Source organism: Epinephelus lanceolatus, chromosome 2, assembly GCF_041903045.1.
Source record: "Epinephelus lanceolatus isolate andai-2023 chromosome 2, ASM4190304v1, whole genome shotgun sequence".
Classification (NCBI taxonomy): domain Eukaryota; kingdom Metazoa; phylum Chordata; class Actinopteri; order Perciformes; family Serranidae; genus Epinephelus; species Epinephelus lanceolatus.
This window is the reverse complement of record NC_135735.1, coordinates 50,039,465-50,305,966: the sequence shown is the minus strand read 5'-3', so window position 1 is coordinate 50,305,966 and position 266,502 is coordinate 50,039,465. Positions and strand designations below refer to the sequence as shown.

Sequence of the window (266,502 nt, the reverse complement as noted above, 5' to 3'; positions counted from 1 at the left end):
CAGTGTAGATAGCTTTCACAATGAATCCTGGGATTTTAGGAACAAAATACAATAAAACTTTGAATTTAGTCAAATACGATATTTCATTTATCACTTTATATTAATCACAAAGACACAGTCAAAAGTAGCTACTAACTAGAGCCTGTGTCATACACATTGATCCTTGAGTTAAAACAAAGGTGTTATATAGATGGGGAAATGGCTCTTCCCTGCTTCCTGCTCCTGGCACCATCGCTCAGACCACACCCATCTTCAAACTCAGCTTTCATTATGATCTATATACCTATACATTTCTGGAACTACATCTTTCATGATTGTGAGGCTATTGTGTTGACAATATCTGACAGTATTCACAGACAGACATAAATACCTGAAAAATGTACTCACAAACCCACTTCTGTGGTAGTTTCTGCTACAATTGGTGGCACCAGGACCACATTTTGCCATGATGACACACAAAGACTCACCAGGTGAAAATAATATCAGCTGCTGCGATCTTGTCGTGACTGAGAATGAACTTTTTGAAAGGAAAAAACTTTTTGGAAAAATTGGTTACAATCCGTCCTGTCTATTAGAGATAGTTGATGTCCTTTTACATAAGCATTTTTGGCTCATCTGGAGCCAAGAGAATATACTCAATAAAATGTTAGAGTTAGGATTCCAAATTGTCAGTGGATCAATGTCTGTGTCAGCATATTCCTCTGATCGAAGGTCCTTAAGATTTACCAACTGGACTGTGATAACCCTTGTATGCAAGCTTACTAATCAATAAGGGTTAATTGCAATATTTTAAATTATGAGAATCGACAATTTAACACTTAAACAACTGACTTAAAACTCTGCTGGGTTAACGTGACAGCAAAGTAAGGCTTGTCACTACCTGGGAGCTGGAGGGTTGATTTGAGGTTAGCTCACAGTACTAATAGCATTCAGTGAAATGGTTAACTTTATATATATATATATATATATATATGTGTATATATATATATATATATATATATATATATATATATATATATATATATATATATATATATATATATATATATATATATAATGTGTATATGTGTGTATATATATATATGTATATGTGTATATATATACACACACATATAGATATATAGATATATATATACACACACATATAACTGCGTGTGTGTGTGTGTATGAATGTATGTATATATAGCTTTTATTAAAAAAAAAAAAAAAAAAAAAGATGAGTGTGAGTGCATGAACGATTGTGTATAGCGTGTCATAAAAATACGCGACCGTGGAGGTCACGGATCTTATTATGAAGGATTCGCACCGGAAGTCCAGTTGTAACCGCCAGGGGCGGAACTTTAAAATCACCCAAAGAAGAAGAGAACACGTTATCCGGCTGACAGGCCGGTATAGAACACGTACGTTAACAGTAAAGAAATACAGTTTTGATATAATTTATTCCGCAGTATTTTAAGGCCATGTCTGGAGCATTAGCGAGGCTCCTTTTCTACCCAACGTTAGCCTACAATGTTTTCATGGAGAAGGTGACGTCGAGACGTTGGTTTGATCGAGTGGACGACACGGTGATCCTCGGAGCGCTGCCGTTCAGATCCATCACTAAACAGGTAACACTGACAAATGTTGGCCTCTCACTGAACACTACTCATTACCAGTGGTGGGAGAAGTACTCACATCCTTTACTTACGTCAAAGTACTAATGCCACACTGTGAAAATACTCAGTCCTGTATTCAAAACCTTACTTAAGTTGTGATATTCTTTTGTGATCTGATGCATATGTTGTGATACACTGCGATGTGTTGCAATTAATCTGTTTTTATCTAATAAGATTGTGTTTTCAGTCTGTTCATCTCAATTCAGCCAGTTTTGCAGTAGCAAAATGTATGTAGTGTTCTAAAATGTATATACATATATATGGACACAGGACCTTTTAAAGTGGACCTATTATGCTCAGGATCGTATTGATATAAATCTGTGCTATTGGGGTCTAATGGAATAGATTTATGTGCTTCAGTGTTAAAAGCACACTGCTACAGCACCCCTGTCTGAAACGCCAACGTTGTTTTTGGGCTCATGTCCCGCCTCCCCAGCAGCCCAGTCTGCTCTGATTGGTCAGCTCGCTCAGTCTGTTGTGATTGGTGCAGCCTTATCTGACTTCACCTCCGGAGGCTGCCGCAAAACAAGAACAGGGGCTAATTTATTATTATTATTTTTTAAACTCTATTGCAATCAAATGAATGTACAAACCAGTAAGGCAAATAGTACACTTAATTCAAAAAGAAGAAGAAAATTCAACAAGAACAGACACCATATTGAAGAGATGAAACCATGTTCAAAAATAAATAATACAACACAGAAGATAAAAGGGCATGAAAAAATAAACAAACAGCAAATAAACAGACAAAAAAAAAAAAAATAATAGAAAGTACATAGACCGAAAGTAAATTAAATAAATTAGAATTTAAAAGGTTGACTTAATAACTGTTATGCTTCATTAGTTAGATCATTTTTGAACATTAAATAGAGGTCTTTGGCAAGTTTGGGCTCCATACATTTTAGGGACTTAATATAAAGTTGAAATTCATTTAAGAAGCATGTGAAGATGGGTGGGGTCTTTAGAAATTTGGCTTTATGAATAAAGAATTTGGCTAAGATTAGTAAAACATTTATCATTAAGTCCAATTGTTTGTTTTTTAATATGACGCCAAAAGTTATACTATTGTAGTCTAAAGCAGGCATTGCTGAGGTTTTTCTTTTTAACCATTCTGTAAATAATTTCCAGAACAACTGGGTGCGAGAGCATGTAACAAAGAGGCGCTCTGTTGTTTCAATATCACCTTTACAGAAAACACATTCATTGCTTTCAAATCCAAATCTTAGTCTTAAAAATTCACTAGATGGGTAAAAATCATTAATTACTTTGTGATGTATTTCTTTATGACTAGGATAAGTAATGCTTTGGGTATGGCTTTTGTAAGAGATTTAAAAACTTTGAGATTACAATCAAAGTCATATTTACCACAAAAGTTGTTATAAGTAGGGTTGGGAACGATTAACTGATACGACCGGATATCCGGTTTGACAAGTGAGAGATACGGCTACATCGGTAGCAGCCTCCTGAATCGATACGAATCAGCCATGAATCCTTAGATGAATCGATTGTAGAGTCATGGATCGGGTATCGCGAGACTAGCAATCGGTTGACTGGCTTTAACAGTTTGCATCTCTAAAACAACGCAAGAGCCGGCAGCATGCTCCGTAGCAGGCATTACTGACAACGATAATGGATGTAAACATCAGCTCCAGCTTGACCGGTGGAGATGAGGAACAGAAGCTAATGCTGGTTGGATAAACCAGGGAGCAGCCAAGCCGCAGCAGAAACTAAAGGCGAATCCTGCCGGTTGTGGGTTGAACGGGGGGTCACAGACAGAAATACGTATTCCTGTCAAATACGGCGGCCATAGTGCTCTGCTGCGCAAGATAACAGCTTACCGGCGACCGAGAAGCCCGGCTCCAGGTTCAAGAAGTCTTTGTCGGTGTCATGACTGCTAGGGCCGTAACGGTATATGTATTTGTGTCATACCGTTCGGTACGTGACTTGGGGTTCGGCACGACCCTGTACCGAATTATTGGGCGCAGGATATTATTTTATTTTATTTTGTTTTATTTTAATTCCGTTTTTGTGAGCCGAACCATTTAAAATATCTAGTTCCCCGACGGACATAATTGAGTGACGGACCGAGTCCTACCATAAATCTCTGCTTTCATTTTGTGCAGCGCATTCTCGCATTTTGACAACATGGCAAGTGAGCCTGACGAACCTGAAGACCCACCTGCAAACCTTAAGTTTCAGGGTAAAATACGAAGATGGAAATAAACAAGTTGACAAGACAAAAGCAGTGTGCCGGCACTGCAGAACAGTGGTCGGGTATGTACTTGGAAACACGTCTAACATACTAATGCATCTAAAGCGACACCACCCGAGTTTGAACGTTAACCGACACGACTAGAAAAAGCAATTTGGTGTGAACTATGATATGGTCGTCATTTAAAAAGAAAGAGCATTTCCCTGACCATCGCGCTAAATAAATAACCAACGCCATTGGAGTTGAGTAAAATTGTTTAAGCTGCACTTTAGATATAAGCATGTTTTGTTTACTGCACTTTAACAAAGTGGGAAAGCTAAGGAAGTTCCTAGTAAAACTGAATCTGAGCAGGCTTTAAAGCTGACCAGCTGCACTATACTTTTTATTTTAATTGAGTAAAACTGTTCAAGCATTTTATTTTTCACTTTTATATTTCTATTTTCATTCAAACAATGTGAAAAAGCAGGATTTTATATATATATTTGTTTCATTCAAAAATTGTGTAAAAAGAGTTAACTGCTGTCGTGGTATGTTTTAATAAGGTTACCAATAAGTAAAAGATATTTAATAGTTGTCTATTTTTTTCATTACTGTACCGAACCATGATTTTTGTGTACCGTTACACCCTTAATGACTGCCCAAAAATACCTGAACAACCGAGCCGTGGCAGCACACAGGTATGTGACGTGTCAGAGGAGAAACGAGCCGTTCACATTTCCACAAACCTCACCACACTTTAGGGACTGTTCTTTACTTGTCAGGGGAAAAGGGTGGCTGGTTGATTTTTATTTTATTTATTTATTTTATTTTGATCCCCCCTATGTAAATCACTTATTGATGCTGTTTTTGAAGTATGAATAAGTCAATAAGTAATTTATTCCATTGAAATATCATTGATGTATTATAGAGAAGTGATTTATCTTTTTATAAATGACAAACACAGAGTGTAGCAAACACAAAGAAATAGTCTGACATGCTGTCAGTGATAAGCTGCTAGTCATCACAGTCCATGATATCAACTAATAACAGGAGATGTCAGATTCTGCCCCTACATTGTATGTTATTATTTTATTCTGCTTTAGGTTTATATTGTACAGCATTATGATAAACTTTATTCCGGACTCAAGTCCATATAAGATACATACAAAAGCACAGACAATGTGTGATTTTGTTGTTGTTTGTCTTTTTATTTTATTTTTGCCAGTGCCATACAGCAACAATGCTTGGGGATGTGATCTTTTACAAATTTGAAAATACTGTAAGAATGTCACTTTTATAGAATTGGCTTCTTTATTTTATAATATATGATTTAATGTCTGCATCAACAAATGTTAACCATAGAATCTTATCAAATCGTATCAAATCGTAACGTTCCTACACAGTATCGAATATATGGAATCGTATCGTTCCTACACTGTATCGAATCGTATCGTTTCTACACTGTATCGAATCGTATCGAATCGTTCTGTGTTAAAAATATATCATTTTTGAATCGTATCGTAACCCGTGTATCTAGATATGTATCGAATCGTCTATCACAGAGAGATTCCCAACCCTAGTTATAAGGTGTTAAATCTCCATTTGCATCTAAAAGATCCATTATGCACCAAATATTCTTATCCATCCAGTCCTCTTTACCACAACAGACCGGCGCAGCGCCTGCATCACTGCAGAAGCCACACCGAACCGCTGATCCACCTCACGCTCCATTCTACCCTCACTGCAACTGCTTCACACTTGGCTGCAAACTGCCCCAGTGCATGCTGGAGGTCATGGTGTGATGAAGCCAACAGAACCACATCATCTACGAAAAGCAGAGATGCAATTCTGAGGTCCCCAAACCGGACCCCTTCCTCCCCCACGGCTGCGCCTTGAGATCCTGTCCGTGAAAATCACAAACAGGATTGGTGACAAGGGACAACCTTGGCGGAGGCCAACACCCACCGAGAATGTGTCTGACTTTACACCAAGTATGCGGACACAGCTCTCACTTTGGTCATACAGGGACCGGATGGTTCATAGCAGCGAGCCCGGCACCCTGTACTCCCACAGTACCCCCCACAAGATGTAGACTGGATGGGCAAACTCCCACGACCCCTCCAGCAGCCTCGCAAGGGTAAAGAGCTGGTCCAGTTTTCAGCAGCCAGAACGGAATCCGCATTGCTCCTCCTGCATCTGAGGTTTGACAATCGGTTGGAGCCTCCTTTCCAGCACCCTGGATCAAACTTTACACGGGAGACTGAGCAGCGTGATACCCCGATAGTTGGAGCACACCCTCCGGTGCCCTTTTTTGAAGATGGGGACCACCACCCTGGTCTGTCACTCTGCAGGCACCGTACCCGACTTCCACGTGACACTGAAAAGGCGTGTCAGCCAAGACAGCCCAACAGTGTCCAGAGCCTTCAGCATCTCAGGGCGACTCTCATCCACACCTGGCGCCTCGCCACTGGGGAGCTTTGTAACTACCTCAGCATCATCTGCCAGGAATATGGGTGAGAGTTTCCCCGAGTCTTCAGGCTCTGTCTCATTCACGGTGGATGTGTTCAGGAGGTCCTCAAAGTGCTTCTTCCACCACTTGATGATGTCCCCTGTTCGGGTCAGCAGTTCTCCTTCTCTGCTGAGCACAGCCTGAGACAAGCCCTGCTTTCCCTTCCTGAGTTGTCTGTCTGCCAGAACTTCCTTGAGGCCAACCAAAAGTCCTTCTCCATAGCCTCCCCGAACTCCTCCCACACCCAGGTTTTTGCTTCAGCGACCACCACAGCTACAGCCCTTCTGGCCAACCGGTACCTGTCCGCTGCTTCAGGAGATCCCTGGGCCAGCCAGACCCCAAAGGCCTGCTTCTTCAGCCTAATGGCCTCTCTCACTGTTGGTGTTCACCAGCGAGACTTCGGTTGCGCCACAACAGGCACAATAACCTTCTGACTACAGTTCCTAGCAGCCGCCTCCACGATGGAGGTTTTGATCATGGACTACTCAGACCTCATGTCCCCAACCTCCCCCGGGATGCACATGAAATTCTTCTGGAGGTGGGAGTTGAAGACCCCATGGACAGGGGCCTCAGCCAGATGTTCCCAGTTCACCCTCACTATACGTTTGGGTTTACCAGGTCTGTCCGGCAGCCTCCCCCACCATCTGATCCAACTCACCACCAGGTGGTGATCAGTTGACAGCTCTGCTCCTCTCTTCACCCTAGTGTCCAAGACACATGGCCGCAGATCTGATGATACAACCACAAAGTTGATCATTAATCTTTGGCCTAGGGTGTTCTGGTACCAGGTACACGTATGAACCTCCCTGTGTTCAAACTTGGTGTCCATTATAGCCAGTCCATGACTCGCACAGAAGTCCAATAACAAAACACCACTCAGGTTCAGGTCAGGCAGGCCGTTCTTCCCAATCACCCCCCTCCAGGTTTCTCCGTCATTACCCGCGTGAGCGTTGAAGTCCCCCAGAAGAACTATGGAGTCCCCAGCCGGCATCCCTTGCAGGACACCGCCAAGAGACTTGGCCGGGTACTCTGCACTGCTGTTTGATGCATACGCACAAACAACAGTCAGAGACTGTTACCCTTGTTACCCGCAGTCACATCGAGGCGACCCTCTTGTTCTCCGGGGACAACCCCAACAAAGCAGCACTCAGCTGGGGGCTTGTGAGTATCTCCACACCCGTCGGTGCCTGTCACCCTGGGCAACTCTGGAAAAAGCGAGAGTCCAGCCCCTCTCCAGGAGTTTGGTTCCAGAACCAGTGCTATGCTCTGCTCCTTCCCCACCAGACAGGTGACATTCCACGTTCTCAAACCCAGTCCGCAACGCCAGGGATCAGCATGCCAGGGGCCCCGCCCTGCCTGCAGCCCAGCATACAGTGCATCTGACCTGCAATTTCTGTCCCTGCAGGTGGTGGGCCCACAGGGTGACAGCTCCATGTTATCTGTTCGGGCTGAGTCTGACCGGGCCCCATGGCCTAAGGCCCAGCCACCAGAAAGTCGCTGGCAAGCTCTCCCCCTGGGTCTGGCTCCAGGAGGGGGCCCCGGTGTCCCCATACCGGGCGAGGTGCTCACCTCCCAAAAAGTCTGTGTCATTGAGGTCTTTGAATTGCTCTTAGTCTTGTCCCTCCGCTGGCACCACTTTGCCTTGGGAGACCCTACCAGGGGCTATTAGCCCCAGACAACACAGCTCCCAGGTTCACAGGGACATGCAAACCCCTCCACCACGTTAAAGCTGCAGTAGGTAGAAAGCCTGAAAACGTTTGATTTTTGAGTCTCATCTGAGTTAGGTTTCGTTCGTCTCCGCCCTGAGCACCTCCTACCAGACGAGCATGCGAGTATTTTATCCTACTTGGTTCTATTTCTCCCTCTCTGGGAGCCTCGGCTCTCCCTCACCACGCAGCAGCTCACCCCATCCCTCCCTCGCAGCCCCGCACATATACCCCCGAGGCTCGGCTCTCCCTCTCCGCGCAGCAGCCCTCCCTATCCCTCCCTCGCGGACCCGCACATACTCCTGAGCCTCGGCTCTCCCTCACCGCGCAGCAGGCCGCCCTGCACATACCCCCTCGGCTTGGCTCTCCCTCTCCGCAGAGAGCCCTCAGCTCCGCTCCCACGGCCGAACCTTTCGCCCTCCGGCTGGGCCTGGCCCCACCTCACCCTTCCCCTCCCTCCGGGGCTCCGGGGAACCGAGTTCTGTCTTCCTTTTTTTGGGTTGTTTAGCCGTGTAGGCAGTTGTAGCCAATGCTGGAATAACTATTTTACCTGGTGCACTGTTCACCATTGCCGCTTGCTCTCCCCTTCTGCCAGCGGCACGGGAACGCACATATGCAGTAGAACAGCCAATAGGAATGCAGTGGTCTGAGCTGACCTTTGATTGGTTGATGCACATCGGCACGAAACTGATTCTTTAGAGGCTGAACACAGAGTTGGTGGTGTTTGTCTCAGACCACTTGATTTACATTATGCTTAGAGGATATTATAAGTTTTTTACTCAATTATACCAAAACAATGTTGCTTACTGGAGCTTTAAGGTGGCGATTCTCTGTTTCACATCTCATCATTTTGACCCACTATGACTATGTTTTTTGTTCTTGTCAATCCTAAAATTTAGGACCAATCCCAATTCCTATCTTAACCCTCAATCTTAATTTTCAAGCTCAACCCTCAATCTCACTAGCCCTCAAAACCAAGTGTTAAGGGCTATCCTGTGACTTTAAAATGGGACACCCCTCAAAGGCAAATACGTCTTAAGACTGTGGGGGGCAGCAATCAATATACCAAAACTCCATCCAGTCTGTCAATTCAAAGAAGAAGAAATATACGTCATCAGTAGTCGTCGATAAAAAGACGCGACGTTTATGTTTTTGTTTTTTTCCGACACTTTATTTCAATTCTTGTACAAAACAAGCAGTGACAGACATGAACAGAACAAATATGCCAGGGTTAAGAGAAAAGAAAGAGAAATAAGATAAATAAATAGAAAAGTTCAGCAGCTCAAACAAATTGTTTACATTTTTCAGAGTCTTTATAGCTTTGGAGTTTGTGGAGTGCTGAATGGTTTCTAAGTATTGCTGCATTTCATTCATAAAAAGTTTGAACAAGGGTTTTCTGTTACAAAATTTACTCTTATGAATATGGAATTTCGCTAAGATAATAAATAGATTAATGATATAGAATTGTTTGGGTTTTTTTTCCGCTGTCGCTCGGTTCGCCCCTTTGATATCGCTTCATCGCTCAGCTGCAATCGCTCATCAATGTGGCAGAAATCAACAGACTTGCTTTTTCGCTTTCGCTTAGAGCCGCCACAACGGTTTTTATAATGCAAATAACTCTGTTTAGATAAAACCTACAAGCTTCTCTTTCTATGACTTTTCCTAAAAAAAATGTGTCTTGTATGTTTACTGAAGCCTTTAAGTTACAAAAATGAAACACACTAGACTTCTGAGCATTTATACCACCGACCGCGGCAGACCACTGCTGAAAGTTATACATTTTGATACATAGGCCCTACAGGTGGCTATACATATTGCAAAACTCTGTAAAAGTACACCAAAGCATACATTTTCGTTTCCAAATATTTATTTGAAAACAAAACCATTCATACGGTCAGTAAAAATCCATTTTGTTAATAATAAAAAACGAATCTCAACAGTGACCGCGCCAGCCGGCGGGACTGCAGCTGAACCGCTTCCAATGTTCATTCATTCATTCAGTCGCGTGTTCAGTGTGTGTGTGTGTGTGTGTGTGAGTAACAGAGAGGAGGAGTATCAATAAAAAAAAGTTTCCACTAATTATTTCGGTGTTTATTTCTTTTATTCTTTTTTTTAATTAAAATGCGTAATATAGCCAACAATATTATTACCAAAAGTTAATCTAATTTATTATTGTAGAATGTATTTAGCAAATCACCACTTTCAGCTGGAGACACAGTGCAGCAGCTCAGCAGCAAAAAGAAAAAAAAAGGCATTATAAAAAGCCTACAAATAGTGTTAATTAATTGGCATGAAACACTGGAGAGGTTGTCAGTCCTATTCTATAGTCTGTAAAACTTTTTATTTTATCATAACTTCTCGGAAATTACTCAAATGCATTTTTGGTGTGCTTCTGAGCACACGGGCAGCATAAACAATGAAGTTACATATGTTGCGGCGCTTGGAGGGGCGCTGTAATCCTGGCGGTCCTTAAGCACCATGGACAGCGCCAGTGCATCTATCACTGTAGCACAGAGGCTCTGATGCCTGAGACAGAGCATGTGAGCGGAGCTGGAGCGGCCTGGAGCGAGGAGCGGGAGGATTTTGTATGTATGTACCAAAATAGGTAAAAAAAAAAAAAAAAAAATCATAATTTCTTCGTCTTTTGTGTAATAAAATATTTGGAAATGAAAATGTATGCTTTGGTGTACTTTTACAGAGTTTTGCAATATGTATAGCCTGCCTGTGTATCAAAATGTATAATTTTCAGCTTTTTATAATTATTCATTTTTATACCTCCGCGATCGGAGGTATAAATGCTCAGAAGTCTAGTGTGTTTCATTTTTGTAACTTTAAGGGCCCTATTTAGATGGTCTAAAACGCAAAGCGCCAGGCGTGCGGCGCATGGGTGTGTCCCAGTCACTTGCTAGTTAGACAGCGCGTTTTCAGACTGGGCGCCATGGTGGAGAGTCTAAAAGGGTTGGACTTACTCTGTGAATTAGTCATGGGTGTGTTTTGGGCGTATCATTCAATAAGCCAATCAGAGTGTCACCTCTCATTCCCTTTAAAAGAGGCGCATGGTGGAGAGCTAGTTAGATGGCGGACCTACCCACTGGAAAGAGTGAGCGTCTTACAGCTGAGGAGACGATAAATGTACAGTACAGGCCAAAAGTTTGGACACACCTTATCATTCAATGCGTTTTCTTTATTTTCATGACTATTTACATTGTAGATTCTCACTGAAGGCATCAAAACTATGAATGAACACATGTGGAGTTATGTACTTAACAAAAAAAGGTGAAATAACTGAAAACATGTTTTATATTCTAGTTTCTTCAAAATAGCCACCCTTTGCTCTGATTACTGCTTTGCACACTCTTGGCATTCTCTCGATGAGCTTCAAGAGGTAGTCACCTGAAATGGTTTCCACTTCACAGGTGTGCCTTATCAGGGTTAATTAGTGGAATTTCTTGCTTTATCAATGGGGTTGGGACCATCAGTTGTGTTGTGCAGAAGTCAGGTTAATACACAGCCGACAGCCCTATTGGACAACTGTTAAAATTCATATTATGGCAAGAACCAATCAGCTAACTAAAGAAAAACGAGTGGCCATCATTACTTTAAGAAATGAAGGTCAGTCAGTCCGGAAAATTGCAAAAACTTTAAATGTGTCCCCAAGTGGAGTCGCAAAAACCATCAAGCGCTACAACGAAACTGGCACACATGAGGACCGACCCAGGAAAGGAAGACCAAGAGTCACCTCTGCTTCTGAGGATAAGTTCATCCGAGTCACCAGCCTCAGAAATCGCAAGTTAACAGCAGCTTAGATCAGAGACCAGATGAATGCCACACAGAGTTCTAGCAGCAGACCCATCTCTAGAACAACTGTTAAGAGGAGACTGCGCCAATCAGGCCTTCATGGTCAAATAGCTGCTAGGAAACCACTGCTAAGGAGAGGCAACAAGCAGAAGAGATTTGTTTGGGCCAAGAAACACAAGGAATGGACATTAGACCAGTGGAAATCTGTGCTTTGGTCTGATGAGTCCAAATTTGAGATCTTTGGTTCCAACCGCCGTGTCTTTGTGAGACGCAGAAAAGGTGAACGGATGGATTCCACATGCCTGGTTCCCACTGTGAAGCATGGAGGAGGAGGTGTGATGGTGTGGGGGTGTTTTGCTGGTGACACTGTTGGGGATTTATTCAAAATTGAAGGCACACTGAACCAGCATGGCTACCACAGCATCCTGCAGCGTCATGCCATCCCATCCGGTTTGCGTTTAGTTGGACGATCATTTATTTTTCAACAGGACAATGACCCCAAACATAACTCCAGGCTGTGTAAGGGCTATTTGACCAAGAAGGAGAGTGATGGAGTGCTGCGGCAGATGACCTGGCCTCCACAGTCACCGGACCTGAACCCAATCGAGATGGTTTGGGGTGAGCTGGACCGCAGAGTGAAGGCAAAGGGGCCAACAAGTGCTAAACACCTCTGGGAACTCCTTCAAGACTGTTGGAAAACCATTTCAGGTGACTACCTCTTGAAGCTCATCGAGAGAATGCCAAGAGTGTGCAAAGCAGTAATCAGAGCAAAGGGTGGCTATTTTGAAGAAACTAGAATATAAAACATGTTTTCAGTTATTTCACCTTTTTTTGTTAAGTACATAACTCCACATGTGTTCATTCATAGTTTTGATGCCTTCAGTGAGAATCTACAATGTAAATAGTCATGAAAATAAAGAAAACGCATTGAATGAGAAGGTGTGTCCAAACTTTTGGCCTGTACTGTATCTCTATATCGACTGTCCCGTCACATCTGATGACAGATCAAAGGGGATTGGCACCGTTTGGCACGCGTAATGGAAACCCAACCTGATTTGATTAACACTGCAAATAAGTTCACATCTCTCTCAGCCACAAACAGCCACAGCATCAGACAGGGAGTATATATTCAGCATCTGTCGTCTTAGAAAAGTCAAAAGAAAAGAAACAGAGTGAGACTGCGAGAGAGAAAGAGAGAGAGCGCGCGCGCACAAGAGAAACGCTGGGAGGTTAGAGAGCACAGCTCCCTCTCCAGCATCCTCCGCGGGGGGGGGTGTCAGGATGCTTATAGCCTACTTGTAGGGCTATAAGTTTACGTTTTTAGTTCACAGAAGCTGGTTATTGTTGTGTTTATGTCAAATTAAAGTTTATCAGACGTTTTCACATCTTTGATTTTGTGATTTACATGCCAAAATGATCACAATTCAATTGGGAAAGACAAGTTCATTTTACAGGCTATGCAGTTCCGTATATTCGGACACTGCGAGCTTGGACCTCCCGGATTATGATGATCATTATTACTGCGATTAGATCATTCTGATTAATGACTGACCATTAAGATGTGTTTCTGATAAATATTGTAATGTGCACAATAATAACCTTTCACATTGTAATCATATTTTTATTTGTTATCTTTTGCATATGTGTGGCTGCTCCGTGTGTGTCTGAGCAGAGTGCACGCGCATTGTGCACCCGCCTAGAGACGCATATTACTAACTTGTTTAACAGCGAAATACTGCGCCGTTGACTTTAGACCAGGTTTTTGTTGGTCACTGGCGCATTTGCTTTTTACATCATCTAACTAGCAACGCGCCATGACTGCACCTGACCACTCCTCATTTTTAGACCAACACACCCAGAGAAGCGCAAGTTCATTTGCTAGTTAGACGATGAGGGCGCAGGGCGTGAAAATGACAACTGTGCCTGCATCTAAATAGTAATGACACTTGCGACATGGATTATGCGCCCTCCGCCATCCGCTTTAGACCATCTATATAGGGCCAAAAGGCTTCAGAAAACATACAAGACACATGCAAAGTCATAGGAGGAGAAGCTTGTAGGTTTTATCTCAGAGTTATTTGCATTATAAAAACTGTCTTGGCGGCTCTAGGACAAGTGCACTTACATTGATCACTTCCATAAAATAAAACGAGAAATTGGAGAAGATTGAAAAAAATGTTAAAATTAAATTAGGGAACTGATCACAGATGTATTGTCTCTGTGTGTTTTTACATCTATTGTTGCTTTTAATTTGCAGCTATACTTTTAATGAAGCTGACATGTCATGACAGTCAAGCACCCCCCTGGGATTCCGGGGTTACGGCAGCCAATCAGCGTTGAGCTGCAAGCGACAGGACCCAGCGAAATACCGCTCCAGATAAGATTTCTCATCTCAAGCGACGAGCGAAAAATCGCTCTGTCGCTGTCGCTCGGAGCCCGAGCGATTTTTCTCCTGGGCGAATATACGCTCAATCGCCTGTTTGCATTGACTTTGTATGTAAACTCGTCGCTAGCGGAAAAAAAACAGGTCCGGTGTGAACACACCTTTAGACAATGCCGTCTGCAGCTGTGATGATTTCATATTGAAACAGAATGCTTGATCACTAGGGGAACAGTTGCCGTTGTGACCAAGAATTATGTTATGAATATGAACAGTTCACAAGTTACAAATTACTCACTCCCACAGTTTTTTTGGAGCCTGCTTGCTTTTTGTAAACTTGTCTTCATTGGTGGCCCTGAAATGAATCAGGGCTCATGTTTTGTCTGGTGGCCCTGAAATGGAACAGAGATAACAGCATTACTTTCTTTTATTTTTTATTTTTTTGGGCTACCTGTCAGATATTCGTTAAGTTAATAGTTTAGTTTCATGTAGTATTGCAAGTATTATCACAATGAATACTGTAGTCAACATCCAGCAGAACCGGTGAGGCTGTTTACATGGTCAAACAAGTGTTATCTGGTGACTTTCATCCACATTAATGTTTCACTCTTTGGGTTATAAGTTAATATTCAACCAAATAACTTGTACCACAACAACTGACGTAACTTATTCAGCGGAAAGTCAAAAGATAATACGATCACTAACGTTAACCTGCAGCTGTAATGTTACCAGCTGCAGACTCTACGGCTACAGGAGATGACACCGTCCAGTCATCTTACAAAAATGTCGATGAAAACATTTCATGTATATTAAAACAACTTAACAACTACATTATCACTGAGAAAAATGACTTTTTGTAACTTAATGACAGCATACTTGGTTATCAGAGAACCAGGGTTATGTGCGGAGCGAGCAAGCCATCGCCCGCGACAGCTTTGTTAGCTAGCTAAAAAAATATGTGTGTTACGCTACAAAGAGGTAAAAAAAATCTTAAACTAAGATAATGCAATGGTTATCATAATTTTAAAACAACTATTAACAAGGAAAATACTCACATTGATAACTCTACCAAGGGTGGTCCTGGAAAATCTTAAAAGTGAGGGCCACAGTCCTTATTCTTGACCCTCAACTCAACACTCTGAGAATCGGGACAGCACTAGCACTTCGCGGGAGCGTGGATTTTTGAGACTGAGGGTTAAGATTGAGGGTTAAGATAGGAATTGGGATTGGGCCTTAATTTCTTTTTTTCCAACCTGCGGGAGGTGGGCTTTCACAAGTCAGAATTAGGTCAGACAGGCGTAGCTTTAAATGCATTTTCTGTCCTTAACAGTAATTGTTCCTAGCATAAAACATATAGAAAATATTTACAAGTTAGGGCCAGACAATTCATACATAGCTGCTGTTTATAGCTGCTTTGAGTGCAGGGTATTGTAGTCCTACACTCAACCATAGTATTAAAAAACACAGTGGTGATTTTAAACTGTCCAAATCTTACATTTGGAAGATGTCATTTATTAACACATCATGTTTTTCATCCAAAATAAAAAGTGTTTGTTTTTATAGTGTATTTAAATTGATGGTTGCCATTTCTTTGTGTTACAGCTGGTAGAAACAGAAAATGTTCGAGGCGTTATCACCATGAACGAGGAGTATGAGACCAAATACTTCTGCAACTCAGCTGAGGTGAGTTCACTTCACTGAGGATTCCATTTAGAGGCATCCTGTGTCTATAACAGAGCCATTAACACTATAATAATATTTAATATAATAATAATAATAATAATAATATAAACACTATTGATACAGTCGAAGACACAAAATCACCAAGTGCTCATTTCACAGTTTTAAGTAGTCCACGTTTCTTTTGTGACTCTCCTCAAGAGATGGAGTTTTGTTTCAGTTAGATTATTTAAATTAACTGAACTATTAATGATTGGTTTATACCTGAAATACAAAGTCAGTTTATCGGTTAGTCAGTCAACTGAAATTTAATCAGCAACCATTTTTACAATTGATTTATTGTTTCAGTCATTTTTCAAACAAGAAGTGTCAAACATTTACTGGCTCCGTCTTCTAAAATGTGAGGATTTTCTGATTTTTCTTTGCCATATATGATAAATAAACTGAATTTCTGTGGGCTGGACAAAACAAGTAATCTGAAGTAATCTGGGAAATTCTTACAGGCATCAACACTGTTTCTTTTGCATTAATTGACAAAATAATAAGCAGATTAATTGATAATGAACATAATCATTTGGTTTGGTCTCAGGTTGGTGCTGCTTAGATCTGAAAAGCATCTGTTGAGTATCAGTGGCTGATTTCTAACATTATAAACAGAGCTGAGGGTGTTTTTTTTTCTTTACATATTCCACTCATCCATGAGTGGTTGATTTGATGTGTTTGATGCTGGCATCAGGAGTGGCGGGCTGTAGGGGTGGAGCAGCTGAGGCTGAGCACGGTTGACCTTACTGGTGTCCCCAGCCTGGAGAACCTGTGCCGAGGTGTGGAGTTCGCCTTGCAGCACCGAGGGAAGGGAAGCAGCGTGTATGTCCACTGCAAGGCTGGACGTTCCCGCAGTGCCACACTCGTTGCTGCATACCTCATTCAGGTCAGTACACATTTTGTCAGGGGGGACTCCAACTGAGGCTAATATGAGGCTTCAGCAGTCACACTCACACAGATTAAGTGGGAATCTTTCAAAGCTTGTCTTTTCAGGTAGTCTTTTCTCAGACAATACATGTGCTGAGCTGAAGTGGACTGCTCAAATCATTAATGTCACAGTAATGTCATAAGATCCCCACTTGATTTAACTGAAGCCTCAAATGAATTTCAACTGGACTTTAGAATGCTTTTTTACACAGAATGAGGACTGAGCCATTTTTTCCCTCTCTTCTTCTTATTTAGTTTTTAATTATTTTTTGTTAAGTTTAATACTAAAGTTGTTTGAGTGAAGACTCATGTCTAAGGTACAGTTTATACTGCTCAAAGGAAATAAGGGAACACTTAAAACACACATCAGATCTTGATGAAGGAATTATTCAAGTTGAAAATCTTTACTGATGTACATTGTATAATTTGTTTAGAACAAAATGATGTAACAACCATCAGTGGAAACCAAAATCATCAACCCACTGAGGGCTGGATTCAAAATCACACCAAAAATCAAAATAACAAATTGTAATCACACAACCTCATCCAACTTCCGTAAATTTTATCACAGCAACTCATAATGTGACACAGTAGTGCATATGGCCCCTGCGTGCCTGTATGCACTCCCGACAACATCACGGCATGCTCCTGATGAGTTGGCAGATGGTGTCCTGGGGGATCTCCCCCCAGACCTGGATCAGGGCATCACTTAGGTCCTGGATGGTCTGTGGTGGTACTTGGCAGTGTTGGATGCACCGATACTTAACGTCCCATAGGTGCTCAATTGGATTTAAGTCAGGGGAACAAGAGTGCCAGTCAGTGGCATCATGTAAGGAAAAAGGGCTCTTCTTACCTTGAATGCTGCTGTTTGCAGGACATTGTAAATCTCCTGGTTGTCTTGTTAGTAAGCATTCCCTTGGGGTTGAAGAAAGAGCTGGTCCCTGTAGCTTGTCTGCATTCAAATCATGCAGGGATTTTCCCCTATTGATGTATGATTAATAATTTGTCATTCATGGTTTTTACATCCAGACTGGGTGAATTGTGTAGGATTTGTTGTTCTGCCTTTGTACTGCTGTACTATTCCAAAGCTTTATATAAGATTACAGCTTAACCTCAAAGTTATTGTTCAATTTCAAAGCCAAAAATGGCCACAGTAACGCTGATATCAACATCCAGGAGATTCACTGATTTTATGAATCTTGGTCCCATCTGTTTCTCCAGTCCATCAGTGAATAGCAACTCTGTTGATTTTGACATTTGCACTTTTCTGCTGACAGTTACACTGCTGGACTCCAGAGGAAGCCTGTCAGAAGCTGGCGTCTATGCGACCGCACATTCTGGTGCGTTCGGCTCAGCTGGACATGCTGAGGAAATACTACCAGCAGGTGTGTAAACAGTCCAGCTGAGTGAGCAGGACACCGGGTCAGACCTCATTATGCTCCCACAGCTGCTGTAACACTGGACTCAGAGCCTTATACAATACTCCATGTCAGAATGTACACCCACTGAAGACAACACCAAACCGCTTGTATTTCCCTTAATGTTTTTAAATCAAATCGTCAAGTTTTTACTGGGAAATGGCAACCTTTTAATAGGAAATTCACAACTTGGCAGTAAGCAAAAATGGCAATTTGTACAAGTAACATTCATTCACCTTCTAACCACTTCATCCTCTTGAGGGTCGTAGGGGGGCTGGAGCCTATCCCAGCTGACATTGGACGAGAGGCAGGGTACACCCTGCACAGGTCGCCAGACTATCGCAGGGCAGACACATAGAGACAGATAACCACTCTTGCTCACATTCACACCTACGGACAATTTAGAGTTATCAATTAACCTAATTAATCTGCATGTCTTTGGACTGTGGGAGGAAGCCTCAATGCCCGGAGAGAACCCACGCTGACACGGGGAGAACATGCAAACTCCACACAGAAGGGCTCCCACACCCGGGATCGAACCGGGAACCCTGTTGCTGTGAGGCGACAGTGCTAACCACCACACCACCGTGCAGCCCGAAGAAACATTATCATTTTTTTTAATAACTTTTATCATATAAAACATGCAACTTCTTTCGTGTAACTCCCTGACTGCCTGGTTTCTTGCTTGTGGCTGAAAGATGTTAAAAAAAATATACAAAAAGATAATGATGGTTTGTGACTGTAATCATAAAAACACTCAGCAAGACCAGGACATTTTATTACATAATTCAGCAGTCAAGCTGCTACTGTGTTTACTGGAAAACATTTCAATTCAATTTATCACACCTTCCTGCACTGCCTCAGAACTTCCAAAATACTGACAGTGATGTTAAATAAAATATAAGTGAGTGAAAATGGTCTATTGGTGTTTATGCTCCTTTGTTTCCACATGTAGGTACAACTAATTATAACGTGTATATATAGTGTGTACATGAAAGCTGTTATAGTGATTCTAGTGAAGAAATTACATTAAAACTAGTCTGAGTGGGCGGAAGTTTGCTGCAGAGATCAGCCTCTCATTGGGCGGAACGAGCCACCCGCTGAAGTCCCGCCCTACCACCTCCAGTTGTGTAGCAGTTTTCAACTGTTTTCAACACGTCCTTTACTAACTTTTGTGGTGTTTGATCTCGTGGGGATGTAGCCATTTTTCTGCCATGGTTCGCGTCCTGTAGGTGATATTTTTGTGGGCGTGTTACACCAAAACCTTTATCCCCCCGGCAATATTTTTGCAAGCGCACCGTTGCTGTGGCACCGTCCAGAACAATTGTGATTGGTTGAAAGAAGTACAAGCAGCCGGGGCATTTTTTTCTCCAATCTCAAAGTGTGAGTCGGCCCAGCCAGACCTTTCTTTTCTTGAGAAAGGCCTGGTGAGCGAGACTACATTAAAACATACTTTAGTAATCTACTGACAAGAGACACTGCTGTTTCACATGAATTCACACAAGAAGCTGCACCACATCCATTTTAAGTAGAGCTGAAAAGAAAGCAATACATCTACACAGAACTGTACCTCTGTAAAGTATCAGTACCTGAAATTTTTCTTAAGTTGCCAGTATATTCAGGGAACCGGAATGTAGGTGGTAAAAGTGGGAACCCCCCTTTTGTTTACATATAGAATTGGCTGAATAAACAGATAAAAGACTATAAAACTAACAAGTATTAAAATTCGCCAGTTTCCACAGAGCTATGGCAACCCTCTTAGACAAAGGAACACAAAGGCGGTAGTTGGTGTCACTTTTCTCCAGCTCTGGTCTACGACAACGGCAGAGATATTGAAAAGTGTTCTTAGCGACTCTTGTGCATTCTGTCCATCTGACGCTCTATGGAACGCACTATTTCAAATTACCTGTGGGGGGTGGGAGTATCAGATGATACTTTGAAATGTGTTTTAATGTCATGTTATGTCTCTTTGTGGTCATTGTGAGTCCCCCAGTCAATTTGGGTGATATTTTGCAAGTGAAGGGGCCCCTGGGTCTGTGCCCAGTAGGCCGTTAAGTGATCTATCGATGTGCGAGAAAGACACAGATGAAGACAGGAATGGTGGGGGACCCACAGAGACTGCTTATGCATATAGGACCCAGAATTTGGGTTCTGCCCCTGACTACACATGAAAAGAGTTTTGTTTTCAGGCACTGGTTGTTTTTGATATTTTGGGCTATTTTGTTTCCATAATGTATTTTTTTTTTCAGATTAGTGGAAAGAAAGCATTTAAAATACACACTTCAGTGTTTATTTTACTTATTAATGCAAGAAGTGCATATTTAATTAGATAATGCTACATTTCAATTCAATTCCATTTTATTTATAAAGCCCAATATCATAAATCACAATTTGCTTCACAGGGCTTTACAGCATACAACATCCCTCTGCCCTTAGGACCCTCACAGCGGATAAGGAAAAACTCCCCAAAAAAACCCCTTTAACGGGGGAAAAAAAAATGGTAGAAAACTCTGAGGAGGGATCCCTCTTCCAGGACGGACAGACGTGCAATAGATGTCATACAGAACAGATCAGCATAATAACATTAATAAAAGTAATAATATTATCGTTATAGTTCTGGCTACTGTGGTACAATATGTTGAAAGTATATATTAGTCTGGCAGTATACATGTGTGATAATAATCATATGTGTATAATAACAGTAGATAAGAGTTAATCTGAGAGACAGTGGAGCACAAAGGCTCCGGAGAAGAAGCCGAGTTAGTGACATCCAGAATGGCCGAATTAGCAAGATGCAGTAATAGGATACGAGAGAGAGAGAGAAGGAGAGAAGGTGCCCGGTGTATTATAGGGGGTCCTCCGGCAAACTAGGCCTAAGTCAGCCTAACTAAGGGCTGGTACAAGGCAAGCCTGAGCCAGCCCTAACTATAAGCTTTATCAAAGAGGAAAGTCTTAAGTCTAGTCTTAAATGTGGAGACGGTGTCTGCCTCCCGGACCGTAACAGGAAGATGATTCCACAGGAGAGGAGCCTGAAAGCTGAAGGCTCTGGCTCCTGATCTACTTTTGGAGACTTTAGGGACCACGAGTAACCCTGCATTCTCACAGCGCAAAGTTCTGGTGGGATAATATGGCACTATGAGCTCTCTAAGATATGACGGAGCTTGACCATTTAGAGCTTTATAAGTTAACAGTAGGATTTTAAATTCAATTCTAATTCTTCTTTAAATTCAATTTTACAGGGAGCCAGTGCAGAGAAGCTAAAACAGGAGAAATATGATCATGTTTCTTAGTTCCTGTTAGTACACATGCTGCTGCATTCTGAATTAGCTGGAGAGTTTTTAAGGACTTACTAGAGCTACCAGATAATAGAGAGTTACAGTAATCCAGCCTTGAGGTAACTAAAGCGTGGACCAATTTTTCTGCATCTTTTCGGGTCAGGATAGGCCTAATTTTCGCAATATTACGCAGATGAAAAAATGCAGTCTGTGAGGTTTGTTTTAAATGAGAATTAAAAGACAAATCTTGATCAAATGTTACTCCGAGGTTTCTTATGGTAGTGCTAGAGGCCAGAGCAATGCCATCTAGAGAAACTATGTCATCAGATAAAGAGTCTCTGAGTTGTTTGGGGCCAAGAACAATAACTTCAGTTCTGTCTGAATTTAACATCAGGAAATTGGTGCTCATCCAGGTTTTTATGTCTTTAAGGCAATTATGAAGTTTAGTTAATTGATTACTTTCTTCTGGCTTTATAGATAAATACAACTGTGTATCATCCGCATAACAATGGAAATTTACAGAGTGATTTCTAATGATGTTACCTAAAGGAAGCATATATATAGAGTAAATAGGATTGGTCCGAGCACAGAACCTTGCGGAACTCCAAAACAAACTTTAGTATCCAAGGATGACTCATTATGAATGTGAACAAACTGAAAACGATCAGATAAATAAGATTTAAACCAGTTTAGTGCAGAACCTTTAAGGCCAATTAAGTGTTCCAGTCTCTGTAGCAGAATTTGATGGTCAATTGTGTCAAACGCCGCACTAAGATCTAATAAAACAAGTACAGAGACAAGTCCTTTGTCTGAAGCAATCAGCATGATGCACTCTAAATCCTGACTGAAATTCCTCAAATAAATTATTATCATGGAGAAAATCACACAGCTGGTCTGCGACTACTTTCTCAAGGATCTTTGAAAGAAAGGGAAGATTAGATATTGGTCTATAGTTGGCTAACACCTCTGGATCCAGGGTGGGCTTTTTTCGGAGAGGTTTAATTACAGCTACCTTAAAAGACTGTGGTACATAGCCTGTTAATAAGGATATATTGATCATATCTAATATATGAGTGTTAACTAAAGGTAAGACTTCCTTAAGTAGCCTAGTTGGGATGGGGTCTAAGAGACACGTTGATGATTTAGATGAAGAAATCACTGCGGTCAGTTCTTGAAGAGAAATCAGGGAGAAGCAATCTAAATATATATTAGGTCTTACAGCTGTGTTTGAGGTTAGATAGGTACTATCTGAGGACAGGAGGTCATGAATTTTGCCTCTAATAGTTAGAATTTTGTCATTAAAAAAGCTCATAAAATCATGTCACTAACTAATTAGCTCAGTGAGATAGAAATTGATCCTTACTCTCAGAGGTTGTGGGTTCAAGCCTCAGCTGATGCAAAAGGCAGATTGTGTTGCTAAATTCCTAAATGTCTTCCAATTCTTCTGCTTGTTGCTCAGAATTGCCTAAAAATGCCCGGAGCCGACCCATCGCTGCACAGCAGCTATAATTATTATTGTTATTCCTTTTACATAAAACTCTTTCTCAGCAAATATGGGAAACACTATCAAATTGTTTATTTAACCCTTAGAAACCTGAGCAAATTGGCTTGATTTCTTTAAAAAACATAGGAAGAAGGCAGTGAGCAACTTAACTAGAAATGACCCAAAAATAAATAAATAAAATAAAATAAACAGTAAGAAGTTATAAAATATAAATGTTACCTGGAAAAAAAGGCAAAAAAATGGAAAAAAATACAAACTCCAAAAGTTAGACATTTTCCCCATTTTTTAATAATAATTTTCAAAAAATTATCAGTCTTTCTCAAATTTTTAAAAAAAAATGATTTTCAGGTCATTTCCATGTCCTCTTTTACCAGCTTATTTCTCATTGTCATTTTATTTTTCCATGTGTTTGAAAAAAAAAAATCAAATTGATTTGCCCAGGTTTCAAAGGTTTAAATGCTTGTGAAAGGGCACTTGGATGCAGCACAAGAAAACTGATGTTGACACAGGTCTCAAAGGGTTAAAACAGTATGAATAGTGCTTGTATAAAAATGAGGCCATAGAATAACATCAAGTATAAATCATTCATTTGATCTGTAGCTCTGAGAGACAACAGATCAGACAAAGATGAGAGAGAGAGAGATAGACATTCATTCATTCATCTTCTAACCGCTTCATCCTCTTGAGGGTCGTGGGGGGGCTGGAGCCTATCCCAGCTGACATCGGGCGAGGTTGCCAGACTATTGCAGGGCTGACACATAGAGACAGACAACCATTCACGCTCACATTCACACCTATGGACAATTTAGAGTTATCAATTAACCTAATCCCCAATCTGCATGTCTTTGGAAGGAAGCCAGAGTGCCCGGAGAGAACCCGGGGAGAACATGCAAACTGGAGGGCTCCCACACAGAAGGGCTCCCACACCCAGGATCAAACTGGCAATCCCCTTGCTGTGAGGCGACAGTGCTAACCACCACACCACCGTGCCGCCCAGAGATAGACATGTTTATGTTTATTTTATTTAGAAAGGGACAGTGCACATTAATTAACATGATCACTTAAGTGACGTAAATGTGCCAGATTTAGCCATGCAGGCTAATTTTCACGCAGTAGAGAGAGAGAGAGCGTAACGAAACTTATCTTACAGCACATCAGTATTTTAAGAAACGTTGCTATTTTAGGCAAAATTATTGTGCATTACAGATACCTCCATCAATTTTCTTTGTGAGTAAAAAGACTAAGACAGAAAACTACTATAAAACGGACAGACGCTTTCAGTGTGTTTGGCCCTTCATTATAATCTTGCTAACAACACATTACATAGGTCTACTTAATACTGTAATCTGTATTCATATGTCATATGACGTGCCCTTTTGACTGTGGAAGAAATAAAAAAATACCTTCTATTTTGACTGTTATACACTTCATTTTGCTTCCTTTCTGTCCACTGTATCTGTTCCAAATGAGAAATGGCATAAAGGAATTTGCAGAAACCAAAGTGGGCATTTAATTATTTAATTTTTCATATGGTAACAAAAAATAGATGTGTATATATACATACATATAAATATATATATGTATAGAAATGTATATATAAATATACATATACATATATATATATATATATATATATATATATGTGTGTGTGTGTATATACAGTACAGGCCAAAAGTTTGGACACGCCTTCTCATTCAATGCATTTTCTTTATTTTCATGACTATTTACATTATAGATTCTCACTGAAGGCATCAAAACTATGAATGAACACATGTGGAGTTATGTACTTAACAAAAAAAGGTGAAATAACTGAAAACATGTTTTATATTCTAGTTTCTTCAAAATAGCCACCCTTTGCTCTGATTACTGCTTTGCACACTCTTGGCATTCTCTCGATGAGCTTCAAGAGGTAGTCACCTGAAATGGTTTCCACTTCCACTACTTTAAGAAATGAAGGTCAGTCAGTCCGGAAAATTGCAAAAACTTTAAATGTGTCCCCAAGTGGAGTCGCAAAAACCATCAAGCGCTACAACGAAACTGGCACACATGAGGACCGACCCAGGAAAGGAAGACCAAGAGTCACCTCTGCTTCTGAGGATAAGTTCATCCGAGTCACCAGCCTCAGAAATCGCAAGTTAACAGCAGCTCAGATCAGAGACCAGATGAATGCCACACAGAGTTCTAGCAGCAGACCCATCTCTAGAACAACTGTTAAGAGGAGACTGTGCCAATCAGGCCTTCATGGTCAAATAGCTGCTAGGAAACCACTGCTAAGGAGAGGCAACAAGCAGAAGAGATTTGTTTGGGCCAAGAAACACAAGGAATGGACATTAGACCAGTGGAAATCTGTGCTTTGGTCTGATGAGTCCAAATTTGAGATCTTTGGTTCCAACCGCCGTGTCTTTGTGAGACGCAGAAAAGGTGAACGGATGGATTCCACATGCCTGGTTCCCACTGTGAAGCATGGAGGAGGAGGTGTGATGGTGTGGGGGTGACACTGTTGGGGATTTATTCAAAATTGAAGGCACACTGAACCAGCATGGCTACCACAGCATCCTGCAGCGACATGCCATCCCATCCGGTTTGCGTTTAGTTGGACGATCATTTATTTTTCAACAGGACAATGACCCCAAACACACCTCCAGGCTGTGTAAGGGCTATTTGACCAAGAAGGAGAGTGATGGAGTGCTGCGGCAGATGACCTGGCCTCCACAGTCACCGGACCTGAACCCAATCGAGATGGTTTGGGGTGAGCTGGACCGCAGAGTGAAGGCAAAGGGGCCAACAAGTGCTAAACACCTCTGGGAACTCCTTCAAGACTGTTGGAAAACCATTTCAGGTGACTACCTCTTGAAGCTCATCGAGAGAATGCCAAGAGTGTGCAAAGCAGTAATCAGAGCAAAGGGTGGCTATTTTGAAGAAACTAGAATATAAAACATGTTTTCAGTTATTTCACCTTTTTTTGTTAAGTACATAACTCCACATGTGTTCATTCATAGTTTTGATGCCTTCAGTGAGAATCTACAATGTAAATAGTCATGAAAATAAAGAAAACGCATTGAATGAGAAGGTGTGTCCAAACTTTTGGCCTGTACTATATATATATATATATATATATATATATATATATATATATATATATATATATATATATATATATATGTATATATATATATATATACATATATATATATATATATATATATATATATATGTATATATATACATATACATATATATATATATATATATATATATATATATATATATATATATATGTATATGTATATATATATATATATATATATATATGTATATATATATATATATATATATATATATATGTATATATATATGTATATATATATATATATGTGTGTGTATATATATGTATATATGTGTATATATATATATATATATATATATATATGTATATATATATATATATATATATATATATATGTATATATATATATGTATATGTATATATGTGTATATATATATATATATGTATACATATATATATATATATATATATATATATATATATATATATATATATATATATATATGTGTATATATGTACAGTCAGGTCCATAATTATTTGGACAATGATACAGTTGTCGTCATTTTGGCTCTGTACACCACCACAATGCTTTTTTCAAAAATGTAGTATGAACCGTGTAGGAATTACAACCATTTCTTCACACAGTCCCCCGACTTTAAGGGCTCATAAGTATTTGGACAAACTAATATAACCATCAATTAAACAGTCAGTTTTAATACTTGGTTGCAAATCCTTTACAGTCAATGACTGCCTGAAGTGTTGGACACATAGGCATCATCAGATGCTGGGCTTCTTCCCTGGTGATGCTCTGCCAGCCCTTTACTGTAGCCGTCTGCACTTCCTGCTTGTGTTTTGGGTGTTTTGCCCTCAGTTTTGGCTTCAGCAAGAGAAACGCATGCTCAGTTGGATTCAGGTCAGAAGATATGACTTGGCCGTTGCAGAACATTCCACTTCTTTGCCTTAAAAATGTCTTTGGTTGCTTTTGCAGTATGCTTCAGGTCATTGTCCAACTGCACTGTGAAGCATTGTCCAATGAGTTTTGAAGCATTTGGTTGAATCTGAGCAGATAATGGTGCCCCAAACACTTCAGCTTTCATCCTGCTGCTCTTGTCAGCAGTCACATCATCAATAAATACAAGAGAACCAGTTCCACTGGCAGCCATACATGGCCATGACATAACAGTACCTCCACCATCCTTCACTGATGAGGTGGTGTGCTTTGGATCATGAGCAGTTCCTTCCTTTGTTCCTTCTCTTGTCTTCCCATCATTCTGGTAGTTGATCTTTGTTTTATCTGTCCATAGTATGCTGTTCCACAACTGTACAGGCTTTTTAGATGGTTTTTGACAAACTCTAATCTGGCCTTCCATTTTTAAGGCTAACCAACGGTTTGCATCTTGTGATAAACCCTCTGTATTTATTCTAGTGAAGTCTTGTCTTGATTACAAGAGCAGCAGGATGAAAGCTGAAGTGTTTAGGGTACCATTATCTGCTCAGATTCAATTAAATGCTTCAAAACTCATTGGATGATGCTTCACAGTGCAGTTGGACAATGACCTGAAGCATACTGCAAAAGCAACCAAAGACATTTTTAAGGCAAAGAAGTGGAATGTTCTGCAACGGCCAAGTCATATCATCTGACCTGAATCCAACTGAGCATGCGTTTCTCTTGCTGAAGCCAAAACTGAGGGCAAAACACCCAAAACACAAGCAGGAAGTGCAGACGACTGCAGTAAAGGGCTGGCAGAGCATCACCAGGGAAGAAACCCAGCGTCTGATGATGTCTATGGGTCCAACACTTCAGGCAGTCATTGACTGTAAAGGATTTGCAACCAAGTATTAAAACTGACTGTTTAATTGATGATTATGTTAGTTTGTCCAAATACTTATGAGCCCTTAAAGTTGGGGGACTGTGTGAAGAAATGGTTGTAATTCCTACACGGTTCATACTACATTTTTGAAAAAAGCCTTAAATGAAAGCTGAGAGTCTGCACTTTAAGCAGGTATTCATTGTTTCATTTAAAACCCATTGTGGTGGTGTACAGAGCCAAAATGACGACAACTGAATCATTGTCCAAATAATTATGGACCTGACTGTATGTGTGTGTGATTTCATTCACCAACGCCTTGTCATGGTCAGCGCCAGTTCAACATATTGATTTAAGCCAGAAAAGAAAAAAAGCAAAGCAGCCCATGGGTTCCTACTAACACACTCTGCAGTCTGTTCCCATCACACCTCACGCTGTTTAGCTGCAGCTGACGTGTTAGTTTGTTGTTGTTTTTTTCATTTCGTGGTCATTAAAATCTCCGACTCAGCTGTGATGAAACAAGTGGCTTTCTGCTTTCGGCCACTGAATATCACGTTATCTGCACTCCACTGATGATGTCTTTCAGTGCTTACAAAACAAAACAAAACAACCAAAGAGAGGCAGCAATGCGCCAAAGGCGCCTAGTCTGTCATCCAACCCCAACAGACGAAGAAGAAGCAGAACTGGCTCCATGTACTCCGTGCTGTTCTCCTCCTGCCCATTAGCAGGCGGCAGCTCACCAACAGTTATTCAGTTCTAGTGAACTAACATGGCGGCGTCGCTGGTGCGGTTTGTCCGCGGTGGTCTTGAAAGAAATTTTAACCGTAAGTATGCTAGAAACTGATTTTATTTTGTACACGCTGTCTGATACAGTGGCCTATTGAATTATGTGTGCATTTGCCTGCCACTGAAAACGACACTGTCTCACTTTCAACCGTCATATGTCTCAGGTTTGACCTTCGAGCTAGCTAATCCTAACGTTAGCCTGCCGTTGATAGGCGTTAACAGATGAGTTTATTTAGGCACATTAACGATCATATCGAAATGTGAGTGGATGTGGGACGAGTTTTTGCTTTGTATCCTTGGCATGCTGTTAACATTGCTCCAGTTCATCAACAGCTCTGTAGAAGTTACCAGTATTACAAAACTGTAATTAAGTAACGTTAGTAAGAAGGTGCAGAGTGCAGAGGGTGTTTGAATAAATATGGGCCGATTAATGTAACAGGCTCCTATGTGGTAGTTAGATATAACAGTGTACAGTATATACAATGATACTTTCATGTGTGTTTCATTGAATCGTTGAATTCTTATTAAGAATATTGATAGCGAAGATATTATCATGTTTAGGGATGCACGATAATATGGGTACGTCATCTGTATCGGCCGATATTGGCTTGAAAGAAATATTGGAAACAGCCAACATTCTTTTTCTTAAAATGCACAATGTATGAATATTACATACATTGGAAAGCATTCTATTTTTATGTTTCCAGCTGCTGGTAGGCCATCTCGATAAGAATATGCATGCATAATATGGCGTTAATTCCACTACAGAAGAAACTTGATGATCACTAACATTTGGTGGGGGAAAAAGTGGATAAAAATCCAATATTGTACGTCCCAAATCATGTTAAATAAATATTAGTGAGTATTTAGACTATGAAACCTTATGTGGTGCCTGCAAGAGGGGAGAAGTTTGAGTTTAGTTTCTAGGGTGAAATAGTCTGGAATGATGCTACCTGCCCATTTCCTTGTTCTGAAGGAGTACAAGCTCTGAATGGAGGGCGGGCTGGCACCAGTGATTATTTTTTCTGTCTTGAGTCATTAGTTGCATGTTTATAATCTTTGTTTTACTTCTCTCCCTCCTCCTGTAATTTTTTTTTCTAGTTGTAAGGAGTTCGTGTCTCCTCCAGCAGCTGACTAGGCTGCAAAGCTCCACAACTGAGACCAGACGTGAGTACACACTGAGCGATGCAGCAGGAGACCAGTACTTAGACGTTTTACCTAAGTAAAAGTAGCAGTACCACAGCATAGAAATATTCAACTCAATTTCAGCATAAGGATATAGGCAAAAGACACCCCACACTTTATTTAAATTTACTGCAACAAAAGTACTGTAAGGAGACATCAGTTCAGGGCACAAGAGGGTGCAGAGCCATGTCCACACTAGGGTCCTCGGTAAAATATTGAACTGTTCAGTCCGCCCTGCATGGATCAATACACCCTTATGGACCACAGGTTTTCGGTTTTGCTATTAAGTATGTGTGCCTATCCATGAATGTGCAAAGAGAACGGCCGAGTCAGCCTGCTGCAAAAAAGCCCTCCCTGCGAGTTAATGTCCAATCACTGTTGTGGCTACACCTATTCACCCCCTCACACTGTTGTAACTGGAGCCGGGGAAAGTGACGCTCGCCTCACATAGAAAAGAAGCGGAAAAAACAAACATAGAGAGCCATGGCAAAGGCAAGCGGAGGAGTCGAGAGACAGAAGTTTGAAGAACTACCGCCATCATCCAAATCTCCGGTGTGGGATCATTTCAGTTTTGCTGTTGAATAAAATGATGAGGGAGTATTAACAGAAATTTCACTGTCTGCAAACGTTGCTTGACACATGTCAAGTGTTTCCCCTACCATTATATTAGGGGGGCGCCCCGCCCTTTACCTTGTCCTTTTATTAAACAAACTAAATAGCCTTAGTTATTTATCTTATTTACACAACGGCATGTCATTTCTGTATCTACATGGTTGCATGTTTACAATCCTCCTTTGCTCTCTGTATCGCGCATGGCGGAGTTCGGCCCCAAAGTGCGCATGCGCACATACACACACACAGACACGTGCGCGCGCTCACACACACACACACACACAGGGTCCAAAACTAACACTCGCCAATTACGGGTAGATTTTGTCTCTGGCTGGTAAATTTTTAAGACCACTCGCCACTCTGGCGAGTTATTTTTTACCAGCGAAAAATGCATTTTTTGTTACTAGAGAACGATGCTGCTATCGGCTGGTTTCCTGGCAGAGTAATGTGTATTTCAGGCAGAGATGATCTTTGGTCACGTAAGTGCGTCAGTCATAACGTTAACACAGCACGCCGAGGTGGATAGCTGTTAGGCTCATTGGCGAGGCGCAGCTGTGAGGCTAGCGGAGCGCTAGCCGCAGCATGACCGGAGGGAAGCACAGCCAGTTAGCCTCCGCTAGCTTCCCAGGTAGCCCTGGCTCTCTGTTTGGATCCAACCAGAGCACCGAGCCCCGATTTGTCATTCAGGTTAAAGTGGGAAGAAGCAGCGGGTTTTTTGGGCAGCTGAGTGAAGTGGAGCCTGCGGAGGAAACACTGGGACCGTCTGGATGTCATAGTCCGTGGAGGTGCTGCGGAGGTGCTGTGGTGCTCGGCTGCACAGATAGGAAACCCCTCGGCTGACAGGATGTATCACTCTGTCACTCCGCTACTTTGTTAACAGGCTTGTTCAAGATGAACTGCGCCTCGCCTGGAAAGTAGACGAGAGCAGGGCGGCCGCAGCGGGGGGCAGTGACAAAAAGCCGCGGTGAAGTCGGACAGTTTCCCGACAGTTTCCAGCAGCCTTCAGTCCGTACAGGAAGTCACAGACACACTAACATCCTGTCTGGAATGATGTCAGTTCATTAAAAAAGTGATCAGACCCATATGTCAGTTTGTTCTCAGTCTCCAGTTGTTTTAATTATGATAGATTAATTTATTAAAATGCTTTACAGGTGATCTGTAGTTTATGTTCATGGTTTATCCTCCATTTGACATGAATGCTCTTGTAAATCAGCATCATATCAGTTTCACCTGTCCCCTCAACTACACAGGCTAAATAAACAGTGCTTGACTATAAGGTTCATATTTTCAGAGGGAAAAAAATACAAGACAACAGCTTTCATTAAGGCTCAGTCAGATACAGTCAGGGCTTCACATCTGTACAGATGTTAGTTTAAGAATCCTCACATCCCACTGACCACAAGTCTCTGTGTTGCTAAATACTTCAGTAATTTAAAAAGTCCAATATTAAAGCCGCTACAAGGAACTTTTAACTGGATATGCAAAAGTCTCTTGTTTCTGCTGATGTCTGTGCGTGACCTACAACAGCAAATGAGACCATCGGTGTGAAGATAAGCTATTTCTATATAGTGTATATCCATACCTTTATGAAACTGTGTCCGGGTCTGCCGCAGGTCGCTTCCAGGGCGAAGCGATTTTCGGCACTTAGACGGCACACGTCATCTTACCTAGCTGCTTACATTTAGTGACTCTTATAAATAGTCACTATTCCTCCTCCTCGACCCGACGTCCGCGGGGAGTTAAAATAGCAGCAATCATCGGGTAAAAGTTCTGTGAAAGCACTGGACTCACCAACAATCAGCCACATCTCAGTCACACAGAGAAAATCCAATCCTCGGGAAGTCAGGAAATCCTTCAGGATAAACGTTTTGTTCGCTAGCGATCTAGCATTTACCAGCCCAATCCTGGCAGGAGCCGGCAGGTCCACGGTGTTGGGTGTCCGGGGAGCCACACACAGAGGCTGCAGGTTGCGCAGATTCACCCCGCGTCAGCGGGGATGAGGAGAGCAGGGGCCGCAGGGCTGGAACACCTCCTCCGGGCCGACGACAGGTACCAGCCAGGCGTCGACAGGGTCCAGCGAATGCCGAGAAATAAAGAGGCGAGGCACCGCTCCATACTCAGTCCAAGAAGCCGTGGAAGTGCTCGCCAAACAGGCCTTCAGCCTTACCAGCCGACCGCTGCGTTTACCCCGGCGGCAGTGGCGCTTATGCCGGAGAGATGGAGCTGGGGCGCGGCAGAGGTGAGCTGGGATCCCCGATAGGAGCGGGGGCAAAGTTTTCCCGTCTTGTTGTTTCATTCATCCCCAAAACAAACACATGCGTGAGCCAGGTAAGCGTCTTTACGACAATACGCACTAGAGCTCATGGGAGATGTAGGCTTTATTCCAGCAAAACACTTCGCTTTTGTCCACAGGGTCGCCAAAATCAACTCAAAATGAAAGTTCCTTGTAGGGGCTTTAATATACAGTAGACTCTGTATAGTTTAAGATGAATGTATTTAGTCTCTGACAACTAAACTTCACCATCAGTCACACAACATGTTTTCTGTTACAGAATAAACCTTCAAATCAGACAAATACAATCTTAATCTCTAAAATTCAACAAAAATGAATAGTTTATGTAAAACGTCATCTTGTTGAGTTGACATCTGAACCAATCAGCTGTTAGATCAGGTGAGAGCCAGGCGGTGCAGTTGGTGGAGAGCAACTGCAGCGCCTGGCTCTAAAAACTGCGGCTGCCTCGCTCTTGTGGTTTTATCGCCGTCCACTTTTGTAATACGTCAGAGCAAGTTGGGATGGCGCGGGATCTGCGCAGGCCTGGTTCATCTTGATCGAACCTATTGTTAATGTACCTCCATGCTCTGAACCCCCGTAGAAGATGAAGAAGTAAGAAAAAGTATCATGTGGCGATGCTGGCCAGGTATTGCGGAGCCTCCCGCGAAAAAACAAAAAACTAAAGCAAAAGAACCTGCTGAGGCTGAGATTTTATCAACCGACGACCAAGAGACGGAGGTTCATGTTGCTGCTGCTGCTCCCGCCGCCGCCACCCCTCAGTCTCATCCACCGGCAGCATTAAGTGACTTGACTTTTTTTTCCTTTAAATTATTAAGTATTTGGTTGGCTGGTAAAATATCTGCCTGGCCGGTAAAAAAAAAAAATCACTTATCAGCCACAGCAGCATGTCAAGTTCAAAGTCAAGCAAAATAAAGAGATAATTTTGGGGAAAAAATTGTTCTCTTTACCACAAAACACGTGCCGAAACCCAACTGAAACCGTGGCACAAAAACCGAGGTACGGACTGTACCGTGGGCTACCTGTACCGTTGCACCCCTAGTCCACACTGTATTAAAGTTCATTGTAGCTAGTAAAAATGTATGTGGTTTTTGCTCTTTCCAGCTATTGCAACTGCTGTTCGTTCGATAAAAGATAGGACTTAGATATGAAGTTTATAAACTGATTTTACAACCACTAAAACTAAAAGAAAAACTGTCACAAGGTCATTTCAGTACAACTTCTGTTTAACTACATAACTAAGTAAAGTAGGTCTATTTAGCTAATTGTCTACATTATTTCATTTATATTAGGGATGAACAGACTGTGAAATTCAAATTGATCTTCATATGAATGACCCAGTATCAATTCAAAAAATCTGAGATCGATCCTTGACATACGCTTTTCTTTTTTCCATGAATGTGTGAAGCTTTAACCCCTTTAATCTCGCCAGTAGTAAATGGGCCCTGGAGCTTAATTATTAACAACTGCAGCTCTGACGTTACTGGCTCTTTTATCTGTAACTGTTAGCTCACTTTTTTATGTTTTGGTGTCATTTATTATCATCTCCATCAGCCTCTCCTGCTGTCTGTATGTCAGGGCTGCTGTGCCACTTTTATGCACACACAGACACACAGACATGCAGTAGAGATGCTGCGAAGGTGACGGAGAAGTGAAATTAACTTGAGTTGATGACAACTACGCTTGTTACTTTAAGTGCAATAAAACCTCCATGAGGAAAAAGACAATACTTTATCAATACACCTGTTCAGCAACATGGAAACATATTGAAAGGTGACATTTCAATCTGCTCTGTCCACAGTCTCTCATCCACCACTGCTAATATTATGTTAAAAACAAGCACAGAGCGCTTTCCAGCTAATAGCCAGTTGTTACTAACAAGCTGAAACAACAACTGTTTAGCTTACTTCACCTTGTATCTTAAAACTTATTAGCAGTAATGTGACCTGCAGGCAGTGAATATCCTCAGCAACAGAGGAGGAGCAGAGAGGGCAGGAGGACTGATACTGACTGATGTCTGTGCTCTTTATTCTTTCTTAACTTCACTCAGTATTGTGATGTCAGGAAAATGATGTATTTTATTGACTTTTTAGATTTGTTTCCAGTGAGATATTGAGTTTATATTGTGACTTTGCTGTTATAATGTTATTGTTGCTGTTCTAGAAATATTCTTAAGTATATATATATGTATTCTAAGATATTCAATATTTTAATCCTGTTCTGAATTTATACTCTTTTTAAAATAATTACTCATAAAATACACAGTATTAGTTGTTTGATAATCTCTTACACATTATGGCAAAAATTGGAATTGTAACTGAAATATCCCCAGTGGGATTTATATCATATCAAATTGTACTCGACTTAAATCGGGAACTTGTGAATCAAAATGGAATTGATTCACAAAATCAGTTTTGATACCCAGCCCTACAGAATTATTTACTTCCCACCACTGAAGGAGACTACTAATATAGGATTATTGTTTTCCAGCACTCGGAGGGTGACTGGACTGCTGAACTCTCTCCTTACTCACATAAGCTTCAGTTTTTGCCTCTCATGTATCATCAACATGACTTGATCACCAGCTGGTCAAAGTGGACAACTGCCCTGGGACCCAGGGTACATGGGGCCCCCAAATCTCAGGGCTTACTGTGACTTAATTTGTTAAGTCTATTAAGACTAAATAAAATATGTGAAAAAAATAAAATTTGATTAAAACATGAGTTTAGACTATTAAAGCACAGTTTCAGCTGACAGGATACGGTCCCTAAGATGGGTCCTATGAGAGAATGTTAACAGAGGGCCACAGGAGCTTGTTTTTGTCCTTTTATAGCAGGGAACTATTGTTATGTTCAAAGAACAGAGCTAAGCATGTTTTTCTGAAAGATAAATCTGACCAATGATCTTTAAAACCCTAGAAGGTGATTTAACAACACTTGAATATATATCCAGAATCTGTAGACTCAGCTAATCATCTGGATAAAATTATATATTTTTTTTTCCTAACTGTATGACCATTTTCAACATATCTCTGTGCTTTATGTGTGTGACACAGAGTTGTATTATCAGTTTCATTTGTCTACACTTCTATTTCCCCAAATTTTCTGGTATCATATGCAAGAATATTTTTATATTATTTTTCTTGGGTTGTACAAAACAAGTGATGATGCTATTTAAGGCTACTTATTTGGTATGGATTTGGAAATTAAGTGACAACTTGGGGAAACAGATGAAAAATCTTTATTGTGGAGCAGACAGAATATTTTTTGATCCAGATGGTGAGAAGAGCCTGTTGGAAGTACATTCAAAACACTGATAAGTGTTGTTAAATGGCACATTGTCCAGGATTTTTTCCTCAACATGACAAGTGCTTAGCTCTGTGACTGTAATGTAACAATACATTAGAGGCTCTAAATAAACATGTTGAAGAACCCACTGCTGATGTAAAGATTGTTAATGTGCTTAGCCCACATCACTTATTCACTTCAAATGGTTATCATAGAACACCAAATTTGTCACACAAACCGGAGTACAATAAAAAATGTCATACTGCAACCTTTATCTTCTGTTCTTCATGCAGCTACCGTCAGGCCCAAGAGTGCCATCACTCACAACCAGCTGGCAGCGTTTGGGGAGTTTGTGGCTGAGATGATGCCCAAATATGTCCAGCAGGTCCAGGTCAGTTCATACCAGAATCAGAGCGCATGTTCCTCCTGAGGAGGCTGAAAGGTTTTAATGTCAGACAGGACATTCTAAACAGCAGTTCAAAATGATCTGGAGATAATGTTTTTCTGTAGGCTGATGTAGAAGTTAGCTTTGCCATGGTTCTCTCATCTAAAAGCCAATTGTATTTTTCTATTGGATTTTGGATTATTGCAGAAGAAAAGCTCTGTGGCAAACAAACGTTTTTGATACTTAAATGGTTTGTTCAGCAAGATAATCTTCACAAATGAACATAATTTTTATGATTACTGAAGCCTAAATGTAAACGCCAGAAGTAAAAAGCTAATGTTAGGCTATAAACAAACTACACTGTGTGTTTGGCATGATGATGTTCTGTAGTCTCTTTTAGCCACTTGCTAGCAGCCATCTTTTTTAAGATGCGTAGAAGCTTCAAAATTCACTGTGGGGTATTTACTAGACTTGCACCGATTACAATATTTTGGGCCAATACCGATTTCCGATTTGCAGAGTGTTTGAATGGCCGATTCCGATTTTGGCAGATTTAATTTTTTTCAAACCACTTTACAGTACACAAGATATTGCAGTATTTTCTATCTTTCCTATATTAGAAAATTTTAACAGGAAAAAAACCCCCATAAAATTCACACAGGGCTTTACATCTACAAAATGCAGTGTTATGGACATTCTTATTTTAACAACGAGAAAAAAGGTGCACATCTGAACAGGCTGCCATGGAACATTCATATTTGGTGCACATTTGAACAGGCTGCTGTTCCCGTGAGAACGCTCCGGTCAGTAAGCGCGCAGACGCAGACACGTGCATCTTTGGCACGCGGACACGCGTCTCGTCAGTTTCAAACAGCAGCAAGAGCTCCGCTCCACTCCACTCTGTTAAGATTAACACGGACAATTAACAACTTTCTCCTTCTCTCTTTTGATGTGTGTGCATGAATGACTAAGGTGAGAAGCCGCCCATGTTAACAGATTGTATATGCATATTTGTAAGAATTGAGTGTAATGCTATTTTTCCTTTTGTTTATTTCAGAACCACACACACACACATGCTACACTTGTGAACCTCCTGCATTGAAAATTAAAGTATCCTCTCGACCCTGATTCTCTGGCCGGAATCATTTACTCCATAGTTGTCCTACCCACACCAGTGTGTCCCTGAAGTCTCCTTCCTCATATCGCCCAAGCCATGAGCTGCACTTGTGCGTGTGTGTGCGCTGCTGATATTGCGCGATGTCAATCATGCGGCATGGTGGGATTTTGACTGGCATTTTAAATCGGCATATTTTAGACTGACCGGCCGGTTGCAGGTCATGGCCGATCACGTGAAAACTGGCCCGATTCCGAGCACTGCCGATAAATCGGTGCAAGTCTAGTATTTACTGATGTATTTTATGTTGAAGAACAAAATGTGAAAGTCTCTTTAAGCTTGTATTAACCACAGACTTTATCTCACGCATCTAATGAAAAACCTACTCAAAAAACCCATTGACTAAAAGACGAGGGAACCGGGAGTGCAGAAATGCTAACTCATTTCTGTGTTTTAGGACTCATTCCTGGGGCATTCTATGTCACTCACTCATCAAATAAGCAACCTAATGTCTAAATGTTAACTTAACCACATGTGCAACCAAAATCACTGGCACTAAAACCCAACCCTCAGACCTGTACAGTCATGCAGTTTAAAGAAAGGCAGACAACATCACTTAGGACCCTTCACACCCCCTTAACCAGTCCTTTCAGCTACTCACATCAGGCAGCCACCTCAGAGCACCTCAGGCCAAAAAGTAAACTTAATAAAACTCTTAAATTCACTGCTGCTGCAATATCCATTTTAAACAAGGCCAAAGACACTGTCTTCACTTTTTAATCAAGCTTTGCACGCCTTCTGTTATTTATTTATTCATAGAATTGTTTGTCTGTTTATATAATTTTATGTGAGTCTTTCATGCATATGTGTTTTTCTGTTGTTTGTGAGCCCCTAATTTTTATGACTCTGTGCCGGCAATAGCCATGGCCAGAGGCATTATGTTTTTGGATTGTTCATCCGTTCCATTCTTGTGAACGCAATATCTCAGGAACACCTGAGGGAAATTTCTTTAAATTTGGCACAAATATCCAGTTGGACTTAACGATTGTTATGTCCCCTTTTGAAGATGGGGGACAAAAGAAGACACAACAATCAAATAATTGAAGGACTCAGAAGAGAAGTGTAAAAATGACAAGTGATTTATTTACAAACTTAACACAAGGCTCTCCAAATGTGGGGGAGGAAGTGACACAGTGGTTGGGGCAAAAAACAACAACAATATAACAAAACCAGGCCTCAGCTGACTTCTACCTCTAAAAACAAAACACAAACCAAAAACCTCACTGCCTTTATTTAAAAAAAAAAAAGGAAAAAAAAGCTTCACCAAACAATAAACCTAGTGTTTCTAAACACAAAATAGCTATGTGAGGGAAATGTATAGAGTACCCAACCCCCTTCTGTCCTCTACCTCTCTCCACATACCTTTAATTTTTAACAACTATATCAAACAGCAGCGGCAGCCCAGGCAGTCTGAGTGCAGAGGATCAAAAAGAGGGCAGAACTCCTCAGTTGTGCTCCTTTTATTGGGGACCTTAAATGATGATAGGCAGGCTGAAAGAATGAGGTAACCAATCAGCAGACTGATAAAACTGCACAAGGTTGGAACTAATCAGGTTGTTAGCACTTGGAGAGACAGGGAGGGAGAGCGAGAGAAAAACAGGGAGGGCGAATACACAGCACAAAAATGCATGTTTCCCCTGCCTGGCATGTAACAACGATGAACTTCCTGTGTCTCATTTTTTTGAATGCGATATCTCAAGAACTCCCTTAGGGAATTTCTGCAAATTTGAGACAAACGTTGGAATCAAAGGTGAATTGATTAGAATTTTAAGGTCAAAGGTCAAGGTAATTGTGACCTCACAAAATATGTTTTTGGCCATAACTGAAGAATTCATACGTCATTATGACATAATTTAACAAAATTGTCTAATAGGATAAAATAATGAAGTGCTGCCATTTTATATCCAAAAGGTCAAAGGTCAACTTCACTGTGACATCATAATGTTCAGCAAAAACACTCTTCTAGCCATTATTCAACATCATATTTCAGGAACAGAAGGGGAGACATTTGGTCAGTCACTGAATTGCTGAACCTGAAACCGTGCTGATTGTATAGACCTTATGTGCTGTCGGGGGGAAGATGTGTGTGAAGCATCCATGTTTTCACAGAACTGAACATGAAATGTAAGTAAATGGTAAATGGACCTGCACTTGTATGGCGCCTTTCTAGTCATCTGACATTCACCCATTCACACATACATTCATACACTGGTGGGCAAGGCTACCACACAAGGTGCCACACACTCACACATATGGGGTTCAGTATCTTGCTCAAGGATACTTTGACATGTAGGCTGGAGGAGCCGGGGATCGAACCGCCAATCTTCCAACGACCAACTCTGCCTCTTAGCCACAGCCGCCCAGTGAGTAAGTGCAACTTGATTGGTGTGTAGGGGCATACAGTAGAATTGTTTTTTTAAAACCTGCAGCAGTTTTTAAAGCAGAGCTGAATTCAGGGCTTAAAGTACTCCGGCACCGGCATGGCGCCGGATTTCTGTCTTGACAGACATTTCTAGTATTTTTTTTTAATTTTTATTTTTTTTTTATTTTTTTGTGGCAACAACTTGCCATGAGTAAGCATTTAACGAATCATCTTCTGATTTTCAGCGAAGCACATGGGTAGTTCCACCAATAGTGTAGTGTTATCAAGCTCAGCTGGCCAATAATAGCTGAGTGGGGAGGGTCTAAAAACAGCATGCACACACACACGGACAGGGTTTCAACACACACTACTTCCAAGCACATGTTGGCTTAGGTGTCCGTTACAGCCTGATATCCAAATGAGTGTGGGTGAATGTACAACAGAAATGCACAATTGAACTGCATTTGAATGATTAGCTTGTGTTAGCTTGACTGCCAGCTATCGGACACTGAGAGAAAACAGCATGCCATGCAGAGTTTCCCCTATATGCAACATTTTTTCCCCCCATCTTAGCACTTTAATTGTTATTATTTGGCACTACGGACGCTTCATATCCAGGTCTAGAGCGCGGCTGGGGCTGCATTTTCCTGACCAAACCTGACCCAAGTCTGGCGCAGTTTGTTACCTGACATAGTTATTGTTATGGACAGTGTGTAACGTTAAATAACCATCAACAGACTGCTATTAGGCACAGACAAACACTCTGCTCTCACAGCAGTGCAGTTTGATGAAAACTTGTAGATTACAGGCTGGTGTCAGACCAATCTGGATGTAGCGTTGGAGGTAGGACTACAATCAATCCCATGAAAGTTGCTCAGTTGCGCACAAGCGGCTATCCTGGGCTGACGAGTGAAGCCATTGCTGAAGTGCCAAGAACTGCAGTTTGACTGGCCACTTCGGGCTGGTTGCAAAACATAGCAAATCCCTGTAGACTCCCATGTTAAAACGCCTAACTTTAGAGCTAAAATAAACATGTTCACAGCCTGGTGCAAAAACAGTTTTTGTGTCTGTGGCTCATTTCATCATTCACGACAATTGTACAGGAGGCGAATTTTTTTTTTTTTTTTATAACGATCCCGTTGAAATGTTAAATGAGGCTGAAAATTCAACATAATTAAGGGTGTGGCCACTTTGACTGACAGGCTGTCTGCTAGGCCTCACTACAGGCCACTCAGCTTGACCTCTTTGCTGTGTTTTGAGGTGCTGGCGCCGGCAAGCTGGAGCCTTTTGAAGATTTTATTTTTATTTTTTTTTACAAATATTGGACAAATAATATGGCTTGCTCTATGGATAATTGTACCAGCCGACCTTCCAAGACACCAGTGCTCCAGTTTTTCGGTAGGTGACATTCTATTTTAATTTTATTTATATGTTAGTGTTAATTAGCATGTATTTTTGTTTTTCTGGCTTTTAGTTTAACTCGTTATCTCGCTGTCTAGCTACTAACCTGCATGCACTGAGGTCAAAAGGTAATACAGACGTGTTAGAATTTAGGAAATTTAGAATTTGAACAAAGGGCATCTGTGTGAGGTTGGAAAATAAAGCTCCACCAGGTTACAATATCACTAAGTTATGCTATGTAAGTGATACACTTGCCATACAGGCAATGTAACCTTAAGGTAACATTACTGCTAGACTTGAGTGGGTAACAGTTATGTTACGTTAAAATGTTGTGCAATTACAATAAGGTGTTCTCTTTTATTAATTTAGAAATATTAATGCCACGTTTCAGCTAGGGCTGTACCCAAATATTCGGATATTCGTTTCTATGGGTAGGTATTCGTTGTGAAAATTTGGTATTCAATGTTCGTTTTTTAATTTACCTTTTTTTTTTTTTTTTAAACACATTTTTTGGTGCTAAATATAGTCTTTTTGTTGTTGGTAAATGTAGGTTATCAATAAAAATCAAAACTTTTAAATCGCATTGTTGAAAATGTGAAAATGTAGCATCCTACCAACTGAGCTTGTGCGCATGGCGCACTTCAGCGCATCCGTCTGAGGCTGTGGATCAATGCCAAGTTTTACCACTTTATGACTATTCTCTCTAACTTGTAGCTGCCGTTATCTTTTGAATTTAATATGAATTATGGAACCGTTTTTGTCAACGTTTGTTTCCCCCGTTTTGTACAATAAATTATTGTTTAAAGTTTCAACAAGTTTCTTTTGGAGTGCGTGACACAAGTGTGTTTTGAAAACGGCCGCGGACTGTCACCTGCTCAACGCATCAGTACCTTCGGGTGCCATGACAGTAATAGCCAATAATGTCAAAATATCATTTACAGACCGATTTAACAGACGATCACTGCTGCCCGACCCGCAGGTCCATTTGCGGGTCCCGCGGGTTACGGGTCGACCCGCGCATCACTACTCAGCTCAGTCTATAAGGCTGTATACACAACAGTAAGGCTATAGACATTATATTCTATTCAGGCCGGCAGAACCAGCAGCGCATCGGCTCTACAGTGCACGGCACTGCTGATTAACCATTTTATTGCAGCACAGAGTGTCTGCCAGCAACCAGTTACTTGCAGAGGCTTCCTACAACTTGTTTCAACGGTTGTGATTTAATCAGAAGACAAATTAAACAGGATGACTAGCCAATGTGAAAATCAAAAGAAAGCATAGAATAATGTACTGAGGGAGACTGTTGTGCCATCACATTTTTTGTGGTTTGAGAGCGAAGATACGGTTGCCGCTGTGCAAAACTCTGCCCTAGTTTCAGCATGTTTCAAGAAGTAATGTTATTCTAACAAGATGTTGCATCTCTGGTTAAGCTGGAGTTGGTTATTGAGGCTATACGGCAAGTTAACATAAAATTTGACAGTCCACAATCCAAAACTTTGTAAAAAAAATTTTAATATTATGACTAAAATAGGCTTGTCGTCTGTTGGCTTAAACGGCAACATGTAACGTTTATAGCTTGACTGCTGCATTTAGTGTTTTTACTTCATTTTTAGCACTTACTGAACTTAATTGTATGTTACATTAGTTAGTGTGGTACAACAAAACTATGTTTAACTGTCACATGAAAAATAAGTGTAAATGCAACAGATAGAAAATGAGGAGTATGATGTCCACCACCCCTTTTAAGCTAAAATAAAGTAGTAACCTGTTGAACATTAAAGGGATAGTTTGTCATTTTGGCAAATTTGCCTATTGACATAATCCCTATAGTCATATGGGTAGGTACATTACCTTTAATTATCAGTGCCTGTTGTTCTGAGATCGGTGGGGCAGAGCTACCTGCTGCTCAGCGCGCAAAATGGAGGTGAACGGTACAGCCCCCTCTCTCCCTCAAAACTAATCAAATACACCATCAAATGACTCCAAAACGCTCTTGTGGACAACTTGTAGCTTACACATTCACCATGCTCTGAAATAATAATGTAATATTATAGCTGCTGTGCAGCGATGGGTCGGCTCTGGGCATTTTTAGGCAATTCTGAGCAACAAGCAGAAGGATTGGAAGACATTTAGGAATTTAGCAACACAAACTGCATCAGCTGAGGCTTGAACTCACATCCTCTGAGACTAAGGATCAATTTCTATCTCACTGAGCTGATCAGTCAGTGACAATTCATGTGTAGCTTCACAAATTTACTAAGCCAGACGTGCAGGTTTAGCAGCTGTCCATGCATGGAACAGCAGATTTCAAACCACTGTAAAAAATTCAGTTATCAAAACAAAAATCTGAAAATACACATACTGCATCTAGACAGCATGGAGATGTTGGTCATTTATTTTAACAATGATTGATTTGCTTTATAAGTGAAAAACTGATGTTTAACTAGTTGAGCTATGTGCAAAGTGAGAAGCCTCAGATGGTTTCACACTGAAGTATTGACACTGGATCTTTGTGCAAAGTTTGGTTTATTTTCAAGCATGAGAAGGCAGATTTTCTAGCAGGAAGAAGACTTGTAGATGCTGAACATTGATGAGTCAGGCTCAGGCAATTCTAAGCAATAAACTGGAGCACAGGAAGATGATTAAGATGTTTACATTACAATGTGGATTCTGCACCAGTTGAGGCTCAAACACGCAACCTCTGGAACCTAAGACGGTCATCTACCACTCTGAGCTAATTGGCAGATTTGAAACCACTGTAAAAAAATTCAGTTATTAAGACAAAAATCTGAAAATACACATATTGCATCTAGACAGCATGGAGATGTTGGTAATTTGTTTGTAACAATGATTGATTTGCTCCATAAGTGAAAAACTGATGTTTAAAATTGCCATTTTACATTGACTCCAATTGTTCACATTAGAGCAAAATTCAAAATGCTGTCAAAAATTCAGTTTTTGAGATAAAATTCTGAAATTTGCCACACATCATCTACCATGACTCCAGAATTTTGTCATTTTTTCATGAACATTGAAGATTTATTTAGCAAGACTTTGCATGTATATGTTTACAGTACCGTTTACAGTCAAACATTTTGATGCACTGTAGGCTCAATTTTTGATTAAATCTGAGAAACGTAGTTTTTGTAGGACAGTGTGAAGATGCTCTGTAGCAAGTTTGGTGTCAATTGAGCAAAAATTGTGGGAGGAGATAGGTTTAAAAACTTTTACAGTTTTTGAAGAAAAAAAAACAGTGATGAACATAATTTTTAATAGGTTTAAATGTACAAAAGTTACAGTTTTATCAAAGTTGTGAAGTTGTAGCACGTATGGTTGATTTGTTATGAATTTTCAAAGTTTTGAACTTTAGACGCTTGCTGTAGCGCCACCATCAGGACTATTGGCTTGAGTTTACAGCTGAGGATATCTGGCATGAGACTGGACCTTTGTGCAAAGTTTGGTGAGTTTTCACCCATGGGAAGTATGATTTCCTCGGAAGAAGAAGAAGAATACCTAGGATTACAATAGTGTCCTGGCAGCTTAGCTGCCCGGACCCTAATTACGAGACAGAGTTGTTTTGAAGCCAAATGCACAGCCAGAACTACATTGCAGACATACAGTACTTGCTGGGCAGAGTGATTTCAAACAGCGTATGTTTAGTATTTGCTTCATGTGTCGTAATATTACTTAATTATACATTATGATTTCATAGCGTGGGGAATGCACAAGCCATGTGTTGTCCACTAGAGCGTTTTGGAGTCATTTGATGGTGTATTTGATTAGTTTTGAGGGAGAGGGGGGGCTGTACCTTTCACCTCCATTTTGTGCGCTGAGCAGCGGGCAGCTCTGTCCCACCGATCTCGGAATAGCAGGCACTGACAATTAAAGGTAATGTACCTACTCATAAGACTATAGGGATTATGGCAATAGGCGAATTTGCGAAAATGTTGAAATATCCCTTTAAGAAACTTAAGTTATGTTTTCATATTAAAAAAAAAAAGCCTGTGAGGGAGGTTACCTAACACATATTCCTTTACATATCTATTTGTGCAAAGTTTTCCTCCAGGTGATGCAGACAGGCTGGACCAGCAGATGCTCAGCGTAAGATGACATAACTGGACTCCTAACAAGGCTTCACGTCTGTATTGTAAACACTTTTAGACTCATTACGTTAGCGTTGACCTCAGGGTACAAAGACCTTTTTTTATATCTCTCATAATGAATCAAGCAACTTGCTGGGATAAATTGATCAAGTATTAATCATTATTATGTACAATACAATGTGTAGAAGACTTTTCATTTAGGACTTTTGTTCACCTAATACTGTAAGTCCATACAAGTGTTCAGCTGAAGCAGATATTCATGTACCTATCCTGTTAAGCTGGTATATGTATGTGATCCATTGTGATCCACCATCTCTCAACAAAAGTGTTTGTCTTTTACTATTATTCAAAATGTATTCACACTGTGAATCCTGAATGACCAGTGCAAACAGAAGGACCGGGCTGGCCACATGCCCCGCCGTTTGATGGTCTCTGGAGGAGGGAATCCCAGGAGTGTGAGAGGTGTACGCCCCCTCGTCCCGGTTGATGGTGCCGCTCGCCCGCTTCCTGATTTCGATTGCCTCTTTTATCCAACTCTGATGTGATTATTTTGCCCTTGTCCCAGTCCATAATGTGGTTATTTCTCCTGCAGTGATCTGTGATGGCTGATTTTAAGTTTTCCTGTTCTGCTTGGTCTTTTTGTGTCCTTGTGAATCGCCCCGCTGCGATTCACATAATTGTAAATTAGTAAAATGAATGCCCCATGTGTCCCAAAGTGTTCATTCATAAAAATAGCATCCAAGAGTAAAAACAAGAACTTTACGAGTTCAGAGATTGCAGTCTTGCCTTTGGAGATCAATAAATAAAGTCTAAAAAATTTTTAACAGTGTCAGGAATAAACTAAAGGGCCTGCTAAAGCCAAGAAATGGAAAAATTAACAAGTACTGTTAAAGGGGAACTAATGTTATTTTCAACCTGGGCCCTATTTTCCGATCTACTTTTGTCTAAATGAGTGATAGGATGTTCAATATTTGACATTTCTCCAGTACCAAGCTCGGGCTGACCTGCCTGCAGCCCGTGAGCGCATGTTATATTAAATAATAGGGCACTCAGACAGCGTCAAACAACATCAAAATACATCCACTAAAAGTGCATTTTTTTTCACACAGGTAGGCTCGGATTGTTAGTATAATTATCCGACAACATAACGGAAAGGAGAAATGAACGTCTGTGTTTACCTTTAGCTGGATTCAGACAATCCGAGCCTATCTGTGTGAAAAAAAAGCACTTTTAGTGGACGTATTTTGACGTTGTTTGAGTGCCCTATTATTTAATATAACGCGTGCTCACGGGCTGCAGGCAGGTCAGCCCTAGCTTGGTACTGGAGAAATGTCAAATATTGAACATCCTATCACTCATTTAGACAAAAGTAAATCGGAAAATAGGGCCCAGGTTGAAAAAAAACATTAGTTCCCCTTTAATGCCGTGTCACGCGATGGTGGTACTGAAAAATAAAAGAACTGGTTCAATATGGAAAAAGCACCAGCAAGGTGATTGGTGATGTCTCCTCAATCTCCTCCATCTCTATCTCCTCAATCCTCAGGGAGTTAACACCTCTGACAATGGACATGTTGTCTGGTGAGCAGGCCTAGTTGTTCCCCATGGGCACGCTGGTGTCCATGCTGTTGGAGCTCTCCAGGCTCAGGGTGTCGTAGGGCTGAGGAGGGTACAAGGGGAAGTCTCCATTAAGGAGATGGTCGACAAAATATGTACTATAATAGGTGATGTTGCAGACAGGCATTCAACAGAGGATGTTTCCCTGGACAGAGACTTGCATAAAACTGCATGTGAAGATATGGCCACTGGGCCTGACAGTAATAGTAGCTTGTTTTGTAACACGTTATACCCAACTCTGGTGTAACGCGTTAGAGTACTTTGATTACTTTTTGCAGTAACGAGTAACCAAACACATTAGTTTGCTGTTTGAGTAATCAAATACTTGAGTACATTTTCAAACAAGCCAGCAGTTACTTCTGTTACTTTTAGAATGCTAGTCCTTCAGCTCCGAAACAGCAACAACTTTACTGCCCGTTCTGAAAGTCACTATGTCACATTACACGATTGTGGAGTCATAAAATCGTGCTGTGACTTGGCCGACAGACATGACACACTACATGATGGTACACACCAATTATCCCCGGTCGTCTTTCATGTCATCGGGTTATTCTTGTCCTATTTTTATTACTTTTACTATTATTTGAGTCACTGTGTCTGTTCATGTGCCAGCCGATATGTTGTTGTAGTCACCTAAAAGCGTCAGCAGATGGCAGGAGCTACATTTGAAGCACCGTATGCAAACATTCAAGCTACTATATCCTCCAACCAAGTGCCTACAAATGTTTCACAATAAAAGCCTATTTAGAAAATGGAGGGCTTCTGTCAGCCGAGGTTATTAGGGGCTTTTAATTTGAAACACATTCAGGAAGTGTTGAGTTTGAAATGACCGTACAATGTGTTAACTTTATAAAGACAATGGGTGCGGATAAAAAGTAAATATATAAAAACACAGAGGGAATAATAAATAACGGACCGTCTATAATGTAGTCTGTTTCAAATGAAGCTGGTAGCCTCTGTAGTTGTGGTGAGTAAAAGCCCAGCCACTATTTGTTAATGTCATTACCAGGCCTGGAATTTCATCATTTTAGGGGCAAGGCCACTTGGCCTTTCGCGTTGTCAATTTTTTGAGGGCACAAAGGCCAAAAGCCAGGGCAGCAAGGCCATACAATAAAACAATGATTTTAAGTCCACGTCCATAATGAATTTAATTTAAGGACTAAGGATGTATAACTATCTGTGAAATGAAAAAATAAAACGAGCTCAAGTAATAATAATGAGTATAATAATTAATAATGTGATTTATTTAATAGTACTAATAAACCCAATGTGTTTTAAATATAGAACAACCAGGTTCATGTATTTATAAGCAAACAATCTTAAATATTAGGCCTAAATATTTTTTGAGTGTACATGATAAACTGATTCACTGAACAAGACTGGCTTCCAATTTTTTTTTGATGTGTTGTTAGATAGCTAACAACAAACAAACTACAGCAGGGCTATTCAGTTACTATTTCAACTGGGCCACATTTCAAAACCAGATCATGTTGATGGGCCACATTTTTAGCAACGAGCAACCAATCCACTTTTTTTTTTCCTACATATATATTTATATATATATATACAGTAGGGCCGTAACAGTACATGTATTTGTGTCGAACTGTTCGGTACACAACTTTCGGTTCGGCACGACCCTGTACCGAATTATTGGGCACAGGATATTATTTTATTTTGTTTTATTTTAATTCCGTTTTTGCGAGCCGAACCATTTAAAATATCTAGTTCCCCGACGGACATAATTGAGTGACGGACCGAGTCCCATAAATCTCCGCTTTCACTTTGTGCAGCGCATTCTCGCATTTTGACAACATGGCAAGTGAGCCTGACAAACCTGAAGACCCACCCACAAACCTTAAGTCCTCCGTTTGGGAACACTTTGGTTTCAGGGTAAGATACGAAGATGGAAATAAACAAGTGGACAAGACAAAAGCAGTGTGCCGACACTGCAGAACAGCGGTCGGGTATGTACTTGGAAACACGTCTAACATGCTAACGCATCTAAAGCGACACTACCCGAGTTTGAACGTTAACCAGCACGACTAGAAAAAGCAATCTGGTGCAAACTACGATATCGTCGTTGTTTAAAAAGAAAGAGCGTTTCCCTGACCATCGCGCTAAATAAATAACCAACGCCATTGGAGTTGAGTAAAATTGTTTAAGCTGCACTTTAGATATAAGCATGTTTTGTTTACTGCACTTTAACAAAGTGGGAAAGCTAAGGAAGTTCCTAGTAAAACTGAATCTGAGCAGGCTTTAAAGCTGACCAGCTGCACTATACTTTTTTATTTTAATTGAGTGAAACTGTTAAAGCAGAAATGTATATTTATATTTTTCATTCAAAAAATGTGTTAAAAAAACAGCAGGATTTTATTTTTCACTTTTATATTTCTATTTTCATTCAAACAATGTGAAAAAGCAGGATTTTATATATATTTGTTTCATTCAAAAATTGTGTAAAAAGAGTTAACTGCTGTGGTGGTATGTTTTAATAAGGTTACCAATAAGTAAAAGATATTTAATAGTTGTCTATTTTTTTTTCATTACTGTACCGAAAAAAAACGAACCATGACTTGTGTACCGAGGTACAGTACAGGCCAAAAGTTTGGACACACCTTCTCATTCAATGCGTTTTCTTTATTTTCATGACTATTTACATTGTAGATTCTCACTGAAGGCATCAAAACTATGAATGAACACATGTGGAGTTATGTACTTAACAAAAAAAGGTGAAATAACTGAAAACATGTTTTATATTCTAGTTTCTTCAAAATAGCCATCCTTTGCTCTGATTACTGCTTTGCACACTCTTGGCATTCTCTCGATGAGCTTCAAGAGGTAGTCACCTGAAATGGTTTTCCAACAGTCTTGAAGGAGTTCCCAGAGGTGTTTAGCACTTGTTGGCCCCTTTGCCTTCACTCTGCGGTCCAGCTCACCCCAAACCATCTCGATTGGGTTCAGGTCCGGTGACTGTGGATGCCAGGTCATCTGCCGCAGCACTCCATCACTCTCCTTCTTGGTCAAATAGCCCTTACACAGCCTGGAGGTGTGTTTGGGGTCATTGTCCTGTTGAAAAATAAATGATCGTCCAACTAAACGCAAACCGGATGGGATGGCATGTCGCTGCAGGATGCTGTGGTAGCCATGCTGGTTCAGGGTGCCTTCAGTTTTGAATAAATCCCCAACAGTGTCACCAGCAAAACACCCCCACACCATCACACCTCCTCCTCCATGCTTCACAGTGGGAACCAGGCATGTGGAATCCATCCATTCACCTTTTCTGCGTCTCACAAAGTCACGGCGGTTGGAACCAAAGATCTCAAATTTGGACTCATCAGACCAAAGCACAGATTTCCACTGGTCTAATGTCCATTCCTTGTGTTTCTTGGCCCAAACAAATCTCTTCTGCTTGTTGCCTCTCCTTAGCAGTGGTTTCCTAGCACCTATTTGACCATGAAGGCCTGATTGGCACAGTCTCCTCTTAACAGTTGTTCTAGAGATGGGTCTGCTGCTAGAACTCTGTGTGGCATTCATCTGGTCTCTGATCTGAGCTGCTGTTAACTTGCCATTTCTGAGGCTGGTGACTCGGATGAACTTATCCTCAGAAGCAGAGGTGACTCTTGGTCTTCCTTTCCTGGGTCGGTCCTCATGTGTGCCAGTTTCGTTGTAGCGCTTGATGGTTTTTGCGACTCCACTTGGGGACACATTTAAAGTTTTTGCAATTTTCCGGACTGACTGACCTTCATTTCTTAAAGTAATGATGGCCACTCGTTTTTCTTTAGTTAGCTGATTGGTTCTTGCCATAATATGAATTTTAACAGTTGTCCAATAGGGCTGTCGGCTGTGTATTAACCTGACTTCTGCACAACACAACTGATGGTCCCAACCCCATTGATAAAGCAAGAAATTCCACTAATTAACCCTGATAAGGCACACCTGTGAAGTGGAAACCATTTCAGGTGACTACCTCTTGAAGCTCATCGAGAGAATGCCAAGAGTGTGCAAAGCAGTAATCAGAGCAAAGGGTGGCTATTTTGAAGAAACTAGAATATAAAACATGTTTTCAGTTATTTCACCTTTTTTTGTTAAGTACATAACTCCACGTGTTCATTCATAGTTTTGATGCCTTCAGTGAGAATCTACAATGTAAATAGTCATGAAAATAAAGAAAACGCATTGAATGAGAAGGTGTGTCCAAACTTTTGGCCTGTACTGTACATACCGAACCGAGATTTTTGTGTACCGTTACACCCCTAATATACAGGCATGGTCCTCCTCAACATAATGCAGAAACAGAATAAAAAAAGAGCTATCACTGCACAGAAGCATAATAAGTGACATTAACAGTATCTAATAACACACACTATCTCTCTTCCAGCATCTCCCTCTCTCCTCTCCTCCACACACATGCACACACCTCACCTCCTGATGCTTTCCTTACAGGTCAGTTACACAGGATATAGTTTTATACAGTCCATGGCAGCAACAGTCATGTTTACGACAACAAAGTCACTATTTAAAACCCAATAATATCTCACTGGAATATAAATATTCCTCCTGTCATCACAATACTGACTGAAGAAAGTCATGTTATCTCAGCATGAAAACAAACATCATTATCAGTCATTCATCCTGCTCTCTGTCCCTCCTCTACTGAGGACACTTACTGTCTGCAGGTCAGCTGCCTCAGGTGCATCTTCAGATAAAGTGTTAGCCTACATACAGACAGCTTTCATTTTAGTTTGTCTTTAACACTGTTAGCACCGCGAGAGACTGCGGACAGAGCAGATTGAAATATGGCTTTCTACATGCTGATCACATGTATTGATAAAGTATTGGCTTGGCTGGCAGAGGTTTTATTGCACTTACTCACAGTAACAAGTGTAGCTGTCGTTAACTAGAGTAATCCTGAAGTAATATTGTCTTCATCTGCACTGCGGCCTCTCTGCTGTTGAGTTTGTTTGTCTGTGTGTGTGTGTGCGCATGCTGTGAGGGGTGACATGCAGAGAGCAGGAGAGAGGCTGCAGAATGATGATGAAACCGAAACTTTAAAAAGTAACGCAGATAATGGCGGAGCTTACTGTTATTACGGTGTTGATTAAACTTGCCTTGGGTTGTTTAATACTGGGTCTCGGTACCGATCCCTGCCCGGGCGTTTGATGAAGTCTACTGGTTGGCCGGTGATAGACTGGTGTCAAACTGTCATTACAGCCCGTCTGAGCGCTTCATGCCAGGCTCAAATCAAACCCCCCCCCCCCCCCAACTGGTGATGTACTCATCGCCTCATTTGAAGTTGCCCAATAAGAATCCAGACTGTCATAGCATTATTTTTTTCTCAATAGACGCAGGTGTCAAAGCCGTGTTGACAGGAAAGAGGCAGAGGAGAAAACCGCAAAATCACTTGGGGCAGTGTGGGCGGGGCATCAAGGCCACTGTGGCCTTAGGGCAGATATTTTTTTCAAGGACACAGGGCCAAATTGGGAGGCCACGAGAGCCATGGCCCTCGTGGCCCTTGTGAAATTCCTGCCCTGATCATTACTTTATGTCCATCTCCGTTATGAAGAAATAACATTGTTTGCTAGCTTGATGCTAATGACAGTACTCAGCGGGTTGACAAACTGCCTCTGCTGTTTCACACTATCAAGTACATCCCTCAAGTCCTCATAAACAAGACAGTAAAACATCAAATGGACCTCACTCTCAATTTCACCGAGCTCACACACCTAACAGAGTCTGTCCTCCTCTGGAATGGCATTAAACCTGCTGGTCTCTAAAGCCAAGGGTAATGTTCCTGAACGTAACTGTGCACATAATGATCTTTGTCTTTTGTTTAAATTATACTTCACATACATTTCAACATCATAACAGTTTTTTATGAGACAGTAAGTTCGTAATTTTGGTTTATACCATATATCGACAGACCACTTTTCCTTATACTTGAGAAACATATTATTCTTTAACTCCCGAATATTACAAAGTAACCTGTTATGAAAGATAAATGAAAAATCATTCAAATTAAATAAAGATTTCATCTCATTAGCCCAGGGATGACCATGTAAAATGTCCCAGATAAAAATATTTTTAGTGAGTCTCTGATCTGACATCCTTACAAGTCTATTCCACAGTCGAAGCATTTCACATTTATGTCTGATGTTTGGAGGTTCCTATCCCATATCTCCACAAATAGCTAAAACTGAAGTTAATTTATGTACTCCTAAAAAAGATCGAATAGCTCTATAGTGCACAGCATTACAACTTGAGTATTCCCGGAAACCCCAAACACCAGAAACTTGTGTCGTAAAAACAATTCGAACTTCAACCACATTCACAGTATTAACTGGCCTAAAATGGCATTAGCTTAGAAATCTGATTCTTCTCCCCCGATCATACTCTTCTTCCTTTTTCTGAACGCTCTTAATGTGAGTTTTGTAGAAGGAATAGCCAAACAATTATGTTTAGTATTTTCTTTTGTCTAGATTAAGATCAATAAGACAAATTAGAAAAATTGTTAGACAGTCTAGCAGCATAACTGATGTGTTAAAAATCCTCATGCCAATTAAATCTGAAAACTACCAAATCTTGTCTTGATGATAATAATAATAAGCTTTATTTGTATAGCACCTTTCAAAATACAGTTACGAAGTGCTTTACAGATCAAGTAAAAATAACACAATCATCAAAATCATTGAGAAAAACATAAAACCAAAAACCTGATCTGCTTTACAGAGTGAGATAAAACAGTCAGGATAAAAGCATAGAACCATGATGAGCAATAATGATAATAATAATAAAACAAATAGAGTAAATGAGGTAAAATCAGATAAAAAAACAATAAAAGTGGCAAGCAACAGAGCTACTGTAAAAAAGCCTTCCTGATGTGACTTAAAAGAAGGCAGTGAGTTTGCTGACCTTAGCTCCTCAGGCAGGGAGTTCCACAACTGAGGGGCTCTAATAGAAAATGCCCAATCACCTTTAGTGACTAGGCGGGCTGTGGGAGCAGTTAGAAGGGTCATACCCGAGGAGCGCAGGCAGCAGCTAGGCTCATAGGCCACAAGTAACTCTGCAATATATGAGGGAGCAAGGCCATGTAGAGCGTTAAAAGTAATGAGTAAAAGTTTAAAATCAATCCTAAATTTAACCGGTAACCAGTGCAAAGTAGCAAGGATGGATGTTATGTGGTCTTGTCTCCTTGTATTAGTTAAAAGTCTCGCAGCCAAATTCTGGACGAGCTGGAGACGGGAAATGGCCTTTTGACTCAGTCCTGTATATATAGAATTACAATAATCCAATCTGGAGAAAACAAATGTATGAATGACTTTTTCAAGGTCTGCTTGGGAAAGGAAAGGTTTAACCTTAGCGATACTTCTGATTTGCAGATAGCAGGATTGCACTACTTTAGTAATTTGTTGCTCAAAACACAGCTCTGAATCAAAAATAATACCCAAATTTCAGGCAGAGTGTTTATTGTTGGATGACAATAGTCCAAAATTCTTTTTTAAATCACTGGTTTGGTTGGGGGGACCGAATAAAATGAATTCTGATTTGGATTCATTCAGCTGGAGGAAGTTTTGAGACATCCAACATTTAATATCGTAAAGACAGGCTAGAATGTGAGCATATTCGTCAGTATTATTGCCAGCAATGGGTACATAAAGTTGCATGTCATCCGCATAAAAATGGAAATTAATGTTATGATTATTAATAATTTCACCCAGGGGAAGCATATATATGGAAAAAAGTAATGGACCAAGAATTGACCCCTGGGGAACACCAGATAAAAACGGAGCAGTAGATGAGGAGAATTCTCCCATCACAACCGAGAAGGATCTGTCAGAGAGATAAGAACGAAACCATGCAAGGGCGGTGTCCTTAACACCGATGTGAGTTTCCAGGCGATTTAAAAGGATTTTGTGGTCAACAGTATCAAATGCAGAACTTAAATCTAGTAAAATTAGGATCGAGCAGGCCCCAGAATCAGCAGTAAGCAATAGGTCATTTGTGACTTCAATAAGAGCTGTTTCTGTGCTGTGGTAGGTTCGAAATCCAGATTGATATTGCTCAAAGATACTGCAGTTATTCATATGAGTAATAAGTTGAGATGCAACGCACTTTTCTAAAATTTTAGATAAAAAAGGTAGGTTTGAAATTGGTCTAAAATTGTTTAAAACAAAAGGGTCAAGGGTGGGTTTCTTCAGAAGGGGTCGAACGATCGCCTTTTTGAGGCCTAATGGAAAGGAGCCAGTAGTTAGTGAGCAGTTAATTAAAGACAGATTTTGAGGGCTGACTGTCTGAAATACCTCTTTGAGAAATCTAGTGGGGATAGTGTCTAACTGACAGGTGGAGGAATTTAAGTGGTGGGTTAACTCCTTTAAGTCTGACAGAGAGATTTGCTTAAAGTGGGGCAGATTTGTGGATGGTTCTGTAAAGGTGGGAAGATTTCTTGACGAAGGAGTGATATGAAGTCTAATGCCTTATATTTTATTGATAAAGTGGTGGAGAAACTGCTCACATTTTTCAGTGGAGGCTTCAATCGGCTGATTGGGTGGAGGGCTAACCACTGAATTTATTGCCTGAAATAAAACCCTGGGGCTGTGGCAGCTACAAGATCAGAAAAGTATGAGTATATTGCTTGCTTGACAGCTTGTTGATAGGCACACATCAGATTTTTGAGAATATCAAGCAAAGCCTTCAGCTTGTCTTTCTTCCATTTTCTTTCTGCTTTCCTGCGTTGCCTCTTTATATCCCTAGTGTAATCATTAAGCCAGGGGAGGGCCTTCTGTTTAGTTTGTTTACTTTTGATGGGGGCAATGTCATCAAGGACTGTCAGGCATGTGCTGTTAAAATGGTCCAGCAAGTCATCTACGGCTAGATCATTGCGGTTAAGGCTATTACTGGTAGAGGCAGCTAGAAACATACTGTTAAAATGACTAGCTGATTCAGAATTAAAAGACCGAAAGCGAGTACAAGTAGAAGGCTTGACAGCAGGAGGCAGGAGGAGAGTATGGAAGATGACAGCTTTGTGATCAGAGACATTAAATTCACGTAATTCAGTATTATCCAGGGAGACACAGTGAGACAGCACAAGGTCTAGAGTATGCCCCTTATTGTGAGTTGGATTTTTAACCAGTTGCTCAAGACTGAAAGACTCTAAAAGGGTAATAAAATCTGTGGTAAAACAAGAAGTGGAGGGGCAATACGTGGATATTAAAGTCGCCTCAGTGAGCACTATATCATAATTGACCATAATAAAAGAAAGAAATTCAGAAAACTCTTGAATAAAAACAGTGTTCGCCTTAGGCGGCCTATAGACTAACACACATAATATGGGGTGTTGGCCATTTAACAGAAAACCCAAAAACTCAAAATAGGAGAAAGTATTGAGAGAGACAGGGGAGCATTTATAGTTATTATTAAAGATAACAGCTACCCCACCTCCACGACCAGACAGTCTGGGTTGGCTGAGACATGAATAGTTAGGGGGACATGTTTCAGTAAGTGGAATAGTATAACCAGGGCTTAACCAGGACTCCGTGATAAGGAAGAAGTCAATATTGTTAGACATGATGAAATCCTGGCACAAAAAGGACTTGTTTGCAAGGGACCTCACATTAAGAAGACAGAAGACTGCAGCACTGCTATGGATGGCCTCAGTAGTAACAGTTGAAGGGTGAGACTGGTGATGAGCTGAAGTGAAGTCAGGCTTATGTGTTAGAGAGAGTGGGATGGGAACTAGATTTGCTCTTGTAGTCATACAACTGGGTTGGGAGGTGGCTTGATTAAATGAGATCCTGGTGGGTATGTTTTGGAGGAAGAGATCAGCAGGACCCGGAGAAAGATATTCTTCATTTTGGATGGGAGTGGCTTCTTGAGCAGGGCCATGCTGAGGTATGTATCAGTCAGAGTTAAAAGCAATATGGTTTATGAAATTTTGTATGAGCTGTTTAGTGACTTTTTGGTTTTGGATGCAGGCAGTCACGTTTGTAGAGGTCATGTCTGGTCCAAAAATAGTCTAAGTTACTGATAAAGCCATGCCCAGTTGCAGTGTAAAAGGATTTCGGCCATTCATGTACACTGTATAAACGACTGAAACGTTCAGGGCTTTTTGAAGTAGTGGGAATGGGACCAGAAAAAATGCAGGTTTTACCAAGGCTCTGGATTGTAACCGCGAGAGACTCTAGTTGATCGCGGAGTGCGATTGATTGTCTGATCATGACATCATTAGTACACACATGTACGATCAGCGTGTGGACAGAAGGGTGGAGGTCTGTGAGCAATGGGGTCAGTTCATTGAGATCTGCAACTTTGGCACCAGCAAGGCTGTAAGTGATTGCGCCTGGGAGCTCAATGGATCTTGTTATGGAGTCGCCAATTATAAGGATCTTGGGTTGCCTGTTCTTACAACCATCACTGTAGACGGAGAGTTTGGAGGAGAGATGTTGCTGAATGCCGCTAGCGGCATTAGCTGGGATTACACACTGGCCAGGAGAGTCGATTGAGATAGATGCACCTGGTGAATGGCTGCTTCGATGATGTCATCACTGGACGCCGCAGTGACCGGTGCTCCGCTGGGCAGGCGAGACGATGGCAGGGGACCAGCAGTAGCACACTCTGAGTTTAAGACAACAGGGGGAGAGAAACATCTACGGCGTTTTCCACGAGATTCTGGGCTCGTTGGGGATTTACGACGCTTTCCTTTTATGTTGGAGCGAGTCGGGATAAGCTGCTCCGGAGCAGTCGATGGAGCCACTAGCTCTGTTTGCTTTTCCAGCGGTGTAAAAAAGTTTGACAGTGGGATCAGGTCCTCATCTCCGTCCGGTGAGAACAGCGGGAGAGAAATCCTTCTCTGTTTCTTCACAGCTGACGCCCAGGAGAGAGGATGAGCAGCCGATGGACCTGGATTTTCGGTATTTGCCGGATACACAGGGCTGTTGGGCACATCCTGCTGCAGCACATCTAGCCAGGAGAGGAGCAGAGTTTGCCTCTGGAGGACAACATCCAGGAGGTTCTCAATGTGGCGGAGTTCAGACCTCAGACTGGACAGCTCGGACTCCATTATGTATCTTTTCCCGTCCGTTATGTGTTGGTGTTTCTGAGCTGCAGGTCCCGTAGTGACCTGTCTCTTTATCCAATGATAAAGTTGTTATACGTTTTTAACTGTATGCAGCATGATCAATATTATTGTGTTACATAATAGTATCAGTAGCTTATTTAAATTAATGATGATATCATTAGGCTATAGAAATAGGCTCAATTTAGACTTGTGGTCCATCATTACATTTTAATTTATCATTATAAACTGAAATTTATGGTTTTTAAACTCAAAATTTTTTGGAGTAATGAAATATAAAATCTAGTAGTAAAAAACTTGTTTGGATAATAGTTCAAATAAACACAAGAAGTTTGTGCTCTAGAGAAAGGATCTACACTCAGTGAATAACCTAAGCCCTATGATAAGCTAATATGACTAATTGCAAATTACTCCTACAAGCAGTCCGGACCACTTGTACATTTTGTTAACGCCTAAGAGAAAATTCAGATTTAAAGAAACTTCTCTGGAAAAAAGTGCATTGGGCCCAGTGGCATCAGGTGCCAGACGAGGAAGTTGTATTTCATCAGTTTTGCCACTCTGTGAAATTGAAGAAGACCTGTTTTGTTTCTCCTTGTGTGTTTGTGCAGGTAACCTGTTTTAATGAGCTAGAGGTGATGATCCATCCTGACGGAGTGATCCCTGTGCTGACCTTCCTGAGGGACCACACCAACGCACAGTTCAGGAACATGATTGACCTGACTGCTGTCGACATCCCAACACGCCAGAACCGCTTTGAGGTAGCTGTCTCACACACACACAGACCCAGAGACACACCCTAAGGATGTCCCAGTCCATTCTCAAAGATTGGTATCTGGGCTGATCAAGGCATTTGTTAAATGATTGGGATCAGCGATAGTGAGCCACATAGAGTTCGATCCGGCTCCTTTGTTTTACACAGATACTTTTACTCGTGAAGCTTTTATGCACAGCAACGCGGAGTGCTGCTGTCTTCAACTCTCTGCTGTTTGACTCCTCCACTCAACTAAGCTCAGTGTGTAAGAGCAGGGGCTGTACCCTGCCATGGCGAATACCACATGCCGTAAGTAACAACAAAATGCAGCATGAGACCATTTATTTATGGTATTTACCGAGGTTGAGTCAGGCCGACTGATGTCACCTGCAACTCAGCTGGTCAAATTGCCAGCGGCTGGTTTTAAAACATAAGGTATGTCGCCTGTTTCCACAGCCAGTCAGGTTGTAGTGAAGTCCCCTGGTAAAGTGAAAATGACTGCAGACTGCGTGTTCGCTTGCTGCAGCAGGTGCTCTGTCCCCGCTGAGCCCTCTGTTTCTGTCCTCATGTGTGCTGGTGTTGGACAGTGGACCACTGCTGCAGCTCGCTGTATGTGCTTATGCCCTGCCCACACACACATTCTCATTGACTAACTAAATGGTGCTGCTTACTAATATTATTGTGGCATATTTATTATGAATACAGTCCATCTGATGCCCGATATGTTTTTCACCATTTCATTACTACTACAAATGCAACTGTAGCTAGTATCTCATTCCTCATTCATATGTCAAGAAATCACAAATTATATTCAGCCACAAAATAAGCCTGAAAAGCTGGAAATCAGAACGGAAGTACAGAGAGTTGTTACATTGATTCACTGGCTCCTCTAGTTGCATTGATGTGAACTGGCAGGTTTTTAGAACGTTGCAGAACAAGGCATTGCAAGTAGTTGCACGTTTAAACTCGTCTCTATTTTTAGTCAAACACCTGAGTACTTAAATTTGTAGATAAACGTCTTGGAGGTTGTACAGTGGAAGTTTAAGGTTTGAGGTTGTTCACCTATATTAAATAATGTGATGTGTGTTGAGGTGAGTTTGGAGATGAAGCTGTAATTTAGAAACTTGGCATTTCCAGTGCAAACCTCCTTACAGTGACTGGCGCTCCATCTAAAGTCAGTGAAATCATTTAACCATGATTACTTCAGGTTATAATTAGGGGTGTAACAATCCATTGATCTGGATCAATATATCGATTCAATGATCAGCGATATCCAATATGATCAATGCAAAGTGAAAACATCAATCCATATCATTATCTTTAGGTTATGCCTTCATTTTGAAATTTGTGTCACCATCAAACAGCAGCAGGCAGATGACAAGCAGCCAAGAGAAAGACGATGAGGACAACGTTATTTACCCAGAAATAAATCAGCAGTGTGGAAAGATTGATTTTGGAGAACATACAGGTGAACAGACAGAGTGTAGGCATATGTAAACAATGCAGTTCTGAGATAAGACATGGCATGCCTACCATTAGCTGCTCTGTTTCTTTTGTTTGTAATTTTCTTTTTATTTGAATTCAAAAAAGAAATTATCTGGTACAAAGCCACTTGCACAGTACACTTTTTTGTAATTGACAAAACAACACCATGCGGACAAATAAATAGACAAAAAATAATAATAGAAAAAAAAATGTGCAGATGAGCTGCTCTGTTTCAACATGTTTGACTGAAAAAAACATGCAAGCTGGCTGAAATTCAACTGTGCTCTTCTGTCTGGAGATGCAGTGACTTAAACCAGACATTGGGTGAGAAAAATAATAACGTTACATATAATTTGTTAAGCTGTAAGTAGAGGAAAAAAGTCAGCTAGCCGCTAGGCTAAATTATGTAATGTAAACATCCATTATCTTATAATAAGTGACTAGCAAAAAATAACTGTTTTATTTTGAAAATTGACCAGATACTCTCGTCTTTTCTGTGCGTGACTAGGGTTGGGATCCGGATCCGGTTCTTTTTTGGAACCGGGACCAAAGTTCCAGTTCCGGAACCGGTTCCATCACATTTGGTGTAGTGGTTCCTGCAAACGGTTCCTAGATTGTCACGTGCATTTCCATTAGAGTGCAGCACGGGCCGCATATTTCTGTCCGAACCCGACCGAGCCCGACATTATCTAATCACTAAAGCACTGAGTTTGTGTCACACAGTTGTCATGGTTACAGGCTATTTAACAGGCCGGGCGCGCGCCGTGGGTGCTGCGGAGAGGGAGACTTCTCGTGTTTGAGACGGGAGCGGGCGGCGGGAGCGGGCGGCGGGAGCGGGCGGCGGGAGGTCCGACGCTTCTAGCGAGGGGAGAGGGAGAAATATAACAAAATAAGATAAAATAGGAGAAATCTGTCTCCCTCTTTTATTTAATTTTCAGCGTTTAATCAAGGTGGAGGCGGGCGGCAGGAGGTCCGAGGCTTCCAGCGAGGGGAGCGGTAGAAACAAACAGCCAGTGTGTCTGTGTGTGTTATGTTCAGGTGTTGTCATGTAAATAACAGTGGCCAAGCATGAATGCATATAAGTATTTTTTATTACATTGCTGTGGTTAATTTGAGGTAATAGTGTTACTGTAGAAATCAGAGAATCACTTTTTGTTGTTATATATTCTCAGGGAGATGATACAAGCTCTAAATCTGAAATACACACCACACACAAATGTGTATTTTCATCTAATTGTACTGTGCTGCAACAGTTAGAATAAAGTTTTTGTATTTGTATGATTGCATTTGTGTTTATTATATACTTGTTAGGATTTTAACGATTCCAATTCCTTACCGATTCCTACATTATATTCATTATACTTGCTATACTTAAACAAGTCCCAACCCTACGCGTGACTTCCCGTTGGTCTGTGCAAATTGACGTGCCGTTGCGCGGTGTCAAAAATAGACCCTGGCACGTATTTTTGAGCAGCTCAGCCGAGAAACTGAGCCGCTTCTAGGTCGCGGTTGGTGGAGCAGCTTACATTGACTTAAATGGCCGCTGTTAGCTCCGGCACCCGCGCCTCAGCCGGATCGCGCACGCCATGGATCTAGTGGGTTGCCATAAATGGGCCTGTCCCAGAGGCATTCAACTACCAGAGGGCTTTTGAAATCTTCTTTTCGAAGCTGCCTAAAATTATTAAATGCTCTGATTCAGGGTGCCATACTTACAAATCGTGAGGGAGGGAAGGAGGAAAGCAGTGATTTGTGTTTGTGTGTAATTAATTTGAGTCTTACCTTTTGTTTTCTTTTCATATTGCGTATTTTGTATTGTTTTGCATATTTGTAACTATGTTTGTGAGTGAGAAGTTTTAAAAGAATATTTTGTCTGCACATGATTTAAAATGATAAAATAGTCCCCCATAGTCATTTTTCTTTTGATTACTGACATGTTTAACCACTAATCCTTAGCTGTATTTTAAGTGTAACCCTTCACCATAATGTACCACTATCAGTAAAAATAAAACATTTTTCACTCATGAAAAGCACAAAGATGTTGAAATCTAGGCATATTCTGCCATCATAACTTGGCTCTCAAAATTCACCAGATTGGTGCCTTTAAATCAAATATATACAAAATTTTCTCCCAGGGGAGCATGCCCCCGGACCCCCCTACAGGGTTCGAGCAGCTTAGTTATCTCTCTTATCACCCAGACTGCTGAAATGGTAAGTCAAAAGAAGGTGGGAAGTTGAACACAATGCAACTTGGAGGTTATTTCTATCCATTCTCTTTAACGTGTGTATGGGATGCATAGAAGTCCATGCCCAAAATAGAAAAATACAGCTGGGCTGTTGAAGTGTAACACCCAACACACTAATGGTATAAGATATAAACAAACACAAAATTGACAATAACCACTATAAACCACCATGTTTTCAACAGACACATTATAAACATTAACAAACAGTGAAATTTGTGTTTTGGAACATAAAACGGCAAACTTAACTGCAAACTACAAATTACATTAAATTAGCACAAGACATGATGGGAAATGTGGGCATCGCTGCAGTAATGTGAGGAAAAACTCCCACTAGCCGCTAAGCTACTTTGAATAATGTAAAATGTCTTAGGCTTGTGCTAATAACGTTGGCTTGTTGTGGAAAACGTGTCCAGCAAAAGCCAAGTGTTTTATCTGTGAATCTTGTGAGTTATAATGGAACTGATTTGTGTACTTGTGTTTGAAAGTGTCTCTATAAGACCATGTTTAATGTGTGTTTTAGGTGTGTTTTGAATCAGTCAAACTTTATAGCACAGCACAGGAACGCTGACTGATGTTTTGGAGGTTGAACTGCAGAGTGACAAAGATACATCACCACACAAGTATATCATGTATTTAGGGAACGTCCTCAGGTTGACATGTTGTAATCAGTCTTATGTATTACTGTCGCAAGGGAACAATAGTTTCACACATACAGGACCTGTATGAATCTAGAAAGCAACTAATTGGAACTCCGAAAAAGTGCAAATACTCTGACATTAACTGGGGATCATTGGATGTCAGTGAGTAATCAAAATTATATCAGAGTAACTGCACTGTCTCAACTGAAAATGGTACCCTTCCAAAAACAACAACAAAAACCGACTGTATTTCACAGGAAAAGCACTCCTTCCTCTTAAGTCATGGTTTCAGAATACACTGTTGTACCAGTGCAGCACTGATTTGAAAAAACATAAATCTAAAAGTCAAGATCATAAAGTGAATTTGATTGCCAACCAAGAGACTCTGGTAAGAATTGCTTCACCATGTTAATATGGACTTCAAAACTATATTGAAATGCAAAATAATGGAATTTTCAACATGCCAATAAAAATGCAATTATTCCCAATTATCTATTGAAATTCATAGATTAATTGTAATTTAAAAAATTAATTGTTTGACAGCCCTAATTTTAAACCGTTTGTCGGTATGTCCGTTGTACCAAGAGCAACACTTGGACAGTAAAGCGTTATTTGTCATACATTCTCTTCTAAAACCACATTTTATGGGTAGAATTAAAATACTTATGTGCAGGGGCCCTCCTGGTTTACTAAGATGCATATCATCCAAATGAGCTTTCTGAATGTTTGTACAGTATAGTGAGAATGTGTTTGTGCTGCTTTACAGATTGTGTACAACCTGCTGTCGCTGCGATACAACTCTCGTATCCGAATTAAGACATACACAGATGAGTTGACGCCGGTAGACTCTGCAGTGCCGGTGCACATGGCCGCCAACTGGTACGAGAGGGAGGTGAGTCACAACCTGGAGGCCCAATCTGGAGAGTCACTACAGTGCTATTCTGATTCTGATGACTTTCTGGCAGTGACACAAACTCTGTGTGTGTGTGTGTGTGTGGGTGTAGGTGTGGGACATGTTTGGTGTGTTCTTCTCAAATCACCCAGACCTGAGGCGTATTCTGACAGACTACGGCTTTGAGGGTCACCCCTTCAGGAAGGACTTCCCTCTCTCAGGATACGTAGAGGTGAGTGCTGCCAGCAGCATGTCGCCTCTGTCCGCTTTATTTAACTTCATCAATCTGTTATCATTTCTAACTGTAATGGCAGAATGTCAGTATGACAAGAGGATGGAAGTTGTGCCCAGACACTTAAAATCACAAACACTGCTGGATCCTGTAATTTATTTGTTAAAGGGATAGTACACCCAAAAATGAAAATTCAGCCATTATCTACTCACCCATATGCCGAGGGAGGCTCAGGTGAAGTTTTAGAGTCCTCACATCCTTGCCGAGATCCCTGTGGAGAGTGGGTAGCAGCACAACTCCACCTAATGCAGGCTGACGGCGCCCCAGATTAAAACGTTCAAAAAACACATAATTGAAACCACAAAATATCTCCATACTGCTCGTCCGTTGTGATCCAAGTGTCCTGAAGCCCAGACATAAAAAGTTGTTTGGAAAAACGTCATTTAAACTCTGTTTATAGCCTCATTGTAGCCTGTAGCTCTAACTGCCTCTCTGTATACTGCACTCATGTGTGTGCGCTTGCACGAGACCTGGACACACGGGCACCACCTTCATGTGTGTTCACGTGCTTTTGCTAGTCTTGCGCGCAAGTGTGCACACATGAGCACAGTGTACAGAGAGGCAGTTAGAGCTGGGGCCAAAATTATTACTTTAACAGTTAAGACACTCAGATACTGGCATATTGTCAATAAGAAAAAAATTAATAACACAAAAAACGTCAGTAATGTAATGTTATGCTCCATCATAAGACTGCAGCTTGCTCTTTTTTATACAGGGCAGGCACAACAGACTGACTAAAATCGTAGCATTCTGGTGTCTGTTGTCAGAGTGGCACTGATTAATCATGTTAAAGCAACAGATAAACAGTCCGTATGCAGGGCCGGGATGTGTTGGCTGAAATACAGTTTCGAAACCCATCAGCTAAGGGTATGAGTATTTTAAGGATGAGCATGAGTGGGCTCAACATAAAGAATACTTGCTGCCGCCCTTCCCACAGGTGAACGTTACATTTATTTATATAAATGTATAACAGTCGATGAGAGTCTGCACACACATACCAGGGCTTGACGCTAACTTTTTTCCCAAGGAGCACATGTGCTCCTAAGTTGAAAAAGTAAGGAGTGCACAAAGAACTTTAGGGGCACAGTGTAAATTGATCAAATAATGTGTTTTCCGTAATAAACGTGATGCAAATAGACATTTACAAACAAAATTATTTAATGAATTTGTATACAAAATCATCAAGTTTTGAAAAAATGTTGCGATTTAATTTTGTCTTTAATGTGATCTTATATATATTATCTTTGCAATATGATTATCTTATAGCCTATAATGTTCAGTTTTTCCTCATCCCTCAATTGGGACCCATGGTACAATACCAGTGAAAGTATCATGGTTCTGAGGCAGATGTGCCTTTTGTCATTTATAAAAAGATAAATCACTTTTCTATAATACATCACTGATATTTCAATGGAATAAATTACTTATTGACTTATTCATACTTCAAAAACAGCATCAATAAGTGATTAACATAGGGTGGATCAAAATAAAATAAATAAATGAAATAAAAATCAACCAGCCACCCTCCTCCCCTGACAGTCCCTTCATAAGTAACGAACAGTCCCTAAAGTTTCTCCTCTGATACGACACATACTGTGTGCCGCCATGGCTCAGCTGTTCAGGTACTTTTGTGCAGTCATGACAACAAGTTATTCACCTGGAGCCGGACTTCTTCGCCAGTAAGCCGTTATAATGTGCCGCCATATTTGACAGGAATACGTATTCCTGTCCGTGTCTGTGACCCCCGTTCAACCCACAACCGGCGGGATTCGCCGTTATTGTTTATCGCCACACTGCTGACATTTTACTCTGTCCGTCACCGCACGCTGTTTGATTGCGTTATCAAAACACGCCGCTATTATTCGGCCTTGCTTTTCACTTATTCCACCGAATACCGAATGTGTGTGTTTTTTTTTTGTGTGTTTTTTTTTTTTTGCAATATTCGGCCAAATATATTCGGTGCATCCCTAAATAGGAGCCTTCCCCCACTCCCCACTCCCCTCACCGCTGTTCTCCTCACTATACTGGCTGCTGCGCTGTGCAAGTGCACAGATGTCTCAGAGTGGTGGTGCACTTGCAAATGTTTTGAAGGAGCAGCAGCGACGGCAATAATAACGAATGTAGCGGAAACACTGATGTTATTACTATCCTAAAACATTCTCCAGGTCCTCTGAAACTCTGCAGGACTTACTTCCACCCTGCCCAGCAGCGGTACCGTGGCGAACGATCCCTAACTGCGGGGAGAACGGAGCAGGCCTCCCTGGAGGTCCGCCGCTTTTCCCGGTCCGTCTCCTCCACACTTGGACTTATTTCCACACTGCCGACAGTGGGACTATAGGCCTATTCACTGTGCCGACAGTGGCTTGGAAAACCGGCCATAACGCCAGGGCCTGCCCTGCCTGCGAAGCGCAGCGCACCGAAATTCTCCCGCAAGCCAGAGCACTTCCATTCACATCAGACGCACATTTCTCCACGCTGGTCGACAAGCGGTTCTGCTCCCAGCTGTTGTCTTCGTCACATTTGGGGCTGTTTTTCCATCATGGGTAACTACCCAGCTTGACACATTAGCTCGCGGCTCGTGCAGAAAATAGACCAGCCGCCGAAATGATCGCTGCAGGGCCGGCGGCGGAGCTGTGCGGTGCGGCCGGTGTGGATGACACAATCGGTTAACATGGGCGCCGAAAGGAAACTGGCTTCACTTCTCGGCGCTTCGAGGCTATTCGCGGCACTTACGCGGGCGGTGTGGTTCTTAACCGTGTCACATGGGGAAGAGGGAAGGCGGCTGGAGTTCCTCCAATATTTGCGGTTAGATTATCTTATTTTTTCAATGACAAAAATATAGGCTGCTTCAGCTGATTTTTTAATGCGCACACGTGCCCCTAAATATTTTTTACAGTTCGCACACACCTATTTTTAGTCGCAAATGCGAGTGAAACGCTCGCACTGTCGAGCCCTACATACACATAACATGGCTAACATTAACTAATGGTTATTGACAGGTTTAATGACAGAGTCAAGCTGTTTCATTGTGATGTGTTGGGACCATTAAACTTCTCAGTGTTGGATGTTAGCCACTGCTGCTATGTTAGCTTGTGCTACCAGGCAGATGGGGAACTGACTCTGGGAAGAGCAGCTCAGAGACAGCCCTTTAGTACTGTGTGACGTTAACAGTGGCGACAGAAAGACTGCTGAGTTTCCTCATGTTAATTTTCAGTTGGTTTAATAGACAAAATGAAGCCAAGTTGTTCAATAAACAAATTTCAAATTGTACTTGTTTTTGTTGTTGGCCAATCTACATTCCTGTTCTTACATTAGATTTTTTTTCATACTTCAGTACTCTAATACTTTAATGCAAGTACTCGAATATGGAATTTACTTAAAATGCCCATCCGAACATTAAAGCACATTTTCAAGTTATATATTGTCACGTGCACAATTACAGAGAAGCAGCTTATGAATCTAAGGCTCCCTCCAATAGTGCTCATAAACAATGAATAAAATAAAAATAAAAAACATCCAAGTAAAAACCTAAATCTTACATATAAAATAGTGCAGAGGTTAAAATATAGGAATACATGTAACATATTGTAAAACATTTATATTTGTGGTAGACAGGTGTACAGTAATTGCAAAATCAATAAAATGTGAGGTGAATGTTCCCCTCTGCAGGTGCGTTATGATGATGAGGTGAAGCGTGTGGTGGCAGAGCCTGTCGAGCTGGCACAGGAGTTCAGGAAGTTTGACCTGAACACACCCTGGGAGGTGTTCCCTGCCTACCGAGACCCCAAAGAGGCTTCACCCAAACTGGAGGCTGGTGACGCGGCTCCTGAGAAGAAATAAAGTCGCTGTGTTTTGTCACCATGTTAGTGTTTGTTAGTGTCATTTTGGGACTCCCAGCACATTGAACAAACCCACCTGAAATATTTATGTAAATAAAGATACGAATAAAACAACCTTCAAAAGAAGTTCCTTGGAGAGGTTGTTTTTGCAAGACTGTTACATTTCTCATCAAAGTAGACTTTATGGCCAGTGTGGAATCTGCGTTCTCCCCCTTGGTCCTACATCTAGTTTTGGAGTGCCCTCAACTAAGTAGTGACCCTTCAGACTGGAGACAGAAGGGGCAGGGTTTGAAATCTTAGGGTTTTTCAGACCTAGGGTCCTATCTTTGTTAAAAAGTTGCATAATTGCCTAGAGTTGGTTCATGTTCTCACAGCAGCATTTACAAGAGGACCAGCTCAAATGCCTTGCACGAGAAAGCTGCTCTTGATTGGTCAGAATTCCCATGCGAAAAAAAAAAATCCAGGAAGTTAACAAAAGATTGAAGAGGAGTACAATTGCAAGATAAATGTGACACTTCCTAATGTCACAATGGAGGGACAACTACACAAGTCGATTTTAGCACTGGTCATCGTGTACTATATTGCTTGCGTTGTTCATTTTTGATAAACTATACTGTTTGAAATCAAGGTGCGACTCCAATTTGAAAACAATGTTTTGATGCATTGGATGCACAGATTGCGCTTATTAAGGCAGTACAGGAGGAGGCGCACATTAATAGTCTTTTGGGACTGTAACATGCTCATGCTTGTTTAACCCAGACAATGCATGATGTGACTGCAGTTGGTTCAGATAGAGGTCAAAACAAGTTCTCACCACAAACGAACACTAGAGTTCGGCTGACCACCTCTTCAAGAAGGTCACGGTCTGGTTGTTTTTGTTTGCACCCGAGTGCGATTGGTGTGTTCACACCTGTCCAAACGAACCACGCTTACGGGGGCAAATGAACTAGAGTTTGATTGAACTTAACCAAACAGGGCAGTTGTGAACGCATCCCCAATCTAGGAAATGGGACGCAACTTGTAATGCCATCAGTAGCATTATTTAGCTAAAAGTCACTGACAAATGGTTGAAATAGCAGTTAGCTAAAAGTAATTCGGCTGAGGACCCTATTGTTTTTGGTGTGTTTATTTGTCTTTTTCTTTCTTTCTTTCTTTCTTTCTTTCTTTCTTTCTCCTCCTCTTTGAGGCCTAATTTGCCCCCCTAAACATGCTCAAAAACTCACCAAAATTGGCACGCATGTCAGAACTGGCGAAAAATTTGATAAAATGAAAAAATGAATCCCTAAAGTGCCAAAATGGGCTCTCTAGGGCCACCTAGACACACTAAAATGGCTGCTGCGGCCTGTAGGAATGTTGTAGAAAGATCAAACCAAAACTTGTTTGTCATGTCTTGTTTGTCTCATGTCTTGTTTGTCTCATCAAGACCTACAAATCACACGCTGACACCCCTGACCTAAATCCAACAGGAAGTGAGCTATTTGCCCTTTTAAAGTAAGATTTTGCCTCAAAAATGTTCTTCTATCAAAAAATTTCTCCTCCTACACCGTTTATCGTATCAGCTTCAAACTCACACACATGAAAGCTCAACCCCTGCTGAACAAGCCCTCGGAATAACTTTAACTTTTTATATGCGCTCAAATGTGACATGACACAAAACCTTCTGACGATCTTCGAAAGAAAAGATGAGGGGCAACACATCTTTAACTTGCGACCAAGATCGCATTTTTTGACTCCACAAACATAAAAACTATATGTCTGCGTTTGGGACGAGTCTATCTCTCTGACGATTGGACCCACGGTTTGGGAATTAAAGGGAGGAGTTCGAGACAGTTTAATCCCATGTTAAAGTCCCTTTGCTGATCTGCTCTCTCATGAGCTCTCTGTGTGCTGCTCAGGTACATGGACCTCATTAATCGCCATGACAACGCCTTCACTCTGTGCGTGCGTGCGTCTCAATCTTTAAAGGAGAGATTGCAACTGCAGAATCTTAATTTTAAACAGCATCTACACATTATATATCAGTGTTTAATCTATCACATACTACTACAGCCTTTATTACTGATAATACTGTTGCTACTTTTGTCATTATTACATACATAATGTTAAATACATATTGTAACGTACTGTAATATTATACACACATAGGCCCTCATTTATCAAACGAACGTACGCCAGAATAGTGGGTGTACGCTCATTTCCATGCCAACTTTGGCATTTATCAATTTGGACGTGAGTGTAGGGTACAATCAAATCTCACATCAGGTCTCATCTCGTGTACGCAAGTTTGAGTCTGGATTTGCGGTGCAGCACAGCAAGATCTGGCTGAGTCTGAAAATAATTATTAAACAAACCTCAAACTTGTCATCTAAGCATAAGCAGCCACATATTCAGTACATATTAAAAAAGGATTCCCAAAACGTATAAAACAAAATGAAATAAAATAGCCGTGAATGATTACGCATTCATCAATCGCAAAAATTACCACTCATTTATATTCCATAACAGTAAACTGCGTTAAATAAATCTAAACAAAGTAGGCTATTAAATGACAACATTTTGGTATGGTTCTTATTCTATGTGACAAAGGTTATCCCCTCACGGAATACCTTATAACCCCACTGGCAAACCCTGCCACAGAGCAGGAGCACAGGTTTAACAGTGCGCACACACGCACAAGGGTCACGGTGGAGTGCTGCTTCGGGTTACTGAAGGGCAGGCGGCTCTGTCTTGGACCAGCGGGGGGAACGCTGCTGTATACCCCAGAAAAGGTGTGCGACATCATTTTGGCCTGTGCAGTTTTGCACAATATTGCTTTAGACAATGGAGTGCTGTTTGATGTGCCGGCGCAGCCAGATGAACCAATGCCCAGGGAACCGTGGCCAGCACAGCCTCCACTGGGGGCTATATGGAGGAAACAGGACCTCATTCATCGCTTCTAAAATGTAAAGTATACCTGAACGTTGTGTAAGTGCTCTATAGTAGGCCTATTGAATCAGTAATGTAATGCAAGTATAGCCTATTAGGGTATAGGGATATTCAATACAGACAATGGACAACCTTTAGTCATTTAAACATTTTATTCAGTTTTTTTTTTTTAGATTCTAGTTAATTTTTTTTAGCGTGTTATTAATTGTCCCGAGCGTGCTAACTGAAGCCAATAAACGGCATATTTCTGTCTGCCTTTCCAGGACCTCTGCCGTGATGATTGGCCCAGCAGGCAGAGGGCACGCGCTCACCTGCCTGGCTCGGTGGGACCGCTCTGGGGAGAGGACCTGGACGCCATGCCGCTGGTGCCTGGCTCTGAAACAGCATTTAAACAAAACAATAAAAATGTGTACCTGTGTAACGTGTAAGCCTATTTGTTTGGACAATAGTGTACTGTCAGGTTAAATTAACTAATGCAAGAAAAAGGAGGGCTGTTAGTTACCGTTCTGCTCCGGCGCAAGTGCGCCTGTGCCTCCACCACCACCACTTATGCCAGAGATAGATTCTGACCTGATTAGTGAGGAGATTCTTTCCTCGGTCCCCGTCTGGGTCAGGCTGGGGTCTGGTTGGCCTCCTCCAGTCTGCGTGTTGGCTTTTTGTTGGCAGCTTTAACCCCTGGGGCACCTTAAAAATGATTATACTCTTTTTAACCTAGGGGCCCAAAATGGTCCCTCTCATAAAAGTGTAATAAAAAAAAAAATATATATATATATATATATATATATTTCACTTTCACCGCATCAGATCTTTTCAATAACTTCAGACCTAACCATAGATATTAAGTTTTTAATCATTTTTTTATTATTTTATATGTTTTTATGCCCTTTTTGTCATAAGAACCCCGATTTTGTGAAAAACACAAAATATGCATTATTTTCCAAAATGAGGTGCAAAGTGGATTATTTGGGATGAGGTTATTACAGTCTTGATTAGGTCAATAATTGATAACAACATTGATTTTGATGCATTTTTATTTTTGGAGCTATGAGAGTTTATTTGACAAAATTACAATTATTAAAAAAAAGGTCCCTCTCATAAAAGTGTAATAAAAATGCAATATATAGATTTTTTTTTCACTTTCACTGCATCAGATCTTTTCAACAACTTCAGACCTAACCATAGATATTAAGTTTTTAATTATTATTTTTTTTTAATATAATTTTTTACGTTTTTATGCCCTTTTTGTCATAAGAACCCCTGATTTTTTCAATGTGAAAAACATCAAATATGCAATATTTTACAAAAATGAGGTGCAAAGTGGATTATTTGGGATGAGGTTATTAAAGTCTAGTTAGTGTCTAATTAGGTCAATAATTGACAACAACATTGATTTTGATGCATTATTATTTTTGGAGCTATGAGAGTTTATTCTACAAAATTACAGTTACTAACCTAAGGACCCAAAGCAGTCCCTCTCATAAAAGTGTAACAAAATTGCAATATATAAATATTTTTTTTTTCACTTTCACTGCATCAAATCTTTTCAACAACTTTGGAACTCACCATAGATATTAAGTTTTGTATTTTTTTTAAAAATATTTTTTCATGTTTCATGTTTTTATATCAAAAATATAAAGGGGTTTTTTGGGGAGTTTTTCCTTATCCGCTGTGAGGGTCCTAAGGACAGAGGGATGTCGTATGCTGTAAAGCCCTGTGAGGCAAATTGTGATTTGTGATATTGGGCTTTATAAATAAAATTCATTGATTGATTGATTGATATGGTTATAATGGGAGTCAATGGAATTTTAAAAATAATAGTAAAAAACAAAACAAAACCTGGCCCACCTTCATACAAATAACCTTTTAAGTTACAATGTGTAATTTACGCGGTTGTTTATTAGCAATTATCAACTATTGCTTTCATAAATATATATTTACTAAAGTGTAATACAATTCACATACAAATGGAAGCTTTTTCATAGGCTTAGAATGATTTCTCTATATATACACAGGCAGGGATATGCTGGAGGCTGCCTTCTTGCGTCGCCATATTTGAATACAGTGGCCGAAAGAAATACACGCGCTTCGCCTTTTGCGTTTATCTAGAACTTGCCGTCACTGGAGACAGAGAAGGTGAAGGTCAATCCGGGGCGCGTTGTACTTTTATGATTCTGTCGCACTTTAAATGGAGGACCACACACCTTTTGCCCCGTAAGAGGGAAACCACGCCACCAAATAAAAGAAAAAGATCAGATAAGCGAGGACGGGACAAAACGCGAGTGAATATCGGCGTTGCTTATTCCAGGTGGAAAAAACTCCTGTGGAAGAACACTCTGGAGACGCATATATTATAATCATACCAACCTATATTTGCCGCACTGTGCCGTGACTATCACATAAAACATGTTATTTTAGCATTACTGTGCTAATGTTTGCTCGTGTTACCAAAACAATTAGAGATAAAACACTCCTAACATATATCTCACAGATAACCTATATCTCACTGGTAAGCTATAACATATTGTAGCGTCTGCCAGGACATGTGGAAAGGATGACACAGTTATTCGGCAAACCACCGTTTATTACTGAACAGTACAGGTACCGTAACTACACCAAAACAACCAACAAACAAGAACTTAGCTGTAACTCCAACTGTGCACTCCTGCTCTCTCCTCCAGCTCTCTCATACACACACCAACACACGCACTCACACAGCTCTCATCCCCATCACACTTGCACCCCACCCCCCTACCTAAAAGCCTACTCATTCAATCCCAAACATGCTATTAACTCACAGAACATTGACATTATAACATAACATTTACTGCAGAGTCGCTACAATATCGTAACATGGTTTAGATTCCTAAATAAATATTCACCTCATCGCTAGATAGGCCTACTCCTGAAAAACCTGAAAAACTCGTGGATGATGCCATCTCTGTCTACGCAAGGCTTTCTGTCCTACGAGGCCACCGTCACTTACCTGACGGGAGGGGTGAGCGAGTGAGCGCGAGTGAGCCCTGCAATCTGGAATTTGACCGCTGATGTCACTGTTAGTCACCATTTTTACACACTGAGGCTTTAAACTGACAGATATATTGAGAATTAAAAAAAAATTAAGAAAAAAGGACCATTTTAGTCCTAAGGTGCCCTAAGGGTTGAGTCTGACCACTTTTTCTTCACCTAAACGTAAAGAATTGTGACTTGATCAACTACCAGGCATCGGCTATTAAGCTATGGATGAATAAAAGATTGTTTTTTTATTATCATCATCAGATTATAGGCTACTTATTGAGAATTTTATTCAAACCTCAGCCAGAGTCCATTTGTCAACGGCGACGCTGTTGACTGCCTCTGTGATCTTCTTCCAGACAGCGTTTTTATGAGCTCCTTTAATGCCAGTTTTTAAACTTCCAAAAAGCACATATTTATTTACCTCCACCTCAGACGTGAGGGTGTCAATTTCCAGCTCGGAAAAGTTTCTCTTCTTTGCAATATTTCTTCTCTCCATGTCGTGACCTCAAAAGGCGAGGCCTCCAAACCATGAATATTTAAGGGCGTGACATGCTAATGACGATTTCAGCCGCCGCATTTATCAAGGCCTGATCATTCGTACGCTGGGACTGGTCAGATACGAACATTTCATAAATCACGTGTGTCCTATCGTAAGACGAATCCTGTGCTCAGATCTGCACCCGTTTCTACGCTCGTTTGATAAACGTGCTCTTGTGTGGGACCAGTCACAAGACTGCACAAGATCAAATTAATCAATGAGATTTAAAAATTCACTAGCCGGGGGCTTGGAGGGACCACACACGTGTATATTCATGTCACCAAGAATTAAAGCATGGTCATACTTAAGCATTATTTCAGCCAGGAAGTCCGAGAAATCCGAGATGAAGTGCTTGTTGTATTTTGGGGGTCGGTATATCACCGCGCACAGTACAGGGCGAGAGCGACCAAGCTCCAACATGATCAGCTCAAAGCTGGAGAATGAGACCGGTGACACTTGTTTACAGTCAAAGTCTTGTTTGAAAACGGTCGCAATTCCCCCTCCCCGGCCAGTCATTCGCGGAGCGCTTAAATATGAACAGCTGGGCGGCAAGAGTTCAAGGAACTTGACTCACCGGCACTCTGCCAAGTCTCCATAATACACAAGAAATCCAGTTCACGTGTGATGAAAAAGTAATTCAGGATGAACGTCTTGTTTGCTAGCGATCTAGCATTCACCAGGTCGACCCTGGCGGGAGGCGGAGCAGCAAGGTGATCATCAGTCCTGGGGGCTCAGGCGAGGGGTCGAAGGCTGCGTTGGTTCACCCCTCCTCTGCGCAGATGGGGAGAACAGAGGCAGGCATGGAACTCCGTGCCGATGACAGGCACCAGCCAGGTGCCGGTAGGCTCGAGAGAGCAACGGGAGACAGAGTAGCGATGGGTCGGTCCATATCCAGCCAGAGTAGATGCTGAAGAAAGCACCAGAGCGGCTTTCCAGCCTCACCAGTCACCCACTGCGTTTACCGTGGGACCGGGTTTTGTGACGCCTCCGTCTGGAGAGAAGAGCTGCGTCGAGGTGGGCAGGCACTCCCGCAAGAAGCGGTGAAGGAAGCGTTCTTTGTCCCGGATCAAACCTGATTTTTCACTTTGCAAGCCAAATATCCAGGAGCACTTGGCGAACATAAGCCAGTAGAGAGTTGACATTTTCAGTGACAAATGACAAAACCAGCACAAACACGAACAAAACTGACAGCGGGAGATGGACGACCACACACTGGCGCCATCACTTCCGCTGGATACTTGCTATCTTCATGCAAGTAAATATGGGGTGCCATTTGTAAAGTGTCTCACAATGAAATTAACAGCAACATTTTGCCACATTAAGCTTCAAACAACGTTTAAAAACAAGTGGTGTGAATTTTTAAAGTCACTTTTTACCACATTTACAGCAATATTTGAAATATGTTAAATATAATGTCACAGTTAAATCTAAATATTAAATGTTAAATCTAAATATTAAATGTTAAATCTAAATCTAAATGTTAAATCTTCTTCGTCTTTCAGCTGCTCCCTTCAGGGGCCGCCATAGGGGATCATCTGCTTCCCTCGATGGTCTTTGACCAACGGTCCTCCAATTTCCACCGGTACCCTGCTGGTCAACAGCAGGGGAGGCGGTGGTTGTTAACCCAGGCCTTGACCGATCCAGTATGGCAGACATGTTTGTTTTCCGCATCATTGATGTGGCACAAGTTTTATGCAGGATACTCTTCCTGACGCAACCCTCACCATTTATCCAGGCTTCGGACCGGCATAGGGAGTACACAGAAAGTACCCCACCAATGGCTTTAATCTAAATCTAAATGTTAAATGTTAAGTCTAAATCTATATGTATGTTAAATCTAAATGTTAAATCTAAATCTAAGTCTATGGGCTCTAGTTTCGCAGACCAGGCAAGGCAGGGGCACAGCGCACCTGAGCTTCACCAACTGGGTGTGGCCAGGTGGATTTTGCAAGTTTGGCACACCGTGCGCGCTGGCACAGCTACTCATCTTTCCCACCTCTGTCCCTCCTACCTACGCAAGTCGGAAAGAGGGAGGAGAGAAGGCGTGGAGTGGGTTTTACACAGCCCATTCACATCACATCAATCAAATGAGCCCCTCTCCTCGCCCTTAAATGCACCGCGCGAAGGCGTAATGAGAGTTTACTCAATTTGCCATGACAGAAGAGAGCGGCAGCGTCAGACAGCCAAACTTCTCCCAGGAGGAAACTGATGTTTTGGTCAGGGAGGTCCAAGTTTGCAGTGTCCGAATATACAGAACTGCGAGCAGACCTCCACGGGCTGATGATGCAAAGGTAGCCTGGGAGGAGGTCACCACAATTGTAACTCAATGTTGCGTTTCTCTCGTGCGCGCGCTCTCTCTTTCTCTCTCGCAATTTCACTCTGTTTCTTTTCTTTTGACTTTTCTAAGATGACAGATGCTGAATATATACTCCCTATCTGATGCTGTGGCTGTTTGTGGTTGGCTGAGAGGGATGTGAACTCATTAGTTTGCAGCTGTGTTAATCAAGTTGGGTTTCCATTATGCGTGCCAAATGGTGCCAATTCCCTCTGATCTGACATCAGATGTGACGGGACAGTCGATATAGAGTAGGGATGGGTCACGATTTTCGAATTTTCGAATAGTCGTTTTATTTTGAAAAATCGATTTTTTAATGCAACTATTACTATTCGCCGTCTTATTTCCCCCCTTTATTTGACATGCAATTCAGCTCCTAACCGCACGAGGGCAGTATAGGATTGCTACAGCGGCGTGAGATGGGCTACCAGCTAGTTTGATGCTCTTCTACAAACAGAAGAAACATGCAGAGACTACTACAGTCATCAAAAAGTTCTGTGTGGAACAACTTCGACAAAATAAACGAAAATGAGGTGCAGTGCAAACTCTGTGAGGCAAAGCTTGCGTATCACAAGTCTACAACAAGTATCCACAGTCATTTGAGAGCGAGGCACGCAGGAGGCGGCGAGGGACCGTACGGCCGGGCTCAGCGGCGCAACACGTCTGCAGCGCGAGTCCCGTAGCAGCTCGCCCCCCTGTTAATCGACTCCACTGGCAACGGGAGCAGCGACAACCCCCGTCTGTCGTGCGACAACTCTCTATTTTACGCGGCTCTTCTATTTTTGTCGCGCTACGCTCCCATACGTGACCCTCCAGCAGATAAAAACTACATGAAATAGTGTGCTAAACGAGCACAATATGTTTTTAAATGAATAAACCATTATCAGAGGTGATATGTGATGGGGTTTTTTTCATGCATTTACCCATGTTTATCCGTGACATTGTGTAAATGTCCGTGACGGACATTTGAAAGCGAGTAGATGACAGTACAGTAAACTTGTAGATAACTCAAATATATGTAATAACTTAGGTGGAAAATCCTTTAACATTTCATGCAGCCTACATGCAGCCTCTCGGCTCAGCAAATGGTAAACAACCCCGCTGGCTTCTCTATGCAGTCAGTGGAGCCCAAATGAATACGCCGCGACGCTACGCTGACGTGATGCTTTGCAGCCGGTGGAGCCCGGCCGCAATGATGAATGGATCTCTGTGTGCGTGGCTCCAAGAGGGGGGCGGGGGTTAAATGTTAAATCTAAATTTGCTTGGTGAAACTAAATATTTAGCTAATATGCAAATGCACACTGCCCGGGTGGTCAGCCTGTGTTTATAGTGTTGGGATTCACAGGACCACAGGTGATTTATCATTTGGAAAATCATCACTGGACATTTAAAGGCTTTTTCCTCTGCATGCTTTTTGTCTTCAAACAAAGAGAGCTAGGTGACACCCATCTCCACAGGAGGTCTCACCTCACACCTCAGTGAGACACAAGTCTCACAACTTGATTGGACAGGACTTTTACAGTGACATGTGACTCTGTGATGTCACACGCCTGCAAAGATCTGCTCCCTTCCAACAGACAACTCTCTCTTGCTCCAACTCTCTTGCTCTACAGCTGGTAGCAGCTCACACCTCTTTCCGGCTGGGCCTGGAACAGCCCAGAGGCCCAGACCCTGGCTCCATAGCCCCAAACCACTAAAGGGAGGGCAATTGATCATAGACTCTCTTGCAAACATAAGGTTTGCAACTAGCGTTCCAGCAATGAAGAGAACCAAGTGAGTTAGCACCCAGCGTCTAACTCTGCTAAACCCTGAGCGACCAGCTTCCTCGTAGTTTCACCTTTGGAACAAAGAACACAACAAAGACTGCAGCTGGAATCACCTAGCCTGAGTGTCAGACTGAAGCTCCCAGAACCTTCAGTCTGACATGGCTTCCATTGAAGGCGATTTACAAGGGGGAGGGAATTAGATTTTTTCCCTAACCAATCAGTAGAGATCAACGACTCACCCAGAATCTGACGTCATTAGTATCCATGCCTCGGGGGTGCCGAAAACAAGCGAGCATTGCCCGTTTAAAATGTCTCCGTCGTTGTGCACGCCCAGCTGCATCGCCATTAAATCCAGTTTAGCAGCTTCCTTAATTTGGTCCTCCATTAACGCGAGTAGTGGCGAAATACCTCGATAGCATCGTTAATGTGGTCTGTAGGATCTGTAGCGGTCGCCATTGTTGCTATCCTCACCAGTTACCCATCGGCATACAGCTTGACATCAGCGTGGCGCTGATTGGCTAATCGCTAGACCCCCGGCGTTCATTGGTCCGTTCATCATTTGGACGAGATAATTCGCAAATTCATTGAAGTATGCCAGACCAGTAATGCAAGCCAGGCTAGGAATCACCTTCTCACCCTTCTTCTGCCGGCTAACAAAGCAGTACGCCACCAAGTGACTCTTTCTCCCATCCATTCAAGGATCGGTAACGTAACAACTGGGCATAGCTTATCACAGCTTTACAGGCTAAGCGAGACTGTTTAACTTGTTGTATGTGATTTAATGCTGTCATTGAGTTATTGTTGTGATAGTTTGCGGTCAGGTCATTGATTAGTTGGCTTCGCCAAAGCTAAGTGTTTAGTTTGTTAATACTGTTCACAGACAGATTCTTGCACACAACTAAACAATCTCTGCACCAGGGCAGGAATTTCACAAGGGCCACGAGGGCCATGACCCTCGTGCCCTCCTCATTTGACCCTGTGTCCTTGAAAAGAATGTCTGCCCTAAGGCCACAGTGGCCTTGATGCCCCGCCCGCACTGCCCCAGGTGATTTTGTGGCTTTCTCCTCTGCCTCTTTCCTGTCAACACGGCTTTGACACCTGCGTCTATTGAGAAAAAAAATGCGATGACATTCTGGACTCTTATTGAGCAACATCAAATGAGATGATGCGTACATCACCAGTGGGGGGTTTGATTCGAGCCTGGCATGAAGCGCTTGGACGGGCTGTAACGACAGTTTGACACCAGTCTATCACCGGCCAAACAGGAGACTTCATCAAACGCCCGGGTAGGGATCGGTACTGAGATCCGGTATTAAACAACCCAAGGCAAGTTTAATCAACACCGTAATAACAGTAAGCTTCGCCATTATTAGCGTTACTTTTTAAAGTTTTGGTTTCATGTACCATCATTGTGCAGCGGTGGGGCCATGGTGCAGATAAAGGGAATTTAACTTCAAGATTACTCTAGTTAACGACAGCTACACTTGTTACTGTGAGTAAGTGCAATAAAACCTCTGCCAGCCAAGCCAATACTTTATCAATACATGCGATCAGCATGTAGAAAGCCATATTTCAATCTGCTCTGTCCACAGTCTCTCATTCACAGCTATTATGATTTACGATCGCGGTTGACACAAGCACATCGCACTCACGAGGCTCACAGCAAAGTGTTAAGACAAACTAAATGAAAGCTGTCTGTATGTAGGCTAACACTTTATCTGAAGATGTATCTGAGGCAGCCGACCTGCAGACAGTGAGTGGCCTCAGTAGAGGAGGGACAGAGAGCAGGATGAATGACTGATACTGATGTTTGTCTTCATGCTGAGATAACATGACTTTCTGCACTCAGTATTGTGATGTCAGGAGGAATATTTATATTCCAGTGAGATATTATTGGGTTTTGGACTGTATAAAACTATATCCTGTGTAACTGACCTATAAGGAAAGCATCAGGAAGTGACGTGTGTGCATGTGTGTGTGTGTGTGTGGAGGAGAGGAGAGAGGAAGATGCTGGTAGAGAGATAGTGTGTGTTGTTAGATACTGTTAATGTCACTTATTATGCTTCTGTGCATTGATAGCTCTTTTTAAGTCTGTTTCTGCATCATGTTGAGGAGGGCCATGTCTGTATATATATAAATATATATATATGTATGCAAAAAAAAAAAGTGGATCGGTTGCTCGCTGCTAAAAATGTGGCCCATCGACATGATCTGGTTTTGAAATGCGGCCCAGTTGAAATAGTAGCCTAACTGAATAGCCCTGCTGTAGTTTGTTTGTTTGTTGGCTATCTAACAACACATCAAAAATAGGGTAATTGTAAGCCAGTCTTGTTCAGTGAATCAGTTTATCATGTAAACTCAAAAAATATTTAGGCCTAATATTTAAGATTGTTTGCTTATAAATACATGAACCTGGTTGTTCTATATTTAAAACACATTGGGTTTATTAGTGATATTAAATAAATCACATTATTACTTATTATACTCATTATTATTACTTGAGCTTGTTTTATTATTCATTTCACAGATAGTTATACATCCTTAATCCTTAAATTCATTATGAACGTGGACTTAAAATCATTGTTTTATTTTATGGCCTTGCTGCCCTGGCTTTTGGCCTTTGTGCCCTCAAAAAATTGACAACGCGAAAGGCCAAGTGGCCTTGCCCCTAAAATGATGAAATTCCAGGCCTGTTCTGCACTAATCCAGACCGTTTGCAACACACGTCACATTGACACAGACTCATTAACAAATTAACAGGCATCTCAAAGTTCCCGCTTCTTTTCCTTTGTCTTTGTCCTGACCACACGGTCAGACAAACACCTCCCCCGACCTGAAGCCAGCCTTGATTCAGCCATTTTGGTAGTTCTCTGTTGTCAGCCATTTTGTTTTGTAGTCCAAATGCCTCCTTGATCACCACACCCGCCTTTGTCTTTCTCTTTTCTCTCTCTCACACACACACACACACATATATACACACCAAGCTTGTATATAGTTAGTTAGAATTTGTGTGTTTGGTTTTGCTTTGCTAGTTTGTGAATAAATATAATTCTTTGGAATCATACCTGCTGTCTGTTTAATGTTGCACAAGAGTGAATGAACAGTCAACCTCTGCTGCGTCAAGAACTCCGAAATTCTTCAGGCATTATCGTTAATTTTGGTTGTTGTAATTAATGTAATTATTAATCAAACTCCAAATTAATAGTTTAGCCTATTTTATGAGACTGATATCTTTAATTGGCTATCATTTTCCCTTTACGGGAATGGTGCCCCATGAGGTGATTTAATGTTAATTAAGTCACATTATTTAACATGATCATTAATTATTGATAATAATTATTAATTATTTCCGATAGCCAATTAAATCCCTACATATTTGGTGTCCCTTGGTGAGACCTAATGTGTTGACCCCAACATATTTGGTGCCACTGTGTGAAGCCCGTATTTATGTTCCCAACAATAGCATCAAATAACGAATTAAAACCAAACTAATCGGAGAAACTGAACACTTGAACATACATCAGCATGATAAGAGCTACCTAAAATGACAGAAACCATGTTTGGGGAAATTCTATTTGACGTGTACTTTGAGTTTTTAGTTTCCCATCTGCTAACATGGATGGCGTGAAATTTATGGGTACACTCCACTGTCGGTCATTTTCTCCATGCTCTCCTTGCTTACCAACATGTCCGGCGATTTCGCTGAAAACATGTGAAGGGCCGCTTCGGCCGCAATTCAGAATTTCAGCAGTGCATCATTAGTGACAGTATCCACCATAGAGCCACCACAGCACTCGGTAAGTTTGTTTTCTAACTTGCGTAGCATAATAAGACATTTAACATTTAGATTTACATTTAGATTTAACATTTAGATTTACATTTAACATTTAATATTTAGATTAAACTGCGATTATATTTTACATATTTCAAATATTGCTGTAAATGTGGTAAAAAGTGACTTTAAAAAATTCACACCACTTTTTTAAGCATTTGAAGCTAAATGTGGCAAAATGTTGCTGTTAATTTCATTGTGAGCCACTTTACAAATGGCACCCCGTAAGTAAAGGGACAAACTCATAGCTTGGTCCCAACAGTCAGGTGATGATACTGAAGCAACCCACATCAGCAATAATTGTACTGTTTGGGGCAACTAACAAAAACAAGTATGCAGAATACAAGTAAGAGTTGCCATTGCTGCTAGCTTTTCAAGTTGACCTACCCTGTAGAAACTTGTAAGATTTTGGTTCAGCATTTGAATACCACGTATTCAATGCAGTCTGGTCAAGCTGTCAAACTTTGCAGTTGATTCTGTTGTTCCTATTTTCCTTTGAAATTCATCACAGCGTGCCACCGGCCCTGTGACAGAGAGTTTACGTGAGAACTGGCTGTTACTGCCAAGCATTTCAGCCTAAAGCCCTATTCGGATGGGATTAGTTTTACATAGGTACGTGGGGTAAAGTAATAATTACCAGAGATTTTAGTCCCGTCTGAATGTGCCATGTCAGTAATCATTACCGCTCGACGTCAGTGAAGATTACTGCAACTTTTACCTTATGTAAAAGGGTCCCGGACAATGACCTCAAGTAATACTAATCCCGTGCAAATAGACCAGCAGTAAATATGTGTGTTAAAAATCGAAGTTAGAAATATATTTGAATATATATATTTTTTTGTAAGTTCGAACCTAAATTTGATAATTCGAATATCATTAATAATTAATTAATACTATCAATAATGTTGTATATCATGGCGAATCCCGTTCGGGCGGAGATGGCTCGCTCACAAGCCGGGCCAGAGAGGGACGCAGCGACAGAGGGAGAGGCGCTGACAGAGGAGCCCGCTGCGCCAACACCACCCACTGCGCTGTCCACGATGTGTGACCTGTTCAGGGAGACATACAGGGAGAGTGTTGCACCTGCTGCCTCCCTGCCTACCCTTTTTGAAGCCGACCAGGATTCACTCTTGTGGTGGAAAACTACTCACTGAAGTATCCAAACATTGCTCAGATAGCAAGGCAGAAGTTGATCATACGTGGCACTTCAGTGAGGTCAGAGCGGGTGTTTTCATCCGAGTGTCACATTCATATTGCGTCAGCAATAAGCATCTTATTTTTTGTGTGGTTTTTTTGTAAAAATAAAAAAAAATAATAAATTCTAATATTATTCGAACTCTACTAAATTAATTCGAAAATATTCCAACTCAATTTCATGGTGCTTTTGACAGTCCTATCATACGCACATGACAGCAGGAGGGGACGGTGGTGCGTGAATGGATTTACTCCTTCCACTTGTGGTAGTCTTACTGATATTTCTTATCCCGTGCGAATCGGCCATTAATATTACTGACGTGCTGTGGTAAAGTGACATTACCTCACGTGCCCATGTAAAACTAATCCCGTCCAAATAGTGCTTAAGTAAAAGATCCACAGTGTGCTACCAGCCCTGTGAAGTTTGTACTTCGCTGTTATGATCTAAGTTCCAGCTTGAGTTAAAGGATAACTTTGGTATTTTTTAACCTGGACTCTATTTTCCCATGTGTATTGTGTGTATGATTCATGGGTACCACTCGTTTTAAAATTGATTCAGTATTGAGGCACGAAACGAGGTAAAACGGTAACAGGGGCAAATGCGTCCCGTATAAAAGTGCTTTTTTTTTGCCACTGACCGGTTCAGACCGCCAGTGCTATCTCTGTAGATAGCATATTGTAGCGGCCCTGGGGCAGTGGTGAGTGTGAATGAGTGGAGTCAGCTGTCAGTCAGTGTTGGAGCAGAGAGGGGGAGGGCTGCCCCGCTGGGTACTGTAAGTGAGTATGTGTGTATGAAGTGTGTGTGTTACGCTAGAAGAGTCGGAGTTTGGGACGGAGTCTTTTACGTGCTACCCCTTGGAGTGTTACCGGAGTTTTTGGAGTGCTCAAATAAACGGGCCTTTTTCCCAAACACAAGAACAGGATGTCGTGCAACACCCCAAACAGCTTTCATAGGCTGCCTTTGTCGGACGGCGAGATGCTGAAGTTGTGGCTAGTTGTGTTACAAATGGATGCTAACACTCCTCTCCATACACTGCGCCTTGCAGACCATCGGGTCTGCAGTGCTCACTTCTCCCAAGATGACTACTGCCAGCCGAAGAAGAGAAGACATCCAATCCCGAAACACCTCTTCCTCAAGAAAACGGCTGTCCCACGAGTAGAGAGAGCTACAGACACAGTGGAGCAAAGCTCGTGACATCACACAGGTAAGGGAAAGGCTAAGTTAGTATGCTGTTAGTATGAGATAGCATTGGCGATCTGAACCGGTCAGTGGCGAAAAAACACACACTTCATACACACATACTCACTTACAGTACCAAGCGGGGCAGCCCTCCCCCTCTCTGCTCCAACACTGACTGACAGCTGACTCCACTCATAGCACTCATAGCACTGGCGATCTGAACTGGTCAGTGGTGAAAAAAAGCACTTTTAATGCACAAACTTATATGTGACGTATTTGCCCCCCTCCTCCGAGAACCGTCACCTTATCGTGGTGGTGGACTTTGAGTGCCCTAATGACCCTAGAAGCTGTGTTGTCGGGAGCATTTTGCTCCTGGTAGGGTTTCCCATGGCAGATTGGTTCTGGGCGAAGGGTCAGACAAAGAAGGGTTCAGAAGACCCTTCATGATGGAAGATAACAAGAGTTGGTGTACCTGGCCCGGAGGGTTACCGGGACCCCGCCCTGGAGCCAGGCCTGGGGCTGGGGCCCGTGGGCGAGCGCCTGGTGGCCGGGCCTTCGCCCATGGGGTCCGGCCGGGCCCAGCCCAAACCGGCTACATGGGCTCATCCCCCTGCAGGCCCACCACCCGCAGAGGGATCCAGAAGGGTCCGGTGCAGTGTGGATCGGGCAGCAGACCAAGGCGGGGGCCTTGGCGGTCTGATCCTCGGCTACGGAAGCTGGCTCTTGGGACATGGAATGTCACCTCTCTGGCGGAGAAGGAGCCGGAGCTTGTGGAAGAGGTTGAGCGCTACCGGCTAGATATAGTCGGCCTCACCTCGACACATAGTTCCGGCTCTGGAACCCAAGTCCTTGAGAGGAGTTGGACTCTCTCCTTTGCTGGAGTTGCTCCGGGTGAGAGACGGAGGGCCAGGGTGGGCTTTCTGATAGCCCCCAGACTCTCTGCCTGTACGTTGGGGTTCACCCCAGTGGACGAAAGGGTTGCGTCCCTGCGTCTTCGGGTCGGGGAACGGGTCCTGACTGTTGTCTGCGCTTATGCGCCGAACAGCAGTTCAGAGTACCCGCCCTTTTTGGAGACCCTGGGACGGGTGCTGGACAGTGCCCCGACCGGGGACTCCATTGTTCTGCTGGGGGACTTCAACGCTCACGTGGGCAATGACAGCAGGACCTGGAGGGGTGTGATTGGGAGGAGCGGCCTGCCCGATCTGAACCCGAGTGGTGTGCAGTTATTGGACTTCTGTGCAGGTCGCAGTTTGGCCATAACTAACACCATGTTCGAGCATAAGGATGTCCATCGGTGCACGTGGCACCAGGACAGCCTAGGTCGCAGGTCAATGATTGACTTTGTAGTCGTGTCATTTAACCTGCGACCATATGTTCTGGACACTCGGGTGAAGAGAGGAGCAGAGCTGTCACCTGATCACCACCTGGTGGTGAGTTGGATCAGGTGGCAGGGGAGGACGCCGCGCAGACCTGGCAGGCCCAAACGAGCAGTGAGGGTCTGCTGGGAACGCCTGGTGGAAGAACCTGTCAAGATGATCTTCAACTCCCACCTCCAGGAGAGCTTCGACCACGTCCCGAGGGCGGAGGGGGACATTGAGTCCAAATGGGCCTTGTTCCGCTCTGCCATTGTCGAGGCAGCTGTTGCGAGCTGTGGCTGCAAGGCCACGGGGGCCAGTCGCGGTGGTAACCCCTGAACCCGCTGGTGGACACCAGAGATGAGGGGAGCCGTCAGGCTGAAGAAGGAGGCCTACAGGGCATGGTTGGTCTGTGGGTCTCCAGAAGCAGCTGACAGGTACCGGCGGGCCAAGCGGAGCGCAGCAGCGGCAGTCGCGGAGGCAAAAACTCGGGTGTGGGAGGAGTTCGGTGAGGCCATGGAGAAAGACTATCGATCGGCTCCAAAGAGGTTCTGGCAAACCGTCTGGCACCTCGGGGGGGGGGGGGGGGGGGGGGGGCGGCAATTTGCTCACACTGTTTACAGTGGGGGCGGGGAGCTGCTGACGTCAACTGGGGACATTGTCGGGCGGTGGAAGGAATACTTTGAGGAGCTCCTCAATCCCACCAAGCCGAGTGTGAAGCAGCTGGAATGAGAATCAGCACCTCCAAGTCTGAGGCCATGGTCCTCAGCCGGAAAAGGGTGGATTGCCCACTCCAGGTCGGGGGGGAAGTCCTGCCTCAGGTGGAGGAGTTTAAGTATCTCGGGATCTTGTTCACGAGTGAGGGTAGGATGGAGCGGGAGATTGACAGGCGGATTGGGGCGGCGTCAGCAGTGATGCGGACGCTTAACCGGTCCGTAGTGGTGAAAAGGGAGCTTAGTCAGAAAGCGAAGCTCTCGATTTACCGGTCAATCTACGTTCCAACCCTCACCTATGGTCACGAGCTTTGGGTAGTGACCGAAAGAACAAGATCGCGAGTACAAGCAGCCGAAATGAGTATCCTCCGCAGGGTGGCTGGGCTCAGCCTTAGAGATAGGGTGAGGAGCTCGGACATCCGGGAGGGACTCGGAGTAGAGCCACTGCTCCTCCACATCGAGAGGAGCCAGTTGAGGTGGTTCGGGCATCTGGTAAGGATGCCTCCCGGACGCCTCCCTTGGGAGGTATTTCGGGCATGTTCAACCGGGAGGAGACCTCGGGGCCGCCCCAGGACACGCTGGAGGGATTACATCGCCCGGCTGGCCTGGGAACGCCTCGGGGTTCCCTCGGAAGAGCTGACGGAGGTGGCTGGGGAGAGGACTGTCTGGGCTTCTTTGCTGAGGCTGCTGCCCCCGCAACCCGGACCCGGATAAGCGGAGGACGACGAGACAACACGAAAGGAGTATTTGCCCCCGTTACCGTTTTAGCTCGTTTCGCGGCTCCGGTTGCATCCGCCTTCCTCAATACTGAACCAATTTTAGAACGAGTTGTACCCATGAATCATACGCACACATACACATGGGGAAATAGGGCCCAGGTTGAAAAATACCGAAGTTGTCCTTTAACTTTAAGAAACAACTCTCTAACTGATACTGCCACACATTTTAGTTTGCGCATATTGTTATCTTTGCAGGCAAATTTACTGTCGTAAATTCCTGTCCCTTATCTTTGGTGCCTGTTTGTATTGTAGCTACCCCCCCTCCAAAGGACGCTACCCCCACAGTGAAGGCCAGCACATTCTTTTGTTAGGCTAGTGTACTGTACATCACAAGTTACACTCAAAGGTGTCTGCCAATCAACACCACAGCCAACGTAACATTTGACTTGTACTAAGACAGCCTGTTTTAGCCTTACCCTCCTTTTAAGACCTAACAATGGCGAACCCCTGTTTAGAACAGTTTATTCATTCCATTGCACAGAGGCTAAACTCTGACTGTCCAGAACTCATCAGCAGATTGAGTCCCAGGGAATGCAGTGAAGAGATAAACTCTCTACTCAGCGCCAACTGTGATGCACAGACTGCATCCAGTAGTACATTGTTAAAATGCTTGCTTCTGATCTTTCACAGGCAAACCACCCTTGCCTTTCAGAGCAAATCAGCCTTAGAAAAGGAGGTAGAAAGTCTAAGAGCGCAAAATGCTTCCCTCCTCCATGAAGCTCAGATGGCTAACAAGAAAGTCATGTGCTATTTAGATGATTTGCATTCAGCAGAGTTAGACCTCTGCTCACAAGAAGAACTGTTTAGGCTTAGATCAGAACATCTAGCCCCAGCACAGTCTTACAGCCAGTGTGATTCCGGCTTTTCTGATTCCCTCCCTGGATGAGAGGTTAGCACCTCCTCCACTCAGTAAGCGGAAATCTTTCCCACCAGACCCAAAGTCTTTGGGAATCAAGTCAGCTCCCCAACCTCCACCAACAGACAGAGGTAGCAGTGACCTGATTTCCCATGTCCCAAACACAGATGTTGAGGAAACATGTAGTTTATCTTTAGGATATTCGGTCCCATGTATTCCTCAGACACTGATTTTGGATAATTTTACCCATGCGCAGGGGGAAAGGGGGGTTGAAAACCATTCAACCTTGGCCTTTCAACCTTAGAGACCTGCAGCATGTGATTCACACCTCCTTAGGAATGCTAATTTAGTCTCGCCTTCACCAGAGAGGACATCCGATTGTTCTCGCTTTGAAGTGCTTGAGTTTTTAGCTAAAGACATTGAACTGTTTGATCCAGACAACTGTGATCAACATGTTGATGATTATTTGAGAGAGCTTGACAACTGTCTAGTTGACCTGCCCCAGGCAACTGAAAGGGAGAAGATTAAACTTTTGTGGAAGACCAGCTCCAAAGCTGTCCACAAGTTTATTCAGTACCAGCATCCCAGTGTCAGAAGTAACTACACAAAGCTCCGCCAAGCACTGAAAGAAGAATTTTCTGCCACTGCTGACGAGACTGATTCTATGGTTGCAGCCCTCCAAATTAAACATGCACATCTTGAGAATCCTAGAGATTATTACAAACATTTGAGACACACATACTTTCAGGGCAAGAATGCACCAGGCTTAGAAGAGAACCCAAACTTCGAGTGCCTGTTCTTGCGTAACCTGCATCCTTGTGTACGTACTCATGTTGTACTCATGACGTGTAAAGGTACCTCATCCATGCATGAGCTCAGGAAGTTGACACAGGTAGCTTGGGAAACTGCTGTCCCTTCCAAAGCCACAGGGATACCAGCTGAACCTGTCAGTTCAAATCCTGCAGTGTCACACTGGTCTTCTGCCCCAAAACACCACCCTCACAACAGCTCAAAGGGGGGTGTGAAAAGACAGCAGGGAGACAAGAAGCGTATGTCCCCCAACTGCGTCGAGATGGCCATTCACAGAAAAGAAGCTGTAGAAGGCCACACTCAGAGATTCTGGCCCAGAACTGTGACCTGCCAATTGACCAGTCAGATGATGAGCACAGCATCTCTGACATGTCTGACCACAGTTCAGATGACAGTCAAAATCTTTCAAACAGTGACAGTGCCTCTGAATGCCTCTCTGCCTCTAGCTACCAGGAGCGATACAGCCCTGAGCCACCAGCTAAGCACAGGCACTCCAGAGTTCGCTCCTTGTTTAGTCCACCCCAGTGTACTGATAGTAACGCAAATGCTAATCCAAAGTACCTTGTTTCTTGCAGTTAGGCAGACTTGAGTTGCCAGCAACAGCAGCAATCTCAGTAATTCTAAACAGTAATAGCCAGACACCCTGCTATTAGTTTAGGTAGCCTAAATTCTGATTGGACTGAGACACCACTGTCCAACTTTGCAGGTACACTTGGATTATTTTTGTAAATTCTTGTCAGTTACACCTCTAGTTTCAAAACACTAGGTTAGGACATCACGTTATGACTTCACACACAGTCATAAACATGCCCTTCTCATTGTAGGCAACACCCTCTCTCCATCTCACCTAACACATTTATATAACTTACTCCTGTTCTCACTAACACCTACTGAGAAGCACAAGTTAGTTATTTTACTCCAGGCCAGTGTCATTGTTGTCTATCTGGAGTTCTGTAACCTGAAGGTTTTGTTTTGTACTTATAGACTATTCTTGCTTAGCCAAGATAGATAGTACCAACAAATGCCCAGTTGGTTAACAAACTGCCCAGAAGTTACAATGTGAATGGACTGACAAATTAACTTTTTCAACTGTAGACTGAAGATGTTTTTGCCCTCAGGATCACACATCAAGTGCAATCCTCAGACTAAAGGGGGGATGTTGGGATTCACAGGACCAGAGATGATTTATCATTTGGTAAAATTATCACTGGACATTTAAAGGCTTTTTCCTCTGCATGCTCTTTGTCTTCAAACAAAGAAAACTAGGTGACACCCATCTCCACAGGAGGGGTCCGTCCCAAGTCTCTTATTTTTATAGTGCTACTGCTAGCTCCTCACTTGAACCGGAAATCGTTCTAGGCCGTCCCAAGTCTCTTATTTATGCAGCACGGAGCTAGCGCTAGGAGCTAGCAGCAAGCTTTAAGCAGCCACGAGCTAGGATGGTCGAGAGCTTCCTATCCGGAAGAGTTTTTCAGCTGAACGCCATGATGTATAAATACCCGCCCCCTACATCTGGCTCATTTGAACGAGATGGCGGAGAAACAGCGCAAGTGGGTGGGTGTTGGGGTGTTACGGCTTTGATCAGCGAATATAATGTGACTTGGGATGTACGCCAAACACTGGCTCCGTTATGCAGTAGATCCAGCTGTGCCGCCGTCATCAGGAATGGACTTCGCTTCACGTGACACTTCAGTGGAAAGGACGTCTCATGTCTCTTAAACCGACAATGCTTGCTCATCGCTCCTAGCGCTAGCTCCTCGCATTTTTTCCTAGGTGGGAGGGGCTAAACAGCTAGCAAAGTCGGCTAGGTAAGATAACTAGCAGTAATTTAAGAGACTTGGGACGGACCCGAGGTCTCACCTCACACCTCAGTGAGACACAAGTCTCACAACTTGATTGGACAGGACTTTTACATTGACATGTGACTCTGTGATGTCACAGGCCTGCAAAGATCTGCTCCCTTCCAACAGACAACTCTCTCTTGCTCCAACTCTCTTGCTCTACGGCTGGTAGCAGCTCACACCTCTTTCCGGCTGGGCCTGGAACAGCCCAGAGGCCCAGACCCTGGCTCCATAGCCCCAAACCACTAAAGGGAGGGCAACTGATCATAGACTCTCTTGCAAACACAAGGTTTTCAACTAGCATTCCAGCAATGAAGAGAACCAAGTGAGTTAGCACCCAGCGTCTAACTCTGCTAAACCCTGAGCGACCAGCTTCCTCGGAGTTTCACCTTTGGAACAAAGAACACAACAAAGACTGCAGCTGGAATCACCTTCTCAGCCTTCTTCTGCCGGCTAACAAAGCAGTACACCACCAAGTGACTCTTTCTCCCATCCATTCAAGGATCAGTAACGTAACAACTGGGCATAGCTTATCACAGCTTTACAGGTTAAAGCTTTCTAATTTAATACCCAGTAATGTAGTTGTAGTGACCTGCTCAACTAATATCCCATCTATAGACAGACTGAGAGCAGTAGCATTAACTTTAACATTCCTACTGCCAAATACAATGCATATAGTTTTTGCAATGTTCAATACTTATTTATTCATTTTCATCCAGTTGGTAATGGTATGCAACTCAAGCTGTAAATTCTCACTCAGTTCTCCTAACGTTGGTGATGCACAGAACAAAGTGGCATCATCAGCATACATTGCAACATCAGCCTTCGTAACAGCATATGGCAAATCATATATAAAAATTTAAAATAAAAGTGGCCCCAAACAACTCCCTTGTGGAACATGACAGAGTTAAAACACCATAACATTTGAGTTTAGCTAAAAGAATACTGTGATCAATGACATCAAATGCTGCAGTAAAACAGCACAGCCCCTACTAGTTTCTTGTCATCTACAGTGCCCTCCAAAAGTATTGGAACAGTGAGTCCAATTCATTTACTTTTGTTGTAGACTGAAAACATTTGGGTTTGACATCAAAAGATGAATATGAGACAAGAGATCAACATTTCAGCTTTTATTTCCAGGTATTTACATCTGGATCTGATACACAACTTAGAAGATAGCATTATTTGTAATGGAACACAAAATTTTTAGGTGAGCAAAAGTATTGGAACATATAAACTTAAAATAGATTAAAGTGAATGAGACTTAATATTTAGTTGCAAATTCTTTGCTTTCAATAACTGCATCAAGCCTGTGACCCACTGCCATCACCAAACATTTGCATTCTTCTTTTGTGATGCTTTTCCAGGCTTTCACCGCAGCCTTTTTCAGTTGTTGTTTGTTTTGGGGGGTTACTCCCTTCAGTCTCCTCTTCAGCAGGTAAAATGCATGCTCTATTGGGTTTAAGTCTGGAGACTGACTTGGCCAGTTTAAAACCTTCCACTTCTTGCCCCTGATGAACTCCTTTGTTGTTTTGGCAGTGTGTTTTGGGTCGTTATCTTGCTGCATGATGAAGGATCTCCCAATCAGTTTGGTTGCATCTTTCTTTAAATTAGCAGACAAAATGTTTCTGTAGACTTCTGAGTTCATTTTGCTGCTGCCATCATCTGTTACATCATCAATGAAGATGAAAGAGCCCGTCCCAGAAGAAGCCATGCAAGCCCAAGCCATGACATTACCTCCACCGTGTTTCACAGATGAGCTTGTATGTTTGGGATCATGAGCAGATCCTTTCTTTCTCCAAACTTTCACCTTTCCATCACTTTGGAAAAAGTTAATCTTTGTCTCATCAGTCCATAAAACTTTTTCCCAGAATTTTTGAGGCTCATCTCTGTATCTTTTGGCAAATTCCAGCCGGGCCTTCCTATTCTTCTTGCTAATGAGTGGTTTGCATCTTCTGGTGTACCCTCTGCACTTTTGTTCATGAAGTCTTCTGCGAACAGTAGATTGTGATACCTTCATTCCTGCCCTCTGGAGGTTGTTGCTGATGTCACTAACAGTTGTTTTAGGGTCTTTCTTTACAGCTCTCACAATGCTTCTGTCATCAACTGCTGATGTTTTCCTTGGTCTACCTGTTCGACATCTGTTGCTTAGTACACCAGTGGTTTCTTTCTTCTTCAGGACATTCTAAATGGTTGTACTGGCTATGGGCAATGTTTGTGCAATGGCTCTGATTGATTGTCCATCTTCTCTCAGATTCACAATTGCTTGTTTTTCACCCATAGACAGCTCTCTGGTTTTCATGTTGGTTCCACCTCTAAATGCAGTCTGCACAGGCAAAACCTATCGTACCCAATCTGAAACTGAGCTCAGACATTCAGTGCTATTTATTGTTTGAATAATCAATGTAATTGGGAGACACCTGGGCAACAAAACACACCTGTCAGTCACATGTTCCAATACTTTTGCTCTCATGAAAAATGGGTGGGTTCAAACAAAAGGTGCTATCTTCTAAGTTGTGTATCAGATCCAGATGTAAATACCTGGAAATAAAAGCTGAAATGTTGATCTCTTGTCCCATATTCATCTTTTCAGGTCAAACCCAAATATTTTCAGTCTACAACAAAAATAAAGGAATTGGCCTCACTGTTCCAATACTTTTGGAGGGCACTGTATATCTGATCAATCATGTGTACTAATGCAGTACTTGTAGAGTGTCCTGCTCTATAAGCATGCTGTGCTTTTGAGAGTAGTCCATTGCTACTAAAATAATTTAACATTTGATAAAAAAATTATCTTCTCTAGTATCTTACTCAGCAAAGTATGCTAATTGGTCTACAATTGGAGCCAGTGAAGCCTGCTTTTCCATCTTTGGGTAAAGGTATGATTTTAGACTTTTTCCAAAGCTCAGAAAAGGTTCCACTTAGTAAAGAGCTATTAAAGATATGACATATCGGTTTGGAAAGCAGGCTAGCAACAATATTAATTTTTTTTCCATCCAGGTTCTCAGTGCCTGGAGATGTATCATCTGGGAGAGAGAGCAACATCTCCTCAACTGTATCCTGGTTAACTATATCAAATGCAAAAGAGCAAGTTTTGTCGTTACAAAGTACGTTAGAGTACTTTGATTACTTTTTGCAATAACAAGTAACCTAACGCGTTAGAGTAATCAAATGCGCACAAGTAATCAAATAAGCACAAGGGATAGAAAGGGGGGATGGCAGTTTTAGAAGGGGGATGATTTTGACCGTTTTTATTTCAAGGGGGATGCCATCCCCCCTCAACTCGAGTACTGGCCCTAACCCTAACGCTAACCCTTCTGCCAATGGCTTCAAAAGCATGTAGTGAGCTGGTGAAGTGTGGTTGTAAAAGCACAAGTGGTTGTGGTACAAAGTGCTCATGCAAGAAGGCATAATGGAAATGCACAGAGCTTTGCAATTGCAAATGTGATAGATAATTGGATTATACTGTACATGCAAAACACATTTTATAGTGTTTAAAAGGGAAGCTAATAAAGTTCAATTGAATTCAAATCATTCATGTCATCCATTCCAGACGCTTTTGTTGAAAATCATGTGAATACATTCCCAGAATTAATATTTTTATTTCATCTTGGCATGAACAATCATCTAGTGACAGTGGCGTGCACAGACTTTTTGAAGGCCAGGGGCGAAAAGAAAAAAAAGGGCACTTTAGCGCACATTTTGGCTCCCAGGAGGGCACTTTAGCGCGCATTTTGGCTCCCAAGAGGGCACTTTAGCATGCATTTTGGCTCCCAGGAGGGCACTTTAGCGTGCATTTTGGCTCCCAAGAGGGCACTTTAGCAAGCGTTTTTCAACAATTGGGCCATGAGCCCCCCCTTTACACATATGTATTTAAGCCGCCTGACTAACATGTATGTGCGGATGTGTGGAGACACTAAGTTGATGAGGCGTTGTATCTCAGCACGGGGCAGCCGGTAGGCCTACTTCATTTGGACAGCCCTTTCTGACAGCATGTCGAGTGGGCTGAAGTGCTGACGCACAAATGCATTTACATATACACGGCTACGTTGTTAATTTGCAGTGAGAATATGCTGTAAAGCAGCCATGGTATCTCGCACATGCGTGATGTGGCAATGCCTTTATATAGAGTAGCAGGTGGAGAGTCCCTTGATGAGGTTCCAGCTGAGCTCAATTAAACCTGTCAGTTGCCTGATATCTGTGAAATGTCGCAGGTTTGGAGGGTGGATGTGTTTCTGTGGTGCCCTCATGCATTTTTTGGATGTGGTAAACTATCTCATATGTGCATGCATATGTGGGATATGTGTGGACAAATTATGATAAATGATAGTCATGATGATTCATTTTATTTGTGTGCCTGATGTGCAAAGCACATACAGGAACACACTTGTTATTCCTAATACTTATTTTTCTTCTTATTATTATTATTTTTCTTCCGCCAGATTTCGGTGCGTAACTTGTGCCACAGCTTTGAGCGCACATAGGGTCTTCATAAAACATATAGATTCAAAGTGTTTATTGTCATATGCACAGTAAGGACACCCTGCAGAATGAAATTTGTTCTTTTCTGTCACCAATTAATGCTAAACAATATAAATCTGTATAAAATAGATCAAACTCAGTGGCGATTGCTCTAAGACTGCAAGGGAAGCTCAGCTTCCCCTAAAATGTCAAAAAATAAGTGGTCAAATATGTACTGTTGTGTTTACATTTCATTGACTAAATATGCGCTAGAACGCGTTCAACTTTTGTTCAGAATCAGCTACTTATCACAGGTCACTGATGCAACTTTCTTCTCATTCATTCCCGTAGCGTCACAGTGCATTAAACAGTGGAAGCTCAGCGTCCAAAGACTTCAATGGGGAAGCATAGAGTGGGTTGTTCCACTGCAGCGAAACTAGACAGTCATTGGATAAATGCTCAGTTTTGTCCCGCCCATCAGACGCTCAGCGTCTCTGGGGGTCTATGGGGCAGTGGGCTGGCCTCGGCTGGCCTGGATGCTGGGCTTCTGCATGATAATTTGATGATCTGTCTGAGGCTGAATCCCTTTTTGATTGACAGCAAAATGAGCGAATCAGCGATCTTGAAATATAAACCACCACCGGAGCATTTTTCAAGTTTCATTCCGTTGTTCCGAGTTGATCTGGAGACTTTTCCAATCCTCTTAGTGACTTTTTCTTTGTTAAAAACGACTAGCGACAAATCTAGCATCTTTTTCTGGTGTTACTGGAGACTGTACTCGTGTTTGGAGACTCTGACTTCTGTCGCTCTGCAGTTACTGTCCCCAACGAGCAGCGGGTGCTGCTGTGAATCCCTCCACTGTCCCAAAGCACTCACAGGCGGTCACACTAGACTCGCGCAGCAGCCCCAGAGGGTAGAATTTACGTATAAATAAACGGACACATATTTTATGATGTAGGCCGAAAATGAGCTTCCCCTCCTTGAAAGACCAGCAACTGCCACTGATCAAAATATATACGGTGCGCACTGTTTTAATATCTCCTTGCTTAGTGTAAGATTAATGTGCCTTACAACTCCTTCTTAGTGAAAGATCTTCTTAGGCTAAGTGCAAATCTAGGAAACGTGTTTTTCTTTCACGGGAGGCTTAAGAGCGTTCTTTAGAAGCTCTTAGTACTAAGATCTTCTTAACTGGATCTGGGAAACGCAGCCAATATCTTTTTGTAGCACAACTGACATTAAAACGGCTCGACTCTGTTGGTAAACTGTTACTAAATGTTGGGTAATGCTAGCCATGTGTTGCAAATAGTTAGCCCTGTCATTAGGTATTTTTGGACTGGAGGAACTTTTTCATAGCTCCAAAAACCCTCCTTTTTGTGTTGTACTACATGAAATAGGGGCAATCGCAGTTCTTAGAACGCCGGTTTTAGGGATCCTTTTAGCTCCTATATCAAATTAGCAACTTTCCCGGGTTTGTTCTATACGACATCTATTGCACAACTGTCTGTCCTGTCCTCAGTTGCTCCTCCTGAGGCTTCTAACATTTTTTTCCCTGTTTAAGGGTTCTTTTGGGGAGTTTTTCCTTAGCCGCTGTGAGGGTCCAATGATAATTGTGTTTTGCCACCCCTGGGCCTGATAACCAACTTGTCAAACTTCAAGCTGGCTTTGTCACCCCTTTCTCTGGCAGCTTTCAACTTGGGCAGCAGCTCTTTCCTCCTCCGTTGCACCGCCTCTGAGAAGTCTTCATTTATGTAGATGTCAGTGCCCTTTAATTTCTTGGTAGAAGAAAGGATACACTGTCTTTAAAGCGCAAAAGCTTTACAACAGTTTTCCTGGGCTTATCCCCCTCCTGGTACTGGCCAATTCTCTGAGCATGTTCAATATCAGTATTTGTGCCAACTAGTGCCAAGTTGCTAGAGAGCATTTGTCGAACCTTCTTCTCTGAGTCACTCCAGGTTTCTCCTTTCTCATCAGCAATCCCATCAATTAAAATGTTTGTTCCCCTGTATTGATTTTCAATGTAGTCTAGCGTGGCAAACTTTTCATCCACTTCCAGCTTTAAACTCATGACATTATTTTCAAAAGACTTTATCTTTGTTTCCACCTCCTTGTGTCCCATTCTCATCTCTTCCAACTTATCTTATCTTTAGCTCCTGTACATCTTTAATAACACCATCCAATCTTTTGTTTGTTCCCTCTATGATCAGCTGGATAAAGCATTTTAAGTTTTCCTGCTGCTGAAGTAACATCCCTTTGTAGAATTCTCTCTGCTGTTCCAGCAACTGTGAAAGTAAAGCCATTGTAAGTGGTGAATCATCCTCACAAGGGGATGATTTAGCATGTTTAGGAGGCATGATCTGTCTTGCCAAGATGTACCAGTAGTGTATGGTTGATGATTGTAGAGCTGTTGATGTCCAGTCAGGCCTGTATGTCAGAGGCCTAGTAGACCCAGAAGCCCCTTAACACTGTGTGAGGCCACAAACTCAGTAGTTGGTTTAATCTTGTCCACAATGTTCATAGACAGTGTAGACCAAGATCAGCTTGATTCAGTGGATAGCTTTCTCCAGCAGTTCTAGACAGGATTACACAGATTCTTGTTGGATTTAAAGAAGCCAGATTCTCAGAGACCTATTATGCCGGATAGTTTCATAAACAACAATGCATCATATTTTTAATTGTTATATTTTGTGAGTAAAATTCTGATTCTGCAACATAACCAGTAACATTCTTGGTTTTCATAACACACTCAATCTAAATAATCTAAACTGTTTTTTTTTGTTTGTTTTTTTACTGGACCCACCACTAATTCACTCGTGTATTTCCAAATTTGTTCCCCTGTTTTAGAGGCCGTTTTCACGTACACTGTGATTTTGATAAACGGAGACATCTTCCTTCGTTTGTGCCCTTCGTTTACATGCAAACGGAGATTTCTCCTCTGAAAACGAGTCTTTCTAAAAACTCCGGCCAGAGTGGAGATTTTGGAAAACTCCGGTTGCGCGTTTGCATGTAAACTGAGATAAACGGAGATAAACGGAGTTATAGGCAGCTGATGTCACAGTATGCACCGGAATTTGCGCCTGTGTCAAAAGTGCGACCTATGTTGCTATGGTGACAATGGATACATGGAAGGCTTGAGCTTCTCATTACACTGCCACCTACAGGTTTGGCATGCTCTTGTCTATATATACACGGGTAAGTGTAAACGAAGATCTTTTTGAAAACGGAGACGGTGAAATGTCCATTTATGAAAATAGCTGGCCACGTGTAAACAGCCTCTTAAAGACATAATCAGGCACCTGTGTAAATATATTATTTGAAAGTCTGGCCCCAACATTGTCTGCTTAGAAAAATTCTGGCCCTTGGACAAATCTAGTCGATGGCCTCTGGTGTAGAAGAACTATTGTGGCCAGAACTTGAATGGCTCCATCAAGTGCCAGTTATTAATTTATCTGTTACTAAACTACTCTAGAAGAACATGGCGGCCTCCATGGGTGAGGACCTGCTCCTTATGTCAATATAAATAGCTCCATCTGAGGTAACACAAACATGTTTTTTATTTTCAGGTGAATATAAACCAAAGAAAAGAAATGAATATTATTTTGCCCCCAAATCCTACACACTGGACATTTAAACAATTTTAGAGTCATATATTATTGTATTATAATTACCGATGTAGTAATGTGTTCAGTTTAATGTTGCAGCTGGTAAAGGTGGGGCTCATTCTAATTATGCTGTATAATGCCAGGTAGTTTAACCTATAATAATACAGCTTCATTTATTAGCTGATTCATATTTTGCATTAATAATCCAAATCTGCAATGTAACAAGTACTTAAGACTGTTAAATAAATGCAGTTCAGTAAAAGTGTACTTAAGTACAGTACTTGAGTAAATGTACATTCCTCCAAAGAAATTACCAAAACTGGTGCATCTTTGGCAAAAAACAATCAAACAATTGTGAGAAGCTTATTGAGAAAATATGTTTTCAGGATCTTTAAATCAATAAGGAGAGAATTCTTTTAAATTATTTTTTTTTTTAAAGATTATTGTATTATGTGAAAATGTATTGTGATAATTATGACATGTTGGTAGTTCTTTCAGTCTCTTTTGTTGCTAGGAAAATCTACCATACTGGTATCACCCAGCAGGTGGTGTTGCAGCACACAATGAAAAAAATCAAGTTTCTCCTTTGGGTTCACACAATGGATGCAATCAGATTTCAGGCGACACATTTTCTGTTTTTTATTTTGTCAAACATTTTCATAGAAGCATTCATTTTACATGTTTTTTTTTTTTGTTTGTTTTTTAAAATATTATTTCTTATTGTTCCATCATGGTTGGATTTGCATGGAAGCTGAGAATGGCTGTGCTTGCAATTTGTTATCATTATTTTTTGAAATCTTGAAATCATAAGATGATTATTTTGTTATCTTGGGAAAATGAGCTTTGTTATCTCGAGATAATGAGATAATCAACCCAGTATCATGAGGAAAAAAACAAAACAAAACGTTTTCTCTTGTCAGCGATCAGGAATGCCCTGCCAGCATGCATGGATGACATTTTGACAACTGCAGCAACTGATTTAAACTAAAAAATGTCTGATTACAACAAAATAATTTATGTGTGTTTTTGAGATAAAGCATTAAAAAATTATTGCAAGCACAGACTTTCTTGGCTTTCATACATTTGTGCTATTAGGAAACACAATTTTTTATTCTGGAAATTTTTCAACCACATTTTGACTCATGACTGCTTGACATTGTTTCTAATACACAATGATCCATCTTTCATTAGGATTATCAGAAGGAAAGAAGCACAGACCAGAAACATCCAACATATTGTCAGTTACTGTACAGATAATTCACCTAATAAAAACACATAGTTAACAGGCGTTGTGGACTGGGCCTGTGAAGCTGCTCAGCAGTCACAAGAACATCTCTTTTTAATTCACTGTGTTTTCAGTTACGTGCATGCATCACACAAGTGCTTCAGGTGAGTTATGTTCAAGTCACTTCACACACCATGACTTCCAATTATGATTTACTGAACTGGGTCAGGTCTGTCTTAAAGTAAAACTAAAACAGTCATAGGTCCACCCCTATGCACTGCTCCCTCACTGAGGCTGAAATGGTGTAACCACCATAGGTTAGACTGTGACAGAATACATTATGATCTGAAATGAGACACACTCACAGTATAATTTCATACTGTGAAAAAAAGAATTAGCATCTCATTGTCCAAATTGTATTACTTTCTCAGAAGCCAGTGCAGCTGTACAGGACAGGAAATTGTCGATTAGTAACGCTGTGGTGGAGAGAGGCCTGGTGAGAGTTTAAAGCCATTGGTTTTCAGAATGGGTGTGAGGCAGTTTCCCCTGGTACCAGAGACATCGCTGTGATGTGAGGACTTTATGACTTGGGGAAATAACAAATCAGCTTTTCAGCACTCTGACTACAGTGTGGTCCATTTTAATGATGTGCTTTGCTGTATTGCTTTATCCTGAACACAATTATTTAGAGAAATTGTTTAAAGACAAGAGTAAAGTATCACTTTATTTATTTCTTTTTTTGGACATTTTTGCCTTTTATGGACAGGACAGGTAAGCGTGAGAGAGAGATGGGGGATGACATGCAGCAAAGGGCCACAGGCTGGATTTGAACCCAGGCCACTGCGGCAACAGCCTTGTACATGGGGCTCCTGCTCTACCCACTAAGCCACCAATGCCCCGACTTTATCTTCTTGTAATATTGTGATATTATTTGTCACACCACTGTCACTTTACTTTGTAATTGTGTCTTTAATTTCTCTTGTATAGTCTCTTATTTATTTATTTCTTACCTCCATTCTTATTTTTGTCTTTTATTCTATATTCTCTATTTATCTGTACTTTTTCTTTGCTTGTGCTGCTGCAACAACCAAATTTCCCATCTTAGGATCAATAAAAGCTCATCTTATCTTCATCTCAACTTATAATTCAATTCAATGTTATTTATAAGCCCAATATCACAAATCACAATTTGCCTCAGAGGGCTTTACAACATATGACATCCCTCTGTCCTTGGACCCTTACAGTGGATGCGGAAAATGTAATGTATTTAATTTAAATGGGAACTTTTAAGTCTGCATGGGGCTATGTGGTTTCAGGAACCAGGTAAGTGTTTTCCTAATAGCCAATTCATAGTTTCCTAGTGTCCACGAGGGTCTACTTTGGGCTATATGACGTAAATGTCATCATCCACCCGTGTCCATGAAGGTCTGCACAGGCCCCTGTATGGATGCAGCCCATTTTTTGTGACCGTACAGTCTGTAGGCATAGCAAGCACGCCGACTACGCTCCAGTCTCTTGTTCCACACTCCAGTCCAAAACAATGCGGTCAAGCTAGCTGCAGCCGCCTCACCATGGCAAAGTTAGTTTTAAGGTGGATATTTGACAGACATTCACTCCGGACTCAGCAACTCAGTAACATTTAGTTTCACTTTCGCCCGATGTTGGCAGTAGGAGGACAGTAAGGTCACCTCCCAGCTCCCCCATGTACTGGCGGGGGCTGAAGTTGAACCAGTTTCCAATAATATGAGGGATATGTACAAATTTGGGTGCTTACTTTTCATAGGAAAATGAACAAACAGTTTGTGAGAACAGCTGCATCCAAGCTTCTCTGTTTTTTGTTGTGGTAGATGTTCCAACCACATGTGCATGTTGGTTCCGGTGAGTTTCTGTGTGTGTGTGTGTGTGTCCCACTGGCTGGCTAATCGCTGCTGCTCTGTACTACACTCATATGGTGGTTAATGGCGCTTACCCTCTGGTCCCCCCTAACATTAACACTGTTAGCTCTGTCAGCATTGTTGCTGTTGTTAGCACTCTTAGTGCTGCTAGCATAGCACCTAACAGTGCTAACTGTTGATGGGTTAATTGTTGTTGTTTTTTTCATATCAATTTGAAACTTAAGTTTTCATGAAGTAAACTGGCTTGCTTGTGGTTAGCTCTGTCAGCACTGTTGCTGTTGTTAGAACTGTAGTGCTGTTAGCACTGTGTTAGCACTGCTCACTACATCATTTCAGCTCAGCCACTTCCATGTTTGCTTTTGACATCAGAAGTGAGAGTCATGTGCAGGCAATCACACCTGAGACTCTTTAACACGAAAATATGGATAACTTTAAATGTAATTTTTCAATGCTTTGAGCACCATAAATAAACTCTTTTCACTTCCATTGTATTAAGGTGGCAGGAGTAATTGGACAAACAAACCCCTTTGTAGTCCAGTTTATCCAATATATCCTAATTTGAATTCATAAAACTGATGGCCAAGCAGTTTGAATTGAGCACAGTATTAGTTCAGTTCTTGTTAGTTCAGCTCACATTCCAGCTACATTGGCTAATCTCATTTAGTCCAGTCAGCAGATGGATCAGCTAATTGTGAAAATCTCATTTAAGGCATCATATTTAAACTGCTTTTGCCTGCCTGCCATCACTGCTTCCTCTGCAAACCACTTCGCAACCCACCCCTACCCCAGCTCCTCCTTTTCCAACACATTCTTACTCCGACCTTGTCACATATTGACGTGCTTGGTCATGGACTTTCCACATCCACATTCGATGTGCAAGGTACCTTGAGTGTATTGGTAGTTGACGCTCTGGGACACTGTCTCAAGTTCTGCCTGTCACATGCATTGTCTTCTTCCAACATACACTTCCGTTTTCACAGGAATTTTAACGTTTACATACAGTCTCTTTCAAAATAAATGCACTATGTCCATGCAACCCCATGAATTGACATTTTTTTTCCTTCAACAACAAACACACATGGTTGGGTTTAGGCAATTAAAAACACGTGGTTAGGTCAAGGCAACAAAAGCAAGTGGTTAGGTTTAGGAAAAAAGAACAGGGTTTGGCTTTAGAATCTTATGGGATGCGAACACTGCTCTCTCGGGTGAAGGTTGGTGTTTGTTGGACCCATCCACCACCCCTCCTATGTGCCCCACCTGGACTTTCTCCGCCTTAACTTTCATCCTTGTCCTGCTGCGTTTCCCCTGACGCTGTTTCTGTTAAACTATGACGGCAACCGGTCGTGTATCATGCAGATATTAAAGGATGCCTTTTTTCGTTGATTTCTGATGTTGCAAGTCACTGCCCAAGCGCTGGATTTCGAAAAAATTCAGAGTGAGACTAGGCTCCCTTTTCATGCTGTGTCTGACTTACCAGTGTTGATTGTCATAATGTTGCTCTGTTCTGTGCCTGGATTTTTTTTTGCTGCCATAGGCTTTTCATGTACGCACTTGGAAGGATGGAGAGGTTCCAGAACAGAGCCATACCACCAAATATCATACTGCAAATAGAAATAAAGTTTTCTCTTGACTGAAGTGGTCCTGACTGTACTTAAGTTTTAATGAGTCAAACTGACCTGCCTGCAGTACACTGGTATGTTTAGTCCAGGGGTCAGCAACCTTTACTATCAAAGGAGCCGTTTTCAGCCAAAAAAGAAAGAACAAAAAATCTGCCTGGAGCTGCAAAACATATTTGAGCCTCATATACGAATCACTGTTAATTTATTATGTTGATCTGTTCTGTACGACATCTATTGCACATCTATTGCACGTCTGTCCGTCCTGGAAGAGGGATCCCTCCTCAGTTGCTCTTCCTGAGGTTTCTACCATTTTTTCCCTCATTAAAGGGTTTTTTTGGGGAATTTTTCCTTATCCGCTGCTAGGGTCCTAAGGACAGAGGGATGTTGTATGCTGTAAAGCCCTGTGAGGCAAATTGTGATTTGTGATATTGGGCTTTATAAATAAAACTGATTGATTGATAATAAAGGTAACACTGCCTTTTAAGTCAAATTTAGCCTATCAAGATGACTAATAGAGCTAAATGAAAAACTGGGTGCCAGCAGCTCAGTCCATGGGGACTTGGGTTGGGAAACGGAGGGTCACCTGTTCAAGTCCCTGTCCAGACCAAATATGGAGTGTGGACTGGTGGCTGGAGAGGTGCCCTTGAGCAAGGCACCGAACCCCCCCAACCGCTCGGGGCACCTGTCCATGGCAGCCCCCTCACTCTGACATCTCTCCACTTTGTGCATGTGTAGGTCCTGTTTGTGCGTGTGTGTGTGTGTTAATGACAACAGAGTGAACAAAATGTAATTTCCCCACAGGGGGATTAAGAAAGTATATAAGAAAAAAAAAGAGCATTCATTAATATGTTTTAGCACAAGGTGGCTATTCTGCAGTGGGCTTTTTTTATTATTATTTGGAACTTCCATTATGCAGCGTTGCAGATTAAAGCAAACAAATTTGTCCATGCACTATTAAATTCTCTATTTTTCCCTGAGACTTCTTCCTTTTTGAATTTGGAATCCACAGCTAGCCTAGCTAGAAAGATTTAAGACTACTTTAGCCATCGCTAGTGATGTTTTTAGAGGAAAAGGCGCCAAGCCACAAATGTACAACACATATTTTAGTTGACAATATGTTAAAACATTCTTTTTTTTTTTTTTACATTGGTGCATAAGCTACACATTTTTACAATTGAAGAATGTAAGGATCACTGTCATCCTACAACAATAAATCTAAATTAAAATGTTAATGTTTTCCATATAATTTTCTGTCAAAGCCACGGGGAGCCACTGGAGAGGAGCTTAAGAGCCACAGCCTTTGAAGCCACAGGTTGTCGACCCCTGGTTTAGACCATAGTTTATAGTTTAGAATAGATAGTTTAGAAGACAGATCATAGCTTGGATTAAAATAAGCGTTTGTTTACGTATATATGTCATGTGATGTTACGTAGTTCAAATAAGACAACATCAGTGGTGTGGTGTAGGGTATACATAGGTATTCTTTGTTTCTGGCCATTTTCAGTTATCACCTATCAGCCAAAAAGTCATTGGAATATATAGGGGAGTATACCCACATTCTCCTCAGTCACCTACCCATCTACCTAGCAATACACCCGCCTCATCAACCACCATTACACCACTGGACACTGCTGACTTTTGGTTTCACACATGACACAAACAGCAGTCTCCTGGGTCAAAGTCCTGTGTTTGTTTGACCTGTCTAACCCGACATCCTACCTACACAGACTTTGTAGCTCTTTATACTACATTGCTTGACTTCCTCCTTTTGGCCCGTCACACTAGAGTTTGCCACCTAACAGTAAATGTAAATATTGTTGGTAAGCTGCTTGTACAAACAACCTACGTGGTCATGTTGTGGAGGAGAACATTCTCTTTATATCAGAACTTCTCAGAGATTCACCTCCACTTAACTGTAACAAAAACATGTAAATGTTCAATTACAGTGAAGTATCACTTCACATGTTGCTTCTCCAACAGAGAAGGTGATTTCATAAAGTCAGGGTTCATTACAATTTGAACAGCATCATCTCTCTCCCGGCAGTGTGAAATTAAACAGACATGCATATTACAGAAGCCTGGGAGAAGCTATTCAATTTTCCCCACAGTGGTCACCATCTGAAGAAATGAATTAAACTGCTGCTAGAATTAGAAATCAAATTATGGTCCAGATCCCCGCAGGCCAAGAGATGGCATGTGGTCAACAGTCGGTATGGGATGGATATGTAGTATGAGTTTTCCCATAATTATGTCAGTGTGGTCCTATCGTCCTCTGCTCCCACTGTGGCCGAGTATCAGAGTGAGAAACACTCCAAAATGAAGAAAAGAGAGACTCATTTTGACACAAAATACACTGCTCATATCAGTTTCACATGCCTCTAAAGACATAAAGAAAGTAAAGTAACTTTGTACACACAACCAGAAACACCAAGTCTTTGACAAGGAGGATAACAAATGCACTTACAGGAACATTTCACTTCAAAATGAGATTTCTGTGATAACCTCCTCACCTTCATGTCTGTAGTAGCACTGTAGCACAGAATGTAGGATTACTCACTGACTGTTGCAGGTAATGAGCCAGGCTTAATGTTTAAAAAAGAGAATACAATATGCATCAAATTTATTTAATCATCATTTTGTTTGAGCCTAATAATCAAACTGAACTGCCATTTTATTTTTAATTTGCTGGAACCAACTGGATGTGTGGACCTTGTCAACCACTGTTATTCATTCATTGATCTTCTAACCGGTTCATCCTCTTGAGGGTTGCGGAGGGGCTGGAGCCTATCCCAGCTGACATCGGGCGAGAGGCAGGGTACACCCTGGACAGGATGCCAGACTATCGCAGGGCTGACACATAGAGACAGACAACCATTCATGCACACATTCACACCTACAGACAATTTAGAGTTATCAATTAACCTAATCCCCAATCTGCATGTCTTTGGACTGTGGGAGGAAGCCGGAGTGCCCAGAGAGAGCCCACGCTGACACGGGGAGAACATGCAAACTCCGCACAGAAGGGCTTCCTCACCCGGGATCGAACCAGGAACCCTCTTGCTGTGAGGCAACAGTGCTAACCACCACACCACCATGCCGCCCACTGTTAATCATTGATTATAAAATACTTCAATCATGGAGTACTAACAGTGGACACAGGATAGTATTTTTGAGAACCATGAATTTCAGTCACAGAGAGGTATGATATCTAAGTCCTCAGCTGACACAGAGGTGAGCAGGTAATGACTGCATTTTCATTACAGAGTGAAATATTCAATTACAGTTCACATTACTGTCATTGAAGGTTCCACATTTGTGTGTGAAGAAGTCATATCTCAGGAAGCCATTGCTGGAAATTGAAGAGATTCTCATTTAAGCTCTGCAATTAGTCCAAGGTCTCTGTGACTTTGTGAAGGAATTCATATGAAGAAGAAGCTTCAAATACAACCACAAGTATTCTCCACTCTTGTGGACTCAGAGACTCTTCCACTTAGCATGAATTCCTCCCACAATGTTCGGTCCCTAGCCCATGTGCTACAGCTAGGGTTTCTTGTCTGCATATGATTGGCTGGTGGCGGCAGTGGTGCTGGGGATGTCTGGATAAACCAGGAAGCCAGTGAAAGTGATGTACTTGGCATGGTTGCTGTAGGCCCCAAAGCCATCTCTCTGGTGGGAGTAGAGCCACACGGTGTCTCCTGGTTTCAGCAACAACATCAAGCTCTGACTCTGCAGAGCTTTCTCCCCCTGGCTGTCGTCATAGATCATAGCCTGCACCTCCAGATGGTTCTTCATCAGCTTGACGGACAGTGTCTTCTGCGGCAGCTTGCCCACGTTAAAGGAGAAATAGTATGCTCCAGCAACTCGGCAGGTGAACACCCCCTCCGTCACGTTAAAGTCTTCTCCGATGTTGACAAAAGCTGTGTCGAAGCTAACTGGCTGGTGCTGAGGCATGCCCACTTGGTTGACTCCCACAATGCTCTGGGTGCGCCCCACCGAGAAGGCAGATCTCTGCTCATCCTCTTCATCCTCCTCCTCCTCTTCTTCCTCCCTATGTTGAAGCTCCTTCTCCTGCTCCACTACTGCTGTGTCTCTTGTTCCAGACCTGACTCGCTCTGTGGCCTGGTTGCTATTCACCAGGGGGGTGTTGTCTTGCTGGTGCTGCTGGGAGTTGAAGGCAGTATGGTGTTGGTGATGGTGTGTCTGGAAGCCATAGGTGTCAGGGTAGACGAGGTAACCATTGAAGGTGGTGTAGTGTCCAGTATTGCTGTAGAGTGCATAGCGTGGGTCACCATGGAGACGGAGCCAGACAGTGTCACCAAACTCCAGCTGCAGCATGACGCTCTGGCTCTGCACCTGAGGATTGAAGCAGGCTTTATTATCCCTGTTCTACATCAGCACCAAGCATAATCCGATCATGTACCTCACACTCTTCAATCAGGGGAATTTGATGTGTAATCCCCTCTGTTCTGCTTCCATCCCCTACCCAAACACTAACATACACCCTGTGTTAGAGAGCCACATTGCACTGTGAGACTGTTGGAGAGTTTTAACATAATCAAAGACCTTTGTAAGCATTTCCTTATTTGCAGTCTTACCAAGAGTTAGATGAGAAGCTCAGCTGGGATCAGGCGACAGTTAGCCTAGCTCAGCACAAAGGCTAAAAGCAGAGGGAAACGGTTAGCCTGGCTCTCCAAGGTTCATTATTAGCCTATCTGCTGGAAGAAATATTCAGATCTTTCACTTCTATTTCAATGGACGTAGCTTTTCTAGGATGTCTAGATCTATGATTACTGTCATCTGACTCCACCCAAATGCACAGACGTGTTTGATTGGATGTCAGTAAGCCAATCACAGTGTTGAGCCATGCCCCCTTTTTGACAAGCATGACCAACTGTGAGGCAAGGAGGAAGCGAAGGCACGGCTTTGGTCTGTTATTCATATTGTTAAAGTACTTAATTTGTGTTTAAAGAAACATGAGATGTTATGAGAACTTATACATGTCAAAATATAATGTGAGGGTTTTATAGCTTTTATTTTCAAAAAATATCCATCTATTGGAATGGACAGTGGATCTGAATAAGGAAATGCTGTTCTGATTTTATTTTCTAATGATACAATCAGCTTATAATGCATCTTATAGACCAAGCCTATTCAGTTAGCAGCCCATGGGCCACATATGGCCCAGAGGCAACCTCCAAGTGGCCCGGCTAGGGATGGGTATGATGAGACCGTAAATGGCCTAGGGCAAAATAATCAAGACCATAGTATTAATGAGCTCCAACATTATCGGCTTTCTTTATTGTTACTTTTTAAAGTTCTGGTTTCATGTATGATCATGCTGCAGCCTCTCTCCTGTTTGTTGGGGTGACCTCCTCCACACAGCACACAAAAAACAGGACAGAGTGAAGTCAGACAACAGTAGAGAGGCCACAGTGTGGATGAAAGGAATATAACTCGAAGATTACCCTAGCTGATGACAACTATGCTTGTGACTGTAGGTAAGCATAATAAAACCTTTGCCAGTAAAAGCTACTACTTTATACGTATTCAGCACGTAGAGAATGGATTACTCCATATTTGGTGCTCATGTAAGCATTTTAGGCAGCAGGACAGTATATTGATTAAGTCAAAATAGACTACAGTGTGTGTGATCATGGTAATGAAGGAACATGTTACCCAGTGCAACATTGTGGCTCACCAACGTGTTTTTAACAATATTTCAACAATGGAGCTCTATGGTACAAAGGAAGAAGAGATCAGGCTGTAAATGCACACACAGTACTTGTTAGTAGGTACATTCATTGTTAGTTTTGGGCCTTTTTATGGGTTATTTTTGACAATAAGAAGAAAACAGAATATTACTAATTCCAGTCTGATAACTTAAGTCCCATCCACAAATGCTTTGATTTGCTCAGAGAGGTGAGCAGTGATTCAGAGGTTTTAAACGTACCTTCCTCTCCTCTCCGGAGTTTTCCTCGTACACGATGGCCTGCACCTCGTTTCTGTTCTTCATCAGCATCACTGACAGATCTTTGTGTGGAAATTTCCCCACTGTGAAGGAGAAGTAGTAGGCCCCAGTGATACGACAGCGGAAAAACCCAGCCTTGGGGTCAAAATCCCCGCCAATGTTGACATAAACAGTATCAAAGGTTACGGTCATCTTGGGCCCGCCCTCCATGCTGTTGGTGCGTGCAACTGAGAAGGCAGAGCGTAGCTCCACATCATCCAGCAGATGGGCGAATCCCCACGCACCCCCGGCATGACTCAAGCACAGCAGGCCAATCAGGACACTCAGTGGGAGCAGCATTGTATCTGCAGAAACATTAAAAAATATACAATTATTTGTCAATATTGGCATAATACTTAACAGTTGATTTTTGAATTTACAGATTATATACCCAATTATACAGAGTTTTGTATGCGATTTAAAAAAAACCCAGAAAACTACTGTTAAAATGTTATGTTATTTTCTGTTTTTTATTATCCGGTGTACTGTTAACCTGTTTTTATTTTTATAATCCACACTGTAACCTGATTTCGGCATTGTTTATACTGTAGATATTTTACATTTGCAACTAATTGTTATCTTGGACTTTTTATATTTTCTTCTCACTTTCCACTGCAACTGCAGCACAATAATTTCCCTTTGGATAAATAGTTTTATCTTACTAAAGAGATTAAACCTTGCTTTGGTGAATAATGGATATCATATAAAACTTTTATATAGGCCTATTGGTGTCAATGCAGTACAATCAGTTTCTATTCTAATACTAATGTAGCTTTATTCAACAGTTTGACAGTAGAGACAGACAGGAAACATGGGGGAACGACATGCAGCAATTTGTGAGATTCACAAAATTCCCGCTCAAAACCAGCTTTCAGTACTTAACAGTTTCGGTGCTAGAGGCACATTTTAATGTGTACCACAAATGGAGGTTGACTACGCTAAAGCCCTGAACATCACACATCATTGTCACTCATTTAAGAGAAGACCAGCCAAAGCTTCCCCTCTAGTTTGTTTGGAGGTGAAACACAAACCACACACACAGACAGATAACACTGACATAATGGAGCAAGCACATATTTCAGATTCAGAATACTTTATTAGTCCCAAAAGGGCAATTCATTTCTACAGTCGGCCTGTCTATAGCAACAAAAACACAATGCAACAAACAGCCAACATCCACAATCAAGCATCATCACATCAGCAACAACAACAGCAACAACCACAACCAGTGACAGCACAGCAGAGCAGGATGCAAAATAATTCACAGTTCACAATAATTCACGATAAAATAAATCACAGTTCATTCTGCAAATGTGCATTTAGCAGCCTTATGGCAGACGGGATAAAAGACTTTGCATAGCGGTTTGTTTTCCACACTGGCACATAATACCGCCGACCTGAGGGCATGATTACAAACTCACTGGCCAGAGCATGATCAGGGTGGGATAATATCCTGTCTGCTTTTTGCACCACCTGTGTTTTCCAGAGAGAGCAGAGGTCCTTAAGCTGGACTCCAGTAATTTTACAGCACACTCTGATGATGTCATTCAGACACTTCTTGTCTTTCACAGATAGACCACCAAACCAGCATATAAAAGAAAATGTTAAAAAGCTCTCGATAAAAGGTACACAAGATATTTCTGCTGATACCGAGTTGAGTTTCCTCAGCAGATGGATCCTTTGGTTTGCTCGCTTTACAATGCTGTCAGTGTTTTCACTGAATTTTAGTTGTGAGTCAAATACATTGCCCAAGTATTTGTACGTTTATACTATTGATCATCATTGATCATCTTGTCTATAGCGCTGTAGGCTTGCTGCGAACAACACTTGACTCTGTAGCTCCTCTTAAAAAGAAGTTAATAAAGCAAAGAAAGGTCGCTCCTTGGTATAACTCTCAAACCTGTAAGTTAAAACAAATATCATGAAAATTTGAAAGGAATTGGCATTAACCAAACTGGAAGAATCTCGTTTAATCTGGGCAGACAGTTTCAAAACGTATAAGAGGGGCCTCCACAATGCCAGAGCAAACTATTACTCAGCACTAACAGTAGAAAACAAGAACAACCCCAGGTTTCTTTTCAGCACTGTAGCCAGGCTGACTGAGACTCAAAGCTCTATTGAGCCTTGTATTCCTTTAGCCCTTAGCAGTAATGATTTTATGAGCTTTTTTAATGACAAAATTCTAACTATTAGAGGCAAAATTCATGACCCCCTGTCCTCAGATAATACCTATCTAACCTCAAACACAACTGTAAGACCTAACATATATATTTAGATTGCTTCTCCCCAATTTCTCTTCAAGAACTGACCGCAGTGATTTCTTCATCTAAATCATCAACGTGTCTCTTAGACCCCATCCCAACTAGGCTACTTAAGGAAGTCTTACCTTAAGTTAACACTCATATATTAGATATGATCAATATATCCTTATTAACAGGCTATGTACCACAGTCTTTTAAGGAAGCTGTAATTAAACCTCTCCTAAAAAAGCCCACCCTGGATCCAGAGGTGTTAGCCAACTATAGACCAATATCTAATCTTCCCTTTATATCAAAGATTCTTGAGAAAGTAGTCGCAGACCAGCTGTGTGATTTTCTCCATGATAATAATTTATTTGAGGAATTTCAGTCAGGATTTAGAGTGCATCATAGCACTGAGACAGCACTAGTTAAAATTACAAATGACCTTCTGATTGCTTCAGACAAAGGACTCGTCTCTGTACTTGTTTTATTAGATCTTAGTGCGGCATTTGACACTATTGACCATCAAATTCTGCTACAGAGACTGGAACACTTAATTGGCCTAAAAGGTTCTGCACTAAGCTGGTTTAAATCTTATTTATCTGATCGTTTTCAGTTTGTTCACATTCATAATGAATCGTACTAAAGTTTGTTTAGGAGTTCCGCAAGGTTCTGCGCTCGGACCAATCCTATTTACTCTATATATGCTTCCTTTAGGTAATATCATTAGAATTTCCATTGTTATGCGGATGATACACAATTGTATTTATCTATGAAGCCAGAAGAAAGTAATCAATTAACTAAATTTCATAATTGACTTAAAGACATAAAAACCTGGATGAGCACCAATTTCCTGATGTTAAATTCAGACAAAACTGAAGTTATTGTTCTTGGCCCCAAACAACTCAGAGACTCTTTATCTGGTGACATAGTTTCTCTAGATGGTATTGCTCTGGTCTCTGGCACTACCGTAAGAAACCTCGGAGTAACATTTGATCAAGATTTGTCTTTTAATTCTCATTTAAAACAAACCTCACGGACTGCATTTTTTCATCTGCGTAATATTGCGAAAATTAGGCCTATCCTGACCCGAAAAGATGCAGAAAAATTGGTCCATCAATCAATCAATCAATTTTATTTATAAAGCCCAATATCACAAATCACAATTTGCCTCACAGGGCTTTACAGCATACGACATCCCTCTGTCCTTATGACCCTCGCAGCGGATAAGGAAAAACTCCCCAAAAAAAACCCTTTAACGGGGAAAAAAAACGGTAGAAACCTCAGGAAGAGCAACTGAGGAGGGATCCCTCTTCCAGGACGGACAGACGTGCAATAGATGTCGTACAGAACAGATCAGCATAATAAATTAACAGTAATCCGCATGACACAATGAGACAGAGAGAGAGACAGAGAGAGAGATGCAGGTAATAACAGTAGCTTACAACAACATTATTGAAAGTAATAATATTATAGTTATAGTTCTGGCTACTGTGGTACAATATGTTGAAAGTATGTATTAATATCTGGCAGTATACATGTGTGACAATAGTCATATGTGTATAATAACAGTAGAAGTATGACTAATGACTAATGATGGCAGCAGCAGCAGGAGGCATCTGGCAGGACCACGGCAGCAGCACAACCACACACGTCACGCTGTCCAGGCAGCGCTGCGATATGAGTTAATCTGAGAGACAGTGGAGCACAAAGGCTCCGGAGAAGAAGCCGAGTTAGTGACATCCAGAATGGCCGAGTTAGCAAGATGCAGTAATAGAATACGAGAGAGAGAGAGAGAGAGAAGGAGAGAAGGTGCCCGGTGTATTATGGGGGGTCCTCCGGCAGACTAGGCCTAAGTCAGCCTAACTAGGGGCTGGTACAGGGCAAGCCTGAGCCAGTCCTAACTATAAGCTTTATCAAAGAGGAAAGTCTTAAGTCTAGTCTTAAATGTGGAGACGGTGTCTGTTGATCAAGATTTGTCTTTTAATTCTCATTTAAAACAAACCTCACGGACTGCATTTTTTCATCTGCGTAATATTGCGAAAATTAGGCCTATCCTGACCCGAAAAGATGCAGAAAAATTGGTCCACGCTTTTGTTACCTCAAGGCTGGATTACTGTAACTCTCTATTATCTCTATTATCTCTTACCTGCATCTCTCTCTCTCTCTCTCTCTCTCTCTCTCTCTCTATCTCATTGTGTCATATGGATTACTGTTACTTTATTATGCTGATCTGTTCTGTACGACATCTATTGCACGTCTGTCCGTCCTGGAAGAGGGATCCCTCCTCAGTTGCTCTTCCTGAGGTTTCTACCGTTTTTTTTCCCCGTTAAAGGGTTTTTTTTGGGGGAGTTTTTCCTTATCCGCTGTGAGGGTCTTAAGGACAGAGGGATGTCGTATGCTGTAAAGCCCTGTGAGGCAAATTGTGATTTGTGATATTGGGCTTTATAAATAAAATTGAATTGAATTGAATTGAATTGAATATCAGGTAGCTCTAGTAAGTCCTTAAAAACTCTCCAGCTAATTCAGAATGCAGCAGCACGTGTACTAACAGGAACTAAGAAACGAGATCATATTTCTCCTGTTTTAGCTTCTCTGCAGTGGCTCCCTGTAAAATCCAGAATTGAATTTAAAATCCTACTGTTAACTTATAAAGCTCTAAATGGTGAAGCTCCGTCATATCTTAGAGAGCTCATAGTGCCTTATTATCCCACCAGAACACTGCGCTCTGAGAACACAGGGTTATTCGTGGTCCCTAAAGTCTCCAAAAGTAGATCAGGAGCCAGAGCCTTCAGCTATCAGGCTCCTCTCCTGTGGAATCATCTTCCTGTTACGGTCCGGGAGGCAGACACCGTCTCCACATTTAAGACTAGACTTAAGACTTTCCTCTTTGATAAAGCTTATAGTTAGGGCTGGCTCAGGCTTGCCTTGTACCAGCCCCTAGTTAGGCTGACTTAGGCCTAGTCTGGAAGAGGACCCCCTATAATACACCGGGCACCTTCTCTCTCTCTCTCTCTCTCTCTCTCTCTCTCTCTCTCTCTCTCATCCTATTACTGCATCTTGCTAACTCGGCCATTCTGGATGTTACTAACTTGGCTTCTTCTCCGGAGTCTTTGTGCTCCACTGTCTCTCGGATTAACTCATATTGCAGCGGTGCCTGGATAGTGTGACGTGTGGTTGTGCTGCTGCCGTGGTCCTGCCAGATGCCTCCTGCTGCTGCTGTCATCATTAGTCATACTTCTACTGTTATTATACACATATGATTATTGTCACATATGTATACTGTCAGATATTAATACATACTTTCAACATATTGCATCACAGTAGCCAGAACTATAATTATAATATTATTACTTTCATTAATGTTGTTGTAAGCTACTGTCATTACCGTCTGTCCTGCATCTCTCTCTCTCTCTGTCTCTCTCTCTCTCTTTTTCTGTCTCATTGTGTCATACGGATTACTGTTGATTTATCATGCTGATCTGTTCTGTACGACATCTATCGCACGTGTCCGTCCTGGAAGAGGGATCCCTCCTCAGTTGCTCTTCCTGAGGTTTCTACCGTTTTTTCCCCCCCCGTTTTTTTGGGGAGTTTTTCCTTATCCGCTGTGAGGGTCCAAAGGACAGAGGGATGTCGTATGCTGTAAAGCCCTGTGAGGCAAATTGTGATTTCTTCTATTGGGCTTTATAAATAAAATTGATTGATTGATTGATTGATTGACTATTTGTACCTCTTCACCATGGATAGTGCTTGGTTTGGGGTTGACACTGGATTTCCTGAAATCTATGATCATTTCTTTGGTTTTTGACACATTTAGGTCGAGGAAGCTATCATCACACCAATTAACAAATTCAGGGAGGGCACAACCGTGATTTAATTGGTGGTCCTGAATATTATATTACATATCACATATTATATTTACATATCACAAAGACACACACTGGGCTTCAAAAAAACAAAACACACACAAACAATCCCTGTCCTGTGTTTGAGTCATTTAACCAGACCACTCCCAGTTGAGGGGGTATTATTGTGTCTTTTTTTTTAGCAGAGACAAGTGCTCTCATTGTCTCATTGTCCTCCTCTAATGAACCAACAGGAAGCTGACACACAGGTGGAGCTGTCAGCCCCCTCACAAGACATGGACTCAGTGTCTATTATGAACAGAGATACCAGACCCAGAGGAGCTGCCTTTCAGTGAACACCAGTTTATACATGAGATGAATATGACTGTTGTGAAATATGTGCCACAGTATTTAGAGGAGGAACTAGTGGCTTAAATATCGAGGCACCTCACAATTTCAATTCACAATACTATGATGGACTTATAAAACGATTATTGATGCATCAGAATTTTCCATTTCTATATGATTTTTTTCTCTTATTATGTGACTACTTGCTGTTTTGAAAAATAGTGCATTTATAATTATCCAAATTGAAGTACAACCTCAGTTTTAGAAAAGTGTGGACACTTTTTGACCTACATTCAAGTGAATACAGTACAAAGACAAGATATTTAATGTGCGCAATGATAAAATTTATTGTATTTTGTAAATATGTACTCATTCAAAATTTGATGCCTGCAACATGTTAAAAAATTTTTTGGACAGGAGCATGTTTACCACTCTGTGAAATCACCTTTTCTGTTAACAACAAGCAGTAAGTGTTTGGGGAACTGAGTACACTAATTGAAGTTGAAGTTTTGTAAGGGAAATTCTTTCCCATTCTTGTTTGATATAAGACTTCAGTTGCTCAACAGTCTATTGTCTTATTTTGCGCTTCATAATGTCCCACACATGTTAAATGGGAGGCAGGTCTGGACTGCAGGCAAGTCACCTAACACACCTCCATACCATCACAGATGCTGGCTTTGAACTTTGAGCTGGCACAGCCTGGATGGTCCTTTTCCTCTTTAGCCCGGAGGACACAACGCTCATGATTTCCAAAAACAATTTGAAATGTTGATAAATGGCCTTCACTTTGCATAGTCTTAACTTGCATTCGTCGATGCAGCGTTGAACTTTACTGACAGTGGTTTTCCAAAGTGTTCCTGAGTCAATGTAGTAATATCCTTTATACAATCATGTTAGTTCTTAATGCAGTGCCGCCTGACAGTCAAAGGTCACGGCCATTCAATGTTGGTTTTCAGCCTCGCCCCTTACGTTATTCGTCGATGCAGCGTTGAACTTTACTGACAGTGGTTTTCCAAAGTGTTCCTGAGCCAATGTAGTAATATCCTTTATACAATCATGTTAGTTCTTAATGCAGTGCCGCCTGACAGTCAAAGGTCACGGCCATTCAATGTTGGTTTTCAGCCTCGCCCCTTATGTGCAGAGATTTCTCCAGAGTCTCTGAATCTTTTGATATTGTTTGTAGATTGAAGATTATTGATGGTGAAATCCATAAATAAGAGAAAATAGAAAAAAATAGAGAGAAATATTGTTCTTAAACTGTTGCATTACTTGCTCATGCAGTTCTCCACAAAGTGGTGAACCTTGCCCCATTCTTGATTCTGAACATCTGAACCTTTCGATGGAATCATGATCCTATCACCTGGCACTAAGTAATCTGTTAACCTGTGGAATGTTTCAGGTGTTTTTTGAGCATCCCACAACTTTCCCAGTCTTGTGATGCACCATCACAACTTTTTTGAAACATGTTTTAGGCATCAAATTCAATTATGTATTTGCCAATTCATGTACCTTGCTCTGTATGTTATTTTATGCTCTGTATGGTGACCTTTGGCACCTTTTTAAGTCAAATAAAAAAATGTCTGATTATTGGCCTCTCCTCTCTACCTTAAAATGTAATCATTCAAGAGAGAATCACGATGCACCTTTAGAATCAATGTTTTTCTCCCACCCCTGCCTGCAATTGCTCCCTAGTCTCCTCATTAAAAAGTAATGAAGTGGGTAGTGCAAAGCAGCTGGATCCTCTGTTTTAGCCTAAAAGACATTTCACCCCTCATCTAAGAATCTCCAGCAATTGTATTGATTATTACAGGAAGTCTAGCTATTTACTGTAAACTGAAATAGATCTCAGAGGAGAGAGTTAGCTTTTTAAAGAGCTTTAAACTATGGGTATGTTGTTTGCAGAAGTTTTTTTACTAGATAGCAAAAAATCAGCATCTTTTCGGTAATTGGTCGGCTGATCTGACGGAACAGTAAAAGGAGCAGGCTGCAGCGAAACAGTATCACTGTAACATTTACAGTAATGAGGAATATGGTAGATTGGGCAAACTACCTGTGGAGACAGGAAGTAGGCCTACAACATTATTTTCATAAACTAAATATTATCATATGTGTGACCAATTTGAATGACTTAGAAATTGCATAAAAATTTTAGCAACTTTTTCTTTATTACCCAAAAGGCTTTTACTCTTCTTTTCTTGTTTTTGCTCACTATTTTAAGCTCATTTGATATCCTTGGTAACCACTAGTATCAGCCTTGGTATAACCAACACATTCTCATTAAATGGTAAATGGACCTGCACTTGTATAGTGCCTTTCTAGTCATCCAACCACTCAAAGTGCTTTTCTACGCTATGAGTCACATTCACCCATTCACACACTCTTGCTGAGGCTACTATACAAGATGCCTCCTGCTCCTCAGTTTTTAACACACTCTCACACTGATGAATCAGCCGTCGGGACCTCAGGGTTCAGTATCTTGCTCAAGGATACTTCAGGATGCAGACTGGAGGAGCCGGGGATCGTACCGCTGATCTTTCGATTAGAGGATGACTTGCTCTACCTCCTGAGCCAACAGAACAGTTTAGGTCATCAACAGGTCGGCAAATAATGACGCTTTAGTATGCCCCTCGGTGTGTGACATAGACGCCAAAAGCATCCTTTATGAATGAGATGCACCAGGCTTTCAACTAACTCCAGTGTAAAGAACAGCAGCAATACCTGACGCTGAGAGCAGCTCAGTGTTTCCCCTACCGTTATATTAGGGTGGTGCCCCACCCCCACTTGAAGGTCAAGTTAAATTCATTTTCTATATAGCGCCAGATCACAACAGAAGTCATTTAAGGTTACCTTTCCTATAGAACAGGTCTATACCTTGTCCTTTTATTAAGAAAACAAACATAGCCACAGTGTTGGGCAGTAGCGTCACTACAGTAGCGGAGGTTTGTAGTTTAACTAGCCTACATTTCTCAGTAGCTTGGTGGTATTGTTTTCTGAATCAATCAACTTTTCAGTAGTTAAGCTCTTTTATTGATCACTTCGCGGTAGCGTCCACACAAGCTACATTTCCAAAATCATTTCGGAAGCTCAAACGAGACGGGGATTTCTGTTATGGACTGAAATAAAACTGTCACCGCTACCACAGAGAGTCACTTTCGCATGAACCTGACGGGGGACAGCCTTCCATTCCGAAACCCCGCTGTTCCGAACCACCCCCACTCCGAAATTGATTTTCAAGTCTATATCGAGTTTCCTGCATCAAACACTGCCGCCCGCTCTCCGGCCGCACTCGCACAATCAACCTGATCTCACAGAAATACGTGAAATGACCACGACCTATTAACACCGCATTCCGTGGTGGCAGCACGTAGGGCCTAATGGGTTGAAATTACCTGCTGCCACCACGAAAACAATACCAATGTAAAGTCAATTAGGGTCCTCTCCCGTGGTGGACACACGGATTCCCTGATTCAATCACGTCACGTCAACCTCGTTTTCCTCAATGATATCTTTAACATTCCTGTATACACACAAAAACGCGGAAGTGTCCTTGATAACTCAACAATATGACAGGTTACTGTCAAGGCCATAAAATAAAATAAATGTATTTTGCCAGCTTTTGATAGCGTGGGGCTTTAAGAGCATTGTGCTGTGGGCGGATGGGGCGCGTTCCACTACTGTTTTGTAGCTGCTGTCCGTCGTCTGTGGGCTTCATTCCATTTCAGATTGCCATCCGTCTGCCGTAACTGAATCCAAACGCCAGTTATAAATAAATAAATAAGAAGATAAAAATAAGGCTGAGCACGGAAGAACCAGAGAGGAAACACCATCACATGGAGCCGTGTGCCCCTGGCAACCCGGCCACCCTCCAATCCACCAGGGGAGAGTGGACCCCAAGCCAGCGCCACAGAACGGCTGCCCCGCTGGTTATACGTCCGACTGTGGCAGCTGTCACACAAACCGCTGCTGAAAATTATACATTTTGATACAGGTAGGCTATATACATATTGCAAAACTCTGTAAAAGTACACCAAAGCATATTTTCGTTTCCAAATATTTATTTGAAAACGAAACCATTCATACGGTCAATATAAAACATTTTCTTAGTAATAAAAAACAAATGTAATCTCAATGTGAGCCAGCCGGCGGGACTGCGGCTGAACCACTTCCAATGTGCATTCATTCATTCATTCATTCATTCATTCATTCAATCGCGTGTTCAATGTGTGTGTGTGTGTGTGTGTGTGTCAGAGAGGAGTATCAATAAAAAAAAAGTAATTATTTCGGTGTTTATTTCTTTTATTCTTCTGTTTTTTTAAATTAAAAAGTAAAGTAAATACAATAATAGACTAAATAGTATCTAAGCAATAATAAAGTGTCTATACAATAATAAATATTATCTAAGTTATCTATTAGGCTACCATTCCACTCTGTAAATAGATTTTAACATTTCAATATGATTTTAATATTATTTTTGCTTATTTCATTATTGTTATTATTGGTTTTACTTTTTAGTAGTAGCCTATTGTATTGTCTGAGGATGACTCATTTTAGTAACTATCTACAGTAAAAAAGATAAAAACAAGCAAAGAAACAAACAAAACTCATTTTATACAAAGGCCTTCAAAGTGCTCTCTGAAACTACACCTGGCATGGCTTGTGTCCAAAAAATGAAAAAATCTAAACTTCGTTGTAGAGCTAAACCAAATACATCATTGGAAAGGTCTCAACCTGGAGAGTAACATATGTCAGTATGAAGATTCTACATGGCTCCTGCTTTCAGCCATTGACCTTTGAACCTTGACCTCAGTGCATGTTTGAGGGCTTATAACTCAGCAACGAAAGGGGGTACAGACATGGGACCAACTGTTATAGAGAGCTCTTGACCTCAGCTATCATGTGAGTGTAGTCAACAACTGTGGGTGCTGTCATTATGGATAAAATATGGATAAAATTAATTTTCACCCATTTAGAAATTAGATATTTAAAATCTGATTTCACAAATGTGTTTACCATCCCCTTAAAGTCCACAGTGTACTCTCAATTCAATATTTACAACTTCTAAATCTGGGAAAAACGCTTAGATTTTTAAAAAACTACAATTCCCTGGGACCGCGCCATGCAGTTTGATACATATCAGCAACATAGTTGTAGTTCTTCTGATTTGCAAAGTAGGGCTCTAAATAGGGTTGTAAAAAGATATATCTACTGAATATATCTCATATCAAGTAAAGCCGAACTAGTTATTACACTCCACCTAGATGAACTATGGTAAGAAAAAGTAAAGATGTCCGCTAATTTTCGATATTTTAGCTAATACACTAGAAACGGCGTTTTTGGGACAGTAGGTTCGTTTGCGGCATGTATAATAGGGTTGTAAAAAGCTAGATCTACTGAATAAATCTAATATCTAGTAAAGCCGAAGTAGTTATTACACTGCACCTAGATGGACTATGTTAAGAAAAAAAGCAAGGATGTTGGCTAATCGTAGTTATTTTAGATAGTACTCTAAAAACGACGTTTTTGGGACGGTATGTTTTTTGCGGCTTGTTGTAAAACAGGGTCGTAAAAAGATACATCTACCGAGTATATCAAATGTCTAGTAAAGCTGAACTAATAATGACACTGCACCTAGATGAAATATGTTAAGAAAAAGTATGATGGTTCATTTCAGATATTTTAGCAAGTTCTCTAGAAACGGCATTTTTGTGATTGAATATTTGAATAGGCTATAACAAATATCTAGAACAGCCGAACTATCACGTTATTATCATTATTATTATTATTGGTGGGAAATTATAACAGGGGAATGTATTTGCCGTTTTAATATCAAGAACACTTCCGCGTTTTTGTGTGTATACAGGAATGTTAAAGATATCATTGAGGAAAACGAGGTTGACGTGACGTGATTGAATCAGGGAATCCGTGTGTCCACCACGGGAGAGGACCCTAATTGACTTTACATTGGCATTGTTTTCGTGGTGGCAGCACGTAATTTCAACCCATTACAAGCTGCCACCACGGAATGCGGTGTTAATAGGTCGTGGTCATTTCACGTATTTCTGTGAGATCAGGTTGCGCACAATTCTGAAACTCGTTGTACTACAAAAGCTTGAAATGAACGTTCAACTCATTGTTTTTTTATTGAAAATATGTCACTGTCTTCATTTGTTATGTATAATTTCGCTAGCAGCAAACACATTTAAAGAAGCTTGTCAAGTCTTTTTACGTGCGCCGTCCGTGGTGCTGAAATCCCCGCTGCAGCCGCCGCTCTCTGCTGACAGCAGACCAGGGGAGAAAAAAAAAAGACATTTCTTTGCTCTGTGCTTTTAGAAAATGACCAGGGTTAGGGGAAGAAAGACCAACGGTCTGTACAGCAGTCCAACCGTGTTTGCAGGGCATATCAGGCTGTGTGATTATGCACAAAGATTGGTTTAACGCATTGGAGCAATTTCATACAATTTCGGACATTTAACGTGATAAACTAATTTCACTTCAACATGGTCATTTGCTTAGAGGATTCAGCTGAAGCATAATGAGTGTTATATGTCATTAAGATGAAGTATTTGCTTGTTTTGTGGTTAATGATGCACATAGGCTAATCCATTTGACCCCATCATGAATGGGATTTAGGCTATATGCGTTCCTGCAGACAGAGGCAAAAGGATCAATACGCAGCCTCCGTTTCCTTTGCGTCCGTCTCGTTCATTCAAACTTTGTAAACAGGGTTGGGATTTGTAGGGGACATACATGTGTATGCTGCTCACTATAAAATGTGTTTACTAAAATGTGTTTACTAGCCTCATTTCTAGTCAAAACAAATCTCTTTACACTTAAAAAAATACTTGCTTCACGCAAATTTTGACTTGAAATAAGTATGAAAATCTGCCCATGGAGCAAGTTGGTTTTTTTGCTTGCAATAAGAAAAAAAACTTGCTCCATTGACATTTTTTTCTACTTATTTCAAGTGAAAATCTTCCTGAAACAAGTGAAAATTGTCTAAAAACAAGTTACTTTTTAGGTGATGAGTCTCATTTCAATTGTAATGAAATTTGTTTTGACTAGAAATAAATATTCTTGGTAAGATTTTGAGTTTTTACAGTGTACATACACATACATACGCGCATGTACGTTTTTGACCATGTTGTGACTGTTAGAAACAGGTCTTCATTCTTGCTGTTGTGGTTTGAGTTGTGTTGGGAGTTAGTGCAGCTCACTGTTCAATAAACAATTGAATTTAACTTTTTTACCTGCCTATCTGTTTGAGTGACAGTTTTATTTATCAGTAAGATAACACTGACTTGGCACGAAGTTGGTTCAATTTAAAGCTTGGATGTAGTTGCGCTAGTTACTTTCATTTTGCTGTAGTTTAGCTTGCTGCATTTCTGAGGGTGATAGCTTTGATGTACTGAAGCTTCATTTAATATTAGAGTAACTAGTAGCTTAGCTCACTACACTTTCCAAGTAGCTTGCCCAACACTGCATAGCCATATGTTTTTTATCTTATTTACACGACAACATGTCATTTCGTGTTTACAATTCTCTTCTGCTCTCTGTACACACACACACACACATACACACAGACACGTGCCCGCACTCACAGGTGAGCACACTAGAGCGTGGCTCGGGACACATTTTCCTGACTGAACCCGACCTGAGTCCGAGACAATTATAACCGAGCCTGGCTCGTACCCGACAGACTTTCTGATTTTTAAATCTGAACCCAACCCGAGCCCGATGCAGTTTGTTACCTGCAGTAGGCTAATGGGAATAACGGGGTTATAAATAAAAGGCATTACTAACAGCACTACTTTTTTCAGTAACAAGTACTCAAAAAAGTTACTGTCTCCCCCGTTATAACGCCATTGGCGTTACTCACAATAAAATGCTCCTTCTCAGTGGAGCTCTAAAGTTTTTTTTCTTTGGTAAGGGCAGGTGAGGGGGAAGGGAGGGAGAAACAACCGCTTTAAGGCCAAAACACACCGGTGCGGGGCGTCAACCGGATTTCTATTGCATACTCCAGTCCGCTAGGCTGGGAAGTACAAAATAGCGCTTTTTCAAGGGTGGCGACGCTGGAAAAATACGCATATCGAGCCGCCGCCGGTGTGGGTTTGTAAATAGAAAATAATGGGGGGGGGGGTGGCTGTTTTGACGCGCGTTGTACGGCTTTGGTGTGTTTTGGCCTTTAGTGATGATGATTGGCTTAGGGAGAGTAAAATTTCATCATAAACCAATCAGAGGCAGGCACACAAGCAGGGTTGTCAGGTCCGTGACTTTGGGGTAGGTTGCGTTTCTTTGGGCTTGTTTCGAAAGTGGTGTTGCTTATTGGGGCTTGCACTGTAAACGTCACCTTTCTCTATCAGTCTAATAAGTTATTTAAACTCATGATAGTATGTCGAACTGCAGGATGTTTCCACAGCTCCACTCCCTCCGCCCCTCTGCTTCGCATACACCAGGTGACGTCAGTCAATGAGACTTTTCACATTTAAATTGCGCGATTAATGGAGGTTCTTTAACTAGTGTAGATAATTGTACAATGTTTTATAATAATGATTTATTCTATTAAGTGTCAGTTTCATTCATTAAACATATTCAGTGTTGAGTTTCATTACATACAGTTCTAGGGGGGTGTCCAGGCAATTGAGAGGGACCCAGCCGCAGACAAGATGGCGGACAAGGGATGGAATGGATATCCACAGTCCATACCGGAAGTCACAGCGGAAGTTGGTCTGTGTATTATTTGCCGAAGAAGAAGAAGAAGAAGAAGAAGAAGACGACAACAACGACGGAGAAGACAAAGAAGACAAAGAGAAGATTGCGAACAATATACGCACAAGTAAGAGAAAGAACGCTAAGGGAATGAGTCTTTTAATTATTAGAATTAGACAACTTTATTGTCATTGTACATTGTACAACGAAATTCTGTTCGGTACTTAGCACTACCAGTACTAGCTAGTAGCTAGCACTAGCATAGAATACCAAGCCGCTACACGCGCCGTCATCTTCATTATATTTTAACACGTGTGTTATGTTCTCTAAGATGCAATTCTATGTAATGTATCGGATCATTAGGGGGACGTCTATGTGGGGAATCTTGGCATGCACAAATTACTGCCACCGCATGGTGGGTTTAGCTACATTTGCTGTGTAAAAATGAGGGCATGATTGGTATTAACTTAACATTAGCTGCTCAAGGTCTGTTGTGCTCCCTATCATCAGTGTCTGTGTTTAAAGACTGTTAATGTTGGTCAGAGACTATTACTGCCTTCGCTTGATGTGCTGGTTAATTTAGATGTGTAGTTTGCAGCGGGGTTGATATGTGTTCCTCTGCTTTTTGGTGTGTTGTGGTGTAAAACATCTGTGCACACACTCACTGCACACAAGCCATTTTTTTTTCTCCAATTTTTGGTTTGCCTGGTGTCCTTGTGTATTAATGCTTGTATAACCTCAACCTTGTACTGCTCAATCAAGTTCTATACATCATACATATTCTAAAAATAGTAACGAGAGTCGTATCATGTGGTATACGACATGAGCGACCCCCGAGGGTTAACCGGGTCAGATAAATAACGTATACATAACCCCGGGTGTCTGCAAAAATATACATTTGTATTATGTTTTAGTAATGCATCAGAGCACTTAATACACATACACATGTGGATACATAAATAGCTGTAGTGCCTCCTCCACCATGAGTCCTTTAGATCGGTAAAATATGGTTGATGTTCAGTATGTTTTCCAGCTATCAATGTTGATTGACTTCTCCTTTTTTCAGATGCACCCCTCTATTTTGAGTGACGAAGCCAGTCTGGGGCACACAACCCTTTCACCATCCAAGTTTGGGCGTCCTCTCTGCCCCAAATTTAAAACCACAAATGAGAGTGCGATCCAGAGGTACCTGAAAAACCATATGGAAAATACAGTTCATTTCCATGGTATGTTAATGAAAAGTATCTGTTTGAGATCATATACTTCTACATGTAACAGTATTGTTTAATGATGTTTGTTTGGGACAAAACAAGACATTTTAGGTTGCATCTTGGGATTTGGCAAACAGTGGTTGACATTTTATACCATTTTCTTACATTTTTTAGACCAAACAAATAAATCATTTTACTGTTTTTCCATTTTTTCTCTACTCTACTGAGATTGATATGGATATCTGGAATAAAAACTTGCTCACAAAAAAGAGAACTCCAAGTCTCCTTCTTTATGTTGCCAGTACAATAGTGTAATATTGTGTTTACCTGTGTTCCTGAAATAATAGAATACATCTGACAATATGACAATCTAATTATTACATTCATTTAATAGTTTAAAGCCACAGTGTGTGGGAATTTCTCCCATCTAACGTTGAAATCATATATTGCATTCAAACAGATGGCGCACTCTAGCGCCTCACTGTATCAAACACGTATTGCAACAACTGTAGCCGCTGTGTACCAAAAAGCTATGATAACACTGATGAAACCATGTCATCCGATACTACATGGAGTATTCATTCAGGCTCCTACACAGACACACGCGACGCGAGTTGACAAACCCCCTCCTCACCATGCTGGCTGTGTTTACAACGTAGGACTGTTGGGGCGGATGTAAATTGAAACAAACCAATCACGTCTTGTCCTTTGACAACTGACAAGTGGCTCAACCTTAGGCTGACCAAACGTCCTCTTTTGCCCGGACATGTCCACTTTTCACGTCCCGTCCGGGGCGTCCGGGGCGTCCGGGGGGGTTTTATAAACTGATGATAATGTCCGGTTTTCCGTGTGTTTGTGTGTGTGTGAGCGCGGCACAGGCCGCATATTTCTGCCGAACCCGAACTGAGCCCGACATTATTTAATGACCAAAGCACTGAGTTTGTGTCACACAGTTGTTACGGTTACAGGCTATTTAACAGGCCGGGTGTGCTCAGTGGAGAGTGAGACCTCCGTGTTTGAGACGGGAGCGAACGGTGGGAGGTCCGATGCTTCCAGCGAGAGGAGAGGGAGACATAATACATAATAAGATAAAACAGGAAAAACTTGTCTCCCTCTTTCATTTTATTTTCAGCGTTTAATCAAGGCAGAGGCGGGCGGCTGGAGGTCCAAGACTTCCAGCGAGAGGAGAGGTAGAAACAAACAACCAATGTGTGTCTGTGTGTGTTATGTTCAGGTGTTGTCAAGTAAATAACAGTGCCCAAGCAATAAACAGGACAGACAATAGGATTTTATTTATTTTTACACTACATTTTTACTGAAAGCTGACCGAATCCGACCTGAGCCTGAATACAATTTATATAGCTGTAACGGGTCGGGCCGGGTTTGGTCAAAAATGTAGCTCTACATTTTTGACCAAACCTGGCCTGACCCGTCGGTTACCATCGGGCTCGGATCGGGTAGCCACACTCTAGTGTGTGTATGTGTCCCCTATAGAGGCCTATCTGAATTTCTGTCTTTAAGAGATATTATTTTGTAATAAAACTGAATTTTCTATTTATACATATAAATTTTAAATATATTAAAATGATAAGGCATCTTTGAGTAAACTGCGAGTATCATTTAAGTAGTCGTGGCCGGCCGAGTGTCCTCTTTTTTGGAAATCAAAATATGGTCACCCTACTCAACCTCACACACCTCATCCCTCTCCTCGCATTACTGCGCCGCTAACAGCTGTTAGTGGCCAGCAGCACTACTGCCGCATAACAAAGTCCCACTCTTTGAGCATAATGCAGGATCATGTATTATGCAGCATCACGGGAGATGGAATCCTCGTCGCCAAGAAAGTGCAAAAGGGAATCAAAAAGGCAGCGTGACCGGCGAATTAAAAAAACAAGGGTCAGCATTGGGGTTGCCTTTCCCAGGTGGAGAGAGCTGCTGAAGGAGAAAGGTAATACAATCACAGGCCAGCGCTAACAGCGGCTAACAGCGGCGCAGTGATGCGAGGAGAGGGATGAGGCTGTTAGCGACTGGCCGCTAACAGCGGCTAACAGCCAACAGCGGCTCTGGCCTGTGATTGCATTACCATTCTCCCTCAGCAGCTCTCTCTACCTGGGAAAGGCTACCCCAATGTGGGCCTTCGTTTTTTTAATTCGCCGGTCACGCTATCTTTTCTATTCCCTTTTGCGCTTTCTTGGCGACAAGGATTCTGTCTCCCATGATGCTGCATATGCATGATCCTGCATTATGCTCAAAGAGTGGGACTTTGTTTCAAATTTGCCAGGGTAGTAGCGAAGCGCCTCTTGCTCCACTCCTTCGGCTCTTGAGTCACACAGTGCTGGCCTGGCTCTCAACAAAAACGCCGAAGGCGGTGCTGTATGTCCCTTGCTGGCGGGTGTATTCTCAAGATGGCGAAACACAATGGAATCCCACAGACGACTTACCCGCACAATGTACAAACAAATCCGAAATTCTCCTTTTACGAGAATAAGTCAGATTATTGGTGGAGATAATAGTACACCAGTGATGACATATTTATGAATGCAGACATCAATTTTTGCCAAAAAACAACTGAAAATGTTACACAATGTCCCTTTAAAGCCCCTACAAGGAACTTTAATTTTGAGTTGATTTTGGCGACCCTGTGGACAAAAGCGGTAGTGTTTTGCCGGAATGAAGCCTAAATTTCCCATGAGCTCTAGCGCATATTGTCGTAAAGACGCTTACCTGGCTCGCGCATGTGTTTGTTTTGGAGATGAATGAAACAACAAGACAGGAAAACTTTGCCCCCGCTCCTATCGGGGATCCCAGCTCACCTCTGACGTGTCCCAGCTCCACCTCTCCGGCGTAAGTGCCACCGCCCCCGGGGTAAACGCAGCGGTCGGCTGGTAAGGATGAAAGCCTGTTTGGCGAGCACTTCCACGGCTTCTTGGACTGAGTATGGAGCGGTGCCTCGCCTCTTTATTTCTCGGCACTCGCTGGACCTTGTCGACGCCTGGCTGGTACCTGTCGTCGGCCCGGATGAGGTGTTCCAGCCCCGCGGCCCCTGCTCTCCTCGTCCCCGCTGGCGCGGGGTGAATCTGCGCAACCTGCGGCCTCTGTGTGTGGCTCCCCGGACAGCTAATGCCATGGACCCGCCGGCTCCTGCCAGGATTGGGCTGGTAAATGCTAGATCGCTAGCGAACAAAGCGTTTATCCTGAAGGATTTCCTGACTTCCCGAGGATTGGATTTTCTCTGTGTGACTGAGACTGGTGGTGAGTCCAGTGCTTTCACAGAACTTTTACCCGATGATTGCTGCAATTTTAACTCACCGCAGAAAACTAATCTTGCCAAGCAAGTTTTGCATTAGAAAAAGAATCTAATTTTAAGAAAATATATCTAACTTTTTCTTAATAAGATATTACAATTAATATTAAGGTAGAATTGCCAGTAACAAGCTACAACAATGGTTTGCATGAAATCCGAGCAGAGAAAAAAGATTGTTTTACTTATTTTAAGAATAAGACCAATTGCACAACTTCTCAATTTAAGAAATAAATGAAATGACACAAATTATAATTGAATTCATCTGTTTTATTCACTGTCAATACCATGCAATGATCACACCCATACAACAAAATGTGAATGGTTCTGTTGAACAAAACAAAAGTTATAATGCAAAAGTGTCCATGATGCACATCAGTCAAAAAACAACAACATTTCAATCACATAGACTGTCCATCTGAAGGCACCACACTGAAACAGTGTACCTTTTATAATGCATCAAGTGAGGCTTTGTGTTGTCCAATCACATCACCCAGGTAATATTTCGTAGTGACATATGTCATATCCTTGTGAATAAAACTGTAATATGGAGTGAAATCTACAAGGTTATCAGCAGATATCAGTTCTGTTGCTTGTGCCGTGTTTGGAATCTCTATTTTATATGCCATGTAATCTCTGTCATAGCAAATAGTATTGTGCTGATGAAATTCAAAACAACAGAGCGATGAATTTATTACATATATATTTCTCACAAGTCCAAATTCAGGTAAATCATTAGAATTGACAGCACTTAGAATTAATGACTTCTCCCACATGTATTTATTGCCATTTAGATTTATCCATTTAGCAGATACTGCATGGTTAACTTCATCATTTCCAAGGAAGGCCCTCATTTTTTCTTTTAAGTAAGGCATGTTGCTTATTTCCGATGTTGGTCCTAAAGTAAACTCATTTGAAAAAATGGGATGTTCAAAACTACTCACATTCTGACAACATTCATACATTTGATTATGCCTTATTTATGACTTGCAGACATTTTTAAAATTTAATTTTGAGGCCCATTGTTTGAAAAAGCAGTGTTTTGATTCAAATCTCATGCACATGTGACGGACCACTGGTCCCAGTAGTCTAATCTGGGATGGAGTATGAATCAAGTAATGTTGTTTTGGTGTTATATTGTTATCTGGGAAAACCTTCTTCACATGCTTTAAGTGCTGTTCAGTAAGTGTTTTCAACTTGTTAAGTGTTTGTAGACCAATAACAGGAGCAAACAAAATTTGAACAATATAAGTTCAAGAATTATTGCATAGTACTCTGTACCTTTAACTGTATCAATCAGAAATGGCAGAATCTTTAGTAGAACAATCATTTGCCCTGAGGACTGCTTTAACTTATTATTGGACTACTACTTATCACTGGAAGCTAATGTACTATAAGATACAGGGCTTGGTTTATCTCTAATATCAAGTGGAGAGTAGGGGAATCCAGTTAATGCAGTGTTGAAGACATCCAAGTCTAGTTGTCCCAAAAGAATTAACTGTTTCATCACACACTTTATTTCTAATGGAGCAGTCCCTTCAAGAATTATATGCATCACATCTTGTGGTGTTTGTTTTATCAAGTTAAAGGCTGGGAAATCTATCAGTTTGCTTCTTCTATTGATACCATATGTTGTCTTTAAGCTGTTTCTGAGATACTCTGTGCTGGCCTTCTCAATGTCATTACACTGCCGGACATGTCTCTCTATTGTCCTGCCCTCAAAGTTAACCTCATCAAAATAGATTTGCATGTCCTCAAATGAACATTCACACTGCCGGCATTTACTAAAAGAAAAACCAACACCCTCTTTAAATCCACAAAGTTCGTGCTGAGCCAAGGTGTCTCCACATATTGAAACTAATGCTCCGAATATTTCACGTTCACCATTCCCAGTATTAATTTTAACCCCGTCATATAGCCTTACTAAGTCCTCATGCAACCTTGCTAAGATTCCATCAACACCACATTCAGAGAGCTCACTCTTCTTCGCAATGGCAAGTAGGCGAATGGCAGCTAGTTTTGATCGATATTTAGGATTAATGTTTCCCAGTGTATAATAAACCATTAGCAACTTATTTTTGGAGGCATGGGATGGGAATTTCAATTTCATCAGAGTAAAGGATTATCTGTAAAGCAGATGGTCGGACAGAAAACACAGAGTGTGACTTCATGAGTTCTCCATCTCTGATGTCATACAAATACGCACTACTGTATTTCTGTGGCTCATCTATCATTGCCAGAACTTTTGGATGAGACAATAACTGTTCCAAACTTCTGATAAGTGGTATATAGTGAAAACATTTCGGCACTGTGGCAAGGACTCTTTTTCTCCCTTTTTTCACCATACATGCTTTATACCCTACAGAAACCTCTTCTGACTCCACAAAATTAAATTTCTCCTTGATCACACTGTCCTGCCTGTATGTTGTTGAAACAGAAGTAAATGGATCCTCAATTTGGTCAAATACTGCCATAGCTTCCTTTTCAAGTTCACTTCCTTGATGTTGCTGAAAGACTTTTTGAAGTTGACTTTTCAGATTTGTCACCAGCAGAGCCTGGTACTGCTGCATTGCTGCCAAGACATCATTCACACCACTCTGAAAAACAGACCAGAAATAGCAACAAATTACATTGCGGTAGTTAATAACAATAATAAAAATTATTATTGTGTAGTGTGGTCCCTATAGGGCCAGAGACTGGGTCCACCATTCTGTTAGGATTAATAATAATATGATAAAGTCAATAATAAACAAGTGAGGAACCCTATTTAACACCTGAATGTTGGGCGGGGTGGGGGAGGGGGATTTAAAAATCTAATTAAGAAACCAAGGGTGTACAAATAGTAAAAAAAAAAAAAAAAAAAAAAAAACAAGGGACATGAGCAATAAATGATGCCCTTATGTCCATGCAGGCTCCCCACCAAGGAAAAACTTTCAGAAAGATCAATGAAGGCTGCAACACTTTATGAAATAATGCAAATATTAAATCATTTCTATGATTAGATTTAAGAAATCAAATAAACGTGTCAAAATAATAAGAACAATCTTGCATGCAAAGATAAACCTGTGAAAGATGGTGTTTTTCTCTTGCAGTCAACATAATGGCAGTTGCTTGTCTGGCCAGATCATGATGGCAGGAGTCATCCTTTGAAAATAAAATAAAATAACAAATGTAGGATTGTCAGTGTAAATTAAAATAATTGCATGTTCCTGTATGTTGAAGAATGCTATTAGTAGACTTACCTCAGATTGGTAAGGTGTGGAGCAATCTGAAACTTCATTTATGCAAGCCACTGGGATGTTCGGAGTATCATCACTAATCTGAGGCAACGAAGGGTGCCTCGGTGACGTATGAAGGCCACCGTCAAAGCCAGAGAACAGTGACACATCACCAAAAGCACCAAAATGTTCTGGACCAACACCTTCTTGACAGGGTTGCACTGTGTTATCCTCCATCATTGCACCACCCACTGACTGCACTCTCATGTCCACTGCTGCATCATTCAGTGGTTGATCTCTGTTCTCCATCATTGAAGCAGCTGGCCTGTATGCCCACAGGTTGCTGGTGTTTCTGTCTGCAGCTGGCATGGGTTCCCTTCTTGTAGAATTGCAATAAGGATTATATAATGATAAAAATTTTATTTTCAAGTAATAATGGCAAACATCTTTTTGATTATTGTTTTTGTTAGACTAACATTTGCAAAATTAAAAAAATAACTTAACACAATGCAACATCCTTGACAAAAACCTTGCAGAACACAGGAGTTGCTGGTCTACTGCTGCCTCAATCGGTTCGTTTGTGTGACTTTGGTAAATCCGAACTAACCCCGAAGTCACAAAATAACACAATTAAACTTACTGATTGAGGCAGGAGTAGACCAGCACCTTCCCTGTGCTGTGAGGTAAAATTGCTGTTTTTGTCAATGGATTCTGGTGCGCGGGAGCGAATGAATTAACTAGCGATATAACTTAAGATTCCTCATGGAAAAAGGCTGCCTGACAGCAAGTTAAATCAGTAAAGAAATTCTTAATATGGCATTACAATTAAATTGACATCAATTTTATAAGTTTGCGTCTTTTTAGGTGGCTAAAATATGGTTTATCCACCACCATACATATTTTTTCAGGTCATCTACAACAACTGTACGGAGACTGGGAGGTGACATCCCGGTCTCCGTACAATTCAAACCTTATATGTATTTTTCACTTACTTATTATTACTTTTTTCTCCTATTTTTAATGGTGAGGTTATTAAACCGACTCATAAAAAAATAATCATTAGTTGCAGCCTTACCCTCTTGATGATGATGTCCTCGATCCCCACGATTTGATGCTGCTTCCATTGTCAAGGTGTTCAGAGTGGCTTCTTCGAATGTGATACCAAAGTGAGTTGTAAACTCGATACTCTTTGACACAGCCGTCGATTCCACAGACGACACGAAAATCTGGACTATGGCTGAATTTATATGACTGAGCAAAGATTTGAGGATCAGACCCACAAAAACAAGGCAGATAACACAGCGCCAAATCATTTTTTCCGTTTTTCGAGCCTTGGCATTTTTCCCATGCGCCCCGCTTTTCCCATGAATCTCAAATGATATGGTTTAGTCCATTAGGTTCTGGATGTCTCTGTAAATAAAGAGAGACACATCATATAGCTCCGGGAAACCGGAGACCGCCACAATCAATTTCTCCTCCATTTTCGTCTTCTCTTTCTTTTTCTTTCACTGTCCCGCCTAGAATATTCACGGTCTGCAATTGGCTGCTGCTCGCTGCTGCTTCCGCGGCGTTGCTGCTCATTTGCATAAAGTTGAGCTTCTCTCAACCTCACAGTGACGCTCCGGTCGCTGACATCGCGCTGCGCGCTGCCGCCGACGCTCTAGACGCCCTTCGTAGCAAGTGTACATTGAAAATGAATGGCTGCCGGCCGCTTATGACGCTCATGACGCTTTTGGTGTGAATGCACAGTAACGTTAAGGTTAACGTTAGCTAACTCAGCTTGGCACATGTGTAAGGTTAGCTTACTCAGCTTGGCACTGAATGCGGTTGTCTTATATGGCGATTGTCGGTAAGTTACTTATGTTATGTTGGTGATATTATTTACTGTTTTTGGTGGGTTTTCATTAAGTAGAATGAGGCGTTTCAATATATAACGTTAACATTACACATTTAAGATACTTGACCTTCAGGGACGTTAGTTTTCTGCCATCATTTGTTGTGGCAAAACTGGCGCTAACCATCCTAAATTTTAAAATAATTTTAGTGAGACATTTTTAGATTTCATAGGTCATTGTTAATGGCTCAAGCGGCAGCCTAAGGTGTGGGTGGCCACTTTTTGTAATTAAAACAAGCTGTTGGGTAGCGTCTATTCAAAATATGTTAATGTTTTAGCCTTTAGCTTTTTGATAACAGGTTTTAAGCTTTTAGAAAATACCGCCATCTACTGCCATTGTGCCGTCACAACAATCAGCTGTTGTGGCATTTAAGTTGGTGAAAGTGTGTATTAGTAGTATAGTAGTAGTGCTTGAATTAGTTTCTATAACATGTTTAAAACAATTCTAAAAAAGCTAATTTATCTGATGAAATACTAAAATACATAAAACATAGCTTATGTTTGTCATAAATTGCAAGTAACCCAGGTTAAAATCAGTGGTTGTAATGTATTTCATATAAGCTGCAGTCTTAAAACAGGAATTGGAAAAATGAAAAAAAAAATAAAAAAATGTTAAAGTAGTTCATGTAGTTATGGAAACTTGGGTTCTGACACTTTGTGTATTCATTCATAAAATGTGTGAATTTAGTTGTTCTGTTTGATTTGTTTTACTGTGTTTAATATAAAAGAGGAAGCTGTGTGTGTTGTATTCATCGTTTCTCGTTACAATCCTCCCCGTTTTAGGGGCAAAACACTTTGTCAATGGATATATATACATATATGCATGTAACAAGAAAGAGTGAAATGTCAGAATTCTAAGCTAATTGTACAGAAAGTGTCACAATGTAGAAATTAGTCTGCAATGTACCCTAATTTGCTTGGTACATAGGGTTGAATTAATCAAGTGATTTTAAACTTCTCTGTTGCAGAGGCAAATATTGGAGAGGACTTGCTGCCTACACTTTCCCGAGATGACATCAAAGACCTGTTTCCGGGTCCTGAAAATTTCCTCAGGTGTTGGGCTCTATGGCTTGTGGTGAATCGAGATGAAAAAGTAAACTATTTTCTATTTCAGTGTGACAAAATTGTGTCACTAAAATATAAAGTAGTACAATTTAGTGAAACACCTGTCTTTTTAACAACATTTTTAATTTCAGCAGATGCCTAAGAGGAATGAACCTGATCTTCTTGTGTTTTGGCTTGAAACGAATACAAATATTGCCAAATCTTAAATGTACAGAATTTGTAATTTAACATTTTAGTGGTATTGCACATGACTACACTCTGTTCTGTTTTATGTTCCTTTGCAGTTTCTTTTAAAGCATTAATGTTCAATGTCATTGTATTTTAGGAGGAGACACCTGAGAAACCACCATCAACCACTGGAGGCAGTGATCTTTCCAAAGAGGAGCCCAACATTTCGAAGTTTGTGACTATGTCCAATCCAGAATACATAGTCTTCACAGACAGTGAGCTAGAACAAGCACGACGCTCCTACTTTGAGCAGAAACGGCTGGGGAAAGAGTGTGTTGAGCCCTTATCCAAGGAACTCTTCTGCCGACTCATAAGAAACACTATGACAAATATGATTTCAATAGCCAGGGCCACTGAGGACACCAGATACCCCAGCAAACATGAAGTCAATACCATGGCGAAGCGATTGGTAGAGTACTACCCAATGATAAAAGGAAGGGATGGTGAGTGGGTAAGTAGCCTTTGGTTACTACTACACTTTGTTTGATGTTTAGGGTGTAAGCTTGGGTTTCTAATCATCTTTCAATATTACCTCTTTGTACCTGACAGGAGCATGTTGCCAAAAAACTCATGAAGAGACTTTCAAATGTCAAAAGTCCAAAGAAAGCTAAGGGTCCTCCTTCCAAAAAGCCACAACAGGAAGGGGATATGGATGTTGCAACAAGTGACTACGATGGAGATTCCAGTGCATCAACTATTATACTATCACCTTCCCGAGCCAGCACCCCAGTGCAACACCAGGATAGCAGTGACGATACATCTCTGAGATGAAGGAAAGATGGGAAAGCTTCTACTCAAAGGTGCAGTTTTATGCTGTCATGAAGAAAGCCATGAAGCCCCCACGAACATTGAATGGAGGTATGGTGACAGTACATTGATCTGTTAAGTTAATACACTGAACAAAAATATAAACGCAACACTTTTGTTTTTGCTCCCATTTTTCATGAGCTGAACTCAAAGATCTAAAACATTTTCTATACACACAAAAGACCATTTCCCACAAATATTGTTCACAAATCTGTCTAAATCTGTGTTAGTGAGCACTTCTCCTTTGCCGAGATAATCCATCCCACCTCACAGATGTGGCATATCAAGATGCTGATTAGACAGTATGATTATTGCGCAGGTGTGCCTTAGGCTGGCCACAATAAAAGGCCACTCAAAAATGTTCAGTTTTATCACACAGCACAATGCCACAGATGTCACTAGTTTTGAGGGATCGTGCAATTGGCATGCTGACTGCAGAAATGTCCACCAGAGCTGTTGCCTGTGAATTGAATGTTCATTTCTCTACCATAAGCCATCTCCAAAGGCGTTTCAGACAATTTGGCAGTACATCCAACCGGCCTCACAACCCCACACCTGTGCAATATTCATGCTGTCTAATCAGCATCTTGATATGCCACACCTGTGAGGTAGGATGGATTATCTTGGCAAAGGAGAAGTGCTCACTAACACAGATTTAGACAGATTTGTGAACAATATTTGTGAGAAATGGTCTTTTGTGTATATAGAAAATGTTTTAGATCTTTGAGTTCAGCTCATGAAAAATGGGAGCAAAAACAAGTGTTGCGTTTATATTTTTGTTCAGTGTAGTTTTCAGATTACATTAGAAACAGTTATTTATGGTGACACCTTGTCTGTTCATTTTCTGTCTGTCAGTCTCGAATCTGACCTCAAGATGTCGCATAATATCCACAATTTTAAACATTGCATCTTTTGAGCTCATTTTCACAAATGTGTTGCCTGTCGCTGATTGGAACTTGCTGTGATGCATATCGAATTTGCACTTAACAGTTACTTTCATTTCATTTAGATGGATTCATGAATCTAGGATCTTGATCATTTTCATCTGACTATTTGATGCTCTAGGAAGTTTTTTTTTTTTTTTTTTTAAATTTTAATTAATTACATTTTTTCAGTCTTTTTCTAATGTTCTTCGCTGTCTTTTGTCTTGTAGACTTCTGAAGACCCAGATTGTCTCCTGCGCCAGCGGCCTCTGTCTTGTCCATTTGTGCTCCTCTCTGAAGACAACTGCATGATTGCTGTGGGAAGCACACCAGTGACCACATTTGACAGGGAGGACCTTTATGAGGGACTGCTCTATCTCATGGCATATTATTATGCCTTCCACCTCACCTACCCCAAGTGTATTTCCACACTGCTATCTGTGTTGCAAACTGAAATTCTCCAAGATTCCATCCATGACCAAGATTCAACCCCCTTGTATAAAAAAGCCCTTGCTGAGTGGAAGTCATTCATTGGGTGAGTCTTCCTCTCGGGGTCCATCTGTTGTTTTCTTCTGGTCTCTTATGAAGAAAACGGTTGTCAAATGTTAATGTATCTGTTTGTTCTTGTTTTTCTGGGCAACTATGTGAACCAGCAACATGAATGTTGTTGATTTTGCATGCAGCTGGACATTGGATGTTGTACTATTATTACACTGTTCAATAACTGCAATATTCCCTTTTTGGCAATGTTATGTAGTACTCTGTTAAAATAATTGAAATGTGCAGTGGCAATGTTATACAGTACTCTATTACAATAGCACAAACATGCACTTTCTGAGAGTTTGGCGGTGTTTAGTACTCTGTTAAAATAACTGAAATATGCCCTTTTTAGCAGTGGCAATGTTATACAGTACTGTATTACAATAACACAAACATGCACTTTCTGAGAGTGGCAGCCAAGATGTTAAAAATTATGCCTTTGGAATAGACTGGAGTTTTGCCTATTTCTGCTGTTCTCATTGCTCTAATAAAAAAGCAAAACAGCAGGAATGCTTCTGGTGCTTTAATATAAGACAAAGTTGCTTGTTTTTTGTATGATTAAGCTTTTTTTTTTGCTAATTATTCTTGGAGTTCAGGTATAAATTCTTAAAGCCAGCTGCAACAAGAAAGAAAATATTTTGTTTTAAGAAAATCTGTCACATTGTAAGCTTTTTTTTAACTAACTGAAAACCTTAATTAAGGTGTAAATTCTTAAATTAAGCAAAAAAAATCTTAAAATCTGTTAAATCAAGAAATCAGATCACTTATTTTAAGTTTACATTTCTTAAATAATATTGTTTCCTTGCTTGTAAGAAGCAAACTTGTCTAAATTTTGGACTGTTTTTCTAGTTTCAAGACACATTATTGTCTTAAAGGAGCTAGACTTATGGGCTAGTTTTAAGAATACTAGCTTAGCAAAATTTGCTTACCCCATTGACAGATTTCTTTGCTCAAAACAAGATAATTTGGCCAGATGTAAGAATATTTGGCTTATTTCTAGTAGGGCTGTTTTTGCAGTGTAAAAGTTCCTTGTAGTGGCTTTAAATAGTTACAATTAACCATACTGATGTAAGAGTAAGTATGACATTTGTTGTGTCCATGGTTTTCAGTTGTTTTGAATGACCTGATAGTAATCTGCATGTTGCAACTGTAGCCCAATAAATGAAGATGCTTACCTTATTTAATCTTTGTTAAAAATTAATTGCATGTTAATTGCATCTTTTATCTTTTTTGGAAAAAGGACATATCAGCACTTAAAATGTGGCTGTTGAACTGCAAAATCTGGCATAATTTATCGCTCTTATACCGCAATTGGTGCTCAGTACTGTCTAAAACAGATTTCTAAATGGAAGTTTGTCACTGGCATCAATTTTTACACTGCCAGTTACATGAATATGGTGTATGTAAGTGTTGAGTCAGAATTTTTTTAGTTCCTACGTTCCCTGAAGACACTGTCACTCATGATTCCACACCCCTCTCAGTTGATGCCACGCCCCCCACGCCACATCAGGGTCAAAAGTCTGAAACTCAAAAACACAGATTTGAAACTCAAAAAAAAAAGATCTGAAAGTGAAAAAAAGATTTGAAAGTGAAAAAATAAGATTTGAAACTGTAAAAAATAAGATCTGAATCTGAAAAGATAAAACATGCAACTGAAAAAAATAAGACCTCAAATGTTAAAATATATATGGAAGTGAAAAGTGAAAATAAATTATTCATTCAAAAGAATTACCAAAGTGAATCAAAATTATATTTAACCTGAAAAAAACGTTTCATACACTTATTTTTATTTTGAATACATTGTTGTATTTTTCAGAATTCAAGATCAATACATGAATTTTCAGTTTCAAATTTTATTTTTTCAAGTACAAAAGTTTTGACACTAATGTAGCTCCATATAAATGTTATTCCAAACAAAATATGATTGTATTTAAAATAATTGCTGAAATAATTGTATTATTATTAGTAGTAGTGTTTATTTTTATAATATATATATTTATAATTGACTGCTTCAAAGTTTGTAAATGCATTGCTAAAATAAATAATATAAAAAGGACAGACTTAAAAACCGACTTCCGGGTGGGGTGGGGGGGGGGGGGACAAAAAACTGACTTCTGGTATGAACTTTCAGTATGTATATAACTTCCGGTATGGACATCCGGTATGTATACACAAAGAAGATTGTCCGCTGGTTTCACCACAATATCATCATTGTCTTTTAGCCACTGTAGAGCATGTCTTTCTCCCAGACTGAGGTTGGAGTGAGTCTTTTTCCTGTTTAATTGAAACAATTTATCCACATCATGGTTTACTCTCTTAGTAAATGCGGTTAGGCAGGCATTGTTATTCAGCGGGAAAAAAGTGGATCTGGATCTGAAGGGGCTGTTAGGGCCCATGGTTAGCACCATCAACAGGTAATGTGGCTGTCGGGTTAGCTTGTTTATTGTGATACCAGGCTTTTAAATGTAAATTACGGTAGAACTTACTTTGGTCTGGAAAGCGTTAGTGGCGTAAGTGGGGGCATAGGAGAGACCTTTAGACAAAACTTTGACACAGTCCGGTGAAAGGGGTGTACCTGAGATGTTGATAACAGTCTGCTGATTTAGGTCTGTGGCCATGTCCGAAGGTGGTATCCTCGTGCTGCTCTTCCTCCTTGGTCTGCCTCGCCTCGTCTTTTTGTTCTTCTTCTGTTGTGGGAAGTGTCCCTGTCGTTGTCCAAAAAAGACTGGCTGGAGGTGGATGGATGTGATGTCTCCGTCTCGTCCTCGCTAGCAGTGGTGCTGCTCGGCAGGCTGAATGACACAGAGCGGGTTCGCCTGTTTCTGTTTGATGTGCGCGACCAGGAATAAACCGCTCCCTCTGTGTAGTCCTGCTTGTCACGTTTAAACTTTTCAATTTTAGTTTGTGCCAGGGCTTTGTGGAGCTTGTCAATGTTCTCACGGATTTTCCTCTCTGTTGATTCAATCAGTTCACTGATCTCAGCTGTTGAGGACGCACGCGCAGACGAGAGCTTCTGTTTGATTTCCTCAATGTGATGACATAGCTCCATCTTCTCTTTTTCGCTCCTTCAGTTAAAAGCAGTATTAATGTAAAGAGCACTTGTTGAGTATAGCCTCCCATTTCTTTTTAAAATCAGGACTGTCTTTTCCAAGGGAGGAGAATTTAGTGATCCTGAGACCTCTAGGGATCATGTTCTCTCTCCAGTAGCCGGAAAGTGTGATTGTGTGCAGTTCTAATTTCTTGTCTTTTTCCATTAGTCTTTTCAAATCATTGTAGGAAGCCTGTGCCTCAATAGTGTGTGATGGATCCCTGTTGAATAAGGAGTCTTTGACAATAATGTCATTCCCTTGTTCGTTGGTGAAGAAAAAGGTGTTTGACATCCTCCAAAAAAACTGTATAGAGCCCTAAAACGTGTCTGCAACAGTGAAAGTGGTAGAACGGAGCAACTCACCAAAGTGTGCCAAAATATAAAAATGTGAAGATTGTTAAAAAATTTTGTTGAAAAATCAGGTGCTCTTCAAGACAGGAAATTGATCGATAAAGGAGCTGGCTGAAGCCAAAAAGGCACTCTGATTGAAATGTAGTAAAAATCCTTTAATTGACAGGGATGACCAATGCATTTCGACTTACATAGTCTTCTTCAGGGTAAAAGTGATAGAGTACAGGTGTGTCTATTTAAAGAGTCTCAGTGATCATGTGATCTCAAGACACCACCCAGCATGACTCATAGCGCAAAAAAACAGAAAAAATAATGACAGTAATAAAAATACAGAATCATAATGATACCTACATTTTTACATACATTTTGTTGTGGTGTAAAACATCTTTGCACACACTCACTTACTAACTGAGTTACTTTTTGGGGTAAGTAACTAGTAACTATAACTAATTACTTTTTTAAAGTAAGTTCTCAACATTGGTTACCTGACATAGTTATTGTCATGTGTAAATGACCATCAAAAGACTGCTGTTAGACACAGTCAAACATGCCGCTGTACACACACTCAACTGGAACGGAGCCTGTGTTGCGTTCAGGCGTTATCACGTAAATAGCAAATTGAATAATCAGCATTTTCAATTCAATCAGCACTTGAATAGGCCATAGCACAATACAGCAGCATGTCAAGTGGACCGAAAAAAATCACAGGAAAAAATCACTTTATGGTAACAAGAAACAAGTGGTGTTTGTTGGTAGGAGGTGGGACATGAGCTGTAGTCTCTGGTGTCCAAGTGACTCGCTTATAACACACTGATGGAGTAAGTATTCTGTTCATGTGCTGCTGTGTGGGCTAAACTATGATAATATGTTTTTTGTTGATTACAGTTTGAATTCATGAGCCTACTCATGCAAGAGTGAAGTTGACAGTTGAAAATGGATCAAAGAGAAGATTTTATATGAATATGATAAGTCTGTCTCTTCATCAGCGTTATGCTTTCACCCTAAAATCACCCTGAAAATTGATAATCCTTTAATATGATTTTCCTGTTAGGTAGTTAAATTTGTACAAAAACATTTAGCCTCTGAAGGGGTATCTCTGCCATCATGCCCTATATTGGAATAACCCCTGTCTAAGTGCTGGTGGCAGACCACTGACAAACAATATATGGCAGTGTCGTGGTATAAATGAATGGGGCAGATTGTGAAGGATGGGGATGGGGTACCCTTTAACGAGTTGAAAAATGAATGATTTAACAGATGTTGAATTTTTCCCATATCTACAGTCAAAATCAATCATAAGGTCACTCATCTCAAAGGATATGTCCATGGGGCTCAGCAGAACTTGATAATGAATTGAGTCTGATTGCCTTAGGAAGGACAGTATTTTAGGCGTTGTATGGGTTATTGTGCCTCGCCGCTTCAGACAGTCTAGGTTCCATCAAACATCAGTGGGAGAGGGACTACAGAGTAGTCTGTCCTAACAGACACAACAAGTATCCAAATGTGCTTGATACAAAATTTTACAGATAGAATGGTTGCATAGGGTGTATATTACACTATGCTTATTATAAAAAAATTGATCACTCCCTTTCACATTTATGTTGGCATGGCTGTGGTGACGCAGGATCACTCATGCATCTGTTGTAGCATTGCCCCCCAGTGAGATGTTTTAGGGACAAGGTGATATTAAGTTTGTCTTCAATCCTGGATGTGGAAATACCTCGGTTTCATCAGTCTGCCTCTTACAGTCAAATACAGTCGAAGCATACACACTGCATTATTGCTCTAGCTTTTGTGTCAGTTAACTGACACAAAAGCTAGAGCAATAATGCAGTGTGTAAGCTTCGACACAAAAGCTAGAACAATAACTGCATTATTGCTCTAGCAATAATGTGTGTCTGAATCTGCAAAGTAATTTTTTAAAGTAAATATAGTGAAAAGTGCAACATTTCCCTCAGAGATGTGTGGAGAAGTAAAAATTTGCATAACATGGAAAAAGTTAAAAATGTATCTAAAAATGTACAGTACCTGAGTAAATGTACTCAGCTACTCTCCTCCACTGGTTACTGGGATGAATTAAGTACCATATTTGATTTGAGTGCATCATCAGTGAATGTTAAGGCATTCCAGCCAATGTGATGATATGAGATGTAGTTGTTTAAATGTTGCACATTTTTGTCTTTATTGTGCAATACATCTACATTATTTTCATAGTTGTAGTGCATCACTACCAAGGCCTTGAAGTTATTTACTCTTGGAACTAAATGTTCTTTTATGTTTATACTAAACTGGCCTCCTTAACTGGAAACCAATTATAGCTGTTAATTGTACTTAAGCCACTGAGGCACAACTGATCGTTTTTGTGTTATTGCTCATCCCGCTGCAGTATGGGGGAGGAATCCATTTTGCAAGAGCAAAAGATGCTGTACAACCAGCTCACTGCAGATATTATAATCTCCCTTTATGAATCTGAGCACACTTTTTTTCAGCATAGCCTAACATAATAAAAAGACTACAAAACTGGCATTGCAGCAGTTTGATGTGTTCATATAATGGCAGCTTGCACTAAGAAATAGTGTTTGTTTGTTTGTCAGTGTAATAACTAGTCATGTCGACAGACTGTACTCCTCGGAGAGTGTGATGCTTCAGGTTCAAACAGCAATGAAAGAATAGATCAAACAACCCTGTTTCATAATGAGCACCCATGGGAGTTAAGCAGACAGGGGAGCAACACAACTGAGCTGAGTCAAAAAGAGTGGAGCAGAATTAGTCCATGCAAAAAGTACAAAGCCAGGCTTTTCTAAAAAAACAAACAAACAAAGCAATACAAAAAAAAATAGTTACTCACCATAGTCCATAGTTAAATGCACCATTTAAAATCATTATTTGGCTAGCAAATAGGTGCAATAGGTAATATTTAAGTGTGTTTGATCAGTTTATTTGGTATAAGCATGTGTCGGCATGTCTGCCTATGCACTATGCAAATGTATGATTGAGTTTACAGTAATCTGATTACTAACAGTCTCAAGGTTCATAATATTATAATGTTCAGAGAGTCACAGCTTTATTGAACTTTGTATTCATTTAGCCCTTAGCAGTAATGATTTTATGAGTTTTTTTAAGGACCACATTTTAACTATTAGAGGCAAAATTCATGACCTCTTGTCCTCAATGATTTCTTCATTGAAATCATCAACGTGTCTCTAACCTTTAGTTAACACTTAGACATGATCAATATATCTTTATTAACAGGCTATGTGCCACAGTCATTTAAGGTTGCTATAATTAAACCTCTTCTATAAAAGCCCACCCTGGATCCTGAGGTATTAGCCAACTATAGACCCATATCTAATCTTCCCTTTCTTTCAAAGATCAATGAAGAAGTAGTCGCAAACCAGCTGTGTGACTTTCTCCATGATATTAATTTATTTAAGGAATTTCAGTCAGGATTTAGAGCACATCATAGCACAGAGACAGCCCTTGTAAAAATTACAAATGATCTTCTGATTGCTTCTGACAAAGGACTCATCTCTGTACTTTTATTAGATCTTAGTGCTGCATTTGACACAATTGACAATCAAATTCTGCTACAGAGACTGGAACATCTAATTGGTCTTAAAGGTTCTGCACTAAACTGGTTTAAATCCTAATTATCTGACCAATTTCAGTTTGTTCATGTTCATGACGATTTATCTTTGCAAACTTAAGTTTGTTTAGGAGTTTCACAACCTTCTGTGCTCTGACCAATTCTATCCACCTTATTTTCAAACACGGAAGTAAATAGTGATCAACTTCCGTTTTTTTGTGCGTGACTTCCGGTCAGCCGCTTTCCCTCATGCTTTCCCTTACCGGAGCTAACGGTGCAAGCTATTTTTTTTTTTTTTTTCAATTTTCAGTTAGTTAGTTAGTCAATCAGTTAGTTAGTTAGTTAGTCTGTGTATTTTGTATAGATAACTGTGCCCACGTTTCCGTTATGACGGAAATTTATTCCCTCTAAACGCGAATAAATCGCACGTCAATCATAAACTATGAACCAAAAAAGCATAATCTATCCCGAGTGAGACAAGCTGCTTGATCCCCGTCTCCAGTGTACCAGCAGAGAACCTGCAGAACCGAATCAGCGAAAAAACACACCGGGCTAAGCCTCTCTACCTGAGCAGCTGAAGCTGCAGCTCGCACCCTCGACACACAGACACACGGACGGTGCTTCTGCATGCCAGCCAAACGTGTGCACAACTGTGAGAAATAAATATGTGAGGTGTATGCTGCTTTTCTATCTTTTTTTCCCTTTTCTTTCTTTCTTTCTGTCAGCGACATACACTCCTAACACAGGACGGGTTGTTTTAATTGAGTTGATCATTAAGCCATAGTGATGCGCGGATCGGCTCTGATAGCACCTGAATCAGCATGTACGCATCAACCATCCAGCCGTTACAACATGATTGAGCTAGCAAAGCAGTTTTGTGTTGCTATGTGTGGTATTTATTCAGTTTTGGGAAATCACGATGTCTAGAAAGCATCAGTGGCTGCAGCTGACAGGGACAGCTAACGTTAACACTAGCAGCAAAGCTAACATCAGGATCGTCATCCGTTAAAAGCCTCCCGTTGTCGGATACGACATGAAACTACTCCAATTAGCTCAATCATGTTGTAACTAAGACATCCGCTGAAGAAAATATTTTTTTCATGGGCCACTTTGTGAGTTTAGTGAGTTATTACAGACATGGCTAACGGCTAACAGCTAACAGTTAGCCCAGCTAATCTACGATAACCATTTTATTAATTACACACAGAGAAAATACTAATGTTTGTTCAGTCATTGTGTTTATAGACTTTACAAACATCAGATTAGTCGAAACGGTGATATAGTGACGTGAAAGATGTGATATATACATATATATAGCTAAACTCAGCAAGGTAAACAACAAGGCGATTCCCATTTACACAGTGGTAAGAGTGCTGGACTGGAAATGTCGCACAAAAAAACGGAAGCTGGCTGCGTTCTGTTTTGCCTCCGTGTTTCTGTGAAAAATAAGGTGGATTCACTTTATATATGCTTCCCTTAGGTAACATCATTAGAAATCACTCTGTAAACTTCCATTGTTATGTGGATGATACACAATCATATCTATCAATAAAGCCAGAAGAAATGAATCAATTAACTCAACTTCAAACATGCCTTAAAGACATAAAAACCTGGATGAGCTCCATCTTCCATATTCCAAGATTGATAGATGGCGCCGTGGATGGCTGGCCGCCTCAGGACTTCGCTCTCTTGTACTTCTCCTGGTTTTGTCTCTTTGTTTAGCTTCCTGCTGCTCCTCTCTGGTCACTTTCACCAGAGAGGAACTCTCGTTGCCGGGTTTCAACAACCCAGTGAGTTTTGCAGAGATTTTGATCGGAGGCACAGCGGGTCTCCTTGGGATTCGCCAGAGATGGAGACTGTCTGTACACCTGGCGAATGTCTGCTCTCTGGCAAATAAGATGCAGGAGTTGCTGCTCCTCACTCATAAAAACTCGGACTTAAGCAGATCTGCCGCCCTGTGTTTCACTGAAACCTGGCTCAGTGAACACATCCCGGACAGCGCATTACAACTGCCGGGATTCCAACTTTTCCAAGCGGACGGCATCATGGAGCTCTCGGGGAAAATGAAGGGAGGCTTCTACATAAACGAAGGTTGGTGTACAAATGTCACAGTGTTGAAGAAGTCATGCAGCCCTCACTTAGAGACTCTCATCATAAACTGTAAACCGTTTTATTTACCGTGGGAGTTTTCCTCGTTTGTTCTGGTCGGTGTTTACATTTCACACCACCTCTACCACCTTACAACACCTGGCTGACCAGGTGACAGACGTGGAGAAAAAACATCCAGACTCCCTGCTCATCATCCTAGGGGATTTCAACAGAGCAAACCTCTCTCACGAACTTTTCAGATAAAAACAGCATATAATATGCCCCACCAGGGACCCTACCACACTGGACCACTGGTACACAGTTTTAAAGGACGCTTATCGCTCTGTCCCCAGTGCAGCTTTGGGGCTGTAGGGGAAATACCTTTTTGAGAATGTTTACAATCGTAATAAAGTTTGGGGCACCACCCTCCTAATGAAAGAAGCAACTAATCAAATTAATAACTCCGTAAACCAACTATTAATTCGTCAGCATGCTTATCAATAATGAATCAATCTCAGTATCTGGGTTATGAATTCTCCATACAGTGATCTTAATTCCTGCTCAAAAGAAATATCCACAGACAACAACTTGGCGATAAATGAAAATATATTTAAGCTAAATGGGTAACAACTGAATAAATGAATGAGGATAATATGAAATAACACAAAATCAACAGTATGTATAAATGGATTAAAACAAGAAGTAATCCTTGTGTGGGTTATTTAATTTGGCGATAGAGAGAGAATAAGTTAAGATAAACTGGAACGCAGGAATGCGCAAAATATTTATCTAAGGAGTCCTAGATTAAGTTTAAGATAATTAAATCTCCTATTCAACATCAGCTCTTACCACTGCCCAGCTGGTCACCTGTGAGGGAGAGTTTGTTGCCTCCCTTCTATGCAGCGAATCATGCAGACGTGTCTCCTGGGGTCCCGAACTTTCACTTCGTAACTCCCAGACTTTCTAGCAGAATGGCACCAGCTGGCGCACTGTAGTTGGGGGGGGAGCAGTTGAGCCTGTGAAGTCTTGTGGGTACCCTCACGTTGTTTTCCTTACGCTGCAAAAAGCCTTTGGGTTTGGCATGAGAACAACTGTGGCAAGTGGCTGGCAGTTGCTGGGTTTGATGAATCTTTGGGTGAAGAGGCAGGTCGAAAAGGGCACTTGTCTACTTTGTTATAATTACTTGCTTATAATAATGGTGAAAACAACATTGTTGGCTGTTTGATATTGTTATCAAAGTTATTATCAACGCGCATAAAAATGTTGGAAAAAAACTGGAGATAAAAGAAAACTGGATAAGCAAAACTTAGAAGTTTAAAATAACTGATCGTGAGAGTATAAAAGCATAACTAAAACGTAAATATGAAAGGGGCTAAGATATGAAAAAGAAGAAACAAAAGAAAAAAAGTAAGAAGACAAGAAGAGGAGCACAAAAGAGAGAGAGAGACAAGAGACACACACAAGAGACTAGAGACTAGAGTAGAGCAGAGAGCAGAGAGCACCAGATCGCACATGTTTTTAACCTAACAAAGTGGGCGGATCTGATAAGGCGCTCTTCCTAGTTGTAAAACAGGCTGATTACTTTATTTCAAAAGAAACTTAATGCTTCTTATTATACCAGATCATATATAGGCCTATATATATATATATATATATATACAGTACAGGCCAAAAGTTTGGACACACCTTCTCATTCAAAGCGTTTTCTTTATTTTCATGACTATTTACATTGTAGATTCTCACTGAAGGCATCAAAACTATGAATGAACACATGTGGAGTTATGTACTTAACAAAAAAAGGTGAAATAACTGAAAACATGTTTTATATTCTAGTTTCTTCAAAATAGCCACCCTTTGCTCTGATTACTGCTTTGCACACTCTTGGCATTCTCTCCATGAGCTTCAAGAGGTAGTCACCTGAAATGGTTTTCCAACAGTCTTGAAGGAGTTCCCAGAGGTGTTTAGCACTTGTTGGCCCCTTTGCCTTCACTCTGCGGTCCAGCTCACCCCAAACCATCTCGATTGGGTTCAGGTCCGGTGACTGTGGAGGCTAGGTCATCTGCCGCAGCACTCCATCACTCTCCTTCTTGGTCAAATAGCCCTTACACAGCCTGGAGGTGTGTTTGGGGTCATTGTCCTGTTGAAAAATAAATGATCGTCCAACTAAACGCAAACCGGATGGGATGGCATGTCGCTGCAGGATGCTGTGGTAGCCATGCTGGTTCAGTGTGCCTTCAATTTTGAATAAATCCCCAACAGTGTCACCCCCACACCATCACACCTCCTCCTCCATGCTTCACAGTGGGAACCAGGCATGTGGAATCCATCCGTTCACCTTTTCTGCGTCTCACAAAGACACGGCGGTTGGAACCAAAGATCTCAAATTTGGACTCATCAGACCAAAGCACAGATTTCCACTGGTCTAATGTCCATTCCTTGTGTTTCTTGGCCCAAACAAATCTCTTCTGCTTGTTGCCTCTCCTTAGCAGTGGTTTCCTAGCAGCTATTTGACCATGAAGGCCTGATTGGCACAGTCTCCTCTTAACAGTTGTTCTAGAGATGGGTCTGCTGCTAGAACTCTGTGTGGCATTCATCTGGTCTCTGATCTGAGCTGCTGTTAACTTGCGATTTCTGAGGCTGGTGACTCGGATGAACTTATCCTCAGAAGCAGAGGTGACTCTTGGTCTTCCTTTCCTGGGTCGGTCCTCATGTGTGCCAGTTTCGTTGTAGCGCTTGATGGTTTTTGCGACTCCACTTGGGGACACATTTAAAGTTTTTGCAGTTTTCCGGACTGACTGACCTTCATTTCTTAAAGTAATGATGGCCACTCGTTTTTCTTTAGTTAGCTGATTGGTTCTTGCCACAATATGAATTTTAACAGTTGTCCAATAGGGCTGTCGGCTGTGTATTAACCTGACTTCTGCACAACACAACTGATGGTCCCAACCCCATTGATAGAGCAAGAAATTCCACTAATTAACCCTGATAAGGCACACCTGTGAAGTGGAAACCATTTCAGGTGACTACCTCTTGAAGCTCATGGAGAGAATGCCAAGAGTGTGCAAAGCAGTAATCAGAGCAAAGGGTGGCTATTTTGAAGAAACTAGAATATAAAACATGTTTTCAGTTATTTCACCTTTTTTTGTTAAGTACATAACTCCACATGTGTTCATTCATAGTTTTGATGCCTTCAGTGAGAATCTACAATGTAAATAGTCATGAAAATAAAGAAAACGCATTGAATGAGAAGGTGTGTCCAAACTTTTGGCCTGTACTGTATATATATATATATACAGTGCTTAGTTTGAGCCGGAACGTACTGGAACGCATACCAGGATCTTTTCAGAAAAGACCCTGGTCCGTTCCGGAACTAATTTGCATGGGTCTAGAACTTTTTGCATTTAAAAACTACATACAGTATTGGCTGATGTCATTAGTGTTGCAGGGTATACTGGTAATGGTAGACGGCGGTACTAAAACTCCACAGTAGCCTACATATGATAGTTCAAAGTCCTATCGCAAGGTGGTGAGTGTCCATGTGCCGTCCCGGCGCACGCTGGTCAATAACGGCGCGCGCTGGCCACCTTGTACTCAATATGCTGCTGTAGTGGTTTGTTTTCCAGGCATGTGAGTATCTTTGAGCATTGAAAGTTATTATTTATTTCTTTTTACTTGTCGGCAGTGATTTGTTTTCCATGGAGCTCTACGTGCAAGCATTTTACTCGTATTTGCGACTAAAAATAGTTTTGAGCGAGCAAAATGAATCATTCAGCACTCTGTACAAGTACAGATTTCAACCAGCAGCAGAAACACAAGGCGAATCCTGCCGGTTGTGGTTGAACGGGGGTCACAGACAGGATACGGCGGTCACAGTGCTCCGCGCCGCAACATAATGGCTTACTGGCGACAGAGAAGTCTGACTCCAGGTCCAGTAATTTCCTCTTTCGTTGGTGTCATGACTGCCCTACTGGGCAGCCGAGCCGTGGCGGCACACAGGTATGTGGCATGTCAGAGGAGAAACGAGCTGTTCACATTTCTCTCTCTGTGGCAGGTAAGGGCCCACAAACCTCACCGCACTTTAGGGACTGTTCTTTACTTATGAAGGGACTGTTCTTTACTTGTCAGGGGAGGAGGGTGGCTGGTTGATTTTTATTTATTTATTTTTATTTTTTTATTTTATTTTGATCCCCCCTATGTTAATCACTTATTGATGCTGTTTTTGAAGTATGAACAAGTCAGTAAGTAATTTATTCCATTGAAATATCATTGATGTATTATAGAAAAGTAATTTATGTTTTTATAAATGACAAAAAGCACATCTGCCTAATTTTTGTTGTGGTATAGTGATACTACTCAGAACCATGATACTTTCACTGGTATCGTACAGTGGGTCCCAATTTTGGTTCCGTGACAACACTAGATGTCACAACCATTCCATTCGGAGTCGCGCAGTGAGGCGGCCCGGGTGCCGCTCAAAAAAGTGTTCCCCCACTTTTGGGAGTGAGGGAACACTGCTCTCTCAGAGGCACAAAGTGTTCCCCTACTTCTATTTTTACAAATTAAGCACTGTATATACATATCTATCTATATATATATATGTATAGATGTAGCCGGAGCACTGTGTACTCCCTCTCGCAGCAGGGTGCTGTATTGATTTTACCTGAAGCACTGATTGATGGGCGGCGCCGCGCCGCACCACGGCGCTATATAGTGTGGCCATACTGTGCGCGCCTCTCTCTTTCTCTCTCCTTCCTGGATCTGCTGGTCCCCCGTGGTGGCTGTGGCCGGGTGTGTCGGGCTTTGTGCAGGTGTGGCGGAGCTGGCGTGGCTGTGTTGTAGTGCTTGCTGGCGCATCTGCCATTGAGGCGCGCGTTTCCTCTCACAGCACACAGGTAAGGTGCGCACCGCTGTGTCCTTCTCCCATTTAATGTGCCAGATTGCGTAATGGTGACACGATCTCCCTCCTGACGCAGTGTGGCAGACTGCTGGTGGCGTGCGGCTGGGTTTGCCCCGCTGGGAGCCCTCCTGGGTGCGGTCGTTTCTCCGGGTGGTAAGTCGGTGTTGTCCGCCTCTTTTCTTTTTGATCTGTTTCTCCGCTCCCGGCTGATTGTAGTTATTTTGTGCCGCAGCCCTAGAGTATCTCTCCTCTGCCCCTCCATGAGGCTGTGCCGGTGAGGCTCGAAGTGGTTGAATCAACTGCCACCGTTTCCTGGACGGCGCTGCTGTTTTGGCTCTGCTCTTTAATTCGTGGCCTGTTTTGGAATCTCCCGGACCGGTCTCGGTCCTTGGGTTGTGTGGCGCTGTTTGGCCCGTGACTCTCCGTGGCCATTTAGCTCCTCATTGAGCTGGCGTCTGGACTTGCAGTGCCACTAGCGGCTATTGATTTAACTGACCTCATGTTTATATGATTTATTTTGTATGTAAATTTGTTGAGTTTATTATTATGTCTAATGGTATTTTGGTTCCTTGTTTGTTTTTTTACTTACTTGATTGTTGTTTTGTGTGTGTGTGTGTGTGTGTGTGCATGTGTGTGTGTGAGCATTAGCATGTACGTGTTTTAAAGCTGCTGTTTGTTCGCTGTGGGCCTGTTTTAATTCTCCCTCTCCTTGTGGACAGGTGCTGCGGGCCCAAGGCGGCGACCCAATCCCTGGTGGCGGGTTTTGTTCACAGATCCTCAGTTGTGTGTGTGTGCGGTGCCACGGGTGTTTAATTTACTTTCTCCTCCTCCTTGATTTTGGTTCTGGTCTGCCGTGGTAAGCCCCAGCTCTGTCCACTCGTCCATTCATTCCCCTTTTTTGGCCCAAGTGCAGTCATTGCATGTAACAGCTGGAATTTATTGATTGTTGTGGAAATAAAATTACTGGTATATTTTCTATAAGCCGTCTCTTGCCCTGTGGTAATTTCGAACCTTGTGCGACCTTCAGCATTGTTAAAATTAACTATTTCCGGGGGCGCAACTCCCCTGGTGGCGTTGTCTGGCAACAAATCTTTTTCCACCCTCCACTTGCCACATATATATATATATATATATATATATATGTGGTCCTGTGACATATACTTTGACATGTTACGCGCTATAGGCACATACTCTCATACTCTTCTCATTATGGTCAAAATCGGTTCTTAACATCCAATTAAAATGAATACAATTGAAAGCAACCTATAGTCACAACATAAAATGAAAAACATAATGAGGAAGCACATATTCATGCAAACAAGTTGATTAATTAACCCCAGTTATATTTCTACAACTTCAAACACATTAACATGGATAAAATGTATAATTTCACTTCCAAGAGACATTTCAATTCTGTCACACAGAAAACATTTGGTAAGAGAGGGGAGGGCGTGATTTCCCTGGGGTGACAGGATGTGGTGGAAAAAAGAAGCATTGTCTTAGGCAACTAGTGGATCGTTCATCACCGCGTTTTGCCCCAAGGCTGGATACTTCAAGATGGCATCTGAAACTTGAGTGATCCCAAGTGACTTTTTACCTCCTTTTGGCCTAAGGATGGCTGAAAGAAGTTGTTGTCCAGTCGGGGTGATACCGGGGTGAGTCCTAAACATTTAACCCCCCGGTGGTCTGGTGGGTCTTGTTCATTGATAATACTGGTTCAAGGAAAGTCCAGAGAGGCTGTTCCTCTACAGGACTCTCTGATCACTGTCTGCTCCATCTCACCCCGACCTACATACAGAAATTAAAAACTTCTAAGCCTATAGTAAGGACTGTAAGGAAGTAGACTGAGGAGTCAAAGCTGGCGGTACAGGCCTGCTTTGACTGCACAGATTGGAGTGTTTTTGAAGCTACAGCCACAGACCTCAACAAACTGACTGACACTGTGACATCTTACATCAGTTTTTGTGAGGACATGTGTGTGCAGACCAAGACCTTCAGTACATTGGCGGAATTGGCGATTAACCAAACTGGAAGAATCTCGTTTAATCTGGGCAGACAGTCTCAAAACTTATAAGAGGGGCCTCCGCAATGCCAGAGCAAATTATTACTCAGCTTTAATAGAAGAAAATAAGAATAACCCCAGGTTTCTTTTCAGCACTATAGCCAGGCTCACTGAGAGTCAAAGCTCTATTGAGTCTTGTATTCCTTTAGCCCTTAGCAGTAATGATTTTATGAGCTTTTTTAATGACAAAATTCTAACTATTAGAGGCAAAATTCATGACCTCCTGTCCTCAAATAGTACCTATCTAACCTCAAACACAGCTGTAAGACCTAATATATATTTAGATTGCTTCTCCCCAATTTCTCTTCAAGAATTGACTTCAGTGATTTCTTCATCGAAATCATCAACGTGTCTCTTAGACCCCATCCCAACTAGGCTACTTAAGGAGGTCTTACCTTTAGTTAACACTCATATATTAGATATGATCAATATATCCTTATTAACAGGCTATGTACCACAGTCTTTTAAGGTAGCTGTAATTAAACCTCTCCTAAAAAAAGCCCACCCTGGATCCAGAGGTGTTAGCCAACTATAGACCAATATCTAATCTTCCCTTTCTTTCAAAGATCCTTGAGAAAGTAATCGCAGACCAGCTGTGTGATTTTCTCCATGATAATAATGTATTTGAGGAATTTCAGTCAGGATTTAGAGTGCATCATAGCACTGAGACAGCACTAGTTAAAATCACAAATGACCTTCTGATTGCTTCAGACAAAGGACTCGTCTCTGTGCTTGTTTTATTAGATCTTAGTGCGGCGTTTGACACTATTGACCATCAAATTCTGCTACAGAGACTGGAACACTTAATTGGCCTAAAAGGTACTAAGCTGGTTTAAATCTTATTTATCTGATCGTTTTCAGTTTGTTGACATTCATAATGAATCATCCTTACGTACTAAAGTTTGTTTTGGAGTTCCGCAAGGTTCTGTGCTCGGACCAATCCTTTTTATTCTATATATGCTTCCTTTAGGCAACATCATTAGAAATCACTCTATAAATTTCCATTGTTATGCGGATGATACACAGTTGTATTTATCGATGAAGCCAGAAGAAAGTAATCAATTAACTAAACTCCATAACTGCCTTAAAGACATAAAAACCTGGATAAGCACCAATTTCCTGATGTTAAATTCAGACAAAACTGAAGTTATTGTTCTTGGCCCCAAACAACTCAGAGACTCTTTATCTGATGACATAGTTTCTCTAGATGGCATTGCTCTGGCCTCTAGCACTACCGTAAGAAACCTCGGAGTAACATTTGATCAAGATTTGTCTTTTAATTCTCATTTAAAACAAACCTCACGGACTGCATTTTTTCATCTGCGTAATATTGCGAAAATTAGGCCTATCCTGACTTGAAAAGATGCAGAAAAATTGGTCCACGCTTTTGTTACCTCAAGGCTGGATTACTGTAACTCTCTATTATCAGGTAGCTCTAGTAAGTCCTTAAAAACTCTCCAGCTAATTCAGAATGCAGCAGCACGTGTACTAACAGGAACTAAGAAACGAGATCATATTTCTCCTGTTTTAGCTTCTCTGCACTGGCTCCCTGTAAAATCCAGAATTGAATTTAAAATCCTACTGTTAACTTATAAAGCTCTAAATGGTCAAGCTCCGTCATATCTTAGAGAGCTCATAGTGCCTTATTATCCCACCAGAACACTGCGCTCTGAGAACGCAGGGTTACTCGTGGTCCCTAAAGTCTCCAAAAGTAGATCAGGAGCCAGAGCCTTCAGCTATCAGGCTCCTCTCCTGTGGAATCATCTTCCTGTTACGGTCCGGGAGGCAGACACCGTCTCACATTTAAGACTAGACTTAAGACTTTCCTCTTTGATAAAGCTTATAGTTAGGGCTGGCTCAGGCTTGCCCTGTACCAGCCCCTAGTTAGGCTGACTTAGGCCTAGTCTGCTGGAGGACCCCCTATAATACACCAGGCACCTTCTCTCCTTCTCTCTCTCTCTCTCTCTCTCTCTCTCGTATTCTATTACTGCATCTTGCTAACTCGGCTATTCTGGATGTCACTAACTCGGCTTCCTCTCCGGAGCCTTTGTGCTCCACTGTCTCTCAGATTAACTCATATCGCAGCGGTGCCTGGACAGCGTGACGTGTGTGGTTGTGCTGCTGCCGTGGTCCTGCCAGATGCCTCCTGCTGCTGCTGCCATCATTAGTCATTAGTCATACTTCTACTGTTATTATACACATATGACTATGTCACACATGTATACTGTCAGATATTAATACATACTTTCAACATATTGTACCACAGTAGCCAGAACTATAACTATAATATTATTACTTTCAATAATGTTGTTGTAAGCTACTGTCATTACCTGCATCTCTCTCTGTCGTATGCTGTAAAGCCCTGTGAGGCAAATTGTGATTTGTGATATTGGGCTTCATAAATAAAATTGATTGATTGATTGATTGATATGAGTAATCAACTGGGCAAGTTTAATGGGGATATCTACTGGTTAATTTTTCACCCTATTTGTAGTGTTTTGCCTACATGGGTGTAAGTTTGTTACAGAGTGATAACTATAATTAAGCTACTAGATAGGCAGGACTATCATACCAAGATATAAACTAGAGACCTGTAGAGAGATAAAAATGCCCAAATTGTTTGGTTCCCATTGGTGATAGGGGCCTACCAAGTTGTGAAAATGATCTCTTTAGCCCCTGGACTAATAGGGCCCCATTCTATTTGTCTGTTTGAAGTTTTGGCTGCACTTGTTACCTGTCAGGGGCTGGTGACATCAGATGGTGAGGTGAATAATCTAATAACCCACTTTTATGATGAGATAACATTTTTTGGTACATATAAATGCAATTTTGGGGTGATTGGCTTATTTACATTAATAATGGCAAACACATATATACATGCCTTTTGGATTTTTTATTCCTTATTCCATGTCCGCCTATAATTTATGTGTGTTTACTGTGTGTATCCATTTTTTAAAAGGAGCAAGGTACTGATGGAATTTTTGCTGCATTGTGTGCAGCAACTGTCTGTGAACATTCAGTCCAAATTTGGTGACATTCTGATAATTTTTTCCCGAGATTCATGTGATAAGGCAGACACTTTCCCTTTTGGAGAAGTCTTAATTTTGACTATTTTCAATTTTGAGGAGGAAGATCATCCAAATTTTTTTATTAAGCTACTAGATAGGCAGGTCTATCATACCAAAATGTAAACTAGAGACATAGAGGAAGTCAAAAATATCAAAATTGTTTGGTCTCTTTAAGTGATACCAATTTGTGAAAATTAGCCCCTTGGCCCCTGGACTATGTCCTATTACTGCATCTTGGTAACTCGGCCGTACTGCATGTCACTGACTCGGCTTCTCCACTGTCTCACAGGTTTACTTATATCGCAGCGGTGCCTGGATAGTGTGACGTGTGTGGTTGTGCTGCTGCCATGGTCCTGCCAGATGCCTCCTGCTGCTGCTGTTATCATTAGTCATACTTCTACTGTTATTATACACATATGATTATTGTCACATATGTATACTATCAGATATTAATACATACTTTCAATATATTGTACCACAATAGCCACAATTATAATTATAATATAATTACATTCATTAATGTTGTTGTAAGCTATTACCGTTACCGTCTGTCCTGCATCTCTCTCTGTCTCTGTCTCTCTCTCTCTCTGTCTCTCTTTCTGTCTCATTGTGTCATACGGATTACTGTTAATTTATTATGTTGATCTGTTCTGTATGACATCTACTGCACGTCTGCCCGTCTTGGAAGAGGGATCCCCCCTCAGTTACTCTTCCTGAGGTTTCTACCATTTTATTGGGGGGGGGGGGGGGGGGGGTCCTTATCTGCTGCGAGGGTCCTAAGGACAGAGGGATGTTGTATGCTCTAAAGCCCTGTGAGGCAAATTGTGATTTGTGATATTGGGCTTTATAAAATAAAATTGATTGATTGATTGAACTGAATGAAATAGTTGAAAGACTGAACTTTGTATAAAAAAATAGTGGAAGCTGTCTGAGGCCCTTCTCACCCTTTGAAGGTGCAAAATGGTTTAGTCTGCCCCTACACTTGGATTCATGTCTAAACACAGCTAGACACACGTGTGTGGCTGCTTTTGCTGCTAAAGCACCAACATACATTGTCATGTCATACCCCAAGAAAGGGAAATCAGACTTCCAAAAATGAAAAGCAAGAAATAAAGGAAAGGTAAAGAACGCAAGCTGACTTTGTAAAAAACACAGTTCAGAAAGTGCTTGACAGGGACATGGATCGAGATAGGAAGAGGCTGACCCAAATTTGGTACTACGCTGCTAATGATGGGCACTGACGAATTTGTAGAAGCAGCAACTCCATCTGTGGAGAAAGCTGATAAGTGGGCTAATTGCAGATTAGTGGGGAGTTAGAGGATGCTTTAACTGTTACACAGCTTCTGTACAAACTGTGGGCTCCGTATGTATTCTGGTTGGCGCATTCTGACGGGCCAGCCATGTTTATAAAGATTTCAGTGGGTGAATGCATCCTCAGGATTGGAGGACAGTTTTACCCATTGAGTCCAGTAGAGGGCAGAGCCTGTGTGAGATAGAACATTGTGTTTCTGGATGAAAACTGTGTTGTGTCTTCTCTTAAAGTGTGGAGGCTTATTGGGGCATTTATTGGCAGATATGAAACATAATATATGGAATATAATATTCATGACTATATTTTCTTTAATATATAATTACCTGAAACTAAGAATCAATGTGTTTTCATTACTTTAGAATGAGCTCTTTATATCTAATTACAGGGTGGGCCCTCCTCCACACAGTCCCCCATGCTCAGAAAAGAACAAATCAAACACTGGCTTTAAATAGGGTCATTCAAGTTTTTGCATTTGCCACTGTAGTTCTACTTGTTGAGCACATGGGAAAAGTTTCAGTTGGCTGCAATCTGCAAACTTACCGCTAGATGCCACTAAATCCTACACACTGGACCTTTAAAACAAAGTATTTATTGAACACTGAAAATTATGTGAGCCTCTCACTTCAGCCACAGTCTTTTCCACTGAGCAGCTTCACTGGAAGTTAATAACCTTGATAAAAGTAGTTGATGCTTCTTGTTTCAAGAGGAGATATTTGTTTTTCCTCAAAACGGTGCTACTCCTCACTCACCAGTAACCTGCCAGCAAATTTGTGCTTATCTGAACATGTCCACCAGCACTAAATCATGGTGGCTAAATGCCATACAGATTAAAGAAAAATAATCAGTCTAAATTCATTTTTGATGGATAAAAAAAGAGTAAAGAAATTATGTTAATTCAAATGACTGACGTAAATAATATTATTAATTGCAATTTTTTGGTGAGAATTATTAATCTCCAAACATCCATCTATCCAGCCAGTCTCTTACTGCTCATCTGGGTCAGGGGTAGAGCTACAATCGCCACAGACAGAACCTCCCAGGCCAGACTTCTTTACCCAGCAGCTTCCTCCAGCTACTCCTGTGGATTTTCCAGAGATCTCCCCCTAAGCCCACCACCACAATTGCTCAAACTAGCCCCTCTTACAATTCCCGTTTAGGGCGGGAATATCACACTGTTATGCTGCCTCGCTGCTCAGTATGTAACGTATGATTGTGAAATGGGGGGAGAGACTGGTCTCGCCTTTAATGCGCCACGGGAGGTAATAACAGCGCCCCAACAGTGTCTGTATAAACAGGACACCTGGTCAGGACGGGATCATGGGCAGGGCAGGTGTGACGTTTTGATGACATGTTCTGTGTGCGACCCACCGTGGGAGATTTAAAATAAAAATAAAAATAAAAAAAAGCTATGAGCAGTTAGTGGCTAACTCAAAAAGGAAAACAGTGGCTGTAAATGCCCACAAATTGGGAAAATTGAGATTTGTGAGAGCCTTACTGTATGAGCAGAGGACGAAATCAGCTGCCATGTAACTGGGACAGTAAATGATTGTTGTTGCCATGTTAATGCCATTGTAAGGGTGTTTGTGTCCTGCATCTTCAGGATGGTGACATACACTGGGTTTACACTGATGTGCTGGAGTAAATGAATCACTTTACCTTCCTTGTTCCATTTATACACATTTTCACATACTGTTTTTCCTTTTTATTTTGTTTACTGCCAGTTTAACTTAATACTGAAGCATCAAATGAAAATGGTATGCTATCCTTGAAGACAAAAGGGTGCACGCCTCAGTGACCCCAGCAGCAGTGATATCAGGACGACTCTGATCGTAGGAGGGGGGTCATCCGAGGCAAACTGGTCTCAGGCAAGCAGTCACTGTCTGCATGGACCAGTGAGTCCTCACATCTCTGCCGAGTGATGCCTGAAGGAGCAGCAGTGTAGAGCTGCTGGTGTGTGTGTTCGCAACACATGAGGGGTCGAGGTCTGGTGTAATGCCTGACAGGCAAAACACAAGGCAGCCCAGTATTCCTACGACAATACTGCACCTTGTGATTAGGTCCAATGCAGGACTGCAGTAGTGTGTCCTTAAGTCATGCTTATTTGGAAAGCTGTAGGAGGTTTGTGCAGTCCAGCAGGTGCTTAATTAGCATGACCCATAGAGTTGCAAAGGCCACACTTATGGGAAATACCAACACATGCAACAACGTTCTCATCCAAATTCATCACATTTTGCTGCTTTGTTAGTGGCATTTCATGTCTACATATTAGGTGCTAGATATCCTCCTGCATCTGCTGTTTATCTGATTTATCTGATTTATTTATTAGATCCCCATTAGCTGCTGGAACTTAACAGCAGCTACTCTTCCTGGGGTCTCACCAAGTTCATCAACCAAAAATGCAGCCAACATAAGATACATACTCACAAACAAACATGAAACAAGACACCTGCTCAAACCTAATCCAATAATACTGTAGCTCTACATGCTGACAATTCATTTTAAATTCATTTTCAAGGATCACTTGACATTGCCTTTTCTGAGTTACCATAATAATAAAAAGGAAGCAAATAGCTCAGTTTTATACCTTCCAACCAGATATATAAAGTCCAACATATAAACAGTAAAAATATTCTGTCATACCTGCTGGGTAAATAAAAATAGTAGTTTTTTCTTAAAACTCATAACATTACCTTCTGAGACCAGAAAAAATGGTAATTCATTCCATGCCACCATTGCTCTGTAAAAAATAACTAACTTATAAATAACTTTTAACCCACGCGACAGCAGATGGCTCAAAACCATAACAGCGCAGCTTATTCAATAACACATGGTGCTCAAGAACATCAAATGCTGCGCTCAGATCTAGTAATACAGAACCAACAATTTTTTTATCATCAGTTTCCTTCATCTAGTCATCTGTCATCTGAGCGAGTGCTGTAGCCGTGGAGTGTCCTTTTTTGTATGCATGTTGATATACTGTATTCAACTCATTTTTACAAAAATAACTTTGAATTTGATCATATATTTATCGCTCCATTATTTTACTGAGGGCAGGTAATATACTAATTGGTCTACTATTCTTTCCCGAAAATGATTCTCTACTATTTTTTGGTAATGGTAAAATCTTGGCTACTTTCCATTCAGAAGGACAAACACATGTTTTTAAACTCAAATTAATGATATAAGCAACAGGCAGAGCAATCAGATCAGCTACAGGTTTCAATAACTTCATATCAAGGTTGTCAACACCTGAAGGATTTACTTTACTTGCTTGGAGTAATTTCAATATTTTCTCAGCATCGATGCTTTCAAAAGTAAACTTACACAATTTGTTATGCATTATCTTTAATCAGTTTATTAGAAAATCCATCATCTTCATCATTAGATTGTAAACCATTGCGCATGTTCTGCATTTTATTACTAAAATAACTACTGAAATAATTAGCAATATCACTTGGCTTAGTAAAAAACTGTCCATCTACTACTAAGAAATGTGGTGTTGATCTTCCTTTTCTGCCCATTAATTTGTTAAGTGTACTCCAGGTTTTTTTACTATCTAATTTTGCACAGACAATTTTATTTTAATACATTCGCTTCTTTGTCTTACTCAATTTTGTTACACGATTTCTTAATCTACGATAAATATCCCACTGTAGTGCATCCCCTGATCTGATTGCTTCAGCCTTGGCTCGATTTCTTTCTGCCATATTATCTCTAAGTTCATTATCCAACCATGGAGCTTTAACATTTCTCACTGTGAGCTTCCTTATTGGTGCATGTCTATCAATAATTGACATTAGCAATTCATTAAACACATTTAAGGCCCTATTAGAATCTTGCTCCTGAAAGACTGTAGACCAATTAACTCACATCATCATCAAACTATCATCAAAATATCGATACATCCTCTTTAAAATAATTTTTTGACCTGCTTTCGGTACTTTAGTCTTTCTTCCTATTGCCACTAAATTGTGGTCACTGCAACCTACAGGAATCGATATTGCATTTGAACACAATTCAGCAGCACTTGTGAAAATTAAGTCAATGCAAGAAGATGATTTCCCTGTAGCAGATTCTGGTTGGATTCCTAATTACTTGTGTCAGATTACACGTGTTTGCACAAGAAAGCAGCTTAGATCTGAGTGCACAGGATTTTATCCTCCAATCAATATTCAAGTCACCCAGGAAGTACACTTCATTATTTAAATCACATACCCTATCCAGCATATCACATATTAAATCAAGATACATTACATTAGCATTTGGTGGTCTATAGCAACACCCGATTAATAGTGATCTTAGATGAGGTAATTGAATCTGTAACAAAATTACTTCCACTCCAACTATCCTTAAATCCTCTCTCACCTTCACTGGAATGTGACTCTGAACATACATTGCGACTCCTCCCCCATTTATATTCCTGTCAAATCTGTAAATATTGTATCCATTGATATTTAGTAAAGCATTGTTTATTGTGGGATCCAGATGTGTTTCTGAAATTGCCATTATGTGCAAATCCTGCTCTAAAATAATTTCTGAGATATCCTGTATTTTGTTCCTTAAACTGCAGATGTTTAAATGAGCCATCCTTAATCCTTTCCTCGATAATGTCAAGTTACTTTGCATCATATATTTTCAATATTCTTCCTTTAATAAACATAAATCAATCATTGTCATTTCAGAGCCAACCTTTGAGCTACATAAAACAAACATACAACCACTACCAACATCAGTCATTCTTTCACACCCACATACAATCCCCATACACATTTTACCAAAGAACATCCACAAAGACAGTCTCATACATCCACACTCACACACACACGCTGCTAAAATACACATTGTTTAAGTCTAACAGGACTGCGCCATCCCTCACCAATCAAAAACAAAATTCCAGTGGCCACTCTCCCTTTTAAATAATTCACTTGACAAAAACAAAACAAACAACAACAAAAAAATAACTGTCACTTGATAATTGAAACATCACTAGACGACCTCCCATTTTTCAGGTACTGTTCTTTCAATTCATTTTCTTATTCATAAGAGTCCAGTCCATTTACCTTGTTCTTCATAACCCTGGCTCTATCACCTCCTTCCAGTAAGCCTCCGCTTGTAGATGATCCGTGAATCTTTTGGAATCATCTTTGTAAGTTATTATCAGTGTTGCTGGGTGAATGATGCCGTTTTTCACCCCTGCTTTCCGCAGTTTCTCTCTCACATCATGAAATCGTGCCCTTCTCTTTGCCATCATCTCCGTCAGGTCAGGTGTGATTCGCAACTTCATCCCGCGAGCCTCAAATGTGCTTTCTTTCTTTGAAATTTCAATAATCTCCTCCTTCACCTTGTACTGCTGCAATCTGACAATCATGGTCCTGTTTCCTAGTTTCCCAGCAGGTCCGACTCTGTGTGCGACTTCAACCTCCGGTTCAAGTGTGACTTTGTCTTTGAACATTTCACTCAAAAGAGTGGCCATATATTTCGTTGGATGTCCCTTTTCAGCATCTTTAGTTAGTCCATGGATGCGGATGTTACACTTCCTCGAGTAACTTTCCAATCGCTCGGCCTTCTCTTTTAATTCATCATTCTCCTTACGGAGCAGTTCATTTGATTTCTCCAGTGTTGTAATTCGACTGTCCATTTTACATAATGCGTCTTCCACATCTCCAATTTTACCGCTGCACACAGATATGTCCTTTTTTAGAGCGTTCAGCTGCAGTTGTAGTGTGTTTATTACTTCTGTTATTTCTTCTCTCATTATTGAGCAAATCAAAGACGGTAAATCTTGTTGTTTATCTTCTTTACCTGCCATGCTCGCTGCAATCACCTGTTGATCATCAGCTGCGCTCTGGTCAGACTGTGCCTTCTTGGTCGCATTCCGTGTTCTTGTGTTTTGCGACATTAACACGATTGTCCAGAAGTCAAGGTGAACAACTCCTCATTCTTAGTTAAAGTTGTTAACTTAATTTCACCAGTATTGCTTAATTTAGGAGTTTTGCCACATTTTATCTCAGCTTAGCGTCTCCCCTCAGCGTGCTCAGCTCCTGCTCTCGCGCATGCTCAGCAGCATCGTCGGTCTGAGACACCACAACCAATGCCAAAATGTCAACAAAAAGTCATGGTTAGGTTTAGAGAAATAAAACATGGTTTGGCTCTATATTTATATGAGAAGGGCATACTGGGCTCCTGGGTAAAAGTCCAGGGTTTGTTGGACCCATCCACCACCACTCCTACCTGCGCTATAGGGGCTTTCCAGCTTTTTAAGTTGCACTGTTACTGGCAGCTTTTTAACCTGACAGCGTCCAGTGGTGTATCATACCGCTGTGACAGGTGCCTTCTGGCAGCAGTATGTAATGATGTCATCCATCTGCGTATTATAAGACCACGAAAGGTTCCATCTCGCTACGTTACAAACTAATGCTGCCTGGCAGTGCATCATACTGCCGCGAGAGGTGGCTTTTGACATCAGGTGTCTGATGCCAAAATCACTGACAAAGTGGCAGTATTTGATGACTTCAGAATGAGAACAGGCTGGAAATCAGGTTGAAAAATACCTTCTTTGTCACGTAACCATATTATACTACAACCCTATATATATTATACTACAACCCTATATTATACTATACATATATTATATCACATGAGTAGTGCGCATGCGCCCGCGCGTGCAGCCTGTTGCAGTCGCTCTTGCTTGTTTTCTCGGTTTTCTTACTTTTTTGCTTTATTAAGTTTGGTATTTGTGCTGACTTTTGTGATTGTAATTTTGGAACTGCGCCCTCTCAAAACATGCTGATTGAGAGAGTTATACTCATTTTCCTCACCCTGGAATTACTTATTTCATTCGGACCCGGCACCATTGCGCAACAACTTCATGGCCGCATTGTTTACTCCAGAGATCAGCTGATCGCGCTGAGGCTGGCTGGCTTGGCGGCCGGAACATCGGAGATACCAGCTGAACTGTGGAGGAAAACACACAGAGGATGCAGGGGAGGAAGTAAACAGCGGCGGAAAAAAGCAGGGTTGAGACAACGAAGGCTTATGGAGAAGAGAAGATATAAGCCGTGTCTCCCCTCTCTCATCATGGGCAACGTGAGGTCACTGGCAAATAAGATGGACGAGCTGACAGCGGTCGCCAAAAGTCAGAAGGAGTACCGGGAATGTAGTCTTATGTGCTTCACTGAGACATGGCTTCACCAGGACATTCCCGACACCAACGTCTCCATCAGTGGCTTTCAGACTGTTCGGGCCGACCGGGACTGCACCGAGAGCGGTAAGGAGGGGGGCTTGCTGTTCTAGTAAATAACCGCTGGTGCAGTCCTGACCATATTTCCATTAAGGAACGTATTCAATTTCAATTTCAATTCAATTTTATTTATAAAGCCCAATATCACAAATCACAATTTGCCTCACAGGGCTTTACAGCATAAGACATCCCTCTGTCCTTAAGACCCTCACAGCGGATATCTGTTGCCCGGACATTGAACTGTTTGCTGTTGGACTCAGGCCGTATTATTTGCCCAGAGAGTTTTCACATGCCATTATTGTAACTGTTTACATCACCCCCTCTGCCAACCCGACGTCGGCATGTGACGTCATTCACTCCGCCATAGCCCGCCTGCAGACTAAACACCCGAGTGCCTTCATAGCTATCTCGGGTGACTTTAACCGTGTCACCATGGCAACAACATTGCCCACATTCACACAGTATGTGAGCTGTCCTACCAGAGAGGAGAGGACACTGGACTTGCTGTATGCAAACGCCAAAGATGCATACAGCCGCTCCCCCCTCCCCCCTCTGGGTAGGTCAGACCACAACCTGGTGCACCTCAACCCCTGCTATGTACCACTAGTCAAGAGCCAGCCTGCGACCATGAGGACAGTGAGGAGGTGGTCGGAGGAGGCTTATGAGACACTGCAGGGCTGTTTTGGGGTGACAGACTGGCAGGCACTCTGTGAGCCACATGGGGAGGACATCGACGGGCTCACAGAATGCACATCACGGACTACATCAGTTTCTGTGTGGACTCCACTGTCCCAGCCAGGACTGTCCATTGTTATCCAAATAACAAACCGTGGGTAACAAAGGACATCAAAGCCATCCTCAATGCAAAGAAGAGGGCCTTCAGAGCTGGTAACAGGGAGGAGGTAAGAACAATACAGGGGGAGCTGAAGATGAAGATCAGGGAGGCTAAGGAGAGATACAGGAGGAAGCTGGAGAGGAAACTCCAGCAGAACAACATGAGAGAGGTCTGGAGTGGAATGAGGACCATCACTGGCTTCAGGACCAACAACCACAGAGGAGTTGAAGGCAGCATGGACAGGGCCAATGAACTGAATCTGTTTTTTAACAGATTTGACACTGCTGGCCCTGCCCATCCCCCCCCCCGACTCTTCTGCTGTCTGTCTTGGTCAACCATCTCCCACTCTGCCCTCCTCCCCCACTCCTCCCTCTCACACCTCAACACCCTCCTGCTTGACCCCCCCTCCTCCTCCTCCTCCTCACACCTCATCCCCCCGTGGTCAGACTGACTGCTCTCTCCATCATGAGGACTACACCCCTCCCCCACGTGTCGTCACCTCCACAATGTGCTTCACTGCTGACCATGTGAGAAGACAGCTGATGAGACTCCACTCAAATAAGGCTGCAGGCCCTGATGGTGTCAGCCCCAGGGTGCTCAAAGCCTGTGCCCCCCAGCTATGTGGAGTACTTCAGCATGTCTTCAACATGAGCCTGAGTCTCCAGAGGGTTCCCTTGCTGTGGAAGACATCCTGCCTCGTTCCTGTGCCAAAGACATCACGTCCCAGTGGCTCCAAGGACTACAGACCTGTGGCATTGACCTCCCACATCATGAAGACCCTGGAGAGACTCGTCTTGGAGCAGCTCCGGCCCATGGTCAAGCCACTTTTGGACCCCCTCCAGTTCGCCTATCAGCCCCGACTTGGAGTTGAGGACGCCATCATCTACCTGCTCAACCGTGTCTACGCCCATTTGGATAAGCCGGCGAGCACTGTGAGGGTCATGTTTTTTGACTTCTCTAGTGCATTCAACACCATCCGTCCAGCTCTACTGGGTGACAAGCTGACAGCAATGCAGGTGGATGCCCCCCTGGTGTCCTGGATTGTAGACTACTTGACTGGCAGACCACAGTATGTGCGCTTGCAACGCTGTGTGTCAGACAGAGTGGTCAGCAATACCGGGGCCCCGCAGGGGACTGTCCTCTCTCCCTTCCTCTTCACCCTCTACACCACGGACTTCAGCTATTGCACTGAGACCTGCCATCTTCAGAAGTTTTCTGATGACTCTGCTATAGTTGGATGTATCACCAAGGGTGATGAGGATGAGTACAGGGCTGTTGTGGATAACTTTGTCACATGGTGTGAGCAGAACCATCTGCAGCTCAACGTGGCAAAGACAAAGGAACTGGCTGTGGATCTGAGGAGGACCAAGACATCGGTGACCCCTGTTTCCATCCAAAGGGTCAGTGTGGACATTGTAGAGGACTATAAGTACCTGGGGGTACACACTGACAGTAAACTGGACTGGGTTAAGAACAGTAACGCTCTCTACAGGAAGGGCCAGAGCCGTCTCTATTTTCTGAGGCGTCTGAGGTCCTTCAACATCTGCCGGACTATGCTGAGGATTTTCTATGAGTCTGTGGTGGCCAGTGCTATCCTCTATGCTGTTGTGTGCTGGGGCAGCAGGCTGAGGGTGGCGGACGCCAACAGACTCAACAAACTGATCCGCAAGGCCAGTGACGTTGTGGGAACGGAGTGTGACTCTCTGATGGTGGTGTCAGAGAGGAGGATGCTGTCTAAGCTACGAACTGTCTTGGACAATGTCTCACACCCACTCCACCATGTGCTGGTCAGGCACAAGAGTACTTTCAGTGGGAGACTCATACCACCAAGATGTACCACTGAGCGCCACAGGAAATCATTCCTGCCTGTGGCCATCAAACTGTACAACTCCTCCCTCTGAGTGGCCCTGAGACTTTCACACATTGCAATAATTTAATTTAACTTGTGCAATAACCCCATTCACCCTGACTGTATATATTCTGTTTGTGTAAATTTTGTTTACAATATATATATATATATGTATGTATATTTATATATAAATATATATATATTTACGTTTATGTTTGTTAATAATTCCTGTTTATTTAACTATATATTTGTTAATACTATTGTTTAAATTTCTTATATTTTCATGTATCTTTCCTCTCTTGCAAGGAGCACCTGTAACATAAATAATTTCCCCTCGGGGATCAATAAAGTATTTCTGATTCTGATTCTGATTCTGATAATTACCAGGTGCAGATATTTAAAAAAACTGAATGTAATCTGTGGTTTTGCAGAATCAAATTGGTGTTCTTGTCTGGCGATGGATTGTTGTAAGTCCTGTCTCCCTCCTCAGCAGGGTAATTATTTCAGCCATCTCACGCTGTCATCCGATCTCTAGTATCTACAAAATCTCTGTGACTGTGATTATAACAGTGTTTCACATTCTGACTCAGTCTGCTCAGGCTTAAACGATTGATGTGCCCTTCTAAGAAAAAGACAAAGGGTGGAAAGGTGGAGACAGAGGGGCCGTGTCTGAACACACCATCAGTTATTTTTATGTTTTCAAGCTGGCAAAAACCTGTCAGCTGAACCCCCCCTTGTCTCCCGAAGGTCAGCCTGTCAAGGGTTTCAAATCCAGCCTTATTTTGAGATTGACCTTCATGCATTTTTCAGATTACACAATGGATTGTGAAAGACCCTTACCGACTCATGAATCATCATATAACAAACCACGGAGCTAACTCTTAAATTAAAATGCAAAAATAGGGATAACCACATTTGCACAGTAAATCAGTATGGTTGTCCTCCTGTGTTACCACGGTGACAACTGAACATTGGCAGGGGCAGAGTTGAATCTGTGCTTCTGCTCCATCTCTCTCTCTCTCTCTCTCTCTCTCTCTCTCTCTCTCTCTTAGGTTGCAGCTCTTTCTGAGATCTGCCCTACTGTATGCCTAAAAATAGAGGAAGGAGAAAGGCTGATTTCTCCTCCCTGGAGACAGATCAATAACCGATGATTGGGACAGGCATGAAAAGCAGGACAGGAGACAGAAAACGAAATGGAAGGAGAGGAAAGAGGGCGCAGATGATGAGATGATGAGAGACAGAAAGCTGAACAAATACAGCAGAAAAATCTTGAGAGTGGATTTAGAATAGAGTGTGAAAGTGTGGGAAGGTGTTTGGCTGTGTTGCTGTTATTATTGGCAACTAAATGTACAGTAAATGTGTGTGTGCCCTATATAAGTTTGTTGTGTGGGTGGTAATGTGAGTAGATACGTTGCTGTTGGAGTGTGTATCAGAAAAAATGTGTGACTGCGAGTATATGTATGCTTAAAAGTCTATTTTTCCGTAAATGTGAGTTTAAGAATTGTGTATGTGTGTGTCCTATGTTGCACTGTGAAGCATAATGCGCATGGTTTTGTATGTATAGATATGTGTACATACATGTATGGAAATATATTATCCTGTGCTTGTGTGTGTGTGCATGCATGTATGCATTTAGCCTTGTGTTGGCAGTGTGTATGTGTGACAATGCTTTTATAGATCTCTCCTCAGTGCTTGGCCATCTGCTCGAGGCCCTCCGACTATAGAGAAATAATCACTCACTGACTCTCACCGGCTGCCTAAGAATCACTAGTTAATATTACCTATTTAAGTCTGCTCTGAGAACCTGTAATACGTTTTCATGTCCTCCTGCTGCAGTGTAAACACATCATCTAAATGTCGCAGCTATGGAGCTTTATCCCCATCTTTATTCAAGAGAGTGGTCTATCAGTTTGAAAGCATTATTTATTGATTTCACGTTCAAAAACCCTGCCCTCGCACTCAGATAGCCTCTGCTTGCGCTTGGATCTACTCTGTTTCTGCTCAAACTGTGTGCTGCTTAAATATATACATATATATATATATATATATATATATATATGTAAGGGATAATAGTGAGCCGGTGACTGTTGAAAAATAACTCCCGACAGGGGAAAAAGAGCGGGAGTGGATGAACCCGGTTAAAGAGTACCCGCCTGGACGGGGCGCTCTAAAACTAAGGCGAGCACGCCCACAAGGAAGCAGGGATCATTTCATTGGTCAACAGTAAATCTGGTTGGGGGATTTTGACAGGGTTGTTACACAAAAAAATCCAAGTGCAGGGCAGAAATCTGAGAGCAGAAATTCCGTGAGCGCACAGAAACAGTTTGAGCGCGAGGAGAAAAGCCGAAGCTCGAGCAGGAAATCTGTGCAAGCAAATGGTATCTGAGTGCGAGCACAAAGTTTGAGCAGAAACAGAGTAGATCCAAGCACAAGCAGAGGCTATTTGAGTGCGAGGACAGGGTTTTTGAACGTGAAATCAATAAATAATGCTCTCAAACTGATAGACCACTCTCTTGAATAAAGATAGGGATAAAGCTCCATAACAGCAAGCCATTTTTACTCTGAACCAGGAGCTCCTGAATTGGTCTCACAGTTACTAAGACTGGAGTTAGAGGACCACTGTGATTGAGTTGACTTCATGTATGGTGCTCGCAGCCATTGATATGTTGTGCAAACTCTGCACATAACAGCTCTTTTAAGCAAAGAACCTTTAGTCCACACACTGTGCAACACCTGCTCAGCACCAAACGGCACACTGAAGTATTCCGTTATTTTGTTTCAGTAACAGTACTAAAACCACACTGTGAAAATACTTAGCTATGTAGCAGCATAGATGTGCCATCTATGTTATTTAGTGCCACTGCTTGTATTTAGCGCCACTGGTGGCCGTCATGAGATGGGCCGGTATAAAAGCAGCCATCCTCCACCGGCTCTTCCTTTTGCGCCCCTGTCATCACTGGTGCGTCACCTCTAGGTCCAAGGTTGTTTGGCCCGACAGGTATGGCTGCCCGCTGCTTCACCACGTTGGTCACCTGGTTCTCTCCGTGTGCTCACGGCATTTGTGTTGTTTTGTAGGGCGACTGCTTGCATGCTGCTCCAGGTTCCCCTTATGTGCTGCTGTGTATTTTTCACTTGGTAAGTATCCTCTCTCTCAGCGTTGTGGTTGATGCTGTCTGACGGCTAACGCTAGTGTGGTCCCAGGTAAACGCCGACAGCGACCGGAATCCTCTCTCCCTCCCTCCTCCTGTGCGAGTGGGTGTGTGTGTCCCCATATTTGGTCATAAACAGGTATGTGTGTTTAAGTGTAGCAAACAATCGCAGTATTTCCTGATAAATGTAGCAACACTAACAGTATTTTTCCCATGATCAGGGGTAACTGCAATCAGCTTATTGGGGTCACTGCTGCTTTGTCCTACCGATGCTTTGTCTCCGATGATTTTGTTCTTTTATTTTGTTGGTTTGTTGTTCACCCACTAATTTGCTTATTTCTCTTTTCAGTTGTTGGAGACCGGTGGTGGCAGTGCTGGTGTCTTGGTGGTGGTATCCCCTCTCTCTCGTCTGCTGTGTCCTGGGAAGCGGGTTTTACTTCACTGAGAGTGTGTCTGTCACGTGACCGGGTGACTTGGTTGATTTCTTTATTTTGGTGCACCCTTATTTGATTTCCTTTTCTTTCTGTGCGAATGAAAAAAAAACAACCAAACTTTTTATTGAATAATTATCTAATAATAAAATTGTATTTCCTTATAACCTTTGAACCATGTCTCATGCCCCTTAATGAGTAAGCTTACCTGTGTGCCTTGTACTTCAAATTAATTCTCTGGGTGAAATTCCCAGATTAGTGTTGTCGGTTCTTTTTCTTGTTTTTTTGGTCCAATTATTTAGTTTAATTCCTCTTCACCTTATCCTCGCCACAATTAGTTACATGTAAAAGTCTGGCATTAAACTTTAAAGGCCCTGACACACCAAACTGACATCAAAGAACTCACGGTGACGAAGCCAACTGTTGTGTCGTTTACGTTGTCTCATGTCGCCCTGTGTCAGTTGCATTTGAACACACTACAAAGACTACATCTGACGGCCAAGTAGCACATACGTTCTGCACCTGCGTGAGAGGAAATAACACAAAAAGGGAAACCAGAAGACCGAGGAATGCATGACATAAACAAAGTAGCGGAGTGACATCCTGTCAGCCAAGGGGTTTCCTATCTGTGCAGCCAAGCACCACAGCACCTCACGGACTATTACATCCAGACGGTCCTGGCGTTTCCTCCGCAGGCTTCACTTCACTCAGCTGCCCGACAAACCCGCTGCTTCTTCCCACTTTAACCTGAATAACAAACTGGGGCTCGGTGTTCCGGTTGGATCCAAACGGAGAGCCGGGGCTAACGTTAGCTGGGAGGCTAGTGGAGGCTAACTGGCTGTGCTTCCCTCCGGTAATGCTCCGCTAGCCGCTCCCAGCTAGCCTCGGTTTGTTATCCAGGTTTAAGTGGGAAGAAGCGGCAGGCCTGTCGGGTAGCTGAGTGAAGCACCTGAGGAGGAAGCACCGGTTAGCCCCAGTTTCACTACAGGCAGATTCACTTGCTACAGGGTCGAGGAAATAAAACCTGAACAGCCAATCAGTGATCTCTCTCACCGACAAGCTCCGCCGCCGATTCAACATGCTCAATCAGCCAAAAAGCTGCCGCCACCGCCACCACCCCCGCCGGAGTGGCAATGGTGAGGGACACACCGCAAATACTAGGGCGACAGACGCTCACCAACGGCCCGACTTTTACCGACGGCCAACCGTCGGCTTGGTGTGTCAGGGCCTTAAGGTCCAGAGTGTAAGATTTTGCTAACTACTAAATTACGTTGGCTGATTTGGAAACTTGAATGTCCCTACCTCGAGCCAGTGTTGCATGGCGGTGCATCATGGTGATCTCTGTGGATGAGGACCTGCTCCCAAAGTAAATATAAATGATTTATTCTATGGTAACAAAAACATGATTCTTTTAAGATCATTATATATTATAAAAACTTAAATGCCTTTTTTACTTATTTACTTATTATTATATATTAATATTTACTTCTACTTCCCCCTAAATACTAGACCTTTAAGTAAAAGTATCGAAATATTAACAGCAAAATGTACTCAAAGTACTTACAGTACAAATACTGTGCAGTAAAATGTTCGCTGTCAGTGTGTTTTACTAAGCTGTTTTTGGATTAATATTTCTGCTGCAATAATATGTATGTTACATTTGACTGTTGTAGATGTTCATAGACGGTATAAAAGAACAGCTACTGTAAATATTTGACTGTACATTTACAGTAAATTACTGGCTCCTAGTTGCAATACTTTCGCAGTAAATTACTGTGAAATGATAGCTGTGTACTGTGATCACTATGTTTAATTGTACCCACACAATTAAAACCCATTACATTACTGTGATATGACAGTATGTTCCTGTAAATGACTGAATTTAACCAAATTTATCACCATACATTTGATTACTGTGATTTAGCAATATGCTCTTGTAGGATTATCAATTTTCAATCAATCAATTTTATTTATAAAGCCCAATATCACAAATCACAATTTGCCTCACAGGGCTTTACAGCATACAACATCCCTCTGTCCTCAGGACCCTCACAGCGGATAAGGAAAAACTCCCCCAAAAAAACCCTTTAACAGGGGAAAAAAAACAAACATTACTGTATTTCACTGTAATCTCACAGTTAAACTGCTTCTGTAAAATTACTGCATTTGCCTGCATGAATTTCACAATAAAATTCTTAATTTGGTTAAATATCACAGTAAAAGCCTGTGAGGTGATAATAATGCAATTTATTGTAAATATTAGTTACATATTATAACTTCCTGGAAATAATTTGCAGTGCAGTTTTGAAGCCTTGAGTTTGGCATTCAGCGAGTTCAGTTTTTTAGAGCCAGAAGTGACCAACTTTGAACAAGTGGGAGAGTAGCTGTAGCAAAGCAAGGGGCGACTCTGGCTCACCGGCTGTGATGACGCCTTGCAGTCACCCACAGTGGGCCCGTCTTTGATTCAACTTTAGGCCTTAATAAAATATAAATAGTTGAGTTACATAATATAAGAATTTAGCCCCTGTACAGTTTTCATGAATGCTGAAATTAGCTATAGAGACCAAACATCTTTATTTGTCCTGTAAAGTTTAACATGAGGGTCTATGGGGATTGAACGGCTTCTGGAACCAGCCACAAGAGGCCAGTCAAGGAACGGCAGTACAATATTTCCCTCTGGAACAGAAGTATAAAGTTGCATAAAATGGAAATGCTCAAGTAAAATACAAGTACCTCAGATTTGTACTTAGTACTTGGCCCTTATTGGTGACGAGCTGTAAAGATGCTGCACCCGTGTCCTATTTATGTTGGCTGTAAGGCAGCGGTAAGAAACAATGTCACCTGGTGCAGCACTCATCCTTTGTACAACATCATACCACACTGGGAGGGTTTCAGAAGCGGAGCATTTTGACTGCCCAATTTTCTAAACAGATTTTGTTAATTTTCCTGGTGGAGAGCTGCACTCCACTGCAACTTGCTAGTGTTTTAATTTAGTGTGAATGAGAAGTCAATAACTGTGGTTTGCTCTAAAAATAGTGCTGGTATCACTCTTCAAAACCACATGGTTCTATTTCTATTGTAAGCTCTTTGCTCAAGCCAAAATAAAATCAGTTCTTGTTGTAGCTGTTTCCCTATCAATGTGATCCAAATGTAAATCAATCTCTCAGCCTCTCTGAGATATTTAATCTAAAAAGACCCCCCCCACACACACACACACACACCCCCCTCCATCTATCTCCCTCTCTCATTAGATCAAAGCCATACAGAGAGAACTTTTGTTCTGTTTTGTAGTCGAGCATGGCTGCCTGCACTGAAGTCAAAATAACAATCATTTTATGCATGCACAAACATTGTGACCTGTGGTAAACTTCCGTCCATCTTACCAGTGCCCTGATCTCCCTGCTCTCCTTGATCAAAAGGCTTTAGGGCTGTTGCTGGAAGTACAGATTGTACTTATACATTTTCCTATGCCCGCAGCTACTGACAAAAAGAGATGTGGATCAAGACAGTGTATTACAGTGAAACTGTAATACAAGGCAGAACTGATCAAATAAAAACCAGCTGCAGCTGCCACAGATGTCGGATGTTTTTCATTCCTCTTTCTGAACACATTATGTATTGTCTACTCTCAGGATGGAAGGACCATTTCACCTAGTATAACAAGAAGTGTTTCTGAACAGGATTACCAACTCTAGCTTTAAGTCCCTCTGTAATACTAAATATATATATATATATATATATATACACAGTACATTCAATGCGTTTTCTTTATTTTCATGACTATTTACATTGTAGATTCTCACTGAAGGCATCAAAACTATGAATGAACACATGTGGAGTTATGTACTTAACAAAAAAAGGTGAAATAACTGAAAACATGTTTTATATTCTAGTTTCTTCAAAATAGCCACCCTTTGCTCTGATTACTGCTTTGCACACTCTTGGCATTCTCTCCATGAGCTTCAAGAGGTAGTCACCTGAAATGGTTTTCCAACAGTCTTGAAGGAGTTCCCAGAGGTGTTTAGCACTTGTTGGCCCCTTTGCCTTCACTCTGCGGTCCAGCTCACCCCAAACCATCTCGATTGGGTTCAGGTCCGGTGACTGTGGAGGCCAGGTCATCTGCCGCAGCACTCCATCACTCTCCTTCTTGGTCAAATAGCCCTTACACAGCCTGGAGGTGTGTTTGGGGTCATTGTCCTGTTGAAAAATAAATGATCGTCCAACTAAACGCAAACCGGATGGGATGGCATGTTGCTGCAGGATGCTGTGGTAGCCATGCTGGTTCAGGGTGCCTTCAATTTTGAATAAATCCCCAACAGTGTCACCAGCAAACACCCCCACACCATCACACCTCCTCCTCCATGCTTCACAGTGGGAACCAGGCATGTGGAATCCATCCGTTCACCTTTTCTGCGTCTCACAAAGACACGGCGGTTGGAACCAAAGATCTCAAATTTGGACTCATCAGACCAAAGCACAGATTTCCACTGGTCTAATGTCCATTCCTTGTGTTTCTTGGCCCAAACAAATCTCTTCTGCTTGTTGCCTCTCCTTAGTTACCTCTCCTTAGTTACTGTTGCCAAGTCCGACAAAGTTTTGGTTTTGGAGCTAGACTGGCATGGTGCTCCCACTGTCGCTAACTGCACTCCCTGGAGAAATACTCTCAAATTTTTGGAAAAACAAAAAAGCAATTTCAGACAGAAGTAGACAGAATTGTCTACAATATGCATTTGAAGGATATATTCAGGATGTCAGACTGATCTCAAATTTGGACTCATCAGACCAAAGCACAGATTTCCACTGGTCTAATGTCCATTCCTTGTGTTTCTTGGCCCAAACAAATCTCTTCTGCTTGTTGCCTCTCCTTAGCAGTGGTTTCCTAGCAGCTATTTGACCATGAAGGTCTGATTCGCGCAGTCACCTCTTAACAGTTGTTCTAGAGATGGGTCTGCTGCTAGAACTCTGTGTGGCATTCATCTGGTCTCTGATCTGAGCTGCTGTTAACTTACGATTTCTGAGGCTGGTGACTCGGATGAATTTATCCTCAGAAGCAGAGGTGACTCTTGGTCTTCCTTTCCTGGGTCGGTCCTCATGTGTGCCAGTTTCATTGTAGCGCTTGATGGTTTTTGCGACTCCACTTGGGGACACATTTAAAGTTTTTGCAATTTTCCGGACTGACTGACCTTCATTTCTTAAAGTAATGATGGCCACTCGTTTTTCTTTAGTTAGCTGATTGGTTCTTGCCATAATATGAATTTTAACAGTTGTCCAATAGGGCTGTCGACTGTGTATTAACCTGACTTCTGCACAACACAACTGATGGTCCCAACCCCATTGATAAAGCAAGAAATTCCACTAATTAACCCTGATAAGGCACACCTGTGAAGTGGAAACCATTTCAGGTGACTACCTCTTGAAGCTCATGGAGAGAATGCCAAGAGTGTGCAAAGCAGTAATCAGAGCAAAGGGTGGCTATTTTGAAGAAACTAGAATATAAAACATGTTTTCAGTTATTTCACCTTTTTTTGTTAAGTACATAACTCCACATGTGTTCATTCATAGTTTTGATGCCTTCAGTGAGAATCTACAATGTAAATAGTCATGAAAATAAAGAAAACGCTTTGAATGAGAAGGTGTGTCCAAACTTTTGGCCTGTACTGTATATATATATATATATATATATATATATATATATATATATATGTATATATATATATATATATATATATATATATATATATATATATATATATATATATATATACATATATACATATATATATATACATATATTAATGTATGTATATATATAAAGTCCCACTGATGGGTAATCACCCACCAGAAGTTTACAGAGTGATTTCTAATGATGTTACTTAAGGGATCTGTCTAATGTACTTATTCTGGAATATAGCGACTGTTTCAGCAAATATGACACAAAGTTATTTCATAAAAGTTACCAACTACAACTTCAACTGATTTTATTCATGCACCTAAAATATCAGCACTATTGCTCTTCAAATTTCAACACCAGAACAAAAAAGTACTGTTTCTGTCATTTGTACTACTTTAAACCAGCAATTCCACAATGCATTGCACTGCATTTTACAGATTTACAGAACCATTACTATTACATTACTCTACACCTAGAGTAAGTGAAGTGCTGAAGCAATATAACAATAATTAGTGTCCAAAAAATAAGAAAAATAAAATAATATAATTCAAAATGAATACAATATAATATATTAAAATATATATATACATATATATGCATATATGGTGTTAGCGCACAGAAATTGATTAGCCATCACAAGTTATTCCTTGGGGTTAGGTTCAACTGGTGACAGAATGACCAGTCGAGCCACTGGTCTAACAAACTTCTTTTCCTCTGATGTGACTTCTGCAGTCCGGGTACATCCATCATGACTGGTTATGATGCGTGACACTTTTCCTACAGGCCATAGACCTCTAGGTAGTTCGGGGTCCATCAGCAGAATGACTGTTCCTTCCCTCATGTTCTGAGTGTCCTTTTGCCATTTATTCCGTACCTGCAGGTTAGGTAGGTAATTTCTGATGAAGCAGGACAAGAACTGATCACCCAGTATTTGACTGTGCCTCCATTATCTTCGTCCCGGGAAGTTGGTGTCTGCATAAACGGCTTGTGTGAGAGAAGCATCTTGCCGCCTCATGAGAAGGAGGTTTGGAGTAACTGGGTCAGCATCTGCTACATCAGAGGATGCATACCCACGATACCACCAATGTGAGGTAGTAAGATCTTTGAGGTGCTTACCCCTAGTAATATCATCTGCAGGGTTTTGCTTTGTGTCCACATACCTCCATTCACTGGCTGAGGTTAGTTGAAGTATCTCCACCACCCCCCCGGTCCCATCACTCCTGTCTTACATCAAGGATACCAATCAGGTTCTGAAGAAAATAGTTTTCCTCGAAACTGTTCAATTTGACTTTGTGGCCACCTGTGACGTAGAATCTCTCTACTCAAACATTGTACATACAGAGGGCCTCCATGCCATGAAACATTTCCTCAGCACATATGAACAACCCCCCCCCCCCCCCCCACCCGCCTTAGTTACTGTTGCCAAGTCCGACAAAGTTTTGGTTTTGGAGCTAGACTGGCATGGTGCTCCCACTGTCGCTAACTGCACTCCCTGGAGAAATACTCTCAAATTTTTGGAAAAACAAAAAAGCAATTTCAGACAGAAGTAGACAGAATTGTCTACAATATGCATTTGAAGGATATATTCAGGATGTCAGACTGACACAGCAACGAAGTCAAGGTAACAAAATAAAGACTGAAGCTAAAGCCTACAGATCACAGAGTAAAAGTGAACCACCACATCACTGCTGATCGTCACAGAAGACAATGAATATAAAGAGAAACTTTGCTGATATTGAACCAGCATCACAGTGTGTGCAGATGAACAGTGTTTAGCTTCACCCCTGTGCCACTCCCAACACCCAGACTGGCAGCTGGACTGTCGGGGGGCTGCGGACAATGCGCTGACACACAGCTGGTTGAATATCAGCAAAGTTTCCCGGCTTCCCTTCACTGGTTCCCGTACAGCAGGGTCAATCTTTGTTTCACTGTTATAATTAGCATGTGTATACAATAAATTCAGTAGGCTATATCTTCAGTAGCAGCTAGCTAACCCTACACTATTCAGGGTTTGATTTTGGTTTTGGAACAGGGAAGAAACGTATATCTTTTTCCAACCTCACCAGGTAACGAGTATCATTAATACATGTTTTAGGTTCTCTGCACTGGCTCCCTGTAAAATCCAGAATTGAATTTAAAATCCTACTGTTAACTTATAAAGCTCTAAATGGTCAAGCTCCGTCATATCTTACAGAGCTCATAGTGCCATATTATCCCACCAGAACTCTGCGCTCTGAGAATGCAGGGTTACTCGTGGTCCCTAAAGTCTCCAAAAGTAGATCAGGAGCCAGAGCCTTCAGCTATCAGGCTCCTCTCCTGTGGAATCATCTTCCTGTTGCGGTCCGGGAGGCAGACACCGTCTCCACATTTAAGACTAGACTTAAGACTTTCCTCTTTGATAAAGCTTATAGTTAGGGCTGGCTCAGGCTCAGCTTGTACCAGCCCCTAGTTAGGGTAACTTAGGTCAAGTCTGCCGGGGACCTCCTATAATACACCGGACGCCTTCTCTCCTTCTCTCTCTCTCTCTCATGTCCTGTTACTGCATCTTGCTAACTCGGCCGTACTGCATGTCACTAACTCGGCTTCTTCTCCGGAGCCTTTGTGCTCCACTGTCTCTCAGATTAACTCATATCGCAGCGGTGCCTGGACAGCGTGACGTGTATGGTTGTGCTGCTGCCGTGGTCCTGCCAGATGCCTCCTGCTGCTGCTGTTATCATTAGTCATACTTCTACTGTTATTGTACACGTATGATTATTGTCACATATGTATACTATCAGACCATCATAACCAGAATTATATTTATATTATTATAATATCATTACTTTAATTAATGTTGTTACTACTACTGTCATTACCGTCTGTCCTGCATCTCTCTCTGTCTCTGTCTCTCTTTCTGTCTCATTGTGTCATACGGATTACTGTTAATTTATTATGTTGATCTGTACGACATCTACTGCACATCTGTCCATCCTGGAAGAGGGATCCCTCCTCACTTGCTCTTCCTGAGGTTTCTACCGTTTTTTCCCCCCCTTTAAAGGATTTTTTTTGGAGTTTTTCCTTATCCGCTGTGACGGTCCTAAGGACAGAGGAGTGTTGTATGCTGTAAGGCCCTGTGAGGCAAATTGTGATTTGTGATATTGGGCTTTATAAATAAAATTGAATTGAATTGAAGTTAATATGAAACAACTCTGACAGCCTGGGGGAAATGTCAATACCTAAGTGTCTAATATTCCCAGTGCGAAGTGGAAGTGATAAGTTTTGTCATGCAGAATCCCAAGCATCTTCTGAAAGTGGGAATATAGTGGACTTGTTCCAGATTATTGTGTAATTGGAGATTCTTTTAGTGAAGGTAATGGGTCCTGTAAGTACAATAAAATATCATCTGCGTAAAGACTAATTTTGTGTTGGTGGTTTATGGTGTGAACTCCTTTGATGATATTGTCATGACATATAGCAGCAGCAAGTGGTTCTATGAAGATCGCAAATAATGAAGGAGAGAGTGGGCATCCTTGCCTGGTGCCCCGGTGAAGTGTAAAACTGTGATGTAATTCCGTTTGTGGTGACAGTGGCTTTAGGTGAGATGTATAGTGTTTTAATCCAATGGATGAATGACTCCCCAAAACCAAATCTATGCAATGTTTGTAATAAAAAAGTCCAGTTAACTTGATTGAATGCCTTTTCTGCGTCTAGTGTTGAGATTATTGTTTTGATTTGAGTTTGTTGTGAAAGATTAATGGGTAACACTTTATATTAAGGTATTGTAATAAGTGTTAATTAATGCTTAATAAGCACCAATTAACCAGTTAATGAGCACTTATAAGACAGAATAAGATGTTTATTACCATTAATAAGACTACATAAGTGTTAATAATACCATAATTAACACAATTATTATTGCATATAAGAGCATTATAAGCACTTCATAGAAACTTGATAACAGCTTATAAAGCTATCCTAAATATTAATTAATAAGATGTCTATTTACATTAATTATGATTTATAAGGGTTAATTATAGAACAATAACTACATTTATTACTGGTTTATAAGACACTATAAGACCCTATCAGATTAAATTAATAAAATGTTATTAATAGTTAATAATAAAACTAACGGGGACTATAAAAATTGCTACTGGGACACAAAGATAATGTGTCTGGGACAATTCCAGGACAGCCAAAAAAAAAAAAAAAGTCAACGCAATATCGAAATGGGTGTTATTTACAATGTCATTACATATGGGTATCTAAACATCGCTTTTGTCGCTTGAATAATTTCAATAAAAACTTATGAACAGCAAAAATACAGTGGCTTTTGCTGCACCTGATCTGGCTCCACACACACGCATGCACAAATGGAACTCAACTCACTGCATGACGGTCACGCTGGGTGCCACTCTCCAGCTATGCTCGCCACTCCTCACCAGAGCACAGAACCTAGCAATGCTGAGATGGTTGAAACAACTGATGCAAGCCCCTCCAGTGCCGCTCCAGCTGGAGTAGGATGCGACATTTGGCTTCGGGACTCTGATGACAATGTTTCATCTGTTTCTGCCCCTGTGGTAAGTTACTTTGTTAAAGTAGGCTATAGGCTAATGTTGGCTTGTTGATTTTTAGCTAGTTCTAGTTCTTTGCGATTGCTAACACTAGCAACTCAGTTAATCATGTACATGATGGCCTTAACTGTAAAGCCATTGTAGCCAATCAGAAGGCAGTAAAACGTCATTACCGGAAAAACAACAACAAGTGTACTATTATGCAGCAGGAACAGTCTCCGTAATAGTACACTCTTGCGCCTCTGTTGCTGGATGTGGTTGAGTAGCGTTAGTTGTATGATACAGCCACAAAGTGCTGATATGCTGCTAAATAGCAGGAGTACTTTGTTTAGGTCCATCCTCAAATCGTCTCTCGCACACACTGGATCGGGTAGTAACACAGCTGTTTTCTGTTCACGTCGCACACTCCACATACAATGGAGATGAGACAAAATAACTGCGGTTATCCTGTCCACACATGACTGCTGACACCGGAATTTTCCAGAAAGTTCACCCTGGACTCCAGTTACAAATAACTCCGGTTACAGGGGCCCAAAACTGCGGTTACGTGTGGATGACAGGCCAAACCATGAGAAAAGAGTCACGGTTTTATAAATACCCACGTTGGTGTGGACAGCAGACATTGACTTTGACCGCGATTAAGAGAGTCTGTGTCTGAGTGTGTGTGTGTGTGTCGCGGGTCGTGGAGGGTGCCGCTAGAAATGGCTTCAGTAGCTAAGTGCGTCGCTAATAGGCTGCATCATGTTCATGCTAACTCCTGCTGATTTGCTAATGCCATAGACTGACTTCATTCCTCTCCGTCAGTATGGTTAAAGGAGTATTTCATACATTCTGGCAATTGAAGTTTGTATCAGGCCCAGTGTGTAAGTGTTTTATTATCACTCTTGTGAAACCATTGTGAGAGTAATTGAGTACTAGGCTGTGGATTAAAAACAAGGGAAGTTAGATTAAATGTGTTTATGGGTTTAATTCTGAGCCTTCTCTTTCAGAGGGATGGGCTGACATTGCAGATGTTGTCAGATGGACTGCAGAAGATGACCCTGGCTCTTGTAGCCATGAAGGTAAACAAAATAAACTCCCTAGAGAGGAATTAATATGCTACAGTGTATGTTTAGCAATTGTGACAGTAAAAGTTTTTTTCTTCTGTATTTCAGACAGTCCCAGGTCAGTATCTGAAGCAGTTCCTGGATGAAGTGGGACCTTTTCCCGGAAACACCTTCTCTGGTGTAAAACTCAACAGGAAACAAGTGGATGATGATGAAAAAAAGGGATGATGAAAGATAAACTAATCAATGGCTTCTGTGACAACCTCACCACGCAGTTGGGCAATCTTGATATGGGTGTCTTGAAGGCTGCTGCCACCATGTTTGACCTAAGCAACTGGCCTGAAGACATCACTGACCTGGCCACCTTTGGCCTGGCCAATGTTGAGACTTTTGTCACTCACTTTCAGAAAACTGATGGGTTACAGGGAGCTTTGTGGAACACTGTATTCCCGAACAGTCAATCTAAGTAACAAAACTTTTGAAAAAGCGAAATGAACTCAGATCTGTCATTTATTTTAGAACTCAACTATTAGGGTTTCCAATCCTTTTTTCCTGTTTTTGACAATAGTGGTTGCATTAAAAATCAATATGAAAAGGAAATATGTCTTTATGTTGCGTTTTCACCACCGTTGGTAAGCTGAATTCTCATCACGAGTGAATAAAGCAGCTAACTCTCAATCAATCTGCTCAAATGTTTAAGTTCAAATAACTCATGTTTGTCTTAGTATGCCATTTTGAGGAAATGAGATTCCCATGATCCCTTGCTAAAGAAAATAATAACAGTAGCTGCAAAGATGCATTATGAGCTGTTAATAAGTGCATATTAATTGTTTATTAACCTTTATACTACACTGTTCCCACTTTAGATCCGGTAGCTGCAAAGGATCATTATTTGCTATTAATAAGTGCATAATTAAGCATTTATTAACGGTAATATGGCATTTATATTAACTTCTTATAGTCTCATTAATGTTAATAAACACCTTATTAATTTCATCTTATAGGGTCTTACAGTGTCTTATAAACCTGTAATAAATGTGGTTATTATTCTATAATTAACCCTTATAAATTATAAATTCTAATTAATTTAAATAGACATCTTATTAATATTTAATATAGGTTTATAAACTGATACCAAAGTTTCTATTAAATGCTTATAATGCTCCTATAAGCAATAATAACTCAGTCAGTTATGCTGTAATAAACGCTTAGTCCAGTCTTATTAATGTTAATAAGCATCTTATACCGTCTTATAAGTGCTCATTAACTGGTTAATTGGTGCTTATTAAGCATTAATTAACGCTTATTACAGTACCTTAATATAAAGTGTTACCGATTAATTTGTATATTGCCAGAACCATGTCTTTTTTTAATAAAACCTGTCTGATCGGGGTGTATTAAGGTGGAGATAACTGTTTCTAATCTAATGGCTAGAGCTTTTGTAATGATTTTTAAGTCTGTGTCCAGGTTATTAAAGAACAGTTGTATCTCTGATGGGTCAGGGTCTGTATTTGAAGAATATAGGCTAGTGTAAAATGTCTGAAAAATGTTATTTATTTCTTGTGGGTTTTGGGTAGTTTCACCTGTTGAGTTTTTTTATGGTTGGAATTATTGCTTTCTCTTTTTTATGTTGTAATTTACTAGCTAAATATTTGCTTGGATTATTGCTATTTTCGAAATCATCGTATTTGAGTTGAATCAAAAATTGTCTATGAGTTGCTTAATTTTCTGTTCCAGATGTTTTTCTAGTCCTACAAGGAACTTTAATTTTGAGTTGATTTTGGCAACCCTGTGGACAAAAGCAGTAGTGTTTTGCCGGAATGAAGCCTACATTTCCCATGAGCTCTAGCGCGTATTGTCGTAAAGACGCTTACCTGGCTCGCGCATGTGTTTGTTTTGGAGATGAATGAAACAACAAGACGGGAAAACTTTGCCCCCGCTCTTATTGGGGATCACAGCTCACCTCTGCCGCGCCTTAGCTTCACCTCTCCAGCGTAAGCGCCACCGCCGCCGGGGTAAACGCAGCGGTCGGCTGGTAAGGCTAATGGCCTGTTTGGCGAGCACTTCCACGGCTTCTTGGACTGAGTATGGAGCAGTGCCTCGCCTCTTTATTTCTTGGCACTCGCTGGACCCTGTCGACGCCTGGCTGCTACCTGTCGTTGGCCCGGACGAGGTGTTCCAGCCCCGCGGCCCCTGCTCTCCTTGTCCCCGTTGGCGCGGGGTGAATCTGTGCAACCTGCGGCCTCTGTGTGTGGCTCCCCGGACAGCTAACGCCATGGACCCGCCGGCTCCTGCCAGGATTGGGCTGGTAAATGCTAGATCGCTAGTGAACAAAACGTTTATCCTGAAGGATTTCCTGACTTCCCGAGGATTGGATTTTCTCTGTGTGACTGAGACGTGGCTGACTGTTGGTGAGTCCAGTGCTTTCACAGAACTATTACCCGATGATTGCCGCTAATTTAACTCCCTGCAGACGTCAGGTCGAGGAGGAGGAATAGCGACTATTTATAAGAGTCACTATAAATGTAAGCAGCTAGGTAAGATGACGTGTGCCGTCTGAGTGCCGTAAATCATTTCGTCCTGGAAGCGACCTGGGGCGGACCCAGAGACAGTTTCCTCAAGGTATGGATATACACTATATAGAAATAGCTTATCTTCACACCAATGGTCTCATTTGCTGTTGTAGGTCATGCACAGACATCAGCAGAAACGAGAGACTTTTGCATATCCAGTTAAAAGTTCCCTGTAGCGGCTTTAAGAGGGAAACTTTTTGGATTTTCAAATTTGATGCCATGGAATTCCCAGGCTTAAATGAACAGATTGACTACAGTCCATTTCCATAAAATACACTACATTCATACATAAACATATACATACACACATACCTTTTTCCCCCATGTTTTTCCCTTCACTACCATCACTGGAAAAACTTTATTTAGAAGTCTGCATTTTATTTTATCTTATTTTTCAACCGGAAGCACCCAACACTATAAGTTGACTGCACAAGAACACCCCAAGAACACCTCATATAGACACAAACACAAACAAACACACACACACACACACACACACACACACACACACACACACACATAACCGGCACAGAGCACGCTAGTTTTTTCATCTTTTTAATCTCCACCATTCTGTTGGCTACAAAGGGCTTATACCTGCAGCACTCTGAGTGAAGTCATGTTAGCACTACAGTGGAATCAGACCACAGAAAGGCTCTGTCAATGGGGACTGTCAGTTCAGATTTGATTAGGTTTCTTAGCTGGGCTCCAGTTAGGGCTGCAGATAACTCTAAGCGGGGTATAGTTAGTTGCTTTAGAGGTGCTACACGTGATCTGGCCATTACAATTACATTATTACAACAGAAAATGTGCAATTCTCTGTCTGTTACGTTGCAAGAAGTGTGGGTGTTGTCACCATCATACCACCTGGGGAGGGTGATGTGAGCCAGGTTTGGGAGTTCACTCTTCCACTCATTCCATGCATGTTTCAGGTCACCAGAAGGTAGGCTGATCCCATAGGCATCATTTAGGCATGGCGAGGTATGGCAGCTGCCATACCTTGGAATCGGGAGAAAAAAAAGAGAGAGGTTCTGTAGTCATCTTACTTGTGAGTGTCCTTCATATTTGTTGCAAGTGATCAGATGTGATATGTTAGATAGTTCGAGGCGCACAGGCTGGTTGTTTTCATTGTATTGCACTTAAATAGGTCAGTAATATGCTCATCAGTGAATACGACTGTTAGTGAATAAGTGTGTTATTGAATCAAATTGTTCGCCACTTCGCTCCTCCGAGTTATGAGTTATGTGAGTTATGTGAGTTATCTGTGTGTTGTAAAAACAGTTTGCTCTGCTGCTGTAGACAGCCTGTCTAAATGATGTCTTGAAGCCTGTCTGATTGTATGTGGGGGTTTTTTCTTCATGTCGGCATGTTAAGCTTGTATTTTTGGTTTCTGGAGACACTCCAATAAAGTCGCCTATACAGTATTGTACCAAATTGGCCTTTGTTTTACTGTGTTTCATACACCGGATCCCTTGGTTATCTTCTAAAAATGAGCTTGTAATTAATTTATTTTCTTTATTTTCTGTGAAGTTAAACACATGACTAATGATAATTAAACGTCCGCTCGCTGTCCGTGGTGCTGAAATACGCGCCGAAATAGGTTCAATGTTTTCACTGCTCTCACCAAGTCGTGCATTACATGCAGACATGAGGTATTATGAATGTGAGAAACAGCTTCATGTCCTTTGAAACAGTTTTCAATAGCATAGTATGTACTTCTGACAGGTCAAAGACCAAAGTGAAGTTCATATTTTTGAAACTCCATCATCAGTAGTTCTGTGACGTCATGTCATATTGCCATACCTTAGCTTTTGCTGAAACAACGCCCCTGGCTGATCCCACTGCTTGTTGTTCACCCAAAGCTGCTGGAGCAGGAACTCTGTTTGAGTGGTGAATGGGATAGGATATCCTAAGGGGTCATATTGTGAGGCCAGCACTTTATACACATTTTTCATGGTTAGAGTTTGGTAGAAGACAGGTCTGTGTCTATAGCCTATGGTATCAGCGACACAATGCCAGCTTAACCCCAGAGCACCCTCTACAGGATCTGTCCGGTTTTGATTGAGCCAGAGTTCAGCACTGTCTGATCTGGCAGCTGATGGTTGATGATCAACAACTGACGGGATGTTACTGGCCCATTGCCTAATTTCAAATCCACCAGAGGATAACAGGGCTCTTGTCTTCAGAAGGAGTTCCTTTGCCTCACGGGGGCAGGGGAGTGATCTTAGGCAGTTGTCTACATAGAATGGCTCGAGAACAGTTTCAACTTAATTAGTGATGGGCCTAAAGTCAGGCCTGGGAGGAGCTGGTCATTAAGTATTTGGCCTTGATAAGTGAAGGAGCAGTTGAATACAACACAATATTTATCGTTATGCTCCACGAAGTTATGGGGAATATACCATGATTCTTGGGACTCAGAAATTTGTTGGGCACTGAGTTCTGCAATGTAACAACCCTGCTTTAGTTTGCTGATCTTGTTATTGTAGATGTCAGTTACACATGTCAGAGTTTTTCTCAAGTTGGTGCTCGGATTGGTGGAGAAGGGGCATTACTGAGTCAAATGGGGCATTGAGCAAAGGTGCAGCTTTCTTTCTTAACAGAGGGGTGGCATAATGTTCAGTTCCATCAACATTTAATCAGGTGGTCTTTGTGTTCAAGAGGTCCATGGCCTCCTTATCTTGCTTTAATCTTGTGATCAACTTTTCATTTTTGAAGGGAAGGGTGTCAACTTGCCACAATTGCTCCACGTGGTGTTTGAGCTCAGTATAGGGGTTGGCGTGTGATGTAAATAGGCATTGGGCAGAATCAGAAGGCTCACCAAGATAAGTAGGTCCCTGTAGAGCCCATCCAAGCCTCGTCCTCACTGCAGCTGGTGCTCCCTTTGGACCATGTTGGACTCTCCCTACAGCTGTAATGAGGAATGGATTGTCTGATCCAGTAAGGATGTGTGGCTGAGCCTTGGAGAAGGAGCTCAGTGGGAGACCATGTAAATGTGGGTAACGTTGCTTGAGTTTATCTGCTCAACAAACATGATAGGTAAAGGCGCTGTTGATTGAGAATTTTACTACTACTTCAACCCGGTCTCAGAAGTCATCTTCATGTTGGTCAGTGACTTCCAGCATTAGACACCATCGAGAAAACAGCAGCGTCAGCTGACATTCGGTGAGATGCCGAGTATGCCTTGGACAGGTCACCAGACTATCACAGGGCTGTCACTCTCATATTCACACCTGCAATTTAGTGTCACCAATCAACCTAACATGCATGTCTTTCGACTGTCACTATAATCTGGTTAAATAAAATGTTTGTAAGAAGAAATTGTACCATGTCATTAACAATAATAATATCAATAATAATAATAATAATAATAATGATATACAACAGCAATAAAAATATGATTTATTTATAATGATGATGATTTTAATAAGTTTAAAATTGAATCCCAGATCCCACAAAGTAGTCCTTTAAAGAAACTTTCTTTACATCTCTGTTTGTGTACAGACAAGATAAAACATGTTAGTTAATTATTTCATAATTAGAGCTTTAGAAAATTTCCAAAACATAACTTTGCCTGAAACCACAAATTACTGAACTTGAAGTTGGTGGTTTTTAACTTGATTTAATTTATATTTTCTATTTTATCTATTTTGTAAGAAAGAATTTTTTACAAGCTGTATACAAGTTTGATCAGCAGTCAATTTATTATTGGAATGTTAGATATACTTTACAAGAGTTAATTAAGAATCCATCATAATGAGCTGTCATGTCTGTAGGATTCATCATTCCTGTCCCCACCCAGGCTCAGAGAGTCATGTACTGAAGGCATAGGTCCCCATTTATGCCTATGTTTACACACACACACAAAGGATGAAACATCTTTTGCTTTATGAGTTCAGACAAACATCCATTGTGAAGCTCAAGCTTCAGGCCAACCACCCCCATCTCCCAACAACAAAAGGGGAGGGTTGCTGCTTCCTCTTCTCCCTCTACCATCTGAGTGAAAGTGCCTTTGAAAATGACTTCTGTTAGAATTGCAGCACGTAGCCTAGAAAGCCTAACAGACGTGAGACGTGAGACGTGAGACATGCGAGCAGGTCCAAATGCTTGGCTGCTGAGAGAAGTGAAGCCTGATCCTGATGAGAAAATGATCACTGCCTCTGACACTTTGTCTTAAGTTGCTCATCAAACCATATGATTAAGCAACAGCATGAGATGCTGCAGGTCGTGGAAACTGACTGTGCTTACTCATGACAATGGTCCACCTCTCTGTAATGTCATCAGAAAGAAAGTTAATGCAGATTCAAGCAAAAACTGTCCTATTTCTCTGTCAAACTAATTTCAGGCAGTTATTTTGTGATGATGTATCTTCTTTTATTTTCCTGGAATCTGCAGCGTTCTCAGAAAGTATTAGGACAGTGACATTTTCATTGTGTTGTGAGGTTGAAACGCAGACTGTCCACTTGTGTTCACATCTAGGCTATATTGTCTGAACAGTGTTGGACTTGTAGCACTTTTTCCTTTAAAGTTGCTATAGTCAATATTTTAATGAATACAAGGTATCAGATGACAATAAGTGTTTTTGGACCAAACACCTCTGGGAACTTCCTGAGAGGAAGTGGGGAGCTCCCTAAGGACCACGTACCTTAAAGGGCTTTTTCAATCAATCAATCAATTTTATTTATAAAGCCCAATATCACAAATCACAATTTGCCTCAGAGGGCTTTACAACATACGACATCCCTCTGTCCTTAGGACCCTCGCAGCGGATGAGGGATCCCTCTTCCAGGATGGACAGACGTGCAATAGATGTCATACAGAACAGATCAACATGATAAATTAATAGTAATCCGTATGACACAATGAGACAGAAAGAGATTAATTAAAGTAATAATATTATAATAATAATTACGGCTATTGTGGTACAATACGTTGAAAGTATATATTAATATCTGATAGTGTACATATGTGACAATAATCATATGTGTATAATAACAGTAGAAGTATGACTAATGATAACAGCAGCAGGAGGCATCAGGCAGGATCATGGCAGCAGCACAACCACACACTATCCAGGCACCGCTGCGATATAAGTTAACCTGCGAGACAGTGGAGCACAAAGGCTCCGGAGAAGAAGCCGAGTTAGTGACATGCAGTACGGCAAAGTTAGCGAGATGCAGTAACAGGACATGAGTGTTAGCAAGGGAGAGAGAGAGTGAGAGGAGGAGAGAAGGTGCTTGGTGTATTATAGGAGGTCCCCTGGCAGACTAGGCCTAAGTCAGCCTAACTAGGGGCTGGTGCAAGGCAAGCCTGAGCCAGCCCTAACTATAAGCTTTATCAAAAAGGAAAGTCTTAAGTCTAGTCCCGGACTGCAACAGGAAGATGATTCCACAGGAGAGGAGCCTGATAGCTGAAGGCTCTGGCTCTTACTTTTGGAGACTTTAGGGACCACGAGTAACTCTGCATTCTCAGAGCGCAGTGTTCTGGTGGGATAATAAGGCACTATGAGCTCTCTAAGAAATGACGGAGCCTGACCATTTAAAGCTTTGTACGTTAGGAGAAGGATTTTAGATTCAATTCTGGATTTTACAGGGAGCCAGTGCAGAGAAGCTAAAACAGGAGAAATATGATCTTGTTTCTTAGTTCCTGTTAGTACACGTGCCGCTGAGTTCTGAATTAGCTGGAGAGTTTTTAAAGACTTATTAGAGCTACCAGATAATAGGGAGTTACGGTAATCCAGCCTAGAGGTAACAAAAGCGTGGACCAATTTTTCTGCATCTTTCCGGGTCAGGATAGGCCTAATTTTCTCAATATTACGCAGATGAAAAAACGCAGTCCGTGAGGTTTGTTTTAAATGAGAATTGAAAGACAAATCTTGGTCAAATATTACTCCGAAGTTTCTTATGGTAGTGCTAGAGGCCAGAGCAATGCCATCCAGGGAAACTATATCATCAGATAAAGAGTCTCTGAATTGTTTGGGGCCAAGAACAATAACTTGAATAACTTATAGAACGGGCGCACCGGACAGGAAAACCCGATGCTGACCGCAACAGATCCAGGCCAGTGGTGGTCAAATTCCTTAAATTCAAGGACAAAACATCAGTCATGGAAAACGCAAAGAAGCTGAAAGGGACTGGAATATACATTAATGAAGACTTTTCAGAGGCCGTGCGACAAAAAAGGAAAGAGCTACTACCTGCAATGCGAGCCGCACGGGAACGCGGTGACATCGCCTACCTGAGGTATGATCGCCTTATTGTCAATGCACTGGGCCAGCGGAGACAGAACAACTTCAATCAGCCGCATAACAACAAAGCTTACATTGCATCTACTCCAGAACAACATGGGACCAGTGACACTCAATCCGGAACGAACCGGAATTAGTGTTAACCATCCCCCTGGTTTATCCATGCTCTTGGACTCAGCTATTTATGGTAGGATAATCTGTTTCAAATGTATTTTTTCCGTTTTTTTTTTTCTTTTTCTTTAAAACATGACAGAAAACAGCATTGGTCTGTGTCAGGAATATCCTGATCATTTAGCTTTCCACCCCATTGAAAAGTCTAATGAAGACAATGATTTTCGATATAATGGTTCCTTTAATTTTATCTTTGTCATGTTTTCGTTTTACTTCTGTAGATCATTTTTCATAATAATATGTCTTCAATTAAGTTATTGTTCATTTGTTGTTTATTTTTTGTTTATTTTTCTTCTATATTTTCTTCAGTCTTTTCTGTAAGTTTTTTGTGTTAGTTTGCAATTTAGTACCCTTGAGTAGAGACTTCGTATAGGCCCTTTCGGGTCTCCTGTCTCTACCTTGCACTTCTCTTTTGTTGTTTGTAATTGCTCTTGTGTTTTTAATTGTGCTAAATAAATAAAAAATAAAAATAAAAACTTCAGTTTTGTCTGAATTTAACATCAGGTAATTGGTGCTCATCCAGGTTTTTATGTTTCATGTCATTTTTGAAGTTTAGTTAATTGATCAGTTTCTTCTGGCTTTATCAATGAATACAATCATAGACCACGGAACCGGGGGGGCCATGGCCCGGGTAACTTTTGTACTCTGACATAGAGGGCTGCATTGGGATTGGGTCCCGCCGGGTCCCGCGGGTCCCCATTAAACAGTAGAAGAAGAAGAAAAAGAAGAAGAAGATGTAGCCTAGCGACAGGATGTCAACACAGGAACTTAGTGCACATGCATGAGCGTTTCCACTCCATATTTATTCATAAATGGACGAGTATGCCCTGAACCAGCTTTCATACCAATTTCCTGCTTGCTCCACCTCTGTCTGTCTGTCTGTCAGCTCCATCTGTCATGAGACAAACATGAAAGAAGATGTGCAGCTTATTGTGTTTCACCGGCGCCGAGCTAGTCGAGTAGGAGCGCTATTCCTGACCAGTGCGTCAAAAGACATGCAGATCAGAGAAACGAAACAAACAACCCCATGAATCTCTTTATTAATAGCCTAGAAAATTACGTGTTTTCTCCTGCGGGACGGGAGAAGACACAAAATCAATGCATCTCTATTATTGTGCGGGCATAAATTCTCAGAGTTTTGCGGGAGTGGGCGGGAGTGGACATACACATTGCGGTTGCAGGCGGTAATGGTCAGAAATTCAGCGTTCTGGTTACTTTTCAGTAACTGCGCAGCTGCACTTGTTTTGTTGTTGGGTGTGTGTGTGTGTGTGTGTGTGTGTGTGTGTGTGTGTGCGGGCGGCTCTGCACATCAGTCTGATATGAGTGCTGACTTGTGATGATAATGAATATGATGTTGATTTAGATTCAAGGCAGCAAGATGAGTTTTGGTTGTGGTTGTGGACTGGATGTACTTTGTTGTTTGCTATAGTTTCATCTGTGCGTTTATGTGTAAATAGGCTTGGCCTGTTGTGTGTGAATGTTAGAGTGGGATCAGAGGGGTTAATCTGAGCAAGCATGTGTTCGTGTGGCATCGGAATAAAAAAAGTGCTCCGCAACGTTCCCCCGCGTTCCGCGGTCCATGAATACAATTGTGTATCATCCGCATGACAATGGAAATTTACAGAGTGATTTCTAATGATGTTACCTAATGGAAGCATATATAGAGTGAATAGGATTGGTCCGAGCACAGAACCTTGCGGAACTCCAGAACAAACTTTAGTACATGAGGATGATTCATCATGAACGTGAACAAACTGAAAACGATCAGATAAATAAGATTTAAACCAGCTTAGTTTAGAACCTTTTAGGCCAATTAAATGTTCCAGTCTCTGTAGCATAATTTGATGGTCAATTGTGTCAAACGCTGCACTAAGATCTAATAAAACAAGTACAGAGACGAGTCCTTTGTCTGAAGCAATCAGAAGATCATTTATAATTTTAACTAGTGCTGTCTCAGTGCTATGATGCACTCTAAATCCTGACTGAAATTCCTCAAATAAATTATTATCGTGGAGAAAATCACACAGTTGGTCTGCGACTCCTTTCTCAAGGATCTTTGAAAGAAAGGGAAGATTAGATATTGGTCTATAGTTGGCTAACACCTCTGGATCCAGGGTGGGCTTTTTTAGGAGAGGTTTAATTACAGCTACCTTAAAAGCCTGTGGTACAGCCTGTTAATAAAGATCATGATCATGTCTAATAAATGAGTGTTAACTAAAGGTAAGACCTCCTTAAGTAGCCTAGTTGGGATGGGGTCTAAGAGACACATTGATGATTTAGATGAAGAAATCATTGCGGTCAGTTGTTGAGGAGAAATCGGGGAGAAGCAATCTAAATATATATTAGGTCTTACAGCTGTGTTTGAGGGCAGATAGGTACTATCTGAGGACAGGAGGTCATGAATTTTGCCTCTAATAGTTAGAATTTTGTTATTCGAAAAGCTCATGAAATCATTACTGCTAAGGGCTAAAGGAATACAAGGCTCAATAGAGCTGTGACTCTCAGTCAGCCTGGCTACAGTGCTGAAAAGAAACCTGGGGTTGTTCTTATATTCTTCTATGAATGCTGAGTAATAGTTTGCTCTGGCATTGTGGAGGCCCCCTCTTATACGTTTTGAGTCTGCCCAGACTAAACAAGATTCTTCCAGTTTGGTCAATTGCCAATTCCTTTCAAATTTTTGCGATATTTGTTTTAACTTACGGGTTTGAGAGTTATACCAAGGAGCAAACTTTCTTTCATCAACCTAGGTTACATGCACGAGGTGGTGGAGTTGCCGTAATCCACAAAAATGCCCTTAAGTGCTCCACCATGCCAGTAGACCATTTCTCATCTTTTGAATCCATATCTTTTATAACTGATGGTTCCCCTCCTGTTTTTTGCCTACTAGTATACAGACCCCCAAAACCCAATGTTAAATTTACAGAATTATCTGATCTCCTTTCCCACATTACTCCAAAATATGACAACATTCTCATTCTTGGAGACTTCAATATCTACACCTGTTGCCCCTCTGAAGCCATGACCCTTGATTTCATGAATTTGCTTGAATCATTTAATCTCAGTCAATCTGTAAATGGACCAACTCATGTTAAAGGTCACACACTGGATTTAGTTCTCTCCTCTGGTCTCACTATCTCAAACCTTGTAATGGAAGATTTTCACTTATCCGATCATAAGTCTACAATTTTTGATTCTGTTCTGTCCCATGCTCCTCCTGTCCGCCCTGCCTTTCTTTGCTCCTGCATAATAAATTCCTCCACTGCCACTAGGTTTGCAGAAGCCTATAGAGAAGCCCCCAACATCACTAATATCGAGTCTGCACCATCTCTTGTAAGCACAGAGGAACTGCTGTCATCATTCAATAGTACTGTCTCATCCACCCTTGACTCTGTTGCACCAGTAAAAACCAAAATGTGTAAGCCCTCTGTCTCACCATGGCATAAAAATAGAAATATTAGAGAAATAAGGAGAGCATGCAGAAAGTCAGAGCGGAAATGGAAGCGGGACAAATTACACATCTCATTTCAAATTGTGAAGGACCTGTTAAAAAAATACCAGCAGGCAGTCAAAAATGCAAGGGCTCAATATTTTTCTGACCTCATTAACAAAAATTTTCACAATCCCAGGGTACTTTTTAATGTACTGAACTCTGTCACCTCCTCCATTTCCACCTCCTGTTTAGAAGCTTCAGTATCTAAATGTGAAGATTTTCTACATTTCTTTACAAAAAAAAGTAACCGACATCAGAGCCAGTATTACTCCACCCGCAAACAGCCTATCCATCTCCTCCAAGAACACTGCAGTCCTAAATTCCTTGTACCCCATATCTCTACCAGAACTTCATCATATCATTTCCTCTATGAAGACCTCCATCTGTTCTCTTGACATCATTCCAACTAAATTTCTCAAAGAAGTCATCAGCACCATTGATCCCAGTATTCTTTCAGTTATCAATAGCTCCCTGGAAACCAGCCTTGTTCCCCAATCTTTCAAACATGCAGTAGTTCAGCCTCTTTTAAAAAAACAGAATCTTGATCCTTCAGTCCTTAATAATTACAGACCAATTTCCAAACTTCCCTTGCTATCAAAAATCCTTGAAAAAGTAGTCTTTGATCAACTGTTATCCCACCTGGCTCAAAACTGCATTTTTGAAAAATTCCAATCCAGCTTCAGACCTCTTCACAGTACAGAAACCGCTCTACTCAAAATAACAAATGACCTTCTTCTAGCTGCTGATTCAGGTAACTGCTCCATCCTCCTGCTCCTGGACCTACTGTAACCGGAGCTTTTGACACAGTAGATCACTCCATTCTCATGGACAGATTACACAAATGGGTGGGGGTCTCTGGTTCTGCCTTAAACTGGTTTTCATCATACTTATCAAACAGATCCTTCAGTGTTTCCATCAGTGACTGATCTTCCTCAGCTCCCATTTTCTGTGGTGTTCCCCAAACTTCCATTCTTGGTCCAATCCTCTTCTCCATTTACTTGCTTCCGTTAGGCCAAATTATCCAAAAACACAACATTTCTTTTCATTGCTACACAGACGATACTCAGATCTACCTCCCCCTAGAGCCTGACAACCATAACAAACTCACAGACCTCAATAACTGTCTTGTAGATATCAAATCCTGGATCAATCAATCAATCAGTTTTATTTATAAAGCCCAATATCACAAATCACAATTTGCCTCACAGGGCTTTACAGCATACAACATCCCTCTGTCCTTTGGACCCTCACAGCGGATAAGGAAAAACTCCCCCAAAAAAACCCTTTAACAGGGGAAAAAATAAACGGTAGAAACCTCAGGAAGAGCAACACAAACTTTCTCCAGCTCAATGAAAATAAAACTGAGGTTATTTTATTTGGTCCACAGCATCTGACAAACAGTATTTCGCCCTATCTTGGTCCATTAGCCCCATCTGTCAAATCACATGTAAAAAATCTTGGAATCATATTCGACCCAGCATTGAAATTTGATAAACAAATCAACCAAGTAGTAAAATTAAGCTTCATGCAGCTCCGCACCATCTCCAAATTCAAATCATTTCTCAGTTCCGCCAACCTGGAGAAAGTCATCCATGCCTTCATATCACCCCGTCTTGATTACTGCAACTCACTATATCTTGGTATACCTCAGTCATCTTTATCCCCTCTTCAGTTAGTTCAAAATGCAGCAGCAAGAATACTAACAAGGTCAAAAAAGTCAGATCACATCACTCCTATTCTTGCCTCCCTACACTGGTTGCCTGTCACCTACAGGGTTAATTTTAAAATTTTGTTGTTTGTTTTTAAGGCATTAAATGGTCTCGCCCCCCCTTATATCACTGAACTCCTATCCCCTTATCACACTGCCAGAGCACTGAGGTCTTCTGACCAACAACTACTCTGTGACCACAGAACAAGGACAACGTGGGGGCAGGGCCTTCTCAATAGCTGCCCCAAAGCTGTGGAATTCCCTTCCTCCCCCTATCTGTTTCTCCCCCACTATAGACACTTTCAAGAGTAACTTAAAACTTATTTCTTTTCTTTAGCTTTTAACTGCATATAGTGTTTGCTTGTTTGTTTGTTTGTTTGTTTGTTTACTTGTTTCTCCTTTGTATGTGATGTAAAGCACTTTGAATCAACCTTGTTGTGTGTAATGTGCTATATAAATAAAGCTGAACTTGAACTTGAATAAAGTTGGACTTGAATTTTGCTTTGTTAAATTCTTTTTAAGAGGTGCTACGGAGTCGAGTGTTGTTCGCAGCGAGCCTACGGTGCTATCGACAGGATGATCTATTCAGGAGAGGTTAAAGTCGGTACAGGAAACCTCTGTTACTGAAGGACATGGTATTAAAGGGCCAGTGTGTAATATTTGGCATGGTTTATTGTCAATCTGAATCTGAATCTGAATATTCTACCCATTAATACGTTTATACAAGTGTATAATCACTATAAAATAAAATTCGTTTGGTTTTCGTAGCCTTATAATTATGCTTTATATATATATATATATATATATATATATATATATATATATATATGTATAGCAAGGGCCTTGCTTTAGAGAGATCGCCATCTTGCGCTGCCATGTATGTAAGGCAGCCTGAGCGGAGGACAATCCAGCCAGCCAGAGAACGCGTTTCGCATGTATAAATGAACCAACGAAGACAGCGGAAGGAAGGAAGAAGGAGGAGGAAACAGCAGAGAGTGTTAGTAGTTCGTCGATAGAGAGTAGTGAAAAGTTTTTTTAGTTATAAAGTTTGCGAATGGACCACACTTACCACGCAACAGGGAGAGAATGAACCCGAACCATCATCTGCGAGGAAAAGAAGACGCAACTTCACTCCTTGTGATGCACTCTCTGCGGCGCTTTTCCTCCTGATGATATATCTCCCCAGCGATGGTAGCAGTAGCACCGAATCCCATTCTGTGCATTCAGCCTCTCTTCTCGCCTGCTCAGCATCAAACACATGGAGTTCCTCATCTGTATGCTCTGGCTCAAACAGGTATGGCTCTGGGTCTGTGTCCGCTACAAGAAACTCTTCAAAATCGCGTTCCAAGTCGTCCATTGCAGCTACTATAGTCCGGAGATATTGCTAGGCTAAATAAACAGCTGAGCTCTGTTTACCGGCTACGCTGTCAGTCAGTGTGCGGGCTGGAGATTGAGCAGAGAGGGGAGGGGGGTCCCCACTTAGTACGGTAAACGAGTATGTGTGTGAAGTTATGAAGTGTGTCTGTTACGCTAGAAGAGTCAGAGTTTGGGACAGAGTCTTTTACCCCCTGGAGTGTTACCGGAGTTTCTGGAGTGCTCAAATAAACTGGCCTTTTCCCGAATGCTCCTCTGGTCTCATGCTCATTACAATATCGTAACATGGCTTAGATTTCTAAATAAACATTCACCTCGTTGCTAGATAGACCTACTCCTGAAAAACTCGTGCGCAAGGCTTATTGTCCCTACGAGGCCACTTACCCGATGGGAGGGGTGAGCGAGTGAGCCCTGCAATCTAGAATTTGACCACTAATGTCACTGTTTTCAACCCATTTTACACACTGGCCCTTTAAATTTAACAACGGAGGAATCATTTCCTTAAATTTTGCGACAGCACTATCTGATAAACATCTAGAATAGTAACTGTTGCTGAGTGGCGTGTAATTGAGTAAAAAGAAATCAAAAGTAATCAAATAATGATCCGATAGCGAGGGATTCTGTGAAAAGACTGTTAGGTTATCAAATTCAATTGCATACGTCAGAACTAGATCGAGGGTATGGTTAAAACTGTGGGTTTATGTACACCCTGACTGAAGCCAATGGAGTCTAATAAAGAGATATACACAGTAGCCAGGGAGTCATTATCAACGTCAACATAAATGTTAAAATCGCCTACAATAATAACATTATCTGATTTAAGAACTAAACTGGATAAAAACTCTGAGAATTCAGATACAAATTCAGAATATGGGCCAAGAGCATGGTAAACTATAGCAAATAAAAGTGGCTGCAAGGTTTTCCAGGTCGGATGCAAAAGACTAAGAACAAGGCTTGGAAAGGGGGGAGGAAAGTGGATAGAGCAGGTGTCCCATATATATTGGTTTTGCCACAGCGGCCTGGGTTTGACTCCGGCCTGTGGCACCTTGCTGCATGTCACTCCCTTTGTCTCTCTCTCCCCCTGTCACGCTTAACTGTCCTGTCAATTTAAGGTAAAATATCCCCAAGAATATTTTACTATTTTACTTGCCCATGACTGTACCTTTCTTTAGTTTTATTCATATTTGATTTATTAAAAAAAGTAGCTAAAATAATCTGTCATTCAGTGGCTATTTCATTATGTACTGTAGGCCACCAATATCATATAAAAAGCTACCGTTCACAAAAAAATGTAGCGTGATGCACAACATTTGCTCTGATGAGGGCGCATGTGCGTGGTGTGTCAGATTTGAGATGTGTGGCCAGTAAATGATTGAGTCTAATGAAAAACGGTATGGTTCAAACAGATGTTCATTGGGGAATGACAGCACATCTAAACAGGGTCTGAAGATCCTCTCCTAGCGTAAGGCATTGTGAATTAATTCTGCCTCGATATCGATGGAATTTCCTACATACGAACAACCCATGTCTGTCTGACAGCTTGCTTCAGGCTCGGCAGTAGGGAGGAGACAGGGTGAACTCAGGGTTTCTTAAAGAAAACCTGCCAGCGAGCGGGTAAGGTTCACAGAGTCAGTTGCCATGGTGATTGACTCAGAGTTTGACTTACCTCTCTGTCTGGAACTGAAAACTGAAAACTGAAAACCTGAGTTTCCCTCATTTCAGGGTTAACATACTCGGAGTTTTCACTAAACCCGCTTTCTGGAATACATCCCAGGTGGACACAAACACAATTCCAAATGAATCACTATGCTGCTTTGTAACTGCTATACGTGTATAGTAACAAGCTCACCATGACAGATCAGAAGGTGATGATATGTAAATTTGTGTTCAAAACTTGTTTCCACAGCCCCCAAGCGGCAAAAATCAGTTTTGAGAGGGTACAAAAGGGGCTACAATTTCTACACTATTCATCAGATTTGGACTAGGGCTGTGATGATAACTGCATCACTGGGGGGTAAATCGGGGTTGGGGGGTGGTTTGACCCCCCCCAATTATGACTTCATCCCACCTAAAAGAGGTAAAAATAACAGATGGGGAGGTTGAAACATTTATCTTTCTTATCAGTAATCATGAATATTACACTATATAGTATTTTAAATATTCATGCCAGGACGAAGCTTGTAGTACAATTTCAGACACCCCTAAAGTGGACTATACCATTTCATCTAGGCGAACATCTTGTCTGCCTGCGTCACTCCAGTCATTGCATTGGCTGGCTCACATCCAAGTTTTTAGGAGGGGGAGTGCATAAAAAAAAAAATCAAAAAAATCAGGGTTTCAGAATTACATTGTGTCAGGTGTCTAGACTACATGAATGCTAATGTGTGTCTGGCTTGGCATTTCAATGTCATACAGTATATTATGTGAATGTTAGGTTACACTGGTGCTCAGTCAAGCAGTGAGACAATGAATGTTAGCTAGTATGGGGTGCCGTTTGTAAAGTGTCTCACGCTGAAAATCACATCAACATTTTGCCACATTTAGCTTCAAACAATGTTTAAAAAAGTATTGTGAATTTTTTAACATCACCTTTTACCACATTTACAGCAATATTTGTTAACTTAGAAATATATTAAATAGTTAAATCTAAATATTAAATGTGGCACCTAAATGTTAAATGTTAAATCTAAATATTTAAATCTAAATCTAAATGTTACATCTAAATGCTAAATCTAAATCTAAATGTTAAATCTAAATGCTAAATATAAATATAAATGTTAAATCTAAATCTAAATCTAAATGTTAAATCTAAATGCTAAATATAAATCTAAATGTTAAATGTTAAATCTAAATGTTCTGGGTGAAACTAAATATTAAGCTAATATGCAAATTCACACTGCCGGTCACCGGAAGTACCAAAATAAAAGCTCAAACAATGAGGGTTTGTTCAATCATTGTGTTTATAGACTTTACAAACACCAGATTAGTCTAAAGAGTTAAAAAGTTAAAATGGAAAAAAAAAAAAAAAGATAGAATAAAATCAAAACAAGCTAAAATAAAATAAAACAGTTACAACAGAACAAAGGCCACAGTACAGTACATTTGATAGAATATTTTGCATTAGGGAAAACTGAAACATTAACCTAGCTACTACTTAAAGGCACCCCAAAATCGAACTTTGTGAGCTGTTTTCTTACCTTGAAAATAATGTAATAGAAAAATAAATCCTTATTTTACAGGATCCATATGTTTCTCACTTCTGAATTAATGTAAAAGATGAGAGTCACTCTGACCACTGATTGCAAAAGTTGTTTGTGTGGTACAGTATGTGCTCCCTGAGTTGTTAAACGATGTAAAATATGATTTATCATCATCTACGGACTGCAGACATTTCGTTAAACAAGCAAGATACTGTAAGGATTGTAAGACTTCTGTTACCTGAAGCACGCGCCTGTGCCCCCCCCCGTGGTGGCTGCACCACATTACATTAAAGTATTAGTAATTTTCTTTTTTTCTTCTCTTTTCAACAGTATTTACATTAAAACATTTCAGATAATGACTACATAGCCTTTTGTTTTCATACAGCACACACTTTATTGATTTTCGACAGTTTGTTTCTGAATGAGTACACGCATTTTAGTTAACATTCTGTCATCACTGTTATTTATTTGTATTAATTCAATTGTACCATTTTTCTGTTGCATGATCCCTGCGAGACCTCCCCTGGTTAAAAAGGAAGAGGCGCCCATCAAGATGGCCTTTTTATTGTCTACCTGACAGGAAGTGGGAGAGGCCAACTTGGTGGTGCCAGCAGGGGAGTCTGTCTATTGGGGATCCTATTTAAGTTACTTAATTATGGACTTTAAGTTTGGTTCTTCTTAGTTTGACCATTAGTTTGTTTGTAAATAGTTTCTTGATTTAAATGTTTATTCATTTGCAATTTTTTTTGTTTAGAGTAAATTGTTTGTTCCTGTTTTCCCCCCTTTGTGTGTTGTGAAGGCTAGCCTGTGTCTATATAAGTTCTCCCTTGTGTGTCATTCAGGAGGTCTGTTAAGTGGGTCCATGTCATTGGTCCGACAGCCCATTGGTCCAACATCCCATTAGTCCGATGTCCCGTTGTTCCGATATGTGATTATACTACGCTATACTGTATTTGTGTACCATAGAGGATCAGCAAATGCAACAAAAGTAGGCTACTGGTCGAGATACAAGTGTCATAGAGAGAAGAGAGTGAAACACCATAACCTCCTGTTATTAACTCTGGGGTCCGGGTTGTGTGGGGAGCTCTCCGCGGTGCTGAACAGTTCCCAGCGGGCGTATTTCTGCCTTGATGGTGTGCTGCGACCGGCTCTGGGTCAGCTGGGAAAGGCTTGAGGCGAAGTAGGCTCACAGCTTATGTGTTTGCCACTTTCTTTTTCATTTTAACCCACACCATGATCTTTTCCTAACCCTAACCAAGTGGTTTTTGTGCCTAAACCTAACCAGACCTTAACCACAGGGCATCATGATGATTTCGGAACAATGGGACTTCAGAACAATGGGTTTAATATGGTCGGAACAATGGGATGTCGGACCAATGGGCTGTCGGACCAATGGGCAGACCCCTGTTAAGTTCAGTTCAGTTCAATTTGCTGTTTGTTTAAGTTGACCTCAGTTTGAGTTAAGGGGCCCTACTTTTCAAATTATTTTTCTCTAGTTTTCTTTGCAATTTTGAGAAAGTGATTTTGTTTGTGGGATTAATTTGAAAATAAATTATTATTTTTGTTAAACACACCTGGTGTTCTCTGTGCCTTACTGCTTGGTCCCTGACAATTGGTGGCAGTGGTGAGATCATTCAGTGAAAGAACCCTGGTGTGTTTTTTTTCTCACTCTAATTTTTCCTCTTTTTTGTTTGCTGGAGGAATGTGAGGAAGTAGAGGAGGTCGAAGAGGCAGAATAGGCAGAGGAGGAAGAGGAAGCAGTCAGTATGGGCTGCAGTTGCAAATGGAGGAACAGACACACACTGAGGGAGAGGATTGTGGAGCTACTGGTGGGGTAACAGACCTGGAAGAGGAAGAGGTTAAAGAACCTAGTATTTCAGATCTGGCAAACATCCTCCGGTCCTACATGGGACAACAGAAAGCACGTTAGGGTCAGCAAAACCAGAGGTTCCAGTCATTCCAGTACCAGTTTGGTCTCCTCCAGCAGGAAGTGCAAGCCCAAGCTTTCTCTGGGCCTCAACCTGTTCCAGCACAGAGTCCTAATTAGGGCTGTCAATGAATATTCTAAATTCGAATTTAAATTCGAATTTGAAAAAAAAAAACTGGACCTTCGAATGTGAAAATTGATATTCGATTGTGGAGAAAAAAAACCACCACCACAGCTGTCCTCTTTGCGAGTGGGCGTTGGCCTGGGCCGCTGCACTGAACACACTGCATAAATGCCAGGGCCACGCCGCCCGCGCAAGTGTTGCTGGTCGACAAGCGGTTCTGCTCCCAGCTGTTGCCTCCGTCACCCCCCGGCTTGACACATTTGCTCACGGCGCTGAAACAGAGCTGCGCGGCGCAGCCGGTGTGGATGACACAATCGGTTAACATGGGCGGCGAAAGGAAACTGGCTTAGCTTCTCGGCGCTTCGAGGCTATTTGCAGTGCTTCTGCGGGCGGTGTGGCCACGGGTCAGAGAGGGGGGGTGAGCGAGAGGTCCGCGGTCGTTTATAACGTAATGTTATAGATAATTGTTTTATGTGTTTTAATGTGTAGGTATGTAAATGTTTTCAATGATGTTTATCTTGAAATAAAAATACCTACAAGTAGTTATGTTTCCTTGTATTAATACATTTATAAATATGTTTCCTTGTAATGGTTTGCCCTCTTGTGGACATAATGCGAAAAAAAAAATTCGAATGGTTCGAACCTATGAGTTATTTTTAGAAGGAATATTCGAACATCATTTCTGAGCAATTTTGACAGCCCTAGTCCTAATGTGGTCACCAACTCTGCTGATTTTCCAGCACGGATTGTTTCTCCTCATGAAGGTCAGTCTCGGTTCTTTCGGGAACCTAAACTTCAAAAGTTAACTGATGAAGATGATATTGAACATTTCCTGGTCACCTTTGAGAGAATAGCAGTTGCTTGTCAGTGGCCAAAGTCAGAGTGGGCCTTCCAGCTAATTCCACTGCTAACAGGTAAAGTCAGGAGTGCTTATGTGCACATGGATGTTGATGAATCTCTTGATATTAACCCTGAAACGTCAGAGATTTCATTCTCTCCATGTGGAACCAGAGGAAACGCCAAAGGAACTGTATGTGAGACTTAAAGAGCTTTTTGGAAAGTGGGTGCAACCAAAGGGTAAAACAGCTGATGAAATAAGTGAAACTATGATTCTTGAGCAGTACTTAAGGATGTTATCTCTCGAGCTCCAGGTTTGGATCAAGGACCATGACATGGCTAAGTGCAGACGCGCCAGCTGTCTGAAGTGGCTGTAAATTTTATTGCAGTTTTAGATAAATGTCCTCCAGTTATTTTACCTGCATCCTGTGATTTGTTGAAGATTTTAACAATAAACTGAAGTCAAGCCTCGATTCAGTCGCTGCACTAACAACAAAGATGGTACAAAGTAGGCCGATACCCCCATGGAGAAACGAGAAAATCAAAAAACAAAAGAAATTGCAGGATAGCAGAAAGGAGATGGAGGAAAAACAAATGAACAATTAACCACCAAATATTCTGTGAGCAACTTAAAATATACAATAATTTACTCAGACACGCAAGAAACACCTACTTTGCCAAAATAATCACTAAGCATAAAAAAATCCCAGAGTCCTCTTCTCCACAATCGATCATTTAATCAACCCTAACAAGTTCCGAAGTACTTCAACAGATTCTCTTTGTGAAGACTTTGCAGACCATTTTAGAGGTCAAACTGATGTCATCAGATCTGACATTTTATCCTATCAGAATACAGCAAACACATTTGAATGCTTGTTTTTACCTGAGGAAACACTGGTCAGTTTTGTCCTGGTTGATGCTGAGATGCTTGGTAGAGTTTTCTCCCAAGTGAAACCGACAACTTGTCTTTTAGACCCAATTCCTTCCTCCCCCAATCACTTTTAAAAACATTTTATGGATTCTTTGAAGATGAGCTTGTAAACATTGCGAATTGTTCCCTTCAAATGGGTATTTTCCCTGCTGCCTTTAAAACAGCAGTGGTGAGACCCTTTTGAAGAACAATTTGGATCCTAATGTTCTTAACAACTACAGACCAGTATCCAACTTACCTTTTTTAAATAAAATTTTAGAAAACTTATTTTTATTCAGCTTAATGATTTCTTACATAATAATAACATCTTTGAAAAATACCAATCTGGATTTAGGATGAATCACAGTACAGAGACAGCCCTGCTGAAGATTGTCAATGATCTCAGGTGTAACTTGGGTTCACACAAGTAATCAGTCCTGGTGCTACTGGACCTGAGCGCTGCCTTCGACACAGTAGATCATCCTATTCTTTTAAACAGACTCCAACAGCTGATCGGCCTCTCTGGTACTGTTCTTAAGTGGTTCACTTCCTATCTCACAGATAGAAGATTTTTGGTAAGTATGGATACATGCTCCTCAGAGATCCATGAAATTAAATGTGGTATGCCCCAAAGCTCAATTTTAGGTCCTGTGCTTTTTCATTTGTACATACTCCCACTTGGTTGTGTCATCAGGAGACATAGTATTAACTTCCACAGTTATGCTGATGATACACAGCTGTACATCTCCATGTCCCCTGATGACACAGGGCCAATTGATGCCCTTTTTAACTGTATCTTAGATATCAAATCCTGGATGGCAGAAAACTTTTACAGCTCAACCAGGACAAAACTGAAGTTTTAATCATCGGTCCTGAGGCTTAGAGAGAGAAACACTTATCTAAACTGCAGGCACTGTCCTTAAACCCATCAAATCAAGTTAAAAACCTGGGCGTCATTTTTGACTCTGAGCTTACTTTTATTCCACATATTAAGCATGTAACAAAAACAGGTTTTTATCATCTAAAAAAACATAGCCAGAGTCCGTCCTTTTCTCTCTCGGGCAGAGACGTGTAGTGTAAAAGTCAAAACCCTCATCAGATATTAGACCATATAAGTTGGATGAGATACAAATAGCTATATAACCATGTTAGTGTGTAGACGTTTGCAAAAACTAATCCTGCATTCATGTGTAATATGCAATATAACAGTGTGAACTCTTAGTGACATCTCAGCTGTGAACTCTTATTGACACACATAACCTATCACGCGCTGTGTAATGATATAATGCATTAACCTACACTCACATGATGTTGTGAACTTATAGTGACACTCATACAAGTTACCACGTGCTGTGTGAAGAAGATAGCACACTCACTTGATTGTACTGCTTAATGCACTTAGGAGTTTATATAAAGGTCACACATACATTCAAATGATTGTGTCACGAGGAACTGTAGCATGTGAGTCACCAGGGATCACATGTTTTTCTAAAAATAAGAGCACGAGGGACTGTAGCATGTGAGTCCCCACAGATCACATGGGTTTTTAAAAAATAAAGTGAGAGCGACCCCGGAAATACTGGTGGCAGATTCCAGCTTGAGCAGGAATAAAGGCAAAAGTCTGCTACCAGTAAAAACGGGTCGAAATGGGAAGGACTACAGAAATGGGTGGAGATCTCCTTGACCTCCACTAGCATATAAGCCAGAATGCTGAGAGCAGTTTTTCAGTCGTTCTCCGGAGACTGACTCGTGAGTTTGTCTGTGTTGTTGCCTGTGAACACAATAAACTCGATTGCACCAGACTCTGCCTATCTCCAGTGTTTTTCTAAGTACCTGCCAGCCGAACCTAAGATACTGAATTGACAACAAAAGACATTTTAGAAGAAACAAGGAGGACGGGGTCGGGAGCCGTCAGGCCCAATTCCAGGCACCGATTTCAGTCACCTCAAGTGGCGCAGCCAGCCAGGAGGCAAGGAAGGTCGAAGCCAGAGATCGGGAGCACTGGGCTGTACGTCAGACACACAGGTGGCGCCACCAAATAAGGTAAGCAGAGCCTTTTTCTGTTTAAAACCGGGTGTGTCTGGGGTGCAGTGCTAGGAGCCGCCCAGGTCAAAGGTATTTGACAAATTCCTCTCCTAAAGAACCTAATTATATAATGTACTGATTAAAGAGATATCACGGAAAAGCAACTAACATCACTGGAGACGGGTAACTCTGCTGCAATAAGGTGTGATTGTGGAGCGGAAAGAGTGAATGTGTGTGTTGGATGAATAATAACTAATGAGGTACAGGCAATAAGGTAGTAAGAGTATTTAAAGTATTTAAAGAGACAAAAGTGCACAATAAGAGAAGAAAAGAGTCAGAGGTACTCAAAAGCATATACGTGGTTACCACTGCTGAAACTTGCCAACACTCCCTTTAGCCTGTAGGGGCGGGGGTGTTGAAGCCAGTCGGCAGGTTTGCGCGGGCGGAATGCTAAGCAAATCCGCGGATACCGCTGTTGGCTTGCCTAGCACACCTTTAAGCCTATAAAAGGAGGGTGTGTCTAGGGGAGACATCAGGACTGCATGGGCGGTTTGCTATAAAGAATAAATGAATAAAGGCCTAAAAAGCTTCTGTGGATACCGCTGTTTTGAGGAAAGTGACCTCCCAGCCAAGAAGGAGGGGAGGTCACCATAGACAAAACGGGACTGAACGGGCAGAAAGCTAAAAAAGTGAAGTTAAAAAGCTCCTGTGGATACCGCTGTTTAGGGGAGACCTCTTAGCCAAGAGGGCAGGGGAACTACCTCAGAAAACAGGTCTGAACGGGCAGGTAGCTAAGGAAAAGGAAAAAGAAAAAGAAAAAATTAACTGATCGATCTAAGTGTAAAAACTGTAAATATATCTAAAAGTAATCTGTAAAATAGTATAAACATAATCCTTGACGTCGTTGTGCATGTCATCTACATAGTGTTGTAAATACAGTAAGCTATAGAGGAAATTGTAAAATTGTGGATGTAGAAAAGTGTTGGCAACAGAGATCTAATTAAGGTGTCGAATAAACCAACTAAACAGGCTGCACGGTTGCAATATTGTGTTAAAGGGAAATCAATAGGGCAAACACATAGAGTTACTACTAATAGTCAAAAGGTGAGGGCAAACATAATTCACAGCTGCACCTAAAAATAGATGGAAGAAGGGGAAATCATTGAGGACGAAATTTGGGGAGAAGAACATTGTCTAACAGAGGGCCCTGTAGAATATAGCGGAGTACGCACCCACTTTTGGTTAGAACGGAGCTACATAGATAGCGAAGGGGCTGAGCATTGGCAAGACGAACAAGAGATCCAACAAAAACTCTGGCAAATCACTAAATTTGTTAATTTAAAGAGAATAAAGGAAGAGTATCCAGGGGCCCTGTGGGAAGCGATTTTGCGAAGGCTGTGGGTTCCTTATTCACTAAATCCGCTACTACAGAGTTTGTGTGACAATTATCAGAACGCACCAGTAGCCACATTTCCTCTGCACCAAATACGCATACAAAGCCCAGTGGGAGGGGAAATATACAACCCGCGGCTGCAAATTGTCATCGTGCCCAGAAAAGTTGAGTGGGAAACAGGTAAATTTGGGTGTCTAAGTAAACGGAAGCCCCAAGAGGACGGGTCCTGTGACTTAGAGTACAACCCCTATAGAGAAAAGAAATACAAAACTGCCATAACAGTAGGGAAGATAGTGGTGTTAATACGCACAACAGAAACAGACGAACAGCCAGAAATCCCAAGAGCTAGTGCAGTAAAACAAGGCTTCATGGGAGCCAACCAGGGAAAAATGAAAGAAGGGGTTCTGACCCCGATAGAAATGGTAATAAAACAACACCCAAGTCGGCCCAAGTGCCTTCAGCGCTGTGTGGCCAAATGGCACAAAAGAACCTCCGGGAAGAATCGCTGGCCTATGGATGGTACCTTCAATTTGGCATGCTGTGATGAAGTAGAGTCAGAATTAAGACATATTGAAGCTCCAAGGCAAGCTACAAACTAAAAAACAAGAGAGCCAAAGAAAGAGAAGTGCTAGGATGGTTCAGACAAACTGGAACAAGAATAATGGTGCAGCTGGAGAAAAGAGACAAAGAACACCAGATACAGGAAGAAGTAACGCCCACAGCACCACCCCCACCCATACCGCCACCACCCCCATACCCACAGGAGCCAACACAGCCAGCAATGGGACAGTACGCACTAAGAGGCTCAAAAGTTATGGAAATGGAGGGCCAATTAGAAGGGAAATTCACAGTGACCCTGACAAAAAATAATGACAAGAAACCCAATAGGAGGGGACTACAGGGGCCGAGGAAGAAGTTAAAACTGGAAACAGAACTGTCCTCAGAAACGGAGAGCACTGATGGGTCAACAAGTGACAAGGAGGATGGAGAGTTCACTGAGAGTGAAACTGGACAGCCTCCAATGATATACAAACATCGTAGTAGAAGGAGCAGTGACTGCACCGGAACTACTGCTAGAGATATGACAGACAGCGCCAGTGATGAAGGCTCTCGCTTCACTGAAGGGCAAGCACCAACTGCGGAGCGCAAAGACAGAGGGAGACAGAAGCAGGTGAAAAACGGAAGCAAAGCTCACCATAAAAGTTGTTCGAGCCTCCCCACAGAGAGATCTGGCTCCCCTACAATAGAATTGCGTAAGAAAAAAGGAAAGATTGAGGAATTGAAACCCAGGCCCATGAGTACCTTTGGGTACGAGCACTGGCAACAGATGTTGGAATGGGAGGTAAAGAACCGCCAGATGCGCGAGGAAGAAGATCGCCAGAGGCCAGCTACCATTAGCCCGCCACCATATCCAGACCCACCAACGGAGAGAGAGCCACACAATGAAAGTGATCACAGTCTCCAAGAACACACTCCCAGAGGTGCATCACTGATCGACACCCGAGGACAGGAGCTGCTCAAAGAGCTGGAAGGGATCAGCCGGAGAACAGAAGGCAGATTGCAGCAAATGAGTCAACTATTGGAGACAATACAAGAACAGCAGTTAAAAGAAGAGGGTCTCCAGCAGGAGCCAGAGGAGCCTCAAGCCAGCCCCACCACAGAGCACATCACCTTGACTCTCCAAGGTACAATGATATCGAACAAAACACAGCCCAAAGAGGTACGGGACACCAACAGACGACCAACAACAGACAACAGAGCTCAGAGTCAAGGAGGCATGAGATTGAGAGGAGGAAAAGTCCTCGGAGAGACTGAGGATCTCATATATCTGTATGATGAGGAAGGTAACAGAACCACCATGTGTCCCCTTATAACACAACCTAATGGACAAAGGCAGTACGAGCCCTGGCCTTTCATGGACATGATAGGCCTGGCTGAGCGCCTACCGGCACTCACCGATGGCGCAGATGAATGGATAATGGCTCTAGAAGAAACAACAGCTGGAATACAGCTAGCCTTGGGAGATGTCAAAGCTTTGCTCACCTATGTGGCTGGGAAGCAAACCACCCAGGAAATATTCACAGAAGCCAATGTGGGAGCGGCAATTGGAAACAATTACAGCGATGATGTGGACTTTGGGCATTACCGCTCCAAGGTGTGGCGCCAATTGAGAAAACACTACCCGGCAAAGAGAGACCCATCCAAGTTGGAAGGGGAAACGCTGGGAGAAGACGAATGTCCCTCTAAGTTCCTACACACCTTCCAAAAGAAATGGAAAGAAGAAACAGGAGAAGCATGGAATGCCAATAAAACCACTCAAAGCCTATTCAAAATGATGGTTAAGAAGGCCATGCCAGAGAGTGTACAGCGACGTTTGGAAGATGTGGTGGGACTAATGAAAATGGACTGGCCACTGTTCTCAGAACACATTGTCCACCATGTTGACCTCTACAGAAAAGACAGAAAGAAAAAGGATGAAGAAGACAAACAACTAGTCAACAAATTGACCCAGCTGCAGCTGGGAGAACTGAGCAAGCTGGTCAAAAAAGAAAAAGAGAAATCTAAAATCCAAGCTCCCGTGGTGGCAGCGACCCAAGCAGCTCCTCCAACCATCCAGCCCCAAGCACCTCTGCAGCCACCCCCCACTGACCCCAATGCAACAGGGAAAGACACCCCTACCAACGCCACACATCACCATTATTATTACCAGCAAATACCAAGAGGTGGTGGCAATCAGCGAACCCCCAGAGGGTTGGGCCGTGGGGGACCTGGAGGAAATGCTCAGTCTACAAACTTCAGGGGAGGATGGAAAGGAGGCAGAAACTACATACCAGGGAACCACCATGTCTTCCAGGATGCACCCAAACAGCCACCAGGCCCACCACACGTAGGAGCAGGCTATCCAGGAGCTAACCCAGCTCCACCTGACAATCAATGCTGGGGGTGTGGTCAACCAGGCCATATACGGGCCCAATGTCCTAGCAACCCATGGGAAGGTCCAGCACAGAACTGGCCCAGCATGGAACAGCCACAACCCTGGTAGGGGTGCCCAGGGGAGCCTGAGGGGGAACTAATGTTACCAGCTATATCGCTACAGTCACATGAGGAACCCATCATACCTGTTGTCATCCATGACCGTGAATATCCTTTTATGGTTGACACAGGAGCCACATACTCATGCATTGGAAAAGAAGGCTCCGGGTTCCCCCTCTCTAAGTCATCCATAAAGACCATAGGCTTCTCTGGGAAATCACAGATCATACTGCTAACGGAGCCCGTTCCAATGCTCATTGCAGGCAAAGTCATATGTGCACCTTTGCTATACTCAGCCCATACCCCAGTAAACTTGCTAGGAAGAGACATTCTATGCCCATTAAAAGCAAAAATCATGTGTACCCAAGATGGACTGTACCTGGACTTCCCAGATGAACCCCCACAAAGCATGATGTCACAACTACCCCAAGGTACCACAGACAAACAACAAGCCCTGGCCTACTAGCTTCAGCTGACACCAGAAGACTCACACCTTAAACAGAAATGGACTGAGTGGGAGAGGTGGATTCGCATGCACTATGACACCGCACATACCCCCACTCTGCCGCTGCATTGCACGCTCATGTATGACAGAGATCAGACTCATGTAGATTACCAGGAGTGTTGGGATGTAGGGATCAATAAAAAACCATATCTCATCACCAGTGAAGATATGTTTTTGGGGCCGGAGGGCGTGGCAGCGGCTGTCCGCCTACCGGAAGAATTATCTGGATGGTTTCAAGTACCAAAGTCTACACCGCACGTCACGCTTTTAGTGGCCAAAGATTATGAGTCTCATCATCTCGGTCCTATGGTCAGGCGTGCCCTGCAGGTGCAAGAGTGGGTGCCCACAAACAACAGGTACATTCACATTTCTAAAGATAAGCAGTTCATCAGGATCTCAGTCAAAGTAGGTGATGAGGTTTTAGCAGACAAAGTGGTAATAGATGGAGGCACACCCACACAAATGGCAGTCACCGCAGAACATGAGGAGATGCTAAGCAAAGTTCCATCTCAGTTATGGACAGCACACAAGACTGATGTAGGTTTGATAAAATCAGCGCAACCAGTTCACATTAAGCTAAAACCACACGTTAACTTACCATATCAGCAACAGTACCCTCTCAAACAGCATGCAATTGACGGTATCAGACCAACAATCCAAGGCTTGATTGAAGCAGGAGTTTTGGTAAAAACTAGAAGCCCCTGTAACACACCCATTTTTCCCATCAAGGAACCAAATTCACCAGACTACCGTTTAGTCCATGATCTGCGAGCTGTTAACGCGGTAGTAGACGGAGAAGTACCACTTGTGCCAGACCCACACACGTTGCTTTCCAACATCCCACCAGACACCCAGTGGTACACAGTCATTGATTTGTGTTCAGCTTTCTTCAGCGTACCACTACATCCAGATTCTCAGTATTTGTTCGCCTTTACGTATGAGAATCAACAATATACCTATACCAGGTTGGCTCAAGGGTATTTGGATTCCCCATCCATCTTTAATCGTGTGTTGACACAAGACCTCGCCAGTTTGAACGTGCAAAGCACAGTATTGCAATATGTAGATGATCTGCTCATTTTCAGTCCTACAAAAGAACAATGTGAAAAAGACTCTATTGCAGTGCTCACGGCCTTAGCAGAAAGCGGACACAAAGTCAGTAAAACTAAACTACAGTTCTGCCAACAGTCAGTAGAGTACTTGGGGAGAAGACTCTGTGGGGACAAAAGGTGTATTGCACCATCCCAGTTAGAGGCAGTGATTAAGGCCCCTCAACCGCAAACGGTGGGCCAAATGTTATCTTTTCTGGGCATGACAAGCTACAGCAGACCTTGGATCTGTGACTATGCTATAAAAACTGCTCCCCTCAGGGCTCTGATAAGAGCAGCAGGACAAACAAATAACACAGCACAGTTAACATGGACAGAGGAAGCGGAAGGTGCGTTCCAAGCCCTGAAAATAGACATGCAGTCCGCTCCCGCTTTAGGGACGCCAAACTATGCTAAACCTTTTCATCTCTATGTTGCAGAAAAATCAGGCTTTGCCTGTGCCGTCCTGATGCAAGACACACCCACAGGTAAACAGCCATTGGCGTATTATAGTACTAAACTGGACAACATCGAGGCTGGCCTGCCACCCTGCTATCAGGGGCTGGCAGCCGCTGTCTTTGCCTTCCAGAAAGCTTCATCGCTGACCATGAGACATCCTGTGATGCTGTATACTTCCCACCAAATTCATACACTACTGACTAGTCCACGATTCGTCTTAACACAAGCCAGACGCACGGGCTATGAGGTAATCCTGTCAGTCCCTGAACTCAATATTCAGCGCTGCACCGTCATTAACCCCGCCATTAAACTGATTTTGCCAACAGAAGGTACTCCACATGACTGCATTCACAACACAGACAAGTTTATGCGGGCTAGAGAGGACCTGCATAATCAGCCAATTCCTGCCGACCTCACATTGTTCGTGGATGGCTCATGTTTTCGTGACGCCACTGGTAGCCATGCAGGCTACGGGATTATTCAGCTCAAAAATGACGACCAAACCTTCGCCACACTACAGGCACGTAAGCTTGCTCAGCGCTGCTCAGCCCAACTCGCAAAGATAAAACGTTGACAGAAGCATGTAAATTAGCTGCAGGAAAATCGCTAAACGTCTACACAGACTCTGCGTATGCCTATGGCGTGTGCCATGTTCACGCGAACATTTGGAAACAAAGGGGATTTCGCAGAGCTGATGGCACCCCTGTAACTCATGGAGCTGCCATCCTCGATCTGTTAGAAGCCATGTCGCTTCCCACAGCCCTAGCTGTCATTAAATGTCCAGCCCACCAAAAGACCAACACATTGATAGCTACAGGCAATAATCTTGCAGATGAGGCAGCCAAACAAGCAGCAATAGGGGCAGTAATGGCGCCCATATTAACCATACAAGATTGCGAACCTCTCACATCCTTGCCCTCCCTCATAGCCGCTCAAGATAGAGTAGAAGAGGCTGAGAAATGCTTATGGGTAAAAAGGGGAGCTATTAAGAATACGCAAACGGGCCCAACACGGGGTCCATTGCATGGAGTTTGGCTGGATGCCCATGGCCGCTTTGTACTACCAACTTTACTACTAAGACATGCAATAATTTGGGCGCATGGTAGTGACCATTGCGCAAGGGGGGAGATCCTAAGGAAACTGCAAGCAGTATGGTGGTCGCCATTCATGGCAGCCACGGTGGACAGAGTACTAAATGAATGTGACGTTTGCGCAGAATACAACATCAGGAAAGTTTTTTCGGCCCCATTGGCACATATACCACCCCCAGACGGACCATTCAGACACCTCATGATGGACTATATTGACATGGGACCACAGTCAAGAGTAAGGGGACTGAGATACGTTTTAGTGGTCATATGTAGATATAGTAGGTGGGTGGAGGCAAAAGCCACTGCAAAATCAGATCACAAAACAGTCGCAAAATTTTTGTGTCAGGAAGTTTTCCCGAGATTTGGAATGCCAGACACCATATCATCAGACAACGGCAGCCACTTTGTGTCCAATGTCATACAAGAGACACTAAAGCAATTAGGAATCAAACAAAAATTTGGCTGCATTTACCATCCCCAATCGCAGGGAGCGGTAGAAAGGGCAAATGGCATCTTGAAAACAAAAATAGCCAAGATAGTGGCAGACAGCAGAAATAAGCTTAACTGGGTGGATGCTTTACCACTTGCACTAATGTCTATGCGCTCACAAGCCAGCCGAGTCACGCATCTAACACCGCATGAAATGCTTACGGGCCGGCCCATGCCGCTACCATACTTAAGAGGTCCCCATGAGGGACCGTCCCTGGAAAAGTTGCAAGGTGAAATGTTTGAATACTTACGAAGTCTAACTCGTATCCACAGGGCTGTGTTCCAGCAGGTGAAAGGAGCCACAGAGGACAGAGAGGTCAACATCCCTGCAGACCTCCAGAGAATACGGCCAGGAGAACAGGTGTACGTCAAGGTGTTCAAAAGAAAGTGGGACCAACCGCGAAGGGAAGGTCCATACAAGGTCATATTAGCCACACCAACTGCCTTGAAAGTCGAAGGTAAGGACGTTTGGTTCCATCTTAACCACTGCTGCAGAGCTAACACCCCAGAGAGACCACCTGTTCCCCGACCTAGAGCCAGACAGAGAGCAGTAACTCCAGAGCCACAAGGGGACGGCGAAGCCGCCCCAAGGGCAATAAGGGACCAACCAGAAGGGGATGGCGACGCCTCCCCACAGGAACAGGGGACAAGAAGGTCTACGCGCGTGGCACAGAGACGCAGGGCACAGAGAGCCCAGAGTGACAGCAGCGGTTCAGCCCAGAGTGAGAGCAGTGGGTCCTTACCAGAGAGGGTATCAACAGGAGCAGATAGCTCTTCAGAGGGAGGCTCCTCATCCCCCGGGACTGACAGCCAACCTCAGTCTCATGAGTCATCACCTGCTAGTGATAGGACAAATCATGAGGGGACAAGTGCAGAGAGAGAGGTGGCAGCAGAGGCAGAAGGATCGGAGGGAGTGGGAGCAGAGACAGAAGGAGAAGAAAGAGAGGAAAGCCTTAGCTCAGAAACAGGCGAAGCTAGAGACCCAGAGAGGTCAAACTCAAGCTCAAGTTCAGACTCAGACTCAAACTCAAGCTCAAGCTCAGACTCAGACTCAAACTCAAGAGACACAGACACAAGAGACTCAGACCCCGGAGAGGGACCAGCCCCTCGGCAGACTTAAGGGTTCAGTCAGCATGCAACGAGGTGCTAAAGTAGGCACAATAGCTGTAATAATACTAACCCTATTGCTCATCGCAACAAGAGTACACCAGAGTGAGGGAGCAGCACAGGGTAAAGAAGACCAGAAAGAGAAAGGCGAGTGCTTGCTGGCGCTAGGAGCTTTGGCTGCAAAACAGGGAAAGCTACCTTACAGGGAAACGATACAACTAACCTACTATAAATCACATGCTTACGATGATGTATTGGTGGAAGGCCCAGGAGACATTAGACTGCATGGACGATCCACAGGATCGCGCTGTAGCGTGGAAGGAATGGTGACAGCAAGAGTTTGGTGTAGTATGAGAGGTTGTACTAATATGGAAGTAGGGTTCACTATATCCCTAAAAGTGGCACGACAATGGCTTCAATTAGGCCCCAGATCCCCAAGGAAGCCAAGAGATGTGCCAGTGCAACGGGTGGAATTAGTAAGAACCTCCACTTGGAAGTCCAATGCCTTCTATCAATGGCTGGAATACTCTGCTAAACAGGTAACCAATATTACGTGTGTAGCATGCCACAGAAGGAGGGGCCTACCTAGAGTGAGGCCTCTCCCTGACATAGATAATTGCTGGAAGCAGGATAAATGTTTTGCTGCATGTGTCATGTGGATGGCAGCGGGTAGAGAGAGATGGACCAACACAACGGCAATCTGTCCAGAAAATCTTAAAAATGCCTCTGATCAGTTCCAACAAGAATTCCAGGTACCTCCAGTAGTACATTTGACACCAGACCTCATATTCCCATTTTGCGTAGCACGAGGAAACAAGATAGAACATTGGCTGAGCAATGCCACCCACACTAACACTTCCCAGGAGGCGGAGAGGCTGATTCAATGCAGGTATGAAAAGATCATAGGAAATGTGTCCTCGTCAGCAGGTACACTGCAGCTCTCAGAGGCACAGAAGGTATGTAATACAACTCGAGAAGCCAAAATCCAATGCCACCAGGTGGTCAATGGGGGTGATGATTCTATAGTTCTAGGCCAAAATTATAATGATACCACCTGGATTTGGGTACTAAACTTGACCAATGGTACCACTCTGTTGGTGAACATATTTTGGATATGTGAAAATGACCTTCAGGTAAAAGCAGTACTGCCAGCCAATTGGACGGGACTCTGCGCCCCAGCAATGTTAACAGGACCAATTACGATACTCAGTTTAACTAACAGCACCCCAGCGAGACGCCATAGGTCATCTGAACCTCAGGGATGTTCCTGGGAGGAGGATGCTAGTGTATACATTACATGGGACCAGATACCACAAGGAGTCCCTAGGGACCAACAGGCTATAGCAGATGAATGGATAGAGACAGGCAGGGTATTGGGCTCATGGCCAATTTGGGGAACTGTAGTGAACGCTCAATATATAGCCCGTAATAGCCGTTGGGTAAATTATTTGTGGTATAACCAACAAAGATTTGTGAATTGGACCATAAGGGCCCTTGAAGGAGTGAACGAGCAATTACATGCCACATCCCTAATGACGGTACAGAACAGACTTGTCATTGAGACCCTGCTAGCCCATGATCAAGGCGTCTGTGACATAATAGGGGAACACTGTTGTACTGTCATTCCAATGCACACGGGGGAGGGTGGCAATTTGACCAAAGCTTTGGAAGGCATGCGCACCTTACGAGATCAGCATGTACAACACTCAAACTGGAACACCAGGATCCCCTCAATGTGGGACTGGTTATCAACATTATCCCCTGAAAAAATATTAAAAATGATGGGAATGTTATTGGGAATTGTTGTGTTGGCCCTTTTCACAATAGCCTGCTGTGTTCTTCCCCTGGTGCGGATTGTAATCAAGCGAACAATGACAAGTGTTACAAGACAATTTGTCGTAATAGACCAAGGGCCGCGGCCCACCGGCGCTGAATCTTATGAAGACATGACTGGTTCCCAAAGACAGCTCCTTAAAAAACAAGAGCAGGGCTCAGGTGGAAAATGTAGAAACCAGTATGAGATAATGCTACAAGACAGAGCATTGGGAACTGCTCAATATGGTCAGAGAACTAAGTCAGCAGAAGAAGTGTATGACGAAATTGCATAAGAAGACCCTGGTACCTTTGCTGTCACCAGACCAATACTATTGCTCACCAATACTTAAGCTTCATTATCACTAACATACTAATCCTTCTTGCATGGCTTATGTGTAACGTAAACCTAAGAGTAAATAAGGAGGAGTAAAAACTATTATAGGGAGAATGCACTAAAATGTCCTCTACACCTTTAAGATAAAGCAGAACATGGCTGGGTCTTGGAGAACACCACATCCAGACCAGCAGAACCAGGGAGACCAGTCTGTGTTCTGGTACCAGCAGCAGGGACCACGTGTGATGAGACCCCCTCACCCTCAAACCTACCCCGGGACCGGCCTTCCACTGCCAGCCCATCCCCCTGAGTTGCCACTGGATGAGCTCTACAATCAACTCCACACCCCACAGCCAGCAATCCAGACACTGAACCACCCTCCATCGACCAACCTGATCCGCTATCTACTGTCCCGCCCTAACCCAGAACCAGTTGCAGGCCCCAGCTACACGGGAACCTGCCCAGAATCACTCAACCCAACTGCCAATACCTCCAGTCAGGGAGGTCAAACCCAGATGGGTCCAGGGCAAGGAGCAGATTGGCCTGTTCTTACTTCAGATTGGACTATTGCCACTCCAGGCCCGCGTTACCCCCCCCCCCGTACCAGTCGCCGGACCCAGTACAGCCCCAGGCACCCTCCACCTCACAAGCACCATCCCAAGATGGACCCCCTCAACCCGATGATCGTAAGGACATATTGCCAGCATGCTCCCCTGCCTCATCTGCCACAACAGAGGACAGTGCTGATTATTCATATAGCTATTCACCAACCACCCCACCACCTGTTAAGCCATGTCGGGCTAGCCCACCACCTCGAAATACGGGTCACCTGAGCGTGCACAAGCTAACATCGACAACCCGCACCCTCCTAGAGAGGGAGTACAATGTGGATCCAGACGCAGTAGAAATCAGCCTCCGATGTCTGCCAGATGGAGCACCAGTAACAGCCCAACATCTGAGACTGACAGCCGAACTGCGTAACCAGCTTCATCTTGTTCCCGCGTTGGCTTTTCGCCGGCTGGTGCGCAGTCTTCCCCTCAACCTGCGAAAGAGGCTTCGCAGAGTCCGTCACGGTACCTACGCAATCAGGAAGGGAGAGAATAAGAAGATGCACAGGGCGCAATTGCGTCAACTCGAGCAGCAGGTGCTGGAGCTGCGTGGCCAAGTCTGCGAACTGACTCAGGCCAGGGATGCCTTACAGCAGCAACTTAATGCTTATGAGGCCACACAAGAAGAGGTCGACACACTGAAGAGTCAGCTGGCAAACTACCGACGCTTGCGAATGCCAGCCTACGGGTTCGAGGGACTGTAAAGGGACAATGTTAACAACCACAGTAGCTATAAATCTTGCCAAACTGTAACCACCATATGTGAAAACTATCAGGTATCCTTTGTAGCACATGTTAGTACTGACTGTAGTCACAATCACTGTATATGAATGTCATTCTACACCCTTATGCCACAAGATGACATTATCAGGCTAGCGCTCATTCTCTGTGACTTATGTGTGATATATGTGTGATATCTACTACTGATTTACGGATATAATCACTGGAAAATGATATTATGTATGGTGCTAACAAATCTTAAGCTAATGTTATGGAACTATATAGTCCCAAAGGGGGGATATATATATTTTCACCCCTTTTTCTGTGATTTAAAAAGTGTCGTGTGGGACTATGGAGCCCCAAAGGGGGGAATGTAGTGTAAAAGTCAAAGCCCTCATCAGATATTAGACCATATAAGTTGGATGAGATACAAATAGCTATATAACCATGTTGGTGTGTAGACGTTTGCAAAAACTAATCCTGCATTCATGTGTAATATGCAATATAACAGTGTGAACTCTTAGTGACATCTCAGCTGTGAACTCTTATTGACACACATAACCTATCACACGCTGTGTAATGATATAATGCATTAACCTACACTCACATGATGTTGTGAACTTATAGTGACACTCATACAAGTTACCACGTGCTGTGTGAAGAAGATAGCACACTCACTTGATTGTACTGCTTAATGCACTTAGGAGTTTATATAAAGGTCACACATACATTCAAATGATTGTGTCACGAGGAACTGTAGCATGTGAGTCACCAGGGATCACATGTTTTTCTAAAAATAAGAGCACGAGGGACTGTAGCATGTGAGTCCCCACAGATCACATGGGTTTTTAAAAAATAGAGTGAGAGCGACCCCGGAAATACTGGTGGCAGATTCCAGCTTGAGCAGGAATAAAGGCAAAAGTCTGCTACCAGTAAAAACGGGTCGAAATGGGAAGGACTACAGAAATGGGTGGAGATCTCCTTGACCTCCACCAGCATATAAGCCAGAGCGCTGAGAGCAGTTTTTCAGTCGTCCTCCGGAGGCTGACTCGTGAGTTTGTCTGTGTTGTTGTCTGTGAACACAATAAACTCGATTGCACCAGACTCTGCCTATCTCCAGTGTTTTTCTAAGTACCTGCCAGCCGAACCTAAGATACTGAATTGACAACAAAAGACATTTTAGAAGAAACAAGGAGGACGGGGTCGGGAGCCGTCAGGCCCAATTCCAGACACCAATTTCAGTCACCTCAGACGCTGATGCATGCTTTTATCTCCAGTCGTATTGATTACTGTAATGCCCTGCTTTCTGGTCTTCCCAAAAAAAACTATCTCAGGCCTACAACTTTTATAGAACTCAGCTGCACATGTACTGACAAAGACCAGAAGGCAGGCCCACATTACACCAGTTTTAAAATCACTGCATTGGCATCCCATGTGTTTCAGGATTGAGTTTTTTTTAATGGTTTTTAAATGTCTTAATGGTCTTATTTTTATTTATCTATTTATTTATTTATTCAGTTCAGAGATACAGGGACAATGCACATTAATAAACATTTCTGTAAATGTGCCAGTTTAGCCGTACTGGCTAATTTTCAACTGTAGTCCCTGGGCAGGTGTGATAGGAACTACATGACACATAAAAACAAGGACAACACTATACACTTCATAAGAACACATAAAACGCTTAAGACAATAACACATAAAACATTGAACAAATAAAGCACGCTTCGTGTTATTGGAGCAGGTCATATAGTATGGTCACACACCTGATTGTCTTTTAACCATGATTTTAACTCAATTTTGAATGAATGATATGTGTTATTGTTTCTGATAGTCATTGGCAGACGTATGAGATGCCCTTACTGAAAATGTTGACTGTCCAAAAGCAGTCCTCCTCCTGGGTATTATGCAGTCCCCTCTTGTCGCAGACCTAGTGCGACTATCATTAGTTGTCTTCTGCTTAATAAAAGCACTAAGAGGGGGAGGAGCATCAGTGAATTTGACAAGGTTATCCCAGCTCAGTAAATTATGATTTCTGAGGCAGTGACAATGATGATATCTGTTTGGCTTCTTGTCAAGCAATTTGATAGCCTGATGATATATTGACTGTACAGATCTGAGTGTTGTACAGGAGGCTTGTGCCCAACTAGTCAGACAATATGACAAGTATGACATGATCATGGCATTGAAATATAATGTTGCAGCATTAGTAGTTAGACAGTTCCTGATATGATGAAAATTTGACAGATTGAACTTTATGACATTTGTTATAGTTTTAATTTGTTTTTTAAATGTGAGATTAGAATCAATTATTATTCCGAGATATTTAAAATCAAATACTGCTGTCATCTTTTCACCTGCAACATAAACATGAGGTGTGGGACTATCTGTTGACCGTTTAGTGAAAAAACATACAGACAGTTTTCTTGGTGTTTAAGTGAAGACAGGAGTTAATTTTTTAGGGAGTTTATAATCATTCTTACTTTTGGTTCAGAAATTTCCCTAATCACAAATGCAGGTTGATTATGATTTACAGGCATGACACATGGTGGAGTGATGGAGGTGCTCTGTGTCAATGTCCGTACTGATTCTACAAAAAACGAGTTAAAAGTTGCTGCTATTTGAGCTTCATCCTGTGTGATACTACCATTCACACAGATTTCAAGGCACTTGTCATTGCCAGTATGACGCTTCCCTGTCAGCTGCTTTAAGTTCTCCCAGATTAACTTTGAGTTTCCCTTTGCTTGATCAGTGATGTTAATGAAAAAACTTGCTTTTGCTTTCCTAATTTCTTTTGTTGCCTTATTTCACAGTCCCACAAACTTTAATCTATCAGTGATTAATTTTGATTTCAGAGCTGTTTTTCGTGCCGAATCGCGTTCTCTCATTAATTTATGTATGTTACCATTTAACCACGGAAGAGTCTTTTTTTTGTCTTCAGACAGGTTTAGTTTTCCTTAAAAAATTATTCATTGTACATTGAATTGTGGACAAGAAGACCTGGCAGTCACGGTCAGTATCAGTGTAAGACAGAATATTATGCCAATTGATCCCTTTAATTGCATTTTCAAAGTTACTTTGTTCTCCCTTAGGTATTCTGAGTTGACTGGGCTTTCCTACATCACAAGGACTTGTTTTTTTGTTATTTTAGATTTTTTTGGGGGGGCTTTTTGCCTTTCATGGACAGGACAGATTGAAATGGGGCGAGGGAGAGAGAGTGGGGGTTGACATGCAGCAAAGGGTTGCAAGCTGGAGTCGAATCTGCGACCGCTGCGGCGAGGCATCGCCTCTGTACTTGGGGCGCTGGCCCTATCCACTACGCTACCAATGCCCCGACTAAGGCGTTATTTTGACAGTTTCCTAGCTACAAGGGTTAAATTATGACCTGATAACCCAGTGATCATATTAAATGATTTGACTATTCTCTCTGGTTTATTGCTAAATATCAAGTCAATCTGTGTTTTGGAAGATTGCGTTATTCTTGTTGGTCCCTTAAAGGATAACTTCGGTATTTTTCAACCTGTGCCCTATTTCCCCATGTGTATGTGTGCGTATGATTCATAGGTACAACTCATTTTAAAATTGGTTCAGTATTGAAGGAGGCGGATGCAGCCGGCAGCCGCAAAACGAGCTAAAATGGTAGATATGGGGGCAAATGCGTCCCGTATAAGTTTGCGCATTAAAAGTGCTTTTTTTTCGGATCACCAGTGCTATCTCTGTAACATACTAAGCATTTCCCTTACCCTTCACTTCCTCTGGGCTGTGTGTGACGTCATCTTGCGAGAGCTTTGCTTGTTGCCGGAAGAAAACAGAGGAGCCATGCTGAGCGCCGCTCAGAGTGGCGTTGGTTGTCCCAGAGTACAGTTGAGAGTTTTACTGCATCGGTATCATGGCTGCATATTTACCCGATTTCGAGAATGAAGATGAGCCCTTTTATTACGATGGCCACCCTTACTTATTTGAGCCCGAGTATACGGACGAGGAGCTCCTACAAATTGAAGAGCAGACGAGGATAGACAGAGAGGGCCAACGAGCAGACGAGGGTGAAGCAGCAGCTGCATAAACGCAAATTCCTGAGGACTGGTGGTGCTCCTGTGGTTGCTGTGTCTCCATGCCCACAGAGGAAGAATGTCTGTGTTGCAACGAGTGGGACCTGTTGCCCAATATTCATGGTCTCGATGTGTCCTGGGATGATACAGAAACTACCAAACACTGTGTAACTACGTTAGAGGATTTCCCCCCTCTGATCAACAGGGCAGCGCTGGATACCTTTTTCATGTACCCAAAATAAATTGGAGGAGGCGGCCAAAACCACAGGGACCAAATGATCAACTATCCATCAAGTAAGCATAATTAATATGTCTTTATGCATGTAATACTGATACCTAGAATTGTCTCCGAGACACACATTTACTGCAAGCAAAGCTCTCGCGAGATGACGTTACACACAGCCCAGAGGAAGTGAAGGGTAAGGGAAATGCTTAGTATGCTATTTACAGAGATAGCACTGGCGATCTGAAGCGGTCAGTGGCGAAAAAAAGCACTTTTAATGTGCAAACTTATACAGGGCGCATTTGCCCCCATATCTACCGTTTCGCGGCTGCCGGCTGCATCCGCCTTCCTCAATACTGAACCAATTTTAAAACGAGTTGTACCTATGAATCATATACACACATACACATGGGGATATAGAGCCCAGGTTGAAAAATACCGACGTTATCCTTTAATTAGCTGTGTCAGGTCAAAGGTATTTGCCTGCTTTTTTTTTTATGAGCTTTCCTATTACATTTGTCTTCCCAGTTTATGTTAAAATCCCCCATTAAAATTACCTCTTTGTCAAAATTACATTCCTTTAATATACTCTTTAGTTGGTCAAAAAAGGCAATTTTGGAGGAGGGTGGTCTATATATACCAACAAGGGCAAAGGACATTTGTGGAGATAATATAATATTAAGTCCAATACATTCAAGTTCATTATCACAGCGCCACTCGATTTGACTGCAGCTGATATTGTCTTTAACATAGAACATTATCCCCCCTCCTTTTCCTTCAGGTCTGTCCCTCCTGTAAATATTGTATCCCGGAACACTTACTGCTGCGCTTGGGGAGTTTTAGCCAGGTCTCTGTCAGACACAGGTAATCCAAGTTTGAGTCCGCAATAAGATGGTGGATTTGTTCACTTTTCCCAGTGACACTGCGAATGTTTATGTGCCCTCCGGCCCTCCGAGTAATCCCCTGGGTTTTGCTCTCGGATCCCACAGCATTCGTGCCTGATTGACAGTTTGGAAGAAGTTCCACCTTTTACGCTTAATGATTGCAGAATTTAACAGCTTATACTTCCTTTTGATTGGCTGTTGTGTCGTCACGTTGATTTAATTGGCTGTTGCTGGTAGTTGTACAATAGCTGTATCTACAATATCCAGTTCAGTACAGGAAGAAAACAAAGTGGATACCTGGCTCGTGGCAATTCCCGGACAACAGTAGTTAGATGCAGACAACATCGCGTCCTGGCACCCACCCAACTCGCCGACCGCCCGCACGTCACCGGCCGCCTCCACCCTGGTGAGTTCAGTTTGAGCTGGACATCTCCAGAAAGTAGGAGAGTTGTTGCCAACAGGTAACTTAGCAGTTTCCTGAATGCATGGCGTCCGTCGTTGTTTCGACCCTTAGATAAATTCTTACGTTGAGGTACAACGTGCGCTTGACCGTTGTTTAAGACATCATGGTGCTCCATACTGTCCGCTCAGGTGAAGTGGCAAGCAGACGTGCTTTGTAGGGAAGTTGGCGTTATCCCGACGCCGGTGTTATGTCCCTACTGGTTTCCAATTTAACTGGTTTCCTTACCGAACAGCTGCAGATGTGCTTCGCCTCCGTCAGCAGATTTGTCACAAATTCACAAACATACACAACATATTACTGGCGATTTTAAAGTCGCAGCCCACATCTAACACAGTGAATATGCTTCTGTAAGTGAGCACTACGTACCAGCGACATTAAAAAAAGAAAGGAAAGAAAATATGATATACACAAATTTGCGTCAAGCTGGACTCGATTTCACGTCAACAAAAGACAATATAACACAAACCGCACGTCTACCTGTGTGAGCCACTGAGACTCACAGAGCGCATAGCTTTCCTCAGGTATTAGTAAATTACGTCAGCATCCAGGTAACATTTTGATCTGGGCTGACCTGAGACAACTGGTTACCCTCGGCTTGCCTTGAAAGTACCCAAACATATTTATCAATGTTTCTTGTTCTTTTTCCACGAGTCTACAAACATATTCAGTGCCACATTACAGTCTGCACAACACTGCACACTGACAAAGCCTGTCATGTTTAAAAAGTGACGTTCTAACTCGCTCACTGCGTACCTGTAGAGACAGAGATAACAGCATGACGTCACCTCTCTCGGACCATGGCGACATTTCTTTTAGTGTGCGTCCATAATTGTGAGTTTGTTCTTAGAGCTCATATGTCTCCATCAGAGCTAGCTGCCAGGTTGTCATAGAGTGTAATACTATTATTATTGTGTCATGGTAGTTAACGCTTGTACAATTCCGTTCGCTTTTTTAAAATTTCGGCCGATTTTTTTTTTAACTCGGTCACGGAAGTCATTTAAAATGCAGCGAAGCATAATACTTAAATTAAAACATAGGCTACTGATGTAACACTCAAATTAGATTTTAAAAAGTGCAAGTAGGCTACACAAAAAACTACTCAGTTACAGTGACGTGAGTAAATGTAAGTCCTTGCTTTTCACCTCTGTAATGATCCAGTGGCTTGGTTTTTATTATTATTTAGCGTATTTTGAGAGCATTTTTCGAGTTAGATCGTCACTTTTTAAACATGACAGGCTTTGTCAGTGTGCAGTGTTGTGCAGACTGTAATGTGGCACTGAATATGTTTGTAGACTCGTGGAAAAAGAACAAGAAACACTGATAAATATGTTTGGGTATTTTCAAGGCAAGCCGAGGGTAACCAGTTGTCTCAGGTCAGCCCAAATCAAAATGTTACCTGGATGCTGACGTAATTTACTAATACCCAAGGAAAGCCTTGCGCTCTGTGAGTCTCAGTGGCTCACACAGGTAGACGTGCGGTTTGTGTTATATTGTCTTTTGTTGACGTGAAATCGAGTCCAGCTTGACGCAAATTTGTGTATATCATATTTTCTTTCCTTTCTTTTTTTTAATGTCGCTGGTACGTAGTGCTCACTTCCAGAGGCGAAGCACATCTGCAGCTGTTCGGTAAGGAAACCAGTTAAATTGGAAACCAGTAGGGACATAACACCGGCATTGTGGCGACCCAGCATGGTCGCACTGACACGATCATTAAAACCGCTAAATAGCTGGTGATTGCGGTGACATGCCAAAAATAAGGAGTAGAATTGCATATCCACTCTTTGCGAGATTTTCTATGCTGGGGTCAGCGTGATTGAGAAATGCCAGTCAACTTTGGAGGAGCAGCACCTGCCTCACTGCTTCCTCCTGGATCTGTCATATATATGCAGGGCCTTTTTATCTTACAGACCCTACAGACCCTGAGGTCCTCCTGCACTGGCCTCTTAATTATTCCTAAATTTAGAACACATACTCACGGTGAGGCTTCTTTTCAGTATTATGGCCCATGTTTGTGGAATGGCCTGCCGGAGGACCTGTTTACATGTCATTTTTAGTCCGTTACCAATGTTTTAATGTCATTCTTAGGGGGTAGGTGGGGGGTTGCATTCCTTTTTAACCATGTAAAGCACTTTGTGCTACATCCCTGTATAAAAAGTGCTCTATAAATAAAGACTGATTGATTGGTTGATTAAAGATTTGTACAGGCCCATAAATACTAAAATCTCCTTTAGTGATGCTGCAAAAACAGACCAGTGTTTCTGCTGGGAATGTTCAACTATTATTAACAGTAGTTACTGGATGAAACCTCAGCTTTATGAGTCAGAAGACTGCAAGGAGAAGAAGAAGGAATGAGAGGGCTTCTGACTGAACATTTCATACACCAGACGTAACACAGGCCTGCTGTAACGCAGTCAACCTAGACCGTAGTGATGTGTCGCTCGCGAATGAGCTGGCTCTTTGGGCCTATTCTTTGTAGCAAAAGAGAAGAGCTGACTCCCGCTGGGAAGAGCCAAATCTTCAGCCGCTCCTGCTCAAATCTGCTGAGAATCCATGCAGGCAGGGACGGGACTTTATTTTGATTGGCACACCATGGGGCCAATCACATGCGAGGACAGTCTAGAATCATACCATTATGTGAAAGAAGGAAGGAGGACGGACGCTCCAAAGACAGTGATTGTAGTGGTACAGGCCAGGTTCACACAGAGTGACAGAGAAACGGGGGAGCTGGATCTAAATGCAGGCACGTCAATGATATTGGATACTGCAAAGCTGAGTGCTGAATTTGTAAAATGAAAATATTCATCAGAACCAGGTCAACAACAAACCTGCACTGACATCTTAGAACCGCCAGGGGTGGGCTGGCCATAGGGAGGTTCGGGAGTATTCCCGAATGGCCGGTCTGTTCCAGGCTGAACCGGCCGGTGGTCGGAACCTTTTTTTACCCCATAAGCAGCCTGCAGCAGCCTGCCCTCGCAGCCGCATGTGGCAGTGGCACAGAGTGGAACATCAGACTGGGTCAATCTAATATTTTGCATATTAAGGGGGGATGCGAGCGGTTAGCAAGCACTGCCTATATGGCCCTATCATCCCAGAAGGGTCGGGCAAAAAAATATGCAAATGGCTCGGGCCAGGTCGGGCCTCGGGCTTCCTTTTTTTCAGGCAGACAATTAGGCTAATGCTGGTGTGTCGGCTGCCTCGGGTCTGGGCTTAAAAACCCACAGGCCGGGTCGGGTCTGGTTGTAATTTTCTGGCCCATTGAGAACTCTAGTTTGTGTTTTCAAAGTTAAAAAGATAATATTGGAATATATAGGCTATACATCCTGTTTTCCTGTTCTGTTTCTACATTGATATATAGCCATTTTTACCAGCTCAAGAAAAATACATTAAAGTGAGTAATTCATTTACAGTGTGTGTGTGTGTGTGTGTGTGTGTCTGGCTCTTTTGTTATGTTGATTTTTATATTGTATTTGTGTTCTAACACTGTGAATTCTTTGCTATAACGTTTATCATTGTTGCTGTTATTGTTATTATTAGCTGACAAGGCCAGTGTCAGTCGTGGAGTTGATGCAGAGGGACAGGATAATGCCAGTCATAGGAGTGAGGAGGAGGAAGAGACAGATGAGGATGGACAGGAGAAGGAGGAGGAGGAGATGGAAGAGAAGAAGGAGGAAGAGGAGGAGGAGGAGGAGGAAGAGGAGGAGGAGAAGAAGGAAAGTGGAGCAGGAAAACAGTGCCAGGTACAGGTGCAGTGTGCAGGACTGGGTTGGAAATAGGTCTTTACATAGAATTATATTATATTCAATACACTCTACTGACTGACTAATCTGTGTGTGTTGTGTTTAATATCATTAGATTGTTTTTATACTGCAAATAAAGTATTTGTGTTAAAATTACGGTTCCACTTGCGTCCATCGTGCGATCAGAAAAAAGGCCTCTCCAAATCAAGCTCCCAGGCTGAATTTCAACCCCAGCCCACCCATCCATGCAACTGGAGGAGAGGGCATTGTGGAATTTTTTTTAATGAACAAAAAGTATAAAAATGAGGCTTTTATGAAAACACTGAATGAAAAATTGCTTACCAACACACAAACCATTCATAATTGCTAAATTAGGCTAAAATTGAAGGCTCCAAGTGATACTAAATGAGGAGCCATTTGGGAGCAGTAAGAGCCGGCTCTTTTTAGGGAGCCGAGCCAAAAGAGCTGAATCATTGAAAAGAGCCAGACCTCCCATCACTACTAGACCATTCATATGAGTCAGATGCCCCATAACTCTGTCACTGAGTAGAGAATGTAGTCTGCAGTGTAGATTATACACTACACTGATAAACCAGAGAATTATACAATAACATGAATGATGTATGCACACAATTCTCTGGGCCTGCCAAACTGCAGTGCCTTACTGGGGTAAGAAAAAATCTTAACAGTCTCAGTCCTACTGAGTACCCTCATATTTAAAGCTGAAAGTCAGCACCTTGACCTTGTTCAGATCCAATGTTCTGAAGTACATAACCGAAAAAAACAAACAAAAAAAAAGCACAGCACACTGCGCTTTCCCTCAGCCTTGTTCCTCCCCTCAGCCACTCACCTCTGCATTCACAGAGTGCATTTCAGCAATTTCTCCTTCACTTTGATTCACATTATGCAGTTAAACTGAAACTGTTGTGATAGCAACAGCAACAAGAGAAAGAGTGACAACGAGACAAAGAGAGGTTACTGCTTCTGTGGGTGAAAATAAGACCTGCAGTGGATTTCTTCTTGTATGATTATTCAAAATTGGTGCAAAAATTGTGCTAGTAACGTTTAAAGCTTCAGCACTACAACACACGTCAGTACAACACCACAACATTTTTGTCCTTCAACAACAAACACGTGGTTATGTTCAGGCCCTAATCACACAGAAAGCATTTTGCAGGTTGCAAAATGCAGTGCACGCTGCACTGCCTTTTTTTTTTTTTTTAAATGAATGCCAATAGTGAAAAAAAACAAACACTTGGTGCACCCACAGACTCATCTCCTTATTCTAACCTTCCTGTGTAATCATTCTACCATTTATTTATTTATTTTAGTTATTTGACAGTTATTAGTATCTAGATCCTAAAATGTTCAGGCAGAGGATACTTGCTGTAGCTCTGGTTGAGGGTGAAAGGCCATCAGCAAATAGTTTGCTGGACATAGCGAAACAGAGATCTGTGTGGATACACGAGACCCTAAAAAAGAGGGTGGATCACAGGGAGTACCAGCTGGTCCAGGAGCTTCGCCTCGATGATGGCTATTTCCAGACATATTTTAGGATGACTCAGGGGCAGTTTGACAACTTGCTGTCTATCATCGAGCCGTATAGCTCTGAGTATCCAACCACGACCAACAATTTCTCCTCCATTGCATACCTATTGTAAACTTGTTGTTGTGACCACCACAGAAGGCCCGCCTCTCAAATCATGCGACTGGACAATGGGAAAAAAGATGATGATGCGGGGTGCTGTTCTGCTTTAAGTTTTTTCAACTAGAGGAGTTCAGAGTGCTGGGGCAAAAACACCAGGCACCGAGAGCGCAGAAACGCGAGGCATGTCGCAACACAAAACACTTCATTCTCATTAAGAAAAATTACAAAAAGGCATCTCCAGCTGCTAAAACACTTTCTGTGTGATCAGGGCCTTACTCTTTAAGATATCAAAGAATTTCTATCATGACAAAAAATTCCATCCTAACAGCTGCCAGTCGGTCAAAGTACACATAAACCATCATAATTTACCACTTTTATTATATGTTATATATGATATAAAAGTCAATATAGCTCAGAACATGTAGGACACGCATATGAAGAACACAACCGCCCCAGCAGACTCCAGGCAGAGTCTGCACATCTATCGAGCATTGAGAGTTTAAAATAGAACAAAAATCTGTTTTACCTGCTTCCCTCAGTGGGGTGAGCGGCTGACTCTGACTCAAAAACCTTCCAGGGCTGACTAGAAAGAGCACACAACCAGTTCTTTCTTTCACTTTCACCAATCAATTTAATGCAAAACACACAAAAGAATGACTATAGCTGACTTTGGCATGTGCTGACACAAAAAAACAAGCACATGAAGGCAGAACCGGCCCTAAGCGTATTAAAGGGATAGTGCTCCCAAAAATGAAAATTCAGCCATTATCTACTCACCCTCATGCTGAGGAAGGCTCTGGTGAAGTTTTAGAGTCCTCACATCCCTTGCCGAGATCGGCGGGGGGAGCAGCTAGCACACCTAATGGCTGACGACGCCCCAGACTAACGTCCAAGAACACAAAATTGAAACCACAAAATATCTCCAACATGCTCATCCGTAGTGATCCAAGTGTCCTGAAGCCCTGACATAAAAAGTTGTTTCGGAAAACGTCATTTGAACTCTGTTTTTAGCCTCACTGTAGCCTGTAGCTCTGACTGCTTCTCTGTGCTCCGCGCTCACGTGTGTGCGCTCAGGGTGATCGGTGATGCACGGTCTCTGAAGAGCAGCAGTCTCGTCAGTACTGATGTCCAGATTCTCAAGTGCATACATTGCCAATTCCCAGTCTGAGCAGCAAAGACTTTCCTCATCCGTTGGCATTGCTTTGCATTTGAAATAACTACACCACCAGGTTTCCAGTGCTCGACTCCGGTATTCTGCGGCTGGCTGAGGGTTCAGGCTCATGAGCTGCGGCAGCTGCTTCGTCCAGTAGCCTGAGTTCCGCGTCCATATACTCGGGCTCAAACAAATACGGCTCAACAAAGAAATGCTGTTCCTCCTCAGTTTCAGAGTCTTCAGACATGTTGGGCTGTCCTTTGCTAAAAGATCGTAGTGCAAATTAACTTTTAGCTGCTGTGGTTACTGTTGTCTCTCCCGGCGGTGCACGTGTCACGTGATGTAAACACGGGTAAGCAAAGCTCATGCTTTCACTGGTCTCGCACAAGCGTGCACACGTGAGCGCGGAGCACAGAGAAGCAGTCAGAGCTACAGGCTACAGTGAGGCTAAAAACAGAGTTCAAATGACGTTTTTCCAAACAACTTTTTATGTCGGGGCTTCAGGACACTTGGATCACTTCGGATGAGCAGTATGGAGATATTTTGTGGATTCAATTTTGTGTTCTTGGACGTTAGTCAGCCATTAGGTGAGCTAGCCGCTCCCCCCGCCGATCTCCGCAAGGGATGTGAGGACTCTAAAACTTCTCCAGAGCCTTCCTCTGCATGAGGGTGAGAAGATAATGGATCATTTTTGGGTGCACTATCCCTTTAAGCGGCTGCTTACGGCCCCCAGCGGGCCCCCAGATGGATGCACGGTAAAATTAATTGTCTGACTCTCACACCTCTGCGCAAACCTGGCAACCCCATTATTTACAATTGACTGCAGCCTACTTGTTCATAGGGGCGGCATGTGAGGATTTTCATGTTTGTTTGATCCAAAAAAACTGGCAACGATGACTATTGAGTCAGCATCAATGGTCAACGGGGTCATCCCTATATTCCCCGGGTTCTATGTTCCCCGGGTCCTATGTTCCCCGCTTTGTATGGGACCCCAAAACGGTCCTATGTTCCCCGCTTTGTATGGGAGCGGGGAACATAGAACCCTTATTAATAATAAGGGTTCTATGTTCTATAGAACCCTTATTAATAATAAGGGTTCTATGTTCCCCACTTTTCCCCAAAAGGACCCGGGGAACATAGGCCCTTTTTTTAAAAAAAGGGTCCTAACCCCTAACCCCTAACCCTAACCCCTTTTTCTCAAAAGGGTCCTATGTTCCCCAGCAACAGCAGGGAACATAGAACCCTGCTGTTGCTGGGGAACATAGGAACAGCAGGGAACATAGAACCCTTTTTCTTAAAAAGGGTTCTATGTTCCCTGGTCCCATACAAAGCGGAGAACATATTTCCTTTTGGGGAAAGCGGGGAACATAGAAACCGGGGAATATAGGGATGACCCCGTCAAGATACATAACATGACCTGTAGCAGGGCGGGGACCCTACAGACCAGGGGACAGGTGCTGTTCACTGAACGGAGCATGCGGAGTACCGTCTACGAAGATGTCGAAGTGGGCATATCCCTCAGGAGCAGAGCAGAGGACGAAAAACAAACAAGCTTAAAGGGATAGTGCACCCAAAAATGAAAATTCAGCCATTATCTACTCACCCATATGCCGAGGGAGGCTCAGGTGAAGTTTTAGAGTCTTCACAACACTTTCAGAGATCCAAGGGGCGAGGGGTTAGCAACACAACTCCACCTAATGGAGGCTTACGGCGCCCCAGATTCAAACGTCCACTGTAGCCTGTAGCTCTGACTGCTTCTCTGTGCACCGTGCTCACATGTGCGCACTTGCGTGCGAGACCAGCAAAAGCACATGAATGCGGTGCCCATGTCTCACCGCCACAGAGAAGCAGTTAGAGCTACAGGCTACAATGAGTCTAAAAACAGAGTTCAAATGATGTTTTTTATGTCAGGACTTCAGGACACTTGGATCACTATGGACGAACAGTATGGAGATATTTTGTGGTTTCAATTATGTGTTTTTGGACGTTTGAATCTGGGGTGCCGTAAGTCTCCATTAGGTGGAGCTGTGTTGCTACCTCCTCTCCCCTGGGATCTCTGCAAGTGATGTGAGAACTCTAAAACTTCACCTGGGCCTCCCTCAGCGTACGGGTGAGTAGATAATGGCTGAATTTTCATTTTTGGGTGCACTATCCCTTTAAAGTAAAGTCAAGTAAAGCAACGTTCGTCACTTACCAGAATGGGTGATTAGGTTAGTATGTCCAAAATGTGCTTTTGCAGTGTGAAATTTACAGACCAGTGTGTTGTTTGTCTAATGCACTCACACAGTGTAGAGTTTCAAATGATTATGGTGAAACCTATCATCCAGCAAGGCTGTTACATCCTTCACTTTCAATATAATTCATGGAAAAAATTAAAAGTAGCGTTGGTCGGGATGCACAACATATCCATGGTTGATATTTCTTGATAGTGTCTAATAATAAAGGGTCAAAAAGTACCTGCTCCATACTGTGAAGGTCAGAATATGAACAGTATGAAAGGATTAAACAAATCATACTAAACTAAAGCTGTACTGGAAAATAATATGCCCCTACATAAATTCTCTTTTAGTATTATTTTCCGTTTACAGCAATTGTTATTGAAATAAATAAATAAAGTAATTAATATATCACTTTTTTCAGAAGGAGTAGTGCTGTCACGATACCAAAATCTTTGTTTCGGTACCAATACCAATATGAATTTCGATACTTTTCAATACTCTTTGGTACTTTTCCTAAGGAAAAGTCCTTTTGGATACAAACCTTTAGAACAATAAATAGTAGGGGTGTAACGGTACCAAAAAAATCATGGTTCGGTTAGTACCTCGGTACGGACGTCACGATTTGGTAACTCAAATGTTCCACCAAGTCGGTGTTATCTCGTGTTGTCTCCCTTTGCGAGGCAGACTTTCTCTTGTCTTTTTTCACGTGCACCTGCTGCGAATGTTGATACAGGTGTTGTCATACACACCACTTGTGCAATCTGTGCTCCAATAGGAACAAGAAAGGCGTTTGTGTGCATAAATGAGTAAAATAAATTAACTAAATTAATGAATTGAATCAATTTCAAAGTACCGGTATTTTTCAAATGCAGTATAGTACTGTTTGGAATACTCTAGTACCGCGGTACTATTTTAGTACTAAGAAGGAGCAAGAAATTTTTTTTCTTATTTATTGCAGTTTTTACCTTGCTCATTTTGTTTGGATTTGAATGTGTATATTAGTCCTATTTATTTGTTACTGGTTAGAATAGTTTAGAATTTGAAGTTTTGTTGTAAGGATTCTTTTCAGCATTTAAGTTGTTTTCCACCTTACATTGCTTGTTACAAATTATAATTTAGAGAATAAATATAAAATCTTACTATAATCTTTTGTTGCATTTCTTTTTCTTCCGTTAGATGGGCATAAGATATTTTATGTCATACTTTAGTTTTGGAGTCATCTAGTGGGCAAGCAGAGTTAATGCCATTTTAAAATGTTCAACACTAAGCAGCATGCAGACAGATAGTAACGGTAAAAAAGGCAAGTGCATTTAGTTAGCTTTATATGTTTCACTGAGTGTGCTCAGTTAGCAGTAAACTATGGCCCATCATGTTGATAGAGGTAGAAATTTCATGCATAAGGTTTATAATACCATACGGTATCTGGGTTTGTGAATCCTTAGCTGTGTATTCATGGCAAAGTAGGGCACCTGAAACTTATCCTGCTTAGGGGCCCCAGATGTCCAGGGCCGGCCCTGCATGAAGGCTTCCATAATGATCAATACTGTTGTTGTGTTCTCTACAGGGTGTGACTCATGCTCTAAAGCCACCTCAGTCGGCCTTATACCTGCTGGGAGGACCAAATCAAAGCTCAGGCTTCTGAGAAAGAATGGATATAAAAGTTCACACCTCTGACTGGAAGTTAATATCAAAATCTACACTTTAAATGATGATGAACATCAACGAGTTGAGTATGCTGTTTTGATTATGTCCATTATCATAGTAAGAATTGTCTTTAGAGCCCATCCCCACTGACTTTTGTATTGCACATATAATCAGTCACGTGTGCAGACCAAAGTCTGTAGGAGTTTGAGGTTTCTGTTGAGCACAACTGACAGCGAACACCTGGATTCTGAACTGAAATACCATTTGTTGCTCTTAAAGTTTTTATTTATAGATATTTACTGCTTTTACTTCACAGTGCCTTAGTTTTTAAAACCAGGTTTTGTGATCTACAAAGGAGAACTTTTTCATAAAAACAGCAGTTGTTATGTTTTATCTGGACAAAGTGGAAAAAAGAGGATTAAGATTTAGATCTGAGTTTTCTGTACTGACTAAAAAATGTCATCCTTAAATAGATTCTCAAGAGATGACTGGGATTTCAGTCAGGGACCTGTCTTGCATGAAATCCATGGAGGTTCCATTTACTGTTCACACGTCACACTGCTCTGGAGAAGACATGGACACACAGGCACCAATAGTGCCGCTTCCACCAACTGAGACAGTCAGGGCTCTGCAAGACTCTGTTAAGTGTTAAGATGCGATCACCTTTTATTGACCCTCAGAGGGGACATTTGGTTGTTGCAGCAGCACAAAGACTGCAATAGTACAGATAAAAAAAAGAACAATAAATAAATAAAAAATATATATAAAAACTAAAATAAGAATAGAAGAAAAAAGAAACTATACAAGAGCATATGGAGACAAAACACGTACTATTAAAGTAACAGCTTGTCATCAAGTCTGTTAACAATGAACACCTGACTGATGATATGATTAAGTAATGTAATGTAATATTAAATAATCAATATAGAGTTGTGATGTAAATCTGACATTGAATATGATGCAAAAATCTGTGTAATATTAAAGCTGGAACAGGCAGGTTAATTCTCACTGGGCAAAAATCCCATAACAAACATGATCATGTTGTAATTCAAGTGGTCTGAGAGGAATCTAGACTTGTGCACCTCCTCTTGGCTCTGTTTTCAGACTGTAGAAAATCTAGCCAGTGACAGGAGACTTTGGCTAATCACAGGTCATTTGCGAGAGAGAGGGTGTTCCTATTAGCTGTTCTACAAGTGAAGATGTGTGTGCACGCCCCTTCAGATGGTGAGAGCCTGATTCAATGTTGAAGAATGCGACAGAAAAAGTTGCTTTTCCAGCACTGAAAACTGCTTACACTGCAAAGCAACCAAAAAAAAAGAAAACACACTTATCAAAAAGAGAATCTAAAACAGAGTCTGACAATAAACCAAATAAAACGTGTCACTATCGGCAACATGTTTCAGAGAAATGTTGCTAATAGTGTAGCTTTCTGCCAACTGGAGATAAAGATTCATGACTGCAGCTTCATGTTCATCAAATTTATGTAGCTAACATTAGCAGGATCCTCAATCACTGTTTCTTCCATCTAGGAGGAGAGTGAGCAGCAGCTCTGGAGACTGACCCCCAGTCAGCAGCTGCAGTGCCTAAATCCAGCTAGTGCAAACCCCAGCTGCTGGGAACTGGGTGGCCCCATCTTCCTTCAAGATCAGCAAACTTTCTGTTGCTGCTGTTACACAGGTTAGACTGGGCACTGTTTCTGGCCACCAGCCCGATGTGCAGTGTTAGGGAAGCAACTTTGAAAGCACTGCTTTGCATGCTACAATTTATGAGAAAAAAAAAAAAAATAATAATAATAATCACGGGAAAGACAACTTTAGTTTTTTATACAATGATACAATGTCCACCTGCCTTCCAGAAAATAAAGTTTCTCATAATTGGATCTTCTTTCAGTTATGCTTTTGGCTTTTTGATCCATGTGAGGTCTGACTCCACCCGCCTCTGCTTGTCCTCCTCCTCCTCCTCCTCTTCCCTTTACAAGTGCACAAAGGATAAAAGAAAAAAAAAAGCATGAGTGGCTAATAAGCACCCCTGCCCCCACCTCACTGGTACAAGCTGGAGATGGAGCGGCCTGGTCACTTGGGACAAGATATCAAAGAGAGTCGGGGGGCTGTTATCTGGATGTGCAGTGACAGACCCCTGCTGTTGCTGTCCCTCTCATTAGTCTCTCTTCCTCCTTCCCTCTCTCCACCGCCTCTCATCCTCAACACTTGTCACCGTGCTGTCAGTTGCCTGCTCAACTGTAGACACAAGACCAGCCTGGGGACCGGATGGATAGAGAGAACGACAGGAGGAAGGAATACAAAAAGAAAGATTTTGAGGTGTATGCCAGGCTTGTCAGCCAAAGCAAACAACAGAGGAAGATCCATTTCTATGAACTCTAATCCATCCTGCAAATGCATCTTCTTTCTCCTGCCACAGTCTGGGTACAAAGAAAACCTGGAGCAGAGAGACTTGCTCTCTCAATCCTGTCAATTCAGCCGTCTACAACTGCAGAAAGACAGAAAGAGAGAAACAGCTACGCAGCAACCTGGTGTCATGCCAGGAAATAGGGGAGACAGTGACAGACAAGACATGAGCGAACTGGGCTCATTATGTGTTTGTGTCACTATGAGGACCAAATACACAAATGCCAGTCATGAAATGAGCTGGTTTGGGATTAACATGTGGGTGTAGGGTTGCAGAAACAATCACACTGCCAAACTTAAACACCAACTCACACATCAGTGAATTATGCTGTCATATTTTTATTTTATTATTTTATTTATTGAACCGTCTTGCCTCAGCGCTCCGCTCATAACCAGAAACTGCACCCCTATGCCTTTTTCTCCCAATGTCTGTCTCCGTTTGAAAGAAATTATGGTATTGGGAACTGGGAGCTGTTGGCAGTGAAGCTGGCACTAGAGGAATGGCGCCATTGGTTGGAGGGTACAAAACTGCCCTTCCTGGTTTGGACTGACCACAAGAACCTGGAGTACATCTGTTTGGCTAAGAGGCTGAACTCCCGTCAAGCCAGGTGGTCACTCTTCTTTTCCCTCTCCTATCAGCCTGGCTCCCGCAATGTCAAGCCTGATGCCCTGCCCAGTTCATGGGGAAAATGACTCCACCGCAGACTCTGACACCATTCTTCTCGCTTCCCTCCTGGTGGCTTCTCCCACCTGCGAGGTGGTGGAGCGAGTAAAAGCCACCGACCAGCCTAGTCAAATCAAATCAAATCAAACTTTATTTATATAGCACTTTTCATACATAAAAAAGTGCCTCACAAGATAAAAAATACAAAAAACAATGAAAACCCGCCCCACCCACCCCCCGCATGTAACACACACACACACACACACACACACACACACTGAGGCACCAGGTGAGGAAAAACCACCTATGGGGAGCCATCCACACCAAGAGGCACCACAGCCGACAGCCACAGGGAGCGACGCCACAGAGACCACCCCAACCCAGATAGACCGGGGTGGACTCCACACATGGTGCAGAGCCCCCCAGTCCTCCGGGCCCGAGGGATCTCCAGGACGACGTCCCCGTGGGCAGACCTGACACGCCTCTCAGTGTGGAAGCCCCCCATGAGATAAAACTGGAGCTAAAAACTAAAAGACTAAAAGACAATGGGATAAAAACAAGCATAAGATAGAATAATGATAAAATGCATAAAAAATTTAAAGATTTAGAAAATTTAGAGATTTAAAAATTTAAAAAAATAAAGAGTTAAAAATTAAAAATGATAAAATGCATAAGGATATAAAAGTAGATCATTAAGAACATTAGACATTAAAACATAAATAAAAATAAATAAATAAATGAAATCAAATATAAAATAAAATATAATAAAAAGTGTAGAAGAAATCAGTTAAAAGCCAAATTAAAAAGGTGAGTCTTGAGCCTCCTTTTAAAAACATCAACAGTCTCTGCAGTCCTGATGCTCTTTGGCAGGCTATTCCACAAGTGTGGGCCATAATGGCTGAATGCAGCCTCCCCGTGGGTTTTTGTTCTGACTTTTGGGACGATTAACAGGCTGGTGCCAGAGGACCTCAGGATCTGCGAGATATGATAAAAGCAGGTCAGATAAATAAGATGGCCCAAGACTGTTAAGACATTTAAAAACTAATTTAAGAACCTTAAAATCAATCCTGAAACACACGGGGAGCCAATGCAGCAATTTTAAAATCGGCGTAATGTGCGCCCACCCTCTGGTCTTCGTCAGCACACGTGTGGCTGAGTTTTGAAGTAATTGTAGATTGGAGATGGTCTTTTTGGGAAGACCAGAGAGCAGGGCATTACAATAGTCTAAACGGCAAGAGATAAAAGCATGTATCAGCACCTCCGCGTTAGCCTGAGAGAGAAACGGGCAGACTCTGGCTATATTCTTGAGATGATAAAAATCTGTCTTTGCTACATTTTTGATGTGTGGAATAAAACTAAGCTCAGAGTCAAAAATGATGCCCCTCTCTTTTGGCTCTGGTTGAGCTGTAGGAAATTCACTGCCATCCATGACTTGATATCTAAAATACAGTTAAAAAGGGTACCAATTGGCCCTGTGTCATCAGGAGACACGCCATGTACAGCTGTGTATCATCTGCGTAACTGTGGAAGCTGATGCCGTGCCTCCTGATGACGTCCCCAAGGGGAAGCATATATAGATTAAAAAGAATTGGACCTAAAATTGACCCTTGGGGCACCCCACACCTAATTTAATGTGTTCTGTAGGAACACGTATCCATACTTGCAAAGAAACATCGATCTGCGAGATAAGAGCTGAACCAGTTAAAAACAGTACCAGAGAGGCCAACCAAGTTTCTGAGTCTGTATAATAAAATGTGGTGATCTACTGTTATCAAAAGCAGCGCTTAGATGCAGTAGTACCAAGACTGTGAGTTTTTGTGAATCACCATTAAACCTGATGTCATTTAAAATCTTTAAAAGGGCTGTCTTGGTACTGTGATTCATCCTAAATCCAGATTGATATTTCTCTATAATATTGTTTCTATTTAAAAAATCATTTACTTAGTTAAAAACCAGTTTTTCTAAAATCTTAAGTTGGATACAGGTCGGTAATTATTAAAAATGTTGGGATCTAAATTACTCTTCTTCTGAAGGGGCTTTACCACTGCCGTTTTGAAGGCAGCGGGGAAGACACCCGTCTGAAGAGAGTAATTTACTATGTTTAAAATCAAAGAATCCATAAAATGGTTTTAAAAGTAATGTGGGAATCGGATCTCAAAGGCAGGTTGCTGGGTTTACCTGGGAAAAAACCCGACCAAATGTCCTTGCATCAACCAGGGCAAAACTCTCCAGTGTTTCCTCGGATAAAAGCAACTGTTCAGGTGTGTTAAAAGTTCTGTTGAGATAAAAGACTGGATCTGATATCCTCGATTTTAATTCTGAAGTGGTCTGCAAAGTCCTAGCAGCTGTTGGCATCTTGGATGATTTATTAAAATTGGTGTTGGTTAAAAAAATCAAAGGTGGAGAAAAGGAATTTCTGGTTGTTTTTATTATCTGTGATGAGTTTTGAAAAGTGGGATATTCATGCCTGTTTGGTTGTATTATTGTAGGTTTTGAGTTGTTCACGTAATATTTCATAATGAATAGTCAGTTTAGTTTTTCTCCACCTCCTCTCTGAACTCCTGCATTTTCTGTTCAATTTTTTGATATTATCATTTCTCCACAGGGGTGTAGGTTTTGTTTTTATGGTTTTTGTTAAATGTGGAGCCACTGAGTCAAGTGTTGACCTTAATTTACTGTTAAAATTGTCCACAATAACATCACAAGTTGCAGGTAAAATTTCAGCAGGAGTGCTCTGTAAAATCTCGATAAAATTTGCAGCCACTTCAGAAGTTAGGTAGTGTTTCCTCACTGTTCTCACCGGGGCCTCCTGATGGCTAAAACTGGTGATGTTAAAATACACACAATAGTGGTCAGACACAGCCAGGTCAACAACAGAGGACACACCAGTGGACAGGCCATAGGTTATGACCAGGTCCAGGGTGTGTCCTCTGTTGTGAGTTGGCTGTGTGACGTGTTGTTTAAAATCCATGCAGGTTAAAAGGTTTAAAAATTCTCTGGACATAGTATCAGAGATGTTATCTATATGCAAATTAAAATCACCAGTTATTAAAATTCTATTGTAGGTGGTGTGTATGATTAATAATAGTTCAGAGAATTCACTGATAAAAGAGGTAGGATGATGGGGTGGCCTGTAAACGGTGATACAAAGAATAGGAGGACTGCTAATTTGAGGTAACAGTGTTACTGCAGAAATCAGAGAATCACTTTTTGTTGTTATAGACTCTCAGGGAGATGATACAAGCTCTAAATCTGAAATACACACCACACACAAATGTGTATTTTCATCTAATTGTACTGTGCAACAGTTAGAATAAAGTTTTTGTATTTGTATGATTGCATTTGTGTTTATTATATACTTGTTTAAGTATAGCAAGTATAATGAATATAATGTCCCAACCCTAGTCATACTGCTACTGTTATTGTACACATATGATTATTGTCACATATGTATACTATCAGATATTAATATATTCTTTCAACATATTGTACCACAACAGAATTATAATTATAATATTACTACTTTCATTAATGTTGTTGTAAGCTATTGCCGTTACCGTCTGTCCTGCATTTCTCTCTGTCTCTCTCTCTCTGTCTCTCTCTCCGTCTCTCTTTCTGTCTCATTGTGTCATACGGATTACTGTTAATTTATTATGCTGATCTGTTCTGTACGACATCTATTGCACGTCTGTCCGTCCTGGAAGAGGGATCCCTCCTCAGTTGCTCTTCCTGAGGTTTCTACCATTGTTTTCCCCCGTTAAAGGTTTTTTTGGGGGGAGTTTTTCCTTATCCGCTGCGAGGGTCCTAAGGACAGAGGGATGTCGTATGCTGTAAAGCCCTGTGAGGCAAACTGTGATTTGTGATATTGGGCTTTATAAATAAAATTGATTGAATTGATTGATCTTAAGGTTTCCCGCTTTTAGGTGATATATACCACTTCTATGTGGCATATACTGTTGACCTGCTGTCTCCCCCAAAAGATCCTCTGTTCCCTCCAAAAAGAGACAGAAATGGTCTACAGTATGTGGTCTCAGAGGGTTAACTGCTCTTCAACCACACTGTTGTAGCTAGGGATGTCCCAATCCAGCTTTTTCACTTCCGATCCGATACCGATATTACAGCCTTGAGTTTTGGCCGATACCAATACCAATCCGATCCAAGCGCGTATTATACATATTCACTTATTTTGTTGTCAGTCATGTTAGAAAAGGTTTGATCAAGCAATATTACTCTAACAAGAACAACTACTTAATCAGGTTAGTTAGAATGATCCACAACAGTTGATATGAGAAACTGACCTGTTTATTGTGAACAGGGTTAAATAAACAAATTTAAACTTGAACATTAACCTGCTTTGGCCCCTTAATAAATAGGAAATAAATCAGCACAAGAAATCTTTAAAATGTCTAACATTGAAATTAAAATATCAGCAAGACTCCACACACTTGTGCTTTGCCCTCCTAATAAATAAAAAATAGATTAACACCACAAGACATTGTTGACATTTAACAAACAATGCAGCCTTTCCTTTTCAGTTATTTCAGTGCCAGCCTGGTGCTGCTGTTTCCTGTGTCTGCATGCTGGCCTGCTGGATTGATAGTAAGTGCTGGAGCGGATCACTGGAATGGACTGCTTGAATCGCAGAGCACTGGGCTAGCCGGAAAACCTCGATTTGATTCCATGAAAAACTGGATCGGAGTTCTTGGATCTGCATTTTTCCATGCAGTCCGATCCAATGCCGATGCACGTTTTTTGCTAATATCGGCAGCCGATACTGATCCGACATCCCTAGTTGTAGCAGTGTAGCACTGATTTGAAATAAATAAATCTAAAAGTCAAGATCATAAGTTAAATGTCTTTGTATTCATTTGATTTCATTTGATTCTCAATCAAATCACTCTGGTAAGACTTGCTTCTGTTAATATGCACTTAAAACTGTTTTGAAATGTTAAATTATGTAATTTTTTAACTTGCAATAAAAAGTGTGATTAATCGCAATTAACTATTGAAATTTGTTGATCAATCATGAAAAAAATAATGGTTTGACAGCCCTATTGTTAAAATATGTAGACTATAGGTCAGAACATATCATGGATGTAGAAATAAGTTATTCTAAATATTCTCCGCTGGAGTTCGATTGTCCACTTCACTGCACTGGTTTGTACATTAGATTGATAAATGAAAGCAATCATCACGTTATCCATCTCATCATCTCTCAAAATTTTGCTCTTTTAAAGGTTTGGTCTTGCTCTTTCTATGAATGGGTCTCCATGCTGTGTAGTAATGTGAGCCCACTCCACCCAAAATGCTGTCAAAACATTAATTTATTGCCAACACAACCTCCATAATTCTCAACTGGGAAAGAGACAGAAGAGAGACTAAGAGAAAACAAAACCTTAAATACCACCCCAAATCACGAATTGCTGATTCACACGGGACTGATGTTATCACATGACCACTGTGTTTGGCAAAATATGGTCATGGCAGATTCACACAGGACTAAGATCACAGAAGACCTCTGCAACTATTACAGATTCCTTGAGGTCCTCATACTAGACCCACATGAATAAGGTTAAAGACTGCACCAGTAATAGGGCTGCTCGATCATGGCAAAAATTATAATCATGATTATTTTGGTCAGTGTTGAAACTATGAGTATTTAACACGATAACTCACTGACTGGAAATGTTGTGTTTTTATTGAACTTTAAATAAAATAGCTTCTCTTTTCAAAAGTTTTAAGGTTCTTAAAAGAAAAAAATGTCTTGAATTTCAGCTATAAATAAACTAAAGAACAGGCTTGAGGTTAACTAAACATGCCACAGGCTGAATGAGAGTGACTTTGGGCTTTTAGGGGAGTGCCAAAGTGCACCACAGTAACGAAAAGGAGTGCACTTGATTTGTAACACAAGACAAGACAATGCATCATTGTCAAACAGAATGTGGCACAGTAATTGTTTTTTATCTGGATATCTTGTTTTCAAATTTGTTGGAAGCCAAAATTGTAATTAAAAATAAAATTTAATTACTCAGCCAGCTCAAATAGTGACACGAGTTGTGTATTTAGTTGTGCTTTGACAGAAAAAAAAAAGAAAAAAATACGAACAGCAAAGAACACCGCAGGAGTAACACATTTTTATAAATGTTTTGATTTTCCTTTTTACCATTGGAATCCCTTTAATCATCCTTAAAGCAGCAGACTCCAAACTTTTCAGAACCACCTTCTACGCCTTCTGGCAGTGTTTTTCAGTGGATCATTTATTTACTTGTTATTATAGTGCGTATGTGCTGAAAGAGGGTGTGTGTAATATTGTGCCATCTAGATATAGGCCAAAATAACTGTCTTATAGCTGCTGCTTTCTTTGTTTGCTCTTCACATCAGGAGCTACCTTCAGACTCCAATAAAGCAGGATAGCAGCAGCTGGATGCACACACACAAACACACACACAGAGATGCTGTAAATAACATAAACGTATGCCCCTTCAAAAATGGGTAATCTGCACACACTGAGTCAGATGATGAATGTGTTGCCTGCAGCAGCCGTGTGTTACACTGATGTAGATTAAGATGCTGTATCTGCAGACAAAAGGATTCAACCTCCTCAGTGTGTGGGAAAGCCATCTAAGATAAGAGAGATCTCATCAGCCAGCGTTATTCACCATCTTCTGCTGCCGTGGGGCTCTCCACTATCTCCACCACAGATAATTACAGATAAATAAACCACACGACATCCATGTGTGCGCTGCAACCCACCGTGCCAGGATGTTCCAAACAAGACAAAGCAAGTGTGGCACAGCTGCAACATGTAAAAGATGCAGGTTTTCCCTTTGCTCTCCTCAAACACAGCACATGCTATCACTTCAGCTATCACATATCATATTGACACATTACAGTATATACATTCCTCCCTCTGCCCCCAGTGGAGGTATCACTGGTTCTAGAGATCAGTGCAGATAAATAATGCATGCTGCTCAGACGCAGCACGACTGCTGAACGTACACATACATACACACACACACACACACACACACACACACTCAACATAGCGCTTTTCCACTAGCTCTCACACACCACACTTACGGAAAGCATCCATTAATATTACAGCAAACACTTACACCCCATCTTTGTGTTAAGAGTTCATGTGGAAAATTATGCTCTTGCACTGGGATAAACACGGCACATTCTGGACTCTTTGTCTTTTCTTGACATTTGTGTCTCAGGCCGCAACAAAACCCCCTGCTGATGCTTTGGTGTTTACGCAGCATGCCTGCACACTCACAACTTGAGGCTAAGCACCAAGTTCATCGCTCTTGCACTGCATTCACCTTCACACCTGAATGTCAGCATCATATTACACCGTGCAGAAAGGCTAAAAAACACCGTATATAGAGACGAAGAGTCTTCTCACCTGTATGTATGTTTGGTATCTTCTCTCCTTGTATGTGAAGCACAGAGCGGAAACTTCTGTCTCTCCAGCGCGGTTGGATAAACCTCCCTTCCGTCTTTATTCTCTCTCTCCTCTCTCTCTCTACTCCCACCTCCCCTCTCTCTCAGTCTGCTCTCTCCCACCCTCCTCACGCGCCCTCCTTGCTCTTTTTTTTTCCGTCACTCGCTGTTTTTTTTCTCCATCTGCCTCTTTCTCCCTCCTGGATGTCTTCCCTCAACCTGCTGCTGTCTTTGAAGCTGCATAAGACAACCCTCCCCCACCCCATCCCACTGTCACCACCTACACGCACTAGGCTATATAAATATATATGTAGCTACTAAAGGGGGTTGTGATCTGATGAGGTTTTGGAGGTGCAATGCGTACCACTGCAGTGGAGCTGCTGGTGAAATGCTCTGTTATATTAGTGTATGTGTGAGTGCGCATGCATAAACACAAGTGTTCGCTAGTGAGGGTTCACGTGTTTGTGTGTGTACACAAATAAATAGAAGGGGAGGAACAGCCGAACCATAATCATTGGGCTTCACTATGTGGCGACAGCGCTGCCAACTTCCTCCCTCCTGCTCATTGTTGGGAGTCATTATCTCACCTCTGGGGCGGGTGGGGGGGAATACATGTAATGCTCTCAAATTGAAAGTCATCCTACCCCGTCTCCCTTTATAATCTCATTCAAATTCCACAGTCTGTTGCTCGCTCATATTTAAATGAGCACTTGACTAAATCCCTACTGTGCTTTTGCTTTTCTTGGCCGGCGTTTGGCAGGCTGCTGCGCTCTGTTGCATCTGAGCATCTTGGACGCTTCTCAGTAAACTGCCGCGCTCTTTGTGTTTTGGCCAACACACAGAAATAGAATTAAAAGAGTGGGAAGCGCAATGAGGCTAAACAGGTCTAATGGGCAGGCTGGCAACATGCTTCTGCTGTGACCGGGGAAGGTAATGAAGTGTGAAGCCAACAAAAGCTCAGGACATATCCGCACTGACAGAGCGTTCTGTTTACCCTCCTCAGATATTCACATAGAACCACAAACACATTGGAAAGTTAGCAGGGATTAGAAAAAAATACCAAATGAAAAATCTGTAATGTTGAAATGTGAGTGGTGTCAGTTCACCAAGATAAACTGTTGTGTTGATGATGGGCTTATGACTAAAATGCCTATTTACTTCTTATCTTACATGTTTATGTGAAAGCTGGTTTTCTGAGATTTTGAACCGTTTTTCAGGCTATTTTTTCATGTTTGAAACATTCAAGTTGCTTGTAATATTTAGAGACCAGCATATGCTCCAAACAAAAATGATAGCCTCCGTTTTTCCAGAAAATGTCCAAAAGTGATAAATGTTTATTTTAAGCGACTAACAGCTGTAGGAATTCGGACACCTATATTAGAGAACCACAACGTCATTGTTTTCTTTAGTTTTTAGTTTTAGTTTCCTTGGTTTCTTGTAACCCCTGACTTTGCAATGGAAATGGTCTGCCAGTGCCTACATTGGTATTTTTGCTTATTGTGATGTCATTTCTTGGAGTATCTTCATATGCTTCATATCCCCAACATCTGTACAACCGAAGTTTATGCAAGTCAGTTAACTCTAATAATTGATATAAGTATTGAAATTGTGTTAATGAAAAAATGACTTTGACTTTTTTTAAATCAGATTTTACAAAATAAAAACATAAAAAAAGATCCAAAATATTTTAAAATGCAGAAAAATAAACAAAATATTTCTCAACACTTCATAAGTTATTTGAATTAAGTACATTATTTTTTGAGATATGATAATTTTTATAAGCAGAGTGAAAGGGTGTTGTGATAGATTCATCATTCATTCCTCTGGTGCTGCCATGTGTTTTCGCATGGTTTTGCACCACACATAATGTAGCAAAATGATATCGTTACTTATGTACTATGTGATGACATGGAAAATAAGAGATTGATACATACAGGATTATGCTAACAACAATCTCCTGCGGCCATTACAGAGAAATTCCCGAAGAAAATTCTGGGCAATTATGTGGTGAAATACCAGGTCAAGATGTGATGACAGAAAAGACAGAAGCCTCAGCTTTCTGCTGCAATAAACAATAAATGCTCTAGCTAATATGTTTCTTATTTTAGACCTACTTAAACAGAATCATGCAAACAACAATCTCCTGTGGCCGTCTGTGGGATCTGTTTCTAAAGGGTTAAGTATGACCAAGCTTGTTCCCAAACCTGAACCAATGTGGTTTGGGGTGGCTGTGGCTTGGAGGTAGACTGGGTCGTCCACTAATCAGGAGATCAACAGTTTGATCCCTGGCTCCTCCTGTCAGCATGTTGAAGTATCCCATAGCAAGAACCCCAAATTGCTCTTGATGGTAAATGGTAAATGGATTGCACTTGGATAGTGCCTTTTAAGTTGTCTGACAACTCAAAGCACTTTTACACTACAGTACATACTGTATCACATTCCCCCCTTCACACACTTTGTCATACAACGATGGAACAGCCAACCGGAGTAATTTGGGGTTAAGTATCTTGCCCAAGGATACTTTTATTGTTTTTATCGTCTTTATTGTTTTAAAGTGTGTTGTGAGTGAGTGGTTTGGATGTTAGTCATGGCTCTGCTATGGTTCAGTGAGCGGTGCTTATGCATCACTGTCTCTTCCCTGCCTTGGTTCATCATACCATAACAGTGTGTATCTCCTGCCGCGGTGTATACCTTCTTTCAGGCAGCTCTCGCCAGGAGGAAAAAGTTGTAAGGTGTTGGTCAGAGGACAGCGCCTCCTCTCTTCAAGCCTGTTTGGACTGCACAGACTGGCAATGTTTTCATGATGCATGTGGGGACAACATTGATGAGCTCTGTGACACTATTTCATGTACATTGTTCTCTATGTAGACTCAATTATTCTGACCAAAGAAGTTGTTATTTTTCCAAATAACAAACCTTGGATCACAAAAGAGCTCAAATCAGTCATTAACAAAAAGAAACAGGTCTATTTTGTTGGTAATTACCAAGAGAAAAAGGCTGTTTCTAGAGTGGTATGGATTAAAATTAAAAGGGCGAAACAAAAATACAAGGAGAAGATCGAAGTGTAGTATAGTCGTGGTAAACTTTGGGCTGCTAGGCAGGGGATTAAGAACATGGCCTCCATCAACCATTATGCTAACAAGACCAGGAAATTCATTAGTGTTAGTGGGGTGGATGATTCTGTTCTGCCTAATACCTTCAATTCCTTCTTTTCCCACTTTGAGAATTGTGACCTTTCTGGAAAGATCTTGGCATGTAAAAACTCTTGAGCCTTTAGATGATATTGTGATTTCTCAGGAGGCCGTCACATCTCTACTTAAGAAGGTGAAGATCAGGTTAGCTGCTCATCCTGATGCCATTTGTGGTCGCACCTTGTATCACTGTCCTGACCAGCTTGGCGGTGTCTTAACAAGACTTTTCCAGATGTGTGCAGACTGTGGCCAGATTCCAACCATCTGGAATGACGTCCACTGTCATCCCTATCCCTAAGTATTCCAAAGATCTAAATGAGTTCAGACCTGTTGCACTCACATCATTAGTGTTGAAAACATTTGAGAGGATTTTAAAAAACATGATTGTGTCTCTTATTGATGGCAAGCTTGATCCATTGCAATTTGCCTATCAGCCTAATAAAAGTGTTGAGGATGCAAAGCTTTTTATCTTAGACTCAGTGTATAAGCACCTGGAGAAACCTAAGGCTCATGCCAGGCTTTTATTTGCTGACTTTTCATCAGCTTTTAACAGGTTGCAGCCTCATATCCTGATTGAGAGACTCTCTTCATATTTTAAGCTCCTCGATCAGCTGTTATTGTTGATTTTAAATTTTCTGACTGGAAGGGTACAGCAGGTCCTGGTGAATGGACAGATGTCCAATAAATTCAAGTCTAACACTGGCTCACCGCAGGGTTGTGTGTTTTCACCGCTGCTCTTTATCATGTACACTGACAGCTGCAGAGCTTCTCAGGAGAACAGATTTCTTGTTAAATTTTCTGATGACACTGTCCTTCTGTCTCTGCTTTATGATTCTGAGTGTGGTCATGGTTCTGCTCTTAATGAAATTGTGGGCTGGTGCGATGATAACTGTCTTGATTTAAATGTCAACAAAACAAAGGATATGATAATTGATTTCAGACTCAATGGTGATCATGGAGCAAGTGTTATTCATGGAGAGGAGGTCCAGGTTGTTGATTCATATAAATACCTGGGTACTGTGTTGGATTGTAAACTGAAATTTGATGTCAACACTGAGTTTGTCATGAAATGTGGTCAGCAGAGAATTCATTTGATGAGGAAACTGAACTCTTTTAATGTTAGTGAGTAAGTTTTAACAATTTTTTTTATCATCCATTGATTGAAAGCCATTTAACGTTTTCTTTTATCTCTTGGTTTAATGGATTGTCCATTAAAGATAAAAACAGCCTGGACAACATTGTCAGGATTTGCTCCAAGATCATTGGAGTCAGGCAAAGAGACTTCAATTCAATTCAATTTTATTTATAAAGCCCAATATCACAAATCACAATTTGCCTCACAGGGCTTTACAGCATATGATCCCTCTGTCCTTAGGACCCTCACAGCGGATCAGGAAAACTCCCCAAAAAAAAACCTTTAATGGGGGAAAAACATGGTAGAAACCTCAGGAAGAGCAACTGACGAGGGATCCCTCTTCCAGGACGGACAGACATGCAATAGATGTCGTACAGAACAGATCAGCATAAAATCTGGGAGATTCAATTAAAAAAGAAGGCAATATCAATCATCAGCCAACCTCATCATATTCTGGCTGGTGAGTTTGTTGTAAAGTCTTCAGGCTGCTGTTACTCTGCGCCTTTGAATAAAATGAATCGATACTCAAAATCTTTTATTCCTTTAGCTATCAGGCTGCTGAACGTGGATAGGCATCATTTTGGATGAAATCTCAAATTGAGAAGTTTTTTTTTTTTTTTTTTCAACTTTCATGTCCTTATGAATTATTTATGTACCACTTATTTATTAGGGACCTCAGCTGAGGGACCTCAGGCGAGGACTCCTCTGTGAGTTGACAAGTTGACCCTATAGTGACAGAGTGCAACGCGTCATAATCTGAAAGCCATGCCCCCAAAGGGGAAACGAGGCCCGCTTTCCCCTCACACTTTCTCCCTCCGTTTCCAGCCTGTTGAGTTTTCCCTAAGTCCAAATGCCGAAAAGTTGCTGTGTGGTGGGCTGCATGGTCAATAAGTAATAAAAAGTAATAAATCCCAGAGCATAGCTTTTATCAGCTGCCGAGCAGAAAAATGGAACCTTGTATAAGACAAAAGTGGATATAGGCAATAAAAGGTGAAGCTTCAACAGGGAAGAAATTGTGGGGTCCTGACACTCGGTATGTGTGCAGCAAACACTTTCTCAAACCCTCCAAATGTATTTTTTAGAGTAACAGTTAACTGTATTTATGTATGTTAAGCTAAAGCGCTGACAGTATGAATGCAACTTCTGTTATAATTGTGCCCAGCGCTCCGCGATTCAAGCTGTCCATTCCAGCGGTCCGCTCTAGCACTTCTATCAACCTACCAGCATGTCTCAAAACAACAACATGTGCCATTAGCAAGAGCAGGCTGATGGCTGAGCATGCCAAAATGCTCATCTTCTTAAAAAAGAATCTCCACATCATGCTTGGACTGCAGTAAGGGGAGAATGTGGAGATGGGGGAGTAGTGGTCGATTTAGTTAACTGACTGATTTCTGCCCATGTTTTTTCCAAGACGAGCAAGGTAAGGAGAAAGGCCACTGAGGTAGACCGGCAATATTAAGCTTATTAATATACCGTTGCCTCTCTGGTAGGCATAGCGTGCTAAAATAATCCTTTGCCATCTTATTATTATCTAATTATTAGCTAGCTATAGCTAATCATTTTAACTAGCTAGATAGCAATTCAGCCGTGGAGACTTGAAGGTGCGGCTGCGGAGGCAGAATGACAGCGAACGAGTGAAGAAGCGGAGGGGAAAGCGGACCTCGAGCCCGTAGCCCTATTGTTTTTGGTACATTTATTATTATTATTATTGTTAATATTATTAGGGACCTCGGCTGAAGGGTGAGGACCCTATTGTTTTTGGTGCGTTCATTATTAGGGACCTCAGCTGAAGGGCGAGGACCCTATTGTTTTTGGTGCGATTATTATTCTTTCTTTCTTTCTTTCTTTTTCTGACCCCCTAAACATGCTCAAATCCTCACCAAAATTGGCACACATGTCATGACTGGCGAAAAATGTGATAAAATGAAAAAAATAACACCAAAAGTGCCAAAATTGGCTCTCTAGCACCACCTAGCCACCTAGGCACACTAAAATGGTCGCTGCGGCCCGTAAGAATGTCGTAGAAAGATCAAACCAATACTGGCTTGTTCGTCTCATCGAGACCTACAAATCATGCATTTACACCCCTGACCTAAATCCAACAGTAAGTGAGCTATTTGCCCTTTAAAAGTAAGATTTCGCCTCAAAATGCTCTTTTTTCAAAAATTATCTTCTCTTACACTGTATATCGTATCGGCTTCAAACACGCACACATGCCAGGCCCACCACTGCTGAACCGATCCTCTGTAAAACTTTGTCATTACTCGAACAGTTTGGATTTTATAAGCGCTCAAAGGTGCAGGACGCAAAACCTCATGACGATCTTCAGAAGAAAGGATGAGGGCCAACACACCCTTAACTTGCGACTAAGATCGCATTTTTGACTCCACAAACATAAAAACTTTATGTAGAGTATATCTCTCTGCGGGTGTGATCAGATTGTGTAGTGTAAAAGTCAAAACCCTCATCAGATATTAGACCATATAAGTTGGATGAGATACAAATAGCTATATAACTATGTTAGTGTGTAGACGTTTGCAAAAAAACTAATCCTGCATTCATGTGTAATATGCAATATAACAGTGTGAACTCTTAGTGACATCTCAGCTGTGAACTCTTATTGACACACATAACCTATCACGCGCTGTGTAATGATATAATGCATTAACCTACACTCACATGATGTTGTGAACTTATAGTGACACTCATACAAGTTACCACGTGCTGTGTGAAGAAGATAGCACACTCACTTGATTGTACTGCTTAATGCACTTAGGAGTTTATATAAAGGTCACACATACATTCAAATGATTGTGTCACGAGGAACTGTAGCATGTGAGTCACCAGGGATCACATGTTTTTCTAAAAATAAGAGCACGAGGGACTATAGCATGTGAGTCCCCACAGATCACATGGGTTTTTAAAAAATAGAGTGAGGGCGGCCCCGGAAATACTGGTGGCAGATTCCAGCTTGAGCAGGAATAAAGGCAAAAGTCTGCTACCAGTAAAAACGGGTCGAAATGGGAAGGGCTACAGAAATGGTTGGAGATCTCCTCGACCACCTCCACCACCGTATAAGCCAGAGCGCTGAGAGCAGTTTTTCAGTCGTCCTCCGGAGGCTGACTCGTGAGTTTGTCTGTGTTGTTGCCTGTGAACACAATAAACTCGATTGCACCAGATTCTGCCTATCTCCAGTGTTTTTCTGAGTATCTGCCAGCCGAACCTAAGATACTGAATTGACAGCAAAAGACATTTTAGAAGAAACAAGGAGGACGAGGTCGGGAGCTGTCAGGCCCAATTCCAGGCACCGATTTCAGTCACCTCAATTGACAATTGGACCCATGGTTTGGGAATAGGAAGGACTAGTTTGAGACATTTTAAACCCATCTTAAAGTGCTTGGACTGTCACCTCATCTCTCCCTTAACTACATACAGCTCATTAATCAGCATAACAATGGCTTCACTCTGAGGCCTTGTTTAGACGACAACGGTTTCTCTAAAAAAGTCTGTCCTTTGCGTTTTAAAAAACTTCTGCGTTTATATGACGATGTTATTGAAATGATCCCCGTTCACATGGAGCCACAACATCTACTGGAAACGCTGTAGTATGCACGCCAGGCCAATGGGTGGCAGTGTAAATTTGCAAAGCAACACCACGGCATGATGCCATGCGCCTGCGCTGAAGCACCTTCGCCTACAACACGGTGATTACAAACCAAAACAAAGAAGACACACTGGCGAAAGCATGCACAGATAACTTTGTCTGGATGGACGACGAGGTGGAGTTGCTACAGTAACAGATCTACACTTCACTTCAAATCAACAGGGTGAGCAGCACAAACAGAGCTCGGCATTATTGTTGTGACAGTGGGCATGCCTAGTGACTGGAACCGTAATGCGCATGTGCGAAAAGTCAGCGTTTTCAGAGGAACTGCATATTGCAAGTTTACATGACAACGGAGATGCTGCCGTTTCCAAAAAGTTGCACTCTGGAACCCGTTTTCAAATCGTTGCGTTTTCAGGCACCCAAAACGCCACTGTTGTGTAAACGATCAGCCAAAACGCAACAAAAGTTTACCGTTTTCAGTTGAAATCGTTGTCGTATAAATGGGGCCTGACAGACACAAGCTTGTGTGTGTGCAGGTTACAATCTTTAAAGGACAGATTACAGCAACAGAATCTCCATTTGAAACAGCATCTACACGTTATATATCAGTGTTTTCCATCTCCCACATACTACTACAGCCTTTATTACTGATAATACTGCTACTTTTGTGATTATGACTGTTAAATACATATTGTAACATACTCTAATCTTACACACACATAGTGCTCAGTAATTGTAGCACATGTAGTACGCAGCATGACAAGTGACTTACTTATCAGTTGAGTCACCCACACAAACACATAAACAAAACCACACAATCACACACACCCCAGCAGCAACCTCCAATGGTATGGGGGGTTCATGTCTTCTGCAGTTTGGTTTTCAGAAGCCATCAAAGTTCCACTTCCAAATCATGTTGTCTGCCTTTTCCTTGCTAAATTTATAAGGAACAACATGGAATGTTGTGGGTATTTCTCATCATCACACACACCTGACAATACACACATTGACCAAATTGACCAGCTCATGTGGCTCATTCCTACAACTTCCTAAATAAATGCCTGATAGCAAAAAAAAAAAAAAAAAAAAACGTAAATAAAAGATTCCTAGGTCAAACTCTTTTGCCTCATTTAGAATTTCAATAAAACGTGTAGCTAAAACTATGCTGCAGCAGTACACAATCAAATACATGTAGTTCTGCTCAGTTTCTCCACTGAAATTAACTAGTATATATTTGTGTCTGCCTGCTGTTACTTATATCCTCACAGCAGCCAGTACACATCAATCAAGTTTTCACTAGGTCACATGATTTCAAATGAATATGGATGTGTCGTTTGATCATCATACATGTCAAAGTTTCATTAGGTCACATGGCTTATATCTACAACTTTCAAAATATAAGCTCAAACCACCTTTATAAGAACCCTTTACTTTTTTTAAAATGAACTTGAAAATGAGTGCATTCATTTGTTGTACACTCAAGCTTTCAACAGGTCAAGAGGTTTTAAATTACTTTAAAAATGACCTTAAAAGTATTTCCATTTATTTTCATCAATATTATTTCTCTGAACTCAACTGAATGACCTGGAGGGTTACAGCAAATTACCTCATTTCAAGTACAAGTCCATAACAGAGTATTACAAACATAGGGAAAGTATACACATCTTTGAGGAAATGTTACACTCCAAAATTACAAGCTCCTTTGTTTAATCACCACTTTAGTCTTTGTAAAAATCATTTTCTTTTATGATTTACTGTCCTTTATAATTCATGTTATATCCATGTTAAAGTTTGTTATCATGTTAAAATGTATATTATTTATTTATGTATTCATGTACTTACATCACAATGTGTTACACAACAAACCAGGAGTACTGTCACCACCAGAGACAGTTGGTATAAATGGGCTAGCAGGGCTAAGCCCTGCCTATCTTTTACAATAAAGATGAGAAAATTATTAAAGAAAATATTAAAATATTAGTTATTGAACCTTAGAACTGATTGTTTTTGGTGGAACCTATAGCAGCAACAGCACTAAAATAGTCAGAAAAACGCAGGGTTTATCTAAATGGGCAGATTTTTTACAGTCCATACTCCTACAATCAGCTTCCAATCATTGTTGTCACATCGTGAGTGACAGGTGTTGTGACAAGCCCCCATGATTTACTGTCCAGTTAATTCAGCCCAGGCCAGTGACTTTTGGCCAATGACAGTCCGTGGAAGTACAGTGAGGGCCTGACCGCTGTTACTGTAGTGGGAGAGTGAGCGTTGAGTCTTGCGAACTGCGTTAGCGTCATGCTGAACGAGGTGGATTATTTTAAATGCTGTCTATCGAGTAGGACCTCATTCAAAAAAAAATCATCAGACTTAAATGACTTGGTGATTAATCTGTTTGCATCCCAGACAGGCCGTCAATGTGAGCTTCTCTTCAAATAAGGTAGGCCCAAGCCCTAACCTCTTATTAAAGGAGCATTACTCCTTTCCTCTCTTTACCTTTCCTGTCTGTGTGTACAGCAGAAAATAGTCAGTGTGTGTGTGTGTGTGTGTGTGTGTGCGAGCACGTACGAGCAAGCGAGCCAGCGTGCAGCTTTTGGCATCAGAACACTTTTGTAGTTAGCCTAATTCTCTAGTTTTGTTGTAGTGCATTGTTGCTGTAACCTGGTACTGTATCTCGGTGTGATGTTACTGTTACTGCAGCCGATCTATTGATCAGTATAGGCCATAGGCCTAATGCGTTAGCCCTCCCACCAATTTTCATCACGAGCCGCAACTGGTCACCACAGACCTTTGTTTTTTACAGTACATGGGGAACTCTTCAGTTCTTAACAGACAGACACCATGTTGTTGTTAACGTTATAGAATTTCTTTATTATTACAGTGTATTTCATTTCAATGTGGATGTTTTGGAGAAGACATTTTGTTTCCATAGCTGACATATCACAGTTACATTTTAGTTAATACATCGTTGAAAATTAAATACATATTGTAACGTACTGTAATATAAAGTCCCTCTATTGCCAAAAATGACCTTGCTTACTCTTGACATTGCTTGTTTTATCGACAATTCGACTCTTACCAATAATTCGCACTATCTACATGAGCTGGAGGCCGACAGTGAGAGTCCGAGGTCCCGCCCAACGCTGATTGCAGCTTTAATTATTCTTTCTTTCTTTCTTTCTTTCTTTCTTTCTTTCTTTCTTTCTCCCGCCGCCTCTTTGAGGTTGAATTTGACCCCCTAAACATGCTCACACACGTCAGGACCGGCAAAAAATTTGATAAAATGAAAAAAATAACCCTTAAAGTGCCAAAATGGGCTCTCTAGCGCCACCTAGGCACACTAAAATGGTCGCTGCGGCCCGTAAGAATGTCGTAGAAAGATCAAACCAATACTGGCTTGTTCGTCTCATCGAGACCTACAAATCACGCACTGACACCCCTGACCTAAACCCAACAGTAAGTGAGCTATTTGCCCTTTCAATGTAAGATTTCGCCTCAAAATGCTCTTTTTTCAAAAATTATCTTCTCCTACACCGTTTATCGTGTCGGCTTCAAACACGCACACATGCCAGGCCCACCCCTGCTGAACAGATCTTCTGTAAAACTTTGTCATTACTCGAACAGTTTGGATTTTATGGCCTCTTCAAGGTGACGTTCCACAAAACCTCCTGACGATCTTTGCGCCACCTAGACACACTAAAATGGCCATTGCAGGCCGAAGGAATGTCGTATACAGATCAAACCAAAACTGGCTTGTTCTTCTCATCAAGACCTACAAATCACGCACTGACACCCCTGACCTAAACCCAACAGGAAGTAAGCTAGTGCCTCTGAAATTAACATGATCAAATGTGGAGAAATTGTCAGCTGTGAGCTAGAGTGGAGAGGGGCCTAAAATTAGGGGTGTCAAATTATCGTGTTGATTGCGAATAATTAATTACAGCCATATTTAACGCACTATGTTTTTTGATTGCGTTAATCTCATTTTTAATCTCTAACTTTACTGTTTCTGTATGCCACAGAGTTGCCTTTTATAAAATCCGTCTGTAGGCGTACGATTGGGCTTCTTTGTGCTTGAGTTGTGGGAGAGCTGCAGCACTACAGAGCAGAGCCCAGCATCAGCATTGATGACTATCCCCTGCAGTGGCGGTCTGCTCACTCAGGAGCCTATGAAAAGCTGTCTGCCCTAGCATGCAAGTATCTGACCTCCCCGGCAACCTCCGTGTAATTTTCGGGACAATCAGGGCAGGATTCAGGATTCAGGACAACTGCTTGGATTTCGGGACTGTGCCGAAAAATTCGGTTGGTGGTTGAGTTGTCATGCAGCTCCCACTGGCTGCACATTGGCTGCAGCAGTTCCTACATGAATTGTGGGTGTTGTAGTTTGAAGAAGAGAAGACAGCGCAAATTGCAGCCGCAAGGACGGAAAGCGCAGGCAGCCACGAGGAGTGATTTGCACGTTGCAGTGCAGCCTCTTGTTCTAACTGTTCAAAACTGTTCTATAAACTGATACAGCTGTAATGAATGTACCAGGTGACTTTTATTTTGTTAGCTTTTATTTTTTATTAAGTTTAAAGGACAAGTGCACTTACATTGATCACTTCCATGAAATAAAATGAGAAATTGGAAAAGAGGAAAATAATTTAGAAAACTGTTAAAATAAAATTAGGGAATTGATCACAGATGTATTGTTTCTGTGTGTTTTTACATCTATTGTTGCGTTAATCTGCAGCTATGCTTTTAATGAAGCTGATATGTCATGACAGTCAAGCACCCCCCTGGTGGTCGAGACTGAAAGTTGCAGCACTCTTTATTGGGACTAATCTCAAAAACAATAGAATAATGTAATGGCTAGGTGTACTCAGGGCTGGACTGGCCATCGGGCATACCGGACATTTGCCCAGTGGGCCGATCGTAATTTTTTTTTTTTGTTTTTTTTGTTTTTTTTGTTTTTTTTATTAGTCATGTCATCATACCTCTTGGCCCATTAGTCATGATTGATTCTGGGCTGGACCAATTACAGCCGAGGGCCGATGCCCCCTCCCACTTGGGCCTCGGCTGCCAGTCAATCAATCATACAGAGAGAGAGGAGACTGACAAAATTGAGAAGAAACTCAAAGGAGGTGCGGAAAAAATAAGAGAGAAAAAGAGACAAGCCCTTTAGGAAGATGCTGCCAAATGTGTTAAAATAACACAGATGTTTGCTGGCTATGGTGGAGCTTCTTCAGCGGCAGCATCAGTGACCGCACCCGCACTGGCATCCAAAGCAGCCTCAGCAGGTAATGATGGCGGAGGTGGGTGATGACGAAGGGGAGGCAGGAGGAGGAGACCCGCGGCCGCCGCATTATATGACGACGGCACAGGCGGTGCGACTGGAGGGGAATTTGAACTTCAGGTAAGAAGTGATGAACTGCAGTCTACCTGGGTCAGATATGAATCAAGTTTGGTTGATAGTTTATTTTCGTTGTGCTTGCTAACTCTTAACACAGCATAGTTATGAGTAGGCCATTTAACAATTTAGCTGGCTGTTGAGCAGCATGACGGGGTTTCTCTACTGCTGGGCTGTTTCTATGATGTTATACTAGTGATGGTGATCTTAGTGCTTCAGTAACTTTATTTTATTCATTTAGTTAGTTAAGTATAGTCTTTATTAGTTAGGTAGTAAAATATTTCAATGTCTATTAATTGATATAAGTGCACTATGCAGTAATTCTTTACTCAAACACAGCTAAAGCTCAACAGAGCAAAAATGTTCATGTAAAACCAAATGATTAGGCTAGTATTCATCATAAACCCTCTGCACTTGCAGATATACTTTAGAATGAATCAAATTAGGATTTGCCAGGAGATGTGATGCTGCTCATTAACATAAAAGTGGCTTGGGGTTAAAAGTAACTACTTAAATGTATTTGTCTTTTATACATAAATATCCTCTTTATTCTAGATAAGTTGTGTTTTTATCTTATTGTTTTTTTACTGATATGTAACAGCAAACTCTTGTGGACAATAATTACCTGTATTTTGTTTTTATTGTGGGCATGTTTCCATTCAATTTAAAATATCCCTTCACTTTTTAAAGGTTGCCATGTTTGAGGAAGTATTATGTGTTGCTGTGCTGTTTATTGATGTGGTGAGTACATAGTCTATGAAAATATTACTAAATCTGTCATTTATTCATTTTAATAATCATCAATGATCATGTCTCACCTCTGTTCCTCACTGTCCAATTTTCAGGATCCCATCATACATTCATTGTTCAGGAGGTTCACTAGACCAAGCAGCCTTTTGGGTTCCTCTAAGTAAGTACTGTATAGAATAATGGGACTGGGAGGATGGTGTAGGTTTAAATTTATTAGACAAGTACATATACACCAACAAGACAGTGTACAAGCAGTGTCACAAGAAAGTTTGTTTTCATTCATAGGTTTCATTGTCTTTCCATCAATACCTGGTGGGCCGGACTAGGCTCAAAATGCCCGGGCCGATTTTTTGTCCCAGTCCAGCCCTGGGTGTACTGCATCTGTGTTCAAGTGTGTTATTGTTGAAAACAATAAATATGACTTTATAAAAACCACTTTTTGTAATATATATCAATCTTTTGATCATCTGCCACAATAATGTAATGAATTTAAATGAAAATACCTCAGGTTGAGGGCTTTTCTCTGCAATTTTGAGATGAGATTAAAAAAGAGATTAATTAGATCAATTAATTACAGATCATAATTAATTAATCTCTCCATTTTTTTAATCTCTTGACAGCACTATCTAAAATCATCTAAAACTTTTGTCTTTAACTGTCTATGTGAGCTGGAGGCTGAGGTCCCGCCCAACGTTGCTTGCAGCTTTAATAATTATTATTATTGAAGAAATATACAAAGATATCACACAAAATATCGGGACAAAAACGTTACATCAGTGAATAAAGGCAAAAAATAAATAAATTAATAAAGGAGGCTCGAGGTACTTGTATAAAGAGATCTGCGGAGGAACTTTTGAACTTCGCAGAGGAGTGTTCCATTCTCAACTGCTTGTAGCCTGGTTATGGCTTTATCCCTATCTTTATTCAAGAGAGTGGTATATGAGTTTGAGAGCATCATTTATTGATTTTACTTTCAGATTTTGTAATATTGTTCCTCAAACCCTGCCCTCGCACTCAAATAGCCTCGGCTTGCACCGACACTCAAACTCAAACTGTTTCTGTGCGCTCTATGCGGTCAGGAACGAGGTGCTTGTGTCGAGTTCCGTTAGCATCACTGAAGTGACAATAATGACTGTAAAGCACACCCTCTCGTGTAATAATACAATTATACAACAACCATCAATAAAAATGAAATATATTATCAAAATTTATCCATAATGTGGAACAATACGCTCTCAAAGTATAAGTTTTTTGCTAGTGTTTGTCCCCGTTTCAATGGAAACACATGACTTCTGGCGTTAACTAGTCCCTGTCAGCTGCAGCCAACTTCAGCAAATGCTTTCAAGACATTGCAATTTCCCAAAACTGAATAAATACCACACATTGCAACACACAGCTGCTTTGCTAGCTCAATCATGTAACTAAGATATCGGCTGGAAAAAATAATTTTTTCATGGACTGATATAGTTATTACGTCTGCCGACTTTACAGTCATTTTAAGCTAGTAACGTTATGGTAGCAGGTGCCACGTCAACGACTCACCAACACAGCTGATCTTTATCTACAATGATTAACAGTTATACTGCTTGCATTAATCAGCAATTTGATAACGTATTTTCTACTTTATTATGTACACACATCTCATTCCTGTATGCAACTTCACTATTTTATCTTATGTCTTAGAATCTTATTTGTGGTCGTACATCTGTGTTGTCCTGGATCATATTTTATCTAATTTTTACACACCATTTAGTATCCAGTAACTCATCAAAGAGGAGCTAGCTGTGTTTCTTGCTAGCTGCTCCTGCGCGTAGTTTAAAATACAGGAAGAGTGATATTTTCAGTGATGAGTCATTTTTCATTTGAGCACGGCTAGCTGTGTTGTGATACTCATTTGAGCACAGTCTAATGTCTGATTGACCAATCAGATTGCTCGGTCGGATCTACGTGTTGTATAATTTTACATGCACAACAGATATTCTGGGAAAACCATTGTGTGACATAGGCATGTCGTGTCTTATCTCATAACTGCATTGTTTACATATGCCATGTGCTCTGTCGGTTTACCTGTATTTTCTCCATAATAGAAAATATTTCTTCACTGCTGAATTATTCCCTATTCAATTATGTTATCTTCATCGTCTTTCTCTTGGCTGCTTGCCAACTGCCTGCTGTTTGATGGTTAAATAGAATTTCAAAATAAAGGCATAACCTAAAGATCATGATATGGATCGATGTTTTCACTTTGCATCAGTGATATTGGATTGTTGATCACTGAATCAATATATCAATCCAGATCAATGGATCGTTACAGCACTACTAGGGAGTGTCTATCTTCAATGTTTTGAAAATATATATATATATATATATATATATTTATGTGTGTGTGTGTGTGTGTGTGTGTATACACATGTATATATATATATTCAATTTCAATTCAATTTTATTTATAAAGCCCAATATCACAAATCACAATTTGCCTCACAGGGCTTTACAGCATACGACATCCCTCTGTCCTTAAGACCCTCACAGCGGATAAGGAAAAACTCCCCAAAAAAACCCCTTTAACGGGGAAAAAAAAAACGGTAGAAACCTCAGGAAGAGCAACTGAGGAGGGATCCCTCTTCCAGGACGGACAGACGTGCAATAGATGTCGTACAGAACAGATCAGCATAATAAATTAACAGTAATCCATATGACACAATGAGACAGAGAGAGAGAGAGAGAGAGAGAGAGAGAGAGAAAGAGAGATGCAGGTAATGACAGTAGCTTACAACAACATTAATGAAAGTAATAATATTATAGTTATAGTTCTGGCTACTGTGGTACAATATGTTGAAAGTATGTATTAATATCTGACAGTATACTTGTGTGACAATAGTCATATGTGTATAATAACAGTAGAAGTATGACTAATGACTAATGATGGCAGCAGCAGCAGGAGGCATCTGGCAGGACCACGGCAGCAGCACAACCACACACGTCACACTGTCCAGGCACCGCTGCGGTATGAGTTATTCTGAGAGACAGTGGAGCACAAAGGCTCCGGAGAAGAAGCCGAGTTAGTGACATCCAGAATGGCCGAGTTAGCAAGATGCAGTAATAGGATGAGAGTGAGAGAGAGAGAGAGAGAGAGAGAGAGAGAGAGAGAGAGAGAGAGAGAGAGAGGGAGCCCGGTGTATTATAGGGGGTCCTCTGGCAGACTAGGCCTAAGTCAGCCTAACTAGGGGCTGGTACAGGGCAAGCCTGAGCCAGCCCTAACTATAAGCTTTATCAAAGAGGAAAGTCTTAAGTCTAGTCTTAAATGTGGAGACGGTGTCTGCCTCCCGGACCGTAACAGGAAGATGATTCCACAGGAGAGGAGCCTGATAGCTGAAGGCTCTGGCTCCTGATCTGCTTTTGGAGACTTTAGGGACCACGAGTAACCCTGCGTTCTCAGAGCGCAGTGTTCTGGTGGGATAATATGGCACTATGAGCTCTCTAAGATATGACGGAGCTTGACCATTTAGAGCTTTATAAGTTAACAGTAGGATTTTAAATTCAATTCTGGATTTTACAGGGAGCCAGTGCAGAGAAGCTAAAACAGGAGAAATATGATCTCGTTTCTTAGTTCCTGTTAGTACACAAGCTGCTGCATTCTGAATTAGCTGGAGAGTTTTTAAGGACTTACTAGAGCTACCTGATAATAGAGAGTTACAGTAATCCAGCCTTGAGGTAACAAAAGCGTGGACCAATTTTTCTGCATCTTTTCGGGTCAGGATAGGCCTAATTTTCGCAATATTACGCAGATGAAAAAATGCAGTCCGTGAGGTTTGCTTTAAATGAGAATTAAAAGACAAATCTTGATCAAATATTACTCCGAGGTTTCTTACGGTAGTGCTAGAGGCCAGAGCAATGCCATCTGGAGAAACTATGTCATCAGATAAAGAGTCTCTGAGTTGTTTGGGGCCAAGAACAATAACTTCAGTTTTGTCTGAATTTAACATCAGGAAATTGGTGCTCATCCAATTTTTTATGTCTTTAAGGCAGTTATGGAGTTTAGTTAATTGATTACTTTCTTCTGGCTTCATCGATAAATACAACTGTGTATCATCCGCATAACAATGGAAATTTATAGAGTGATTTCTAATGATGTTACCTAAAGGAAGCATATATAGAGTAAATAGGATTGGTCCGAGCACAGAACCTTGCGGAACTCCAAAACAAACTTTGGTACGTAAGGATGATTCATTACGAACGTCAACAAATTGAAAACGATCAGATAAATAAGATTTAAACCAGCTTAGTGCTGAACCTTTTAGGCCAATTAAGTGATCCAGTCTCTGCAGTAGAATTTGATGGTCAATTGTGTCAAACGCCGCACTAAGATCTAATAAAACAAGAACAGAGACGAGTCCTTTGTCTGAAGCAATCAGAAGGTCATTTGTAATTTTAACTAGTGCTGTCTCAGTGCTATGATGCACTCTAAATCCTGACTGAAATTCCTCAAATAAATTATTATCCTGGAGAAAATCACACAGCTGGTCTGCGACTACTTTCTCAAGGATCTTTGACATAAAGGGAAGATTAGATATTGGTCTATAGTTGGCTAACACCTCTGGATCCAGGGTGGGCTTTTTTAGGAGAGGTTTAATTACAGCTACCTTAAAAGACTGTGGTACATAGCCTGTTAATAGGGATATATTGATCATATCTAATATATGGATGGGGTCTAAGAGACACGTTGATGATTTAGATGAAGAAATCACTGCGGTCAATTCTTGAAGAGAAATTGGGGAGAAGCAATCTAAATATATATTAGATTCTACA

At 41.7% G+C, this 266,502-nt stretch overlaps 3 protein-coding genes and 1 long non-coding RNA gene across 9 annotated transcripts; 3 read left to right on the top strand and 1 right to left on the bottom strand.

Moving 5' to 3' along the window:
- The first annotated feature begins 1,329 nt into the window (after positions 1–1,329).
- Positions 1,330–24,500, top strand: ptpmt1 (protein tyrosine phosphatase mitochondrial 1). 3 transcript variants are annotated; one of them, XM_078162360.1, is made up of 5 exons: positions 1,330–1,607; positions 15,842–15,922; positions 16,721–16,847; positions 18,166–18,273; positions 23,942–24,500. In XM_078162360.1, the coding sequence occupies exons 1-5, from the start codon at positions 1,461–1,463 to the stop codon at positions 24,148–24,150; spliced, it is 672 nt and encodes a 223-aa protein (XP_078018486.1). In that variant the 5' UTR covers positions 1,330–1,460; the 3' UTR covers positions 24,151–24,500. The 3 variants fall into 3 exon arrangements, with proteins under 3 accessions (XP_078018486.1, XP_078018483.1, XP_033494415.2); XM_078162357.1 differs by having other exon boundaries at positions 1,331–1,607; positions 16,656–16,847; positions 23,938–24,500; XM_033638524.2 differs by having other exon boundaries at positions 1,332–1,607; positions 16,656–16,847.
- Positions 24,501–28,625: 4,125 nt separating this feature from the next.
- ndufs3 (NADH:ubiquinone oxidoreductase core subunit S3) lies at positions 28,626–68,496 on the top strand. The gene is made up of 7 exons (XM_033642605.2): positions 28,626–28,784; positions 29,848–29,913; positions 36,414–36,511; positions 58,839–58,988; positions 64,114–64,239; positions 64,352–64,471; positions 68,201–68,496. The coding sequence occupies exons 1-7, from the start codon at positions 28,730–28,732 to the stop codon at positions 68,369–68,371; spliced, it is 786 nt and encodes a 261-aa protein (XP_033498496.1). The 5' UTR covers positions 28,626–28,729; the 3' UTR covers positions 68,372–68,496.
- A 31,687-nt stretch (positions 68,497–100,183) lies between these two features.
- On the bottom strand, positions 100,184–247,949 carry c1qtnf4 (C1q and TNF related 4). Of its 4 annotated transcripts, XM_078162336.1 has the most exons (6): positions 247,587–247,949; positions 189,256–189,345; positions 188,241–188,316; positions 187,305–187,436; positions 110,259–110,620; positions 100,184–108,661 (listed from the first exon to the last, which is right to left on the bottom strand). In XM_078162336.1, the coding sequence occupies exons 4-6, from the start codon at positions 187,360–187,362 to the stop codon at positions 107,849–107,851; spliced, it is 1,233 nt and encodes a 410-aa protein (XP_078018462.1). In that variant the 5' UTR covers positions 187,363–187,436; positions 188,241–188,316; positions 189,256–189,345; positions 247,587–247,949; the 3' UTR covers positions 100,184–107,848. The 4 variants fall into 4 exon arrangements, with proteins under 4 accessions (XP_078018462.1, XP_078018460.1, XP_078018464.1 ...); XM_078162334.1 differs by lacking the exons at positions 188,241–188,316; positions 189,256–189,345; XM_078162338.1 differs by lacking the exons at positions 189,256–189,345; positions 247,587–247,949 and having other exon boundaries at positions 188,241–188,323.
- LOC117259329 (uncharacterized) lies at positions 225,976–244,954 on the top strand. Its single transcript, XR_004501821.2, has 3 exons — positions 225,976–226,651; positions 237,030–237,190; positions 237,583–244,954. It is a non-coding gene; the product is annotated as an uncharacterized LOC117259329 (long non-coding RNA).
- Positions 247,950–266,502: the final 18,553 nt, after the last annotated feature.

Bases quoted from the DNA above. Each gene is read 5' to 3' on its own strand.
- ptpmt1 (XM_078162357.1), top strand. From the start codon at position 1,461: ATGTCTGGAGCATTAGCGAGGCTCCTTTTCTACCCAACGTTAGCCTAC. The intron at 16,848-18,165 runs GTCAGTACACAT...TTCTGCTGACAG, and splicing joins TTGCTGCATACCTCATTCAG to TTACACTGCTGGACTCCAGA. The intron at 18,274-23,937 runs GTGTGTAAACAG...TGTCTTTGGAAG, and splicing joins TGAGGAAATACTACCAGCAG to GAAGCCAGAGTGCCCGGAGA.
- ndufs3 (XM_033642605.2), top strand. From the start codon at position 28,730: ATGGCGGCGTCGCTGGTGCGGTTTGTCCGCGGTGGTCTTGAAAGAAAT. The intron at 28,785-29,847 runs GTAAGTATGCTA...TTTTTTTTCTAG, and splicing joins TCTTGAAAGAAATTTTAACC to TTGTAAGGAGTTCGTGTCTC. The intron at 58,989-64,113 runs GTAGCTGTCTCA...GCTGCTTTACAG, and splicing joins CACGCCAGAACCGCTTTGAG to ATTGTGTACAACCTGCTGTC.
- c1qtnf4 (XM_078162336.1), bottom strand. From the start codon at position 187,362: ATGCATGGAATGAGTGGAAGAGTGAACTCCCAAACCTGGCTCACATCA. The intron at 110,621-187,304 runs GTGGTATGATGG...ATGTTTCTGCAG, and splicing joins GCTCACATCACCCTCCCCAG to ATACAATGCTGCTCCCACTG. The intron at 108,662-110,258 runs GTACGTTTAAAA...TTCAATCCTCAG, and splicing joins ACTCCGGAGAGGAGAGGAAG to GTGCAGAGCCAGAGCGTCAT.